Source organism: Amblyomma maculatum, chromosome 10, assembly GCF_055883805.1.
Source record: "Amblyomma maculatum isolate TAMU_Amacu chromosome 10, ASM5588380v1, whole genome shotgun sequence".
In the NCBI taxonomy this organism is placed as follows: Eukaryota; Metazoa; Arthropoda; class Arachnida; order Ixodida; family Ixodidae; genus Amblyomma; species Amblyomma maculatum.
The window spans coordinates 56,907,914-57,196,271 of record NC_139353.1 but is presented as its reverse complement, the minus strand read 5'-3'; the positions used below and the strand labels follow the sequence as shown (position 1 = coordinate 57,196,271).

Genomic DNA, 288,358 nt, shown 5'->3' with positions numbered 1-288,358 from the left:
GGGTGCATTAGGCGCCAGAATAACGACGCGGAAATCGGAGATGCGAGAAGAAAAGGCTCTCCGACTGATGCAGGCTTTCGTCATGAGCCGCATCGTCTATGCAGCACCCTACCTCCGTCTCAAGAAGTTTGACATCAAGAACCTCGACGTCATAATCAGAACAGCCTACAAAAAAGCCTCCCTCTTACGACACCGGCGGACCGGCTTTTACGGTTGGGCGTCCGCAACACGGTAGACGAGCTGATAGAGGCACACCTTATGGTGCAGATGGTACGACTTTCCACGAACCTGACTGGCCGACAAGTCTTGAACGTCTTGAACATCAATTGCCCCCCACAGCTAGACCCTAAAAGCGACATCCCAGCCTCATGAAGAGGACAATTCATAAGAACTCCAATGTCGAGCAATATGCACCCCGATTTTCACCAGCCGAGACGACAAGCACGAGCGGAACCTATAAAAAGGCCCTACGGCAGGCGCAAGGGTGTGCTCTATGTCGATGCTGGGGGTCCTGAACAGGGAATGGCGGCCGTTGCGATAATGCACCGAACTCAGTCGATGGACTAATATTGATTAGGCAAGGCACACTGGCTGCGGAAGAAGTGGCGATTGCCCGAGCTACCAACACACACTACCTCAGAATACATTCTTACAGATTCACAGACAGCATATCGCAATTACCTCAGGGGCAGGATTGCCCCGCTAGCAGCTAAAATCCTACAAGATAGTTACGCCCGTGGCTACTAAACCACGCATTAACACTTAATATGGGTACCAGGTCCCTAGGGCATCCCAGGGAACGAGAGCGCACACGCCTCAGCCCGAGCATTTCTCCCCCGGGCACCCAATACGGACCTCATTGAACCTCCTACCCCATTGCTAACCTACACTGAAATACTTAGGACTCAAGATTATCTCGCCAGGTCTACCCTCCACCGGCAAAGACACTAGACAAAGGGGAGGCGGTACACCTTCGCAAGCTACAGACCAACACTTTTAACACCCACGAAGGCTACCCGCAATAGATCCAGAGTCATTTGACTCACAATGCGAATTCTGCGGGGAGATGGCGGACCTGTACCATATGGTGTGGGCATGCCAGCGAAATGAGACTGTCACTATTAATAACCAGCCAACGCAGGAGGAGTGGGAGGCAGCTCTGACCAGCTCGGATGCAAGGGGTAAAAACGAACTCGTCGAAAGAGCGCGGGCAGCAGCCTACGCCAATGAGGTTCCGGGCGGAGGACTCCAACCACTACTCAAAGTTTACTGTCACTAATATACCAGTTACCAATATTTGCCTGAAGGCTGGCCATGAATGCGTACCTTTGAACAGCGAGTAGAGTAAACCATGACGTGCTCTCGCGCATACTCCTCCTTTGGTCCACTTACCGATATCGGCAGCATTTTTTTTTTCAGATTAAAATCGGTCAAGGTTTTAAGTTTGAAGTTCCGTTAATTGTACATAAAAGGTTAACAAAACACGAATACAGAAGGAGATCCCAAAATCAAGGACTGTGGACGGGATCTCCTATAATCTAATTATCTAATTAATAAACTATCTATTTGCCTTACTAGTATGTTGCTCATTACTACTCAACCAATTAACTCGTTAACTACCTTTCGCCCATATATGTAGCGCTCTCGAAAGTGTGATAGCCTCTGCCGACAGCTGCTGCTGACAACGATGAGGCATTAAAGGCTTTCGCCTCATAAACTGCAACCTTTTTATATGAATCACAGTGGTAAATAAATACGAATCCGTGACAAAATTATTGAATAAAAAATCTCCGAGAAACAAACAAAAAATCCTTAAATCAACTGTCGCTTTGCTTCCGCCATCGAAGTACTCGTGGACACTTCGTTTGGAACTGTTCAGTAATTAATGAACCTGCGTCTTTCTCGCCGAAATATGGATGTTGAATTCGTACTATGCCCCGCCATGGCGGAGCGGTGGTTAAGATGTCTGAATATTGTGCCGCAGTGCCCGGGTTCGGTACTGACCGCCGACGGCTGCGTTTTGATGCAGGCGAAGCGGAGTGGTGTTGTTGTTGTGGCTGCAGGAAGAAGGAAAAGAAAATGCATGGGCCTGCTACTGGCTCTGTAGCTGAGCCACCTCCGTTGTTGTTGTGCCTGTAGGAAGAAAGAAAAGAAAAATTTGGAGGACGCTTAAGCTTCGCCTTCAAGAGTGGAACGCGATTCATACTCAACACTTCTAAGTGCACTGTACAACTTTTTTCTAATTATCACGTCAGAGGCGTCCGGCATCAGACGCTGCACCTAGCAATCACGCTGTGAGCGGAAAGAAGAGCCGCGTCGCCTAAACACCACTGTTTGAGTGACGCACGCTGGATGTTGGAAGGGGAGAGAGCGAGAAAACTTATTAAACGCAAGGGTATTGGAGCATCCTCGCACCGGTACCCGCGCGGCCCGAAGGGGAGAAGCGGGTGAGCGAAGATATCGATTGATTGATTAAAAAAAAAACTTTAATTTCCACCGATTTAGGAGGCCCCCTACTCCCCGCTCCTGGCACGCAGGCCTGAGGAACGGGGGCTGGAACCTCCGCGACTAAGGACTGGCGAATATACATTGGTTATTCACGGCCTCAGCCGCCAGGCGGACGGCTTTCTGCTGGTCAGCGGGGACGTCGCTTCGCAGCAGGGTTACCCAGGCTTCTCTACTTTTAATGTTGTCCCTAGCGCCCGGAGACTTAGAGCATTCCCAAATTATATGGTCGAGGGTCCCCCTCGCTTCGCAGGCTTTACATTTATCGTTTTTTCTCTCCTCCATCTGGGTGTGAAACAACCAGACAGGGTTCGGGAAATTTCCGGCTTGTAATCGCCGCCAGGCTATGGCCTCTTTATTATTTAAGCTAGGATCCGGTGGCGGCATCAGACGTCTTCCTAATCTATAATTTTCGATTATTTCTTTATAGGTTTGCAAACGTTCGTCCATCGCCTGGCAGTCGGGCGGCTCCGCGTTTGCCCGGAAGTAGAGATCTCGGGCTAAATCATGGGCCGCCTCGTTGCCGGGGACGGACGTGTGTGCTGGGACCCAAATTAGGGTGATTTTGCGATCAATTTTAGTTGCAGCTTTTAGAATTCGGGCGGCTTCTTGTGAGACCCTGCCTTTTCCGATATTCCAGAGAGCAGTTTTACTGTCGCTAAAGATCAATCTAGCCTTCGTTCCGACGCAAGCGAGCGCTATTGCGACCTCTTCAGCCGTGTCTATGTTTCTACTTCGGATGGTGGCGGAGACGACTGGTGCGCCGCTACCATCGACTACCGCGGCGACTGCCGCCCTTGATAGGCCGCTTGCAGCGTCTACGTAGGCAACTTCTTTTACTCTGAATTCTTTAGCACTTTTAACCAGTGCTTCTGCTCTCTTCTCCCGTCTCTCCTTGTGGTATTCTGGGTGCATGTTGCGGGGGAGAGGACGGACAATGATGTTCTCGCGACATTGTGGTGGTAGGAAAACCTTGTCGGCTGTGCCCCTATCTATTTTTCGACCCACCCATTCTAAGATGGTTCGACCCGTGCTCGACCTACTTAATCTTTCATGTAGGGCGATTCTCACAGCTTCAGCAAGTTCCGTCCAGCTATTATGCACTCCCATTTCTATCAGGCGTTCCGTAGAAGAGGAGATGGGTAGACCCAGCGCCCTCTTGACGCAACGCCTGATGAGTGCGTCTATCTTTTCTTTTTCATTGGTCCTGATGTTGAGGAACGGTGTGGCATAGCATATTCGACTTATTATGTACGCCTGCATCAGTCTCAAGAGGCTTCTCTCTTTGAGGCCTCTGCCTTTGAATGCAATCCTCCTAAATATTCCTGTTACCTGCGTCGCGTAGGTAGTGAGTTTTTTTATCGTTCCGTCATTATACCCGTCCTCTTGAATAAAAAGTCCGAGGATTCTGATTTGCTGGACTCTTGGTACGGTTTTGCCGTCGACCTTTATTTCTACGTTAAAGTCGCCCTTGCACCTCATTGATTTTGGATTATATATGAAAAGTTCGGATTTTTGCGGAGAGCACGAAAGACCCCTTTCGGCCGCTTAGGACACAATGGTGTCCGCCGCCGCCTGTAGGCGTTCCTCTATGCTGCCATCGCTGCCGTTGTTCATCCAGAGATTAACGTCGTCCGCGTAAATGCTGAACTTCAGGTCTTTTATGACTTTAAGGGCGGCAGGAAGGCCTCTCATCACCACGTTAAAAAGGAAGGGGGAGAGCACCGAGCCTTGCGGAGTTCCTTTACTTCCCAGGTGGACAGGGGGGGATTCTAGGTCCTGAAACTTTAGTTTCAACGTCCTGTTTGTCAGGAAATCCATTACGTAATTATATGTTCTCTCGCCGACTCCTAATTCCTGTAGTCCCGCGAGAATTGCCTGGTGTTTTACGTTGTCAAATGCTTTTGTTAGATCTAGTGCTAGAATTACCTTCGCGTCTCTGGATTTCGAGTCAATTATGTCATGTTGTAATCGGAGCATTACATCCTGTGTGCACAGGCCCGGTCGGAACCTGACCATCTCATGCGGCCACAGGCCGTTTTTCTCCATGAAATTAGTTAGCCTTGTTTGGATTACGCGTTCCATAAGCTTTCCAATGCATGAGGTTAGAGAAATAGGTCTGAGGTTTTCAGATTTCGGGGGCTTGCCAGGTTTTGGAATTAGCACAACGTTTGCAGTTTTCCACTGCTGGGGAAGACGACCGCTACTCCATACTTCTTGCATGTAGTTGGTCAGTGCCGTTATGGAAGCGTCGTCTAGGTTTCGTAGCATTTTATTTGTTATTCCATCGGGGCCGGGAGCTGATCGCGTCTTTAAGCTAAGGATTTCGGCTCTAACTTCCGCTTCTGAGATGGCCGCGTCGAGGGCCTCGTTCGGTGGGCCCGCGTATTGCCTAAGAGGGAGGGATGTTGTATCGCCGACATATGTGTCTACGAGTTTAGTTATTAGTTCCGCGTCAGTCCTCTCGAACGCGTGTCTTGCCTTTGCTATTGTTGTGTTTGACTGTGTTTTCGAACTGTCGGGATTAAGAAGCTATCGTAGCATGCTCCACGTCTTTGAAAGGCTCATGTTGCCCTCCATTTCATCGCACCTGTTACACCAGTTTTGCTCGCAGAGTTTAATTGCATAATCCTCAATTTCCTTATTGTGCCTGGCTATTTTCGCCTTAGGTTTCGGTTCCATCTCTGACACCGGAGGCGTCTTTTCATACCTTTTTTTGCTTCCCACATGTGTAGGAGTTTCCTGTCGACTGTTTTCGGTGCATCGTCCCCCTCTAGGGTAATGGTAGCGGATTTAACGTGGTGCATGAGGGTTTCTGCCCAATCGTCGATATTTTCAATATTTTGGTCCATGTTGGCAGATTCCCTAATTTGTCTGAATTTCTCCCATTCGATTGCGCTGATGATCTTTTCTCGTCTTACTTTGACTCCCCGTTTAAGCGTTATTTCGAGGACGTAATGATCGCTTCCAAAGTTGAGCTCTGTTGTTCCACCTAAGCTCCTCTATGTTTTTGGTAAATGTTAAGTCTGGGGTTGTGTCTTTGCTCACACTGTTTCCCACCCTCGTCGGGCAGCCAGAGTCTGTCTGCAGGGTGAGGTTTAATTCGTGAAAATCTTCCCATAACTGCCTGCCCTTCGGATCTTGTCTATTATATCCCCACTCTTGGTGGCAGGCGTTGAAGTCTCCTACAATTAGCAGGGGGTTAGCTCCGGCTGCCTTCATTGCTTTGCGAAATAATGTCTTGAACCTAACTTTGCGCTGCTGAGGAGAGCTATATATGTTTAGGACGAAAATACTGGGTTCCTTCTTCCTGCCCGTGATGATTTCAACGAAAACCGCCTCAATGTCGCGAGAACTAATTTCATGTTCGATCACCGCTGCGTTCCTTTTGACGAATGTAGTGACCCGGGATTTTTCTCCCCGGCCACCAGCAAACGCTTGATATCCTGATAATTTAATTACTCCTTTGCCAGTTTCCTGCAGGGCTACGGGTAGAGGTTTTTCAACTATTTGCTCGAGATGATGTTGCACTAACGCTCGCTTGCGCGGGAATCCTCGGCAGTTCCACTGCCACACCGTCGAATTAATCTTTGGTTGCGTTTTGCCCATGTTGGAATTGGTCAAGTATCTCTTCTCTCACTGTTTGCCTTTCTGACATAGCAGCAAGAGCCGCGTTTGTTTGTTTAGATTGTTCCTGAATTCGGTTCAGGGCGCCTATGATATTGGTCATGCCTGTCTCAAGCCGCTCGAGTCTCGCCCCGTATTTGGCGTCTAGTCTACGCTCTATTGCCGCCAGCGGATCCGTTTCCCCGCCTCTTCGTTTCTGCGGGGGAGGTGGCCTGCACTGTTCAGTGATCATAGCGTCCTCCTCCGTGTCTGACGCCGCGGGTGGTGTTAGCACCTTTGGCGTCGCAGGTGGAGGTGTCGGTTTGGCTACTTGTTTTGCGGGGAGAGCCTGTGGAAGCGGGGGAGCCCCGGAATTTGGCTGTGATTTAGATTGGTATTGGTCCTGGGTGAGTTTCTTAATTATCTCCCTCAGTTCCGCAACTTCCTTTCTTAACTTTTCTATTTCTTTATCTTTTTCTTTGTTTTCCTCATCTTTAGCCTGGGGAACCCCACTGCTGAAACTCACGGTTTTACTGTCCCCGCTCGGGCTTCGCTTTTGGGTGGCCGACGGGTTCCTTGGGTCCCTGGAGTTAGCCGTGACTCTGGATTTGGACCCCGACCTGGACTTGGATCCGGACCGCTCCCTGCTGCTGCGGGAGCTTGAACGGTGACGTCGGTTGGCGTCCTCCAACTGCGGGAAGTCCCCGCTCTGCGCCCGGAAGCCTCCGTCCCTGTCTTGAGAATATCCGCGTTGGTCACGGTGGTCTCTTCTGAATTTCGAGCGTCCTCTGCGGCCGCTCTCAGGTGTGGTGTTGGGATATTGGTGCTGCTCGTTGTGCTGCTGCTGCTGCTGCTGTTGCTGCTGCTGTTCGGCAATTTTCTGCTCCCGTTGACGTTTTTTGGTCTGGTAGGGAGTCCTGTAGAGTTCTCTGCACTTCTTGTCGCCAAGCGGATGTTCTTTACCGCACAGCTGACATTTTATTTCGCAGGTGTGTCCCTGATCTGGGCGCTCTTCTCCGCATCCTCTGCACTTAGCGTTATTCGGATCTGGGCAGACATCTTCGCGGTGCTCTAGGCGCCCGCATGCGTTGCAAACCTCGTATTTCTTTCTATATAAGACACATCTTTGCCATGTAAGTGAGTTTCACCCACCTCGGCACCTCTGGTTTTTCAAACAGTATGAGCACGGTGGTTGAGCTCCTGCCCAGGCGCCTGGCTCCTAGCACGGGGTGGTTGCCTTTGATCGTGCGTAGCCGTTGCACTATTTCTTCCTCGGTGATGCGAAGGGGAATGTCGTGTACCACCCCCTTGCCGTAGTCTTCGGGCATAGCGACGTACGCCGTGATTTCAATTTTCTGGCCCTCGAATTCGAGGACGCGCAGTGCGACGTATTTTCTTTTCCGGTCTTCGCTGTCTGTTGCGATGAGGATAGACTGCTGTTTTGTGTTGACCGAGAAGGTGTCTTCCGCGGCCTCTCTGATGTTTATATTTGCGGTGCGAGCGATCAACTCCGCAAGTTCAATGTTGCCATACTTAAGTAGGCGGCTGACTCCTCCCCGTGGGCGGAGAATTATTTTGTCAGTTCCGTCGGGTATCTTGATCGATTGCCTTTCAAACGACTTTGCTGCCAATCTCTTTCCGGCGAGCTTGGACGCGGCTCGCTCTCTCCCTTGATCATCGGTGACGCTGCGTCCCTCGTTCTCAAGTGGCACCGCATTTCCTCTTTTCTTGGCAATAAACCACTGGCCAGGTTCTTTCAGCTCCGCAGGGTCTATGCTCGTTCCCTCCACGGTTTCCATCATTTTCGCCGAAATTCTAAACGGCCGGGGGTGCCTTTGTTTGCCTAGGCCTAACTAGGCCTAGTGTCCCCTGTGGCTTGCGAAGTTCTTCAAAGCCTCAAAAATGTGCGAAAGAATCGGCCCACCTTGGAGTCTTGATAATCCGCGGTGAGCGCTTCCTGAATAGAGTCGAATCCCAGAAAATTGCCGAAATCCAGTGGCCGAAATAGAGCGCAAGCGTTCGTGGTCGATGAAGCCCATCGATTGCACGTCCGCTCTCCAGCTTGGAGCGAAGATAGTGATCTAAAGAAAGGAAAGACGCTTGATTCTACAACCCGTGAGGGTGCACGGCGAAACGTCAGGGTAAAGCCCGTCAGGGGCGAGTGGCGCGCCACGTATCGGGGCAGCGCTGCACATTGCGAGGAGGGGTTCTGTGTTTGCCCCAAGATGGCTCTGCATGTGCGCAGAGCACAGAAGAAATGTAGCGGAAACGTACTTCGCTACTCTTGTAACTGCGACTTCTGTCAGTAACATGCTCATAATTACCGATATACACCGCAGTATAACGTTCTACAGCACGTTTCTAAGGCAACACCGCATTCACTAGGAGCGCTTTTGTACCGCATTTAAGCATCGAACTCGTGGCTGAGTGAATTCCACTTCCGGCCGCGCTAGCGAGCGGACGTGCTTATCATGTGCTCCAACGGAGCGGTGTCAGCGGCCGTTTCTGGCCGCGGTAACAGGGTTTCTGCTTCATCGAATGATGAGTACCGTGTTGTTCTACCTAGTCTGCCTTCAGGGCGTTAGGTTTTGAATACCGTGTTTATGCATGCTGATGTGAGAGCCCGGCTCTACCGTGTGGAAGATTTCAGAGATACGCTGGCCCGTTTGAAACTGCTCCCCGAGGTTTCGGCCTTGGGGGCGTATCAAATGAATCACGTTTGGGCAGTCACGTTCAAGTGTGCTGAAGGTGCAAAGAGGTTGCTCGAGAATGCCGAAGTACAAGTGAAGGGTCATCGCTGCGTACTCATTGACCCGTCGAATCAAGACATCCGGTTGAAGTTGCACTGGTTGCTTCCCACCGTACCTGATGACGACGTACGGGCAGCTTTACGCGCATACGGAAGAACGACTGAAGTGGTGAAGGAAGGCTGGAGGGTCAACGGTGTTTCGGACAAGGGTTCGACGACACGAACCGTGACGCTGAAACTCAAGGCGGGGGTGACGCCGGAGGACATACCACATCAGCTGAGAATTGCTGGTGAGCTGGCCCTTGTGGTAGTGCCGGGTAGGGCACCACTCTGCCTGCGCTGCCAGAGCACCGGTCATATTCGTCGAGACTGCAAGGTACCGCGCTGCGTGCTGTGTCGTCTTTTTGGCCACGACGAGACGGAGTGCGTGCGCACCTACGCCAGCGTCGCAGGGCCCATGGGGAGTGACGATAACTCGGACCTCCTAATGGACGAGGCTGATGCTGAAGCAACAGCAAGGGTAGAGGCTAGTATTGCTAAGGACGAAAAGGCGCCTGCCGAGCATGCATTAGGGAACCCAGTCGCGGAAGAAACGCGAAACCTTGAAGAAGACGCACTTGCGTGAACAGAGGAGCCGAGTACGCCAGCCGTGGTGCAAGAAAAAAACACCGTGCTGTCGGTGAAAAGCGTGAGTGAGGTGCAGGAAGTCATGGACACTTCCAAGGAAGACGCCGCCGTCTCGGCAACTAAGCGCTCGCACGAAGTCGCCGAGACAGAGGGAGCGTCTACTGGACTGAACGCCACCGGAGAACCACCTTCAAAGGCAGGTCCCATGTGTCGGCCGTCGCTACGCCTACGGCCGAACAACGCTTCCAAGCGGAGGTTGACGGCAACAACGCCGCCGGCTCTACCTCCGCCGCCACCTGCTTCGTAGATGTAAGCGCAGGCAAATGCCGTGCGCTGGATACTGCGCCTCGGGACCTCACGTCCAAGGTAAGCACCGTACTCTCGGTCTATTTTCATGCTATAATGGCGCTACCAGATAGGTCCTTGCGACTCGCCACAATCAATGTTCGAGGGCTTACAGCGAGGAGGAGACAACGGCAGTTATATAGGTTGGCAGTGAAACAAGATATAGACACCCTTGCTGTACAGGAAACTAAAATCGAAGGCGACGATGAGACCGAGAGTATGGTGCTCCCTTTCACGTCAATGTACTACGCGTGTGTTAGTCATGCTGTCGGGAGATCTGCGGGGTGTGCACTCTTTGTTCGGCAACATTTGGGGCTGGATGTCCAGGCAGTGAGGACGGACATATCGGGGCGCACGGTTGTATGCGATTTTGCTTTTGGCTCAGTAGAGTGGCGGGTGATATGTTTGTATGCTCCCAATGTGCTCGAGGAAAGACGACAGTTTTTTGAGTGTCTCAAAAATTTTATGAGTGTTGACCGAAAACTTGTACTGATGGGCGACTTCAATTGCGTGCTATCGGCGCGTGATAAAGCGAGTGTTACACCGCACAGAGACGCCAGCGCGGCAGTATTGAGCAAAATAACTGACGAATTTGGGCTCGAAGACGTGGCGGAATCCCTAGGAAACGAGCTGTGCGTTCGCTTCACACATTTTCAAGCAGCAAGTCATGCCAGACTAGATAGGGTGTACGTGTCGGCCGAACTGATTGCGCTTTGTCGTGAGTATCACGTGAAGTCTGTTTTTTTTCAGTGACCATTGCTTGGTAAGGGTTGACATTGGACACAAGGCAAAAAAGGAATCTTCACATGGGATCTGTGGAAATTGAACGCTAAAAATTTGGATGACGATGCTTTTAAAGAACAGGTGTCAGTTATGCTTGAAAAAATTGAGAACGACACAGCCACAGCGATAAGCGAGCAATGGGAAACATTCAAACGAATAACAAAAATGAAGGCATTGGAACGAGCCAGTGCCATAAAGCATGCGAAGAATAAGCATGAGGCAGATTTGCGGAAAACCTTGCAAATGCTAACATATGAAGAAAATATAGCCCCCGGCACATTCAAGGCCGACATCCGTGAACTCAAGCAAAAGCTGGAGCAGATAGATATCGAACGTTATCACGGGGCGCTTGTTCGAGCAAGAGCAGATAAAGTGATAACCGGTGAGGCCCCAACTAAAAGGACCCTGGCAATGGAACGCAAATGGGCCAACAAGAACATGATCTCTGAAATTGAGCAGGACGGAGTTATCGTAAAAGGAAAAAACGACATCGAGCACGCTTTCACACTTTTCTATACAGCCTTATTCATGCGTAGAGGGGTCGACTCAAACAGCTTCAAGGCAGAATTCCTGAATTTGATGCCCAGAATTGATAACTCAAAAGAGAGGTTAGAGCGCCCGATTACAGCCGATGAAATAGAGTTGGCAATTGACGACTTAACACGAGGGAAATCCCCGGGGCCAGATGGATTAAGCGCCGATTTTTACAAAACGTTTAAGCAGGAACTAGCGCCTATATTGGTTCGAGTTTTAGATGATGCTTACGAACGAAAGCGTCTACCGCCTTCATTCCTGTCCACTCATACAGTTCTGATCCCCAAAACAGATGATCGAGCCGCATTAAGGCAAGTAACTGCCTATCGTCCTATTAGCTTAACCAATGTTGATTATAAGATATACATGAAAGTACTCGCTAAAAGACTTCAAACGGTTATGAAGGATATAGTTGGACCACATCAGACGTGCGGTATCAGAGACCGATCAATGTTCACAAACATCCACACGGCGAGATGCGTGCTGGATTGCTGCGATGCTCTACACATGCGCGTCGCAATGCTCCACCTCGATTTGGAGCAAGCGTTCGATCGAGTGCCACATGAAATTTTGTTTACCATTTTGCAACATGTAAACGTTGGAACAGTCATCACAGAGGGTGTCAAAATGGCGTACAGTGGTTGCACGACGCGGCTAATAATCAACAAGTCGGTGGGAGCACGCATCAAGGTGCAACAATCTGTGCCCCCTCTCGCCTCTACTCTTTGATATGTACATAGAACCCCTTTACCTCAGTATCATCGGGACTTGCTATATCAAAGGCTTCAAACTACAGCAAGCCGAGGTCAAACTCCTTGCATATGCCGACGATGGTTGGTTGGTTGGTTCATAGGAAGGGAAAGGCGCAGTATCTGTCACACTTGATCTGTGGACAGCCGAACCGTGCCGTAAGGGAAGGGAGGAGGGTGGGAATGAAAGTGGAAAGAGAGAAAGAGGGGCCGTAGTGGAGGGCTACGGAGTGATTTCGACCACCTGGGGATCTTTAACGTGCGCTGACATCGCACAGCACACGGACGCCACTTCGTTTCGCCTCCATCGAAACGCAGCCGCCGAGGCCGGGATTCGATCCCGGGAACTCCGGCACAGTCGGGCGTCTTACCACTGCACCACCCCGGGCATATGCCGACGACGTTGCGGTTTTCTGCGTTGACTATGAGAGCATTTTGAAAACTGGATATTGTGAAGCGTTTCTGTGCTGCCAGCGGAAGTGCTGTTAATTGGGCTAAGTGCCCTGGATTTTGGCATGGTACTTGGTCAGAGACCCCTGGTACTTTCGCCAACATGCAATGGCTTAGTACATCCGCGAAGTACCTAGGCGCTCCGTTAGAGTTTTGCCGCGACAGTGAGCCCTACTGGCGGAATCAAGTTGGGGAAATGCGTGATAGGACGGAGAGGGTGAAAGGTTGGGACTTGTCCATGTTCGCACGCAGCACTGTGTGCAATGTGTTTTTTGTTAGTAAATTGGGGTATGTGCTAAGTGTTCTCCACTGCTCGCGCGCTAATGTGCAAAAGTTTCACCGCATATTCGCTGTCTTTTTGTGGGGGTCGGTATGGGAGAGGACAAGCCGTACAAACCTCTTCCGTAGTGTTGGTAATGGAGGCCTTGGCTTGTCGCACTTATACCTGCGGCAGGTAGTTAATCGTGTCTGCTTCCTTCGAGACGTGAAGGGCCCTTTTTTACGCACTGTGTTACAGATCAGATTAAGCAAACTTCTACCCGATTTTGTTGTTTCTACCGAATCCGTAACAGCACGTGTTGTTGGTTTTCTCAAGGAGGTCGTGGCGGCCTGTAATTTCTTAAGTGCGCAATTCTCACGCGATTATTTAGCTGTAGTAAAGCGCAAAAAGTTGTACAAGGACCTTGCAGAGCCCCGCCGGGGTGGCGCAGTGGTAAGACGCCCGACTACTGTGCCGGAATTCCCGGGTTCGAACCCGACCTCGGCGGCTGCGTTTCGATGGAGGCGAAACAAAGTGGCGTCCGTGTGCTGTGCGATGTCAGCGCACGTTAAAGATCGCCAGGTGGTCGAAATTTCTCCGTAGCCCTCCACTACGGCTCCCCTTTCTCTCTTTCCACTTTCACTCCCACCTTCCTCCCTTCCCTTACGGCGCGGTTCAGGTGTCCACAGAGCAAGTGTGACAGATACTGCGCCTTTCCCTTCCTGTGAACCAAACCAACCAACCAACCTTGCAGACGTAGTTTTTCCTGTGCCAATGTATCGCACCACGTACAGTGCCAATCCCGGTAGCGACGTTTTAAAGCGAGTAAAGAGAATGCATGTGGCTCCAGGCGCAAAGTCCTTTTTCTTTAGGCTGCACACCGGAACCTTAGAGGTAAAAAACTCGATGGAGGAAAAGGGACTGTACGTTCCCTGGGGTGTGCATTGTTTTTTATGCAGAAAGCCCGAAACAATCGAGCACGTCTTCTTGGAGTATTTGGGTGGCGTGTTCTTTTGGGACATAGTGCAAAGAACACTGAAAAAAGACCTGCCACTAGACCCCCGAGGAATTCGTTTCCTAGCTGTGGAAAATGATGAAGGCGTCCCTTTCGACGCAGTAATGCTGATGGGATTGCACTGTATATGGAAAGCCTGCATGGCAGCGCGACACGCTGACATTGATGCAAGGCCGGCACGCCAGTACTTCTGCGAATCCGTTGCGGTGTTCGTGGCAACCCACAAGAATGTATGCCCTGTGCCCGAATGGGTATCGAGAATTGAGCCCCTTATGCACATGAAGAGTTTTTAGCCCCTTTACATCAGTCAAGGTTTGGCTGGAAGTTTTTGCCCATACCGACGCTATGTACATGTGTTCTTTCACTTTTGTTGTGTAGCGATGTATGTCTAAGCAGGCAATAAAAAAAACGTGGCTGAGTGGTAGCGTCTCCGTCTCACACTCCGGAGACCCTGGTTCGACTCCCACCCAGCCCATCTTGGAAGTTGCTTTTTATTTATGAAGTGCATGCCGGGATTTATCGCTCACGGCCAACGCCGCCGCCAACACCGGCTTTTCTGCGACACGAGCTCCTTAACGCTACCGCGTTAAAATGCACGGCTCTGTTACTGGCTCTGTAGCTGAGCCACCTCCGCTGCCTCGTCTGCTACTTCCTTCTATTTTCCTTCTTCCAGACAGAAGAGAAAATGGAGAAGGAAAAAAGGAAGAGGGAGAGAGACGCGCGCCGCAACAACGGCCGTCGTCTACCACTGAAACAGTGGCCCTGATTGATTTATAGGAAGGGAAAGGCGTGGTAACTGTCTCACTTGTTTTTGTGGACACCTGAACCGCGCCGTTAGGGTAGAGAGGAAGGTGGGAGTGAAAGTGGAAAGAGGAGCCGTAGTGGAAGGCAACGGAGCAATTTCGACCGCCTGGGGATCTTTAACGTGCGCTTACATCGCACAGCACATGGACGTCTCCTCGGCGGAGCCCTGTTGATGTTGATGGGGCTGTAGGAAGAAGGAAAAGAAAATGCACGGGCCTGCAACTGGCTCTGCAGTGCAAACAGAAGAGAAAATAGAGAAGAAAAAAAAGGAAGAGGGAAAGAAAGACACGCGCCGCAACAACAGCCGTCGTCCACCACCTCGGGTTCGAGCCCAGTTACTCTGGCACATTAGTCGGGCGTCTCACCACTGCACCACCCCGGCGGGGCCCTGATTGATTTACAGGAATGGAAAGGCTCGATAACTGTCTCACTTGTTTTCTATGTACAAAAACTGATTTATAGGAAGGGAAAGGCGCGGTAACTGTCTCACTTGTTTTCTGTGGACACCGCGACCGCGCCGTAAGGTAAAGGGGGAAGGTGGGAGTGAAACTGAAAAGAGAGAAAGAGGAGCCCTAGTGGAGGGCTACGGAATAATTTCTATTACCTGGGGATCTTTAACGTGCGCTGACATCGCACAGCACACGGACGCCTCTTCGTTTCGCCTCCATCGAAACGCAGCCGCCGAGGTCGGGTTCGAACCCGGGTACCCCGGCACAGTAGTCGGGCGTCTTACCACTACACCACCCCGGCGGGGCTTTCTATGGACACCTGAACCGCGCCGTAAGGGTAGAGAGGAAGGTGGAAAGAGAGAAAGAGGAACCGTAGTGGGGGGCTACGGAGCAATTTCGACAGCCTGGGGATCTTTAACGTGCGCTGACATCACACAGCACACGGACGTCTCCCCGGCGGATCCCTGTTGATATTGATGTGGCTGTAGGAAGAAGGAAAAGAAAATGCATGGGCCTGCAACTGGCTATGTAGCTGAGCCACCTGCGCGGCCTCGGGCAGACAGAAGAGAAAATAGAGAAGAAAGGAAAGGAAGAGGGAAAGACGGGCGCCGCAACAACAGCCGTCGTCCACCACCGAAGCGGTGGCGGGCGCAAAGACGGCCAAGAACAGATAAAAATTCGGTGGCAGGCCAGCCCCCGCTGCAAGCGGCGGTGACGTACCTGCCCCAGCCCCATCAGGGCAGTACCTTCGTCCGACCCCGGCGGGGCCCACCTCAACCGAGCCGTAAGGAAGGGGAAGAAGGTGGGAGTGAAAGCGGAGAAAAAAGAGAAATGCCGTAGTGGAGGGCTCTGAAGTAATTTCGACCACCTAGGGACTCTTAACGTCCACTGACATCACACAGCACATGGAGGTTAAACGCTCCAGTGTTGCTGGGTGATGCCATTATGCCTCGCCAGATATTATAAGCTTTAGCTCACGAACTTTGCAGAAATGTTTCTCCCTCAAATGAGGTCACAATTATATGTTCCAATAGAAATATTCAAGTGCACAAAAAACTAACTTTTTTTATCTAGAAAATGATGACTGGCTCGGGGCAAAAGTGTTAGACCAATAATTCCGTCAGTGAAAACATTGCAAGGGTTCAACGCTGCTGAACCAAATATTGAGCGAAAGCATTAGCTGCGGATGACTGAGCGTTCTTCTTCTTCTTCTCTTTTTCCTCAGTCACATATAAACCGCAGTTCGTTAAGGGCATTCGCAGAGAAATTTTTGTGACCATTCTAGACCCTCTGAGCTTCAGAAGATGGAAAATGCATCCTAGGATCTATATTTCACTAACTCAGCAATGACCTTGGCGGCACAACAAATATCATGCAAATCACGCACATCACCGTAACCACATGTATTCAAAGTAAAGCCACCAATATTGCTGACAGTCATGCCCCGTTTAACCAAGCCTTATGAACGTGCCTTAGTGGCCTATAGGGGCAACGTGAATGCCAGGGTCCTAGCAGACCGATTCTGACATAACCGTCCCAAGTGAACGAGAGACCCACTTTGGCAGCTCCTGCCAGCCCACACTCTAGTGTCACGTGAGGTGTGACGTCACAGCGTCATGTGGACAAGACGTGGCTACCGACCGCGCTACGCTGAAGGCTCGAAACCTAGAGTAGTATTGATTTCACAATAAAAAATATTGTTTCATTTTTGTATATGCCGAAGTAATGAAACAATACAGGAGCATTTGAAGCAAAGCTCTATCACTGGGAGGGAAGTTAGTAGCTAAATATATAAGTTATCACGAAAATATTCGCGTAATCGTGATTTATTTGCACCAGTCTGCGAGATATTGGAACATAGCGAGAGATCCAAAGGAGAACAACACTTATATCCATACTTAAAAGATCGAAGGTCACATCATGAAGCTTCATTATGTAATACGCAAAATTGGGCAGACACTAATGTGAGTGAATGTAAAAGCTTTGTACTATTTTCTTAATCCATAACAACAGCGCGACAGACGGGACGTGGAAGAAAGGACGACAACACAGAGCGCTGACTCAACTGAAACGTTTATTAGCCACCAGCCAGTATAAATACTGCCCTGGTGCCAGAAAGGAAACAGGCATGCTTGACTTGCGTGATATTATAAACGCCAGTACATTAGACACGCGTCAAGTACAGGCAATTGTCATACCTGGGAAAAAACTGTCAGCATAACAGCAGGCACACGTTAATATTCACAATCTAAATAGCGGTTTTCTTTATCTGACAGCGCTACACAGGGAGCACTGATACATTGTTCCGATGTCTTAGCTATCAAGTGGGCTTCTAGTATTTCCCTCGTTAGCGTGTCACGGTTCTTTTTTATCACGAAGCATTCTTTATACAGGGGAAAACAGACATTAGTACCATCGTCTTCTTCATCGTCATCTTTGCAGTGTCTACAGTGTTTGGCTACATGGCCTGTGACAGCTGCACAAGAAACATTGTACTCGTGCTCCTTTAACCTTTCGTTTACACATCGGCCAGTTTGGCCGATGTAGCACTTGCCGCATGACATTGGCAGACAGTAAATCACTCCTTCTTGGCAGGGCACAAATTGTTTCGCGTGCCTTATCGAGCACCTGCGTGAATCTTTTCCCACTGAATTAACCTTTTTCACCAGGCCAGACAGTCGCTTGGGCAGAAAAGACGACTTCGACGTCAGCCCGTCTCCCAATTCTTTTTAAGTTGTGCGAATTGGGAGACGTGCTGGCGTCGAAGTCGTCTTTTAGGCGCCCAAGCGACTGTCTGGCCTGGTGAAAAAGGTTAATTCAGTGGGAAAAGATTCACGCAGGTGCTGGATAAGGCACGCGAAACAATTTGTGCCCTGCCAAGAAGGAGTGATTTACTGTCTGCCAATGTCATGCGGCAAGTGCTACATCGGCCAAACTGGCCGATGTGTTAACGAAAGGTTAAAGGAGCACGAGTACAATGTTTCTTGTGCAGCTGTCACAGGCCATGTAGCCAAACACTGCAGACACTGCAAAGATGACGATGAAGAAGACGATGTACTAATGTCTGTTTTCCCCTGTATAAAGAATGCTTCGTGATAGAAAAGAACCGTGACACGCTAACGAGGGAAATACTAGAAGCCCACTTGATAGCTAAGACATCGGAAGAATGTATCAGTGCTCCCTCTGTAGCGCTGTCAGATAAGGAAAACCGCTATTTAGATTGTTAATATTAACGTGTGCCTGCTGTTATGCTGACAGTTTTTCCCAGGTATGACAATTGCCTGTACTTGACACGTGCCTAATGTACTGGCGTTTAAAATACCACGCAAGTCAAGCGTGCCTGTTTCCTTTCTGGCACCAGGGCAGTATTTATACTGGCTGGTGGCTAATAAACGTTTCAATTGTGAGTCAGCGCTCTGTGTTGTCGTCCTTTCTTCCACGTCCCGTCTGTCGCGCTGTTATGGATCACCGTGCACACCAACTCGCCCAACAACTGGTATTGTCGTATTTTCTTAAGTACTGAGCAGTGCTACGTTGCATATCTTAGTCATGGGCTATGACTGCGTAATGGCTACACGTTTGCACAAATACACATTACATACGTTACTGTGTTAAATGCTGTGCCATGCGAGAGCCTAGAAGTCAGTGCTCTGTCAGGTCACCATTAAACAAGCCAGAGCAACGTGACCGCGTGGTCTATAGGAGTAGCGTAGCTTACGTGAGGTCGAAGCGTTCAGGTGGGTTTGATTTCCATCTCAAATGGGTTACCCAAGCTGGCAGCTATTGTAAACTCGGCCACGACATGTGCCCTCATGACAGCACACATCGTGCCGACCAACGACTGCCCCGCCATGTCATCCACCAACTTGCCCCTGACAGAGGCATGTACGTTATTGTCGTGCTTCTCGAGGGAAGCCGGGACGCGCATGTAGTGCGGCTTGTAATGGATTCGCATTAGTTGCTTCAACTGAGTAAGACAGGCGTCTGTTGACATGTAGTTTTGGCGGAACTCTGAGTGACCCCGAGTTTTCCTCTTATTGGAGCCTCGAAACCTTTCGCATTACATTGTCCAATTAGCTGTGACACGTGGCCAAAATCGGCTCCAGAGTCCAGCATAAATCCTTTGCCTCTGTGTGTCTGTGTCCGGTTCAAATCACGATCATACCTCTGGCCAGCAGCAAATTGCTGGGAACATATTACCTCCATGCATGACGTCCGTCCACTTCCTCGAGAGGAACTATCTACTTAACTAATAATAATAAATAATTGGTTGACAGGAAGGGAAAGGCGCAGTATCTGTCACACTTGCTCTGTGGACACCTGAACCGCGCCGTAAGGGAAGGGATAAGAGTGGGAGTGAAGGTGGAAAGAGAGACCTACATAACTACACCTGGAGTTTTGTGCCCTGACAGCCGCTGCTGCTGCTGGCTTTTGCACTAATGGGGTGTGTAGTGTTTCAAATTAATACTGCTAGCTAATTCGTCGTGAATTAATCAATTTACGCAAGCAGATGCACTCGTACATGCAGACGTTCCTCTACAGAGAAAACTACACGGGACGCTCTCGCGCATACAAGCACAATATTTAGAAGGTCGCTTTGTAGTAAATAAAAAGTCGAGTTGCCAAGTGAGCGCACATGATGTATTTTGTGGGTTTTACAGAGTCGCTCTTCGGATCATTAGCCATGCCCTCTACACCGCACTTGCTAGGGCGCTTGTGACAGTCCAAGATGCGAGCCATATGGTCTCAATTTTAATTCCATATTCATCCAGGTTCAATTTAGAGGCTTTCTCAAACCTCATGCGATTCCGCTACGAACTCCCCGTAGCTGTTGACGGGTCATGCATCGCAAACTTCGGACCGGGTCGATTGGACGGCAGCGCTGGGCCCTTGATTACAAATACTAGCACCCGGTCCAACCACCGCATGCATCGATGAGCCTGTTGAAAAAGCAAGATAGCATGTGTAATGACACACAAAATAAACAGCTTCCCGATTCATAGCTGCATTATATAGCGAAGGCCAACAAATCTTTTATTGCGAAAGAAATACTACTCGCACATTCAAGCCTTCCCGTGACCCGGCCGCAGTTACGTCTTACCCACGTGACGCTGTGACGGCACACCTCACGTGACACACGGGCTGGCAGAAGCTGCCAACTTGGGTCTCTCGTTTCACATGGGGCGGTTATGTCAGAATCAGCCTGCTAGGATCCTGGCATTCACGTTACCCCTATAGGCCACTAAGGCACGTTCATATGGGTTGGTTAAAGCGGGGATTTATATGTGGGATGAGAAAATGCTTTCGCTCAATATTAGGTTCAGCGGCGTTGAACCCTTGTCATTTTTTTTTGTTTGTTTCAGGCTGAGCTTTGAGTCTTATAAATACAGATTTTAAGGCACATCAGTGTCAGTGACAGACGAGGATAGCTGAAGAAGTGTGAGCCATGATACGTATAGTAAGCCGGCCAACCTTTTTTGGCTGTGGTGGTGGTGGTGGTGGTAGTGGTTATTTGTTGTATATAAAAAAGGAAAGAAAAGATGTTTGCCAGCCCCGGCATCTGCTATCTGATATCTGAAGCACCTGAACTGGGGCGGCGAAAATAAAGGGATAGCGAGGAAAAAGTAGAGGAAATCAGAGGTGAGCGATAGGGAGAAAGAAAAGGGTAGGTAAATATGAAAGAAATATAGACACTATGGTACAATATAGATTAGTTTGCTTGAGGCCCACCCGCAAATGTCTTAGGTCACTGAGCACTCGGCACATCGGGCGGGCCTCCGCAATAGCTCTGCGTCCAGGCAACTGTTCACTACGCACACGCTTGCACACTGTACAAAACACTGACGGCTGTCGTGAATAGCACACGCGGAGCGTTCAGTCACAGTGTGCACTATCTGGCGAGGTGAAATAGGCGGGTCATCAAGCCCTTTTTTGCATTAGTAAATTTTTGTCTTTTGCAATTACGTGTTGCTTACAATTATAAATTTCCTGTTGCTGGTTTTAATTGCTATATTAGTTTCCAGAACACTTACAACGTGATTAGCGTATGCACTATGCCGTTATGACTCAGTTTGTGTTGATCATTTGAGATTAACTTTAAAACCGCACGGTGCTCTACCGGACATGCCTCTCCCTGTTACCCTATACCACATACGACAGGACGACTGATAGCAGCCGGTGGGGGGCCTCCCCAAAAACCATCATCATTTTCTATGCAGTAATTGCCACTGTATATCATGTACATGTTACCTCTCTACCAAATAATGACTGCGGCACATTCGTATTGACGCACAAAATCGGACACATACCAAAGGATAGCCGACCTTCTGCAAGCACTGCTGAGAGGCAGCCTGGAACGCTTCTCTCCGCGTGGCAACTCCTCGGCGCCGCTCTTCTTGGTAGCGTTTATAGAGGCTCATCACGGCAGCCACATCGTCCAGGATCATATTCGACAGGGCAACAATCTCCAACAGTACCAAGCACAGCGCGCACAACCAGACGCAGGCCCCGAAAGCGTTTTCACGTACGAAGTTCTGCACGTGCAGGCCATAGTTATCGACGTGCACCTGCAAAGAATAAAAATACGCACGTAACCTAAATATTATGATCCGCACGGAACGAAAAGAGCACATGAATTGATTCACTCTCGAGCAGCAGTTTACTTTTAAACTGCCAGAGAAGCCGAATTTCCTGGTCTGTTCTCCAAATTTGTTCAGAAAGACCCCTGCACTTTCCCTATAAACAAGAGGAGCTCAACTAAGGCTGTGATACCGGCTGCACATGTATAATCCAATAGCGATAAGGTGATCTTGAGCTTATATCATGCACAATAGTCCTGTGCCTGATTCTGACAACCGTAAATAGAGGCATCTTCTAGGGGATGAACGGAATTCCCGTACCTGATCCAGCTTTCTTACAGGGGTTAAGGGGAGTTACGTATAACGTTTTATACTAAACAAAAAAGAGTGGTGGGTTGATTATGCGGTAAATGTTTTGAGAAGTACAGAGCGGCAAGACTGATGAACGGGCTTTGTTCGTGAGTCGCCTTTTGTCCGCATACTGCTCCCTTTTGTATTTTGTCGTGTGCGTGAGTTTGATTGTTTGTGCGCGAAGTGGAAGAGTTTAAAATGAATGGTTCAGACCGAACTTCTGTGCGGCTATTACTTGCCCTTCAATTATTTTTATAAAATATTAAAGGCCTCATGACTTCATGAAAAAACGAAATTATAATTATGAGCACAACTGGAAAACACAAAAACCGTTACCGGTATTATGTTTTTACATGCGAAAACCTATTATTATTAAATAATAATTATTGAATATGTGTATAACTCCAGGTACGAAAATCTGAAAATTTATCAGCAGTAGCCGATATACAACGGCTAAAATTTGGACACTGTCAGTAGGAGCCTGAATGTTATTGAAGATGTGAAACAAGGTTTGATGGTGAAAGTTTCCTTCGCATATGGCAAGCTGCCTTCGAAACTAAGACATGGCTAGGTTCCCCAGCGAACTCGATTAACTAGCCAGCTCTCGCGAAAGGAGCACGGTCGCATTTACACAGGTGACAAATTCGCGACAAAGAAGACGTTCATCTTCCGCAGAGGTCCTGGGACCAGTGCAATCCATTTACCTGCATCAAATCACCGTTCTCAGACGAGGATAGCAGCTCATACAGGCAGGCACCAGCCTGAAGAATATTTTCCTTCGAGTGGTTCGGCTGCTTGTCCCACAATGCCGAGGTGGGAAAGGCGCAGGTCTTCGAGTCGGAGAGGAGCTGCATTATACGGGCGTCCACGCTGTTTTGGGCGTCCAGGAACGCCGCCTTCACAAGGATGCCCCACGTCCTCTGAGGGAAAATACAAGTGTAGTCACACGTTTTAGACCACAGGTAAATAAGCTTCACTGAAAAGAATTAGAAAACAGCACGACCACTTCGTTTGTCAGCCAAGCCTCAAGGCCTTTTATGTACAGCGGCAGCTGTGATTGGCGTGCCCGATGGATCCCCAGCGTCGTAGAGGCTGCATCTGTACATGCCGTGGCTCTGCATTGCGTTAATGCTCACCGAATCTACTTATTGCAAAACTGTCCTAGCAAGGGAATTCACTACAGTTGTGCCAGCAATACCTGCGTATAAAGACATAAGTGGAGCGCACATCCTATATCTTCACCAGAGATATTATTCAGTCTGATTGGCATCCGCTCTTCACGCTAATGCAGCTGAGGCTGAAATCGACATCAGTACAGGCATAAACGTCTGGCGATGTATCCTCCCTGGCGTTCAATACTGCTACAACCGCCTCAAATATCCGCCCGTTATCTCCCGAACAGTATTATATTGCATTAAAAACGCGACACATAAATAGGACATCAACGCTGCAGTCTACCTGATTCTGATTTATATGTGTATGTCAGTTGCTACAACTTGTTCTGCTCAGCATAAACTTGGGAAAAATGTAAAGTGACAACTGTGCACAAAAAAAGGGTATTGTGTCAGCACCTGCGTACGGGGGTCTGAACGAGATTTAGAGCAGCGAAAATTGCCATTGTTCATAAGCTTCCTCTACGTGTACAGTTCCTTCCTCACATTTGGCTTTTCTAAGTGCTTTTGACCTAATTTCCTGCTGGGGAGAAATAAAGGATGGGAATTAAAACAGCCCACAAAGTAGGACGTGATGGCACAGCAAAGGCGCTGTTTTGTCAGCGCCTGTATTGTGCCGTCACGTCCTTGTTTCTGTGCAGTTTGCATTCTCATTATGCAATGCACCAACTAGCCCGCCAATACTCTCCCTTGAGAAATGAAGGATGTGAGACTTTAAACATTGACATAGGGCCATTTTGCTACGCACGCACGCTGATTCAAACTTCATAGATCACTGTGTGTGCGTGCGCGCGCGTGTGTGTGTGCGTGCGTGTTTTTGTGTTTGTGCGTGTGTGTGTGCTTTTGTGTTTGTGTGCGCGTGTGTGTTTGTGTGTGCGTGTTTGTGCGTGTGCTTGTGTGTGTGTTTGTGTGTGTGTGTGCGTGCGTGTGTTTGTATGTGTGTGTGTGTTTGTGCGTGTGCTTGTGTGTGTGTGTGTGTGTGTGTGCGTGCGTGCGTGCGTGTGCGTGTGCGTGTGCGTGTGCGTGTGCGTGTGCGTGTGTGTGTGTGTGTGTGTGTGTGTGTGTGTGTGTGTGTGTGTGTGTGTGTGTGTGTGTGTGTGTGTGTGTGTGTGTGTGTGTGTGTGTGTGTGTGTGTGTGTGTGTGTGTGTGCGTGTGCGTGCGTGTGTGTGATCATCGAGCAGCAAGTGTCATGAAGTTTGTAACTATCCGTATATAATGCCAGGTGCGGTAAGTGTTGAGTGTTGATTTATTTATAGGAAGGGAAAGGCGCCATAACTGTCTCGCTTTCTGTGGACACCGCAACCGCGTCGTAAAGGAAGGGAGGTAGGTGGGAGTGAAAGCGTAAAGAGAGAAAGAGGAGCCGTAGTGGAGGGCTACGGAGTAATTTCGACCACCTGGGGATCTTTAACGTGCGCTGACATAGCACAGCACACGGACGCCTCTTCGTTTCGCCTCCATCGAAACGCAGCCGCCGAGGTCGGGTTCGATGCGGTAAGTTCAGTTTTGAGCACGCTCTCTTTCTTTCATACCGTCGTTTGCCTTATCAAAATAAAAAAGCGGTAAGTTCAGTTTTGATAAGGCAAACGACGTTGTGAAAGAAAGAGAGCGTGCTTAGCCTTCAGAGGAACGCCAGTACTCCGTCCAATATGGGCGAACGGAATAGTTATCCCCTACACGAAACCATTTTTACGTCGAAACGGTCCTTGGGGATAAAGAAATCAGGCGTGCCTTCCGTACCTACCTCAGCAACCTTTTCAGTATTTGAAGCTTTAACGACTGCGCATTCATTCCCGGCTCTGCCATGCACCCTATGGCACAGCTGCTTGTTTTGAGATCGGCCAATTAAAACTCTGCTTCCACAGTACTGCTTGATATGGCGGTACTCTATGATACGAAAAACAATGCACTGACCAGAGTTCACCGAAAAATCCTGCTTTCCACCATTTCCATGAATTTTATGCTATTTACGTCTTTTTAGCACTTATGGGACGCCTTCCGCCGTTGTCTGCATTGCATGTCCTTTCTGTCCACCACCAGGTGTTACGGCCGACTGGGCTCATTTTGTCGTTTGTCTTTTGCTGCCCCCCCCCCCCCCCCACACTTTTTTTTCCTTTGTCCTGTCCCTCCCTCTCGTTACTCGATCTCATTGCTTGATGTTCTGTTTCTGCTTAGATATTTTGTTGTGTAGGCAATTTTTAACGGAGCGAACAAATAATCATTTAACCTCCGTCTTGAGAACGCCCGAGTACCAGCTGGAATGTCGACAGAAATGTTTTCTGAGAAGTGTCGAGCTCTTTGGTTGGTCCCACTGTGGAACCCAATGCAAAGTGCGCTCGTGAAGCCTCTTTTACTTTCCCTCTGCCTGTTCATCTCTCGTTCTCTACCTATTTTACTTAGGGTTGCAGTGAAGCGAGCCATGTATTTTTGAAAATAAGCTTTTCGAGGTATGAAGACAGATTCTGAGGCACCATAATACCCCTATTGGCGGACATTAAAAAAAAAAAAAGCTGTTTAACTTTTAACCCAATTTACTAATATCTCATGGTACATTTTTTCACCATTACGCTTAGGCGCCATTATTAATGAAACATTTTTTACCGGCCGCCAATAATAGCCATTATTAGCTGTAAGAGTTTTGAACATGCGATTTCTCTCGGCGCTGCGGCAGAAGAAAACAATGTGCTTTACAAAGACAAAAAAGACTCATGCTCTAAGCAGCGCCCCCGGCGCCGTCAATCAACTGCGCCTGTCCGCCTGTGCTATAGGGTGCTCGGTGCTGCTCGCTGGCCAGCCCACGCCGACATGGAAGGCCGTACGGCACTGCCGCCACTGAAAGATATTTCTTTGGTCGCTGCTCCAGCTCGGGTTTTTCGAAAGCGGATGTCTTTCGGACGAAGTAGCCAAATTTTGTCGAGCTTCAACGGCGCTGAGCGAAATCACAATTTAAAAAAACGTATGTTTGTTTACCCTCCATATAAACGCATAAGGCAGCGGCCGGGTTTGAAACAGCTTAATACAAATTGGTATCGGAGTGCATACGTGTATGCAGGTATTGCTTATTATCAAATGACCTCGTAATGATCGAATTGCGCACGCGTGGTAAATTGCCTACTAACTGGACGCATTCTTCTTCAGGCAACAGCCTGGCGGCATAAGGCATCAGCACGCATCATGACACCTCGTTATTAAGACGTGGAGCGAAGGGCTGCAAAATTTCCTCCACAACCAACCGAAGAGCATTTTACAAAGAAAATGTGGTCTCAAGGCCCGATGAACAGGGGCACACTGGACAGGGTGAAAATTGAGTAAAAAAAATGATGCGCGTACGAGCCGTGCACGCCTAAGTTGGTGTAAATAAACTGCAGAACAGAAAGTGCGAGATTTGTTTCTTCGCTTAGCCTCTATTAGGCGTTTAAACTGTCCTTTGTTCATGTAACGACTTCTTAGCACCAAAACGAAATATTGCTGGGCAATAACGACGACACACGAAACAACGCCAAAAACTGTGCAGCAAGCTTCTAGGATTGAGCGAAGTTTTCGCGCTCAATCTAAGAACAGTTTTTGCAAGATTGTTGGATAAGCTTTGCCTGAGTGGTGCAAATTCATGAATCAAGCATAAGTGCTGATCAGATGCGGCTATAGCTATGAGGCATTGTACTCGCTTCCCGCGAGAAGTTTCCGGACTCCAATACGTTCGGACGGATCTTTTTCCGGGAAGTTCAAAGGTCTAGGCTTATCAAACATCTCACAGTTTCTTTCTTCCTAAAACGTCCTTCTCACCTTGATGCCCGTCATCAGAGCTGCTGCAAACAACTTGGCTGGCACGAACAGCGAGGCCCGAAAGAGTATCTTGACGAATATGAAGGCTCCGAAGGGTCCACCCAGGTTCGCCTCTCGCATCCACTCCGTAATTACGTACATCATGACGTCTACTAAGCAGGCGTGGACGATGCAGCACAAGACGGAGAAGGCCGGAAGCAACAGGTTGGTCACCATTAGTGAGGAGATCAACCGCTTGTTAATCATGGTCAGATGAAGAAACGCCACGAAAGGCAGGAACTGCACAAGTCGGAAAATGAAAGTCAGAAAGAGATGAGGCCTTCCTGCTTTTCAGTGGTCTTGAGCTTCAGTATTTGGTGGTTCAGTGGTGGTTTCAGTATTCAGTATTTGAGTTTCAGGTTTGGCGGTACCCAAAGAGACGAAATGAAGTATATACTCAATAGCGAAAGTTTGGGACCAAAGGGAGCCAACAAAGACTGTCCCGAGAGTCAAAACTAATCTCGACTATGAGTATAGCATTGTCTGCACATATTTCAGAGCACAGAATTACGCATGAAGAAGCACTTCGCGTGACAAATGCTTTCTCCACAGCAGTGGCGCCATTTGATTACCGAATATTTGAGGCATTAAGTACTTCTTTAAAGAAGCAATGCGATATCATAGCGACATGCAACAGTCACCAATTTCTCGAAGTTCTAGCACATTCATTGAAATGACGGATCGCACCAGTGAGACCACATTAATACACTCGAGATCAACTTTAATACACTCGATCATCCGCCCTAATCCCCACGTGTCGACAATTTTATGAAATATACTAATTCGACACCTTCGTTCATCTACTAGTGAACCTTATTGCCCCACAATTCTGGTATCTTGACCAGTTAAACAATTCGGGCTGCTTAATTCACCCTAATGCACCTGTTCTTCTTCCTTATGTGCCATATTTCTGGGTTTTCTAACTCATTTGGAGGGCCAAGATTGAAATTTTCGGGGTGGCTTGACGATTTAGCCGGAGGGCAAAATATCGAATATCGAACATCAACCGAGTTCTTTTTTTTATGGGGGGAGGGAGAGGGGAGGGCAAATTTCACTTTTCTTGAAGGGGAAGGAAGGTGGAGGAGGAAATACCGAATTTTCGAGGCCTGTCCCATTTTGATGAGCCCTTGGCCATTTTAAAATTTGACGCCATTTTGTGAATAGTTCTTTTATACCATGTGCCCTTGACGACGTCAAAACGCCTTCGACAAATCAGAGGATTTTTCTGACAGAGAACATGAGGTTTCCCCTTAACCATAGCTCCGAAGCTGTCACAGTCAAATCTGCGTGCTTCCTAAAATTAAGTGCTGCTAATAACAATAAAGTTTTGCTTTAATGCTATGTTACCTAGTCTTCGACATGAAGTCGGCGCATATGGCCTGTAGACTACCGCTCTGAATCAACGTCTGTTTAGTAGAGTATAGGGAGCTCGCCAGGCTTACGGCCGAAGAGTCGACCTCTTGATTCCCGGCTCTACCACCCTTTTCTTTGCGAAAAACAAAAACCGCTCAGAGGTGGTCACAATATTGGTGGTCACAATGACGTCACAACCATATAGACCGATGAGGAATTCTGTAGTGACGTCATCGCCATTTTACTGTGGGATAGTCTCACAGGCAGTGGCACAACCAGACGCCTACACTTAAGAGGACGGACTAAGAGCCTTCAGTCGGTCATGTCACAGGGCCGGTTCTTAGCAGATTAGTCGCACAACCACAGCACTATTTTTTTTTTCTCAAAAAAGGGGACAAAACGTTTCATCGTCAAGCATGTGCGAAGCATATATTTATCGCCCTGTTTTAGAGCAGGCCACCGTCCACTGGTACGGCATATGGAGCGGAACTTATTCGCACGTAAAATACCTGAGATAGCCGTATTTCTCTAGCAGGGCCTTATCTCCCCGCGGTATACGTTACGACGATAAGCAGACGATAGTGGTAGGGAGCCAAAAGAGATAAAAGCGAACTGAAAATTCTCAAAAGGTGGCCTCAGCACACGCGCAAACTGTGGTTCATAATTGAATGCCGGTAACTGAACTCAGCGTGACAAATGTGGAATAATATATATGATCAGCCCCAGTCACGCGAGCATTAGCTCAGCTTGTTTGAAGCAGAAGGGCTACCGAACTGACATTTATTTAGCTCATTACTATGCTGGCTGGTACGAAGCCAGCATGCAAATTTTCTGATCTCGTCTGTGACTCTCGTTCCATGACATCCCCTGCTACGGTTCCCTTCTCTTTGATTATACACCGTTGGCCTATGGAGCCATTCAGCGAGAGCATTTCCAATTCATTCATCTGTAACCAACATTCTCCACGATCCGAAAGCAAATATAAGATGTCCTATCTACAAATCACTAAAGCGCTATTCTGGCTCAAAGGAAGGCGCCATTAAGGCAGACATTTTGTTCCTCAACCCATAGTCAAGATACACTGATGTGAATTTTAAGAAGGTGTTCGCTATCAATACCCTGCATCCTAAGACAGGGGGGTTGTGGGGTCCGCGCTCCAATAAATGATTGGAGGTTATGAGACAAAGTACGCGATGACTGCCTCGTCAAAAAATAAATCCTTGAACCTGCACATTAGCTCACCCCAAAAGCTCCAGCGTAGAAACCCTGGTTTATGGTGGCAGCCCATGGCAGCTGTTGTAAGCAAAATCCTTTGCCGTTGCCCTCTTTTGGGCAGCCTTCGTCTGGGCAGGTAGTGGACTCAGGCCGGGTCCGACCACGGCGTCTCTTCTCGTCCCATAGTGCGCCCCGACTGATGTCGTCGCCGCCTTGTCCATCGATTCGCGACTGCGGTCGGGGCAGCAGCTCCCAGTCTTCAAGCATTCCTGCTTCCGTCCCGTGAGCAGCGGTGGCGGCATCCGTCGACCCTCCTTGGCGCTTGTCGGCCATGACTGGTACGTGGGTGCCAGCACTTAGTCCACTCACAGATGCTTGGTAGCGAATTTTGCGGTCAGGACCATGAGGCCAAGGCGGCAACAGTGGCTGGAGGCACAGGGGCCGTCCGGGCTGGGCGCTGCCTTCAAAGCGCTTCTCGACGCACACCACGTCAGCCTCTTCTTCTTGGCATGCGGCTCCCTCGCGTGGTTCCTCTTTCTCCATAAAGCGCGAGGCACTTATAATCATCTTATTTCCTTTAGCACAACCATTGGCGTATAAATCAGAATATAATGCTTTTTTTCTGCTTGAGGGCCAATGTGGGTAGCTTTACTGTTGTTCTTGGTAGTTTAATAGAAGGCATAATAAGATTAATTGCAGTTCACGAAAACAGGAACAAAACTCGACAAAGGGCACAGGCGTCTAGGTGCCTGCGAGGCCTACTCAATCACACAGAAAGGAATTTTATCAGCAAATTCATTCTGTTATGTGTCTAAGATGTATTATGTGTTTTTTCGCAATAAACGATTCGGTAAGGCACTTAAGACTGCTTAAGTGTAGAATGCAAACCGTGTGTGGCAGCAGTTTGGTCGAAAACGATTTATGGCGAATTCCAATCGCAGAACTGGAGCAGCGCACACGCTCCATCACAGAACGCCTCAATCCGGCGAAGAGCACGCTCCCAGACTCTGCGTTTCGAATACTCTTGCTCCGGCCGGAGCAAGTAGGTGACGCTCGCGAGCAAACGGAGACGGAGAAAGTACCCGTCATTCCTTGCACTTGCCCGCGCTTTTCGTGCGCTCGCGTCGTCTGCTGTGCAAGCCTGCAGCCTTTCTTCCCTTTGATATGGAGGTTACACCAGCCGTTTACGCAATTATATCCTCCTTGCTCGAAGAGCCGAGCGCGGACACACACGGTAAGACTCCTTCAGCATTTTCTTTAATATGGAAGAAAACTTCGGTTCACGTACCGAATGTTTGCAGTCTTCCAGAGCCGAGCCGTAACGTGCGCGGCTTTAAGTTTACACGGACGATTGACATATAAGTAGTTGATTCTTGATTCTTCGACAGATGAGTCGGAACTGCTGCTCTCCGACTCGCTGTCCTCAAGCAAAGCGAGCGCAAGAGCGCGACGCGAATCACCATCCATGGCGGCGGCAAATACTGATCGTCTGCTATGGAGAGGCGCGTTGGAGAGACCCAACAACGCGGCGAGCCACCGGAAATGGATGCGCTAGCTAGCGCATGCGCAAGCGTCGCTCGGAAAGTCACGTCACGCAAACTTCCGGTCGGTTCCCCCGATTTTGGCGGAGCAGTTTTGACTGCTCCGCGGAGCGACCCTTGCTCGGCAATTGCTCCCGTTCTGCGTTTGGAAGACGCGATCCGTGTTCCGGATCTGCGTTTGGAAGACAATTGCTCCGAAAGGAGCAGAAAACGTTGCTCTGGAAGTGCTCCTGCTCTGCGATTGGAATTCACCATTAGATTTGCTCCAGATTTGTTCCTACAAGCGTCAGAGAATGGTCACAACGTCCGTGTACAGTGAAAAATCACGTCGTTTTTACCTGTTTACTCATATTGTCGTCTAGTTAATACCACTGTTGCAAGTCACATTGATTACATGACTTGATGACGCCATCAATTTCTTGTTACGACACACTAAAGCACTTTGCAAGTCATACTTATCCATATGAAGACATCAACTACTAGTTAGAACATGCTTCACCACATATAAGTCGCCTTGATCATGTAACTTTGATGACGTCTTCAATTTCTAGTTTCATCATACAGCTCCGCTTTGCAAGTCAGCTTGCTCATGTTTGTTGGCGACGTAATCACTTTCTAGTTACGACGTACCAAGCCACGGTATAAACCAAGTTTGTTATGTTTACAGAAAACCAAAGCCAATATATTTGGTGTAAATAATAGCGTGACGTCGATTGACGTTTAACGTGAAAAAGATATTCACACCAAGGTTTTTCAATTTCTTGAACAAAAACTGACGCACTTTTTTTTTGCCGAGAATCGTCTTTAATTACAGTCGACCACAGCGCAATTTCTGGTTTGCGGGTCTGGGCTGCTTATATGCTTCAGACATTAATGGCGCCCCTGGCAAGCGCATCATCATCATCATCATCCGGACTATACCAACTGCAGGGTGAAGGCATCTCCCATTTTCCTCCAAATAACCCGATCCTGAGCTAGCTGCATCTTTTTGACCGCCGCGAACTTCACCTCATCCATTAATACATTTGTGTGGGCGAGTCGGTGAAGCATCGTGCAGACCACCCTAGTGAAAAAACCTTATGAGTCACAATAACCTCATACAAATTCTCATACTAAACTCATACTAATCTCATACAAATCTCATATAATCTCATACTAATCTCATTCATCATATGAGAAATATATGATAATTAATTAGATTTGTATGAGTTTGATATGAGAAATCCGTATGAGATTATTGTGACTCATACCGTGTTTTTCACTAGGGCAGGAGCGCAAAAAACCAGGACACTGTTTCTATGTGTTCCTTGTGTCCTGGTTTTTTGCGCTCCTGGTCTTCACCTCATCCACCCACATAATTTTCTGCCGCCCCTGCTACGCATTCCTTCCCTTTGGAATCCAATTGGTTGCTACTAAAGAACATTGGTTTTCCTCTTTCCGCACTACATGCCCTGCCCATGTCCATTTCTTCGACTAGAATGCCAACAACTTGAGTTATTTCTCTGACCCACTCTGCACGCTTCCTATCTCTTATTAACGTTACGCCTACCACTTTTCGTTTCATGCATTCAGCATTGTCCTCAACTTAAGTAGAACCCTTTTCGTTAACCTCCATATTTCAACCCCATAGTGAATACCGGTAGGATGCAACTGTTATACACTTTCCTCTTCAGAAAAATAACAGTTTTTCTGAGGTTAAGAAGTTCGCAGGGGTCAAGTAGATGCAGCCAGCACAGATCCGGGTTAATTGGAAGAATAGAGGGCGAGGTCTTTGCCCTGCAATGGGTATAGTCAGCTGATGATTATGAGTTGAAGGTGAAAAATTTGTCCCGTCACAACGCAGTTTCCACAAATATTTCTCCCGTGAGACACAATCAGTTCCTTTTGTTCATGACTTGCCTACTAACTTTCACTACAACGTGCAGGTTGATGCGATCTTTGTCCATTTTTCATAAGCATTTGATAAAGTATTTCACCAGCACTTCCTATGCTTAATCATGAAGTGCTGAACGTAGACCCCAGTGCTGCAACCTGGATTCAGTATTTGTTTTTCTTCGCGTACATAAATACTTCCACTGAAGAATAATTCATACAACCCCCTCCCGAAACCCTTCTGTGTGACCCAGGGTCTGTCTTTGGTCATCCGCTGTTTTTATTGGGCATTCTTTACTTAAGTGTACCTCCTAAAATATACGCGTGTTTTTAGACGGATGTGTCATTTACCATACTATCAACGTCATCTCTGAATTAACTTTTCTGCACAGTTATCTTAACAGCGTTTGGAAATGGAACTGCAGTTCTGGAATGAAGCTTAAAGTCGTGAAATTTAAATGCCTTCTCTCGGCATTGCAGTCAGCTTTTCTTAAAGCTCTTAAAACGAACAGGTGTGCCTCTTTCGGTGCTCTGCAGTCATAGCAGGTCTCGATGAACTGGTGTTTTCCCACTGTGGTATGTGCAGCAGCAAAGTAAAAATTGAAAAAAAAAAATAGTACATTTTTTTAATCATATCGCGGCCGGAGATAATGCAGACCAAAGTTAAAAACAGACCACATGTGCCAGTGGTTGAATGGAGCACTTTAGGACGTGTTCCTTTTCCTGTTGAGACACAGCATCTTGAGCTTATCTAGCAACATTGGGCTTTTTTGTTATAAGTAAGTTTTGATCACAAGGGAGCACTGAATTTTTTGTACATGCAGAAATGGTTTCCTCGAGGCACCGTGCACTAATGAAATTTTACAAATTTTATACACAGCACAACATGGGAAACAAACAAAGAAGTATGCGTGTTGAATGCAGGCGACCGAATAATTCAAACCACAATTCTAGACTTCCGCTCCAGAATTGTGCGCGCCGCTTTGGTTGATTGGATTTGTACTTGTCAAATGGCCCGACGGTTGTGAGATTTAACCATGGATAGGATGGCTGTGGGTTGATGCAGGCGAAAATGCAACAACGCCCGTGGGGGATAAGATGTCAGAACATGTTGAAATACACCAGGTGAAGGAATATCATACAGTGCTTTCCACTAGAATATCGCTCATTGTCTACATGTTGGTTTAAGGTATTAAATTTGACTCGCCATTCCGGCTACAGCTCCTGTTCAGTACAGCTCGTATGTTCAGTGCGCTAATATGTTCACTCATATATGTTCATATGTTCGTATTGAGGAAGAAGGCCAGGTCGAGACGGCAAGGTCGAGACGGCAAGGCAAGGGATGCCGTGTCTGGCGTTTTACTCCGATGACAAAACCCAGAAGCGCGCCGGAGCCGGCGCCGCGGGACGATGATGATGGTATGTACAAGAGGAAGAAGAAGATCATGGTATGTACAAATGAAAGAAGATCCGTGGAGGGCTCACAATATACTCATATATGCATTCATATAGTTTCAATGTACTCATATATGATAGAACAGTGATCGCAAGGGAAGAGTTGCTTTTGCTGGCTAGAAGCAGGACATAAATACGATCCGGTATTTTTAGTGTTCTGGCACCAGATCCCACAATCGGCAATGTTTGTTTGCCTGGTACTTCCATGTGGTGGTTTGCAGGATGTTTGAGCCCACAATAGGCAATTTCGATAATATTTGTCCGATCCTTGGAATTCGGCATATTATATATAGCAGGCAGTATTTTAGGGTAAAATAGATAAGTTTGCTGTAATTTAACCTTGCTAAACCCAGATGAAGCATAGCGACAGCTTCGTTAGGCTTGATTACGTTTCTTGCCACTCATCATCATAATCATCACTATGGTTTGGTTTGGTTAGGTTTCTGGGCATTAACGTCCCAATGCGACTCAGGCTATGAGAGATGCAGCAGTGGAGGACTCTGAAAATTTTGACCACCTGGGGTTTTTTAACGCGCACTGACATCGCACAGTCCATGGCCGTATAGCTTTCTGCGTCCACCGAAAAGCGACCGCCGAGGCCGGGATTCGATCCCGTGTCCTTGGGCACAGTAGTGGAGCGCCCTGAGCACTGCGCCACCCCGGTGAGATGGCTCATCACTATGGCTACAATCATCATTACCAACTAAATGCACCGTCATTATCATTGCTACTATTATTATCATTGCCACAAGCTGCAGCCTCATTATCCTCACTACTGTCGTCATCGTCATTATTAATAACGGCATCACTTTTTGTAATTGCTACTATGATTTTTATGATGTCTCCGTCCGGGCCCAGAGGTGGGGCTTCAATAAAGATCAGGCATGACCCGGACCAAAATCGTGGCAAAAGTGGCGGACCACAATTAATGATAACCAGGGGTATTTAAGAGTACGTAACATGATTAGGCAAAGGGAGCGAATAGGGACGGGGGATCCTGGCGTCTCGGAGCCGGGATCTGGGGTCTTTCCCCATTATGCAAGAGGCTCCTTGTCACAGGGGCATGTGGAGCTGAATCTGTCATCACCTCAGGCGACGCAGGTGTTGCGGCCTTCGTCTCGTTTTTCAACTCTTCCTGTCTCGTTTCTATTAACTCACCTCTCTCCGCACGACGCAGAAGGGACGGCTCCGCCGGAGCCTGTCGACAATCCCATGGATCGTCTTTTCATTATCTTTTCATTCACAAGAACAGGAGCAATTCGACAAGTCTGTAGATATTCTTTTCATTCAATTTATATTGTCAAGAACTGCCTGTCAGAACGGGGACAGAGGAATCAGCTAGAAGTGCAAAGCTTCCGTGTTCTAGCCGGATTTCGCAACATCACTTGGTAAAGGCAGATCAGGATGCCTAGGCTGAGAGGGGCAACTGCCGACTGCTGCTCCGGATAAGCGGCTCCGCATGACATATGGCGCCGCTTTGTAGGTTTTAGCTGCATCTATGGCTGGTGTCGCAATCCAGTGGCTCAACAGTTACCTGCAGTGTTCAGGATTTCCTTCAGTGTTGACGTCACCGACCACCTGTAACCAACAAGAGTTGCCCCGAAGCCAGCTCCGATACTAGTTCTTCCACCATTTAGGATTTATTCTGACGCATCCCCACGAGAGTGCTCCGAATACCGTAAGCAAAAACGAAAAATTCGGATCCTTTTTATACATATTAGTTTTCGGTTGTGTTAAATTTAGACACTGTTTAGTTTTGCATTCCTTGGTAATTCATGTATTGTTGTTAGTTGTGTGGCTTTTCTTCACATATTTGGGGTTGATTTGGTTAAATATACTAAGATAAATATTAGCTAACAAATTACAGTGGGACACCTTAAGAGAAACGCAAACGCAAACTTCTGTCCCTTTGACTTTGTTAACGGGCATCTACGTTAAACTGACTGAACACCAACTAGCCCTAGTGTAAAGCTTTGCTGAAGTACGATATAATGCGGGTTGTGGGGTTTAACATCCAAAAATGATTTAGGCTTTGAGGGACACGATACTGGAGCACTTCATTGGGATAATTTGTACGACCTCGGGTGTCGTAAGGCGTGTACTGCGAACGTACAAGACAAATGTGTCTTTCGTTTCACCTGCATTAAAACGTGCTCATGGCGGCCAGAATTGAACCTGGGTCGCTCAGTTCAGTATCCAAGTGGTGTATCCTCTGAGCCATAGCGGTAACTTGAACACGTTGGGGGATGTCACAGCCTTTCTATCGCACTTGTGTGCGGTTTTGTGGTGTGGAAAGAACTCATCCAATTAAGAAGCAGATGCTAGAACTACATGTTCAGAATCGTCACCAAACATTTAAAGCATGTGCATGACGAATGTTTTGTAGTGCTATATCATGAGCCACTCGCTGGTTGTAGGTCCAAAGTGCATGACTCACGACCACACATTGTAAAGAACGAAATAATTTGGCTTTCCGCATGCTACCGCCCCATAAATTGGCCGTCCTCACTAAACAATAGCCATATTTTGACTAGAGACACAGCACCGAGCGGAATATGGTCTCTTGTCCAATTTTTCGCCATACGCATGAGCCGTTAGCAGAAACAGACTGTAAAGGAAGTTGCGGTCCTCTTATGTGCAGATACTACAACCGCACACACGTTTTGAAATACTGTTTTTATTTATTTATTTATTTATTTATTTATTTATTTATTTATTTATTTATTTATTTATTTATTTATTTATTTATTTATTTATTTATTTATTTATTTATTTATTTATTTATTTATTTATTTATTTATTGAAGTTCATTTCTATTTACACTTCAGGAAGGAGGCCAAAGGCACGACGCCTAATGTGGGTCTTCCTCCCTGAGAGAAGCAAATTGCATTTGGCACATGTATACAAAGCAAGCAAATACAATGTGTGTATAGCGGTCAACATGACATCAGTTTCCACAAGCACATAAACAAAATTACTTCCTCGGGGCAGCTGAATTTCGTAGACAACGTTGGTCGCACACTTGAAAAAATGCTGGCCATGCCTCTTCTGGCAGCCGATCGTTTGGCTTTCGCAAGTTATGCGACGGCTGCAAGCTTGCGGGCAGAGAATACAGCCGCTACTTAAAGCCAGTTTGCCACTTTCTTCACACCATTAGTGACTTTGTGGATGTAAGGTACCACTATAGGCCTCTCATTTCCCGCCGGTTCATTTCTGCAAGCGCCAGCCTTCAACTTCTTCAGGGGCGTTTCCACCACAGAGAGCAAGACCGACTCAGGGAAGCCGGCTTCAAGAAGCCGGCAAGAAGAAATATTAAAGCTAGCTTTCATCTCATTAACGCACAATTTCCGAAGCGAGGACCCCAAGCAGAGGGTTGCGATGCCCCGTTGCGATGCCCCTCACAACCTTTGAGTGAGCAGAATTATACGTCAGGAGGCCCTTTTAAGCACGAGGGGGGTAAGCTCAGCAAACGCGTCCATCTAAAAACTAACTGTAAATCTAAGAACTGAAGCATGTCATTATTAGGCAGTTCAAAAGTACGTTAGCCCTTTACCGAGCTGTCTAAAATCATCTTAAATGCTATTCACTGCTGTCTCCGTCGGCAGAGTCTGTAGCTTGTTTAATGTCCGTGTAATGTGCGATGTCATCACATATGTTAACGATGCCCGGGTGGTCGAAATTACTCCGCAGCCCTCCACTACGGCACCTCTTTCTCCGTTTCCACTTTCACTCCCACCTTCCTCCATTCTCTTACGGCATCATTCAGGTGTTGGTGTGTGACAGATACTGCGCCTTTCCTGTAAACCAGTTATAATTATTATTATTATTAGAGCTCATTTTCCACATCTCGCAAGCAGCGCTGAAGGTCAAATTAGGTTTATCAAACTTGGAAACGTCTATGGCGTGGTTCACGTGTCCACAGAGAAAGTGTGACGGATACTGCTCCTTTCCTTACTTCCAACCATTCTATTAGAGGTACATTCAAAGTCTGATTTGAATTCAGCTCGGCGCTTGGAATGGTTGTGCATCGACGTGACCATATTTTATGGCCCATTGGCAGGAAGCTCCAACTTTGGGAAGCACGTGTATTTGCTACGCGAGCCGAACTCATCGGGATCGTTGGTTGCGAGGAGGACAAGCTTCTCGAAGGTCATGAACGTCCATTGGAACAAATTGGTTGAACAGGGGCTTTGCACCTTGATAGGACTGGACTTCAACGTAATATATGGGAGACTGTGACTGTATGCTATTGAGTACGCGACTCTAAACCGACTCGAACACCAAAGTGCTTAGTCAATTTATCAGCATGAAATATCACCCACCAGTTTTGTTTGCGAGTTTGTATCTTTGTTTGCTGCCGACCCCACGATTTTTAAAGGTGTTCATTGTCGCTCGTTGCAGCCCTGCCAGATAACGTGGATCTACGGCTTAATATGGGGTCTGAAGTGCAAAGTGACAAAGACGGTCAACATTGCAAACGCGTAAGCGGCGTCTGTTGTAGTCATTGAGTTAGAAGTTCTGAAGAAAACATTTCTGTGTCCTATATAGCTCTGCAGAGAACCTTTTTTTTTAATTTGTTTTGAAATTTCAACCGCTTCTCCTGCGGATAGGCAGCGATTTGCCACTTGCCTCTCCAAGGCTAGAAATCATCAAGCATCTTTTACAGCGGCAGCAGTATAACGTTTCCCAACGCCAGAAATTGATGCGAGCCGTTTTAGTGTGCGACGTGTCCTGAGATAGTTTCGAGTGTCATCTACTTCTGGAGAGAGAAGCCCGAATAGCTTGCAGTTTAATGCCACCCTCTATGAATAAATTCTAAGCTTTTGCACTTCTGTTGACTTTCTTTATCGAATAATCAGCCTCGATATTTCTGAAAAATTCCACGCACATAAAGAAACCTGAATGCATGCTATGCATTCTTTTGCATAACAGGCAGGCCTATATTTCCCCCTATTGCTGCTGGAGGACTGTTTGTCAGTGGTGCAGCTTTAATAGCATCAATGTGTCCATGCGCATCTGTGGAAGGACAGATCTGCATTCCATTCACTTGATCATAATACTGCAGCCATTTTCGTCATCTAGTTTTACCGCCTAGGATAGCAGTGCTATGTCAGAAAAGACATTCAACTCTAACTCTATGCTTGCCAATTTTAAACTGACTGTTGAGCTTCTTAAAAGTGCCGTATTTAATAACGTAACAACACTAGCCGTTCAAATTAGATAAAACTGCTGGTTCGCGGGTGTCGCAGGAGCCCTTCCGGGAAGTCTACCACGAAGTCTTCGGTCTGCACTTGAACCGTATTTTCACCGAGCGGAACATCAGATCTGCGCTCTCCTACGAGCCCCAGGACGATGACGTTTTCATCGTCAGCTACCCCAAGTGTGGAAGCACGTGGCTACAGAACATCGCACAGGCCCTGCTGAACGTCGACGAACACAGTGAAGCCAGCACGGAGCAGAGCCTCAAAGTCTTGACCTTCCTCGAGCTCGTAGGTGCCGAAGGAGCCCGAGCCATGCCTCGGCCAGGCGCCATCAAGACCCACCTGCCGTTCAGCAAGCACCCGTACTCGGAGAAGGCCAAGTACGTGTACATAGCACGGAATCCGTACGACTGCTGCGTGTCCTTCTATCACCACACAAAGTAAGCAATGTCCACTTCCCATTCTGCGAGAATTGTTTCATGAAACACGCAACAATGCCACAAAGAGTGAGAAGCTGAGCGATTGACTGTCACCGGACTGATGCCAAAAGAGCACTGTCATGGTTTCTCTAAATCCTAAAGCAGGCATTGCTAAAGGCGATGTGCTCGTGGTTAATGTCCCGCTAATGTTGCCGACACTGCATCAACTAAATACACACTTAAGCAGCTGCGAATGGCAACACGAGTACCAATGTTTAATGAAACAAAAAAGCTGCCTAAACAGGGCAGCCTCTTAGCAGTTCCATATTGCTAAAGTCATGATCTCTCCATTCTTTCCGCCTTTCTCCTTCTTTTCCTCTTTTTCACTCCTCTCTTTCTCTGTTCGCCCTCCTTTGATTCTCCTCCACTGCTGGCATGGCTTACCTGTCCTGGAGTTGCAGGTTTCGCTTACGATTTTACAATTCAACGAGCTTTAGCCACAAGACCATTCAGAACGGGGGCCACTGACAGCGGTCATATTCAAAACCAAAACAATGCAAAGGCGCATTACGTTCACTGACGTTGTTGCGAGAAGTTTTCTTAGTGTAAGAGTAAGAAAATTAAATAGTTTTAAAGCGCAAAAACAGACAAGACACAAAGGTAGGTGGCGGGACGAAGCGCCACACAAAGGTAGGTGACGGGACGAAGCGCCACACAGAGGTAGGTGGCGGGACGAAGCGCCATAAAAAGGTAGGTGACGAGACGAAGCGCCACACAAAGGTAGATGACGGGACGAAGCGCCATACAAAGGTAGGTGACGAGACGAAGCGACACACAAAGGTAGGTGACGGGACGAAGAGCCCTACAAAGGTAGGTGGCGGGACGGAGCGCCATACAAAGTTAGGTGACGAGACGAAGCGCCACACAAAGGTAAATAATGGGACGAAACGCCATACAAAGGTAGGTGACGAGACGAAGCGGCACACAAAAGTAGGCGACGGGACAAAGCGCCATACAAAGGTAGGTGACGGGACGAAGCGCCATACAAAGCTAGGTGACGAGAGGAAGCGCCACACAAGGTAGGTGACGGGACGAAGCGCCTTATCTGTTTTTTGCGCCTTAAAACTATTTAATTATGAACCGAAACCAACTAGCACAGCAGCAAGTGCTTTTAGACAATAAGAGTAAGAAGTTGTAAGGCGTAAGAAATGTAAGATATCTTTGCCAGTGGCGTCTAATTTGGACCCATTGTCTTCCTGGAACCTTGTGCACCACGCAGGCGTCTTCCGACGTACCGGTTTCAAGACGGCACATTCGACCAGTTCTTCGATATGTTTATAGAGGGAAAGGTCGACTTCGGGGACTACTTCGACAACCTGCTCTCTTGGTATGAACATCGGTATGGTACCAACGTGCTCTTCCTCACTTACGAGGAACTCAAGAAAGACACTAACTGCTGGATTCTCAAGATGGCAGACTTCATTGGAAAGGAACAGTACGGCGAAAAGATGAGGAAGAACCCGGCACTTGTAACTAAGGTGCTTGATTCCACGAAATTCGAGAAAATGAAGGCCCTCAATTTCAAGATCAAGAACTGGACGGAGACATTCAGCCCCTTGTCTGTCGACGCTAGGGCGGACCTAATGAAGACGGTGAAGGAATTTTTCAGTGATGTGTGGAGTAAGAAAGCAAACGAGGAATTTCTACGCAAAGGCACAGTAGGCGACTGGAGGAACTACTTTAGCGCCGAGCAAATAGCTAGACTGAAGGCGCGGATCGAACTAAAAACAAGAGGTAGTGACGTTATGAGCCTGTGGAAAAATGTAGATCTCCCTTGAGCCCTGTCCGCCATTAGATTTCTACCTTTATGAATGTAATGCTTAAGGGTTTAACATGATGTGGTGCTGAGTACTGCACTTCACTGTGTATTTTTCCTCAAGATTTATGCGCTTACGAATGCCTCCAGCTTTTTACTGCTTATATCTGGGTTGAGTTTGGCGTCTTGTGAAGTCATATACTGCTGGAAAGTATAAGGTTGCACTGCTGAGAACAATCAGTCAGCAAAGCATGCCCAACTTTCGCAAGTGCGGGCAGTTTAGGCCTCTGAAGCTGAAGTAGATTAAAGATAAAAAATCTGAATATAAATTTAAACCAAAACAACTTCTTGAATATTGTAATAAAGGTTGATGTTTTTGCTCCTGAAATACAAAAATAGGACATAACACTACCTATTTAATGACAGTAGCTTGACAGAGCTCGCGATGGTCTGTATAGCACCTTATTTCCACCTGTCATAACGATAGGCTTGCCACCTCGTTAACGCATGACAGTAACTTGTTACTCAAGCAGAGGATGACAACTGACACACCTGCACGTATCACTGTTTTCCGTTTGATAGCTTTTTATATTCATTTATAGGCACGTCACTGAAAACATTGCTGCGCTAGGTGCAGTCTATCCTTCATATATGTGATTTCTCACGCGCAAAAAAAAAAAAAGAAATGGGCTGATCCAAGTTGTCGCTCAGAGCCCTTTTTCCCTCTCGCGCCAGTTAGCTTCGCGACAAATAAATATCAACGAGAAGTAAACAATAACGTGTTAACATAGTCTTCCACACTATACTTGTTTGATTTTTTCTAAAGCTTTCGTGTGTTCGTTGCTCCCTAATTATGCACCCGCTGGAAAACGCCACGTGTGTTGCCGATTGAGTACTGTTTCCAATATACTACACCAGCTATCTGCAAATAATACTTTGTTCAGCATAATCAAATATTGGGTAGAATATAGCCATTGCCTTTAAAAAGAATTTTTTTTGCACTGAAAATGTGAATTTATTAATTTTCTCCTAATGTTGCATCTCAAGGTCTTTTATTAAGATTCACTCTTCTCTCCTGTGCAGAGTTCTCGTGTGTAATGTATCGTCGCTTTTATCGAATATGTACAGTTATTTTGAGGCATTCTTTACTCGCTTTTTGTGAATTAAAGTTACATATGTATAGCATGACCGTTAATATTCAGATGCTCGAAAGTTGACACGCTGTGATGCTGTGAATATTGTTTCGGGATAATAAGACCATGGTGGAGGAAAGTTGTAACATTGTCTACTTGTGAGATCTTTGATGCCGGCGCCTAGCAGGGAACACCGAACTGTTGCCTGCTGTAACACACTGCGACGTGTTGTCGGCTGTGCTGAGACGAAGCTCAGGACAAATAATACGCTTTCCATGACAAGGTAGATGTAGTTGCTTCCATGAGCCCACAATGCAGTCTTTCAGTGTATTGTTTCAATAACTTTAAGGAGCCACTTACACTAAGTATGCCCACTCTGGAGGCTCACAAAATCCTCGTGGCCTCTTCGAAGCCATACTCCGATTATTGAGGCGAAAACCTTAATAGGATGTGTTGGTGAAATGAAAAAAGGAATGCAAAAATGTAGACGCAAAATGTATGCACGGGGTTTAGCGCGGCGTAGGTTAATCAGTTTCTCTTACGTCGCGGTGCAGGTGTCCACAAAGAAATTGTGACAGATACTGCTCCTTTCTTTTCACGTAAACCATTACTAAATTGCTAGTTTGTGTAAAAATATTGATAATTATTCGTGATGGTCAATCAACCAATGTTTATTTAACGAGCGCAGGAACAGCAATGGGGTCTTGGTAGTGGTGCACAAAAAGAATAAATATCGCGCAGGGAAAACTTCACATACTGGGATAGAGACAAAAGATCTAAATAACACAAAAAGAAGAGTTTAGGTTGGAATAATAATGAAAAATAAGTTAATAGTAATAAATAGTGACGATAGTGATTGATGACTGTGGTAAATAAAAGGAGAAAACAAAACAAACATAAGAATTTGAAATAAATAAGATACATTAAAACGGGAGCAAAAATAAATACATGAAAGCAAAATTTAAAGAATTGAAACGAACATATTGTACAGCAAGGAAAGTAAAAATTTCGTTAGCTTTGCGATAACGATAACGCTTTCGCATTCTTTGATGCAGCTGCTGTATTGATTTCTAATTTTTAGGGCGGAAGGCAGTCCTCCAGAACACTTGAATCTCCAGCCAGGCACGCGACTTATAGGCCTCGCACGCACGTTCGTACGGCTCGTTTTGACCATTTCTCAAGACGTCTTTCGCCACAAATATGGGACCTTAGGACTGCATGCCAACTGAGTATGCGTAAGATAATAGGGAGACATATAAATAGATTATTAATCAATCCAATCTCAAAGTTTACGTGTGCCAACGACGAAGGTCCGCAAGGGGAGTTGCAGGTGGGAACCACTTACATTGTCACGTCGTGCCTTTCTAGAATCAACTTGTGTTTTCTAAGTAGTCTTTTTTTTTACTTGATAGCTGCTCATGACTGGATAGGTAAGAATTTGGTACTTAATCACAAAGAATAGAAATTAGAATCCTGACAATGTATTTCAGAACTAATGTAGCCAAATGATAAAGAATAATTATATATGAAGGTTAAAATGTATTTTGCACTTGGCGGAACGAAAAGTATGCAAAAAATAAAACTTTCAGTACCCTGGTTACATTTATATAACACTGCAGGTATGCGACTGTTGTCACCGTAATTGCATTTCCTAGCACGAGACTTAAGAATACATTAGGTTCTTCTGATAAGAAGATTCGTGGTAGTTAAGCTTAGTTGTTTAGTGGATCACCCATTGTAAGCTGATTGACACTTTCCACCGAAGTGTTTGGAGTGATGAAGGCTCCAGCGCAGACGGCAGACTTCGATCTCTACCTCCGCTTTTTCCGCAGTAACGAGTTAGATCAGCCCGAAGAGTCGCTATAGCTTCTGTACCGCGCCACAGCTCACTATCAGGGTGAAGTCGGACATTCTAATTTCCATGCACGTGGTCTTTCTTTGAGATTGACATGCACATGAGCGGAAGTGAAGCTCAGCGAGAACCTTTGTGAAACTGGACCGAGACCCTGTGCGCAAAATCCCTCTACAGCCGTAGTTTTCGTCTGATAGACGTATTTAGTCAGCTGCATATAATATTCGTCTCCAAAAACGGCGGTTATCACAGTCGGTGCCACTGAAGTAACCGCCAACGCTATCTGCTAAAGGAAGTTAGCATATGTCCAACTCCATGCTGTGTTCGTCTTTAACGTTTCAGTTGTAGTTCCAGAGATCACCCCTCTTTCGACAGGCCCCAAAGAGGCCATACCTTCCCTTTTATGGCGGGGACACTCTGCTCACTTTTTATTTTAGTCCTAATGGCAATATTTTGGACACACATACGAACAGAGCTTCTCCTTTCAAAGGAGATTAGAAAGGGTCAATTTTTTCAACCTAACATTAATGCCGGATTTCATTGAGCCCAATGAACAGTCACACGCCTGTTAATCACAGGTCCAGCTCTGCAGAACATTTTTTCACGTAACATTTTCAACAGCCAAAAAGTGCGTTCGTTAAGCGAGTAAGCGAGGGATTCGTTCGGAGAAAGGGCTTAGTAGTAAATGACAGTTAGAATGAAAACACAAATCCATATCAGAAATCAGCAAAGGGGTTTTGTTACATATCAACACTGTTATCGTACAGCTATAATCATAAGAAGAACGCTTTTACAACGGGAGCTGCACCTCTTAAGGTTTAAGGGGCCTCTGCTTGAGAAAGCAGTGAAGCGATGACGCAAAGAAGCCCTCATAGCATTCGCCGCCGGGCTATCGTGACTTCTGCGCATGCGCGCCAATATAGTACAATTTCCGGTTCTCTTCTCCAGACTTGTATGCAATTGTAACCGCCTTCAAACAATCACTGAATTAAGCCTAAGACGGAGCAATGTTGCGAAGACAGTGGGTTTCACTGAGGTCTTACCCGTTGGCGCAAGTATTCTCACATTTTCGTGCAAACGCGAATGGCTGATGTGAATCCCTGAGGCACAGAAGCTGCTGTGCCGCCGCAAGGCGACGGCGGCAACGCCAGTATTTCAGCACAACACGCCCCTTAAGCTATCACGTAAATTGCAAAGCGATTCATTGCGTGCGCAAATATAACATATAGTTAGTTCTCCCTTGGTGGACACCTCTAATACGCCTTGAAATTTACTCTCTCCTTCTTTTCAGCTAGCATCACCGAGAAGAATTCGCTGCTGGGTCACGTTAAAGCTCAAGCGATAACAAATGCACATAGCGACTGCTTCTCACTGTGATGTACGACTTGAAAGTGTCACTGCGTGGAGAGTGTAGAACAAGAGAGCTGGCGGGGACCGATGATTCTGTTGGGTGTGCCTGCTTGCACTCCAAGTTTTCACGCTTAGGCCTCTGCCGCACACGTCCGGACCTCCAGACCCTGACAAACTATCATTGTGACTCTCCAAACTCATTTATCTGAGCCAACAGGCTCAGACCCACCTGTGCTTTGGCACCTCTTGTGGCTTGCAGCGGTCGTGACGTGACAACAACCCGAGTGACCGAATGCAGTCTCCCCGTGACACTACGGAGGCCACTCTAACTACCTGAGTTGAAAACATGCGTTACATAACGCAGAAAGAAAAGACGAACACAGAAGAGAACACGACACTAGCGCTCAGTCGAAACTGAATGGCTTATTCGGAAAAACGGCCTTAAGAACACAGGAGAGGGAGAACATTGTTTCTTCTCCCCTTTCTTGTGCTCTTAATACTGTTTTTCCGAATAAAATGCTTGTCATGTTGTCTCCTCTACTGTGTTTGTCTTTTAGCGCTCGTTTACCATACCGACTTACCAACTTGCCCAACTTCTCACGTTAGCATTGTAACGCTATATATAAGTCACTTTTCCTTGCGCTCTCCGATTAGTTGGAGTTACACGCGTAAGGAATGACGTCATTGGCTTGAGTGCGCTGGGGGTCGTGAGTTAAACTGGGTTGATAAAAATGGTTTTTCTCTTGCTTCTAGTGTTATGTGACATTTTTCGAATGCCACATTGACGCCTAAAGCCGCACCGTACACCTTGGTTACGAGCCCTCCTCCGGGGAGCCGTTGATAACGCTTTTCCTCATGGTCTCCAGCAAAGGAGCTCTGTTATCGCGGAGTACATGCGCCTGATATGTCTGCTTCTGGCTCTCAAAGAAGCACCTACCACAGCACGGACAGTTCCCCGTTTTATTTTTCGTGTGAGGCAAAGGGTTTCGAATCACTTACGACAGGTCAGTGCCGGCGTTTAGTAAGCCTGTTTGTCAAACTTTCGAATACTATATTTGCTCGAAACGGTACGCATTTTACGAAGGAAGGGTATAAGAACACGACCACACAAGTTAAAATAAAGGTATAGTCTATCGCCTACTAACCATATATAGACAAATGGCGGGGAGATATTCGTGATAAGGCTCGCTATATGTATGCGGTATATCACTTACTGTTATTTCTTCATCTTTTTGTGCCTCTCATGCTTTATCAGCATAACATTGCGATGCCAATTATTGGTTGCAAAAAAAAAAAAAAAAAAAACTTTGTTACAGTTATTTGCGTTCGGTTATCCTTTATTGTATCCGTTTGTGCGCTGCTCCTTGGATAGCCTTCAAAAAGTAATCAGATCAGTTCGTTTTTCAATGCAACCTTTCTTGGGCCGTAATCACGCGATTTACATGTTTTCTCTCCCATGTCGTATAAGAGGACAGAACAGCTCACTAGTCTTATCAATGAGGTCGTTCTCTCTTAAAGGCGATGGGAGAAGCTTGACTGACGGGATGGACAACGTGTGTAAACCGCGCTGTTAAGCCCACCTTCTGAGCATGCGCAGGCCTGCGTGTTGTAACATGCTAACAATATTGACCTGAAAAATATTTAGGTGGCGCTGTGTTTCATATCTCCCTGTTATTACATTACATGTGCAGTTTTTGTTGCGCTGCGCGACGAACACAAATAAGAACGCGAGTCTTCTACACCAGTTGTCCATTTCTTACAGCTTCTAAGTAAATGCATACTTGAAGCAGGCGCGGTTGAGTACGAGCCCCGGTGGTGAAATTCGTTTTTTTATATAACGAATATTACAAAGATACCTGCACGAAGCTTCTGCGACATTGTGAAGTACATTAGCATTGTTGTGGGCGTTGTGAGAAAAGTGCTCTGGCGACTGTGTTACTCATGGTTCACCCGCGAACTGCACAGTTAGGGAAAGGCTGAAGAAGAAAGTCAAAGGGGGAAGACAAAAAGGGGCTATTGTAGTAAGGGAGCTTATGCTGACAGATTGTCATCACGTTCGCAGAAACGTTATTAATGAAGAATTTTTCGTACAGCATGCGAGGACACTAATAAGACAGGCCTGATGCTCCACTTTTTTTGGGTTGAAATGCTTGGGAAAGAGTGATCGTCTAAACTGTCGCGCTGTGGGGTTAGTGATTCATTCGCCATCAGACAACTAAAAGGCCGCCTCATACGGCAGAAGCCCATATGTGGTCATTTCACTGTAGTGCTCTGTCTGCTGCACTAATTCCTATGTCCAATGTAAGAAAGAAGCCGACAGTGACCAAAGCTATGGCCTTGTGGTAAAACATCTGCCTCGCATTCGGGAGGTACCAGGACCGACCCCGGGTGCCGCCGGGTACGCATCAGTTTCTAAATGAGTACAAAATTTCCTCAGGCCTCGTGCTCGGCTCTTTTGGGGCGGAATGCTTGGAAAAGGGTCATTAACCAAGAAGTATGGGTTATTGATTCTTTCCACGTATGGGCTTCTGCCGCATACAAGGCGGATTTATGGTTGTCTGATGGCGGAACGAATCACTAGCACACAGATTACAACCTTGTTATAATAAAATCTAATCAAGTTCATTGTGTAAAGTATTTGTACAGTACCCTCTCAACCATCCCAAAACTGACCAACGACGTCATGCGTGTGTTTAGTCTATTGCGCAATCATCCATCAAGAGCATGGCAGCAGGGTGACAATGTCAATCATTTAGGAGGGTTAACACTGAACAATATTACAGTAGTACAGAAATTTCCCGTTACAAAATTGCAGACATGTTACAAGAGCAAAACGCTAGTACAGGTTTTAGAGGTTGAATTTTCACTTGTTCCGATCGTTTATAAACATATAGAGATGTTTAAACACAGTGATGATTCTTGCAGATAATTCAGGCATAAACTGAGCAACTGACCATTTACGCGTTATTACTTTCGACGAATCATGGTATTTATAATCGGTTCCTTCTAGTTCTTGGCGAGTGTGCTCCTGCGAGCTGGACGTCCACTCGCACACCGCGGAAAGGCATCGTCATCCGTATCGGCAGTATTTGGTCCAGGCATGGGCCGGGGTATCTGGGCCATCTGAAACTCGGCCGGTAGGGGTGTAGCCATCTCTGCTTTGGACGGCGTTTCGGTGCTTCCAGCGAAAGAGGGGTCTTGCACCGACGCGTCTCTCGGTTTCCGTGCATGATTGTGCTCTTTCCTTCATTGGTGCCACTGTTTGCGCAGGAGGTCCTACCTGGTACTCCCCTGATGGGGCTGGGACAGGTGGATCACCGCCGCTTGTGGCGGGGGCTAGCCTGCAACAAAATTTTTTATCTGTTGTAGGCCGTTATTGCACCCGCCACCGTTTCGGTGGTGGACGACGGCTGTTGTTTCGGCGCGCGTCTTTCTCTCCCTCTTCCTTTTCTTCTCTATTTTCTTTTATGTCTGCACGGGGCAGCGGAGGTGGCTCAGCAACAGAGCCAGTAGCAGGCCCGTGCATTTTTGTTTCCATCCTCCTACAGCCACAACACCAACAACAACAGCACGGGATGTCCTCCCGAGGCTTGCGAAACCTGTGGTCGGGGAAATTTCGTTGGAACTTCTCTTTCTTGTGATCTTGGCTTTTTGAGGACAGCCCTCGCCAACGGGAGGCATGGGCGGCTTTGTGGGAATGGATGGGTTGTGCAGTAAGGAGACTGGAGGTCTCAACGAAAGCATCGAGAGCACGCTGACAACGAAACTGAGACGCTGATTGACGCGTCGCACTCCGAAAAATAATAATTGCTTCACAGGAAAAAGGAAAGGCGCAGTCTCTGTCACGCTCCCTGATGCGAGGCGGATTCTCTACGACAAGGTCACCGCTTCACTGTGGGCTTCTTCAATGGCCCACCCAAAGGACCTGCGCGATAGTTCGAAACTGGGCTTTCTCCCGACAGAGATAGAGCGGGGTTTACGGAGCTCCTCCCAAGCGCACACCTCTGCGGAAAATCGTTCGCCAGGCCGAGGGACGCTTCCACCCATTTTCAACGGTGGGTGTCCGGTGGTGGGTTTCGAGTGAACCACCTCCCGCAGTCGAGACAGGCGCCCTAACAACTAGGCCATGGCTTCGATAACCATAACAAGCCACTGACAACTTGAAATCATGCTCCAGCTTGTGGAAAAATCTTCTGGCTGGCTGGATGGATGGAATATAGGAGCGTCCCCTTTGAAACGGGGTGGTAGCAGTAGCTATCATGCTCATTTTTCTCCATATGTCTTAATTATTGATTTAGAATTGTTAACTAAACCACCATTCTATTTATTAACTTTTTGTTCCTACATTACTAACATTATGTCACTTCTCTGCTTTTAAGCCACCAATCTTCCAGTCGTTTTTTGCTAGTTTCCACCGCCGGTTTATTCACCCGGCCACTGGTATCTCTAAACCCCAGAGCTTCAGGAACAGTGATTGCGCCTGCATCAACTTCCGGGTGGATATCATTACATTCGAGTATAATATGGTCAGTTGTTTCACTGGAGTTTCCACATATAGCACATGCGTCATCTCCATTGTTAAATTTCGTTTTGTAGCTGCGTGTTCTAAGGCACCCTGATCTAGCTTCAAAAAGTGTAGGCACTGCCTCTTGAGTTATCAAAGAAATCTTCCTTCCTGATCTGCATTTTCCACTCACGGTATAATTCCACACTCTGTTTCTTTTCCATCGAATTTATCCAATTTTCACCTTCTGTGTTTTTCACCTGTTGCTTAATGCTCTTTACTTTTCCGTCCTTGTGACTACCATACTTACTAGTTAGTTTCCGGGTTCTTTTTCTCCATTGTGAGTCCACGCTTTTTATGTACAGGTATTTAAATACTTTAGCTGCCCATCTGTTACTGTCCAATTTCCTCAGTCGTTCCTCATATAATATTTTACTCTGAGCTTCCCGTACTGCCCCGCCGGGGTGGCGCAGTGGTAAGACGCCCGGCTACTGTGCCGGAGTTCCCGGGTTCAAACCCAACCTCGGCGGCTGCGTTTCGATGTAGGCGAAACGAAGTGGCGTCCGTGTGCTGTGCGATGTCAGCGCACGTTAAAGATCCCCAGGTGGTCGAAATTCTCCGTAGCCCTCCACTACGGCTCCCCTTTCGCTCTTTCCACTTTCACTTCCACCTTCCTCCCTTCCCTTACGGCGCGATTCAGGTGTCCACAGAGCAAGTGTGACAGATACTGCGCCTTTCCCTTCCTGTGAACCAACCATACATTCCCGTACTTCGAAAGATGCCCAGCCCATATCTCCCTGTACCGCCTCATTTGTAGTTTTGCCGTGGGCACCTAGTGCTAATCGTCCAATGTATGCCAATCCTTCGTTTATCCATAGCCCCAGATATTTATATGCAGCTACTCTAGTTATTTCATGGCCTTGTATGTTAAGACCCTGATCAGCTGAGCCGTTGAAAATCATCAGACCCGACTTAACTGCTCTGAAACTGAAGCCTAGAGCGTCCCCTTCGTCTCCGCAATACTTAACTAGAGTTTGCAATTCTTCCAGACTCTCAGCTAGCAGCACAATATCGTCTGCATACATCAAACCGGGGAGGCGCTGCTCTACCGTTTTTCCATCTAATCTAAACGGCAGGTTAAAACCTAGGTTACTGTCTTCTATCCTCCGTTCCAGGTTTATCATATAAAGCATGAACAGCACTGGTGATAGAGGACAGCCTTGTCTTAATCCTTTGCATACTTTGACATCCTCCGTACTTCTTATGCCTTCCCACGTAATTTCTACTTTGTTATCCCGGTATACTTCCTGTAGGAACTCTATTATCTCATAACCGATACCTTCTTTTAATACGTTCCACAGGAGTTCCCTGCTTACGTTATCATACGCCCCGTTTATGTCCAGGAAGGCCAAATACAAAGGTCTATTTTCCACTCTAGATATTTCGATGCATTGGGTAAGCACGAACAGGCTATCATCTAAGGGCCTACCATTTCTAAAGCCGTTCTGAAGTTCTCCGAGTATCTTGTTACTTTCTACCAATGCTTGCACCCTTAATTTCACCGCCTGCATGGCTAACCTGTACATAACAGATGTTATGGTAATCGGTCTGTAGGATTTTGTGTGCATCCTGTCTCCTTTCCCTTTATAAATCAAATTCATTTTACTCTGCCGCCAGCTATCCGGAATTTGCTTATTCGTTATGGCTGTTTCCAGAGCTTTTACAACGTTTCCTTACTTTTTGGACCGAGTTCATTATTCAGCTTGATCGGAATTCCATTTATTCCTGTAGATGTGCTTTTAGGAATATTTTTTCTGCCTTTTTCCAGTTTAGATTGGTCAGTTCTAAACTGCTTTGTATTCTGCTACCTTGTGTTGCTTCCTTTGCGGAGATTGCCCTATCGTCGCTCTTAAATGACTCGGCTATAACTGATGTAATGTAGTTCACTGCGTTGTCTCCCTTTAAACAATTTCCCTCGTTATCGTGAATCCGATCCTGCTTTCTTTGATCTTGGCTTCTTCGACGGTCCAGCGTCGCTTAGCGGTCATCATGCCGACTTCGCGACCGCCTTTCATATGCTATATCGCCCGGAAATTTATGCCGCTGTCTCGCTTTTTTTTTTTTTTCGAGCCAAAAATAATGTGAGGATGTGTTCGCTGATTCCACACTTACTTCCGTGATTGGGGGCTGTAGTTGTCCGTTGTGTAATCAAGAGATACTCGTGCATTTTGCACATTCAGATGATTGGTTTGGTTTGGTTTGGTTTGTGGGGTTTAACGTCCCAAAGCGACTCAGGCTATGAGAGACGCCGTAGTGGAGGACTCCGGAAATTTCGACCACCTGGGGTTCTTTAACATGCACTGACATCGCACAGCACACGGGCACCTTTGCTTTGAAGCCGTTTCGACATGAGCATATCATAAAGGAAGCCATTTCTTCGTTACTTAAGCAAGACAATTGCACTGTTTACTGCTACACTGTTGCTTTCACTTCTCTTTTCTATGGCACAATACAAAGGTGTTTTAGGAACGAAAAGTCGACAATAGTGGTGCCGTACATTTCCCATGTCCTAGATCAGACTTCACATTGCAAGTGTCATCGGTTGCAGGCCACGGTTGGTACGCAGAAGAACCAGCTACCATAGTTTGCGAGCTACTATTTGCGAGTTAATCAAGTACAGAAGTTTTTTCTAATTTAAAAGGTAAGATAAATTAGGCATTACACTTAACAGTAAAGTGACGCCAAACACATAACCATAAAAGAAACCAATGTTTGGGGCAATAACAATCGCCGAAGAAAGAACGACAATTTAACGGTGAGAAAAACGCTCGGGAGGTCCGGAACACCTTCAGGAAATGAAACCAAGTTCTCACATTTGTATATAGTTATTTGCCTTGCCCCGCTACGCCGTTTTTATTCCATTTAAAAACCGCAGCCAAGGATAACGTGGATTTTCTGCAATTATTCTGATCAGTGGACATATTCTAAGCAGAGTTTTGAGGTAGTGTCAACTCGCTATCTTAGAGCTCGTGGACTCAATATTGCACTGATTCCTCGTCAGCTATAAAAAGAGCTTCTTCAGCTTCTCCGTACAAACAAAATCGAAATTTGAAAAGACAGCAAAGCGTTCATTTGAATCGGAATTGAGTTAGGGTGGTTAGGCAGTTACTAAAGGCACTGGCTGGCAGTTTTCATTCCTCACGTGGATATTAATTCGACGTTAAATGATAACCTCATTAAATACGACATCAAGCGTTCTGGTGTGTATAGGGAAGTTGTTGAGTGCCAGAAAAATGTGGTCCACAACACATGCTTCTGACGAGGCATGAAAGCCCGCGAAATATACGAAGCACCAAGTGACATCTTGCTCTGTGTGTGCCCGAGTAGACCGCGAAAACAGTGCTCCCATTTATCATTTGGTAAAGCACCGCCATAATCGTGCCTCCAGCGCTGCTTATGACGAAACTTCAATTTACTTCTGGCTAGGAGATCAGCGTCACCAGCTGTTCGTAGACCGCTTTTCCGGTGCGTCAGCTGCAGCTGATTATCATTATGAGGATGCAGTTGGCTGCAGTCACCAGTAATGTTTTTGTTTTTATTTTTGCAGGACAATATTTAATTTTCTGCGCCTATCTTTTTTCTTTTTCCGCCTGATGCGTTCCTCTATTGAGTTCAGTAGTACCGTATATTGCCGGCATTAGAAATAATACCCTAAAATACGTTTTCTTTGTCTTCGCTCGGTATGTCGTGTTAGCCCAGGCAGGGGGGGCGCCGCTGCACCCGCGCCGGAACGCTGCCCGAGAAAGCAGTCTAGACACCGCGCTCCCAGACGACGAAAATGACCCCCGTTTATTCTCGCACTCCGCTTTTATACACTTGCGCCACACTTGCGCCACAGATACACTTGCGCCACTATCGCAGTCGCAGCTGCCAGCCAAGCCAAGCCAAGCCAAAACAGATGATAACAGCACATCCCCCTTTTCAAGCACTATTAACTTTACATGCATACACTTCAAAATAACATTGGAACACACCCAAGAAAACACGACAGAACACAGTCACTCCAAGCATCAGTCGTCCACGCCCAGCCTTATGGGTTTGCGAACAACTCTTCCAAATCTGGTCGTAGTTACAATTCTAGCTTGAGAATTGCCACCGTCAGTCTCCGTCTGAGTTAGAGGCACCAAAGCTTCCGGAGCTTCGTCAAATTGGTTGTCTACTCCAGTTACCAATCCGGCCCTGCTGGGCTGTTCCTGACTATCCGGAAATTCGTAGTTCCGGCTATCTACCCGGTCTTTTGGGAGACGGTTAAGCATTCTCCTGTTTCGACGGACTTCGACCCCGTTTTCCGTTTGAACACGGTATGAACGCGGCTGTGGTGCTGCTCCGAGCACTGTACCTTTGGTACGGAGATCAGTCACCCACACCACATCACCTGCTTCCAGCTTTGGGAGATTTTTAGACCGGTGACGTCGGTCGAAGTGGCGGCTTTTCTCCTTTCTGACTTTACGGTCCTTGGCTGCCGCTTCTTGCAGACAGCATTGTCCCGGATTGCGGTGCGAAGGCAGCATTGGGACTCTCGTCCTAAGCCTTCTACCCATCAGTATCTCCGCTGGGCTGACGTTCAAAACACCAGGCGTGGCCCTATAAGCCAGCAAGGCTAAATAAGGGTCGTCCGATTTTAGAATGAGATTCTTAACCGTCTTTACCCAGAAACGTTACTGAGCTTAGAAGCATTTTGGGCATGGCGAATCATTTGGGCCGCTTCCTGCCACATTTAGCCCAAGTGTCTGCTCCCATGCGTGTTCTTTTGCACAAGGATAGGGACTGGGTCCAAGCCAAAACAGATGATAACAGCACACGGTATAGACCGATGTGCTAAAAGCCGCCTTTAAGGTCCTGCACTAATATTTCGCGAAAAGTAAAAGAATTTTTAGAGGCTCAAGGATTGGAGTCGTAACAATCGAAAACGAATGTCGCCCTATCGTCCGCAAGATAGCCAAAACAATGCAGCTGTCTCTAACTTTTATAACCTAAAACAGTGCGTCACTGTAGAAGTTGTTGAATTTCTGAAATGCAGAGTGTTTGCAGCCAAGGTTGCCGCTCGTATAATTTTCTGCGCACTAAGTGGAGTCTTCCATCAAAAAAACTGAAGATGTCTTGTAACAATTTATGTGTTTTGGTTACCTTTCCTCGGGGTAGTTAGCCCTGCTTTCCGTGTGCAAGTGCAATGTATCTCCGGGATTTATCACAATGCGGTTTATTAGCCACGATATCTTAATCATCTCTTTAAGTACCGTTAACTCCATTCAAACCTTTCCCACACTTTAAACAACATTAGGCTGCACTGGCAGTAGAAATATTTGGTGTGGTTACATAAGACATAGGCAGTTTTCTTTTCGCTTTCTTTTGCATACCGCATTACGAGGGAGAATAATAGGAGGTTACATCGCCAGCACCGTAATTATTTTGGAAGGTTCCCTCATTATTTTAAAAGCTTTCCAATATTCTTTCCGCGCTTCTTGTTATTTACGCAGAATAACACACACTTCGTGACAACCTGTTATTACTGCTGTTTACGCGATACCGTTAAGGGTTCCGTGTCGCAAAAAAAGATGGTGTCGGCGCTATTGTTGTTCTCCGTTACTCTAACGCAAAAATCTACAATTAAGCAAAGAAATAAAAATGCTTTCGAACGTATGGGGAATATAGCTCCGGCTCCAGATCTCAAGGCGAGCATGAAACTGATACACCACAGAACTTTTCTTTCTTAATTGCCCGATACCCCAACACAACCATATGTCGTTTTAGTGTAAAATTTTCAGCAAGACTGCATGTTAATGGCCAGTTCTGTAATTAGAAAGGAAATTTGCAGAAAGACTATGCGGTTAAGCCGAAACTTGAGGAAAAAGAACGGGGTACATACTTTTTATATCAAGCATGCGTGTGCAAAGAGCGCGTATCTCTTCAGTTTTCTTAGAGGCAAAAACGCGTACTCTGGAAAGGTTTATATTCTTTTCGTCGCTTTCTATAGCTTTTTATATTTCCAGCTTATGCTGACTGTCATATCTTCATTTTTCTAACGTCACGCCAAAACGCGCATCACATCTGTTGTTACCCCTGATGTCCTTGGAGCGGGCAGGACACAGCAGGTGCTCCGGAAGTAAGGAAGTTTTCCAGCAAAAGGTCTTTAGAGCTGCGTTTTCCGCCACCAGCCCTGGTCGGATGCAGCAGAAGTTTGCAATAAATTTTTCGCATCCCATTTGCAGTGCGCACAAAGCTGCGAGTGCGCTTTGCGTCTGTGCTTCGTAGTGAATCTAAAGCATACGCATTATTAACTGCATTAAGCAGGTGCTTGTTGATTGGTAAAGCTCAGATCGTTGAAATACACGGTGCGGCATACCCGGAAAAGTAAATTACCGAAAATTTCTCAGGCTATATACCCTACAATTTATTCTTTATGCAGCTACTTTTAACCACATTCGTGTGAAAATTCTGTGTTGCAGCTAGTCGATGAAGGTGCAATATTTAGCTTGGAGGCACTTGAAAAACCAAACACGTTGTTCCAATACAGGCGTCGCATGCCAGGAAGAGAAGAAAAACCAGTTTAGAATAGCGGGATCTGTCAAGTTAGTTGTTCCACAACCTTTCAACTAACAGTACAAAACACACACACACACACACACAACATGTACAAAACCTTAGTCCGTGTGCGTTCGTACTTATCGGCTCGGCATATCAATCCTACTAAATTTCTGCTGTTTATGTTAGTTTATTCATAGGGATACGACCCCAGAAATACCACTCGAAGAAAGTACCATAAAGTCGACGGTTGTACTTGTGACGCGGCTTCACTGAGAACATTATAGTGATAGGATTAGCTGTGAGAGTGAGTTGGGCGCTCGTGATCCAAAAGGCAGTGCTTGAAATGAAAGTACTATTGAAGCACAGAGTACAATACACTTCTTTCTTCTTTTATATAATAATAATAATGGGAAGGGATGAAAATGGGAGTGAAAGTGGAAAGAGAAAAAGTGGAGCCGTAGTGGAGGACTACGGAGTGATTTCGTCCACCTGGGGATCTTTAACGTGCGCTGACATCGCACAGCGCACGGACGCCACTTCGTTTCGCCTCCATCGAAACGCAGCCGCTTCAAAATCTATTTTTCACACTTTTCTGCTCTAGGAACTCCTATTGTTTGATGAAAGCTGCCGTCTCTTTTACTCGGTATTTTGACCGGAATAAAGGGCAATTGGTCGGCAGCGTCGAAACGTCCATCTTTTCTAGTAGGTAGGTTAGCTTTATTGCTTAAGCGGAGCTTTTGTCCATCTGTTCGAAGGTCGGCCGAAGAATTTGAAGCTCAAATAACATTGTCTTGTGACGAACCGGACGGTAGCATTCAGCATAATGTTTATTTTTAGGTGTGATGTCATAAATTAATATTGCGCGAAAGAGATGCCCAGCAGCTTGGCAGTGCCAACAGGATGAAACTGAAGCAACACCGAACTGAGCAGACGGAAAGAGTACAGAATAAACATATTCGAATTAATTTGGCACCCCTAAATGACCTCCACATAACAAAGGCGCGCACTGAAAAGAAATGGAATCCCACGAAAACCAATCAACGCAATGCACACAATTTGCAGCAATCAACCAGCCTTGGAAACAATAGACGGCGTTTTCGCTACCTGGATTTATAATGGGCAAGAGAAGTTAATAGACCGTGATTCGATTTGATTTGTCTCAACGAAAGATGCTGACAGTTTGTAAAACAACATTCAAAAAGAGACCTACTAATGCAACTTCACTGACAGAATTACACTGAATAAGTAAACGTAATATCCTGCAGAATAGGCACAGAGGTTTTAGAACAATGCAAGCGAGAATCTCGGTGCATCCGTATAAGAGGAAGCCGGACAAGATTCTTCCCTGTGTCTGCGACTATTACGCAGCGGGACAATCCCCCGCCGTGGTTAAGCATCATTTTGACTGGGGACATTATCATCATCATCTTCATGCAGCGGGGTGGCTTGGCTTTCCCTCGTTAAGGCGGCAAGCCACACCGGATAGCAAGAGAGGAGCATTCAGCAACAACGACCCCTATGTCGAGGTCCTGATTGAGGAATTTTAAGGCGAGACGACTGCCGTCAGAGCACCGCACAACCTCCGAGTAACTGTCATCGTTTCAGTCACGAGGACATGTACAGACTTTAGCGTCTTCAATACCAGTAAGCCATTTGAGAAACAGTCGCTCGGTCATGACTTAGGTATCCCTCACAATGCAGTCTTTATAATTCTTCTACTAAATGCTCCTCGTGAAGGAGCCGGTGAATACAGCCTACCTATAAATTGATAATCGAAATAAGAATGACGCAAACAGCGAAAGCCTTGAGCGTACTACCTTGTGCACTTGATTATGCACTTTCTCCAGCACTTCATAACTGCGTAGAATTGGACGACGAGTGCAGTCATCTAGAACGCAAGCGGTGCATGTTTTCCGTACAGAGGATTGCATAAGATGCCGGTGAATTTATGCGATTACAGTTAACAAAAGTTACGCACATCACCACACAACAAGACATAAATGTAACTTTTCTTTTGAAAACGGTATCAGTATAATTAGAGCGATGGGCACCAAATCATGCTCGCTTCTACGTAAACGACTTGTTTCTGTTCCTCAATGCAACAGCCTGAAATGCAATGGCAAAGGAAGAGTTCAAAGCGCAAATTGGGTTAGACAGACCCCGTTTACACATGGTCATAGAGCGTGCACAAAAAAAAGCTATGGAGTCAAAATTTGCCACTACATGCATACACAGAGTGAAAATATTATTTCTCGCAATTTCTTTTCCCCAGTTTTATTTTCTTTCTTTATGGGTCACTAAAACCGATGCAATGCTAGCCCACTGTTTTTTACATTTTTTTTGACGCATCAGTAGCCGCAACACGAAGGCGAGTGAGCTGGCGTCTTTGAGCCCATTCTAGCTGCCCTGCGAGGAACCTGTTCTGCAGTGCGCACGTCTGACGAATAGCGCGAAGCAAGTGTCTTCCCTATCCCGCTAAAATGCTCTGATAAATTTCTCTCGAACTTGAACTTGGGCTCCGCTTCTACTCTTGCTTGGATGTACAAGACGCACCTGCAACTTCTTCACTGTGTTGGACAAGTGCGGCGTGCGGGGATGTAGAACACTGCATTATGTGCTGTCCAGGATACAGTGTGGAGAGGAGTGGGTTCTTCGCTTCCCTGAAAAAAGTCGACTCCCCACCCAGGTAGCACAGAATGCGGAGCCCCAATAGGTTTATTGTTGACAAGTAGGACTGGGGTAACCATCATAATACCTACATCGATCTCCGATGGGGCAAAAGGGGGCAAGCCCCATTTCTTGATACGTGGGTCCCATAGCGTCATTGCTAGGGTTAATGCAGTGCACGTTCCTGCATCCAGGCAACTAGGGACCCTTGCCGGATATTTGAGGGAAATCCAACCTAAATGTGGGCTCTTTGTCGGAAAGCCCTGATAGATTCGAAATGAGGCCATCCACAATAAATATATGTGGAACCTACACTAGCCGTTGTGGGGAAAACAACGGGCATGCCCGCATGCTGCCCCACTCAGCCCCTTGTAGGTACTTGAGGCCAGGTGGTATAGAACTTCGGCGATATCTCGCTGAAACCCGTGAAGTCTCTTGAGCGCATCTTGCGAACACACCGATTCTGCTAACACGGATGACACCGTGAGGACATTCACTTTAATATAAAGAATAACAGAATAAAACGGTGTAGTTAAGCGGGCTAACATGTGTACTCTTATAAAGCGAAACTTGAGCGTCCTTCTAAACCAACCGTCAAACCATGTGGAACATGCAAAAAGAATGTTTAACAGAGATGTCACTCGTCCAACTAGGTACCTTTTGCAATACTTAAATTCTCAGGGTCTGCAAGATAATAAAGTAATTGATGTGATTGATGTGTTTTTTTATCCCCTTTATCCCCTCCATTTTTATCCCCTCAGCCGAGCGTTCACCAGTTTGGGAAAAGAGCTTTCTATTCGCTCAACAAACATCGAAAACTTCCCTTCAGCACAATTGCTTTGACATGTGGCAGTGTTGTACTTACGTGTCATGTTCAGGCATAGACGACCTCTTCTGTGGCGTTTCGTGACATGTCCTTATGATCGATGCTGCAGGTCGATTAACGAGCCATCTACTGATTTATAATTATTTTCAATTGAATTTTTCTCGCACAGTTTCAATTGCGATCTGATGCCTGTGGTGTCACAAGTGAGGTTTTGGTGTAACCACTGCATTGTTCAATTTAACTAGCAAATACACAAGCCTGTCCGAGTGCGGAAATCACAAGTAATCAATTAGCCGGATACTCCGCTTCGGTATCCGAGCGTCATGAACAATGACCCACAGCAGCGGGTGTCATGCAGGTTTTGCTTTGGTTTGCTTTACAGAATTTAACGTCCTAAAGTGACTCAGGCTATGAGAAACGTCATACAGGAGGGCTCAAAAAATTTCGATCACCCGGGGTTTCCTGAAATCGCACAGCACACGGGCGCCTTGCTTTTCTACTCCATAAAAAAGCGGACTCCGCGACCAGGATTCGATCCCGCATCGTTAGACACAGTAGTCAGGCACCCTAATCACTGCACCACCACAGCGGGTGTCGTAGGTTTTAGCGTTTGGTATTCATTATTTGAATACCGCAGCAATATTGGAAGTTATAGCATATCTATCTGTTCAATCACTTGTAAAACACAGCATAAGTGAGCTCACGCTCTTATAGCTTGTTCAATATCACATTATTGAACATATAAAATTTTGGGGTCAACTATACAAGTGTGGTGTAAAATGAGCGGAGAGGAGAAAATTTGACACGCCATATTTGTGAAGAAGCTTGTAGGCTTTGTAACCTGTAAGCGTAAAGAACTCGAGAGCCACAATCTGATTAACGAATTACTTTAGTGTCAGGCCTGGCGTGGTGATTGAACGGTATACGTTGCTCAAATCCAAGGACACAGGATCGAATCCTGGCTGCGTCGACCGCTTCTCGTTGGCGGCGAAAAGCAAGACCCCAGATTTCGGTGCAATGTCAAAGAACGCTAAAGAACCCCAGGCGGTCGAACTTTTCGGAGCCCTCCACTAAAACGTCCCTCATAGCCTGAAGCGCGTTTCGGACGTTAAACCCCGCAAACAAAATTACTAGACTGCTCACTAATCCTTAAAATTAGTTTTTTTTACGATTACCCACTTGCAAAATTTAGTTCAACAAGCCTACTAGCCTCACACAACTGAATAACAAAGCGGCAAATCCCTTTCAAACGAGGTCTTGCTGTCATGGCATCATGATGTCATGGATGGTCATTTTGGAAATGCTACCATCATGCAACAAAACGAAGCATATGGAAGGGGATTAGGCAGGCCTAATCAGATTAACTGCGCTGTAATCAAAATTGGACGACGTCATTAGCGCATTAGCGTATTCAAGATACTTCAGCTGCTTCATTCTCGAGTTGTGTGCCGCTATAGATGTAAAACTATTTTCCCTTCCCTCCCGTTATGTTCGGCATTTTCAATTAACATTCTAGGCCAACTGAATGCGCTCAAGCACAGCAGCGAATTTCATAACGCATATGCATATGTTAAAATTAAACTTTTTAAAGGTAGTGGTCGTCAGTGTTCAAAACAACAATTGCAGATATAATCTCGAATAACTGAAATACAATTTTGTGATAAAATACAGTTGCATTTTATCATCTTCCGCGACTACTGGTCCCCAGGGCCCTTGAAGAGGTCAGGTGTGTGGGGAATCCCTGTAGGGGGGGTGTCTGGCAGGCATGATGGATCGGCCTTTTTGACCAGCGGATGCTGTTGTAAAGCCTCGTAGATTCTCCGTATCGTGGGGAAGGGAGTCGCATCAACGTCATAGCGGTACGCGTTGCACACTTGTGGAACGAGGCAGGCATCCGCAAAGGTTATTTCATCTCCAAAGCAATACTTTCCTGCGGTGTCAGCGAGGATGGTTTCCAGAGCTGCAAAGATAGAGTGGCCGGAAAGAGGGTGTGGGGGGAAAACCCAAATGCAGAAACACTCAAGTCACTCTCAATATTTCGATCCTACATGGTTTTCAGAGATTAAAGTGTCCAAGATTGTTATTGAATTTTTTTGTACACTTTAGCGAATTTTTTTTTTTTCTGTTATAAAGACAACAGTTTCTAGACTTTCGCTGAGTTCCTAAATGTCTTGCTTAAGGCATTATTCCAAAGAAAACAAAAGGTATAAACTATGAGAACTACAAACGAAAAGGTCCGGTTACAAGACGTGTCATTTTAGTTGATGTAACTTCTCAAAATATGAGCACAGTCGAATTACTCGCATATAGGTCAAACACATTTATTTGCTCAGCCTATAAGTCGTCCATTTCCTGTCTTATACGAGGCGTATATAGTTCGTTCGATAAAAAAAAAAAAAAAACATCCACGTAGCAAAGGTCGGCACCGCGTATCGGAAATATTCACGCGAAAAAATCCTAATTGTTCTACAGGTTACGTCGTCACAACCATATGACCTGTAGAAGAACGGCTGATTGGGCGAGTTGGTGAACCATGATGAATAATATACGTGCGCAACAGAGACGAGACAAAAAGGAGAAGTGGACAACGAAGTGGACAACGACGGCGCCGTACTATCGTTGTCCACTTCTCTTTGTCTCTTCTCTGTTGCGCACGTATATTACTGTCCAACAACCATATGACCCCGTGCGGGAACTTCAAATACACGCCATTCAACCTAAAGCTATATAATGAATTCGGGGACAGACCAAATGAAACCGAAATCGGCAAGGAGGTTCCTCTAATTCATGTATATCAGAAATAAGAAGTAATTGAATGAAATAAATTTTTCGTCATTCGGGTTCGGACCCAGGTTCTCTACGCACGCCTAAGGGGCACGCAAAGCCTATAGAGGCCACGAAGGGTCGTCGCTATCGAGTGTGTAAGATTAGCACCTAGTGAAAGCGTTGTGGTGCTCGGCTTACTAAAGTGAGTTTTTGATGGATACTGACGTTAAAATAATAACAGTCTTAAAATTTAAATAAGTTAAACAAGAACTTTTCTAAATCTTGAAATGAAAAAACAGTGTTGAAGTCGCTCCGCCTCCACTCATAAGGCGAGACTAAAGCGTCTCCCTAACATTATTTTAGAACAGCGCTCTCCTAAATTTGGGGTTGACAAATATGCGAATCACACTAGCAACACAATATATATAAACAGTATGGTATGGTATGTGGTATGGTATCGTACGGTACTGTATGATGCAGTATATATGGGGTTAAAAAGGACGCGGCATTCACCGGAAAATCGATTTTCGTTAAATTTCTGGGTGTCTTTTTAATAATTATGATTATACTCATAGAACATAGCATTGTTATACCGAAAAAAACTTTATATATATATATATATATATATATATATATATATATATATATATATATATATATATATATTGGAAAGGCTGCAGAGAAAGAAAATCAATCTCAATGTTCAATATTCCTTGCGTTTGTATTAAATTATTCAGGCGCAAGATACCATACAGCTTCCACAATAAGGCACAAATCTTCAGTTTTGAATATTGGCAATGCATTTGCAGGAGATATACCTGGCCTGAGAAAAAAAATTCAGAAAACAAAATGGAGACAAACAAGTTTTAGAACCAAAGAATGTCTTGAACTGCATTGAACTCAAGCATGATTCAAACAGTGCAAAACGTGGAGGTCAGAAAAAATTAAATAATCGTAAATTTTCCTGCTCCGCAAGGTGATCATCTCACAGAACTATGGACCAGAAAAAAAAAAAGTTAATTGTTTGAGCCATTCCCATGTCCCAAGAAAATTTGAGTGATGACATTATTTTTTGAAGGAGTTATCCGTCAATTTGAAGTAGTATATGTGAAGTAGAATCCGTAGAACAACATGAAAAACGAGCCATATGGCGGATTTAAACATTCTTAAAGGATCAAATTCGTCACGTATTTCAAAATTTCAAAGCCGTGTCGCAATATGACATACGCTACGAGGCATTCCATATAGTCGTAGAGATCTGGGTTATTTTGGCCATCTGGAGCTTTTAAAGTGCCCGTGAAAAGCTATTTACAAAACTAGAAAACGCGAAACGATTAATAGGTATCCTATCAATCGCCACCGCAACGCAAAACTTTCAAGGTACATCTATTAGCACTGAATATATGGGCGATCGAAAATGATGCTCCTCCTCTCCCCCTTCAGCTAGCCCACGCCGGCGTACAAGAAACAAGAAATAAACAATTTGCGACGGCGACCCATCACGCCCTATCCCGCTTGCGTAACGTGCGAGCTTCCAAGCACAGGTGCACCCAGCAATCCCATGTGACATCGCATGGGTGGTTTGCGCAAGGTGCGTGCGTGCATGTGTCACTCCAATCGGTCGGGAGCTGTCACCAGGAGCCCTTTCTACATAATATTTATAAATTATAGGCTCCATGCAAAGCTTTCAATTTTGACAAGGGATCACTTCTATAAGTTCTTAAGGATCACCTCCATAGATTTCTTGCTTAAAAATATTATCGCAAATTCCATTTCGGAGACTCCTCAGCTTCTACTGAAATTATGCAGAGCACAGCCTCCTTGAAATTCGACTATATCTACATTTGGCTGTGAAAGCCAGGATTGAACTTGCATCCTTGGGCTTAGCAATCAGGAGCCACAGCAGCAGGACAGGACACAAAAATGGCACGCAGAAAGAAGAGAAGACACAGGACAGAGTGTTGACTCGCAGCGAAGCTCCCATTCCCCAAACTTACCGTTTATAAACATAGGCAGGCAACACACAAGATGCGTGCTGCAGTCACACGCGAGCTTTTTTTTTTTTTTCATATACAAAAAAAAACTTACTAATTGTATTTATGATAGTTATTTTTGTAATAAGGTTCCAAAGGTTAGACGCAGCCGTCGCTTTTTATCACCAGCGTGCCATCCGTAACAAGCAGAGCTGGAGGAGGAGGAGAAAGCTTTTGTTGGGCCAATGAAATGATTTGGGAAAGGGAAGTGGGGATGGTTGTGCAGCTGAGTGACAGTTCCTATTCCTAAACACTTTTGGCCTTGGCCGCTGCCCAAGCGTTCTAGACCATGACCCGCTGGGCCTCCACTACCGAACTGGACCAAGGTCTTCTGCCATCCCTTCCTAGTTTTCGGTCCTATATTTTCTATATTTGTATTTTGCGGACAGACCCACACTAGCTGGAATAGGTGAGCATACTGCCAGAACAATTTGCATATTTCCATGAATGTCTGGTCTACGTGTGTATGTATGGTGGAATTTAGAAAAGACCCAGTTTGGAGCCGTTTAAAATGGCATTCTTCAGTTGTGACCAGACCCTTGGCGTTTGCCATGAGGAGCAGCATAAATAATTTGTAAACTCCGCATAAGTGATTAGCGGGGTTTTGATAAATGCCTTATGCCTCGTGTACCGTCCTTTTCAAAGGCTAGGTTTTGTGAATCAAGACTCATATATGAGCCAGTCTTTCGCTCTTGGCTTCCTTTCTTTCTACTGATCTTTCTTAAACACTGAATTTTCAGCTGAATTTTAGAGCGCAGCGCACTGGCGCCCGTTCCTACTTTTAGCGTCGTCGTCGGCATTGTCCCTCGTAACCAGCTCCGCAGCGGGGCAGCGCGCGCTACTGATGCTGCGTGTACCCCCCCCCCCCCCCCCCCCTCCCTCTTCCTCCGTGGCGGCGACCACGCGTGTTCTCCGATTGCTGCGCGCGCTCCTGGCGCCACCGTTCGCCGCTACGTGTAACCCCCCCCCCCCTTTTTCTTTGTGGCGGCGACTATGTTCTCCGGTTCTCCGGTTGCCGAAGCGCAGGCTCTGCATCAGCGGGTCACGGTGCGTGCATACCAAGCCGAAACGCAGAGCCACGTTGACTTGACTCTCTGGCGGCGTCATCGACACCACTCAGTCGCTGCTAACTCTTCGCCGCGCGACCCCTCGGTAGCGGCGGATCTCGATATGTACCGCACAAGCCGAAATGCATAGCCACCTTTCGCCACTCCTAACCACCTGCCTAAGAGTTGTCTGTAATTGTGCATACATGCCTTGCTCTAATTATTTCCCTCAATCTGTCGAAAAGCTGAAAGAGCTGATAAACTGCACTAATATTTCGCGTTAAGAAGTAGCATAATCGTCAGCAATTTTTTTACTAACTCATCCAACTCTCTGTGAATCGTAACCACGGCAAAATGAAAGCCTGGCTAAAGAAGAATAAAAAAGAACGGGACAGTGCATTCAGCAGCGCATCTGCGGAAAGACTGTCCTTTTGATTGCCTTTGAACCTTTACAAAATATGGAAATTGCTGCCACTGTAAGTGCACTGATGCTCCGCGTGCCCCTTTCACGGTAGCTCTAAAACAGTTGTTGCATAATACCGCTAGTAAATAGTTCCACTATACCGGCATTGCAGCGACCACGCTTCACTGTAAAAAGTAAGCTTTTTTTAGTTGCTCTTGTGATTTTCTAATGTATGGAGCAAGGGAAATTTCGTAGTAACCTATAGGATCACTTTTCGGAATGCAATAGTGATGTCACGCTTTCCGTGCGGGTGCATATTGCCTTTACCTTAGGATGTTGACTACCCTGTTGAATATCTGTGCAGAGTTTTCTGAAATGAAGGCAGTCACGCCTCGTGTGTTAGAGCCCTTTCCTGGACTATTTCGCTGAAAATAACACAAACCTCAAATGCGCAGTCCCCAAACTTGGCCCTGCTGGTCCACCCCTATTCTAAAAGCTTGTTGACAAGCAGCGCCTGTTAGCTTTCGCCCTGTCTGCTAACGTACAGAGATCCACTGCCCCTCAAAGAACCCCCCAGACGCAATTAACAATGAGGTGTATTGTTAGAACTGTCTGCATTTTCGGGGATCAAAGAAAAGTACTCCATAGAAACCACTCTGCGAAACCCCTACTAAAAATGACAAACATCGAAAGTCATAAAGCAGGCTCTCCTGCAAAGCATTATGAAGTCCCCACAAGGTCAAACTCTTCTTCTGAGTTCATCGTGCGCATTGATCTCAAATGAGGTTTCCACGAATTTATTTAGCAGAAAATTCGCAATTATCACAAAAGACAGTTGGGGCAACTCACTAATGAGACACAACCTAATTCCACCCTTCGTTGTTTTTATCAGGTGTGCTATCCCCTCTCACCTGTGAAGCCACGAGTTATGTTGCGGTCAGCCCATTTCTTCCACTCGGTCTTGCCAAGGTGTTGGATAAGAATGATGCTCTGCAGGGGCTGAATTCCAGAGACAAGCAGTTCCACAACCTCCCGGCACTGCCAACAAAAACGCGTGCGAAAACTTGATTTCGAGCCGAAAAAAAATCTCTGAGCACAACATGATCAATCATCATCAAAATTAAGCCATGATGTGACCGTTCTAAATATGTTCAGCTTGCCAGAAGGTCCAGTTGGCAAAGGCACCTCGAAATATGAGGCCATGTCAGAACATATAGGCAACGTGAGCATACAAATGAAAAAAGAAGGCTGTTTGCGAGGAAATAAGAAGCACTCTGGTACTCTGGCACCTAAAAATCTCAAATATTTAATATAGAGACACCAATGAACGCTCATCTGATGTTACCCGTGGTATGGTACTGTCTTTGCGAAAGTAACCAGGCTGCTCAGTTTGCTCCTTAGTCCTCTAGTGCGACGCTTATGGGACATCTCAAAATTTATATCACATGTGCGGAAAAAAATCCACTTACTTTTATCTTTGAATGCTCTTTTTTGCCTTTTGAGATAGATAAAGTGCTCTAAACACGGCTGATAAGCAAACCCTTCCGGTGGTTACTTTTGGCAAAGACGGTACATATGGTTTGTCGTTTCAAAGCGACATCTGCTATGGGGAACACTGAAAAGAGGGGGCTCGGAAATGACGACCATTTGTTCTTTCCCAATTGTATCTGATATGGCACAGTATACAGGCTCAATGTGTATCGCCTACAATTCAATGCATCCACCACAGTTGAGATAAAACCCGCATCTTCGCACTCATCTGTCGCGTGTCCTAATCACTGAGCTACCGTGGCGATCCTGGTGCTACTCCTGTCCTGTTATTTCCTTCCACCGCTACCAGTTTGCCACACAAAAGGACATCTACTGAAATTCAACAGAAGGCTGCCCATGGTGTTGGATGTTTTCAAAGGATCTTCGTTCGAGGAGAATATGCTAAATTTCATACTTTCTCCTTGCTATTACTAGGCTATAGCGAAACGACACCCTGCAAAAGCGTTCATTTATTATTTGCTCTAGTGTACAGTCTCCAACTTTCTTGTTCAAAATGTGCCCATACCCCCAAACGAGTTCGATGTCACTCGCATGTTGGACTTGAAAAGAAGCAAAACATTGATTCTTGGGGTGCAGTCAAGGCACTAAATGGTTTTCAGGAAATTCACCAGTTTCCTTAGAAGAGGAAAGTTCTCAGAAGGATGATAGCTACTGCTCTCGAACGATTTTACACTCATCAGTAAAAGTAAAGTCTATTAAGGTTCCCTACAGTTTGTGGACATAGTATAAACCAATTTTGACACATGCAGCTTAAGGTCGTATAATTGAAAATTAATTACGAGGTCAGGTTCCAGACAAGTCACAATAAAAGCTATGGCTATGAAATTTGCTGTCAGTCTTTTAAATGAAGGCAAGTGGCATCAGTCCCTAAACATGAAAACAAAATGTGTTGACAATTCCTTTACGGTTCTAAATTTCCTACTAAATACATTTTGTCTGAAATATAATGGATGCAGAGTTATGAAATTCTAAATCAAAGTAGAGAAGCTTATGGTACACATTCCCAACAAAAAACTATAACCTTGGAGAGAAAATAAACCAAGTATGTTTAATTTCTCAGCGCTGTACAATTTATAAAACATTTCTATTAATGACTACAGTCATTAATTTTTGGCTTAACAAAATATAAAATGATATAGGCTACTTATTGCAGTTCTAGATTTGTAATGAGTAATTTATTAAAATCTCAAATAATTTCTGCGTTTACACCTTACAGTTTTAGACAATAATATAGTACACAATTCTCTAAAAATATTGTCCGTCCTTCTTCAGGGTAAAATTGAGAATTGAGAGGGTAATTTTAGCACAAATTATCACGATATAATATCAACACTATTATTTGGTTCTTGATGCTCTGAATTCTGCACAACAGCCAAACTAAATATATTGCTGCAAAGTTTAGAGCTCGTAAACAACATTGTTAGGTCCTGACAGCTTTTTAAGTCTAGAGTTATTTCCCCAAAATAAACTTGACTTGAATTGCAGTTAGCTTTGACAGCCGCATAATTCCCATTGCCAAAGCAAATTTCTTCTGCCCTTTCTCAAACTCAGAGCTCCATCTGTTGCGTTACGCATGTGAACGACACTACAGTGCACAATTGTCTTTTTATACTTTCATTGATGCGCAGAAGTTAAGAAAAAGACCGGACAAGTTCTTATTTAGAGCCGCATTACGCCATGTCAAGCTGTGCTTGATAGGGCGCAGCGATGGAAGATAGAAGCAAAAAACTTGCAGTAAATTCAATTAAACGATATTGTCTAAATGGCATGGCACTCTGAAGTCTAAAATATTAATTCTCTTCATGAGAAACTGCCAACTCTTTCTGACCCGTAGACTGTCTGCGACAGATGGTTGAAATTCTCGTTCAGGTTTGCGGCAGCGGAAACAGACAAGTATAAATTTTCCCAGCGAACCAAAAAGTAGGCGTTTACATCACATTTGTGCTCGGGCGGTATTCTAGCCAGAAATGTCGTTATGCAACGTATGTCAGTTTTTATTCCCTTTTCTAATTTAGCTGAAGGTATGCAACACCTTGAGCAGTCGCGCACGAAGCAATGTTGGCTTGTGCTTGCTGTACACTAATTGGAAGAAAAAGCATTTTCCAAACTTAGTACCAAAAGCAGTGCCTAATAATTACTGAATAAAAAAAGTCGAAAATAAATTAGGTACAAATGCCAAGAATCTGGTAACAACACTCAAGTGGAAGCTTAAAGGCAACTCTCCTTACGAACGCCTGTTAAAACGAATGTGGTTCAAGATTTTTACACACGGCCACTACTTCAGACATGATTTGGAACACCCTGTTTCCTAACAAGGAAAGAAGGGTGGCACAAGGAGGTTCATAACAGCAAGGAATCTACGCACGCACCTTGGCCCTCAGGTAGAGGTCTGCTGGCAATAGACTCGGTTGCGGATACTTTTCTTCCAGGTACTCCATGATGGCCACCTGTGGGTGCACACATGGGGGTGTGTATGTACATACAACAGTGCGCAACTGCTTAAAAGAACAACTCCATTCAATGTGAACCTTCAGTTAAAGCAGAATAATAGTATGTCTCTGTTTGACTACGCTGACGCAAGAAGCCAGCACCAGCGAAATACAAATAAAAACGCATAAAGGAGTGTTTCTTGTTTTATCATTAGTTTAATTTCTAGTATTGATCAGTAGGAGAGGAATAGTCTAATTCCTTTATTGCTGAAAGACAAGTGTTGAGATTAATACATTTTATTATATGAAAGGGCAAGAAACGCAAACTTACGCGTTTTCTTTAGGAAAAGACCTGTAGGATATTTGAAAGCAAAAAGGGGAAAGATATCTGCTCCTGGCCCTATGGAGCTGGGAATGGTAAGCCCCCGCCATTTGCGGAAGGGGCTCCCCTGCCACCGGCGGTGGTACTTGTCGTAGGCCGTCATTGCACCCGCCATCGCTTCCGTGGCGGACGACAGCTGTTTAGACGCGCGTATTTCTCTCTCCCTCTTCTAAGGCGAAAGCCTTTCTAAGCTCTTGGAACGAAATTCCATGCGCGAGAGTTGTGCGCGAGATCTATCATATTCCGCGAGATTTCGCGAGATGTGTTGTTGTCTGGAGTACCCAGGGAAGTGGGAGGGGGTGAAGGGTGGCTGTTCTTGGCCCTACGGGGCTAGGGGGCTAGCCTTTCACCGAATTTTTATCTATTGTAGGCCGCCGTTGCACCCGCCACCGCTTTGGTGGTGGACGACGGCTGTTGCAGCGCGCGGCTTTCTCTCCCTCTTCTTTTTTCTTTCTTCTCTACTTTCTTTCTTCTGTCCGCACGAGGCAGCGAAGGTGGCTCAACTACAGAGGTCTTTGCAGGCCCGTGCATTTTCTTTTCCTTCTTCCTACAGCCACAACAACAACAACAACATACCCCGCCGTGGCCCCCAATCCCAGCCCCGCAGTGCCAGGAGAAGCCCCCCATAACCCTCCCCGGAGACGAAACGGAGAGGCGTCCAATGCTGTGCGATGTCAATGCATGCTAAAGGTCCCCAGATGGTCAAAATTACTCTGTAGCCCTGCACTATGGCATAGCTTTCTTTCTTTCCACATTCACGCCCACCTTCATCCCTTCATTTACGGTCCGGTTCAGGCGTCCAGAGAAAGAATCAATTTATTTATTTATTACCGATATGAAAATCAGTGGTTCGAAAAGTGGTGTTAAGGGATTATCACTACTACTATTCTCAGAGCTTTCCCTCGTATCCCTAGGTTCAAGCCATGCTTAAACTCCCCAATTTTTTTTTAACATTTCGGCGCTGTATTTCAAAATCTCACATATTGTGAAATGATGTAAAGGATTCGTCGCTTAATAAAAAGAGAAAGATGGTCTATGATATCTGCGAAAATTCGTGGAAATCAGCATGGTAATAAATCCCATAAGTTCGAGGAGCTGAAAAGATGTGAATGGCTGAAAGTTAACTACGCCAGAGCTCACATTCTGGGGGTTTTAAGCTCAAGACAGTGCCCTGCACATGTGTGCGCATCTGCGTAGACAATTAACAGACCAGTTTCCATTTGCTCCAGCTCTTCTTCCTCTTTGTAAATTCTGGCTGTCACGTCTTTCCCGTTCATGCTCTGAAAATATATTCACGTTCAGTCAACCGCAGGTAACCATGATGCGTCTTTCTCGCCTCCTCATCACCTGATGGAATGGCTGCGGCAATAGTTCTGCTTGATCCTCGCATGCGGAAGGCCTCTAAACATTTTACTTTAAAACATTCTAGTGTACAAAATTGCTTATATTGAACAGCAAAGATGTCTGCAACATAAAACAATACTGTCTGGGAACTTACCTAGCACTAGAAGTATATAATATATTTACTCAAACAAGACTCGGGCATTCTTGACCTTTAATAAAAGCACTCCATCCTAACTGAACCGATAAGAATGAAATGTTAATTCCTAAATTTAAGCATAGGAACAGCCGACCAATAGCAGGCACCAACCTCTCCTCATATGTCCACACACAGACGAATGATTTAGCCCTGTTAAGCGAAATGCGAATAAGTAGAGCTAGCACTTCGGTATTGGTTGTGGCTCGAGGCTAAGTTTTCACATCAAGGGAACATCGGACTAAGGTGTACGCAACAAAGTGAATGGTTGGTGGACACTAGAAGGCATTAGGGCCACTTAATGTTTAAGGGACCAATGTAATAGCATTGTAATCTCAATTCATTGCGCACAGATGGATGTTAATGAATGCCACATTGTACAAATCAGAGCACGAGAGTTAGAGATTAAACACGCGAAATGTACAGCGGCAGTGAGGCCTGGTGGTCTCATGCAGTGGTGTGCGAAGCTGGTGCCTTCACGCCAGTCCAGCCAACACTCCGACAAGTGGACTTGTTTTCATCTGGGCCCAGACGTAGACATCATAGAAATCATAGTAGCAATTGCAATGATGATGCCGTTATTGATAATGATGATGATCCTGTCCTGATAGTAGCTAGGATAATGAGGCTGCAGCTTGTGGCCATGATATTGATAATAGTAACAATGACAATGACGGTGCATTTAGCTGGAAATGATGATTGTAGCCATAGTGATTATTATTATGAGTGACAAGATACGTAATCAAGCTTGACGAAGCTTTAGCTATGCTTCATCTGGGTTTAGCACGGTTAAACTACAGCAAACTTTTTATCTATTTTACCCTAAAATACTGCCTGCTATATATAATATACCAAATTTCAAGGATCGGGCAAATATTATTGAAATTGACGAATGTGGCCTCTAACTGCCTGCAAACCACAACATGGAAGGACCAGGCAAACAAACGTTGCCGAATGCGGGCTCTGGTGCTGCAACACTGCAAATACCGGATCATATTTATTCCTTGTTTCTAGTCATCAAAAGCAACCCTCCCCTTATGGTCACTGTTCTATCATATATGAGTACACTGAAAATATATGAATGCATATATGAGTACAGTCTTTGTTAAAAATATACGGGCAAGGGTTTAGCTTCTAAGCCTCGTAACGAGGCTCTTTAAGCATATGCAGCGCTCGAAATCTTGTAGAAGAAAAATCTAGTTCTCACACTTTTCTATGATTAACTTCGTATACCAATATTGCTTCCAGGAGCCCAGTTAGAGTTCTTAGAAGCGAACTCCTTGGGCTGTATATTTTTGACAAAGATTGTACATGAACATATGTGAGTGCACATATTAGCACATTGAACATATTAGCTGTACGAACAGGAATAGAAGTCGGAACGGCGTGCCAAATTTAGTATCTCAAAGCAACACGCAGACAATGAGCGATATTCTATTGGAAGGCCCCATATGGTATCCCATCAGGTGGTGCATTTTAACTTGCGCTACTATCTCATCCCAGACGGGTGTTGTTGCGTTTTCGTCTCCTTCGACACACAGCCGTTCAATCCATGGTTAAATGCCACAACATCGATTGGACCAACTAACAAGTACACATCCAGTAAACCAAAACGGCGTGCACAATTTTAGTGCGGAAGTCTAGAAGTGTGGTTTGAATTATTCGGTTACCGGCATTCAACATGCATCCGTCTTTGTTTGTTCCTCGCGTTGTGTTGTGTATAAAATTTGTTTGTTCCTCTACATTTCATTAGTGCACGGCGCCTCGAGGAGACCATTTCTTCATGTACAAAAAATTCAGTGCTCCCTTGTGATCAAATGTTACTTATAAAAAAAAAAAATGCTGCTAGAAACGCTCAAACTGCAGTATCTCAACAGGAAATTGAACGTGTCCTAGAGTGCTCCATTCAACCACTGGCACATGTGACCTGCTTTTAACTTTCGTCTGCATTATCTCCTGCCATGACAGGGTTCAAAGAATGTACTATTCTTTTTTCAATTTCTACTTTGCTGCAGCACAGCACACAGTAGAAAAACAACAGTTCATCAAGACCTACTATTACTTCAGAGCATCGAAAAAGGCACACCTGTTCATTTTAATAGCTTATCTACCACTCAAGATAAATGTGCTTTACGCAGCATGAAAAGCAATTAAATAAAATGGCGGCTTGGGAAACCCGTGGTGCGTAGCATTTTGCAGAAATAGAAGCTAGTGCACAACATTTCATTCTTCAGCTTACATTAATAATCATTGATTCAGTAATTGAAGCATGAGGCATCCAAATAGGTTACACTAACGTTCCATTCACAATAAACTATTTTGAGATTGTCTGTGCATGTAAGCCACTTTGCCTGGTGTCACAAAACGCTTTCACTTTGATCTTTCTGATATATTTTGAAATGAAATTGTCCGCTGTGTGCCAGACGCTGTCACTCAAGCCCTTTGAGTTTAGGTAAGCCTGATTATTACTGTGCAGAATCTGAAATGAATAAAAGTGCTATCTACCTATCTGTCTGAGCATATGTATGTATGTATGTATAACTTTATTAAGGAGCCGGCAAACGACGGGTTAAAGCGTCGTGACGCTGCCCAAGCGTCGACCCGGGGTTATGCCCTACTCTGCACTACCTCATTTGGCCCGTTTGTGGTGGGTTGTGTGGCTTGTGCTTTTCGAGCGCACCCCGGGCCTGTTGGACGGCCCATAGTTGAATGGCTACGCAATTCAATAACGGGAATACAAGTACCTTGAAGAACTGAGGACAGAAATGTTAAGCAATGCAATAAAATAAATACACCTGCAAACGTTACAAAATGGTAGCGCCAGATAGCCTGTTTGCTGTAGCGGTTTATTTTGCAATGTCTTTCTGACATAAAACTTTCTATAAATTTAAATACTTAAGATCGATGGGTGTTGATTTTCTGACATGGTTCATTAGGTTCAACATCACGTTTGTGATGGAATGAAGTACTAGCTAGCAAAAAAAAAAAAAAGCAATTTTTAATTAAGGCAGCAGCAGTGACGGAAAATTAAAAAAAAAAATTCTAGGTACTTAAAACCGCCTACGTGTGAGAAGGCGAAGGCATTATTTTTTGTTCCTGAAATGCATTAATTGTTTCGCCTGCATTCTTCATCCTCGGCTCGCTTTTTCAGACACATCTCCACCTCCATTTTTCGGGATTCCATAAGAGTCCGGGGCTCGCTTTTGCAGCGTTGCATCAGCGACCTGTCGTGCACGTCGAGTACGCCTTTCAATCGGAGACAACGAATGCGCTTTGTTAGCAGCCACGCTGCTCTCTTCGCACGTCTGGCTACGTTCGTGCGGTATTGTGCCTCTACGCGTTGTCTCTGTGCTTCTTCAGAGTCGAAGCCTTTGCGAGGCCTGCCCTGTAGAGCATTACTTTAATATGTTTGCTGCACATCACGCATGCATAACTGTCTGCAGTTATGCACATGGCAGACAGATTTTGCGTCCCCCACCAACCACTTCCTCTCTCCCGTACCAGAAATGCCATGCAGTGCGTCGCCTCTACGAAAGCAGATCGCGCACATCCGTCCCGCTTCGGCGCTTCGAGACCTGCATTCATCAAAAGTTCATCCGCTGTGCTCCCTTCAGCTCCTCATTAAATAGGACGCCATCGTTTTGGGGTACCATAGACTGTTCAAATCAATATCCATATTTTATCGCAATGTGGCTAGTAAACCTTTCACGGAATATGCTTGGCTAAAATCTGGTGCGACACATACCGACTGGCTGATAGGTTTCCCATCGACAAGCAGAACAGGCACTTGGCCCATAGGGTTGAGCACCTTGAATTTGTCGGTTTCCTGAAAAATTCAAATGTACGTTTGAATATATTTCGCTCATCAGTGCACAGTTCCCATATCTGCTCCAAACAGCAAACCGATGTTCCCTTTATAAATCACTTAATCAAATGGTGACTTCATTTGTGCCGCATTCAGTTTGAGTAGGAGCACACCATAGCTCGTGTGCCTCTAAATACATACAACACTGTGTACTGTAGGCAATAAAAATGTACAAAATATATATGCGTGCAACATATTGCAGTGCGGGCTTACTCAGTCTTTTTGTATCAATACCAGCAGACCGTGCAGATGTATGTACCCATTTCTACTCAAAATTGTCGGCCTTTCAAGCGACTGGATTCCCATGATCGCACTCAAATACCATTTTTCGTGCCTTCCCCCCTACATACGTTAGTTGCGAACAGTACAGAATATCAGCACAATCGACCTCTATGTACTTCGTAATACATTTGACCGGGGGCATATCAAGAAAAAAAAACTGCACAAAGAAAGAGGGACAGGACCGCAAAGCCACCCTTAAGATGTGTCTATGAGGCTATGAGGCGAGAAATTTAATTGCTCCGGTCTTCAGTTGCCATTGCGGTTCCCCAATCGCTTTCTGGCATTTTGCTGCCCATCTTGTCATATTGGCCGAAGTGAAAAAAATTGTGAAAATAAAGATCATGTTATAATAATAGAATAACAAATCCGCTTCTCACATTTAAAACATTCTCTGGTCAGTTGCAGCCAAGTAGGGGTAACAAATCGAGCCCACCAGGAGGTAATATCGGCACATCATGTAAAGAAATACTTCACGTGGGATATAATCTTCTGTATTCAAGAACACTTTTCAGCTAAATGTTGCAATTCAAATGAGAGTGTCATTATCAATACACTCATTTTATTCAGTGCAAGAATTTCAAAAGATACCATTAGAGATTTATACGTGATAAAGTTATGAACATACAGTGCTAAGCAATAATTTTCCGCTTTCAAATTGAATTAACAGGTTGATTGGTATAAAGAGGAGTACACAAAATATGTAAGCTGCTAAATAACATCTAAGCCATCGTCTATAAAGCTAAGAAGGCTCACGGCTATGGCAGTAAGTAATAAACACTTTGGAAACAGGCGTAAAACGTATGTTGCTCGGTAATATTCTTGCCAACACTACTGTGTTCAATATTTTCCCACTTACATTCAAGCAGTTATGCTGGATATATTTTCGTGCTTGCTGAAATACGCATAATAATGAGTGAATTAAAACGCATAGGATACCTGTTTTTAAGATCTGCTTTTGTGTGTTTCGCTTTTGTCCTATTATCAGTCGTCGACTTTCATAGCCCATATTATAGAGAACCATACCCAAACTTCCCTGCTTAACATACAGTTCGCAGCAGTCCTGACCACACTAGTTAGTATTGTTCGTGGTGCTTTACGGCTTTGTGCTTCGTACAAATGAAGTTTTACAATTACGTAAATATACAAATGCGCTCTCTAAGCAAATGTGACCAGCTATGACCTTCAAATCTAGCCCTGCTAAGAGCATGACAAAAACACTAAGGCCGCTCTGTATACGTTGTTTGAGCAATTGCTCCTTGTGATAAGCTCCTTGCAGAAGTGCCCTAAAAACGGAGATAATAGCTTAGGTGCAGATAATAGCGTTGTAGCAGAATGGGACCATTGAAATATTTCATCCGGCACCCAGCGCATTCCGTACATACCCCGTAGTTTCAAAGCTAAAATTAATATTGCGTGGCACAACGTGCCCAGCACAGACACAAACATGTATCTTCCGAAGGCATTATTTCATACACGGTGGCATAGTTTAGCGATTACCAATGTTCACATTCCACGTGGGAACGCAATTGCAACACAGTTTAAGCAGATGTTAAGATGATTTCAAAGCAGTTGCGAAGTACTCGATTACTTCTGCAGTTCCTTGATTGGCTCTTTTCTTTTGAACGTACGTTGGTGGAGATTATAGAAATAAAAGCTGGAAACAACGGTGATGTCCTCAGCATCCGCGAGCTGAGCACATGCAATACCTGCTCGCCGTCCACAGGCTTCAAGTCCACCGTCCGATACTCGTACGAAATCTTCTTGACCTCCAAAACTGCGACAGGAACAGTGAGAGTGCCATTTGTTAATCAAAACGAACTGCGCAAATATATTTCTTTTAGGCATACAATTTGCAAATTGCGCGTTTAAATCTAGCGCCTTAATCAAGCCCCGCCTATATCGACACGGCACAGGTTTTGTTTCGTTATATATTTTCACCAATTCAAACGCTGTACTAAATACGCTGCGCGACAACACACGGACTTTCGATGCCACTACAAGTGTTCTTTTCAATGCTTGCTACTGCCTCGACCACCGCAACAAAAACTTACCTATGCGAACACGCCAGGCACAGGAGCTGAGGTAGCTCGACAAGAGAACTGGCTGCGAATAAAGTTTTTCATTAACTCCTTAACGCATGAAGTTCTAAAGTATTGACAGATCCACGTTTGCAACTCACCTTCGACATGTTGCACTTTGCAATAGCAAATGCTGTGTCACTGATCTGACTGCAAGCGGAGAAGCAGTCACCCAGACCCCTGAGCCTGACTATGCGCTCCTCGCTCGTCAAACACTTGTTTTGTCCGCTTGGGCAGCAGAGCCATCTTTTGTTAGACGTGTGAGTTTCAGGTCAAGCTTGCTTTAAACATCAAGATCGAGGCGCTAAATTCAAGCTGTGTGTTTGGACATGGCTAGTGCACAAAAACTCATAAAAGTAAGTTCGATTTCGAAGTTTCTCTGCTTATTATGTTTTGCATGCACATAGGCACCAACAGCTCAAAGGAAAAAGATATATCATGTATAACGGTGGAAGCAAACAAAATCAGCTCAACTTAAATTGGCGACAACGAAAAGTAGTATGGATAAGAAAATGATAGCTTTAAGAGACAAGAAGTAGCAGAGTGGATCGTGGAACAAGCACGTTTCTTGGCACTGTAGTTGAAATACAGGAGAAATATACAAGGCCACAGGACCTAGTGCGAAGCCAAGAAAACTGATTGTCAAAAGCTAGGTGGGCGGATGAGTTAGAAAATCTGAGAGTGAAGTAGACATAGACATATACCTGGAATTTGGACTTGGTGAGTTGTAGGAATATGAAATTGGTTTTTTTTTTTTTTGCCCTGCACGTGGTGCAGTAATGGTGATAATAATGATGATGATTTTTCTCAATTTACCCTAAATATTTGACATACAGCTATGTGAATTATAACAGCTGATGTGAACGTGCATGCTGGAAAAAGACTAACTTGGGTGCGTTCAAAGGGTGTTTTAAATAACACAACAGTTCCCTTGACCAAGCAGTGAATAGACTAGCATGCACTACCGATTAAACACTTTAATATTGTTGCAATGACAGTCGCAAGTAAAGCGGACACCCCCTGTCGCACCACTCAGATGTAGACTAAAATGTGTAAGCGTCCACTTACCAGCATCACGGAGGTGGAAAAAGTTTCGGCAGCACTGCTGATGTATTCTATTCTGCCCTGGAGAAACGGGTATGTAACGGGAAAAGCATGCGGCAGCAACCCGCCACCTATCCACAGATGACTAAGCTGACACATACAGCCACACTTCTCCAGGCATCGTCGCTTGGCCGCGGCATCATTACCTGCCCTTCTTTTCAGTCTGCTCTCCTAGTATCGCTGCAGTCCCGTGGTGCTGAGATAAATTATGTCGACGAAATAACTAGTCCCGTCTTTTCTCCATGCATCCTCCACTTCCGTGACGTCTTTGTTGCTTGTTGTTTAGTGTATGCGTCTGCATTAAAACACCTTTATCGCAAAAGGTGTCCGGCGTTGCTGTTTGAAACATCAATGGAGAAAAGCAAGGAGGAGAGGTGCGGGGAGAGTGGAGAAAGAGCATGACACGTGTCACGACGCTAGACAGTGACAACTGCATCCTGCGCATCCAGATAGAAACCCTTCCTATCAGAAAACAATATGGCCAGGCTAGACTCACACGCTGGGAAGTCTATAGAAACACCAGGGCGGGGTCCGAATACGCAGATATCACGAACATTAGGGACTCGGTCACGGGTATCAACACGGACTAGGAAAAAGTAACTAGGAAGGTCGCTCTCACCACCAACACGCCCAACATGGATAAGCATCTCTTACACCTCTGGGATGCTAGACGGGGGTTGCTAAGGAGATGGAAAAAGCAGAAGCACAATAGAAAGCTCACTCATGAGATCGACAAGGTCGCAAAACAAGCCGAAGAATATGCGACGGAGCTCTCAAAATGGGACTTGGACCAGAAATGCAAAGCCCTGCATGGGACCCTAGGCTTGTCCAAAACGCGGGCCTTGCTAAGGGCTCTCATAGACCCAACTAAGACCAAATGTGAAAACATTAAGACGATCCAAAGGATCGCGCACCAATTCCAAGGTACAGACCGGGAACTGCTAGAGAACATCAAGCAGCGATACATCGGCGACAAAATGGACGCCGACTACAGCTCGCCATACACGGGCGAAGCAAATCCCGGTCTCGACGAACCCATTACCACACAAGAAGTCCGACACGCTGTGATTTCTGTCACAAAAAAAAACCACCACAGGCAAGGATGGCATTTCCAACGCCATGATATGGAACCTGGACGAGAATTCAATCAACAGATTTACTTACTGGGGAATACTGCGCTACTTGATAGACAATGACAAGTGAAAGACGACACATGAATGAAGCGCAAACTTACAACTGTTTATTTTTATCGACAAAACACGTACATATATACGTACAGCATTCTCGTACATCACAAACACATCATTCATGCGCGTGATCATGCACATTATCACTTAATTTACCTAATTTACTTTACTAGATTTACTTAATTCATCAACACACACTGGGAGCAGGGGACCATCCCGGAAGACTGGTATCATGCGGAAATAGTAATGATTCCTAAATCCGTAAAACTCCCAGCATGGAAAATCTACGACCCATTTCGTTAACGTCATGTTTGGGAAAGGTATACGAAAGAATCGTGCTTCAGAGGTTGCAGACCCACCTGAAGGACAAAGACCTCATGCCACACACTATGTTCGGATTCCGAAAACACCTCGCAACACAGGACGTCCTCCTGCAGATCAAGGAGGAGGAGCTTGACACTGTCCCGAAATACGGAGAAGGCATCTTGCTCGCGCTCGACCTTAAAGCGGCGTTCGACAATGTCAGTCACAGAGCAGTGCTAGACGGGCTCTGCAACTTAGATTGCGGGCAGAGAATAAACAGCTGCCTGAAAGCCTTCCTGAGTGACATAACAGCCACCATTGGAATAGGATGCATCAGGACACACACCCTCCACAACTACAAAAAGGGAACACTGCAAGGCTCAGTGATATCCCCTATGCTCTTTACCGTTGTTATGATCGACTTAGCAAAGAAATTCGAAAAAATTGAAAGAGCCACGCATGCTATCTACGCTGATGACATCACGATCTGGGTGACCAGGTGATCCTTAGGAGAAAAACACGACTGTCTGCAGAGAGAAGCAGACACTGTCAACGCATACGCCCGACATTGCGGACTTGAATGTTCCTGGAGAAATCTGAGGTTCTCAGAGTCCACAGAAGAGGGTACGATCTGCACAACTCCGTAGACGTTTACATAGGGGGCAAGAAGATCCCGGAAGTGTCGCAAATCAAAATCCTAGGCATGCGGATGCAAAGCAACTGCCGTATAGATCAAACAATCAGGCATCTAGCAAATACCACAGCGCAGATCACGCGAATGATCGCAAGAATCTCCAACAGAAGACGAGGCATGTCCGTGAAGGACACATGTAGACTGGTATACAGGCCCTCGTTGTAAGTCGCATTGTAGATGGTGTCCCCTACCAAATTGCGCTGGAACAGGAAAAGGAAAAACTGGAGACAATCCTGAGGAAAACCTACAAATGCGCTCTTGGACTACTGGTCAACACCTCGACAGAAAAATTACCTAAACTGGGCATAAACAACACAGTGCAAGAGCACATCGAGGCACACCTTCTCGCGTAGAAAATAAGACTCGTGCTGACGCAAACGGGAAAGAACACGCTGAATATGCTGAGTATGAGAGATGCTTGCACATAAATAAATAGCACGGGGAGCATACCGAAGGAGATAAGAGAAATCATTAAGGTCTCGCTGTATATTACTGTACCTTGTTTTTTGATGCAAAACTAAAATTTCAACTTCAACTTCAACCCTTACATTACAGCAATAAGTATGCATGTATTGGAGAGGCAAGATCGGAGGCACACGAAAGAAGCTTCGCAGGGAAAAAAAATCTTAATGTACGTCGACGCGACCACATACAAAGAACAACACGGAGCGGTAGCCAGCGCGGTTGATCAACCTTTTTGGGTGCTCTTTCTTGTCTTTGCAGCACAAATGTTTGCGCAGTATCATTTACACCGCAGTAAACAATAAAGTGTATAAGAACCGGTGAAAACAGCACCCGGGCGGGGCAATATTCAATATTCGTTTACAAGAACCTGATTATCGCTACATTATCTGAATTACTAGACACCATATAAAAAATGTAATGTTAGATGGTGTCCTGCCTGAAAGCTGAAAATATTCTTTCGTGACCCCCATACCGAAACCAGGAAATCCCCCATTACGCTTTGCCAACTTACGACCTCCCAACGCTGTGCAAGCGTGTATAGAATATGCTAGCTACACGACTGTCATGTTGGCTTTATGTATATGGTTCCGCTCACCTCGCTCAAATTGCATTTGGTCAGTATACCTGTAGGTATAGAAGAAGAGTTGACTGCTTTGGCATCAGCAGGTTTGTTATCTACCTGGCAGGCGCAATGTGCGTACAATTTTAGCAATAGACGTTGAGAAGGCATACGACATCAGTCAACTGACATGCTTAATCTTCTTCTGAGAGTGTGCCGTTTTATCGGATCTATTTTGTGAGTGCGAACAGTTACAATACGCCTCGGTGGTTAAGTGGTCGGATAGTTGATTTCTCTACGCTGCTTGGCCATAGGGTCGGTATTATCACTTTCAGTACTACTTCATTATTATTACACATAGCTTTCATCCCTTTTCCAAATCATTTCAGCTTAAATAAATATTTTCTCCTCCTCATGCCGCTGGTATGGCACTTAATTGACATTCCTGGAATTAGGTTTCTTTTTTTCAATAAGCTGATGATATCACAGTGTAGGGCACTCACTAAGGTCTGCCCACTCTGGAGGCTGCCCTGAAAACGCAAGCTATGAAGATATTAGGTTCCATTAAAATAATTGCTTTAAACGGGTGGTGCTGGATCGTCTCTTGCATGCCAATTGGTGAGGAGTGTTCTTCAGCCATGTAGTGTTTATCAAGCCCTGTTTCTAAACCTGACAAGAGCACAATGTGATCATCTTGAAGTTGTAATGAGGACCATTACATCCCTTCCACACTTCACATATCGGTCGGGGCTCCCCAAGGTAATCCGCGGCTGAACACCATCGATGAGCTCATGCAGAAGCGCCGTGATGATCGCAGGGTGAAGGCTACTCTATCGCACTCCGCTCAAACACTGATGGCTTATGCAACTTCAAGCTCCCTTCTTCAGCTACCAACGCCAGTTCTCAATCCCTGGAAATTTGTTCAGCTAAGCAAAAGCAAGCCAACTGATAGTCGCAGAAAACCGTCTGCCAACTCGGCATCGTCGCTTAGCCAGACAATTGAAGAGTAAGAGGCTGAGCTGTCTCAATGGTTAATACTGCTGTTCCCATAGATGCAAGCATCCATTGTTGGGAAGCAAAAAAGCAGTCTACTGCCCGTGCAGACCCGACCTTAATAAGACCACCACATTTCAACTTACGAAACTACCTACATCATATTCAGATATGTGGCGCAAACAAAGACAAACACAGGAGAAGATCCACAACACACGCGCACACTACCAACTGTAAGAAGAACCGGAAAACACTTCCTCTTCTACACTCAGGCACGTCTCAACTTCTTCTTCTCATCTCCCTCTTCTTTGCCAAGGGGAAAATGTCACACTCTTCCTCGCACACCATAACCTTGTCCAAACATGGCGGTGACCAATCTCTTCTTTCTTTTCTTCTATTCTTTCTCTTCTTTACCAAGGGGAAAGTGACACTTCCTTCCTCTCAGCCCAAAAAACATCGACCAAACATGACAGTCACAAATTCTATACTGTCTTGTAAATCCACACCACTGCATTGCCCAGTAACTCCTACCACACTGGACAGGTAAATATCACCACATAGTCACAAATCATACACTAAAAACACCACCACACAAATACAGCAAATACAGTAGGACATGTCCATCTACACACCATAACTTAAGTAGTCCCTATCTATTGAGAAACTATATCTTGCCAACATCTAAGAAGCCACGAGGCCCATGTACTTAAGGGGGAAAAATTCTGCAAACTCCCATGGCCCCAAAAACGTAAGATGAGTCCAAGAATAACAACTTTAGGCCAAGAATAACAGCTTGAGGCCCGATAATAATCTCATTCTTTGCATAACTCAAGAGAATTGCTCAATAAAATTAAATTCTTTTCTACGTAAACTCAACGAAGCTTCACTAATGCATCTTTCATTCTTCTTCTGTATCCAATACGCCTCTAAAATTTCGCTTGCCATCTTATCCCGACTCTTGCCTAATATGTTTAACCTACTAAACAACGGCTCACACTTGCACTTTTGGCAGTGCAAGGCTAAATTTGACCCTTTGCCATTTTCTATGGACTTCTCATGTTCCCTCATTCTATCATTAATACATCTTCCTGTTTGCCCAATATATAGATTACCGCACGTCAGAGGAACCTCATAAATCACAGAAGAAGAATGAAAGATGCATTAGTGAAGCTTCGTTGAGTTTACGTAGAAAAGAATTTAATTTTATTGAGCAATTCTCTTGAGTTATGCAAAGAATGAGATTATTATCGGGCCTCAAGCTGTTATTCTTGGCCTAAAGTTGTTATTCTTGGACTCATCTTACGTTTTTGGGGCCATGGGAGTTTGCAGAATTTTTTCCCCCTTAAGTACATGGGCCTCGTGGCTTCTTAGATGTTGGCAAGATATAGTTTCTCAATAGATAGGGACTACTTAAGTTATGGTGTGTAGATGGACATGTCCTACTGTATTTGCTGTATTTGTGTGGTGGTGTTTTTAGTGTATGATTTGTGACTATGTGGTGATATTTACCTGTCCAGTGTGGTAGGAGTTACTGGGCAATGCAGTGGTGTGGATTTATAAGACAGTATAGAATTTGTGACTGTCATGTTTGGTCGATGTTTTTTGGGCTGAGAGGAAGGAAGTGTCACTTTCCCCTTGGTAAAGAAGAGAAAGAATAGAAGAAAAGAAAGAAGAGATAGGTCACCGCCATGTTTGGACAAGGTTATGGTGTGCGAGGAAGAGTGTGACATTTTCCCCTTGGCAAAGAAGAGGGAGATGAGAAGAAGAAGAAGTTGAGACGTGCCTGAGTGTAGAAGAGGAAGTGTTTTCCGGTTCTTCTTACAGTTGGTAGTGTGCGCGTGTGTTGTGGATCTTCTCCTGTGTTTGTCTTTGTTTGCGCCACATATCTGAATACGATGATGCACCAACTAGCCTCTCAAGCCATTATTTTGAGATACCTACATCATTTTGTGCTGAGCTCGTAGCAGTTCAAAAGCAGTATGCTCTGTGGCCGCCACAACTATGCCCCCTACAGCCCATATTCCTATTCGTACTGACGTCCTTCAAGCAGTACGGTTGCTCCGATATGTCAGCCGCCCACCCAGTAACATGTCAGGACATCCACCATATCGCGTCAAACATCTCGCACTCTATACGCATTGAGTGGGCTTCCCAGGATCTACCGCCTTTCAGAGCTTTGCAAATTTAGCGACGCTGCAAGAGACCCCTAGCTCAACATTGCATCTGGTCCCTAATTTGGACAACACTACTTGTCTTTTATCAAGAAAGGAACATCTCCGGGGCTCCACACGCGATCTTATCCCTCCGTGTGCGGTAACTACCCCACGCGGTCTCACCCGTGCAGAGGAAGTTCAGCTTCGCAGCATGCGGGTGGGGATTTCCATCAGTCATGCCGTCAGTCAGAGAGGGCATCCTTTCCGACAATTTTTCATTGAATTGAAGGTTTATTTTTAGTCAAATACTGGAAATAGGCCTCGTAACGTAGTCTGGTAAAGGCAGAGCAACAGAACTTAAGCACACTCAAGGCGAACATATTGTTACAGACAAGGAAGGAGGAAGAAGGAAGCAGTGGCGCAGGCAGGAGCGCTCGCACTAGGCCAGCGAACAGTTCATTAAAACGTCATCTCACGGTCATTGAACGTCTTCTATTTTGTTTTCATCGACTTGCTGCCTCGTAACATTTGGTGGAGGTGCGGGATATGTCATCATCACCCCTCATCTTGGCCCGGAGCTTCGGCACCCTACAACTTCTTTCGCCGTCAGGAGAAGTTTAGGAGGCATCGCACGGCTGGTCCCCAGCCTGCCGGACCCAGCAAGACCTTGTCATTGCTCCGCCCCGCCCCCCCCCCCCCCCCGCTCTGGCCAAAAGACACCACGAAGGAGAGACAGCCCCGAGATGCCACACATGACCCCAAGACACAAGGAGAAAACCGAACGACCATATGTGGCCCGACTGACCAGATGTGTCGACCAAAGACCTACGACCCAACACTCCGCTACACTTGAGGACATCCTCCCCTGTTCATGCCATGCGGTGCGTGTCTTGGCCTCCGCCACCGTGTCTTGGCGACCTCTGGCCTGAAAGCGTCCTGGACCAAGTTTCATCGAGATTCATCGTGCCGGCAAGCCGTTCTCTTCTTCCTTCTTGCTCTTCTTCAGCCATCCAGACACTCCCATCGTCATGCCATAGACTCTTCAACATCGGCAAACTTCCTCGTCCACGATCGGGATGATCGCTCGATCGCCCCGGGTAATGTTATGGACAAGAAAGGAGGAAGAAGGGGGCAGCGGCGCGGACAGAAGCGCTCGCACTAGGCCCGCCAACAATTCATTAAAACGTCATCTCACGGTCATCGAACATCTCTGTTTTCTGTTCTGTTTTCATCGGCTTGCTGCCTCGTAACAATATACATAGAAGATGCAGTTATGTAGTTAAGAAACAAAAGAATATCTGTTTTCATAAAACAGTCAAATAAAAAACGACCACACTAATTACGACCAACGACCGTCAAACTGTATGCAGATTTATATCCCCGCCCAGGGCATCCGATATGAAAATCCGAAAATATTTAAACCGACATTCACTAGTTGCTTTGGCACTGCTTACCACTGAAATACGCGAGAATTTGACATCTAGCGGGAGCAGGACTTTAGCCGAGCAATCTTGCTTCATATATTACCTGGGCGCGGGGACCACATCATGGCTCACACCTGGAATTTTTATTCAGCAAACGTTGTTCCTTTAATTTATTAATTTATTCATGCTGTATCACATACACCTCTGATGCGCTAAGGTAACAAATATCGTTTAATAAGGAACAAGTTGCTGCATCGTAATCAAGATGCGGACACAGGCAGCAATCGATTGCTCTACAGCCGTTCTTTATTCTTTTTCTTTCTCGCTTTCTCCGCGAGCGCACGTGCAAACATAGTTCGTCTTTATCACATTTCCGCCGCACTTAAGAAGAAATAAAAATGCTCGCGAATGTTTAAGTCCTCTAATGAATTACACAGTCTTTGAACCAAGCGGGAAGTCTGTTTTTACATGCGCTTCTGCTGAGCACAGAAAGAGGAGTGGAAGTGTCTACTGTTGCGGCACACGTGGGTTGAGGAGGGTATTTTGGTTCTGTATTGGATGAAGCCGAGCATGAAGGAAAGGGGCATCCTTGCTAACATCAGCAGTACTGGTGTTAGGAGAGGTTGGACTCTGTGGGATTGTGGAGGTCAAACTTTGGTCCACGTTTCCGGGACTTGAACTGGTCGACACTCGAGTGCAGTCAGTTTGTGGCAAAACGCAACGAAGAGAGAAGCCGGAGGTGACTACGGAGGTTGGCGCTGTTTGCTGTTTGACTGTTTGGCTAACAACGGAAACTGAATGAGTGCCAAACACATCCTTCATCAGCAGGTATAAGGCGGGTCTACGTCCACAAATCTTCGAGGCGCCAAAAACCGAGTAACCAGCTTACCTCGTACAGTCGGCTTGCGATCTCGTACGTAGTCGCCAATCTGGAAGTCCCAGTGCCTGGCCCCACTCCGCTGTTCTGCATAACACGTGTAGTTGGCTTGATTCTCCTCGAGCCGCTGGCGTAGGAGTTTAAGCGCTCTTGTAAGATCTGTTGAGAAGCGCTCAACCGGCAGGCCCACGGCATTTATTTTTGTGCGAGAAGGATGGCTGAGGCGATTCCTGTTGTGGCATGTGGAGTACAGCGGTAGACACCGGGTTTGTCGATGATAGCAGTACGTCAGTCACGTTGCTCGCACAAAGTCTGCTGAACATATGCATAGAAAACACTATTAAATCGTTCTACAAGTCCACTGGCTTGAGGATGGTACACCAAGGAGTAGCACTGGAGTATTTCCCATTCGTGAAGAAAAATTTACAGATCTGAGGATGAGAATTGTGGCCCACGATATGACACAATCTCTTGAGGGTAACCTTCGTGTGCGAAGATGCCCAGCACAAAATCTTGAACTGTCGCCGTTGTGATGGTACTTGTGAAATAAACTTCCGCCCACTTACTGTAATAGCCAATATGTGCTATCGCAAGGCGATAACCACTGTCTAAAGTTCCCACGATGTCAATTGCAAGTTTATCCCAAGGCTTGTCTGGGACAGCAAAAGGCTGCAAAGGAGCTGCGACTGGACGAGAGCCGACTTGTCACATGACTGACAGACGGCGCACGTTCGTACGAAATGCAGGCAAGACAGAGCGGCTTCCACGGCGTTTTCATTGTCATTGCGATATTCGACAGTGTAGATATAACACAACAGACGAGCCGACCAACATGAAATTCGCAACGGCTGATGTCCCGTTCTTTTCATCGATGCTAAGTGACAAGAACACTGTAATCAGTTCGCAGAAAACGGCCGGCCCCACAAATACACGTACAATCGTTCACACACCCAAACGCAAGCTAAGACCTCACGTTCGCCAACAGAGTGCTTCCGCTCTTGCGGGGTTAAGGTCCGGAAGGCAAACGAAACAGTTTACAGGGAATGGCCGTTGTGTTTCTGCAGCACCGCACCTAGGCCATATCCGGAAGCATCAGTTGTGACGACAACAGGAGAGCAGGATCAAAAAAATGCAACACGTTGCACGACGTCACCATGGATTTCGAAAGACCTGAAGGAAGCGAAGGACATGAACACGAAACCCCCGCCTAGCCGCCCGACGCGACCTCGAGCCATCAGTCCTATGGATGCTCTGGCAGTGGATAGTTGAAGAGCTCCAGGGGCGGCGGATCATCGTGGTCATTGTCAACGTGGTGGCAAGCAACTCATTCTCTTGTATTCATTCATTAAATCATCTTTCACCCTGTCGCCATGTTAGGCCGTCTTCTTGCTTGTGTCACGGAATTGAATTAGTTCCACTTCTTAGCTGTAAAAGGTGTTCTTACATCAGCCTCACAGCTGTCTCATTACCTCTCTTTATTTACTTGCACGGAAGACAATCTTTTGTACAGAAAGCATTTCGGATAGCCGAAAAGCGTCTACCCCGCTCAGCTGATAGAATAGCAGACGGGCAGTTTTTCTATACATTTAGCATGCTCTTGTACATACCTTACCGCTGTCCATTCTTTCGACTCCTTTTCCTTCCCCTCTCTTCTCCACGTCTTTTTTTTTTTTCTGTAACCCGCAGATCAGGTGCAAAAAGTGCCGCCGTTAGCAATGTGTCCGACATTCCACAGCTTATTTTCTTGAGAAACGTTGTCAGTAGAGAAGCACTGTTTTCAATACTAGCGGCCTCTGATTTTCAAACACAAATTGAACCTTTCGCCTTACCATCCTATCGTGAGTGTCTCGAACGCTTTTGTTTGTAGAGAAGGGACAAGAGAAGCAGAATACCCATGTAACATGCAACCTTTAGGCAACTAGCGGACGAAATTATTTGCGAAAAAATTTGAAAAGATTTTGTCTGCCGAAGAAAAAGTATTTCTGTGCATGAATTTTAAAAAGTACGACAGAGCATGAACGCTGCTGGAAGGCTTTTTTTTTTTTCTTCCAGTAAGGCACTTTCAGAACGCAAAAAAAAAAAAGCATTTTGAATGAATCATCTCCGAAATGCGATAGTGTGCTTGTCTCCTCTTCCGCGGATGCTCCCGTACTCATTTATAAACCTTTATTCATGAGGATGACCTGAGGCCTAGAGCAACATGATGTTTGTTCTTAACATAGCCGCTAGACGGCGCCAAATACACAAAATAGCAGCGCTTAGGAATACTCAAACGGTCTGTGTATCACATCTTCCGAGTAAATAAAAGCGCTGCCAAGCGACATTTCAGTGATTTGGGTTAGCGAGGACAACGAGACTCTTCACCAAGGGCAAGCTTCCAACAGATATTTAATGCATGCAGATACTACTTTAATGAGAAAGCGCAAGCTTAGATGTACAATCCGCACAAATGTGACTCCGTGGTAGAGTATAGAGTGTGGTCAACTCCGTGTTAAAAGCTTATAAAATTAGCTCTTGCACAAAAGTAGCTGTATTAGTTTTTTATTAATTCTGAATTTATATAAAGTTGCCAAGACTCTCAAGTGTGCTTTATGGAGGGAGGTAAGACAGTAGGCATACGGGTTTACATTGAATTTTTTCTTTCAGTGCATAATTATTTTAACGAAGCTTTAAGAAGTGAAAATATCAGGTGTCCTACAACCCCAGTACGCCCAGATAGCATGCCGGATTTAAAAAAAGTTCTGCTTTCTCCATCATGATATAGATAGAACCTTGGGCAGCAAAGTATGAAGCCTGGAGATTACGTTTGACTGACAGGTGACTTCTGGAAACTGCATTTTTAAACCAGCAAATAAAAAGAATTGCTAGACAATAAATGTTTCGATTTGAGTATTCTATGACATGCGGCATCGCCCGTTCGGCATAGCTGTATGCTCAGTAGTTAGACGAGGTTTTGTCTGCGGCATATGCAGACGGTCTTGGCGCTGCACAAGTTTAAGGTGTCATTCGTGTCAAATGTCGGTGTCGGCGCTGTATGCAAGTGTATATCTTTTTTTTCTGCATTTGTCATAGCAGCTAGGATACCAGACTCATACTTGTCTGGCTTACTTGACTGCATAAATTACGACCTGGAGCCAATGACATTTGTGATCTGACTACGCTTTATATTTGCAGGTCTTATTCACTGTACTTCTACGTTCAGAAAATTACTAGAATATATTCATTCAACAGATAAGAGGATATCAAAATATTATAGACAGTAGACAGTTTCTTAAAATTTTTTATTACTCAAATATTTTTCTACCATGACCTACTGTTCAACTCCCTCAGCATGAAGATTTACAAAATTACGATCTTTTTTTATTCTAGTCGAGCACTGTACAGCATCGCACTTTTATGGACCCGGTGCCTTCTCAATTCTATGCTGTTGCGATGGTATGCAAAACACCAGTGTTTAATTAGTGAGGAAAGGAGAAGAAAATGCAAGAGAACGTTAGAAAAATGCAATAGTGCTCATATAGCCGCTTTGCGGTCTAGAGATTTCCCATGGTCTCTTATCGATAGCCACATCTGCTTCATCGCAGGTCGCCTTTATCGAGTGAACGTTCACGCACAGATCTGTGGCTTGGCGCGTCTGCAAGAAACTTCCCATATCGCAAAGTTACGGTGAAACAACCCTGTGACGGCACTTGACAGTCGCTTCCAGAAGGCTCACTTCACCGATTACACACAAAACGAGCAGTCTCTCTTTGAATACGGCGCATGAATACTTTTTTCCTCCAGTATAGGACGACGGGGAGGAAAGCACAAGCAATTAGAAATTTGTGTCCGTGGTCTCTAACTCAAAGCTCCCGATTCGCGAAAATTGGAGAAGGACAATATACAGCTAAAGGGGCGGGTGGCGGGTCGTTCCATATGTCAAGCTGTCTCCCCGTTTCCGTATTCATATACGAATCCTGAAGATTAAACTACGCGGAGGTAATACAGAAAGCACAAAATTGTCACATGCCTTGCTCCCTAAAATACATTTAATTTACTATGCCCAGGATGTTAGTCGAAGTGTGTGAAGGACCCAAGAAGCAGCACTGTGTTTGGGTCGCGAGCAAGAAGCATGAACATAAACGGCCTGTCGACCGTTATCTTGATGGCACCTTTGTCCTTAGCTGCCCGCATGGTTTCCTTGGCCACAGCTTCAGCCTCCGCAGTTTTGGGCCCCCTCTGACCGGCTCTAAACACAGTGAGGTGCTTTGCTGCAGACACCCTCAGACCCCCAATGCGCGCTATGTTGACGAAGTCCGCGGAGTTGTAGAAGGCGTCTACCACTCCCATCGGTGGAAGGTAATGCTTCAGATCAGTGACGCACTTCACCTTCATTTTGGGGATGGTTACCTCTACCAGACCCCGGTGTTCCAGCCGCCGCAAGCACGTCAGTATTACGGCGGCGTTGAGGTTCTTCTCCAAGGCCACCAGACTGGACGTGGAGGCCGGGACAAAGATTGCTAGGGAACGCCGCGGATCCTGGTACGGGATGTCCATCACGATTGCCTCGAAGGGATCATCGCCTTTCCTGAACTGGGCGTACTGGAAGCTTCCCTTCATGGTCAGCGTTGGGACATTGTCGCCCTCGTGGCGGTCGATGGTACACTCGGCGTGGAAGTTTCCCGTCGAGCGCTTGGCTCCTCCAACGGCGAACCAACGCGAGCCAAAGCAAAACACACTGGCCAGGACCACGCACGTGTCCAGGTTGATGCTGTCCCCGGAGAAAATGTCTCGGTCGAAGGCGAAGCCCGTCAGGGCACGTATAAAACCGTCCAGTGCGAGCCGGCTCTGCTCGGGGCTCTCAGAGAAGTCTTGGATATGAACGTGCATGTCCAGGCTTGACAGCGGTTCCTTGAACTCCCTGAACACGCTCACCCGGGCGTCGTGATACAGGCCGGCGTAGGCGATTACATCGAGGCCTGCGCGCCCGGTACGTGAACATAAACAATTCAAACCAATTTTTATCTAGCTTGTGTCCGAAGTATTCTCTCGAACGCACATCTAGCGTATGCCTCCGTTACAGGCGTGCACATAAGTCTACTCACGTGCAGAACAGGGAACGTCCTGCTAGTTGCGTGCCATTTCCGTTATGAGATCAATGTTTTGTTGTTCAGTAGCGTTGCGTAGATGGCGTTTCTAATGGCCTTCGTCTGAAGAAGTCAAATTTTGGGTGTCATGAGAAAAAGTTTGGAGTGGCCTACCCAAATTTAGAATTCACAATTGAGTTATTGAGCGCGATATATTCAAACTAACTTAAGTGCCAATTTCAATCAAACGTGACCAAGTGAAAATCTGGGATGCTAACAATGTTACAAGAGAAGTTACTGATGCTTAAATTAAGTCAAGAGGGGATCAGGGTCCTGGGACCAAACATATGTATAGAGGAATAGAAAAAAGGCTTCACTACATACCAACCTATTGAGCAACCGATCTTTTTCTATTAGCGTTCGCAGTTCCATATCATACCATTTGATTACTGTTAAACTTTAATGCTCCAGGTTGCAAAAGAAACCGATTTTTTTTTTGCAATTTCCCCATGATCATCTCAGACTGGACACACATGTCATCTTGTATAGCCTCCATTTGCCAACCCAAAGCATTCAAACCTTCGATTCTCCGTCACCTATGTTAAAAACCATCACATATAGTGGTCTTGTATTATTGCTTCCCATTGCTATCCTAAATGTCGTAATGACCCTGATATTAAGAAACTAAATAAGTAAAAAGTTGAAAATATCAGGGACACCTTTCCCTGCGCTCGAGAATTGATTTCGGAGTAACACGAAAGATAGTTTGCAAGGGAGACAAGGGAAAGGAGGTGAAACTGATGCATCTAGCAACGTTGACTAAAACAGGAATATGAGGGTAACTGAGCATACCTGGAATGTTTTTTTGTTTTTTTTTTTTTTTTCAAATGTGACCGATTCCCATGACGCCGCTGAAGGGCAAATGGAGCACTCTTCGTAAGCCCGAGCATTTGAGAGACAGGAAAGAACAGATATTGGTAGAGCTATACTTAACGGCTGAGGGCATCGATTATCCGCCTAAAGATCACGAGCGGTAAAAGCGATTGAGTCTCCGGCAAAACAGCTTCATGGTTTTGCGCTTGCACATTGAGAACTCCAGGCCACTACCTTTTTCTCTGCCCCTCCGCCTCCAACACCCTCCACTGATTCATTACAAACACGTTTCTCTTCCCGGCCATCTTATCGCATATACTCGATTCAAGGCAGACCTCGATTCTGAACCGACAGCAAAAAGTTGAAGGCATAAAAAATGGACATTTTATTGAAAGTCGACTATCCTAGCGACACATTAGGATGCGGTCTCTTGGCGTTAAAGCGCACGTTTCAGTAAGCCCGTCTACATAAAAATTTCGCGGGTGATCCTCAGGGGGCTTGTTTATTACTTCTAGGTGTGAAGCGGAAGCAGCTGCATTGTAGTTCCGCCTGGTATGGTTGCGAATTGTACTAGCTTTAGTCAGGGCAATTTTTACGCCGTCCTGTCAGGTACTTAGAATGAAATATTTCGAGTTCGACGAGGGAGGCACTTGTGCGTATCATTTGGCATTACGCGTGCCGAGGGCAACGATTTGTGCGAATAGGAACAAAATTGTAGTTATACCTGCAATTTCTCCCCGGTTTGTTTACTTGTAAGCAAAGCAAATAAATTTCACTTCCCTTAAGAATTTTACAGCGACTGTAAAATACTTGCGAATTTTAAAGTGCCGTTAATCCCCGTTGTGCTGGTGTAGGTTAATTTCTCGACCACCTGGTTACACGTTCGGCCCATGTAATTCCTTTGTGAAATCAGAGCTGCCCTCTTAAGTACTTTCTAGCACTAGTGAAAGCTACAGTCCCGTCCTCTGATGTAGCTTCCAGGGCACCACCTGAGTTCCATTTCATCAGTTTCAGTGAGTCGTGTGTTGATGATTTTTTATAACTCCCTGTATCTAAGCCAGCCTGGAACTAGGAGGCGACGGTGTTTAGTTAAGGCGATCTAGGGGCCCAACAGGCCCTCATTGCGTGGGTCAAGTATGACCTCCCAAACTCGGAATGCCACCTTGTCCGCTAAGCCTCTCCTGCTCACACGCTATTGTTTTCAGCTAGCACTCACAACGCAGTGCATTTGGAGCGTTTCGCTTCACATCCTCGAATTTATTGTACTCAGTAACAATTACTATACAAAAAGAACGTTTTTGAGTTCTACCGGTCGTTGGTGCGCTACAGAATGTCCGTCAAAGATACAGCTAAATGCTAGGAGTCCATCTGCTCGCCCGCAACTTTCTTTGATTAATCCACGGTTCAGTCGACCATCGAGCACTGGGACACATTTTACGCCAGTAATGCCATGACCAAAATTTAATGGGGTTTTTTCCTTACCCTGCTAACCACGTATTTCCTGCCGCATTCTCCATTCCCAGGCAGAGAAAAGAACTTCTCTTCATTCACTCAAGCCTTCCCCCCTTCCATTCCCTCAAGACCCAATTAGGCTGCCTCCAGCCGAGGAGGATCGTGACTACCGCGTTCTCTGCGTTGGAATCTCTTCTAAAATTTTCCTTTCAAGTGTTGAACACGGTTACACCTGCGTGCACACTGTGCTTTAGTTCTAGATTAGGCAGTGTCGGTGCGTTGACATGATCACTGGTACCATCAGTCGAGGCTACGTCTACAACAGGCTTCAGCGATGATTTTTGAAAAGCCCAATCCATAGGCAGCCATAGCTCCCTGCTCTGGTTTTGTTTCGCTTAGACAATGATTTCAATGAACTCCGACAGGTATATTGCTTTCTCTTCAGCGGATTACATTTTAAAAATAAAAACGCCAATTTTTCCATAGTGTGCATGCTACCCCGATGGGGCCGACCCATATTGTCCATAACTTCCATGATGTACGCGCTCTATCAACTCTCCTATCTGTGCTCCTGTGCGTCTGGATCGCGACCTGTTCAGCAGCGGAAGAGTGGGCTGGGATAAAGTCGTATACTTCAGGTCCTTGTCTCGATAAATGCGTTACAATGGCAAGTATAACTCAGAAGCCATGGTTTCATGAAGGCTTTCGAAATAAGCAGTGTTCTTAAGGTCATTATCAATTGTTGTCCTCTGGAAGAATGGCCCTCTGATTGCCATATTTCCGGTTTCGGGCCTTCGTGCGCGCTTTCATAGCAAGGTGTTTGTTAGCAAGACAAAAAAGATGTTAGGGTAATTTCTTCTCTCCTGAACCGCATCTTGATGCCGAACCTACGGGCATCGACTGGTAATTCGATGAAGAGTGTTTTTTTTTTTTTTTACCTGAGTGTGTATGTCGGGTCTTGTGGAAATCCCGGCAGAAGAGGCGGCTGGCTAGGCTGTCAAAGCGCGCCACGATCTCTCCGTCGTCGTCCGTGTGGAGCACGCACGCTATCTGACGCCGAGTGACGCCGCCTGAGCCGTGGTACATCATCACCAGCATGCAGGACAGGTACCAGGGGGATAAGAGTACATTTCCCCCTTCCTGTCGCATGCGCAGGTACAAGTCCAGCGGGAACTGCAGCAGCGGTCCGGCCATTTCGGGCTCGATGTTGAACGGGGCATCCAGATACCTACGAGCAGACTTGCTGCTGATTATTCTTCGATTTACGAACGGCAAACTTTACCAAGCGTACGAGGCAAATTTGTCATCATTATCAGCCGCAGCAGCCGAACTATATACTCACTGCAGGGTGGACGCTTTTCCCATATTCCTCCTCTTAACCCGGTCCTATGCTAGCTAGCTGCGTCCACTTGACCCCTGCGAAATGAACCTCATCCGCTCACCTAACTTTCTCCCGCCACTTGATATGCTTTCCTTCACTTGGAATCCAATTTGTTACCCTAAGCGACCATTGGTTATCTATTCGCACTACATACTATATCCATGCCCATTTCGTAATGATTTGATTTTTACTAGAATGTCATTAACTCGAGTTACTTCTCCCAGTCACTTTGCACGCGGGCTATCTCAACGTTACACCTACCATTTTTTGTTCCAAAGCTCTCTGCGCTGTCCTCAACTTAAGTAGGACTCTTTACATTAGCCTCCATGTTTCAGCCCCATAGGTGAGCACAGTTAAAATGCAACTGTTGTATAATTTGCTCTTGAGTCATTCCGGTAAGTTCCTACTCATCATCTGCGAGAATTTGCCGAATGTGCTTCATCCGAATCTTATTTTCCTAGTTGTTTCCCTTTTATGACCTGGATCTGAGGTTAGGCAGTAAGTAGAAATATTCGGCTACTACTTTCAGTGCTTCGCTACTTATTGTAAACTGCAGTTCCTTCCCGAGACTGTTGCACATTACCTTAGTCTTCTGCATATTGAGTTTCAAGTCTAACTTGCTGCTTTTCCTGTCTAGGTCATCAAGCATTCTTTGAATTTCATCCCCAAGTTACTTAGCAAGATAACGTAATCGGCGAATCGCAGATTATTGGGGTATTCTGCATCAACCCTTATTCCTAACTGTCCCCATTTCAAGTTTCTTAATATTTCCTCCAAGCAAGATATGAATATTGCTGGCGAGATAGTGTCTCCTTGCCTTGCTCTTTTCTCTATGATAGTGTCTCCTTGTCTAGCTCCTTTCTCTATGAGAATTGTGATACTTTCTGTATGCATAACTATGGTTTTTGTGCAGCCACTATATATATATATATATATATATATATATATATATATATATATATATATATATATATATATATATATATATATATATTCCAGTACTTTCACTTACGGCTCGCCTCACCCTAGTTCTGCGGCCCTTTCATGACTGCCGAGGTTTCTACTGAACCAAATGCTTTTTCGTAATCAGTGAATGCGAAAACATGCCTGGTCTTTTGCTTCATTGAAATCTTAGGTTGTCCAGATTCTGTTCCAATCCAAGTACAGATTCTGTTATAAGGTAGTATATGTGATTTCTAATCCAAGTATGTGTGCGGACACTTAATTTTCTTTGCTGGAGTATAAGCGCGGTCCAGTGCATGTCGATTAGTCGGCCGTAACGAAGGCCTCAATTGTAGCTACAAGGCCTGTCCAAACATTATCGGTGCTGTTTAAATTTAGTGACTCACTAATTGACCACATGGACCCCCTGTTCTGTCACAGTATTGGTGCTCAGAATTCGCTGATGGGACGCCGGCACTGATGTCAATCGTCAATCTGCGTCTTACTGCCACGGAGCACGACACACAAACACACTGAAGAACTGTGAACAGCGCCGCGACGATGGGCACGAATAAAGGAGAACCACTGATGTTTTAGTAAAGAGGCACTGTTTTTAGTTCTTCGATGACACACCAACGCGCTTAGTTTTCGGTTCTTCTACATAAATACGCGTCTCAATATTCACGACCACAGGGGACCCCTCCCTGAATATAATTTTCCCACAAGGGTGATCTACTTTAACTCGAAGGTGAAGCTGACGTGGCACTGATGCCGCGAGTGCACTGGCGTTTGAGTTTCCGAGAGCTTTACCGGCAATCATGTGACGATGCCTTCTCCAGGGAGCGTATTACCGCTACGCTTATCCAGCAAGAATATCGAATTAGGCTAAAAAAATGTGCGACAGCCGAGGGCAGGATAAAAAGCCTACCTTGTAATTTCGCTGCGCTGAACGACCGCATCTGTAGACTCGTGGGCAGAACCGGCTTCCAAGGTGCCCTCCGTGCTGGTCGCATAGCTGGCTGACGAGGAGCTCGTACTCCAGAAGCTCTGCCGCCTGAGTTGGGCCGAGGACATGTGCGCCGCGCAACTCGAACGGCGCCGTGAGGCCTGCGGTCGGGTGGGCATCGTCTCTTCTTCCGCTTCTTCTGCATGGGGCAAATGCACGAGCCGAGGAAAGCTCGCGTAACGCTTCTACTTTTTTTCCATCTGTAACAACCGGGGCGAGGTGCCCGGCCGGAGGTGTTCAGAAACGAATCCTTCTGCAGCTTGCTTATATACACGTTCTCATACTGGTACATTCATGGGTCTCCGTAGTTATTAATAAACCTAAACAAGAAATTCAAAGACGCTCAAACTTCCCTTTAATAGTAAGTATACGCGACACCGCTTTTAAAACCATTTTTCATCCGGTAGTTCTTTTTTTACTTTTTGAGTATGTTAGTGTCGGTAAAGGAGTGCGTAGTAGCTGTCTCGCTTCTCAAAGGACAGCGCTCTCGAAATTTACGGCATAGAATCAAAGGTGCAGACATGAGCAACGTGAGAAGAAACAGATTTTTAGCATTCACTTGTCGATTACTTCATAAAACGTGTGAAAAACACCGTTTTTGTGGTATTCTAAAACGTTTGTCTGAATGTATAATAGCTAACGCTAGTATTGTATCGTACGCAACAATCGACTTCTCTACAGCCGTTCTGTATTTTAACGGGACCTTGGACTGAGGGTCCCCCCTCCTACCGCTAACTAAATAAACATGTTTTGTCCTCCTCCTCTTTTTTTCTTCCTCGCTCGCTCTGCGTGCGCGCGTGCAATCCTTGCACTTCACAAAAAGATTGCTGGCAAATGTTTAAAGGTCTTCCGTCAATAGTCTTTGAATCTCGACGGAAGTCTCTTTTCATGTGTACTTCTACGGGCCGCAGGAAGAGCAGGAGACGTTGCTACTGCTGCGGCACCCGTGGGTTAAGGAGGGTCCTCTGTTGGTTCTATATTGGGGGAAGAGCATGAGGGAGAGGGTGTATCCGGGCTAACTACAGCAGTGTAGGTGTTATGCGAGGTCGGTCTCTGTGGGGTTGTAGAGGTTGAACTTTGATCCACGTTTCCGAAACTGGTCGGCCCTCGTGCGCAGCCTGTTGGTAGCAAAATGTCAGCGGAGAGAGCCGCCGAAGTTGAGGATGGAGTCTGGAGCCGCACGACTGCTTGACTAACAGAAAAAAATTTGGATGAGTGCCACACACGTCCATCATCCAGGAGATATGAGGCAGGACCATACAACCGGACGAACTGACTTGTCACATGACACAAACGGCGCATATTCGTACCAACTGTTCAACGTGCTCGTCCATTTTCACCCCCAGTAAATCTCTCGTAATCGGCTTTTAGTGCGACAGATTTCGGAATGTGACTCATAAGCAATGTCCAAGAGGCGTCGTCGCAAACGTTCAGGCACGACGACTCTGTCACCTCGGTAGGAACATTCTGGAGGATAGACAACTCCGCGCATCGAAGATATTATGGCTTGGGATTTTTCGACAGGAATTTTTCGGCATGGCCTGCGCAATGGCTGGGGATGTCTGGGGATAGTGATGGCTGGGGATAGTAGGCAGACGAAATCGTCATCAGAAGTGTCGAGCTCGCCTCACTCACTGATGATTGTGTTGATAAAAGCAGGTGAGACAGAGCCTTCGCAACAGCATTTTCATTGCCTTTACGATATTGAGCAGTGTGTTATAACACAACGGGCGAGCCGACCAGCATGAAATTTGCAACGACCGATGTCCCGTTCCTTTCGTCGACCGCAAAGTGACAAGAGCACTGTGATCAGTTTCGCAGAACAAAAGGCCGACACGACAAATACACGTCCCAGCGCTCACATGCCCAAACGCAAGCTAAGGCCTCACGTTCGCCAACAGAGTACTTCCGCTCTGGCGGGGTTAAAGTACAGAAGGCAAACGCAACAGTTTGCAGGGAATGGCCGTTGTCTTCTTGTAGCACCGTCCCTAAGCCATATCTGGAAGCGTCAGTCGTGACGACAACAGGAAGAGCAGGATCGAAGAAATGCAACACGTTGCACAACGTCAACATGGCTTTCAGTTGCTTGAAGCTTGAATCTGCAGCAGCGGTCCAAGTGAAGACAATCTTTTCCACGAAGCAGGACCCGCAAAGGCTCAACGGCATCGGTGTAATGCGGAACAGACTGCAAGTAGAACCCCGCGAGTCCAAGGAAGGAGCGAAGCCCACCGATGTTAGACGTAGCCGGAGCCTTCGTAATTGCCTCGATGGCAGAAGAAAGTGGAGACAATCCTTCCCCACTGACAACGTGTCCCAAGAAAGTAAGCTGTGGAACGTCAAAGACACATTTGTGATTAAGCTTGAGTCCGGCTTGAGACAGACGCTCGAGAACAGCTCAGAGATTAATCAGGGGCTATTCTCTTGTGGTGCCATGGACAATAATGTCATCAATGTAGAAGAGAACCTTTTGCATTCCTTCAGTATCAAGTGCATCATCTTCTGAAAAGCCGAAGCAAGGCCGAAACAGACGCGCTTGAAGCGGGTGGTGGTGGTCGTGAAAACATTTATTGTTATATATACAGAGAGGTATAGTCACTAGGAGGGATGCCTAGGCAGGCACTCAATTGGCGTTTGCCGCAGCCCAGGCGCGCTGCGTTAAGGCCTTTTGGGCCTCTAGTGTGCAGCAGCCGGACAGGGTCGCCTCCCAGTTCTCTCGGGTGGGGTTGGGGATAGGGGCGAGGATGGGTTTTTCTGGCAGGCCCACACCATGTGGTAGGTGTCAGATACATCCTTACAGTGCGAGCCCAGCCCGTCAAATTGGGGATCAAAAATGTTTAAGAGTAGCCGGGCACAACATTGTATTGGTGAGCATGAGCAGGAGAACCTGCTGAATAGCCTTCCCCAGCCATTGCACGGGGTAGGAAGAGTTTGGCGCGTGGATCTGCAATATTCACATATTTCTTTATATTTGTAAACTGGGCTGAAATCAAAATCCTTTTCTGCGTCGGGTCCCGTGGGAAATGCCCGGACAGAGAGCGCGCGGTGCGGCGTCGGCTGCCTCATTCCCTTGGAGACCTTGGTGACCTGGAGCCCAAACGAGAGATCGGTACGCGGGATCCAGATCTCGACTACAATTTTGGTAGATGCGGTAAGCTAAGGGAGCAGTCCACCCTTGCTGGACGTTCCGACAAGCCCCTCGCGAGTCGGCTATTGTGTATTTGGAGGAGGAGTCAGAGGCAGCATGAAGCAGAATTGTCCATCCTGAGTAATAAATGTTAGTTCCCGACTCTAAGGGTGGAGTGGGGCTTGATGACAGGCCGAAGTGAGGTCCAACTTCGAAAAACATTGCGACCCGGCCAAGCTATGAGAAGCTCTTCTGTTTGCGGCAAGAGAGAAAGATAAATACTTTAATGGTAACAGGAGATTGTTTACGGCGAGGGGAAACTATCAACCACAATAGCATTGTTAGGCCACGTAAAATCACGCACATGCGGATGGAACCGTCATTTTTCCGGGAAACGACGATAGGAGAGATCCAGTTGGAAGCATCGACCCGTTCAATAATATCCTAAGCTTCAAGCTTCTGGAGTTCCGCGGAAACTTGCTCGCGTATGGCAAATGGCAATCGTCGGAACTTGCATGTGACGGAAGGAATGGAGTCCTGCACTCGGACTTTGTGCACGTAACCGCCGGTGTCCGAGTTCCTTGGTGAACAGATGCTGGAAGGTCAAACGTAGCTCAGATGGTAACAGGGATGTATAAAGGGGCATATAAAGGCATTCCAAGGATGCATCTTTTATCTTCATTTGCAGAACCGCAATGGCATCCAGATCCAGCAGTGTTGTCCCTCCCGAGACGACATACAGCAGGATACAGGCAGAACGGTCATTGATTTTTGCTGACGCAACAAAACAGCCTTGTACGGTAATCCGAGACTTGGAGTAGTCTAGAAGTAGAACCGTGGTTGCTTTTAGCGGCATTTTATCGGCGCAGTATGGGTGGTAAATGCCTTCTGCAAGAACGGATCGACATTAAAGAGCCGGTATTGATCGGGAAGCGGGTGGACTTGGCTTCAACGAGGACAAAGGCAAAGATTCCGTTTTTCCGACCATCAGCCTGAAGAATAGCCGCACTGCTGGATCGGGCAAGAGTGGGCAAGATATATGCGTCCGCGTAGAGTGTAACCGTTATTGTCGAGTTAAAGATTGTTCTAAACATAGAGGGTGAAAATGTGTCTGTGTAAACCTTCGTTAAGGTGGCGTAATTAGTTGACTAATTAGAGCCATAAAATCAATTAAACGTCAAAATAGCAAGGACGACGATATAGTGTGCAGACATCAAAACAGCCACGGACGTCGAAATTGTGCAAAAATGTAAAATTGTGCAAAAAACGTGGGAATTAACGAATTGAAAAAATGAAACGAGAAAAAGAGAAACAAGAACCAAAAAAGAGAAAAGTAGAAAGAGTAAATAAGAACACGAGCAAAAAATAAGTAAAGGAGCAAAAACGATAAAATATAAAAAAGACGCCAATAAATGAAAAGGCGGCAAATGCGTGCCGAGTCACAGGAAAGGCTTTCGCCATGCCGCACTTAAGAGAGATCTAAGTGCCGCCAACAAATTTTTTCTGTTGCTCTTTCCAGGTGTGAAAGTGAAATCAATTCTGTTCGCTTTCATCACAGATAGTTTGGAATACAGTAAAAGGTAACATGCCATCCATTTATTCTAGAGGTAGCCGCCAGTTGCACAGCGAGTACAGATGTTATGCCGCTCCAGGGCCACCTCCTACCAGTTTGGCTAGCGGCATTAGTGAGAGGAAAGCTATGATTATCAATGTTAACATTTTGCTTTTACAGTCTAGTGATTTGTTGGCTAACACTGCGAAGGTAGGAAAAGTGGCTTGTGGTTTGTGGGGTTTAACGTCCCAAAGCGACTAACGCTATGAGAGACGCCGTAGTGGAGGACTCCGGAAATTTGGACCGCCTGGGGTTCTTTAGGACTGACATCGCACAGCACACGGACGCCACACCGTTTCGCCTCCATCGAAACGCAGCCGCAGAGGTCGGGTTCGAACCCGGGTACTCCGGCACAGTAGTCGGGCGTCTTACCACTGCACCACCCCGTCGGGGCGGTAGGAACAGTGGCGATTGCTCTCTTGCTGCTACCATTGTTTTTTCTGAGAAGACGAGTGTCACTGCCACGGCATGTTGTCGGTGCTGTTCTTTCTCGCTTCGCACTGTCATCGTACGCTTTGGAGACGCGCTATTTGTACTACCATACGACATCAACTACAATAAAGTACTTCAATTTTTTTTTTTACTTCATGGGCTAGCATTACTTGTCGCAGCGAGTGATTTCAGTGAAATACCTCTGTCGGAGCGGATTTGAACACGGCATTTTCTAGTTGGAATCTGGCACCCAACCTCATAGTCACTACGCCGCCCTTTTACTTAATAAGAGGCGTGAACCTCTTTTGTGTGCGATAGCTGCTGGTATAAATGCGATATCACTTGATAAGAAGGTTATAAAAAGTGTTTGAACGGGCGTTCAGACTCTGATAAGGAGATAGTAATACCAATAAAAGGAGAACAATGCCTTAAGAACAAGGCGGCGGAGGCTCAGGCAGTTCAACATTAGTAAAGAGCGAATATAAACAGGTTCTTGCAACGGCCAGTAAAAAAAACGTTCGCATTGGTTTTAACAATAGCCAAGCAGACATTAGTGTGATCAGCTGCTTGCTAGCGCATTTTAACCTTGCTTTTTCAGGACATGACCTGTCATTTTTTTTATTTGACAACTCAGAACTTTGAGTTGTTTAGCAACATGTTGATGCAGCATGCAATGGTAGTGAGAAGGTGAAATACCACCATTTATCCACAGCGTATGCCGCACTGGTCTCTGAGAGTTCGCGCAAGTAGATGATGTCCAGTAATGTTCAGGACACTGCAGACATCTTGGTGAAAAACCTTCTCCGCAATAACGCAATCAAATAAATTTGAATTGCTGGAATTGGTCCCTTCGTTCTGCCTGTTTGTAATTTTCTTGTTCACTCCTCAGACTTTTATTTTTCTGTAGTTTTTACTCTTCATTTACAAGGGCACACAATAAACCCTACATTTCTTCAAACTCATTTCATAACCACACTAAAAACTGTTCTGCCTTCTTGTCCACCATTTTTTCTCTCCGCCTTCATCATAACTTACATGAAAATATCACTACTAATGGCGCCTCCATGACACCCAGCATTCTGCCTGGGGGAGTAGTGTGACCTTAATAACCCTCGCATGGGAATCAAACATATTACAAGGCCACCTAAATGTTCAGGGAAAAGAGGGAAAGATTATCGAGAGGCCACTACGACAGCTAATGGACTCGATGAAACCATGTCGCGGCGCTCTTAATACAGGTTCAAAACTTACTACGTCACGAAGATATATCTTAGTTGCACTCAACACTTGCAGTCGTCGCAATAATATTCGAATGCTTTACCATCTTTTACCGCAGAAAATAGCAATGCTCTCCAGACTACGACCCCTCTTCCCCCTATCATTTCGGGCCGTAACGAATCCATACACACAATTAAATCGAGCGCGAGATTCGTGGCGGGAGAAATATGTTTACTTGTTTATTTTTGAAAATGCGGAGAAGAGAGAACAAGTACACAGCACGCAGGCTGTTCTTACATCCTGCCTTCACTACATAAAGAAAAAAACAGAACGTCTTAGATGACTGTGCCAACTTTGCTTAGCAAGAAGTACGGTACCGGTCATACACACACTTTCTGTTTACATGCAGTTTTGCACCATCAGTTGTGTCTTCGAGTGATAACTCCTCAGCACATGCATTCAACCCACTTAAACCAGAGGGACTTTATATTCTGGAGACGCATATTCAATGCACATCGAATGAAATATTGATGGAAACGACAGCGAGAGCTGATCATCGCCTAGCAAAGGGTTGTAGTTCTTTCTGCATTACTTCTTCCCGTGGAAAGCTTAAAGTGTCCACAAGCGCGAGGGTAATTTTCTACACGTATAATAACGGTTATCAAACGAAGCTTGAACGGCGTGTTAAAGATGAACGAAGGTAATATCATTGATAGATTCCAGAAAAAGAAGTGGACACGAGTGTGGTGAGGAGCGCATGTAGTGAATAAGACAGTGGAAAATATAACGGCTTCTTATGGTAGGGAAGTCAATAGTTTCAACATATTTATGGGAAGCTCCCAGGGTCGAGTAGGTTTCGTTTAGGAAGGACGCAGTCGCCAACTGCGTACATGCCTCGAGAAGGCAAGCGGAGCATGAAATGGCAGTGACACAGCTAGACAGAGGGAACTCAGAAATATCCGGACAGTATGTAGCCATAGTTGGTACAGAAGAGGATTTTGAATCTGATTATAGCGCTTGTAAGAAAAAAAAAAACTCAGTTCTCCTATACAGTTTTGTACAAAGCCTTCGAGTCTTCAAAGAGACTTCTCTCCACAAGGTCAGTCGAAGCTTAGTTTCTACCACTGCACCCACAATGTAATATACCTCACCATATCCGTCGTATCAGTAGCAGTAAAGTTACCGTCTAGTGGCCAGAATGGCGGGTAACCAATGGTTTGCTCAGCTGACGTTGCAGCCGAATGATGTGGCTGGAGCGACGAAAAAGTAGAAGTAAATATGTGTTCTACAGTCTATTCTTGTTGGCACGTCGCAGACGCCAAGTCTGTTTCAACCGTTTCGCCCGCTGAATTTCCCCCGTCAAATTAAGGTTGATTGACAGTCTAAGGCGATGGCAATGATGATAATGACATCTGTGGTTGCTTGGCTTGGTGCAGCCGGGCGGCCCAGGGAACCAAACTACACTAAGGGTCAGCTTTCTTTGGCTATGCAATCAAGTCTGCAGGGCCATAGATTTCCTCACAGTGTTACTACAGCAACTAACTCAGAGACATCATGGCCTTAGTTAGGGTCCTCGTTTAAGTTTTTTCACCTTCATTGTCGCTCGCCGCTGCTTGCTGCTCCACGCTCGCAGGGCAGAGAAGGTGACGTGTCTTTTGTGCCATTGACTGAAGGTGCTGAAAGCAGTGCTTTAAAGCGCGATATTTTCCGAAGCTCGCATCTTTTGAAGCAGGATAGCCTGAATTTGTAGAGCCACAGCGCTAAGGCTAAATGAATTTTTAAAATAAAAAATAGATTAGGATAATACTAATGGGAAGCTGTAACTCTGTAATTGCAATTTGGTTCTTAACTTTATTTGTTAAATAGTTAATTATCAGAAATAATTTAAGCAGCAAACTAGTTAACGTTGTTCTTCCGCTTTTGGTGTCCGCCAAAACTGGCACAATTGGCTAAAGAAGACGTCTTAAGAAGCCTATTTTTTGTGAATTAGCGGCGGCTTTCTTAAAACAACTTGTACTTCCCCATAACAAAAAATACGTGTGCGCACAGCACATCCCTAATTTATAGGCGGTAATCGAGCATCACTTGTTTGGCGGTGAATTAAAAATGGAAGGCTTTTTTTTTTAGTCGATATTTATCGCCTCAGGGCATCAGTAGGGTATGAGACGAAGGATGAATAAATGATTAAATGAATGAAAAAAGGTTGGCTGACTTTATGAGGTCCAGAAATGAGCAATGATGAGGTCCCTGCGTCCAAGTGACGTATGAGGCAGGATTGGTTGCTGAAAGGCAAGCTATGCTCAGGTGCCGGATTCGTGTTGGTTTGAGTGCTGGGCAGTCCCACAGCAAATGGTGGATGTCGGCCTCGACATCTTCGTTTTTACAGATCGGGCATCCTGGGAGAGGATATAAGTGTTGGAAGTATGACCACGTCCTAGTGACAGCTGGTGTAAGGGCAACACCCTTTTTAACAGGCTTTTAACGTAGTTAAACCGAGTATGACGTATACGAAAGCTTTTGCGCACAGGTGGAAGTTGACGAAGACGACGACGTGGATTGCACGGCCCAAGAGTGTGATACAGTCTGTAGTCGCATACAACTCAAGTCTGAAATAACCGCGGCACGCATTTCCTCCGTGAAAGTAAATAGTCCGCTGTTACGCCGTTCTTGGTTACCTAAATAGAAGGGTAATCATTTGACAAATTACAAACTCAAGAATATTTATACCTCTGGGCTGTCTCCTATGGCCAGGAGTCAATTATCAAAAACTGAACTCTCTGTCTGAGCGACTGATCTTCTTTTTTAGTTGTATTTTACTATAGTAAGCGGTGTGATCGGCAGCGGTAACAGCTGCGAAGCCCCTTAGTGACTTCACACGCGACATTCGATTGATTCGAATCTATTGCGTTCCCGTTTTTTTTTCTTTATTAGCACAGCAGCTATGATGTGCCTTACTCACAAGGTAGCTTGAAGGACAAGCGGTGTCCCAAATCGGGAAGCCGGTTAGACATTGTGGAGTGTCCATAAGGCTGCTCAGACCTCGGTTACCTCATATTTCGCGTACTTCAGCCACCAGAATCCTTCCTCAGGCATACATTACCCTTTTCTTGGCCGAGGCACGCTGTAGTGCTTTTTGAAGCCAAAAAATAAGCCTAAACTGAAGATAAATACATCAAATTCCTTGAAATAGCATTAGGAAGTTTCGATGTTTCTTAACTTCCTGCTCCGCTGAAACAATATACACAGCAAAAACTTTTTTTTTCTCCAAATTTTCACTTTTTTTTCGTTCATCACATCTCTAGGACTCGGGACTTGTGCTACGCCAAAAAAAGGCCCGCGTTGCCTGCACCGCTTTTCAAGTCCCGCTGCCAAGTATAAAGGTGGTCCTAAAGTGGCCTGCTTTTAAAACTCACCAAGGATGGGGCCGATGCTCGGGTATATCTATGACATCGCGAGGAGCACAAGTTGCACAGTCCTAATGACGTTAAAAGCATCTTATTCATACGGCTACAAAGAAATCTACACAGCCTTATCATGAATTTCGTGTAAGAGAAAATCTTTGCGGGACTAACAATCCTTCGTCAGGGGTAGTCATTCTACCAACTGAGCCAAGATGGTAGAGCGAGAGTGAACTCATCAGCAATTCAACACCTTTATTTTCAACACCTCTCTTTATGACGTTCTCTCCGCAATTCCCTTTCCTGCCCAGAGCAGCATATCAGCGAATCCTAAACGACGGCCTAATTATCTGCTTTTATTAAAGAGAGCTATCTATCAACAATTCGAAGTGTAAATGGTGGTCGTTTCACGTGCTTGCGGAAACGCCCTGTGTCAGATAGTGCTTATCATAAGAGATTGCCGATGGCGGGCGTTAATAGTCGACGCTTGTTTTATTCACTTCCCTGTCCGAAAGTACTACTTGATAACCGAAATAAATGAGCACAGAGGTCACAATCCTTCATAAAATAACGAAGCCTGTGCTGAGGCTTTATTACAAAATGTGGTTCATATACCGCGCCTTTTGTGGAGAGAGAGAGTCCTTTACACCGGAGACTTTGTCCGCTCAGTCCAATGCTGGCTTTTTAGTCACCAGAGACAAGACTTCTACGTCTCTGCTGACATCTGCAACAAAAGAAACAGTGGCGTCTTCATCGTCAACCTTTTCCAGCTTGCCATTCAGGCGGCTGCGTAGAGAAGTTGTATTTACTATTCTTCCAAAAACAATCGTGGCGACCGACGGTCTTCGCTGCTTTGGCGTCGCCTGACGAAGACCGTAATCCTGCGAGGACACGCCTGTCGACTCCGCGCCATCTTCCTGTACAGTGGCGTCGTCTTCGGTTTTGGTGTCAACGTGGAACTTTGGAGCCCTGAAAACAAAACTCGAGTATTACGGGCATAACCAGAGACAAGGATAGCCTGCCAAGGCTTCACGGGCTACCATACCGGAGGTTTTACAGCGCGGTCGAAACCTCGTGACCCAGAAAGAACGGGCAAAACATTGGTTTCTGCACGCCTTGTACCGGACTCATAACTTTTGCTGTATTCCAGCTTTATTGTAGTCTTAGCGTTTCATACAAAGCACACTTATATCACATGGTCCCCGTCGGCATCAAAGAGGCCAACGCACGGCAACGCAGACACGTAGGCTCTATACTCCTGCCTGAGACTGATGGTTTATTTTCTTCTTCTTAATGGCCATTTCCACACATCTTCTGTATGTGTCAGTTCAAACTTTGGCAGTGCTTTAACGTACTTAAGCCAACTAGATGTGCGAAGCATGTGTTTAACCTGCTTATGCTAAACGTTCTCGGTTTAGTATATCAATTTCGCATACCCATACACTGCACATCCATACTCCAGAATAGAGTATACATTAGAGCTAAAGATGTGTAAAAGGCACATTTTCATCTGACCACCAGTGCTTTCTTGACAGCACGTTGACCGCAAATCGTTCCTGTGTTTCTGTGTGAGATTGAATGTCGACTTCGTTGCGTAATTTTAGTTCGATAAATTTTAGTTTTCTAGTGCAGAAATAATTTGCAAAAAAAAAAAAGTTTTGGGCCAATCTGTCCAAGAGATTCAGAGAGGACTGCAGGAAGCCCACAAACACGGCCGTTTGTTACACGGAATACGCACACTTTACGACAGCTTTGTGGTCCATTGTACAATAAAAAACATTCACATGCAGCTAGAAACATAACGTTTCCCTTAAGTATGAAACTCGCGTGTGACCAATATCAAAATGTTTTCTCCACTCAAACCTCCCAATTAAATGGAAGAGGGGCCACAGCAAGATTTGCAGACATCATATACTGCTAGGACTGTAAAAAGAAGTTGGGTGGCACAGAACTAGGAACATGTACAGCCTTTATCAAATGTTTGCAGCCCAGAGGGTTTGCTTTTAAGCCGTATAATATGACTGCTGTACTAATCGTGGACGTCCTAGCCATTGGTGAGGGTAGGACACAAAATCGTCTTGCCTTGGGCAAGTATGGAAACCTAGGAATGCAGCCACAGTATTGCTCAGAAGTAAACCCCCTGGGCTGTAAACTTTTGATAAAGGCTGTACATTATTAGTCACTGACGCGGCCAATGCACCCATATGAAATAGGAAGAAATAATTAGTGCCTGCTGTAAGAAAAACGAAAAGTACTCGAAAATGCCACTAAATTTTGTCTTCACGGGTATAAAAAGGGAAGTACACCATCGTTCACGCATCGAGAAATCAAAACAATGGCACGCTGTGCAGATGCCAAACAAAGATAACGTCTAAAGCATAGAAATATGATATTGGTAAGCTTAACCAAAATATGTGCCCTTCGTTGTCGTAATTAATTACACACAAAGCAATGCACATATCATCAAGCGTGTACAAAGTCTTAAGTAGAAAATATTCGTTATGTGCGATGTATTTCAGCGATCCACTTACAATAGCATACACTTTCGCGAGACAAGATGGTAATCATCACGATAACTGTGAAGTCTCAGTGGGCATTTCGCAATATTTTCAACGCGCCCTCCGAAGAAAACGGTGCAAACGGAAACGTCGAGTAGCTGCACTTAGGAAGTGCGGCCGAATGCGTCTTTTCGTCTGCGGCGCAGCGTCTCCTCGCATTCGTCGATAGACTGTGCGTCGAGAAAAAACTGCAGAAGCAACGGGAAAGTCGAATATTGGCGAGAAGGGGCAGTCGCCCTCGTCGGTGTCTTGAAACGCGGTCCGGGCCCTACTCTTTAATCTCTAACACGACGAATAGGTACGCGCAGGCAGTGGTTTCCCGAACATTTTGGTATATAATGACTGATCGGGAAAGAGAGGCATAGTACCGTGCGTGCCACAGTGTTCGCTCTCTCTCCCTTCCTCAGCGCTGCTACCCTTCCTCGAAATTTCGAACATGCTTATTTAAGAGCGTGTCGCGCTGCCATAGCTGGGAGAAGGCGGCTGCTCCCGGTAGGCCCTCCGGGGTGAGTGAGTGAGTGAGTGAGTGAGTGAGTGAGTGAGTGAGTGAGTGAGTGAGTGAGTGAAAAACTTTATTAAGTATATTTAGGGGAGGGGGATGTGTAGGTGGGGATGTGTAGGTCCGGGACTCCAGCGGCTGCCGCTGCTACCCGCGCACGTGTCACGAGGGCCCGTCGGGCCTCTAGTCCAGAGCTGGATAGGGCAGCCTCCCACCCCTCAATTGTTGGCACTGCATTCGGATCATCTGGAGGATTGTGTGGGCAGGTCTACACCATGTGGTGCAGGCCTGCCTTTTTCCCGCAATATTTGCATTTGGGGTCGCAGAACCCGGGGTGTATTGTGTTTAAACGGGCTGGTGTGTTATATGTACCTGTCTGTAGGCGTCGCCATCTGACTTTCTCCGCTTTGGAGAGCCCCTTGGGGCCTGGGAATCTAGAGGTCTTCTCCCCTTGCGGCGGAGCTCCATGCAACTGGTGTATGGTGTTTTTCCCATGCCGTCATTGCACTCGTCACCGCTTCGGTGACGTGCGACGGCTGCTGCAATGCGCGTCTTTTCTTTCTTTCTTTTCCTTTTAGTGCTGCAGCAGTACTCCCCGTATTCTCGCAAAACATATCTGAAGCCAATTTGACCTTTGACCTTTCCGAGGGACTTCAGGTGTCCACAGCAAAGTATAACCGATACTGAGCATATTTTCCTTCTTGTAAACCAATTATAGAATGCCAGTGAACTTTGATGCGTTCAACAAAACGCGGGTTTGTTCGACAAGGGGCGCGCAATGTACCGTGCCCAGCAGCAACGACCCGGCTTTCGCATTTCTGTCTTTGCCAAACTATTATACAAAGTGTGATTTGTATTCAACGCCACTGCTATAAAAGCATTACTTTTAGAAAATTGTATCTGTGGAACATGCAAAGAATGCGTAGATTGGAAGCATGGCCGCATGATTAACACAGCAAAGTAACGTTTAATAAATGGAGACACAGCAAACAATCCTGTCAAAACGTCCCGCTGCTGCACGATATTCCGTGATTAACAAAGGTAAAACGTCTGTACTTCTTTCAATCATCGCTTTCTTCTCCTCTGTCGCACAAAGACTACGGTGGTGGAACAGGTAGAGCCAATTGACAGGTTCGTGCATTTTCTTTTCCTTCTTCCTACAGTGGCAACAAAACAACATAGTCGGTTCTTATTAAGGCTTTGACAGCGGAAACAGGCAGGCCCAGGATTTAGAGAAGTCGTGGTAAGAGAGTTGTGAGTTCGAGTGTGTTTCAAAGTGCCAGCTCGTTGAGATGCATCGAGTCATTTTAGAGCGCAGCTCTTTGGCGCCCGTTCCTGGGTTTCGCGTCGGCGTCGGCCTCGTAACTCCGCCTCTCTTTCCGCCCCCCAGCTCAGCCCCCCTCTTCCTGCGTGGCGCCGACCACGAGTGTTATCTGATTGCTGCGCACGCTCCCCCGTTCGCGCTGCTTATACCCCCTCTCTCCCTCTTCCTGCGTGGCGGTGAGGTTGCTCTCCGGTTGCCGAAACGCCGGCTCGCTATCAGCGGATCACGGTGCGTGCATCCCAAGCCGAAACGCAGAGTCACGTTCTCTTCACTCACTAGCGGCGTAGGCGGCGTCAGTTAGTTGCTGCTATCTGTTCGTCGCGCAATGCTCCTATGGGCCCACGCGCTGCCTCCTGCAACCTCCCGATAACTGAATTGCTCTCTTCACTTCTCCGACTACAAAGCTTCTTTCATACAGCCAAGAACCGTTAGTGGAGTGTTTCTTGAAGGAATACGTGTAAAAAACTAAAAAGCCTGTAATTGTACATGCGTGTCTTGCTAGAAATCTTTGCCTAAATCTATCGAAAAGGTGAAATAGCTGATGAGCTGCTCTCAAATTTCGCATTGGAAGTAACGTAATCGTCAGCAATTTTTTTGTTGGTAGGAGTGAAGTCGTCTGTCTCTCTCTTTGACATACTCCTCTATATTGTTTGTTGTTAGTGTTATATAATATTTAGTTGAGTTTCTGTTTTCGAGTTCCTCGACTTTCACCTCCGCGACAACCACATGTCGCCAGCCAAGTCGATGATCACCTTGAAGATTCGAGGTGCAGATGAGAAGAACGCGAAGAGCAACAAACTTGACTACAGTCATGAGTAATGACTACATGTTTTGCAGCTCGCATCAGATAGCATCACTGTACAATCCTCAGTCAGTGAGTTGCCTGCGCTCCTACTTAAACTCGCATGGTTCAAACCGTGTCAAGGGGACGACGCTTGCCTAGAGGAGTGCCGCAGAAGCAGCTGCGGTTACAAGAAAACCAAGGACGTCATAAAAAGCTATAGAATAAAGAACAAGACAAAAAGCGACAGCGCAGGAAAAAGTGTGATCTTCGACAACAGAAAGCTAAGAGCAAGGATTGAGTGAGAACTTCAGTTCGTTAGCCATGCAAAGCTTTATGGAGGAGGCAGAGGAGAGAAGATAGCGGTGTGTAGGTAACTACGATCATCACTTAGCGGAGGAGGCCCAGTGCCCAGTGAGGGTGAGGTTGGTGCGACGGGAAAAAAGAGGAGATATAGGGCAGAAAATGGAAATATGAAAACAGGTTTCCTCACCCGACAGTTTCGTTGGTGTCGTTCCTGCTCGGCTCCGGGTTGGTGGCCTTACTGGTATCCGCTGAGAGTGTCCCCCGGTTGAGCATCGCGAAGACCAAGACGGCCCCGAAGATGACGAGCGCTGCTACGGCTACAACGCCCATGCGCTTGGCAGATTCCCACCCGGGAGGCGGAGGCCGCGGCAGGTCGCGCGTCTTGAAGTCCTGCAGCACCAGGTATCCGTCCTCGGTGCCATACCTGCGGATAGTCACACCACACATGTTGCGAGGGGCCGAAATTGTAGGTCTCGGTGCAAGTTTATGAGGTTTAGCATTCCCACGCCTCTCAGGCTACGATGGGCGTCTTATGAGTAGGGTTCCAGAAATCTCGACCACCTGGAGTTTCCAACGTAGACTATATTTATTTATTTATTTGTGCATATATACTGTCGGTCCAACCCGGACCAAGATAGGAGTGGACACATCAAACTCGTGGCAAACGCAGACCAGCAGGAACAAAAATGCTGTGCTGTAAAATCAATAAAACAGTGCCAGCAAAATAGTCATAAAATATAGCTGAAAAGTAAATTACGGGTATAAAAGATTTCCTTTATATAATTGATTGCTTTAAATGTTTAGCAATAAATTCAGCATACAAAGTCTGGCGCCAGCGTTGTTTTCGGCGTCATTTGCGAAATAATCACGAGCAGGCAATTTACAGGCAATAATTTACAGGTGACATGGCCGTGCGCTGATTGATCGCAAGTTATGTGACGTCACGGGACCGCATGACGTTGCCAAGTTGGCAGGAGCTGCAAATTTGGATTTCGCCTTTGAGATAAGAAGGTTAGATAGGACTCCAGCCTTCCAAGACTCTTGGGCCCCCAGCTAGACACGCTCTTCTTAGGCGCACAACGATTATCTGACACCTTGGTTAAGCAGGGATCTATATATATGTCGGTTAGTCTCCAGTGTAATGTGCTATCTTATGGCTACATGATAACGAATAGTTGTTCAATGATAAACGCACAGATAGAAAGATATGATCGAGATAGCAAATGGCATGTATGCGAGCGAGGAGCAGCCGTAAAAAAAGGGCCAAAACGTACCATAAACCTAAGTTTATGGTGCATGTTCTCCCCCTCCTATTACTTTTCACCGCAATAATGCTCTTTATGTGGGTCGCCCCTAGTTGCACTGCAATCAATTTCTGAACTTGCTTCTCTACACAGCACACAACTGTAAGCAATAAATAATTTTAAGGAAGACTGTGCGTTTACATAAACCATTGGTATGACTTAAGACTGCATGGCCCCTGCTAGGACCCCAACTACTAATGTAATGTTAGTAATGGTAGATTTAGATCCATGCACCAGCCGGCTCTAAGAAGCACGTGCCATCGCCGACGCAACGGGGATTTTGTTTTAATTATCTGTTCAGAATTAGGACATGAACATAAAAACTGTTATGCTACTGCTAATCAGAATAGTGGAGAATGTCTCTTGTGTGGTTCCGTATATGTCTTAGAGTAGCCGCTGTAGCAAGGGGTGAATAATTTAGAGCACGCTTAGGCTTCGCTGTAGGAGCAGACGTCATAGCGTGCGTTAGTTTGCTTTATCTACGTTTTTAGCTACGGCCGACAACGATGCAATGACTTGGCAACTTTAGTGTAACGGACTACGCCACGATGATTCATTCCATTTAAATGTTACGTTATGACAGACTGCGACACGACGACTCACCCCTTTTCATTTTTAGCTACGACGAACGAGAACGCAATGACTCGGCACTTAGGTTTTTAATATTCGTTTTAAATTTTAAAATGTTTATTCTGTAATATATAATTCTTTTATTGTTATTGAAATAGTCCTTATTTTTAATTTTTGTTTTATTTGCTCTAATATATATTTAAGTATTTTTAATTTCAATGAATAATCAATCATTTATCGCTACAGTAATACCCACCGCCCACGCACCACACTGTCCATCTATTTGTACGTAGCCTTATCGATAAACTACTTGCGTGCCACTTTCCGAACAATTCGGACAACTCCTGACATTTGAGCTGAAGCTGGGGCACGGAGACGGCTTTTCGACCGAGTGATCTGTTATACTCTTTGCGTAAAATAGAGAATTTTCGAAAACATGCCTCGGATGATCATGAGGCCCCCGTAAAATTTGACTGCACGCCCTTGCGGACGATGCGGTACAAATGTTCTCTGCAAGGCAGTTTTGAACTCCTGCAATAACCAGAAGCGAAAATGTTTTGTGCAACAACTTTCACAAAATCAATGCTTTAAATTGCGGGACATGGCGGTAGAACTGAAGTATGGCCAGGGATGAGAAAAGGGCAATGAAATTGACACTACTTGCATGCCAGAGACAGTTCACACTCTAAAGCCTCAACATCAGTAAACGGCAAGGCCTTTGTACAAACGCCTTTGTATCCAAGTGTCCGCAAGTGAGTTCAGTAGTCTGAACAGTATGGTACAAAAGTGTCATCGTACCTCGGCAGGGCGGTGCCCACTTGCGGCTTTGGAGGCTCGTAGAACTCGTGGACCCGCTCGGGAACCACCGACATCACGGACCGCTGGACAGTCAGAGCCTGAAAGGAGACACAAGGCTCGAATCATGCGGCCATTAGGCAATGGTTGTAACCTGCTTCCAGCAAATACAGAGTGCAACTATAAAACTGAAAGAAACCAAATGTTCCTAGGGTATTTCCACCATCCGCCTCTGGCGCGTTTCCACCATTCGTGAATGATTGCTGTTCAAGGTGCATCAAATGGAGTTATATTACATCACCCAAGACGAGGCACCACCCCAGCCTTGTTTTCTAGAGTGGCGTGAATTGAATGCTAATAAGCGCATAGTAATGAAATATGATGAAAGAGTTGTGCATGCTTTGTGCACACTTTATGCAAAGCACAAGCGTGCGCTTCCTCCTTCAAATACGTTGGCGATTTACCAACTAGAAGTGAGCGGTAGGCATAAGGCCCGAATTGTGCCATTATCTTTTCCTAGTTAAGAAATAAATCATCTAATATGTCAAAGGAGGGAGGGAGGTTTATTATTAGCTGACCAAACAGCAGAGACAAGGACACCAGAAATGAACCATCAAATCAAAAATCCCATAGCTTGCCGTTTTTTGTTCGCTTCCTCGTGTCCTTGAGCAGCCAAGTCTTTTAAAAAAATGTTGCAAATTAACAGCGAGAACACGCTTCCGCAAAATCACTCCAAGCTGTTTTGTCGAACTGCAGTGTAAAACTGCGCGCCTGAAGTATCTCAAGCCTGGGTTGTTATGAAAGAAAATTTCAGTTCCGGTGTTGCTGCATCCTCATGGTTGATGTAGGAAAGTGCTGAAATTTTGCTCCAGACTCCTGAAACAACGCACAAGAATCACTTGCCTTTTGACGAGATCACAGTTTCAAGGCGAAGTAGGCTGCGTTCCAAATACCAGCCAGTTGTGAGTTCGACGAAAGGCTGGAGTGCGATGGGCGCAGAGTAAAAATGTGTAGCGACCATGCAAATCGGCGACTTCTTCTGGAGCCAGACCGCGTGATCTGGCTCCCACAACACTTTCATTTCTTCTTCTTCCTCCCCTGTGCTTAACTCTCTCAGGTGTAAATTTGTAAAAACGGTACCTTGTCGGTATTTATCTAAAGAGCATTGCCTTTGAGGAGAGCGAAAGGGTTGAAATGAAGTAGAAGACAGTGCTGCAAAATAACGGCTTGAGAGGCTAGTTGGTGGATCATCGTATTCAGATATGTGGCGCAAACAAAGACAAACACAGGAGAAGATCCACAACACACGCGCACACTACCAACTGTAAGAAGAACCGGAAAACACTTCCTCTTCTACACTCAGGCATGTCTCAACTTCTTCTTCTTCTCATCTCCCTCTTCTTTGCCAAGGGGAAAATGTCACACTCTTCCTCGCACACCATAACCTTGTCCAAACATGGCGGTGACCAATCTCTTCTTTCTTTTCTTCTATTCTTTCTCTTCTTTACCAAGGGGATAGTGACACTTTCTTCCTCTCAGCCCAAAAAACATCGACCAAACATGACAGTCACAAATTCTAAACTGTCTTGTAAATCCACACCACTGCATTGCCCAGTAACTCCTACCACACTGGACAGGTAAATATCACCACATAGTCACAAATCATACACTAAAAACACCACCACACAAATACAGCAAATACAGTAGGACATGTCCATCTACACACCATAACTTAAGTAGTCCCTATCTATTGAGAAACTAGATCTTGCCAACATCTAAGAAGCCACGAGGCCCATGTACTTAAGGGGGAAAAAAAATTCTGCAACGTTTTTGGGGCCATGGGAGTTTGCAGAATTTTTTTCCCCCTTAAGTACATGGGCCTCGCGGCTTCTTAGATGTTGGCAAGATATAGTTTCTCAATAGATAGGGACTACTTAAGTTATGGTGTGTAGATGGACATGTCCTACTGTATTTGCTGTATTTGTGTGGTGGTGTTTTTAGTGTATGATTTGTGACTATGTGGTGATATTTACCTGTCCAGTGTGGTAGGAGTTACTGGGCAATGCAGTGGTGTGGATTTACAAGACAGTATAGAATTTGCGACTGTCATGTTTGGGCGATGTTTTTTGGGCTGAGAGGAAGAAAGTGTCACTATCCCCTTGGTAAAGAAGAGAAAGAATAGAAGAAAAGAAAGAAGAGATTGGTCACCGCCATGTTTGGACAAGGTTATGGTGTGCGAGGAAGAGTGTGACATTTTCCCCTTGGCAAAGAAGAGGGAGATGAGAAGAAGAAGAAGTTGAGACATGCCTGAGTGTAGAAGAGGAAGTGTTTTCCGGTTCTTCTTACAGTTGGTAGTGTGCGCGTGTGTTGTGGATCTTCTCCTGTGTTTGTCTTTGTTTGCGCCACATATCTGAATACAGTGCTGCACATCGTGGAAATAAAACTGATAAAGGTGACGTAAAGAAACATAAAAGGAACTAATTGACATAGGGAACTATACCAAATCTGACGTTTTCGTTGAAATCTACAAGCGAAAATAAGCGTGGGCAGGATCTGCGAAGTAATGATGAAGCAACACAGTCATGTGTGTAACGGAGTAAGTTCCAAGTGGGGCCGAACTCGTCAGGAAGCAACTAAATGTCGGGAACAAGGAAAACGTGAAATTTTCCGGTTGTCAAATTTGGATTGCTGCTTCAATCAAGCCGGGGTGGGCTCGAAAAGCAAAAGCCTCTCGGCCCACCACAAACGGGCCAAAATGAGGTAACGCAGCGTATGGTATAACACCCCGGGTCGACGTTTGGCCAGCGTCTCGACGCATTCGTCGTTTGCCGGCATCTCAATAAAGGTATACATACATACATACATACATACATACATACATACATACATACATACATACATACATACATACATACATACATACATACATACATACATACATACATACATACATACATACATACATACATACATACATACATACATACATACATACATACATACATACATACATACATACATACATACATACATACATACATACATACATACATACATACATACATACATACATACATACATACATACATACATACATACATACATACATACATACATACATACATACATACATACATACATACATACATACATACATACATACATACATACATACATACATACATACATACATACATACATACATACATACATACATACATACATACATACATACATTATGACGGCACTAATTATTGTGCGATAGTATTCGTTCGATCGAAAAGGCGTGGCTTTGGCCCTAACCCAGGATTGAGAAAAACTTGTCGGAGAAAAATGAGAATACACGCACGTGAGTTCTTATCTAAATTATGACGCAACCGTACATTGTGCAGCGTTCAGGGTGGTGAAATGTCATATTGCTTCCCATATGGCATCCATGAGCCAGTCACGTTGAAGGCTAGTTTGCGGTTTGTATTAATCAATACCTCCAATTGTTGGTTTGTTGGTTTGTGGGGTTTAATGTCCCAAAGCGACTCAGGCTATGAGAGACGCCGTAGTGGAGGACTTCGGAAATTTCGGCCACCTGGGGTTCCTTAATGTGCACTGACATCGCACAGCACACGGACGCCACTCCGTTTCGTCTCCATCGAAACGCAGCCGCGAGGCCAGGTACTCCAGCACGGTGAAAAACGTTTAATGTTTTATAAGGGGATAGAGATACCTATGAGCCGGATCTTGAAAATCCGGCCCTGGCGAATACTAGGCGAATACTAGGTGGGGTCCCTAGTACGGGACCCCAGTGGGGTCGGCCGCTGCCCGGGCGCGCTCGACCAAGGCCTTTTGGGTCTGCAGGTCATAGCAGCCGAGCAGGGTCGCCTCCCAGTACTCCCAAGTGGGGTTGTGGTGAAGAGGAATAGCTGGGCGACCGCGGCGGGGATTGGTTTGTTTGTTTTTTTTTTTTCAAATGGATGGCTCAGCATTTGTCTCACTTTTTTTTTAATCAATATTTTTCCGTGGACACTGGCTCTTAAAAATTACGAGGGTCTTTAGCGACTAAAGAAGTAAAAGGCTAAAGCCTGAGTGCCGCATTCTGTTAAGCAACTAGCACTAATAAATAAGTAATTAAGTAGCAATTAAATAGGCAATTATTTATTTAGTTAATAAATGAATTGTTTAATTCGTCATCAATTGGTAATTACTTATTCATTATTTCAGTTCAGTTCAGTTGTTCAGTCGTGTCCGACTCTTCGTGACCCTATGGACTATATCACGCCACGCTTTCCGGTCTCTCACTATCTCCCTAACATCCCATAACTTCATCTGCAGCGCCTCAAGGATGCCATCTAACCATCGCGTTCGCTGCCTATCCCTTCTCCGGTGACCCTCAACCTTTCCCAACATCAAATCTTTCTCCAGTGACTCCTCTCTTCTCATCAGATGACCAAATTAGCAGCTGAGCTTTAACTTTAGAATTTGACCCTCCAATTAGCAGTCAGAGTTTATGGTCGACAATATCGACTGATTTGATCTTCTGGCCATCCAAGGAACTCACAAGAGTCTCCGCCAGAGGCACAATTCAAACGCGTCAATTCTTCGGCGGTCAGCCTTCTTCACAGTCCAACTCTCGCATCCATACATCACAACTGGAAAGACCATAGCACGAGTTATACGGATCTTGGTTGGCAGTGTAATGTATCTGCTCTTTACTAGGCGGTCAAGGCTAGCCATGGCTCTCTTTCCCAGAAGCAGGCGTCTCCTAATTTCATGGCTGCAGTCTCCTTCCGGAGTAATCTTGGAGCCCAAGAAGAGAAAATCTATCACAGCTTCCTCTTCTTGTCCTTTCATGCTCCAGGACTTGATAGGGCAAGACGCCATGATCTTTGTCTTTTTAATGTTCAGTTTAAGTCCAAACTTCTCACTCTCTTCTTGTACGCGCATCAGAAGCCTCTTGAGTTCCACTTCACTTTCTGCCATTAAAGTGGTATCATCCGCATATCTAAGGTTGTTGATACGTTTTCCAGCAATCTTCACTCCAGCTGGAGACTCGTCCAGACCGGCCTTCCTCATGATGCACTCAGCATATAGGTTAAATAGGCAGGGCGACAGTATGCAGCCTTGTCTCACTCCTTTCTCAATCGGAAACCAATCAGTAAGACTATGCCCAGTTCTGACTGTGGCCTCTTGCCCTTCATGCAGGTTCCTGAGGAGACAGATGAGGTGAATTGGAACTCCCATCTCTTGGAGAGCTTGCCACAATTTGCTGTGATCTACGCAGTCAAACGCTTTCGCATAATCAATAAAGCAGAAGTAGATGGGTTTCTTGAACTCTCTTGCTTTTTCCATGATCCAGCGAAGGTTGGCAATCTGGTCTCTAGTTCATCTGCCCTTGCGAAACCCAGCTTGTACGTCCGGAAGCTCCCAATCCACATACTGCTGCAGCCTACCTTGGAGGATTTTCAACATTACCTTGCTAGCATGCGAAATAAGCGCGATCGTGCGGTAGTTGGAACAATCTTTGGCACTGCCTTTCTTTGGAATGGGGATGTAAACTGACCTCCTCCAATCCTGTGGCCACTGCAGGGTTGTCCAAATTTGCTGACATAATGCATACATAACGTTAACAGCGCCGTCATGGTTGAAGTTGTGAAGCAATTTAGCTGGAATGCCATCAGTTCCGCTAGCTTTGTTTTTAGCAAGGCTGGCTAAGGCCCATTCAACTTAACTCTTCAGGATGCCCGGCTCGAGATCAGTAATCACAACCATCTTATGTTGGGTTTGCACATCCGGGTCCTTCTTGTACAGTTCTTCTGTGTATTCCTGCCACCTCTTTTTTTATCTCTGAGACTTCAGTGAGGTCCCTGCCTCGTTTGTCCTTTATCACGCCCATCTTAGCACAGAAGCTTCCTTTGATATATTTGATTGCCTTATACAGAGCTCTTGTGTTCCTCAATTGGCTGTTGTCCTCAACTGTTTTGCACTGTATGTTCAGGAAGGCATTCTTATCCCTTCTTGCTATTTACTGAAAATCCGCATTGAGAACCTTGTATCTTTCTCTTTCCCCCATAACTTTTGCCATCCTCCTTTCTTCAGCTATTTGCAAAGCCTCTTCAGATAACCAGTTTGCTTTCTTGCATTTCTTTTGCTTTGGAACTACCTTAGTAATTGATCAATTATTCACATATGGCCATATAAGGCACGCATTCGCGCATACTCTGTGATTGGTCGAGACCTCTATGACGTCATTCTGCCTCGGCCAATCAGAACGCAGCAAAAGCCGGACACATTTTATCCACGACAGCATGAGCCATTAAAGGCGTTTGCCTTGAAATGAACGGCTTACAGGTGGAGGTACGTATACATATATCCGTTCGATTTGCTATCGCAAGTTAGCATCCAATTTGATAAGCAGATAGATGCTAAATGGCAAGATAAATGGTGTTACGTCACCATGAACGCTACCCAAAGAACATTCTCATCACAGTTTTGATACTAAATCGCCACGAGGACATTGTTGCGGCAAAGATTTTTTTCTATACACTTTCTTTTTTAAACTGAGGTACGGCAAACAGCGACAGTGACGTTTTTTCGACCGAACGAACTGCGTTCGCTATCGCATATAAACTTGAATTAAAGAAGAGGTGGTTGAAGAGTCCGCTCTGGTAGCTGCAGAAGAAGATGAAGCTGGAGGTGTTACAAGCCTAGCGCTCTCCGGGTCACCCCTCAGAAACCCCTACAGTAATGAGGCACGACTTAAGCAGGTCATCGCCGACATCGGTAACTTGAACTACCTCTACGAATCGCTGCCACCAAAAAATGTGGGGAGAATCGAACGCTATTCCAAATCCGGGGCGACACTTAGGTGGTGGCCGCTTAGGGTTTGAAGGGGACCACAACCATTGTAGGGGTAGCAGAGTCATGCCGACGAATGAGATTACGACTTTTGATTAGTATGCACAGCGAGCATAGCTGGCGCACTACGGGGCACAAACGCACTCACGCCCCGCTATTCGCCTATACCTCTAATCGATAGGGTCGCCTTATACTTAATATCGCTAATGAATGATTTTACTGTAAGGCGATCGCTTCTTACATGCGGAATTTTTTTTTTTTCTGTGTGTGAGAGCGCAGGAGACCTAACGTTGGCTGAGCGAACGGGCAGCCACCTTGATACTTGGGCGCAGTTGGACGGTGTCTTATGGGTGGTGTTCATTAAAGGTTGGCGATGGTGGTAGGGGCTCTTGACTCGAGCTGGATCCAATTTTCTGAGAATGTAAATTATTGCTGTTTACACTCAAAAAAGCATCTTAGAAGCACATCTAACCCTAAAAAAGCCTTTACCTCTTCTCTGAGCGTGGTGTACAATTATCGTGTTATAAGCAACAACATGTGCACCAGTAAATCTGTTGGTAGAGCGAATCTATTTTTTGCAATATTAGATGCTGAAGGCTTGAGGAAGACGCTGTAAAGTGCTGATATATCAGTCGTCCTTAGTCGAGGCATTCTCACTCTGTTGTTTACCTATGCCTTTTTCAGGCCCCCACGAATGCACATTTCCTTTTGCAGCCGAATGCGATTGGAAGCCATGGGGATTCATTAGTATCCTACGCATCCCACGTAGTAACCTTTACAAAATCAGTGCATGGCTGTATAGGGCTAAGTACTGGCCAAATAACTGCTAATTCTTTTTATAGTCTCGCCATAAAAATAGTTGTAGTTTTTTTTTTTTAATGCGAATGATTCCAATGCATGTATTTAAAACGAAATAAACGTCATAATACGTAATTTCACGTTTCTAAAGTCATATAAAGAAGCTATCCCGAGCATAGGATTCGGCTTCTGTTTACAATCCTGTAAATCCCAAGGGCTTGAGGAAATTATTTGCATTAACGCTGGAAACAAACCCTTCCCTCTCCCCCCCCCCCCCCCCACCCCCCGACGCCCCGCCCTCACCGAGAAAAAAGAACCTTTCCTCAAGTCTGATGAGAGGCAGAGATGATGTCTAGTCAGCCTCCTATATGCAGTGTATACCTACGGACCAACTCAGTTCCGACTCGTGCGCTGCGTATTATATAAAAACCTACATGCCAGAGTAATATAGAGAAATAAGTGAAGAGGAGCGTCTTTCGGTCATCACTGTCATCACTTATTCATTTGCTTCGAGAGAGGCAAACGTCGGGTAACCATGTTTTGTTTTTGTTTTTTGAGAAAAAACATTGACTGGGTATCATACGAAGCATGTGGCACAGCTGTGTTAACAGTGTTGATTGAACGCTTTGCTCTTACATCTTTTATAGTACCATGGCCGGGTTGCTATTGAGCCCCTGAATTTGATTTCTCCTTCGCTTATGGGCACCCCAACTTCGTGATCCTGTACTGATCTTTTGAAAGGTAAAAATAAGCGGGTAGGTGGGCAGGTTGATAAGCTTTTAATTGCTTCGGGCAAAATGTAGCTTGCCACCTTTTAATGAAGCACAAAATTGCCTCTCCTGCACCAATAATGTATCGTACACTGAACACGGGTTTTCGCCTGATAGCGTAGCATTGGTAGCGCGGTGCAGTTCTCACCGCCTTCATCTCTTCTCGCATGTCCATCGCGCAGTGCGATTCGCAACACGACCACAGCCAGAGGAAAGGGCCTCCCAAATGCTGGGCTTGCATCGTCGTCTCCTTAATGGCCGTCTTCGTCATCATCATTGGCTTCTCCGCTTTCTACCTCGTAGCGAAGGCATTAGGTGGCAGTCGCAGTGAAGAATACTTGATAAGCTTCGGCTGCAGCACCGCAGACTGTTTCAAGATCGACGGTCTTCTCGGTGCGTCCCTCAATCCGAGCGTCAACCCTTGCGATGACTTTAAGGGATACGTGACGTCGCGCTGGCTTCCGGATCCGCAGGCTCAGGTGACACAGCAATGGAAATACCAGTGGCACGTCAAATACCACTGGCTACGAATGGAAAGCGACGAGATCCGTAGCCGTCGCTATTCCTCAACGCCGTTGGGTGCCATGGTGGCCAAGTCCTTCCGTGCATGCGAGAACCAGTCGGCGGAGAACGCTGACGAGACGCGCAAGCTATTTAAGCAGCTGCTGCGAAACCTGAGTGTTCCGTGGCCCGAGATACCTCCGCAAGACACAGATCCATTCGAAGCTCACCTCAACTTGTGTGTCCGGTGGAACATACCGCTCTGGTTTGACCTGACGCTGCTTCCGGGCCGCACCGTCACCGGGAGACAGACAGTTTACGTCGGCCCCGGTGTCTACGTCAAGTTCTGGAAGAGTCAGTACAGTACCATGAGCAGCGATTCCGTGGTGGGGCAGTATATCAAGCAATACCTGGCGTACTTCCTCCTCCAGAGCGATGCCAATCAAACAGAGCAGATAGTTGACTACAACAAGGTCTTCGATTTTACGAAACACGTGGTGCTGAAGTTAGATGCTGTCCACAGGAACAAAGGTCCCGAATATTTCACGTTTAAGACGTTGGCAGGTGCGCTCGGTCAGAATCCAGACCGCTTTGTCTCGTTGATGAACCGGTACTTTCGTCCCGAACATGCGTTCGTGCTAGACGACATGGCGATTGTGAAGAAAAAAGGAACGCCAGAGGCTGCGCGGTACATCACCGCGAACCATGATCCTGCACTGATACTCAGTCACCTGGGTTGGTGGGTGCTCCAGATATACGCGCCGATAGCGGACTCCAGGTTCTTCATTCAGAAATACGGCAGCAACGAATTAGCAGACCTCATTCGCCCACTGTTCTGTGCAACCCAGATGGAGAGCTCCTTCAAGATACTGCTCATCGCCAAGCACGTCTCTCTCAAGGTTTCTGAGAGAGCAAGGCAAAATATAGACGATATTCTCCGAAGCGTCCAAGAGATGGCCGCCACAATGTACGAGGAATCGAACTTGGCGCCAACGACAAGATCCCGTTTGGCGCAGAAGATGCGAGCAATGCGAATCAACTTATGGCCAAAGCCGGAGTACAGATCGAAGGACCGGCTCCAAAAAATTTACGTCTCCCACTACACCAGGAGGAAGACGACACTAGACCACTGGATAGCAGAACGTAAGGCCAACGCCGACCTCATAGGAACTGAGCCCTATTTCGAAGACAAGAGGCTGCCCCATTCGTTTTCCAAGGACTGTGTCTACTACGACAAGCTCCTCAACACAGTCAGCATGTCCATGCTTATGGTGCACGATCCCTTCTACTTCGTAGATGGCGACGCCGCCATCAACTACGGAGGCTTGGGAGCTGCATTCTCTAAGACTGTCCTGGAAGGCGTTGGCAGTGAACCTGATGCCAAAAACGTTGGCCAAGAGGAACTTAGTTCTGCGAACAACAGCTTGTCTATGGACGACAACGAAATAGCCACCCTGGAATCGTCTGTACCAGTAACGGGTTTCCTTCCAGCCTTTCGTGCCTTTCAAGCACAGAAACGCAGTTCGCCGGTGTCGCCCCAATTTTCTCCAGAGCGGCTGTTTTTCATCAATTTTTGCCACACCCAAACTAGGATTCGGCCAGACTTCGACTGCAACAAAGAGCTACGAGGTGCCCCCAACTTTGTGTTTGCCTTCCAGTGCAAAAAGGGTTTGCATATGAACCCTTAGTTAATGGAGTGAGTGAGAAATACTACGTTATAAATGTTACCTATAGTAATGTCGGCCAGAAAAGTACTGTTTAGGCCTCCCACTTCCTTAGTTTTGCTTTCATTGATTTTTTTTTCCTCGTGGACACCTTGTGACATCAGCACTTTCTTCGTCTGCGCTCTCTTTGACTCTTGATTTGAACAATCAATGAGTTTGTATAATCTTTTTAACAACCATGTGATCCCTGACCCGCTACAATGGGTCAAATCTCGTTTAGGTTATTGGTAATGGTACGTAATTGAGAATGCCGATCTTCATCCCCAACTACGAAACTATGGTTCTATAGTTTGTGTAATTGCGGGAAAGAATACTTCTGAGATTTTTTAAATGAGTCCCCTACAGATATTTCATGTAAGTTTCTACCTAGACAGCTTCTCTTAACTCTCCTTAAGTTCATCATGGAAACGTACGCATCCTCATTTATACAGTACATGTTCATTCGTGAAACGCTATTCAAGTACACATTCTTCAGTGGACATATAACGCCGCTTTTCTGAGTTTTAAATGTTGTAGTGACTCTTGGCTTTACATGGCCGCACATTGGTATGCCTATGATGCATTATGTATTGCTCCAAGTTTTGTGAGTTAATTACTGACTGGATGAAGAATTAATATCTTGTAATTTGCTGGCGTGGAATGTAATTCCTCGATTCCATGCGTAACGTTCATAGCAAATGTTACAGCCCATCTACGAAAAAGCGTTGAAATTTCAAACTGATCTTGATTCCCGGCACTGCATTCTTAGAGTAAAAGCGTTATGAATCTATGGTCCGCTAGCATCCGTTAATTGTGAACTTCATTCATAGGCTTCCGATGAATTTGAACGAAATATTTCGTTACGATCTCAATATTTAGGCCACTGCATTATAATAGCGAATCCAAACGGCTAGAAAATTGCATAGGAAAGCGGACATGTGGGCTTGTATTGCGTCGACTGTTGACAGAGTGATGTATGGTTCCACGGATACTGCCGGCTTGTAAAATAGATATCACCGCTTGTCTAACATTGCCTCTGTTTCAATTCCAGCCTAGCTGCTTGTGTAGCAGTGCTACACATTTAGACACGTATCTGTCCAACTGATGTCACGACGAGGTGTCACTATGGTGCGTCGCGGTTGGAGCCGCAGCCCGAGCTGCATGCATAGATTCGCCATGATGCTTTCTGGATTGCTGTGCGCACTTAAAAGCTACAGGAACTTCCATTTTATCTGTATATAAACGCGGTTGTCGCAACCGTATTCAGACCCGTGTACTCTAGCATAATCGAGTGTCCTAACCACTGAGCCACCACGGATCAAGGCCTCCACAAAAATCTTTTCGAGGTAAACATGCTCAACATCTGTCTTCTCGGAGGATGCCTGAACCCCACAGTTAAGGAACGAAGGCGGAAATGAAAGAATGAAGAGAAAGAGGTGCTGTGAAGGGCTGTGGAATAAGCGACCCCCTGGAGATCTGTGACGTGCGCTGACATAGTACAGCACACAAACACAGGATGCCTTAATTCGCTTCGGGTAAAAGGAAGGAAGCAGCGCACTGAAGACCGTTGCTTATGAGGCTGGAAACATCGCTTCGCGGTTCGGTGTGAGGCAACGTTCTCTTATCTAAGAATGTTGGTGTGCGGGGACAGCGCGGCACCATGTAGTGATCAGAGCTTGTCGTTATAGAATCGACAAAGGCTGTGAGCCGTCCTGCAGGCAGATCAGTGCCAGGCGACGGATTAGTCCGAAGGTGCAGCGTCCATGTCCGTCTCTACACCGCTCGGCGCACAGGAGTAGGGCGTCAGCAGGAGCGGGTTATAAGGCTAGTAATGCGGCTGGCAGTGAGTGAGTGAGTGATTGAAAACTTTATTAAACACAGATAAGGGAGGGGGATGTGTAGGTGGGGTCCCTAGTCCGGGACTCCAGCGGGTGCCGCTGCTATCCGCGCGAGTGTCACGATCGGCCCGTTGGGCCTCCAGTCCAGAGCTGGAGGGGCAGCCTCGCACCCCTCACTTGTTGGCACTGCATTTGGGTCATCTGGAGGATTGTGTGGGCAGGTGTACACCATGTGGTGCAGGCCTGCCTCCTCCCCGCAATATTTACATTTGTGGTCGCAGAACCCAGGGTGTATTGTTTAAACGGGCTAGTGTGTTATATGTACCTGTCCGTGGGCGTCGCCATCTAACTTCCTCCGCTTTGGAGAGCCCCTTGGCTGAGGGTGGATATTTTATGCGAGAGTCTGCAGTGCTGTAAGCTCTCCGCGTACGTCGCCAGAGGGCCGGGATAGGGGGTGTGGAGGATGGAGGGGTCGAGTCCCCGGGGGAGAAGAGCTCGGGCAGCGGCATGGGCGCATTCGTTCGCTTCCACGCCTTGATGTCCCGGTGTCTAGAAGAGGCATTTGTCTTGTTCGGGTTGTCCATGATTTTTCAATATTGGGACAGCCTGGGGACATATTCGTCCTTTGATGTAGTTGCAGTAGGCAGCCATAGAATCTGTGATTGTATAGACGCAGGTGGTATGCGTGGCGGCTAAAGCAACGGCCACCTCCTCTGCCATTTCTATATTGTCATCGCAGACGGTGAGGGCATCAGCCAGTTGTTGTTGAATCAAAACCGCTACCGTGTACCCCGCTACTGACTGCTGCTTCAACGTAGAAGGATTCAGTGTCTGTCCCGTACTTTTCCTGAATGTATTTGGCCCGCGCCTCCCGGCGCCTTTGGTGGAACAGAGGATGCATATATTGCGGGGTAGGGGTTGGCTACGAACGACTTTGACCACCCGGGCGGTATAGCCTGTTTTTGTACGAGACCTTGCGGGCTAGTCAAGTTAAGGTCCATAAGAACAGTCTGGCCCGTGCGGGTTGCTGCTGGTCGATTAATCTGGATGGCGCGTTGGGCGGCAAGGAGTTCTTCGCTTCCCCTAATGGCAAAAGGCGCTCTGTGGAAGTGCTTTGGGGCAGGCCCAGCGCCTTTTATTGCGAAAGCAATATTACTTTCACTTTTCAGCCCTTCGCGTAGCGAGGCGGTAGCTACTATTGACCTTTACCGCGGCCTAACTTCCGCTCCCTCCGTGAGGGAGCGCTACAGCCGGAATGACGTCATCTCATCTGCCGCAAAAACAGGGCCCCCAACTCGCGAGGCGGTAGCAACCAACCGCGGCCTGACTCCCGCTCCTACCGCAGCTACCGCCTGGGATGCAACGTTGGATACTATAGACCGTTTTCGCGGCGAGGAGGAAAATAGCCTCGAACCGGAACGCGCTGCGCGGCTCCTCCTGTCTGTTATGTGGAGAAGCGGGGATAGCAGCGGGGGGCGGCAGGACATTCTACGGAGAAAGGGCACACGTTGCAGTCTTTTGGCACGCCGCCAAGCACAGCTGCGCAATAACAGGGGCCCCAACGTGTTGCCCCAACTCGCGCCGTCAACTCGTGAGGCGGTAGCGATCAAACGCGGCCTAACTCCCGCTCCCTCACCCTCACGCTACAGCCGGAGTGACGTCATCCCATCTGCCGCAAAAACAGGGGCCCCAACTCGCGCCGTCAACTTCCGAGGCGGTAGCTACCAACCGCGGCCTAACTTCCGCTCCCTCCGTGAGGGAGCGCTACAGCCGGAATGACGTCATCTCATCTGCTGCAAAAACAGGGCCCCCAACTCGCGAGGCGGTAGCAACCAACCGCGGCCTGGCTCCCGCTCCTACCGCAGCTACCGCCTGGGATGCAACGTTGGATACTATAGACCGTTTTCGCGGCGAGGAGGAAAATAGCCTCGAACCGGAACGCGCTGCGCGGCTCCTCCTGTCTGTTATGTGGAGAAGCGGGGATAGCAGCGGGGGGCGGCAGGACATTCTACGGAGAAAGGGCACACGTTGCAGTCTTTTGCACACAGAGTGTCTTGAATAGCCAAGCCGATTAGCTGATGTGAGCGATGTGCTTTCTTTCCCTGTTCTTTCTTCTTTCGCCCCTTTCTTTCCTTCATTTCCCTGATCGTTTCATTTCCGCCGGCCGCAGTTTAGCTGCTAAGAGCTGCCGCGGTTAACGCAATCGTTTTTTTTACTCAGTTGTTTGCAATAACAAAAAAAAATAACCAAAAGGAGATGATTAACAGAAGATAAAATATTAACAGCGGTGGTATGCGCGTGTGTTGCTCTACACTGTTCCACTTGCGACTCACTCAATTGGGCGAAGACGAACAGCTTCTGAATTTCAAGCCCCAACCGAAAATGTTTCGCTTTGGCAGCCTTTCGTGTGAGTTCCGAAAACTGTGTTTGTAGAGTAGGGGTCGGAAAAACTGAATACCCGTGCAACAACGGCAGACTTTGGGCAACAAGTGGATGATATTTCTTGCGGCAAATATTTAAGAGATGCCGCCAGGTAAAGAAGAACTATTTCGATTCAGTCACCTGAGGTTAATGCAAGTATGAAAGAACCCGTCCCACTTGAAGACAACGATATACTAATAAATTGGTTGTCAACTTATTAAGTGAAACAGCGCTAAAATATATATTTTTTTTTAAACATGCATTTCCTAAGATTTTGCTGTCGATAATAAATGGGAATATGATCATAGGAATAGCAGCGATTGCTTGCAGTAAGCAAACATTGCGACGAAAAATGGACTATATAATTGTTGACAAAATCAACTTTCGACGAGGTCATTATGGGACATAATTTAAGATCCCTATTCCATAGGTTACCCCGCCGGGGTGGCGCAGTGGTTACGGCGCTCGACTACTGTTCCCAAAGACGCGGGATCGAATCCCGGCCTCGGCGGCAGCTTTTCGATGGAGGCGAAAGGCAAGGCGCCCGTGTGCTGTGCGATGTCAGTGCACGTTAAAGAACCCCAGGTGGTCGAAATTACCGGAGTCCTCCACTACGGCGTCTCTCATAGCCTGAGTTGCTTTGGGACGTTAAACCCCAGAAACCAAACCTATTCCATAGGTATCATTTGTCCATTTTATCTTGCATTTTAATGTCAGCATGACGGCAACGTCAGACAAACGCAACTAACGCCCAGTCAGAGAAATTGCAGGATAGCAGCTTCCGCTGTTGACAAGTCATCGCCACTCCCCGCATATACCGGCAAACAGGTGATCGAGTCATGTAGGCAATGCTGAAATCCGATTGCCTAGTAGTGGACGATTGAACACCCTGCCTGATTGCCACCCAACAAAAGTAGCCAGGGTAGAGTAAATGGATCCGAAATGGATAATGGATACTTAAGAATAGAACCCCAGTGGAGGTGTGGGAACTTCCGCAGTAGCCGCACAAGCAGTAAAGAGTATATGAATGATTGGTTGACCCAACAAATCTAGCGCGATTAGCATTGCTCCTAAACATTACATGAAACGGCTACATTCGCTTTCTTTTCTCAAATTGTTACGGTAAGCCGTCTCTAGAAATCATTTAAGAGTAAAAAGTAGATCGAAAGCTGCCATCACTGCCAGTGGTGCGCCGCCGCCCTAATTGTAATCAGGCTCGTAGCCTTCAGCCAACCTGATCAGGAGCATAATGTTTTGTCATTTCTGACCGAATGGCTTCGCTGCTACTGAAAACTTTTTTTCTTTCAGCTAGGTACTTTCAGAAAGCAAAACTTTGCACGCGAAAGCTCCAAAATGTCGATTTCCGCTACTTGTCGCCTGTTCCGCGGACGGGACCCCACATACCAGCATGGCGGTTGTTCACAACTCGGCCGCTAGATGGCGCCACATACACAAAATGGCAGCGCCCATGATAAAACGGTCTATAGGAGGCGACCTAGCGGCAGGTGGAACCAACGCAGTCTCCAGGGATGCTTTCATTTCTGCTGGCGTAAAAAATGCCATTGCAGCCGGTGCCAGAGCGGTAGTTGTACATTCTGCCTTAACCTCACCCACAACCAAGTATATCGTTGCAGCCACGGCACTCCTTGCCTCGCTACTAGTTATACAGGGTCTTGAATATTTGAGGGCCGGGTTTTAAACAATCGTATGCGAAATCTACTGCAATATTCGAGCTGAAATAATGTTCACAAAGTAGCAAACTATGGTCTACGTTATTTAATAAGTTATTCAACATCGGTACTTGCCTAGATTTCCCGGAATCGACGAAAGACTGCTTTCGGCGGCGTGCAAAATTTTCGCAGAATAGAGTCGAAAAGCTGCTTTGACATGATGCGCCATCTGTCAAGCAGCAAGCAAAGCTCGTCAACGGCCGGGATGGCGCTTGCCTCGCTGCTTGACAGATGGCGCATCACGTCAAAGCAGCTTTTCGGCTCTCCTCTGCGAAAACTTTGCACGCCGCCAAGAGCAGTTTTTCGTCTATTCCGGAATATCTAGGGAAGTACCGATGTTGAATCACTTATCAAATAACGTAGACCATATTTTTCTACTTTGTGAACATTATTTCAGCTTGAATAGTGCAATAGATTTTCCTTTCTTTTGTTTTAAAACCCGGCCCTCAAATATTCAAGACCCTATACATAGAATAACCAGGTAGCACCCCGCAATAAACAATAGTTGAACCATGTGTCGTTGCTAGAGTGAATCACTGCATAACCATAAGCATAACCACAAGCACCACAACCAACTACACCACCAGCTGAACCTAGGCGCAGCCATAGCTATTGCTTTCACAATTGCCAGGCTTAACCAAGCTAAGCCACTGCCAATTTTTAACTGCGTTGCGTATAATATATGACATCCATTTTTTTACAGTCTCCCGTTTCGAGATGCAAATATGGTGTCGAATACACAATTCCGTTAATGATGAATGCTTGAACCAGGCGCAGGGTGTTTTGCTCGAGCATACCCTTGTTGTTGGTAGTGACCATGGCTATCATACGTGCACTCTGCAGACTGCTGTTCCAGGTAGCGAAGCGACGCCTACCGCGAGAGCTGCGTTCCGCTGTCGTGTACGAAGGAAAGCAACGGCGCTCATTTACGTCACCAATTGCTTGGTTTTGCTTGAATTATGTGGTTTAACGTCCCAAAGTGACTCAGGCTGCAAGGGACGCAGTCATGGAGGGCTATAGAAATTTCGACCAATGGACCAACTTGGTCAGTCGTTGCATACAAATAGTCCTGGGGTGAGATAGGAACCATTAAAGCTCAAGTGAATCGGCTGCGCTGTAAAGTAGGCAAAAGTAGGCTGGGGTGCTGAAAGACGGTATATAGGCGATGTGCAACATCAACACACACCAGCCTATGGTTCGCATTTAATAAATGGTCGCTTAATCTGCCACCTCGATCTGATCTAAAGCATATGCTATGATAGCGTTTGCGCCATCTGTGATTCTGAACTTAACTCTGAAGCGCAAGTATACGTGGGTGGTGAACTCTTTTAATACTCCCAAAAACAGGAGACCAATCAAATGATCGACCTGTTGCGTGTCTTAGAGGTCGGCGGGGATCCCTTGGGATGTCGCGGCCTCCACCGCGCGCTAGATAAGCTGGCGTTGGTCTGCTGGCTCGGAAGTCCGCAGGAGAGACTCCCACGTGTCTGGGGTGTTTTAGTTGTCTGTGTTGTAGTGTGTACAGGTGCCCCAAAAGTAATACGGAGCACGCGAGCTGCGGCCGAACTGGAAAAAAACTGCATGCAAGCGCACTCCATCAGCAGATGCGCGGCAAAGAGCAAGGAGGACGTCAGTACATCCGGCTGACCCATCTCAATAAATTGATGCTCGCGTTATCGCCTCAACGAGCGAAGCTGCGCTGCTACCATCCCTGCCCGCCAGGGGCGCTTTCAATACCTCATGGTTTGTTGTTCATCTGGGCCGTGCAGAAATGTTTGCTATCGGCACCATGCATCTATCATCCTTCGTCGGGAACCGCATTATCTTTGTTTACAGTCGAAGTTTGCGCTCCACTTTGCGGCGAATTTCTACACTGACGAGTATAAACGCTCCTGAAACGCTTGAAAAACAAAACACAATAGCATGCATGGGTTGTCTTTGATAAAAATAGGTGCCGAACGGCATAGCAAGTGGGCTAATAATTCGAGACCAATTTCTTCAACAAAAATTCACTTTCTTACACTGTAGAACAAAATGGTAAACATAAAAGGTAGAAATGGGCAGCTTAAAGGAAGAAACTAAGAAAATAACCTCGGAAGGTGCCATTTTATGCAAACTTGAGTTTCATAACCTGCAAAGCCCCCACACAGGTTTACGACATAAGCGCCGAAAAAGAGATTCGTGCAAGGAGAAGACGTCGCTTTCGGAGGTTTTCCCACATCTTCTTGACAGCCTCCCACCCAAAGACCATCTGGACTCGTTCTGCGGCTGAAATGAGGTAGATTGCTTTCCAATGTTCACGAAACGACCTCACTTATGTTCATATCGGCATTCTTTGGCGTCAACTCCAACAACAGCACAGCCTGTTCTTCCAGCAAGACTTTTTTGACTCACGCAATGTGGACGGGACTACAGTGTTACTGCTTGAAAAATACACCATCGTTAAAAGAATCCTACAAGTCATATGGGATGATTTAGTGGTCGAGCACGTCACAGCAGCTTGCTTTGTTCATGCTATCACCTTGATAATCCATGAGAACACGGCAGGACGCCTTTTGCAAGGCACGCCCACACGCACGTATATATATCAACGAAAGCTGTGGAAATTCCCATTAGACGAAAAATGCCGCCCCGAGTTCCACTGGATGTTAGACGCGAAATTGTTCTCCTGTGGGCGCAAGGTGTGCCGCAACGAGAAATATGCCGCAGGACTGGAAGGTCGATGACAGCTGTGAATCGTATTATACAAGCTTACAGGGATGAAGGCGGCCGCCTTGGCGATGCTCCACGTCCAGGTCACGAGCGGTGCACTTCGGCTGAGGCTGACCAACTGATCGTCGCTGCCGCCGTTGCGGATCCTTTTCAGAGTGCAAAAGAAATTCAAGATGCCCTCGGTCTAGACATCAGTCTGAGCACCATTCGGAACCGACTCCAGGAGGCCGGATTAAGTGGATGTGTGGCGGCCCAGAAGCCGTATTTAACGGCAAGACAGAAGGCACAGCGCCTAGCATTTGCTCGCGCCCACGAGCAGTGGACTGTGGAGGACTGGCAACAAGTTATCTTTACAAATGAGTCAACTTACTCTTAAAGATGGGACCAGCAGCGGCGTGTTTGGCGTCCATACAACTGCAGGTACGTCCGAATAAAATTGATTTGTGTGAAGTAAAGAACACACCGTTCTAAAGCACGGTGAGTCATGGACAAGTAAATGTAGAGTAATGAAACTGTTTTTCTTCGCTAGTCCTCTTGCAGCAGTTACTTGGGTTCATTAAGCCGAAATATGGTTTTCTCTTTCTCTGTGGCCTGACAATCATGGTTCTCAGTTAAATGCGTTTCTTTTTATCATGCATTACGTAGTAGCTGATCAACGCATGTTTCTTACGCACACAGGTACCTGCCCGACTTCATGACACAAGTGATCGGCAGTGGTCGTTGTGCCGTGAACGTCTGGGGAGCTGTCAGTGCAGAAGGCCTCGGCCCTCTTATAAGACTGCCAATAAAGTTTAACGCAGCCAGCTACTGCGACGTCCTCGACCACTATCTCATCCCGTGCGCACTGGACGGGCCATTTAATGATGGAGTGTTCTTCTTGCAACAAGACTATAGCCCCGTCCACACTGCGCGAGTTGTGAAAGCCTTGCTTGAAGAGCGGGCTGTGCAGCTATTGGAGTGGACTCCAAAAGGCGCCGATATGAACATCATTGAGAACGTTTGGGGAACTTTGAAAAGTAATATGTCTCGCATCAATCGCAGCACGGGTCAAGATGAACTCTGGGAGGCTGTCAAGGCAGAGTGGGACAAGCTTCGAGAGCAACCCGGATACGTCAACTCTTTATATGAGTCCCTTCCTCGGCGTATGACCGATGTCATTAGCGTGAACGGGAGCTTCACCCGTTATTAAACTTTGAAATTGCATAAAAGTGCCTTTGGAAGATTTTTTTTAGTCATCTCCACCCTGTTCTCCTTTCCTCTTTGCACGTTTGAAAAATATAGCCGATCGCAGGAGAATAAATGGGAGACAACCTCGTTTTCTGTTCGTCGTTTTTGCCTCCAATGTAAGAAAACAAATTTGTGCAGAGGGAAGCGATCCTTAATTAGCTCGCTTTCTACACTGTTGAACCCCTATCTTTATAATGAAGACAACGAAGGCAACACATGCGCGCTATTCTTTTTCCTTCGCTTCCTTGAGCCAAGAAAACGTTGACCACATATTTTCGTTGTCACAAACTCGCCGCGAAGCGAATAGCGAACGAAGGTGGTCACGCAGGCTGAAAATGGTGGCATTCCTGATAAAGCAAAAAGCGCAAGTTGTCGAACGCCAACTTTCTACACGGCGCGGACAAACACCCTTGCATGATGTATTAAAGCACCCCTGGCGAGCAGTGATGGTAAGAGTGCTGCTTCGCTCGTGGCGGCGATAACGCGAGCATCAAGTTATCGAGATGGGTGAGCCGGATGTGCCGGCGTAGCCTCGGTCTTTGCCGCGCATCAATAGATAGAGCGCGCTGGCATGCAGTTTTTTCCAGTTCGGCCGCAGCTCGCGTGCTCCGTATTACTTTTGGGGCACCTGTACAAGTCCACGCCATGTGTATGAGAGTGGCCGCAGTTGAGCAGTGTTCGCACATGGGGGCTATCTGTTCCGGAAAGATCTTTCTGTATAAAAGAGGGCGTGGGAAGCTGCCAGTTCGTAGTTTGCGCCATTGGACGGCCTCGCGTCTTGTTAGATCGCAGTGTGCGGGAAGATATGAGCATCTTTCGAGTCGGTAGTGCTGGAGTATGTCCGTGTAAGTGGTGTGTAGAGAAGCGCGTGAAATATGAGTGTCAGGGGAAGAAGGGTGGCTGATCATACTCTCGGCTCGGCAGCTGAGGTCTTGAGCGAGAGTGTGCGCCTGGGCGTTTCCGCTGAGCGACTCGTAGGTTGGAGTCCAAAGAAGTGAGATGTGGAAGAGAGCGCAGTGGAAAGAATGTGTATAACGCCTCGCAAGAGATACGGCCAGCATCGTAGTTCCGGATAGCCTGTTGAGAATCACTGATGACGATTTTGATATTAGGGTCGGCTAGCATTAGCGCAATGGCAACATCCTCAGCTGCGGTGACTGTTTCTGCCCTGCGAATGCCGCAGGCTGTGTACCAGATGCGGTGAGAGGCGAGACCTACCGCCACCGTCGCTGGCTTCGAGTGATGGTAAGAGACGTCCGTATACGCGACGTCCGAATGTCCGCTGAAGCGTTTCTCAAATTGACGAGCCCGATCGGCCCGTCTGTCGACGTGTTGTACCTGGTGCATCCGTTTGGAAATGGGAGGGATGCGGAGATTTAGGCGATATTCCGGTGTAAGCTCAGCATGACTTGGGGCCGCTCTTGACGTGGAGATTCAACTTGCTGCAGTACCTCTCGGCCAGCGTGTGTGTGAGAGCCGCTCATACTAGGCGATGAGGGTTGCTTCGATCAGTGCGCTCACGGTATTGGAAATTCCGAGAGCCATGAGCTGTTGGGTAGCTGTGTAGATGAAAAGACCCAGGGCAGTCTTGTACGCTTTTCGAAGTGACGCCTCTAGCCGTTCGCTTTCGGCACGATGTGAGAGGTAGGTATGTATGTATGTATGTATGTATGTATGTATGTATGTATGTATGTATGTATGTATGTATGTATGTATGTATGTATGTATGTATGTATGTATGTATGTATGTATGTATGTATGTATGTATGTATGTATGTATGTATGCTCCCGAGTATGTGATGCGGGAGCAGATGAAAGCTTGAACGAGGCGCAGGAGATTGGTCTCTTGCATGCCATGATGCAATTGTTGGAGATTCGCTTAAGGATGCGTCCGATCTGTACCACCGACTGGCCGATGCGTCGGAGCGTAATGTTGCTGCCGTTAGCATATTATGTGCAAGCCCAAGGTCCTGATGTGATCTGTGCGACGAATCGGGTTTCCTTGCACCTGGAGGTTGATGTCAGGAAATATCTTTGAAAGGCGTCGTCCCGGGGACGGGATTATGATATACTCTGACTGTGCCGCTGAGCAGGTGAGGCCAACTGCACTTAGATAATCTCTGATCCGTTCGATGGCGGTCTGTAGAGTCTTCAACCTGGCCGTCACTGCCGCGCGTGATCCAAAGTGTGAGGTCGTCAGCATAAATGCTGTGATGCAGGTGAGGGATGTCGGCCAGTTGCTTGGGCAGGCCTATCAGTGCAACATTAAAAAGTGTCCAAACCCGTAATTGAAAATCGTAGACTTCGATTCACTGAAAATGTATTCGGCGGAGGTTTGAGTTTGCGAGGACAATAGCTGCCTCCTCGGTCTCGACAGAAGCCGAAGTGTAGACTGATGCAGTTTGAATAGGTCTAAGAGAATTATCTGCCACTGCAAGGGTGGGCTGGATAGCAGCGGTACTGGGAGGCACCCGCATAGGCCACGGCTGGTTGCCGTCCGTACTCACGCCAGAGCGCGGAGGCTCGCGCTCCTCTGCGGGAGGAGTGGTGTTCGGGATGTCAAGGGATTCACTTTTAGGGGAAAGGAGACGTGGGAAGGAATAGACAGTAAGGTTGGATGAGGGATAATAGGGGCCGAGCTGACGGGTAGACAGAAGCGCGCGACCTGGATGGGTGCGTCATCCTCTGGGTGACCACAAGAAATCTTCGTGACATGGAGGCCATTCTCCAGGCTGGTGTGGATGCTGTCCCAATAAAAAAAATCAATTGGTTCAATTGAGAATTTCCCAACTGAAAATTGGTCAAAAGCCAATTGTGTTTTCGCCACCCATTGGGCCTGACCATTTGATATGAAGTGGTGTTTCCAATTGGAAATAATTGGTCAACCATGAAGACCAAATGGTTCACCAATTCAACTCAAATGGCATACCCATTGAGCCCAAATGGTTTGAACTTACATAGCTGACAAAAAAAAAGAATGGAGATGCAATTTCAATGTTTTCTGTCGAGAAGTTACAGGGGAGCCAGCTTTTATACAACTGGAATGAAATTGCAAGTTTTTACAGAACTCATGAGACAAGCATGCATCACACACACAGAACACAGATTCAATGTATGTATCCACAGGATACTTTTCACTTATAAACCGTTTAACAGTGCTACTGGGACCAATGACACATCTCTGTTACTCTCAGTAAACTTATTTAATTATGCCTGCACTCACAATGGACACAATAAAATCAATAAGGTTAAGCGACATATACTTTTTATAGGAACTTAAGTTTTTCACTGTTGTCTCTTTATAAAGGTATGAATTATGTGCACATCTCAGTCAAGGATATTACTTGACTTTCCCAACTGGGAATGTTTCCTTTGGACCAATTAGAACCAATGGGAAGCACAGTTGGAAGCACAATTGGTTTCATGACTCCCAATTGGGAGTGAAGAAACGAATTGGGCATCCCAATTGGGATTGAAGAAACCCATTGGGCTTCCCAATTAGCCCAATGAGTTTATTCAGTTCCAATTGGGATGCCCCAATGGTTTCTTCACTCCCAATTGGGAGTCACGAAACCAACTGGGCTTCCCAATTGGGAGTGAAGAAACCCATTGGGATTCCCGATTGGGAGTGAAGAAACCAGTTGGGTTGGACAGGACAGATTGGACAAACTATTTGGGAATGGCAGAACCAATTCAATCTAATCATCCCAACTGGACCTATTCTGGGGTGGTGACTCACGCTCCGGATATATTTCTCCCCGGCCATATCAGAGCTCTTGCTTTTTCTGCCTCGGGACGTGGCCACCCTGTCGCCTTCTTCCGTCACTGTCTACCTTAATGACACACCCATTCCTGTCGTCTCAACCCTCCGCATTCTTGGACTCTTTCCGTTCAATGGGAAGCATACTACCCTCATCACTCGACTCACAAACACCTACACCAGATCATACATCTCATTGCAAACCGCCCCCACAACATGCACGAACATGACCTCCGCAGCCTTATCCAGGCCTTTGTTCTAAGCCCCTTCGTATATTCTCTTCCTTATCCTATTCTTTCTAGTACCGAGGAGGACGAAGTCCATTCACTCATTAGCCAGGCTTATATATTAAGTCTGTCCTGTGCCTTCTCCCATCAACATTGAGGCTTCGCGTGCCGACCTGCGGACAAGGTCAAACGCTCGCCAAACTTGACCAAAGTCAAGGGTAAAAAAGATGACTGGTAGGGTTCCAAACTGCGCCTGCATACTCTTGTTTGGGACGAAAGTGATAAATAGGTAAGCAGCTTTACAGTGGGATTCTCAAGTTATAATGCAAGAAACCAAGCATTTGGCTGGCATCATTAGTAATTTTGGAAATGTGGGAGAGGCCATTAAAGGGGACAGGAAAGTTAACTGACGGGAAATTCCGGAACGGGAGGCATATCATTTTGTCGTGGATTAGGACTGACTGCAGTGAAATGTAATTGTAGAAATTTATTAGCATTTAGGAACAAGAGCAATTTCTTGCATCATGATTCAGTGTTATAAGTCTGCCTGAATATAAGCATATCATTTATTAGTAATAGGACGATAGAAAACGCAGTCAAAAAATAATTGGATGTTAGAAGCGATACGAGCTGGCAGGCCATTAATATTGTCACATGTCTAGCATCGCGCAGCCTAGGTCCTGGGCCGCAAGGACGAAATGGCGCGTGGAGAGTGCTCGGGCCGGGCATTGTTCGAAGATCTAGAGAACGCTTCGTGGGTCTGCCTGCACATCGCTCTGCGTCCACACAGCACCTACTCGCACGTCTGAGGCTCTTTGGATCGTGACTGGTGGAGGCGCCAATTGCTCCCTTCTGGGGCAGAAAACGTGACCCACCTACCTCTCGTGATCACCCCCGTGCATCGTACCAGTCCCTGCAGACCACTCCAGCAGATATGGCAACGTCACCGCCAACTCATACCGTGAGTGCTCCTTCTACTGCCCCCCCCCCCCCCCCCTACATCACCCTGCAGACCCCTCGCCTCCCAAAGTCACTCCATGGTGACTAATTCAGATGCCGAAGACTGGCTGGCTCAGTTCGAACAGGTTGCCGCATTTAACTGGCACGACCCAGAAAAGCTCCAGAAAGTTTCATTCAGCCTTCGGAACGCGGCCTGGACGTGGTTCGAGAATCGAGAAATTTTGTGAGCAGGAAGCAATTTGTACCATATGGTATGGACCCGCCAAGCTAACAATGTCTTAGTCACTGTAATGCAGCCAACATGGGAAAGATAGGAGGCAGTCCTGTCCAGCTCAGACCTCGAGGACCAGCAAGCCCTCATGGACAGCGAGGGAGATGACATTAGCTAACGGAATCCTAGACTATGGACCCGACTACCCTTCCCATAAACCCCTCTCCCTTTTTCTTTTCAATAAAATATTACCTCCAGCGGCTGCGTTTCAATTGAGGCAAAACTAAGAGGCGTCCATATGCTGTGCGATGTCAGTGCACATTAAACATGCCCAGCTGGTCTAGATTACTTCGCAGCCCTCCACTACGGCTCTTCTTTCTCCCTCGTTTCATCCCTGCAAAGAATTATTGATGACCTAGAGAGGAATAGCAGAAAGGCGGGCTTGAAAATCAATATGCAGAAGACAAAGGTAATGTTCAACAGTGTTGCGAAGGAACAGCAGTTCACAATAGGTAGTGAAGCACTGTAAGGGGTAGACGAATGTCTGTTTAGGACAGGTAGTAACCGTAGACCCCATACTATGAAAGGGAAATAACTAGGAGAGCAAGATTGGAATGGAGCATATTTGGCAAGTTCTCGCAGATTATGACTAGTAGCTTACCGGTACCACTCAAGAGGAAAGTATACAACAATTGCATCCTACCTGTACCCACCTATGGGACTGAAACATGAAGGCTAACGAAAAGGGTTCTACTTAAGTTGAGGACAATGCAGAGGGTTATGGAACGAAAAATGGTAGGTGTAAAGTTAAGAGACAGAAAGCGTGTAGAGTGGGTCAGAGAAATAACTGAAGTTATTGACGTTCTAGTAAAAATGAAGAAATGGGAATGGGCATGGAGGGCATGTAGTGCAAAGAGAGAATAACCGATGGTTGCTTAAGATAAATTGGATTCCGATGGAAGGAAAGCGCAGCAGGGCGCGGAAAGAGATTTAGGTGGGCGGATGAGGTTAAGAAGTTCGCAGGGGTCAAGTGGATGCAGCTAGCACAGGACTGGGTTAGAGGAATATGGGGGAGGCCTTCACCCTACAGTTGGTATAATCCAGCTGACGATGATGATGGTGACTACAAATGTAAAGATGTTCTCACTGCCTCTCCATTCTGTTTGGCACACTCAATTATTACCATACGCTAGTATTTCAGAAAAAGGGGTCTGTAGACCCCGGGGGGTTCGCAAAGTGATCTTCAGGGTCTGCAAAACCCATGCGCCTACACACACACACACACATGCGTGCACATGCACGCATAAAAAGAATCATCGCGCGATAGGTCTGGCCTAGCGAGGCACCGTTTTGCAGGGTTAAAAGCATTAAAGTTCAAGGACCACGTTAGTTTCTAAAGGCGAAAGAAATGCAAGAGGAGTGCAGAAATATAAAGCATGAAAGAGGGACAAAGAGAGCAAGAGCGTCTCCAGCATTTGTTGATGCCAGCATCAGTGAAACTCGAGCTCTGGCTGCACTGCTGGATAGGGCTGTAATGCAAAGCGTCTTAAATGTCCGACAAGCAAGCGGCACAGTGTGGAGAGGAGTCGAATCCCTTCTAGCAGCATGCATGCGGCCCCAACACATCATCTCTTCCCCACTTCCTCTCCAGGCCATGGTGCACCGGCTTATCTAGTGCACATTTAGTAGCGGCCAATTTAGCCTCGACTTAATCCGAATTCCCAGTTGTCCACAAAGGGGTCCCAGACACATGCATAGCTGAGAATCGCTGCTATATGTGAATGCATGGCAGCGAAGTTTATAAGCCACCAAAATTTTAAAATTCGCTTTCCTAATGATAGTGTATCCCCAATCTACAAAAGATCAATGGAAGCTCCAAAATGTAAACCACCAAAATATAAATGTTTTAATAAGGTTGCACATTTATCAGCTTTCAAAGCTACTAGGTCACTAGACCCTTGAACAAGTCAGCGATGTTGGGAATCCCTGTAGGTGGGGTGTCTGGCTGGCATGATCGATCGGCCTTTTTGACCAGCGGATGCTGTTGGAGTGTCTCGTAGATCCTCTGTATCACCGGGAAGGGAGTCACGTCAAGACAAAAGTGGTACACATTGCAAACTTGCGGAACAAGGCAGGCATCCGCAAGGGTCACTTCATCTCCAAAGCAGTACTTTCCTGCTGTCTCAGCGAGAATAGCTTCCAGGGCTGCAAATTCAGAGTAACAGGAAGAAAGGGGTGTGAAGGGAAAGCAAATGCAGAAGCTCTGAAGTCAGTATCAATCCTTCACTCTTACACTTGTCCTTAAGATAGCCCAGAAAATCCAAGTGCACACACCATAAACAGTTCATTAGATACTATGCCATCCTCTCTTGCCCAGTTTTCTATAATGAAAAAGAGAGCTAAACTACCTCTGAGTTTCTGAATGTCCTGCTGAAAAAAACACCAAAGAAAACGAAAGTCAAAATAGTAATGCACACGAAACAGAAGAGATTAGTAACAGCACACTGCCTTTCAATTGACAAGTCCCAAAAGTGTTCGCAGCTCCCTTATTCACTAGTATATAGGCTGACAGTTTCTTTTTCCTTTAGAATAGCACTTTCCAAACTTTGGGATTAACAAACATATGGTATTTGAATAATACTGAAAAAACAATACAAAAACTGTTGGTATGGTTAAGTACAGTACAATACAGTATGTGGGGCATTAAGGGGGACGTGGCTTTCAGCCAAAAAAAAAAAAAGCTTTTTTTCTGTTCTTACAAAATTATTTCAACTTATTAAAAACTGGGCTAAACGCACTGGCTTACAGTTCTACACTTTTATGTCTTGCGCCCTGGTCACAGAGTATGTGACAATATGGACTACTTGCATAAAATTGCATCGCAATACATGAAGAAAATTCTTTCCTAAGCTACATTTCTTCCTTCATTTCTTGCGAAAAGGTTTCAAAGGTGAGAAAACATGGCTCAAAGTCAGTCAGCACATACTACCGATTATAAGTTGATCTTTTTTTAAAGAAACTAACCTTCCGAATTTTGACCGTCGACTTTTTGCTCGAAGTCAACCTATGCGGGGAGTTGTAAATTCGACTTATATGTGATGTCAAAAGTAGCTTCAGCCAAGCTGCGGGTAATATCCAGCACAATCCCTCATAATTCTGCAATAGCTCTCAGACAAGGCACAAAAGCGGACTGCTTAAAAAACGGAAAAAGATCTAAAGATATGCCCCAAATTTTTGTTTTCATATGACAGAGAAGCACTGTAGAACCATGCGCATTCCACAACAACTGGCAAATGCCTCAAATCCAATTCAGACTTAAAGCACGTGAACAGTCGCATGTTCTCAGAAAAGTCTTTGCACATTTATTCATGCTTAGTTGCCACTTCTGCATTTTACTTCTCTGGTATAGGATAGTGCGTTCAACAGATGTCGTAGCAAGGATACAGCTTGGCTTTCAAGCAGCTAATGATCCTCTACGCAGAATCGGAAAACAGCATCGCGGAACAGCGGAAGTTTGGCCAGTCGAAAAAGTATGCGGCGAATCAGAGAAAGCAAAAAAGCAAGATCTTTGCATTCGTTGCTGTGCTCCATTCTTTTCATGGACCGAAGTCCCGACAATACCCTGCAGCTGAAGATGCGGTTCGAGGTTGGGTTCACGACCAAGAGCCTGAATGTGAGCTAGAGTGACATTAAAGCGAAGGCACAAGCCGTCATAGGGGAGATGTGCATCCCACACATGGACTCGAAAGTGTTTAAGAAAGAGGCAACAAATTTTAAGAGTCGGAACAACCTGAGCCTGAGAAAACATACGACTATATGGCAAAAGTTGCCCAGAGCATATGAACAGTAACAGAGCCCATTTGCGAAACACTTTTTTCTGTCAACAATGCTTGGTACAGACTGTCAACCGGCATGGTCTCTGGGGCATTTTTTATGTGCAGAATCTCATCACTGTTTCCAAAGGCCAGCAGCAACAGTGCCCCAGATGACCATGACTGCATCCTTGTTGAGAGCAACAACGACGAGTCCTAAGAGGCGTTTTGTGCATGAATGAATGTCTTTGAATGACTAGGTCTTCCGAAAAGATGTTTGGCGAGCTATAGCCACAGCACAGTTTAGTGTCCACCTATATTCAAGATCAAACTTTCTTCTACTAAAGAGATTTTGAAGTTTAGGGTGGCGGCTTGCGATCAGTAATATACAGTAAACTTGCCTTGTATTTGTACAGCATGCAACACGCCAAGACCCATCTTAGGTTTCTTCCCACAAGACAGAAATTTTCAGTTTCGAATTTTGGCGATAAAGTTGCCATAGACATGTCTAGACTAAGAAAAACATTTGAGATAGGGATATTACAACAAATTTAAGAACCAAAGAATGCCTTGACCTGCAGCATGGTTGTAGGAGTGAAGCAAAACAAATATAAAAGAATCATGAAGAAAACTGCTGCATAAGGTGATCTTCTAGTCGGAAAACTGGAGTAGAGAAAAGTGATGACTGTTTGAGCATTTTCCCAATACGCAGAGAAAGGCATATAAACTTTTTTGGAGTACTTACCAGTGAATTTCAGCAATAAAACTTTGAGACAATATAAACAGCGAGTCATACAGTCGGATACAATGCATCCATGGTTGTGATATTTACCATGGGAACAGTTTTTACATCGGTACTTACACAGGAGGTCATGTGACTGAGTGGCACAAACCACAAGAAAGTGATCGATTGCCACCCAAAAACAAATGGGCTCACCGAACAGTTGGACAAGACAGTCGAGGTCTAATTAATGACTATAGTGATATAAAAGATCTCTTAAACACGTTCTCTCCATTCGTCATCTGTTTACAAAAAACAAACCTAGGACCTGAATATAAAAACATTCTAAAAAATTATAAAGTCTTTCGGTGTGACCGGGAGCAGTCTGGTAGATTATCAGGAGGTGTCGCTATTGTTATCCAGAGTGGTGTTGCAACCAGACAAATCAAGCTCAAAACTAAATACGAAGCCGTAGCTGTTACCACTTTGCTTTTTAAAACGATAACGATATGCTGCTATATCTTCAACCTCATTCACCGGTAAACCTCCATGACTTAGAGGAGCTTTTAGACCAGCTGCCAGAGCCTTATCTGGTAGTTGGTGATTTTAATGCCCATTCATCTTTTTTGGGCAGTGAATTAACAGATACTAGAGGCCGCATATTAGAAGATTTTATATTATGTAACAACATATGTTTGCTGAACACCGGAAAGCAAACATACTGCTCACCAAGGTCTGGAAAAATGAGCTGTTTAGATCTATCCCTCTGCTCGCCATCAATTTTTAATTATTTTAAATGGGACGTGATAGACAACCCGTATGGAAGTGATCATCTACCTGTTGTTATTGAGCTTTTATCTTCTCCATCAATCATCCCTTCTAAACCACGTCGCTGGAAGCTCCACCTAGCCGACTGGTCATTGTTCAAATCAGAAGCCAATCTAGAAAACATTTTTTCAGACAGCCTCAGTGTAGATGAATTAAATTAGCTTTTCACGACCCGTATCCTTGCTGCTGCTCACCTTGCTATCCCGCAGTCCTCGGGCAAAATACAACCAAATCATAAACTGTGGTACACACAGGAATGTAAGGAAGCAAAAAAAACAACAAAATAAAGCCTGGGGTGTCTTTCGCAGGTACCCAACGCACGAGAACCTAATGAACTTTAAGAAAGCAAGAGCAAAAGCAAGATATATTCGTCGCAGCGCAGAGAAAACATCTTGGAAAAACTATGCTTCATCTATAAACAGTTCCATCACATCCAAAAAGGTATGGGAACAAGTTCGCAAACTAGATGGTACCTACTCCCCCTACACAGTCCCTCTCCTAACCCCTCCAGGTGTGCAAACTAGCTTGCAGGAGCAGGCAGATATACTCGGTGAGCATTTCTGCAGAGTGTCTAGCTCTAACCACTACACAGAATCATTCTTAAGATATAAAATCACAGCTGAAAAACAGAAACTCCCAACTAGCGGTGGCAGCAACGAACTGATTAACAGTTTAATCACAATACAAGAAATTCATAGAGTTCTATCTACTGGCAAAAAGACTGCCCCAGGCCCCGACGAGATACATTATGAAATGTTGTCCCACCTCTCTGAGCCATCTGTAGAAGCCCTTCTAAAGTTTTTCAACAAGATATGGGTAGTAGGACAGATACCGGAGGTGTGGAAAAAAGCTCTTGTTGTACCATTTTTGAAGCATGGCAAACCACCAACTTCGGCCAGCAGTTATAGGCCAATATCATTAACTAGCTGTCTGGCAAAATCATTTGAGAGTATCCTTAATATTAGATTAATGTTTATCCTAGAATCCCAAGAGCTTCTCGATATTCATCAGTGTGGTTTTAAGAAGGCATGTTGTACAACTGACCATCTTGTCCGTCTGGAAAATACCATCAGAGAAGCATTCATACACAGACAGCACTGTCTAGCGGCCTTCTTCGATCTTGAAAAGGAATACGACACAACATGGAGGTTCGGAATATTGCGTGACCTTGCAGACTTGGGCATCCATGGGAGAATGCTAAACATCTTGCGTGATTTCCTCTCTAACCGCTCATTTAATGTTCGTCTAGGCACAACTATGTCAAAAACATTTATCCAGGAGAATGGCGTACCACAGGGATGTATTTTAAGTACTACATTGTTTGTTGTAAAAATGAATAGTATAAGTAAAGCAATCCCAGAGTCTGTTATGTATTCACTCTACGTTGATGATTTGCAAATTGCCTGTACATCATCCAACATATCATCCTGTGAGAGGAAAATACAGATAACATTGAATAAGTTAGCTACATGGGCAGACAGGAATGGGTTTAAATTCTCCCCTCAAAAAACAGTAGCTGTTCTTTTTTCACTGAAGAGAGGCCTACAGACAGATCCAACTTTATACCTAAATGAAGCTGAACTGCCAGTAAAAAATAAACACAAATTTTTAGGTATAACTTTTGATAAAAAATTAACATTCCTGCCTCACATAACTAACCTTAAGAAGAAAGCTTCTAAGTCCCTCAACATACTCAAAGCTCTCTAAGAAGCACTGGGGATCCGATCGAACATGCCTTTTGCACATTTACCGCTATCTTGTACGCTCCAGTTTAGATTACGGTTGTATTGTGTATGGCTCCGCGAGGTCATCATATCTAAAGCGATTAGACCCAATACATAACCTCGGCTTACGTCTTTCTAGTGGTGCATACAGAACATCCTCCATTAAAAGCATCTATATAGAAACAAATGAACCACCCCTTGCCGACAGGAGGAGCATGCTTACATGTGAATACATACTCAGGATAAGATCTTTACCAAAACATTTCTGTTTCCCCTTAGTTACAAAGTGCCCTTCCAGAACACTGTTCATAAACAAACCCCATGCTATCAGGCCTTTACTACTCCGCTTTGAAGAAATATGCCAAGATTTAGGAATACTGGATGCACTTCCAACTGTAGCCCAGAGACAGTATCCATTTCCGCCCTGGTACAGCCTTCCCTCTACATGTGACCTCACACTGACAGCCTTCCGACAAAATCAAACAGCACACGAACACATATTACAGGAATACTTAGCACTACGAGAGAAATATATGAACTTCACAGAATTTTTCACAGATGGATCAAAAACAGCAAATTATGTTGGATGTGCTGTCGTGCAAGGCAACAGAGAAAAAGTTGTAAGGCTACCTAACAGTGCCTCAATATTTACTGCAGAATGTTATGCTGTCTATGTAGCTGTAAATAAAATTATGCAACAGAACTGTGAAAAGAGCATAATCTATACCGATTCTTTAAGTGTGCTTACGGCATTACATTCCAAAAATGCAGTCGAGCCTATAGTAGGGAACATCATTCACGGCATAGAAAAAATCACAACGCAAGGCCAAACCATAATCTTTTGCTGGGTTTCTAGCCATGTTGGGATAGATGGTAACGAAGTAGCCGACTCATGTGCTGCACAAGCTCGAACTAAGAAAATAAAGAAAATACCAATTCCCTACAAGGATTGTATTAAGTTAGTAAAAAGAAGCCTGATAGATAAATGGCAGAAAAAATGGAATAACGAAGAGCAAAATAAACTACACACAGTAAAACCCATAGTAGGAGAATGGAAATCATGTACACAGAACAAACGCTTCAGTGAGGTGATTTTGTGCCGTCTTCGAATCGGACATACACACTTGACACACAATTTCTTACTGAGAAAAGAGCAAAAACCATTATGCAAAGAATGTGGAGGTGAGCTCACCGTGAACCACATTTTGATCTCGTGCACAGAACTTGAACAGTTAAGGAAAAAATATTTTACTCCATTCTATAATGAACGCATCCCATTCCACCCCTGTTTACTATTAGGAGACAACCCGCTTGTTGAAATTTCATCTGTTTTTAGTTTTCTTAAAGAGTTAGGGATTCTAAATCAGCTGTAATTTTCTAAACTTTTCATTTTCACTCATAAAGAAGCTCAGCAACCTAGTGTTTGGCGCATGATGGCCATAGTAGCCTATGTGCCAAAAAACCCAACCCAACCCAACCCAATCGCTGTCACGATTTAAATGTATGTTAATGAGGACCATTGGAATTGCGACGTGATATTCCCTGATGTCACCTTCACATGCTGCAAGAACATTTTACTCCCTTTCACTTAGTCCACAGTAGCAAAGCCACGAAAATGTTCGACCTGTGTTAAGTCCGCAGTCATAAGTGCTGACCAATCCGTACATCACACCGAGGCCGCTTGCCAACTTGCTCAGCTGTGTACCAGGCACCAGCAAAAAAATGATGCTCACCGATATAACCTTCGCCACAGAGATGCGAGTTACGAGCGCAGAAAACCAGTTTAGATATTGAGCACAATCATTATGAGAAGGTGCTCTGAAAATCTACTTCACTCATACTTTGGACCATCTGAAGTGCTCCACCAACTCAGCACGTAAACTATGATGTTGATCCCCAAGAACATGTTCACTCCTCTGAGTAGCTGAGGTCAGAAGTTGCGCATGTTTCCTGTATGAAGCCTTACCATGCCTGTTAGCCACTCACTCATGCCTGCATTTTTCACAGAGGGGGAGCAATGCCACTTCCCTACTCATTCTTGTGGTGCTATCACGTGGCTGGACTGCATTACCTGATGTTTTCGCTGGCCTCAGTAATGCTAGCAGCCAGTAGCTTTCGTCTTCTTTCTAGTTACCTGCTTGTACATCCAGGATGTCTCAGTGAAGCTTCATGGCTGCTTCTACAGCATGTCAGTGACAACAAAAAGCAATGAAAGAGCACTCAACAAGGGTTGAAAGGGAGCCTCAGTTTGCAAGCCGAGGCAGCGTGACACTATTTTTTCATTTTCTTAACCATAGGGCACACCTTTGTTAGGTCTCTATGTTCTTTCCCTCTATGAAAGCATGTGCATGTTTTTGCACTTTCTTTTATAAATGCTAGGTTTTGTGAATAAGCCCTTAGACATCCATTTATTTTCCTTGTGCGCAGGCAAACTAAAAGCCTGTATTAGTGCATAAAAGCTCCGTGCCCCTTCCTTTTCAAGATAGCTCCTCAAAAAACTCCGATAAGGCCGTTATGAAGGTAAGTACAGAGCCCAGCTATGCCGTCAGCACATCGACCATGGCCTTGTGGTAAAAAAGAAGCTTTATTTAGCACTCCTACCCGATCAAAAAAATTTAATGCGAACCCATGAGTTAAGAGAGACCTTGGGCAAGCAATCCCATGCACCTGTATAATGTTGCCTGGTAGGATACTGGCGATACTATGGAATTAGGGCACTTCCATAGGCACAAAGTGTAGACTTTGCACTCAATGCCTAGGCATGCTGTCAGACATTATCAATTTCTCATGGCACAGCCATAGTAAAGCAATGTGCTAGACACCCTAACCAAACGCTGACAGCCTGGACCTTCTACTGGTTGATGTATCCAACACTGCAATCTTATTGCCTTCCTCCTGCTCTCGAGTATTCTAGGAGAGAGTAAATAAGCATTGGTTTCTCTTATATCTACTAATCCTTCCTTGCACTTCCATCTGCTGTAAGCCGAGGTCTCCGACTAATTATTGCTGGGTAACGCGATAAACTGCATTTCAGCCCTAAACAAAAATGAACCTGACATTGCCTTGCAAAATGAAGTTGAACCACAGCAGGTATGCTGTCCGAATAACCCACTGCTTTCTTTTACATCTCATAAGCAAGCAGTGTTTGCTAGTGATGCTTGCTCACTGAAAGCCATATTACAGTAAAAGCTCGTTAATTATAACTTTAACGAGACTGGAAAAAGTTCTAATTATCCAATGTTAGAATTATCGAAAGGCCTCAAAAAACGTGACAAGAGCTATTTGCATTACTGTATTCATTCGCATAATGAGCTCAAATGCATAATGAACTCAACCCCCACTTTTGCTGCCAAGAATTTGAGAAAAAAAAGGGTTAGTCATTGGCGCATCCCTCCGCTTCTCGCCGTGGCCATCACAACCCACAGCTCATTTCTTGGTAGCAGCGCACCAAGATGCCGCGCAGCGATTGGGGAAGGGGGTAAACTTAGCAGAGTGCCAGTGACCTTCACTAAAGCTTTAACCTTGACTCCTCGCCAGCACTCATCCTTTACGGTACAACGTGGTAGCGGGAAAGCCGCTTCACAAGCAGCCTGCATTGTGTATAAGAAGCAGAAGAACCGTGATGAAAGCGCGTAAGAAACCTACCATCCGAAATGCCGTACAATTGCAATCGGTTAGCTGGCTGATGCGCGGCCAATGAGTGCCGCTGACACGGACGGTGCAGCTAAACTGAAACGTAGTCGACCTATTAAGGTAGTGTGAGTTGAGGCCGTTTGTGCTTCGTCACACTTGTGCCCGCAATTACAAATTAACGAGGGCAGAGTTAACGAGCACTAAGTTGCAAGTCTCGGAGGTTACGCAGAACAGACAGCAAGTAGCCGCCACCCCGCCCGCCACAGCCCTACTCCAGTGCAGCTGGCTGCCGTGCCGGCCACGGGTTAAACTTTACCTACCCTCCCATGGTTTTACGCGATTTTGTTTGTCCCCGTTTAGGACACGCGCAGCCTCCTAACTATGCCACCCTATCGCGGGGCGTTTCTTTGGCCATGTGCTGGGCGCCAGGACACCCAGAAGCGGTGCCATGCAGTTCAAATTATCTGTAGCGGAACGATCTCGTGTTCGAATTACCGGGCTTTCTTGTACACAGACCTCTCTGGAACTTTGCTGGACCAAGCAGTGTAGTTCAAATTATCCGAAAATTCAAATTAGCAAGCTTTCACTGTATTCCAACCCTATGGTGACCAAAGCACTAGGCACCTCAGATGCAGGCTTCTGGCCAGTGACTAGGTGTGATCGAACATGCTATGCCCTTTCAGATATGCATTCCTGTAAAAGGCATTGGACACCTTGCAAGACACGGGGCAGCCTGTAATACATACTACAGACAGCACGGCAGCACAGCAAATAAACTTAGCTGCTGCTGCTGCTCCTTCCAGACCTCAATGCATGGTTTCTCCATCCACTCAACTTACATCTGGCATCCATACTAAGTCCTTCAGACAATGCGAAATGGGCTGAAATTATCAGCTGCACAATATGGCTTTTCGAAAAGCATAAAAAATTGCTTATTTGACCACAGCAGTGACTTAATGGCAAAGTATCCACTAACACGCACGAAGGTACTGGGTTCGAACCCTGTTCATGACGGAAACCAACTGATCTTCCTGTTATGGGCACAAACACTCCACAGCCCGGTGGTTGGTTTTATGTGGTGAGATAAGGAGAAATGCTTGACCAAACCAGCTTAAAATGATGGCTACTGACACTGCTTCTACATCTTGCACCGCTAAGTATGCCATCATATCGTAGCATAGATTATGCGTCGGCAATCTGCCATAAGACTCCCCAGAGAAGGCACTAAGATCAATATCTATGCTTGAGCATTTGCACTTAGACTACTGAAACAAGTGAGCATTAGTTGTCAATATACACAAAAAGACACAACTGTTTACAAAAAGAACAGCCTTATCATTTTATTTATGCATTCCTGCAGTCAGAAAAGCGCCACTAAGAAAATAAGCATGTAAAAATATATGAAACATGCAAATAAATGCAAGCAACTGCTCCATAAGTCAAATGCGACAACAAGGACATCCATGGCAGAAATGAAATCGGCTACAGTACTTTCCCAAGCATATACATCGAGCCAATCTTAAACCCAGCAATCCACAGCACACACGTGGCTTAATGCAATAGAATGCTGCCCTTGTAAGAATTTCATGGAGGCAATTAGCCAGACTCATTGCAACAAACAGGCAGACGTACAAAACAGCGCAGAAGCAGAGCCCCAGTTTCTAATGGCAGCAAGACCCCAAATGTTTTTTTTTTCTCAAAAATAACTAAATGCCTAAATACATAAATACCATAAATACATAAATAAAATAAATTAAATGCACTGGTTCTCCATCTTTTCATCCTTAAGGAACCCTAGGTGCTTTCAAAAGGTGATGACAAACCGCACTTTTTTTTTGGCCTCAATGCACCCTCTGTCCTAACGTGCAAAGATTTTGGCCTCTCAAAGAATGCGCCAAATGTAGTTACAACAGAACCCCTTTGTAGTAAATTCACTGGTACCGGCAAAAAATTACCTTTACTATATCAGGGTCTTTACAATATCAGTTGTTGATGATGACATGGCTCCGAAAATGCTGTCTGGGAATTAAATGGCATGCATGAATATGGCATCATCTTCCGCTGTTTCTGCTTTTTAAAAGGCTGCACGTGAGAATGCACACGACACTCAAGTGCAGCAAAAAGCCACGCCTCCAATTCTTTCCACTGTTGCCTCGTGCGTCGCGCTGCACAGTGCTGCAAATGTTCGGCTTTATCTTCCCTACCCTACTTGCTTCACTTGTACTCTTAACTTCTAAACGGGCCGTGCTGCCTTTTTTCCACATTCGTAGCCAACTTTACATTCTTTATTTATTTTCATACATGCTGCATGCTTTCCCTCATAGCTCGAAGGCCTACGTAAAGTTGTCTTCTCAGAGCAGGAATGTCTTGTGGTAAAGCCAATTAGAAATATGCTCATTGGGTTCTTTAGAAAAATTCTCCGACAATCCAAGGTAACGCGCATGCGGCGACATCATTTCATGGTTTTGTATATCGGCGAGGCCAGGCGCACTATACCATAACAAATTTTTATCAACACGACTTTACTATAAGGGAAAAAAGATGAACTGGGACTTCAGATTCACTTTACTATATCCGAGTTTACTACAGTGCGGTCTTACTGTAATAATGACTGCGTATAGCAAAATTGCATGTATGCTTGGGATAAGCCAATCTGCGAACCCCGACTAATAAAAGATGTCCAAGGCAACAAAGCGTGCACATCAGTGACACAACATAAAGTGTGCATGCAACCAAACTCTGCTGCCAATTACCCTAACGCCCATTCACATCAAGTGAGGTCCAAACCTGTTTTCATGTTTGGACCTTTAAAAAAAAACAGTTGGGGCAACTCACAATAAGACCAGCCCCAATTCTAAACATGGTTGTTTCTTGACATGTATATTCTCGCCTTACCTGTGAAGCCACGAGTGATGCTACGGCGAGCCCATTTCTTCAATGTGACCTTGCCAAGGTGTGGCATAAGATCCATGCTTTGCAATGGCTCGATTCCGGACACAAGCAGTTCCACAACCTCCCGGCACTGCAAAGAAAAGCCCGCGATAAGTTGATTCCGAGCTGAAAATTATCTCAGGGTGCTGCGAAACCCGCTGCTACTATCAATATCAGCCAAGCCACAATGTGGACACTTTGAAGTTGTTCAGCTTACGAGAAGTTCCAGTTGACAGCGGCAGCTCAAAATATAAGGACATGTAGGAGCATATTGCTGCGAGCCATTGTAATATAGTTATTTGCTGCAGCCGATAAACACTGGCAAATGGCCTTACAATTTGGTGTGCTAAAATTTAAGTATAATGCCAAGATTTTTTTTTTTGCTCTTTCTTCGCCTACGCTCAGCATAGCCAAAATGTGACTAGACTTTGTCACTGTCCTTGTAGCATAAGATGCGCGGAAAAAAAATCACAAATGATTGCAGCCAAACGCGACTGCTTCCACATTGTTCCAATTTGTTGTTGTAGTTGCCTTTGGCCAGTTTATCTAGATGTTTCTTTGCAGACTTTAAGTTTTCTCGAGTGCTGCCAAGTGCAGCAGATATTTGTAGTTCGATGGCCACTAAGCACACTTGCTGCAGTCACCACCACTCAGTTGATTAGTTCTTTTGCGAGAACATGTCAGCCCAATAAAGACCATTTCATCACCATGCTAGTCTCTTCGTTTGATGTCGTCGGAGTAGTCACTAACATATGACAATTTGACAAAACAATAAAAGTTATTAACTACAAAACGCCAACTTTGAAACCATTGATATAGTATTATTTGTACCTCTAGACATTTTTTAAAATCAAATTCCACAACCGTACTGTTCAGGCAAACTGGTATATTTTGCGGCCAAAGTAAAAGACTTAACTGATTGATACGTTCCAAACCGCACCATCCCTTCTAGCTCAAATGCCCTATAGTACAAAGCTCATACCAGGCTCCTTTCTAACTGAAAAAGGAATCCTTTATCGTGCAGCTAAAGCATCACCACTAACTCACGTTGGAAAACATATACACTGGCTTCTTGTGAGTGTATAACTCCTTAAAGAGCACTAAGTCTCATTTCTTTGCCAATATTCTGCCAACCATGCTGAACACTAATGACCATAAATTCTAGCGTGTAGTTAACCCTTCCTCTGAAACAGGTTTCGATGATGGTCCCAATTTTTGTAGATGTAGCTAGTGTTGCTAAACTTACCAAAAACCTTGATTATCATGCATCTTCTGCTTTTGATTCCATCAATGCGAATTTTTGAAAAATACTTCTATATATAGTTCCGTCATGTTACCGAAGATTTTTCAGCAATCTCTTGACAAATGTACCTTGCCTACACAATAACTGAGCCTCTGGAAGATTTCTTCATAAGACGGGAAATAGAAACATTGCCAATAATTATCGCCCCATCTCTCTAACTAATATATGCTGTTACTAGAGCATATAATCTTTAAAGAATTGATAGAATTTTTTTTATCACACTCAATCTTTATAATGGCACAACATGATTTCCACAAATCGAATTCATGTGAAACTCAGCTTGAATCTTTCACCAATAAACTGCACTGCAATTTATCCATGCACACCCACCTTGTGTGTACATACAGAGGGGATGTGTGTGTGTCCATCAATCAATATGCAACTCTTTGAAAGAACAATTCCATCCAATTCCAGTCAGTAAAAACTATGTGCTGGCATGGCTCTCTCTGACTATGGAAAGCAGAGGGAAATGTTTCTATAAATTTATTTGTTATTTAATTTGTAACGCCAAACAATAGGAGATGAACACTGTCATCATTCCTTGGTTGAAAGGTAGTTCAGCTCAGTTCAGTTTTATTACCTTAAAGGCCCCTTTTCGTTAGGCATATTACATAAGGGGTAGAAGATAGAATTGACTAGAAAGTAGAACAAAAACAACTACATGCCACAAAATTATTACGCTAGTAATCACCATGCCAGAAATTAAACAAGCGATAAAGGTAGAAATATTTCCCCGCAATTTCCTCACTTTCAGTGACTGCTGGCCTCCTTTCGTATGCATGTCATAACAAGCAAATCTTTTCCTTCTCCTGTTTGCTCAGTGACCATAGTGATAACTGAGTTGCACCAAAAGATGCACTCATTGCTGAGAAGGTTAGTTTTTAAACATTTCCCTACTAGGAGATTCAAGACATTAGGACTTAAAAGGACTCTGCTATCAAAGATGCAAAGTGAACCGCAGTGTAACCTTGCCTCAGAAAAAACAGTGTATGCACAAGAACCGCCTTAAAGCGACCACATTTTGCTTGTAAAAATGGGTAGTAGTGGGAATACCGGCATTTTTTCTTCCCTTAGATGCGACGATCTATCGATAAAGGCCAACTTCACCTTGTCATCGATGTCCACATACTGTGCTCTGGCACACATAAGTGGATATCACTCAATATCCAAACAGCAAGCAGGTTGGTGCAGAAAAAGGCGGAATATGCGAGACCCTGCCTACTCCTGCTCTTCTTTATGGATAGTGTCACGTTACCTTCCACTCAGCCATCATCATTATGGTTTCATATCAACCTGAGACGTCTCCTGGTTCCTACAAGGAACAGTGTAAATGCACTTACTCAAAGAGAGTACATTTTTACATATTATTGAGGCATAAACATGTAATTCAAATTTAAATGAGGATAACAAATTTGACTGAATTAGTCAGAGTCTGAATTACCAACAGCATTTTAAATGCATTTAATACTGATAACATCAAAAATAGTTTGATTTCAAAAGTTACTAGAGTGTTTCGGAGCAAAGGTACCTTAAGCCAAAGAGTTCCAAAACAGTATCTGCTGAATTCCGATTACTCTTGAAATACTAGGCAGAACACCATGCCATCATGTGAAACACTTCCTAACTTCCTATTAGAAAGGATTATGCAAGACCAAAAACTCACTGTAAATAACTAGACTAAAACTATGGCAAGTAAATATGGCAAAATCATAAGTGCAGTGCAATAAGCCAGGGTAGAAAGCATATACAGTATAGCATTTAGGCATAACCTACAGAGCGAGCCTTGCCGTAAGCAACACTCCTAGGACTTCCCTTCCACTGGACTTGTCTACAGCACCCTATTACCTAAACTATAACGCCGTTTCACCAAGCCAGCCTGGCAACGGAAAAAAAACTTAATACACTTTTTAACAGTTCTTTATTATTAAAAATCTCACATCGTTGGCAAATGAGACAAAAGGCTCATTACCTAATAAAAGAGAAACATCGAATGGTGCATAACATCTGATAAACAGGCTATAAAAGGATAATAAATAGCTGAAAATAGGCCACAACAGCGCTTGTGAAGAAGCCGCACCCATTACAGCAAAACCTCGTTTATGCATTGTTTTTTTAAATTGGAGAAAAAACGCATTATCTAGGAAAAAATGTGATTCGCCTAATTTTTAAAAATGCAACTGCTGAATGAGGTACAAAATCATTCAGAATTGAGACTTTCGCTGCATAAAAGTGTAGAGTAGAATTTATAGACAAAGTATGCACTGCTCTTTTTTTAAGGTCTCGTAGAATTCAGCCCGATGCATTGTCCTCAATGGGGAAGAGATTTAGTAACAAATCCAGTTTGTGGAAGGCAATGGCGAGCAGGGGTCGATTCATTGGGCGTTTCCGGATGCTTTGCCCCCTTACGCCGGTTACATGTGGGGAAGCCATCACGGTGGCTTACAGTCGCAGCATTTTTGCTCATGCGTGCATACCCCGGCCTTGGCCCACTCGTATGCAAGCAAAAAGTTATCCGTTGCTTTACGCTTATGCCCATAAGGCACCGAAAACAAAGCCGCCGTGCTTCTCCTCATGAAGTCATGTCTCTATGGGAATGGGCTCCTCGTATGCTGGCTTGTTGGCTTCCTTTTATGCTTCGGCCCTTCGCACCTAGGTACTGCAGGAAAGCAACTGTGACGGGTGATCGCCACTGGTCAGTGTTTCATGTCGTGAGTGCTCGTTAGCACATGTCCGGTTGATCGCAAAACGCATTATATGACCGCAATATGTCAAAATTTTGAACGTAGTAACTGGGAAATCATGTTATCCGGGAACATATTAACCGGTTCAAAATCGTGTAACTCTACTGGAGATACTTTACTGTCCGCCATTTTGAGCATATGGACCGGAAACGTATCAACGAGGTTCTACTGTATATACATATGAGCAAGAGCAACTGATTTTATTCAGGCTTGCATAGAAAGAGACCCCCAGAGTTGCTAGCCTTCCAGATAGCTCGGGTGAGTACAGCCCACTTTACCTTAGCTCCAGCTCTCAGCTTTTCCTTTCCAAATGCTCACTGTCATGTCTTGTTGCCCCTCATGCACTGAAACACTTTCTTGATGTTCAGTCAGCAGCACATACCATCATGCCGCATCTTTTTTTTTTTTAAGGCAAAAGCCTTTTAATGGCTCATGCTGTCGTGGACAAAATGTGTCCCGCTTTTGAGGCGCTCTTATTGGCAGAGGCGGGATGATGTTACAGCAGTCTCGACCAATCACCAAGCACCACAACAGTTTGCGCGAATGTGTGCCTTATATATTAATAATTGGTGACTAATTCAGGAATTCATTATTAACTAATAATAAATAATGGACTGATTTAGTAACTAAATAATTACATTCTTAATTACTAACTGGTTAATTAATTATTAATTCATTCATTCATTCATTCATGCTAGTAACTTAGCAGAATGTGGCACTCAGGCTTTCTCCTTTCACTACTTTAGTCACTAAAGTCCCTCGTAATGTTTTTTTGCTTCTCTTTCGAATGAGGACATGGCTGTGACAATAGTAAGAAAACCTGTGTGGTCATTCTAAGGCACTCTTTCAAAGTAACCAAACACTTACCACTTGGAGACATGCTTGTGTGAGCAAGCATGTTTAGTACAATGTGTGACTACAATGTCAGGGAGGTTATCTGGCACTGCAAGAATAAAACGTCATAGCATTTATTCGAATTGAATATATGAGCATTCTTAACTGTTAATAAAAACATAAAATCATTACATGCATTACAACTAAGTCGACAGCACTGAAATGCTCAATCTTAAATTTGTGCAGCGGAGTAGCCGACACTAACTCCAGACATAAACCTCACCTGTATGTGTACTTGAAAAAAAAAAACTACTTAGAATATCTATGCTAGATGCAAATTAGGTGAACTAAAACTTCTGTTTATTCGGGGATTAGTTTCTAGACTATACTTTCAAGTTTAAGCAGGCTTCAAAGATCTGTGGAGTAAGTTTGGAAGCCATACACAGCTACAAAGTGATTTAGTTTAGTTTAATTTTAGCCCTAACTATACTGGCTTCAACTACCAAATGCCAGATACCAAGAACCGGATAAACATCAGTGACATCAGCAGATGTGGGTTCTAACTTCCTGTAAACCACCACCTGCAAGGACTCGACAAACAAATATTGGCAAAATTGGCAAATGCGACCTCCAAAAATAGCACACTAGAAGTACTGGATCACAAGACAGTCTAACACTGCTAGATGAGCTCAAGTTATTCTCTCTCACAACAGGAAAAAGAGCGCATCCTAGAGTGCTCCACTGAACCATCGGCGCATGTAGCCTGTTTTTAACAGTCATCTACGTCAATTCAACAGATGAGCCATTGTTTTTAAAGTTTTGTTTTGCTAAAGCAGAGCACACAGTTGAAAAAAAAAAAAGAAAAATCCATCATGGCCTTCTAAGGTGACGCTACATCAAAAGAGGCACACCTGTTCATGCTGCGAGCTCCCCTATCACTACAGAGAATTATGCTGATATGTGGCATGGAAGGCAATATAAATAAAATGGCTGCTTGGAAAGCCCATAGTGCATTGCTGTTTGTTGCAGAATTAGAAGCCAGTGCATAACTTTTCACTGTTCTGCTCTAATTAACAGCATTGAGTCACTAACTGAAGCAAGAGATGCCCAAACAGGTGATCTTAACTTGTGATTCACTTACACTGGGCCAGGAAGAGAAAAGTTACATACCACAAGCACCTCCAAGAGTAAGAAAAGGGTAGTGCTGAATGGCACGTTTGGTTCAGTGCTTTACTTTTGCTCTCTAATCTGGGTGCTGAAAATCGAAGGCTACCGATTTTCTGCCACAATGCAGTAGTTTCAACATCTCATTTATGGTAGAATGAAGTACCAGCTAGCGAGGAAAACAATTCTGAAATACTGCAACTGCAATGAAAGGAAATAAAAAATTAAATGTCACACAACAGGAGCGGCACATACCGACTGGCTGATGGGCTTTCCATCGACAAGCAAGACAGGAACCTGGCCCATAGGGTTGAGCGCCTTGAACTCGTCGGTTTGCTGAAAAATTCAAGTGGGTGTGAATAATATATATTTCGCTCAATAACTCACAGTTCCCAAGCCTGCAGCCAAGATATCACGAAAGGTGATACAAATTTACATATGACTGCATCAGCCTTTATTGGAGGCTGCTTTTAAAGACTCCAAAGGCTGCCATTGTAAATAACCCATTAAACCAGCTTTGTGGGTGGAGGATAAGGGATGGATGATAAAAATTACAATGCAGCAATCAAATGCTCCCTTTAAACGCCACTGAAAAAGCAAAATAATTTCCCTTGAATGCAATAGCAGATTCATTTGTACAACATTCAACATGAGCATAGAACACTATAGCTTGCCTGCCAGTGTATACATACGATAGTGTGTACGGCAGGCAATATAATTTTACAAGATATAAGTGCTCAGCACCAAATTTATTGTAGTGTGGGCTCACTAACCAACCTTTTGATGTTAATATCGGTTGACAGAAAATATGCAAGTACCCCTTTATATTACACACCAGCTTTTGAAGCGACTGAATTACCACCACGGCGTTCGAACACTAAATGCATTTTAGTATTTTATATTCTCAACTTGTATTCCTACAACGTCGCTGGATATATTTCCATGCTTGCTTAAATACACATAATCATTGGTCACTTCAAATGAGTTACCTCCCCGCTTGTCAGATATGTGGTTCCATGTTTTGATTTTGCAACATTACCAGTCGTCAACTTGATAAGCCCATATTGAAGTGAACCATGCCCCAACTTCCCTGCTAGACATACAGTTTGCTACAGTCCTCACCACACTTGTTTGCATTCCTTGTGGTGTTTTCCAGTCTGGTATATCTTACTAATGCAGTTGCACAATCATGAAAATATCTAACATGCGCTCTCTAAGCAAATGCGGTCGACAAACTAAGATCTTCACAACTATTCTTGCTAAGTGCATGCCAAGACTAACAGGCCCACATTCTATTTTGGGCCATTGCTCTTTGCAATAACCTTGTAGGAGTGCCCTAAGAACTAAGATAACAACTGAGGTGCAGATAATGATGCCGCAGCAGCTGGTAGAAGGCCACACAAGAAATAAGTGTCTCAATTATCATGCACCCAACGCACTCTACGTTAGTACACTAAAATTCATATTGTGTGGCACTGCATGCACACCATTCACTGGAACTATCATTCTCCAAATAGATTATTCTATACCTGATATGCATAGTTTAGCAATTACCAATATTAATTCACATGTGCATATTGCACGGGAACACATATAAAAGGTAGTACAGCTTAGTCAAATGTGATGAACGGTTAAGAGCAGTTGCGACATAATTAACTACTTTTGCAGTTGCTTATATAACTTGCTCATTTCTTCCTGAACATGTGTTGGTGAAGATGCATGAAGAAGCACATGCATACCTGCTCGCCATCCTTAGGCTTCAAGTCCACTGCCCGGTACTCATATGAAATCTTCTTGACCTCCAAAACTGCAAAAACAATGGGGAGAGAACCACTGTTAATTAGAACTACATGCGCTAACACACTCCACAGGCTTGTGGTCACTTATAATAAAAGCCTTTTAAATACAGAAGTTCCAGCAGACTGGAAGGTTGCAAAATAGGTACCTATTCACAAATCAGGGGAGAAATTATGTGTATTGAACAATAGGCCCGTTTCACCTCTACGTACTTCCAGTAAAGTCTCAGAACATTTTCAAGCATGAGCGTTCCTTTTTAGAGAGCAGCAACTTCTTTTTAACATGGATTTCAGCATTAAGTTTCAATAGCAACGCAACTAATTCATATAACCAAGAAGTTTGCTTTTCTGGATGAGGGTGGACAAAGAGATGTCATATTCCTAGACTTTGTAAAGGCCTTTGACTGCATTTTGCATTGTAAACTGATGTTAGAACTCAGACTTCTACTGCAAAATCAGCGCCTTATTTAATGGCTTGAATCCTATCTATCTGGACGGCACAGATACGTCCAGATTCGCGGTTGCGATCCTCTGCTAGCTCCAGTACTTTCGGGAATTCCCCACGGCTCCATGCTGCCTCTAGTGCTATTTTTTATTTATTTAAATGGCTTGACCTTTAATTCCCCAGTGCACTACCACTTCGCAGACAACTGTGTAGTATATTTGCCTATTCAAAAGGCTGAAGACCACTGCATACTGAGCGACTACCTGTCGGATGTCTTTAAATAGCTCAAAGTGTTCTAAATTGACAATAACACGCGAGAAATGCTGTTTTGAATACGCATACAAAATTAATGATTTAGCTATTAACCCCGTAACTGAATATAAATACCTAGGGATAATTTTAAACAGTACCCTAACTTGGAATTCGCCTGTTGGACACAGCTGTTTCAAGGCCATCCAATAGGCTTTGGCTGTTAAGAAACCGTCTCAAGCATTGTACAAACCTCTCACTCGATCAAACACTTTCGATCCTCATATTGAACTGGATCTGCACTGAGTTGAATGCAGATCGAGCTCAATGTGGATCGAAAGTGAGTACACGAATGTCGTTTGGGACCCGCACACACAAGTAGACATAACTGTATCGAAGGCCCATTGAAAAGAGAGCACTGCGATTTATTTTCACCGCAATAGAAGGCATACATATGTTTCCATCACCAATTTAGTCATTCGAGCAGACCTCCAGATGCTTGAATAACGCCGAAAGTTCCGTCGCTTAAAAATGTTGCATAGCATCTACATAATCAAACAAAAATTGAACTTTCACGATTACATGCAGTAAAACCACATCACGCCCGACACAAAACAAACCCAATAACGGTAAAATCGTCGTGCCTCAGTGCCGAACAAAGCCTTGTTTACCAGTTTTCGTTCCTTTTGCGACAGTCACTTTTCTACCAAAACGGTCGCACAACCCATTATTGCTGGTTCTGCAATTACGTCTTTCTACCTGTTACATCATCCCAGCTTTCAACGATGTATATGCCTGTACCGCTCTTGCCTTGGCCACCAAAGACGTCTGGCAGAATTGAATAAATTAATAAAACAGATTTCTTATATATGAATGCACATTGCGCATTGATGATTTAACTTTGGCGCCTAATGCAAGCCCCGCCTCGATCTGCGCGGCACAAGTTTCGTTTCATGTTCGTTTCGTTAACCACATATTTTCACCCACCCAAACGCTGTACTAAATACGCGGCTTAGCAACGCAAAGACTTTCGAGGCCAATGCGGCAGCCGTTTTTAATGCTCGCCACTGCCCCAACCAACGCAAAAACGCTCACCTATGCGAACACGCCAGGCACAGGGGCTGAGGAAGTTGGACAAGAGAACCGGCTGCGAATAAAGTCCGTCACCAATCGTCGATCACATGGCTACTGCAACATGACCAAAGTATCGACAGGTCCAAGTTCGTAACTTACCGACTTACCTTCGAAATGCTGAAATTTAAAAACGCAACTGTTTTCGCAGAAAGAGAAAGTTCTGATCGGCCCCACACACAGCCACCGTGCCCAACGTCAATGTCCACAGACTAAAGAGAACTGTTGGCTTGTTCCCACTCGCTTTGCATTTGTTTTTTATGATGATGATGATGATGTGGCTTTTCTCTTTGAAGCGGGCGGTCAGTTCCTGCGGCAAAATCGACGCGCTAAATTCAAGCAAGGTGCGGAGACATTAGGTAATGCAAAAACAGTACAAAGCGAAAAACGAACAACACAAACACATTGTCCTGTTTTTCGTATTACATGTTTTTAAATTCTGGCAGTTGATGCGAACACCACGGAAATGCATGCGGATCGACTCATGTAGCTTGTGTGTGTGCGGGTGCGTTGAATAACTGCCGGCTCAGAGTGTATGCACTAATTAACTAATTAAATGCTCACGTATCACCAATGAAGGAAGCGCTGTTCAAGCATATATTTATCGGGACAATGGCAATCTCGACCAGTAAAGCGCGAACAATCGCAGCCACGAACACCACTCGGTTTGTAAAACGCGCGCCATCTTCGGTAACATTGGCTGCATCTGTGTCGAGAAGCGCGTGTACGACGATAATGAGAACGTTTATTGACAGCCAAAACGATCGATTTAGACAAGGTGAAGGCTATCACCTCCCTAGCCCGAGAAGATGGCAAAATCAACTGTCCTCTCTCAATTTCGACGAGGCGCTGTTCCTAGAGGTCAGGACCGCCTCCCAGCCCTCCAATGTTGACAAAAACCTGTTGCATTTGCCGATTGCCCCGCCGGGGTGGTCAGTGGTAAGACGCCCGACCACTGTGCCGGAGTACCCGGGTTCGATCCCGATCCTCGGCGGCTGCGTTTCGATGGAGGCGGCGTCCGTGTGCTGTGCGATGTCAGCGCACGTGGTCGAAATTACTCCGCAGCCCTCCACTAAGGCTCCTCTTTCTCTCTTTCCACTTTAACTCCCACCTTCCTCTCTTCGCTTACGGCGCGGTTCAGGTGTCCACAAGTGTGAAAGGTACTGCACCTTTCCCTTCCTGTGAACCAATTATTATTATTATTGGCCGATTGCAGTGGCGGCCCGCAACCTATTCCTATTTCTCCGGTCCTTGTCACATTTGCCGCAGCTTTTGCTGCAGTATTCTTCTTTTTTTTTTTCAGTCTGCTCAGCTCTGCGGCCGCATCGAGCTCCCTGAATTATGCCGACAAAATAACCCCTTTTCTCTATGAACCTGCGTGAAAATTGAAACGCAGGTGGTCGACCCCACCGGGGTGGTGCAGTGGTAAGACGCCCGATTACTGTGCCGGAGTACCCGGGTTCGAACCCGATCTCGGCGGCTGCGTTTCGATGGAGGCGAAACGAAGAGGCGTCCGTGTGCTGTGCGATGTAAGCGCACGTTAAAGATCCCCAGGTGGTCGAAATTACTCCGTCGCCCTCCACTACGGCTCCTCTTTCTCTTTCCACTTTCACTCCCACCTTCCTCCCTTCCCTTACGGTGCGGTTGAGGTGTCCACAGAAAACAAGTGAGACAGTTACCGCGCCTTTTTTCTTCCTATAAATAAATCAGGTGGTCGAAATTAGACCGTAACCCTCCACTACGACTCCCCTTTCTCTCTCTAAACTTTCACTCCCACCTTCCTCCCTTACGGCGCGGTCCAGGTGTCCACAGCGCAAGTAAGACATACTGCGTCTTTCCCTTCCCGTGAACCAATTATTATTGAGAAAGAGAAAGGCGCAACTGACACGTCGTCTGTGACTCCGGCACAGTCGGGCGTCCACCACCCCGGCGGGGCTGTGAACACCTGAACCGAGCCATAAGGAAGGAGAGAAAATTCGGAGTGAAATCGAAAGAGATAGGTGCCGCAGTGGAGGGCTGCGGAGTAATTTCAACCGCCTGAGGATCTTTAACGTCGACTTACATCGCACAGCAAATGGACGCCTCCATTTTGCCATATTTAGGTTTAGATGTCTAACATTTCAGACATACTACTACTGTGCCGGAGTACCCGGCTTCGAACCCAACTGCCGAGGCTGCATTTCGATGGAGGCGAAACTAAGAGGTGTCCGCGTGCTATGCGATTTCAGTGCACGTTAAAGATCCCCAAGTGATCGAAGTTACTCCATAGCCCTCCACCACGGCTTCTCTTTCGCTCTTTCTACTTTCAATCCCATCTTCCTTCCCTGCATGGAGAGGCGTCCCCAGGTGGTCCAAATTACTCCGTAGCCCTCCACTACGACTCCTCTTTCCACTTTCACTCCCGCCTTCCTCCCTTCCATTACGGCGCGGTTGAGGTGTCCACAGAATAAAAGTGAGACAGTTACCGCGCCTTTCCCTTCCTATAAATCAATCAGTTTTTTCCCTGGCACAGTTCAGGCGTCCACCGAAAAAAAGTAACATATACTGCACTTTCCTTTCCTGTAAACCAATTTATTATTATTGTGTAGAGTGCAGTGTATGACGCTTGAGGGTGCTAGGATCGAGGAGGAGAGGCAGCTTACCGCACCCTCGGGACACCCCAGTCAAAAAAAATCAATGGGTCCAATTGGGAAGACCAGTCAGATTGAATTGGTTCTGCCAATCCCAAATGGTTTGTCCAATGGGTACTGTCCAACCCAAATGGTTTCTCCACTCCCAATTGGGAAGCCCGGTTGGTTTCCTCACTCCCAATTGGGACGCCCAGTTGGTTTCATGACTCCCAATTGGGAATGAAGAAACCATTTGGGGGTCCCAATTGGGATTGAATAAACCCATTGGGAAGCCCAATGGGTTACTTCAATCCCAATTGGGATGCCTTCGCTCCCAATTGGGACGTCCATTTGAAACGAATTGGGCTTCCCATTGGTTCTAATTGGTCCTAAGCAAACATTCCCAATTGGGAAAGTCAAGTCAGTGATATCCTTGACTGAGATGTGCACAGATATACATACCTCTATTAAAAGACAACAGTGAAAAATTTAAGTTCTTATAAAAAGTATATGCCGCTTAATCTTATTGATTATATCATGTTCACTCTAAGTGCAGGCATAATTAAATAAGTTAACTCTGAATAACAAAAATGTGTCACTGGTCCCAGCAGCACTGTTCAAAGAATGGAGTATATAAGTCTGCAACCTGTGGATATATACATTGAATCTGTATTAGTTCCATGTGTGTAATGCTTGCTTGTCTCATATATGATTTCTGTAAAAAATTGTAATTTCATTCCACTTGTATAGAAGTCGGCTCCCCTATAACTTCTGGACACAAAACATTGAAATTGCATTTCCATTTTTTTTTTTTCAGCTATGTGAGTTCAAACCATTTGGGCTCAATGGGTATGCCATTTGAGTTCAATTGATGAACCATTTGGTCTTCATGGGTGACCTATTATTTTCAATTGGGAGCACCAATTCATGTCAAATGGTCAGGCCCAATGGGTGGCGAAAACACAATTGGTTTTTGACCCATTCATTTCAATTGGGAAATTTCCAATTGGACCCATTGACTTTTTTTGACTGGGACTACCCTTTCCCCGCGAGCATCCACCCTCTTACACCGCTCTCAGACATTTGAAACACATGACATAACATTGGACCTCACCGAGATTATACACCACATACACACTATGCAATCCCTTTTTTTTTAGCCAAGATATACCCCCCCCCCCCCCCCCCCTGTCCCACCCAATGTCTTCACTGGAGATGCTCCTGCCAGATCTGCATAAACTCGCAGGGAAGCATCCCCTGATATTTGGGGGGGGAGGGACTGGGGCTATGGAGCTACCAGAGGCCAAGGGCAAGGCCTCTAGTCCTTGGTATGTAAACACAGTCTCACAGTGCACAATAACTAATAATTTTGCACACCAAAAACTATATTATCTCTCGCTGTTCGGTTGCACAACCCCACGAATTTCTTACACACAAGCTCCTCCAGTCAATGCGGATGGCTGACCATCACGAAGTCGTGGTTGATCCTTTTGGGCCTGCTACCATGATGTCAGTGAGAGGGGGGGGGGGGGGGGTGAAAGTGAAAGAAGACCAACCACAGCTAGGGTGTCTAGAAGGGGAGGTGTGAAAACCGGACAGGAAAAGCTGGTCCCTTCCGCGTGATTGCCGTGCGGCGGCGCTGTTGTCAGCGGCGCCGTCAGCTCGCACGGCGCGTCTGCTTGCGCGAGCAAGGACAAGGCTGTAGTCGAAACGCGTTCTGTTGAATGTTTCGAAGTTTTAGCAGACACCGCAGGTCTTCAAACATTATAAAGCTTAACTAATACTACTGTTGACATATAAACGAAGAGAAACAACAGTATCTTTGGGCACCTGAGCGAATTTCGCGCGTTTTCTGCTAGCCGAAAGCACATATTTTACGAATCTATATAAGCCAATCAATTTTTGTGGAGCTTAACTACGACGGAATGTGTTCCGCATGATTGTATACGCAAAAATTTTCCTCTTCGTCTTGGTGAACACGATAGTTATTGCCAGAATCACCCGATTCTTGCGCACGTTACTTTTTGCGGCGGGTGTTATCACGCTCGAAAGCGATTGAATGCAATTAAACCTACCAGAGCATTATTAAACCATCACAAACGTGTTGAAAGGTTTCAGAGCCATTTCAACTATACTTGTTCCTCGAATATTCGCTGCTCGTGCTGTGGTAGGCGTCATGCAGCCTACGTAAACAAAATTAAGCTTGTTGCCCGTACAATAGCAAGATCGTGTGCTGCAACCAACATTCGTGCATTTTTGGATATGATCAGTTCAGTCGTTCAGTCGTGTCCGACTCTTCGTGACCCTATGGACCATGTCACGCCACGCTTTCCGGTCTCTCACTATCTTCCTAACATCACATAACTTAATCTACAGTGCCTCGAGGATGCCATCTAACCATCGCGTTCGCTGCCTACCCCTTCTCCGGCGACCCTCAACCTTTCCCAACATCAAATCTTTCTCCAGCGACTCCTCTCTTTTCATAAGATGACTAAAGTAGCTGAGCTTTAAGTTTAGAATTTGACCCTCCAATGAGCAGTCAGGGTTTATGGTCGACAATATCGACTGATTTGATCTTCTGGCATTCCAAGGAACTCTCAAGAGTCTTCGCCAGCACCACAATTCAAACGCGTCAATTCTTCGGCGGCCAGCCTTTTTCACAGTCCAACTCTCGCATCCATACATCACAACTGGAAAGACCATAGCACGAGTTATACGGATCTTGGTTGTCAGACTAATGTCTCTGCTCATTAATAGGTGGTCAAGGCTAACCATGACTCTTTTTCCCAAAAGCAGGCGTCTCCTAATTTCATGGCTGCAGTCTCCTTCCGAGGTAATCTTGGAGCCCAAGAACAGAAAATCTGTCACAGCTTCCACTTCTTGTCCATTGATGCTCCAGGACAAGAACGCAATAAAATCATGCAACGTGTTCCTGGACAAGCAAGCTTTATTGGCACACAGCAGAATGTTTTCGACCAATTTCGCTGCTTACATCAAATCACACAAGGCTTTGTTCTTTTACCTTTTCTTTTCATTAGTTTCTTGATTTAGACCCTTCAAAAGAAAGTGGATTCTGGTGAGGCAGAAACACCTTACTACCGATTTTGTGATTTCAACACAATGCTCCACACAACCATGCTGTGGCACGTTTGAGCTCACTTTCTGCAGTATGCTGAAAACAAATCTAGAATGCAGACGGGTTCTGCTGAATTCATGTGTCAGCCTGTTTTCAAGAGTTTGAATCAAATTATACAGTGATGATGATGAATACAGTAGCCCAATAGGGACGCAGTCTTTCTCCATAAGGCAAGCCTCCCTGCATGCTATACAGTTTGTCGACAGCACACGCTTCCTGGCCACATAGCCCGCAATATAATATACCAGCCGAGCGTCACTTCGCTTTTCGACATAGTCTGTGTGGTCTAACGCGACCTCAACAGCATCCAGGGCGACTGCAGCCCACTTCGAGAGCTGATCTGGGCAAGACGGTGCACGGAAAAGAGACACTTTTTCCGAACACGACTTGTAACCTGAATCGCACCCGGGAACAAAGCACCACCTCTGAGTTTTTTTTCTTTGACATCAGCGGCATTTCTGCCAGCACGCAGCGAGGGTATGCAAGCAGCACATGCAGGAAATCGCCCCGAAACACACAACGACGACGGGTCAAACCGCGCTTTGACTACCTTCACTCTGCCGCCCCCTCCGGAATGCTGACGGCGCCCCAGACCGCGGCGCTCCCTGGCGGCAGTCACGCGCAGGGGGCCACTCCTCTCTATGGGCAGTGCGCCGCGTTTTTCACACCTCCCCTTCTAGACACCCTACCACAGCTTCACTGGATTAACTCCAGTGTCATGAATACTGGATGACACTAGTGGTTGGAGGCACTCCTCCCTTGTGAGACATCTTCTGCTTCGCTCTTTAGTTGTATCAACTACAAACGTAAAAAGATTCTCATTGCTTTTCTGTTATGCTTGGCATACTCAATTATTAATGTGGGCGAGTGTTTTTCAAATAAAGATCCACAAAGCGATCTTCAGGGTCTGCAAAACCCATGCGCGCACACACAAAAGAGAAAGATTGCGCGATTGCTCTGGCCTAGCTAGACACAATTCTGCAGGGTTAAAAGTATGAAAGTTCAAAGCGACGTTAGATTCTAAAAGCTAAAGAAACGCGAGAGAAGTGCGGAAACAGAGTCCGTGCGAGAGAGAGGGAGAGGTCGTGTACGGCGTTTGTTGACGCCAGCATACGTGAAACTCTAGCTTTGGCTGCACTGCCGGACAGGGCTGCAATGCAAAGAGTCTCGGATGTTCGACGAGCGAGCAGCGCGGAGTGGGGAGGAGTCGAATTCCTCCAACAGCATGCGCAGTGGCGCTGACGCGTTGCCTCTTCCCCACTTCCCCTCCAAGCCGTGGAGCACTGGCTTATCAAGTGTGCATATTTTAGAGGCCAATTTAAATGCCTTGACTCAATCCGAATTTCGTGACCTGCACCCGGAACTGCAGCCGCAGTCCCTGCAATATCGTAACCCCCTCCCCCGCCTCCATCTTTGGTTTTAAGGGGTCCCCCGCCACTTTCACTGGTCCACAAGGGGTCTCCGACACATCTGATGTGGCTGAGAACCATTGTTCTGGACGAATGCATAGCTGCAAAATTCATAAGCCGTCAAAATTTTAAAGCTAATGACAGTGGTACGTCCTCAATCTACAAAAGAACAATGGTAGCTGTAAATTCAAACTAACAAAATATAAATTCTTTAATAAGGTTGCACTTTTATCAGCTCTGACAGCTACTGGTCCCCAGGGCCCTTGAACAGGTCAGCAGTGTTGGGAATCCCTGTAGGTGGAGTGTCTGGCTGGCACGATGGATCGGCCTTTTTGACCAGCGGATGCTGTTGTAGTGCCTCGTAGATTCTCCGTATCGTCGGGAAGGGTGTCACGTCGACACCAAAGCGGTACGCATTGCACACTTGTGGAACAAGGCAGGCATCTGCAAATGTCACTTCGTCTCCAAAGCAGTACTTTCCTGCTGTCTCGGTGAGAATGGCTTCCAGGGCTGCAAATTCAGAGGCAGGAAGAAAGGGGTGTAGGGAGAAACCAAATGTAGAATCACTGGAGTCAGTCTCAATCCTTCCCTCCTACACTTGTTCTTCAGATAGCCTAAAGAGCCCAACTTCACATATCATAGGCAGTTTAACAAATTTTGCTGCCCTCTGTAGCGCAATTTTGCATAATGCGGAAAAAAGAGGCTGAGCTTCTCGTGGGTTCCTAAATGTCTGGCTCAAGTTATTAACAGGTCAAAATGCTAACGTATATGAACAGAAAAGGTCTCTTACAGCACACCTCCTTTTAATTAATACTGACCAAAGATGTGTGCGACAAATGGTAGCAAGATTACTGCTGTTTCTTCCCCCAAGATAACACCTAAAATGCACAGGTTTTCTACATTTTCAGAAAAGCCTTGTGGAATCCCAAGCGATTTCAAAACGTGATGACAAACCACGTTTTCTGGCTTACGCCGCTCTTGCCTAACATGAAACGTTCCTCTCAAAGGCCTCTTAAAGAATGCGCCAAGTGCAAATAACGACTGCATATAGTAAAACGGCCTATATGCTCGGGGAAAACAAAACGCACTCCAATTAAGCCAGCCTGCAAACCCCTACTAATAATGAAAAGAATCCAAGGCCACAAAGTGCACAGATCAGTGACGCACCATAAAGTCTACATGCAGTCAAACTCTGCTGCCAACTCCATCATGTACATCAGTCACAAGTGAGGTTTGGAATCTTTGCAAAAAACAGCTGGCGCAACTCACAAACAAGACCTGCCATATTTCTGGCCTTGGTTGTTTTTTGTCAGGTGTGCTCTCTCGCCTCACCTGTGAAGCCTCGAGTGATGTTTCGGTCTGCCCATTTCTTCCACTCGGCCTTGCCAAGAAGTGGGATTAGACCAATGCTCTGTAGTGGCTGGATTCCGGACACAAGCACTTCCACAACCTCTCGGCACTGTGAAGGAAAGACAGGCACGCGAAAACTTTGATATTGCAACAATATCAGCCAAGCCACAATGTGAGCACTTTGAATTTGTTCAGCTCACGAGAAGTTCCAGTTGACAGCGGCAGCTCAAAATATAAGGACATGTAAGAGCACATGGCTGCAAACCATTGTAATAGTTATTTGTTGTTAATAAACACCGGCAAACTATGTCCTTATAATTTAGTGTGCAGAAATTTAAGTAATGCCAAGTAGACTTTGTGCTCTTTCTTTGTCTACGCTCAGTTTAGCCAAGATGTGACTTTATCATTTTCCTTGTAGCATAAGATGCGCGGAGATATATCTCAAATGTTTGCAGCCAAGCGTGACTGCTCCCATTGTTCCATTTTGTTGTAGCTGCCTTTGACCAGTTTATCTAGATATTTCTTTGCAGATTTCAAATTTTAGAGTGCTGCCAAGAGCAGCAGGTATATTTAGTTCAATGATGCTAAAGACGCTTTCTGCTATCACTACCGCCAAGTTGCTTAGTTCTTTTCTGAACACATGTGAGCCCAATAAAGAGTTTATTTCACCACCATGCTAGTCTTTTCATTTCTTGTCTCCGGAGTTATCATTAACATAGGACAATATAACAAAAAAATAAAACTGATTTTTGAGTACAAGAACGCCAACTTCGAAGCTATCAGTATAAAATGATCAGTATTTTTGGACATAATATTAAATTAACTTTCACGGCCGTACTGTTCAGGCAAACTGCGATAGTTTTGCGGCCAAAGTAAGTGATTTAACTGATAGATGCGTTTCAAACCGCACCATCACTTCTAACTCACATGCCCCATGGTACAACGCTCACACCAGGCTCCTTTCTAACCGGAAAAAAAAAGCTTTTATCGTGCAGCTAAAGCATCGCCACTAACTCATGTTGGGGAACATATAAACTGACTTCTTCTGAGTACATAACCCCTTAAAGAGCACTAAGAGTCATTTTTTCTCGAGTACTCTGCCATATATGTTGAAAACTAACGTCGATAAATTCTGGCATGTAGTTAACCCTTCTTATCAAAATTTAATTATTTTACAGAACTCCTGTGGTGAACAGATTTCTGACACTGAATGTGCAACTTTTTTAAATGGTATATTTGTTAAAAATTCTTCTTGTGCTCGTATTTCTCACCTTCCTCAATCACAGAATTATAAGTATCCGATGATGCTCCCAATTTTTGTAGATGTAGCTGGTGTTGCTAAACTTGTCGAAAACTTTGATCATCAAGCTTCTTCTGGTTTTGATTCTGTCAATGAGAAATTTCTGAAAAATACTACCAGATATAGTTCCATCATACTAACGAAGATCTTTCAGCAATCTCAAGACCTCCTGATAAGTCAGGAAGTAGAAACATTGCCAATAATTATTGCCTAATCTCTCTAACAGGTAAATGCTTAAGTTACTAGAGCATATAATCTTTAAAGCACTGACAGAATTTCTTGAATCATATTCGTTCTTTACAACGGCACAATGTGGTTCCCGCAAGTCGTAGTCATGCGAAACTTGGCTCGCATCTTTCTTCCATAAACTGCACCGCAATCTGGAACGTTCACTGATTGCATATCTTTAGATTTTTCTAAGGCTTTCAACAAGGTATGTTCACAAGCTTAGTCATGTTAACATTGTGCCTAACGCTTTAAAACGGATTGAATTACTAACAGTTTGTGATTCATCTTAGTCAAAGGTCATAACTCTGTGTTTTCTGATGTGCACTCCAGTGTACCTCAAGGATCTGTACCACTGATATGCATAAAACTGGTGTATGCATCATCCGCATAGGATCCCGGTTACAAAAACTTATCACCGCCATAGAACTTGTTCAAAATAACTTCGTTTAATTTATTTGAATTACAGCCAAACAAAAAGCATTACAGCCTTGAAGTCCGAACTTCAACTTCCATCATTAATTCCACATCGCAAAATAGTTGGGTTGGTCCTTTTTGCACAAGATGTATCATACCATGAGTAACGAATTCTTTCTGCAACCTCACTACATATGACATCGTATCGATCCCCATCATAAAACCGGTCTTGATAGGAGCAATATATACGCTTGCCTGCAATCCTTCATACTGTGAACATCGACTGAAGGGAACCATCTTCCTTCAAATATTGTTTCCATCGCGGATAACTGAAATATTCGTACCACCTTAGCTAATATTGTATACTGACAGGATTACTGTGCTGCTTATTGCATATATCTTACATTTATTGTTGCATTTATGTTATTCTTACTAAAATTCATACCCTTGTAAACACTTCAATTATGTACTTATTGTTCTGTTAACTCACTCCCCTCCAATGCCCTTACGGGCCCTGAGGGTATCTTAAATGAAATAAACAAATAAGCACCATGAATACTTGATGAATAAAGGGCAAGTATAAGAATATTGGTTTATGACAAAAAACTACGATGCACTCAGGAAATGAAAAACATTTCAGATATTTAACACAAAAACTACAAGAAATGATTCATCCAATGTTATTCTTGGTACGGTATACGGGGTGTGATGTCCAAAACCAACACCACCTACGAGGGAAACTGTAGATGATGGGGAGCTCCGGAAATTTCAACCAGCAGGACTTTTGCAGTGTGCACTGACATATATCACACAGCATATTGTGCCTTTGCACTGCACTCTGACCCCATCGAAAAGTGGCCGCCAAGGACGGGAGCGAACACCGGGGTACTCTGGTTCAGTAGCCGAGTGCTTTAACCCCTGAGCCGCCACAGCAGGGCTGATTTAATTCCTTCGTGTACTTTCTTTCCTGCAGTAACTGCCAAAAGGCTAATGAGCTGATGAAATCACCAATAAGGTCGGATATCACTCGCATGTTGAACTTGATAAAAACAGCACACAATACTAAGCCTTTTCATCCAGCCAAGGAACTTGAATAGCTTTCAGGTAATCCACAAATTTCCTGAAATTAGAAACTTTAGGAGGAGAAAGAGGAGGAGAAGGAGAGCAACTGCGCTCAAAAAGTTTTCCATTTCTCATTACAAGTAAACAAACAGCATACTAATAGTTACACCCTACTGCTGTACATAGACGCAGTACAATCAATGTTGACACTGACAGCTGAAGGCGGGGTGAGACTGAAAATTATTTTAGAAGGCTGGCTGCAAAGTAGTCATAATAAAAGCTAGAAATAAGAAATTTGCTAGCTGTCTTCTAAATGAATGCAGCTTGCAATAGACCTCCAAATAAGATTACAATTTTGTTTATTACTGTTTCAAGCTTTATATCTTTTCCGCTTATGTACATTTTTGTTAAAATATACTGGATGCAAAGTCCTGAAATTCTAAATGATAGTAAAAAAAGCTTATGCTGCACAACACGATAAAAACTACGAGTTTTTGGAACGAGATGGAAAAAAAGCTACAGCTCTAGTTCACTGCTCAGTCGTCTGGTATTGCCACCAGGGGCTAGCATTTATGCCCCTTTATAAACAGTCATAGATTTCAGGCAATTTGCTCCTTTACTACAGAACAAAAAAATTACTTTCTGAGTGGCCACGTCTCACAAACATTTTCTGCCAATAGTACATGGTCAAAACATGATGTTCTGAAAAAAAAAAACAAAAAAAAGTGAAAATAAATCCTCTGAAAATTTTCACCACCAACTTTCCAATCAATGTGACCCTGAAATGGATGAAAAATGTGTTTGGGGAGGCACAAATACCTGAGTATATAACATATTTTCTCAAATCTACAGAATTGCTCTAGCAGGGGGCAACCATATCCAAACTATTTTTTTTTTTTTGCCACGGCAAAAATCTCACCCAGCCTTAAATTCCTCCTGAAGCATCGTTCCATAAGAAGGCAAAATAAAAAGACAAAAGGGCGAGAATTTATTTATGGGACAAGCCCATCCTGTACCATACGAGTTCAGTGAGGCCCGTTTCATTTCCCCATCAAACACTTGTTTCCAACGGCAGAGCTTCGCGTGCCAAACAGCTGCACCTCGAGGGTAATGCCGTTCATTCTTTTTGTTTTTTTTTTCTTTAGAACTTTAGCAGTGTGATGCATGCGGACTGGAATCCACATGACAAAACCACACACATGTTGTTTGGAGCCGCACTGCAGTAGGCTATACATACTATGCTCGATTTCTTGGCCACCGGTTACATATGTTCTCACACAGAACGAGGGCATTTTTTTTCTACACATGTTCATAAATTTTAGGATGTGTCCACAACACGGCTTAGTAAACCAGGTGTCTCAGTGAAATCAGCCACTAGCTTTTAAAACAAGGTTTTTTGAGATACAAAGAGAGCACCTGCGGCACAGTTATATCAGCACTGCGGAGACATCAAAACACACGAGAATAATGTTGCCTATTAAGTTGGTCAATAACCAATTTCTGATAGTTAACCCTTTAACTGTTGCAGTTAGAGGTTTGTAACTGTCTAATAATGATAGCCATAACAGTTTTTTAGAACTTCGAAAATGTAATTACCTGTGGCACTATGGTTCAACAAATTTTTACTATCTTCCACCAAAAGATGCGCACGATAACACTGCTTCAGCTCTGTCAGTCAGTGGCATATATCCCATCACCTTCTCTGGCCCACGTGGTCTGGAGCAGCAAGCAGCAGAGAGCACCGGGATTAAACAAACAAAATTGCCAACTAGTACTTGTGGAGAGTAAAATAGCACGTGACAGAACTTAATGCCTCTTAAATGTCAAAATACTCAGGTAATTGGGCTTTGGAGCAACGGAAGCATGTCAAAAACTTTCAAAGCGAACAAAAAGCGGGAATTCGCACCACGTTTATGCACTCGGCCAAGATCCCAGCCAGAAATGTTTTGTACAACGTGTGCCACAGTTCGTATTCTCAGTTTCCTCCAATTTAGTAGAAGTGCCTTGGCAAAAACACCTGTTTTACTTGCTCAGCTGTATTACTTCGCCACAGGTGGATACAAAAGTTTTATCAGTCCAACCACAAGGCAAACAGGAACAAAAATTGGCTCGCGCCTGTTTCACACTGACTGGAGGAGAAAAAAAAAAGCCACTTTTCCAGGTCAATCTCACAAGCGACTTCTAGCCATTACTGAAGGAAAGGATATGTTTAAAAATATGTAAAAGGCAAGTACCTAGGACGCAACAGCTACAACCAAGTGAAAGTTAATAATAATAATTCGTTCACAGAAAAGGAAAGGCGCAGTATCTGCCACACTTGTTCTGTGGACACCTGAACCACCCACAGTAAGGGAAGAGAGAAAGCTGAAAGTGAAAACGGAAAGTGAAAGCGGAAAGAGAGAAAGGGGTGCTGTAGTGGAGGGCTCCAGAGTAATTTAGACCTCCTGAGGATCCTGGAAACGCAGTCAATTTTTTTTTTAAGTGAAAGTTAAAAAAAAAAACTGTACCTTGGAGACACCAGTTGAAACCAATGTGGTTAAATATTTTTTTAAACCTTGGAAGCTGAAAGTTCCAAAAAACATGCCTGACAGTAGCATACTGTCAGGCATGTTTTTTGGAACTTTCAGCTTCCTTTTCGTTGACAGATAGCAAAGGTTGGGAGAACGGGGGGTCACGCTAAAGCAAGGAATCCTTGTACACACACCTTAGCCCTGAAGTAAAGGTCTGTGGGCAGAAGACTTGGCTGTGGATACTTCTCCTCCAGGTACTCCATGATGGCCACCTGTGGGTACGTACAGAGGGTGCGCGTGTGTCCGTCAATCAATATGCAACTGCTTAAAAGAACAATTCCATCCAATTCCAGCCAGTAAAAACTATGTGCTGGTATGGCTCTTTTTGGTTATGCTGATGAACAGCGTCAACAGTCGCCAAAACAAGGAAAAGGAAGTAGAAGGGAATGTTTCGGTGCACTGTTTCATTTGTGACTGGAGATGGACAGTGTAATCATTTTATAAGTGAATGATAACAGATCAGTTCAGTTCAGTTTTATTTTTAAAAAAGAAATAGAATGAAAAGGGTTTAACGCCACTGAACCGTATATGGAGCAAAAGCTGCTGCTACTTCTTCTCCTCCTGTTTAAATAAGGAGACGGACAAGGACACGGCACGCAGCGACGAGCGGTTAGACCTGGCGTAGTATTGCTTTCGCAATAAAGCAATGGTTTAGCATGGTTACACTAAATGCAAATTAGGTGTGCTAGCACATGCAGTGGTCGCCAAATCTGATCCACTCCTACCACCACGAGTTTGAAATCCATTCACAGTTAGTGCTTTGTTGTAGATTCGTTTTAGTCTTAACTATTGCCTGCCAACTGCTATATACCGTACGCCAAGGACTAGACAAACACCAGGGAAATTGGTAAATGTGGGTACTACCTGCTTGCAAACTAATGTCTAATACAAGGATCAGACGAACGTTGGCGAAAGCAGTGGATACGGGCTTCAGAGATAGCACTCCAAAAATACTGGATGTCCCTGCTTCTAGCTAGCAAAAGCAACCCTCCCTGTTACACTCGTTGTTGCATCATGTATGAGTACATAAGGTATTGACCGGGAACCGTAACGGGAGCCGTATGTGGAGTCTAACGTCCCAAAGCTGCACACTGACTACGAGGGACGCTCCAGTGAAGAGCTCCGTATTATTTCCGATCACCAAGGGTATTTCAACATACTCTGACATCACATAGTGCATGGGCGATTTTGCCTCCATCAACATGCCCTACAGAGCCACAGCTGTGCATCAATCCCGTGACCATTGGATCAGCTGCCAAAAGCAAAACCAATTAACCACTTCAGCAGGCATCTCACGATTAGAATGGCAAGAAAAAACCTCGACTTGCATTATTCAGCTGGCTGTGTTCAACCTATATTCTCGGTTTGTTTCCCGCTTTGTGAACAGAGTTTTTCCATCTACCCTTTGCTGTTCGCGTGTGCCTCGAGAAGGCCAGTTATGCTGTAAAAAAAAACTCCAGTGGGTCCTTTGTGATCAAGTTTTGATATTACAAAACAGTCCAACACTGCTGATGAGCTGAAAGTACACTGTCTCACAACAGGAAAGACAGCACATCCTAGAGTGCTTCATCGAACCATCAGCACATGTGGCCTGCTTTTAACAGTTGTCTGCTTCATTTCCTGCCTCAGGAGAATTCAACGGATGTGTTATTCTTGCTAGTATTTTGCTTTGGCAAAGCACACCAGTTGGAAAAGAAAAAAACACACCACCCCATTATGGCCTGCTCCATGCTGTTCATGCTGTGAGCTCCCCTGTCACTGCAGAGAATTTCGCTCATATGTGGCAAGGAAGGCAATATAAAAAGATGGCTGCTTGGAAAACCCATAGCGCACTTTAGTTTGTTGTAGAATTAGAAGCTGGTGCATAATTAACCGTTCACGCTACTGCTCAAATTAGCAGCATTGATTCACTAACTGAAACAAGAGATAGTTAAAGAGGTGATATCGATTCAATTACACTGCAAACTCTGGGTCGTGAAAAGAATAGTTAAATTCCACAATGATGTGCATACAAGCATCTCCAAGCACAAAGAAAGGGTAGTCCTGAATGGCATGTTTGGTTGAGTGCTTCCTACTCTTCCCTGAAATAAAGGTTTCCCTCGAAATGTTCAAGATCGAAGGCTGCCCATTTTCTCACACAATGCAGTAGTTTCAACTTCACAATTATAGTAGAATGAAGTACCAACTAGCTGGAAAAACAATTCTCAATTGATGCCGCTGCAGTGACAGCAAATAAAAACAAAATGCTACACAACAGGCATGGCACATACCGACTGGCTGATGGGCTTGCCATCGACAAGCAGGACGGGAACCTGGCCCATAGGGTTGAGCGCCTTGAACTTGTCGGTTTGCTGAAAAGTTAAATGGATGCAAAAATATATATTTTGCTCAATAACACACAGTTCCCATACTTGCAGTCAAGATACCATGAAAGGTGATACAAATTTATATCTGCCTGGATCAGGCTCTGTTGGAGGCTGGTGTTAGAGACTACTAAGGCTGCCATCGTAAATAACCCCTTAAACAAGCTTTGTGGCATGGACGATAAACTTAAACTGCAGCAAACAAATGCTCCATTTACACGCCACTGAAAAGGCAAAATAATTTCCCTTGAATGCAACAGCGAGCTTATTTGTGCAACATTCAACCAATATAGCTTGCCTGCCTGTACATGCATACAATAGTGTGTACGGCAGGCAATACAATTTTAGAATATATATGTGATCACCAAAAACTTTTTGCAGTGTGGGATGACAGACAGAACATATGCAAGTACTCCTTTATATTTCATGCCAGCCTTTTAAGCAACTGGATTACCAGGATGGTACTCAATTACTGATTTTTGCTTTTCCTTTAGTATATTTGGCCCTCCATCCTGCAAACCCTTGATGCCAACTCTACACAATGAGCAAAGTTTATCGCCAGAGTACCTAGTAATACCTTTGACAGAACGGCTTAGCGGGAAGACGCAGCACAGAGAAAGAAGGACAGGACCGCAAAACCTTCCAGACAAATCTACACAATGTGTACGGAACTTTGAGAAGTAAAAAATTGGGGGAAGCCTTGAGCTCCGCCTTCAAGGGTACAATGTGACAATATTAATCGCTTTCATCTGCAGCTCTCCTTACGGATCCTCTTGTACATGCACTGAGACTCTTACACCACACATAGCACGCAGTCGTGCACATTACGTGGAAGACCACCTGACACTGACATAAAGCCACACTTAATTAACCAAGCTGGACAAACGTGTCTACGTGGAACAGCGATAGTTTGTCAGGGGGTATGCCTGACTTGGTATCAAAACAACATATATGAGAAATTTAATATTAATAAATTAATTTGCCCCATTTACAATAACAATTTTAAGTCTAGTAGCAATCATGTATACAGGGATCATAAGGTGGAGCTGAACAGGTGCTAATATCTGTACATAATTTAAAGAAATGCTTTTAATGAGTCATTAACACTACCTATTATGTGGCCAGCACCTTTTTCTATATACATTCTTTTTATTCAGCACGAGAATTTTATAAGACAAGCCACTACAAAACTGTTTATGCTTAATTATGACCTCACACACAGCGCTCAGCATTAATTTTCAGCGAATTCAAATTTAGAGGTCTGTTGGTGCAAGCTAATATCTAAATCACATCTACGAATTAAAGAATATGATCAACAGGAAAACCACTAGTCCTAAAAACATAAAAAGGGGCATAAAATGTGTGGTGACCAGGAATATTTTTGCTGCCATTGTTTTTGGTTCACTTTTTTCTCAATTATATTTTTATAATGTTGCTCGATATCTTTCATGACGCTTTCTAATATACATATTTTCAGGAGTCAATTCAAGTGATCTCCTCTGTTTGTAAGGCATGTTTTTGCATTTGGCTTTGCTATATTTCCGGTCATCAACTTGATAAGATTATATTAAAAGGAGCCACCTTCCCTGCTGAACATACAGTTCGCTGCAGTTCTGACCATATATACTAATTCGTATTCTTCGTGACACTTCACGGTCTAGTACACTTACCATACCCAAAATGCACTCTCTAAACATATGTGACAAACTACCTAGACCTTCACAATTATTCCTGCTAAGAGCACGACAAGGTCCACATTCTACTCGAGCCATTGCTATTTGTGATAGCCTCCTTGCAGAAGTGCCCTAAGAACTAAGATAACAATTGAGGTTATCGGCGCTGCAGCAGGAGAGGGCCGCGAAGTATTTTTCATGCACCTAGCACACGTACATACACATAATATTGAACGCCATTACGTGCACACCATTCACCGGGACTACCACCATCCGAATACATTATTTTATTGTGCGCGGTAACACATTTACAATTAAGGTACTACAGCTTAGGCAAATGCTATGAACAGTTAAGAGCAGTTGCTTATAATTAGCTTATTTCTTTCTGGGCTTGTGTCAGTGAAGATTAGAGAAATAAAACCTCAAAACCTCAAAACCGCGGTTATGTCGGTCTCGACATTCGCGAGCCGAGTACATGCATGCATACCTGCTCGCCATCCTTAGGCTTCAAGTCCACAGTCCGATACTCGTACGAAATCTTCTTGACCTCCAACACTGCGAAAACAACGTCAAGAGGACCATTTTATTTATTATATGCATACACATATTGCGCATAGTTGGTTTAACTCTGGCGCCTTGTGCAAGCCCCGCCCAGATCGGCACGGCACAAGTTCCGTTTCGTTAACCACAAACTTTCACCTAGACAAACACTGCACAAAATACGCGGAGCGGCAACGAAGACTTTCGACGCCAATGCAACCACCGTTGTCCCGACCAAGGCAAAAACTCACCTATGCGAACGCGCCAGGCGCAGGAGCTGAGGAAGTTGGACAAGAGAACCGGCTGCGATAGAGCCTTACGTCAATCTTCCATCACATGACATTCTAAAGCATCGACAGGTACAAGCTCGTAACTCACCTTCGACATGCTGAACTTTTTTATCGCAAACGGCACAAGCTGAAAGGCAGCCGCCCCACTGAGCTCTTCACCGCCTGTTCCATGGTAGAAGAACAAATGGTAGCGTAACTCCCATAGAAGCCTGCGTGTCGACTCTGAGCGAGGCTTTAGTTTCCCAGCGCCCCCTGCGAACTGTGAGGCACAACAAACACGTGACGTTGCTTGTGACGTCACAGGTGACGTACTTTTGGCGGGGAATTTGATTGTCTTTTTACTTATGAACGAAAAACAAGGCCAACAACGACGGAGGCAGAACGATGCTCGGATAAGGCAGAAAAATGGACACCGTAACTGTTCAGCCAACTTTACTTGACATGGATTTCTACTGTCAAGTTTTACGTTAACTGAAATGTTACGGCATCTTTAACCACCTTATCATAGCATCGTTCTGCCTCCGTCGTCGTTAGCCTAGTCTTTCGTCGCGCGTCATGTAAACGCATTCTGGGGCTTATTTCTTCGGGCACGTTTGTGAACAAGGGCCTTCAAGTGAATTCGGCAAGCACATGGATAGAACCACATGGCTTGAGGCTTTTCACTAAGGGCATAAATGAGTGAAGCTGCGCTGCACAGAAAGCCAGGCTTTATTAATTCACGATTACTTACATAGACGCTTCACGACAATGAAATCTAAGTGTAGGAGAGCAACCACCGCTCATTCGTCACGGTCTTCATGAAATCCTCGTGATAACAAAATGACCTGAGCGTAGGTCTCCAAACGAGACGCGGTGAGATTATAAAGGGTAAAAGATCTTGCTAACAAACAAAGTATACATATCAGCGTCAAAGAACAACAAAAACTAACGAACGGAATAACTAACGCTAGCGCTAGAACGCCAACCTGTAAGAGCTTAGGTAAGCAATTCAAATTGGGATTGCTAGTATTTAGAAGTTAATGCGTCTGAGAAAAGAAAATATCTATGATATAGCTTCGCTCCAATAAATCTCGCCCTGTTCATGATTCCCATATTTTACTCGCGCTTCATTTGCCACTGAAAGGAGTCAATGTGAGGTTACAAATTTACAACTTAAGCATTTAACATGTTCATGAGAAAGATCCCATTGACAATAGGAACATCACTGTAATAACAGCTAAAGCACGTTCAGCGAACGTTGGTGCGGTAATACGACGCAGTAAGCAAAACACGCAGCAAGGGGAGCGGAACGGAAGGCTTTGAGCAATGCGACACGCTTCTTGGGGGCAATAAAATCTCACCTTCACCGCTCAATTAAAACATGCAGCGATACGCCGCTCATGCAGACGTGTATCCGTAAAACAAGCCACCACTCTTGCGACGTGCCTGGGAGGCCGAGCCGAGCCGCCGAGCTGTGACGCAGCATTGTCCCATCGTCCGGAAATGCGCACATGAAGCGGCAATCAGGTTCTCATCGAGCACAGACAGTCTTCGCCTTGCAGTAAAGCTCTACCAAAACCAGCAGAATGAAATACTGACTGTTTGTTACAGATAACCCACTCTGTACGCAGCACGCAACGATGAACGTTGAACCGGGGCCGACGACACACCCATTACGCGGATGAAAAAAAGCTTATCTGAGCTTTGGGCAACTACGCAGCGGATAATAAGTGGCCGAGAGAGGACGTTAGAAACAAGTTAAAATATTATTAAAAACGTGACACGTTTTTTCTTACGCAAGAAACAAAAACTGCATTCATTCCTGAGCGCGAATATTATGTTTACTTTCTAGTTCTTTGGAGTTCTGGCAGATCTTATTTTCTGTGCGTTAGTAATTTGCCTCACAGTTCGCAGGAGCCCTCATCATCGAGTTGATGCCGCTGGCAGTAGGCAGCTGCACGCGTTTTCTTCCGAGTTGCGCGACCAGTTGTACATTGACCTTGCCTGTTCCTTGCTCTTTAAACTTCAAATACTTGTTTTTTTCCGCTTCAGCTGCAGCGCCATCTTTTGTTATCCGTGCGAGATTCGGATGGCGCTAATCAAAATCGAGGCGCTAAATTCAAGCTCGTTGATGTGTTAACTTTATCCTTCCACTAGATAAGGAGGCCCCCTAGTCCCCGGCCCCGGCATGTATCCTAAGGGATGGGAGCCTGGACCTCCGCGATCAGAAGCAGGTAAAGAGGCCTTGGTTCTTCGCGGCTTCTTCCGTGAGGCGGATTGCTGTGGAGCAGGGACCTCGCTCCGCAGCAGAGCTTCCCAGGCTTCTCTACAATTTATATTTGCTTTAGCAGCAGGTTCCCAGATTATGTAGTCGAGGGTCCCTCTCTCCCTACAGTGCTTGCATTTATATTCAACACAGAGAGGAGGGAGAAGAGAGCAGAAGCACTATAGGGTGTTGCAGAATTAGAGGCGCGATGTAGAATGCTTCTCCCAGCTAAACCGCGGAATCCTTGCAGTTCAAATTTCGCACAGAAATCACATTTTGTCGCTAGTATTTTTTAATACTAAATTTGTTTGGGGTACTTGCCTGATTCGATCAGAAGAAGTCAGATGTTCCCATCGCCTGCGGCGGCGGCGACGCCAGACGAACCGCTGTCCCAGCAATGGGACTGGTGGCGCCACCTCATGCTGCTTACAACAACTCTGTAGCAGGAAAAGAGGGGGCGAACGTTTCTGGCAGAAGGTTTGAGTTGTTGTAAGCAGCATGAGGTGGCGCTACCAGTCCCATTGCTGGGGCAGCGGTTCGTCTGGCGTCGCCGCCGCCGCAGGCGATGGGAACATCTGACTTCTTCTGATCGAATCAGGCAAGTACCCCAAACAAATTTAGTATTAAAAAATACTAGCGACAAAATTTGATTTCTGTGCGAAATTTGAACTGCAAGGATTCCGCGGTTTAGCTGGGAGAAGCATTCTACATTGCGCCTCTAATTGTGCAATGCCCTATATAATCAGACGCTTCGATTCGATCGATGGACAGTAAGTCGGTTGCGAGCGTGGACGCGGCAATTGTGGCAAAACGGGGGCGGCGGTCGCCTCGGTGGTCGACGGCCGAGGTGCCCCAGTATTGGCCGCCACCATTAGAAGCCGCAACACGGAAATGGCTGGAGAAGTTGCAACTCACTTGCGTCGGAACTGAATTGCCGATTTCATAATTAGCGAGCAAAACGGCCATCTGGAATTTTAGAAAGGGTAGGGTCTCGCCGGAAGCGGCAAGGATTCTGGCCAGTAGACGACTAAATAGGAAAATTAGCCTAATTTAGACACCTGCATATGCGTCCGTCCTTGGCACGAAGCGGCCCACGAGTCGAGCTCTCTAATTCCGGGTAACTGTGAAGCCGACCGACTGCCGGAACATGGACGAGCGACTGCAAAATTATACGGAGGTTCTCGAAAATAACAGGTTAAGCAAGAGACGTGCCACCACCGGATAAAAGACATTTTCAGTAACGCTGAGAAAATTTAAACAAAAAGCCACCAAAAATTGCAAAGATGCATACCCAGCGACGCCACTGCGCTCAACGCCACAGTTGTCATTAGCTAAAATTCAGTTCATTTTTGGACACCTGTTCGCGCTGCCGTGGCTGGTAACGAGGCCAACTAGGCGGCTCACGAGCTAGCTCGAGATCTACTTCCGGGAGCCATTGAGCCCCCCGAACACTGGGCGCATACGACGATCGTCTGCAAAATTACGCGGAAATCATCAACCATGATAAATTGGGACGTATACATGGTACCCCCGCCAGATGTTAGCCTAAATAATAGAGAAGAATAGAAGACTAAACTAATAGCTTTATGAACCCGGCGGTCTGGACGTTTCACGCGCTACCAGACCTTAGGGACAATGATCTGTGTAAACACTGTGGGACTCGAGGGACCCTCGACCACATAATTTGAGAGTGCCCATAATCATCAGGGATAGGACTAAATATAACATGTAGAGAAGTCTGGGATACCCTGCTGCGAAGCGCGGACCCCGCGATCCAGCACCGCACCGTCCATCTGGTGGAAGCCGCCACAACCTGCCAGCCTCTAATCCGCGGGCTCACGACTCCCAGTCTTCTTCCCCGACACGCGTGCAGGGGGCGGAAGAGGAGGCCCATTTCCGATGGAAATAAAATTTGTGCAATCAACCAACCAGCTAGACACAACAATGTCAACGCTCCATCTGTTAGCCTAGGGTAGCGCACAGCTGCGTCGTCCCAATAATCCGTCACTTTAACAGTTTCATTTGATGCATTTAATGCATTAATATAAGGCATTAATTTGGCGACATTTTCGCGCAAAACTCTTCAAAAGATTTTACTAATGTGGCACTGCTTTTAGGTTAATATAGACAAAAAGACCTTGTGCTCGATCGATCGCTTTTACTTATCATGGAAAGTTCGACAGTCTGTCAAACAGTTTGACGTTTACGAAGTGATCAAGCGTTTTCCACTTTCAAGAGTTTTCTGGACATCTATAAGGCTGCTCGAGTGCACCTCCTTCGCATACAAAACCTTTTTATCTGAAAGTACCGGTCGAATAGATTATGCTTTGGAGCTTTCATACAAGCTTTCAACATATCCCGTGGGCACAGTTGTTCCAGCTGAAACCGAAAAAAAATTGGGTTTTACCCTACTTTTTTTTAAGGAACATGTTCGGGGTGCAAAAACCATGATAAATTGGGTTTTACCCAAAAACGAACAACCTTATATACATATACATAACAACGGTAAAGGTATACAGTTTCGCTGTAAAAGTGGTTTATAGGAAAGGAAAGGCGCAGTATCTGTCACACACACACACCCGTGGACCCTATAACCACACTGCAAGGGAAGGAAGGTGGGATTGAAAGAAGAGAGAGAGGCAGCTGTGCCGTAATGGAGGAGTCCGGAAAAAACAGAGGTCACTGTAGAAACTACATTGGGAGAATGCGAAGTATTAGCACCGCCGCAACTTTTGAAGCCAAAGTTTCGCTACGCATATTTAAAACCAAGGTCTCCGTGCCGCCTTAACCATGACAACCAACTGCGCGGTTCCACAGGTATTGAAACTGCATTATGAGAATGCGAAAGTATTCGTGCCGCCATAACCATGGCAACCAACTGCGCTGTTCCACAGGTGTTCCCCTCACGGAGGAAAAACCTCCGTGCTTCCGCTGCTGCGTTAACTACAGAGAGGAGGAGAGTAGCGGCATCACAGCAAATGCGCGCACCGGCGTGTATTGAAGAAGGGTAGCTTCCGCATTGCGCATGGGCGCGCCGCCGCAGAGAGCTGACCGAGTAGAGCAGGAAAGCGTCTACCGACATCGCATATGGCATGAAAGTCGCGCGTCTACCAGTCGCGCGACCAGAGGAGAGGAGCTCGCCACTACCGATGTTCACACTTGCGACTGTCGCCTCTCGTTCGTCAGGCACAGTTGGGGCGAACGTCGGTATCGGCCGCTTGCCAGACACTTCAACTTTTTCAGGCGAGCCCGTGCGCATGCCGCGCTCTCGTGTTTCCAGGAGAACGCCAACGACGAATAGACTGTCAATCACCGTGGTGTCAATATAAAATGTTGCGCCTGCGTGAAAAACCCATTTCTCAAAAGTTCATGGTACCTACCGGATAGTCCGAATATCTTTCCAATCTCCTCCAAGGCCATATCCTTCTCCCTGCCTTTGAATTCCGGGTTCAGTTTGTTGAAAAGGTAGGGGTATTCTTTCATTGCATTGAGAAGGTGCCCGATCGAGTACTCTGGGACCTCGCTGATTGGTAAAATGGTTTGCGACTAGTAGTCGCGCGACTGAAAATTCGAGCAGTGCCCGATCGGCCCGCGGCAGTCGCTTTTCGATCGATGCGACCATTTGCGACTGTCGCTTTTCGACCAAAACGGTCGCGCGACCGCTGCTAGTCGCAAGTGTGAACGGGCCTTAAGGTCTATTCACACTTGCGACTAGATGAGGTCGCGCGACTGGTAGTCGCGCGACAGAGAAGAGGAGCTCGCCACTACCGATGTTCACACTTGCGACTGTCGCCTTCTCGTTCTGTTCTGGTTCCGAACGAGTTGAGAGTAGGAGAGTTGCTGGGCGATGACAGCGAACGTCGGTATACAGCCGCTTGCCAGACACTTAAGCTTTTTTAGGCGAGCCCGTGCGGATGCCGCGCTCTCGTGTTTCCAGGAGAACGCCGACGTGTCAATGTAAAATGTTGCGCCTGCGTGAAAAACCCATTTCCTCCCAGGCCATATCCTGCTCCCTGCCTTTGAATTCCGGGTGCCGTTTGTTGAAAAGGTAGGGGTATTCTTTAATTGCATTGAGAAGGTGCTCGATCGAGTACTCCGGGACCTCGCTGATTGGTGAAATGGTTTGCGACTAGTAGTCGCGCGACTGAAAATTCGAGCAGTGCCCGATCGGTCCGCGGCAGTCGCTTTTCGACCGATGCGACCATTTGCGACTGTCGCTTTTCGACCAAAACGGTCGCGCGACCGCTGCTAGTCGCAAGTGTGAACGGGCATATGCGTTCAACGGAAACGGTATTAATGCGTAAGCATTAAATGGGTGTGTGGGCAGGACAACGCTCTAGCAACGTTGGGCTCAGGTTGGAAAAGAATGGTTGCATTAGCAGAGGACGAAAAAATCTCGCCGGGGAAAAGATTTACTGCGCATGTAGATTAATTAGGTAGGCCAATCAGACGTCGAAATAGCCGGAAAGGGTATGGCGACGTCCAAATCGGTTCACGTGGTACTCGACTTTCGGTGACGTAGGCCTTTCGGTGGCGGGAAATTTGTAATGTTCGAACGTGCACGAGCAGAAAAGGGTGTGATTTGCGTGCACAAATGGGTAGGAATGGTTAGAAAGTGTGCAAAGAGAGATAATAAACCAACTGCAGTCTGAAAACATTGGCTAAAGTATAGCTTGGTTAGCCTTGGTTAACCTTGACTGCACATCCAGGTTGGTATGCTAGGTTTCTTCGGCTCGTCGCCTTAGCCTGTTTTCATTCTAACGCATAAGATTGGTTTGTTTATACCTTTCCGATTCGCCTTCCATGGCTTCAGACATGGCGGCGCCCACGAACCAACCGCTTTTTATATACAGCGCCGCTACTACAGTGTACTAGAATATTCTAGTACACTGTAGCCGCTACGCGCGTCAGCTGGAGACCTGATTGATTGATTTATAGGAAGGGAAAGGCGCGGTAACTGTCTCACGTTTTCTGTGGACACCACAACCGCGCCGTAAGGGAAGGGAGGAAGGTGGGAGTGAAAGTGGAAAGCGAGAAAGAGGAGCCGTATTGGAGGGCTACGGAGTAATTTCGACCACCTGGGGATCTTTAACATGCGCTGACATCGCACAGCACACGGACGCCTCTTCATTTCGCCTCCATCGAAACGCAGCCGCCGAGGTCGGGTTCGAACCCGGGTACTCCGGCAGAGTAGTCGGGCGTCTTACCACTGCACCACTCCGGCGGGGCAAGGGAAGGGAAGAAGGTGGGAGTGAAAGTCGAAAGAGGAGCCGTAGTGGAGGGCGGCGGAGTAATTTCGACCACCTGAGGTTCTTCAACGTGCGCTGATATCGCACAGCACACCTCTTCGTTTCGCCTCCATCGAAACGCAGCCGCCGTGGTCGGGATCGAACCTGGGTACTGCGAGGATGTGGTTGCTAGGCAGCGGCTGTGAGAGCGGTGCAACCACGGTGGAAATTGGTGATGGTAAAACATTTATTGTGGGAACCAGGGCACATTACAAGGGTTGAAGTGGTTCCTGATCCCGACTGGTGTCTGTCAGGCCGTGCCTGGCAGCGACCGCTTCAGCCCATGCAGTCAACCAGCATGTTTTGCGCTGCTGGGTCCGAGCTGGAGACCGCGATCTCCCAACCCTCTTGGGCCGTGAGGCCAGATTTGGGCGGTGGCTTGGTCTTCGCATAAAAACATCATGTGATTGAAGGTGGCTCTAGGTGCGCCACATGAGGAGCATGAGGAGTCGTACCGGCCCGGGTGTGCCAAGGTCAACCAAGCTGGGGAGGGAAAGATTTTGGCTTGTAGCTGTCGCCAGATTATTTGATGGGGTTTTGAGAGAGAGGTATATGGTGGAGCATATAAGAGTCGTTCTCGGTAGTGAAGTGTTATATCATGACAGGTGAGATGTCTGTCCCGCGTGCTTCCCCAGTCTTTTCGGTATGCCCCGCTCGATTGACATGCGCTCGAGCAGCTGAGTGGGCTGCCTCGTTATAGTATATTCTAGGCACTATAGCCTCGTTACCGGGGTTGCCTGCATGGCCCGGTACCCAAACGATGTGAATGGATAGGGGAGCTGTGGAGCCAGAGGTTAAGATTTGATGGGCGACTGGGGGTATTTTCCCTCTTGCGAAATTTTGAATGGTGGGTTTAGAATCGCTGAAAATAAGTGTGGCAGTGAAAAAGAAGATGGTTAGCGCTATGGCTGCCTCTTCGGTTTCTCTAGACGTTTTTGCTTTGACAGAGGCAGAAACTATGTCATTCAAGTTATATGAAATCACACTGATGACATATGCCACAGCGAAATCACTGCATCGCGGCCAATGTAGCTTTCGCTACAAAATTCCGAGAGCACTGCAGAATCTGCAGTGGAGAAATGCAAAAGCCTGAGCGTTGTTGCGATTAATAATGACTCTAATTGTAATGTATAATTATGTTAACAGATAATTGATCAACTAAACCTCGTCGAATTTCACCCAAATCGGTGTCCAAGCTAATCAGAGCATGGCCAACTCGATGGTGATCTCCCAAATCTAGGTAGGCCGCTCAAGAAATTTGGCCCACCTGACGCCTAAAATTTGTCTTATTCTGGATTTGACTAAAATTTGGTGTCCAACCTAATTCGCATTTGCCAGCTCAATAATGACCTCCAAATTTAGATGGGCCACTCCTGGGACTTGGCCCACCGGACCCCCCAAATTTCGACTAAACTTGGCAAAAATTGCAACCTAATTGGAGTATGGTCAACTAAGTGGTGGCCTCATTTAGGTGCACCACCTCCAAATTTGGCACCATGGGTCCCCAAAATTTGACTTGGTTTGAATTTGACCAAAAGTGGTTTCTAATCTAATCTGGAGTAATTTATAAGGCAAAAGGGGCAAAACACATTCATGCATACACATTCTCCGTGCTTGGGTGGCTACGGGCCCTCTACAATTTTTCATGTGCTAGCTTTGTGGTGGTGGTCAAAAACAATTACTCGCACACATTTTTGTGATACTTCATTGGCACTTCTTTTTGATATGCAGTCAGATTCCAATTCTGAATGGAGACAGCACTAACGACAGTGAACAACGTAGTCCTTGGGCAAGCGAGTACAACAAAAAATTATTCAGGTGAAGGCAGCTGTCATTTTTTGCTAATTCAACTTGTGTCATAGTAAAGTGCTTTTCTGCACAAGTTCCACAGTTATATCTGTAGTATTCAGTGGCACCCCACTAGATGAAACAACACCGCTAGAGTCCCAGTGTCCAATTAATTGGACATTGTGCCAAGCTGAAACTATCAGTGCTGCTGAAAAAATCTCTTTTCACCTTTTTATTCCTACTGGCTTATCCTGAAAGCGTAGAAAATTTTGGGAATTTAAATGCATCTTGGGTTTTTAGGTGGTTATTGAATAAAAATCGGGTTTCACCCTGTATGGTTACACCTAAGATCAAGTGCTAGGTGATAGCTGTTCTACTGTAGGGTTCTACTCGCCGAACCCTTTGAAATTTTAGTCACGGTTAACCAACTGATGGTAATAAAAACCTGCAATTAGTGTAGTGTAGTTGTACTCGATATAAGTTATCCAAAGCTGTTCACCTCCTGTCCCCTAGATCCGAGCCGTTTTTAGTACTTGGCGTAACCAGACGGTGGTTGTCATTTAGAGCTGCGCTTACCATGGAAAAATATCGCCAGAGTGGAGGAAAGTGCAGTCGGAGGGTGGCTACCCATGAAGGATTTTAGAGTATGGCACAATCATAAGAATGGAAAACCAGAGAATCATTATCTGGGAGGTAGGGTATGGGAGAGCCGAAATGCATAATTCCAGAGGCTAGCTGCGACTGGAGAGTCACCCGGAGGGAAGGGCAAGGCAAGAGCGGAGGAACATAGCACGATCTTTATATGGTGGCAGCGACTGTGCAATGCGCCATCCTATGATATGCTCAGTGGGTGGTTTGGTGGGCTGGAGAGGAGCAGTGAACAATTGTCAAAGTTAAAACGTGTTCTATAATTACACTTACCAAAATGCATGTGGGCCTAAAATTTATTAGCCAAATGGATTGAGAGGTGAAAACACTTCGGTAGCTATTGCTCAATCTCACAGAGAGTAACCCTCGTGTATGTTTTTCTTTTCTCTTCGGACCCTTCTTTCAGCTTTGCTATTCCACCCTTTCAAAGTTATGTATTGAGCCATGTGTACACATGCGCATACATTTGTGCGGCATTAGTATACTCTACATGATCAAACCCAATCACGAATATTGTCCGAGACTTTGAGGGTGTCCTTGGTGAAACTCAACAAGTCTATCCATAGCCAAGGGTAGTGTTCAACCAAAGGCAGCATTTCGAACAGCATTCACGGGGCATGGCGAGCTAGAGCAGCTGGCTGCAGAATATTCATACGGGGAGCTCCACTCGTCTCCACCGTGGAGTGTGCACATCGTGAAACTCCATGGGTGCCGGCGCAGTGACACCAACCAAGCAGTCGGTGACATTTGCCAACCGACATTTGCCAACCACCCCATCTTCTTTTATGAATCCCACTTGAAGTACTCCTACTCACCTGGAATTTCAAATGCCTGAAATCTTCACTTTCGCCAACTTGTGCAAGGCTCTTTGCAGGTGTGAAAGTAGGTCTCACGAACTACAACTTGCCAGTTTCTGAGGCGATGCACTGCTTAAGAAACTGCACAGCACAGAGAGTACAGCTTCACCGAGAAGCATTTATTCTGCTTTGTTTTTTTATAAAGAAATGCATCGTCCTCACATCGAAACTTAACTGAATGTGTTCTGTACATCCCGAAGTAAAACAAAACAAGATAGTCGCCATCGCAGTGTTCTTCACTGACACGTGTCAACAACACGATGCTGTACAAAAACCTCTTTTCCCATTCCCTGACGCTACAGCAAAAGCGACTTGAGGTAAGACTTCACTGAGAATTAAGGCCGGCATCGCAGTAAACCACACCGAAACCGATGACACAGTGCATAACAGGTGTACTAAATAAATCTTACAACAAACATCGTGAGCACACAATAAATTTTGGGCCATGGAACCGGCCTGCACGTTTCAAGAGTTCGCTTCTCTGTTCAATCAAGACATAAAAAGGGCATTGTCGACATTTGTGCCATTCTGCCCTGTGTTGGAAATCCCGGCACAAAAAAGTGCTCACATGGTTCAGAAAGCAGTTTCCCCGAAGCGACGCACTCTATAGCTCCAAACATAAAAGCGAATACCGTGATGATGCAAATTACACTTGTAACTGCAATGAAACACGTCTTCCAGGTCCTGCAAAGCGCAGACACCGGAAACGCGCACGCGTCCGTGATACAATTTCTCAGTGCTCGCTACTGGACCAGACCATCACTAATTTGAAAGCGCAGAAGCATAGACGGAATTCCGTTATCTAACTGGTGCATTGCGTCTCGGGTAACGCTGTGTAACGACGCTCAAACGTGGAAAAATTTCACCGTGCACGGAAAGCTCGGAGGCTCGTTGCCGCACAGCTTGAAAGTGGCTGAATTTGAAAAGAAAAGAAAAAGGAGGGGGAGGGGCAGCAGAATAGGGAAATTGCTAGCAGAGAACGGTTAAGACGCCCTCGCCATGGCAGTACCACCTATTTCGTGGCTTCTTGTTGTAGACCTCGCTGCCGCTTCCGCGTCTCTTATAAAAAGAGGTTAATTAATTATATACAGGGATAGTGACAGTTCATTTTCCCATGTTCATGAGGTTGTTGACGTTTCCGCTAGCGGCACCTTGGAGTTGCCTCATCATGTTCTGGAGACCGGAGAACCCACCTGCGAAAGAGAAGGCGCCGGAAGAGGCATCAATCAGATAAGACGTGATATCATTTGCGGCCTCCCTGGGCAGCTTATCTGATTGCGAAACCGAGCAGTTCCTTCGGAGTCATGCATGCAGCTGAACCTACCACTTCTATTCTTCCTCAAACAAATAAAAAGTGAGCAACTCAACCAATCGGTAGCGCAATTTGCAGCCCACTTCCGGGAGCCCAAGCAAAGATGGTTCGGTTGCTTCTGCTACAGCAGTGTTGTGCGTGACATTTCAAGGCAATGTCCAACCCTTGATCTTAATTTAATTTTGGATAGCAGAACAAGAAAATGCATGACATTTTCCAGTATGTCACCACAACAGCTAAGCTGTTTACTGGTCAACCGCGAATATGACTAAGATGACTTGGATGGTTTAAACGTCGATTCAGTCCACTGTGCATATTAAGCAAAGGTAGGTTGGTGACATTCCGCAGTACATGCAATGCCAGTTCGGGCCCTTAGGGGGATAAAATGAATTAAAAAGGAAAAGGGCAATGTGTGCCACAACTTTAAATGGCGCTGAAAATCAGGCACCGCACACAATGCATTCAGGGTGAAGGGAACAAACGCGACTCACCCATCTGGTGTAAGACACGGGGATCCATCATCTTGGCCATCTGCTGGTTCAGCTTGTTCATCTGAGCCTGGTTCACATTCTTTGCCATGTCGCCGCCTGCAGACGACATGCAAGAGATAAACCACCAGCCACCATCCGTCGACAAACTTTCATGCCCGCTGCAGCATCACCTCAAGCTAACAAGCCCGATTTACCAGCACGGTAAGAACAAAACCTGTTGTTACTCCACCAGCTGCCACGCTTTGGAAACCCGTTTTCCTTATAGCCACTGCAGAAGCCCATGCAATACAATTCGGCCGTTACATTGCAATAGAGTAAAATTTTGTTGATTCTATCCCTTCAGATTAAGAAACTTGGATGATTAGAGCCGTTCCAGCTGACGCCCATGTGAATCTATGGTTTGCTGACGCTGCTTGGTGCGCCACTGCTTTTATGTTGGGATGGCGTCACGCTGTTCCGACACCTTCGCATATATCCCTCGTGTGCCTTCCCGTACAGCGTAGGAGAAGGCACATGGATAGCGATACTATTCCTTCTATGCGAATTCTGGATTGATCCCTTTGGAAGCATTTGGGACTGTTCAGATATGCACGAGAATATTCCCTTCAGATGCATCTAATACTGTTACTCTTTCAGATGTGTTCCGTCCTACTTCCTTAACAAGTGTTCAAAAATGTTGCGCGCACTGAGCCAGCATGGGCGACTCACCCTTGAAGAGCCCCTTGATGCCGCCCATCTTCTTGACCATGGCGGCAAACTTGGTGTACTGGGCAAGCAGCTCTTGCACCTCGCGGGTAGTGACACCGGCGCCTCGGGCGACCCTCGTGACCCGCCCCGTCTGCCGCGAGAATAGCTTGGCCCCTTCCCGGTGGTCCAACTCTGTCAAGAAAAAAAAGGGAGAAAAACAGAAATTTCATGGTTAATGTGAAAGTTCGACAGTCAGGGGCTGTGTGACACTCCTGACACTAACCCCGTTCGTTCGCACAGGCTTGGGACTGGACAGAGCGCTAAGCTGGCTAGCAGAGGCAGACCGAAGAAAAAAAATTGACTGTGACATCGCAACTGAAGTTAAAATAATTAAAAATAAAAAGCTTAAATTTAAAAATTAGGGTTACGAATCTATAGAGGACATTACAAGTTTATATGATGTGTTCTAGCCTCAAATTTTGCCACTGGTGAAACGAAAAGAAAGGGATTGCAATGCTCCCACAAATTGGAAAAAAAAAAAAAATGTCCAAGGTTACAGCATAAAGCAGTTACCTACTTCCTCAAAAAAAAAAAATTAAAAAAAGTAAAAAAAAAAATGACAGAAGCAAAAAAAAAAAAAAAAGAAAAATATTCTGCACAATGTCATTTGAAAACAGTACTACTTTGCTGCCTCTCTAAAGATTCTCCAAAAGCAAAGATGACATTTCAGTTATTACTCCATCATATAAGCAGGCTAGTGCGACGGTTTTCTCACACAAATACCTAGTAAAGAGTAGTACTAATTATTTATGTCCTTCACCAAAAGAAAGGTGTCCCTGGAAGATTACTTCCAACCTTTGCAGCCTTTACTGCAGAGCCTACTTTTTCAATGTTTGGAGCTTGGTCTAGTCGTTATGTTTCTGCATTTTTTTTTTTTTTTGCCGAGTAACCAATGGCCATTATAATCATAGTACAGTAAAATCAGGAAAAAAGCTCAGAATTGTATTTATATATAAACATATATATAAAGCTATAAATTGCTTACGTCACAGTAATGTTATTTAATGAATGCTTGGAATATGGTTGTCTACACATGTGAGATGAAAACTGAGCGAACATCCAATGCCACAGACTACCACGTGCGTTACCCAGGGCCACGCTTAAAGATCGAATTATCTCGGTTAACAGGGGGCTTAATTAACGATATTTTACTGTACTAATAGTCCACAAGATCACGGAATGCGTGCAGGGGGGAAATCAAGTACTACCTTGGTCATTCATGCTGTCCATGATGGTCATGAGCTTTTTTAGCCTGCCCATGGATTCCTGCTCGTTTCCTTTTGTCATGAAGTCACTGCTGAAGCCTGGAATCATGCCCTGCATGGCATCCAACAAAGCGGTCACTTCACAAACACTGACAAGACATGCTTTGTTCAAGACATGCTGAAATGACGTACGAAGAAAAACGCTAAAAAAAAGACCTAGAAGCCAAAACAATGTGGTGCCATTGATCCAATGGTGAGACATATTTTTACCATGATCTGGCTGAAGGGTCCCATCTTCATGATGTTTTGGAACTGTTCGTACATGTCTCGCAGAGTGAACTCGCCGTGTTTGAGCTTCTCGATGAGCTCCTCGTTGTCGTCGAGCTTGAGCTCGTTGACCTTGTCGATGAGACCCTCAATATCGCCCATGCCTGCATCAAGTGTCCAGAAAACATAAGTGCTCACTGTGCTGACCCAGCCACGGGTGTTGCCCCATGAAGGACTGACAATTGAGAGAGGGATTGGAAGTTGGTAGTTGGAAAAAAAGAAACACTGAAAATGTGCCCACTTTATTTCACTTACTCTCTCAAATCCTTGCTTTAGTACTTCTTGTGCAAACAACCATTTGGCTACACAGTTAAGGCTGTGAACATAGCGCTCCTTGATTTGAAGTGACTGTTTAAACTATTAGTAGGGTGTAACGACAGGTTGCATGAAATAATAAAGCATTTTCAATACCACTTATTCTTTTTACCAAGAAGTCATTAGAGGCGAAATGAGAGCATGCCCCAGGTGCTTTAAGGCTGAATCAAATAAACTTCTAAGAGAGTATACATGATTCATGAGAAAAAATCATTACCTGCATGATGAAAGATATTAATAAATCTAATATGTTAGAAAAAAAATAAGAATTTTGTCGTGGCAAATATTTTGCGAGACTTCAAAAATGAGTTAGTAACTAGAGTGAACGGGAATATTTTACCACTCATTCAAGCATTCTAAATTAGTGCATTTACATTCGGCGACCGAAAGTTCCAGTGCCTGACTTTTTGGACATGCCTGATTATTCAGGTTTTTCCGTGGCACAGTGACATGCCCGATAGTGTATGCAAATGGACGCATAAAATTCCACACTAATCATACTTTATTAGCAGCAACTAAGATCATCTGAGAACGTGGCCCGGATGCCATGGATCACATATGATCGATAGTTTTAGATGTGCTGTCAAAATCAAATTTCCGCATATTGGAACACTAACCCCCTTCTATGACCACTGAAGAAAAGATTTCTCATATAGTTCACTTTTTTTTAAAAAGGTGGCAACGTAAGAGAAAATTATTCAGAGTGGTGCTAGGATGCACTACGCAACTCCACATTATCTGCACGATTCTGCTGCTTTAACTTCCAATATTTCTGGATGATATAAATAAGTAGTGCAGTTTGTGAATACGACTTCGCAAGCTTTGAGTTTAGCCTGGATGAAGAATCGAGCCCTGATGACCCACATGAAGCTTCAACTAGTGACCCAACCTAAGCATACATTCAATTTAAGCTCGCTTTTAAGTAGTTATGCCTGTCCAGTGCGTGTTCTCCCTATTTGATTTCCATTCACTAGGGCATCGAAACCTGTGCATTAACTAAAACACAGATAGTTCAAAAACGCAGAAATTCTACACTAAGCCATAAACAGAAGGAAGACTTATACCCCTGCCACACAGCAAATTTATTGTCATTTCCATCGAATGGCATTTGTTCAAAATGACATTTGTTTGCTGCCACACGGGAAAATGTAATGACATTCGATGAAGATGACATTAGGCACTGAATGAGTTTAAGGAACTCATTCGAATGCGACTAATGAGGGCTTGTGTTATCTCGACACCAGAGACTCAGTGAGAATATATACTCAAAATAAACTGCAAAAGTGCCATAGGCATTATAATACTACTGTGCATCTACAATTTTGTAGCTAGTCATTAAATTATGTGAAACATGCCAAATAGCATCGCAAAGAAAAACAATTCAACCCTCGCTACCAGCCACCGCACTTAGCGCGAGCGGCAATGGCCGCGGCTGCTGCAGTCCATGGGCGCAGGCACAGCGGTTCCCTTTCGCCACCGTCAGAAAACATGTCAAAATCTGTTGACCTTAAATAATATGCGGTCGGATAAAGGAACCTCAAAAATAACCTTTGCTGAGGATCGGTGATAAGTAACCAGAGCGATTTTCTGCTCACAGCCCCGTAGCAGCCGCAGTGCCGGTGTGAGGCAGCTCATCCGATCCCGTGCTGAACGTAGTACGTAGCTCCAATGCTAATGCGTCGCCAAAATTACACCTTCCGTTTACCGTCAGAAAATTTATGACCCCATTGAAATTACAGTAAGCAGCTCCACGAATAGGCAACTGACTATTCCTAACGTGCCGTCCGCTGTGGCTTCAATGCGAAACCTTTTAGGCCTAGCGACGACCAGGGCGTAGCGCACGGCCAGAGCACCATCGTCCACCGCTCTCGCAGGCAGCACCGTTTTGGTAAGATCGCGGGATCCGGCACAGCAAGTGATGCTATTTTGTTGTTTGCTTTCTTGATGAGGCTGGGGTCCGGCATTTTTCGATGGGCATTTATGCCGAGCAAACGATCTTGCGATGACGAGACTCGAAGGGGCTGTGGTGCGCTAAGCCGTGGGGCGACACTCGAAGAGTCAATAGCAGCGTCGTCGGTCAATACACTAGCCGCTGCCTATTTTACGTGTTGCACTTGGAGTGTGCAAAATGTATGTTGTTGAAACAATTCGCCCGCTTTCCACACCCAGGCACCGACGCGAGCGCAATCCCTGCCCTTTCGTAAACAAACGCAACCGGCGCATTCGCTAACTTCGTAATGGGTAGTCGTAATCAATAGGTTGGTTACGAGTCATGCAAGACATAAATATGATTTTAAAAGCTGCTTTCGTTCACAGCGCTCATATCATTCTCGCAAAGGCGCACCAACATTTGTGTATCTATCGCAATTGCCATCATTTGCAAATGACATTAGTTTTGGTCGTGTAGCAGCGCGTCGAAAAAATGACATTAAATTGAAAGAATGCCATTCGGTGGAAATGACATCAATTTTCCTGTGTGGCATGGGTATTAGATGGTAAAAAACCCATTTAGCAATCCAGTCATGTTATGATAACACGCCTTCAAAATAGACTTCCTGCCATAACATATTTGCCTTTCCAGCACTTTATTAGCGAAGTTAATAGAATGGGTAAGTCAAGGTCTCAACAACCGCCATTAGAACTGGATCGCAATTACTGGAGCGGAGCATTTGTCCGTAGTTTCAGTTCTGTATTGTCATTTCTAGCCTTCATGCAAAAACTGCATATAACAACTTGGATGTAACGAAAAATCACGAACATTTTAACACCTTTCTTATAACCAGCTCTGTAGTACGACAGTATAAGTATTTCATTTAATTACTTTTCTTCAAGACCTCTTAATGTCCCCCGTTTTTTTTTCTATGGATGTGGAAAAGCTAACACCAAAAATAAACCTATAGACTATCAACCCGAATTTCTACAACTAAGAAAGGAGTCAAAGTAGCATAGCTTGTATGCCTCAAAATATATTTATTATGTTTTTTATTTAGTAGTAATGTTACTTTGTTCTGTTTTCTGTTAAGCACACACTGAGAGAATTTGTTTTTTCAAGTTATGTACAATGATTAAGTGAAATAATTTTATGCCCGAGAGAGCCTACCTGCGGCTACAATTGTGTACACCAAGATGCTGCAAACAAGTTGTTTATAAACACTTCTTTCAAGGCCCGACAAAACCGCCTGCTCTTTGCACAGTCCCGAAAGACTTAAGGACATGCCGCGACAGTGTTAATGGCTTCTTTTTATGGCTCCCTTCATGGATACACGTTTGTATGCATGCACTTTTTTGCTTGTTTAATTGCCGACTGCTTAATTTGCACCTTCATTATCTCACACATTAATGAGCATACAGTCATAAGCTACCACATATTGTGAATGACTACCCGACAAAGGTTTAACCAAGCCATAGGAATGTGCTTATATGGCCTAGCGTGTCTGGAACGAGATCCAAAGGTACAGGATTTCGCTTCCATGTCACCCTCCCATCTGATAGGAGATGCCCGAATTGACAGTTCCCGCTATCTAGACCATGTCCCGTCGTGTTGTGACGTGACACACTCTGCTGACCATGTCACGTGCTGACAGCGCCATACTTTCTGGGGAACGTGGGCAGTGATGCTGTTGTGTTAAACACAATTCCTTTTGCGATTTCTCACCCAGTAGTTTGCTGATGAAGGGCTTGACCTTGAAAGGCTCAAAGTCGTCTATGTGTTCCCCGGTGCCTATGAAGATGATTGGACTGCGCGTTGCTGCCACCCTGTTGCACGCCAACAGTGGCACAAAGGAGGAGAGAAGAGAAAAGTGACAAATTAGAAAAGAAAAAATGAAAACAAAGCATTCCAAAGAATAACACACACACTTGAAATAGTATTGAGATCCATGGAGAAATGCTTCAACTCGTAATGCTCGTAGCATGAACGGAAGACAGAAAGAGTAAAACATTGTTAGGTAGGGGATCTAGATGAGGTGTTTGAAGGAACTAGTGTCTTTTTTTTTTTTCTTTTGGTGGGGACAGTTGAAAGCTAGCACTTTCATGTGCTTGATTCCACAACAGTTTTGCTAACAGCATGGTAAAAAATTTGTTTAAATAAAACCTCACAATAAGCGGGTGTGTCTGTTTCTTTTAATGAATTCTGATGTCGGGAACAATGATTAGTGAGTGCAATAGCAAATGCATGCTGGCAGAAGTTATTAGATAGTTATTGTAAAGAGCAGCGTTCATTTGTGTTTCCATACTCAATGCTGTTACGGCACAGTGACAAGCATTATTCCGTCCCGAATACAACCTAATACCATTGCCTGAAAATTGAATACAGGAAATGTATGTTAAGTTTAATGCTAAGGTCGATTTTCTTAACAGAGTGGTTTCTTTTTTAACGATCATGAATTTTTTGGGCAGTTCAATTACAATAAAAGATTGATAATTATAATTTTGGGATAATTCGAATTACACTACTTGGTCCGGCCAAGCTCCATAAAGGTCTTTGAATAAAAAAAGCCTGCTAATTTGAACATGAATTGGTTCCACTATGGATAATTCAAACTATGCACCATTGCGTCTGGGCGCCCTTGCGCCCAGCACATGGCCAAAAAAACGTGTCTCTAATAGGGTGACATAGATGCTGTGCACATCAAAAATGGAAGTAGAAGATTAAAAACCAAGTAAAACCATGGAGGAGTGGACAAAGCCTAAATGTTGCCATGAAGGGCGTAGCGGCCGATAATGCCGAAGGGCAAGGGCTGGCAGCTGCAGCGGCGCAGCCTGCACTTCTCTTCTTCCACACAACCTCTGAAACTTTCGTTCATTCGGCCTCTGTTAATTCGGAAATGCGGATAAGTATTTCAGACGGCCTGTCTCAGCCAACGCCCATAAACGGCTACGATGTCCGACAGGTGTTATGGGTCTCCAAATAAAAAACTAAATCATTATGTGGAAAAAACCTTTTCTTTTTTCTTTTGCAACAGTCGTCAGTCCTTCTACTCATCAGTCATCAATGGAAGCACGCGGTCAGTCGTGATCATGACGCCGACTTTTAGCATCATTCGCTTCAAAAAGCATTTGCACTATCACCCGTTTCAATGACTGTGTGACAGTGGACGGCGTCCACTCCGAACGCGGCATGATGAAGTGAACATATTGAAAACAATGCTTGCACAACCGCATGAGCGCTAGCAAGTTGCCCTCCCCTACCCCCCCCCCCCCCCCCTTTTCACTAGAGTTAATGTCAAAAACTAAACACAAAACGAAGCTATCGCTGCACAGCATCTTGGTGCCTTGCCAAGAAATGCGTTGTGGAATGCGACGGCGCAAAACAGAGGGACACGATAACGGCTTACCCCCTCTTTTTATTTTCAAATTCTCAGTGGAAAAAAGTGGGAGCTGGCTTCATTATGCGAGGAAGTCGCTACGAGAGTAAGCACTGTATATTTAAAGTAACACAAATGGTTCTTGTCCCTGATAATCCGAACATCGAATAATTCTATCCTTCCCAATCCCATAAGTTCGAATTAACGAGCTGGTATCAGTACCATTTTTCTCACCTGCCAAGTTCAAAACACTGGTTAGTAACTGAACTTCTGCAACCAGCGTCATTCCTTTACGACCACAAGTAGACGGTGCTACTGTTTACAACTTTGCTTCGCGGGAAATTATTTAGTCTTGTGCTTCCATATTTGTCCACGAACGACCGCAACATCACTTTTTAAGCAACACTCAAGGCTGCTCCTGACTGTTCTGAAACATTTGTTTGCCCTGCCAGCTGCCTGCTTGCAGTTAACGTTATGTGGCCATAAAATACAGTAAACATCTCGGTAGTATAAATCCAGTTGATATAAAGTTCGGGATGATGCGAATTTACACAATTCCTCGGCCAGAAGTGCATTGCATACATTGCGAAAAATTTCAAACGCTCTAAACACACTCCTGTACCACTATGAATCATACGAACACGTGAACTGCAACGATAGTCTTGAGCACTACACACTGTCAGTACATCACCGACTCCGCGAGCATTTCGCGGCGGCGCATGGCCCGCATGCTGGTGCTTTTGTAATTGCCTATCACGAATTGCATGCAGCGAGAAGTATGCAATGCCGTGCAGCCCGCAAATCCCTGACGTCACGATCTCCACTCATGCTGTGCACAGCGCGCAGTTGGTGGCGGTCCGCGCAGTGAATGTGTATGGTGCGCACATCATTTTCGTGTGATTGCTAGTTGAACTCTAGCCACAAGGGGCAGTTCGCTGCAGCGAGCGGACTGCACATTGCTGAAATCATGACCTGCGTTTGTGTTGTAGATGCCGTGAGAAGCTGTCGGAGGAACGCGGCCCGCACATCGCCGACGTTGCTTTTGTCTGTAGTGCTGTACGTGCCGTGATGAGCTGTGACTGTGCAGCCATAAAGAAATCTTCGCGGCTGTAAACAGATCTGTGTGAACGCTTTTCCCACGCTTCTGCATACCAATTTTCATTCGTTTTGATGACGCGAATTTCGAAACTATGAGAATTTTTTTGCGACCCCGTGCGATTCATGTCCCCGAGGTTCTACTGCCCTTGAGAAACATCCGCATAACTGTTGCAGGTAAGTGTTTCTATCCAACACTTTCCTCAATTCAAAGAAATGTTAACATTCTAGACTGACACACTCTGCTAGAGCATGCAGTGTCCGTAGACCCTTTCAATTCAGAGTAGCGGAACAAATGAAAAAGAGAGCATTAGAGAAAAGCTCACGCGCTGAGGGCTCCACCACCTTTCGCATGGCCGTCCAGCTTTGTGACAATCACGGCACCAACGTCCACTTTCTCCTTGAAGGCACGTGCCTGCACAAATAAGAAAAAATTAAGTGCCCTAAGTAAGTTTCCAGCCTACAGGACATGTACTACTTCTGAATTTCATTAAGCGTTTGGCAAGTGCCTTTGCCCTTCTACTGATTCTCTCCTCATAGACACACTAAAGCGGAACAGGATACACTGTGCACCAAAACCTCAATCATGTGCAAACGAGTACAGTAAAGTAAATAAAATCAGCCACGTGACCGTATCTAGAAGGTGAAAGCTAAGCAGATAAATTCACCTGCAGACACCACCACGCCAAACATTATTTTATGCCAGTCCCCAGGTGCCTCCTCCATTTCTGCATATACTGCATTATGCGAAAATTGACTATACAGTCGCCGACCGATAAATCGGACGCTGACAGTTCGGACATGCTCGTTTATTCGGACAGCTCTGCGGCACCGCCACTGGCCCCATAAACATGATGTGTAAGGACGACCGATATTTCGGACAGCCTCCGGCTCTATATTCGATAATCCGGACTCTAAACAGGGTGCCTCGATGCGCGCGCTTCCCCCGCCGCCGTTCCTAGTTAAAAAAAAAAAAAGAAAGAAAGAAAGGAGACGAGCGCCTTCCTTTGGCGCCTACTCGCAATAAGCGACTGTGGCCTCCGTGATCGGCGAATGGTGCGCCGTCGGCATTGCTGGAGCTGATCACGGAGGCGGCGGTGCGACAGGACAGTTGCGACGGGAGAACAGCAGGTGGCGCTCCACTCCGCATGACTGGCCCTCGGGCATGTTTGGCCTCCCCGCGTCTTCGCCATCGGCCACCAGTTTGTGCTCGTTTGTTCAGTGCCTCGTGCGTGAGTAGCGTTAGGCCAGGTTCTTTCAAGTGACCATACGACAACGTTTCTCTTGAGTTTGACAACGACAGGCCACGGCAAATGGCGCCAACGGTGCCTTCGCGGTCCGTGCCGACGGTGGCGAAACGTGGGAAATACACGACGCTGACAATGGCGAAGAAAGCAGCCATAATACAGCAAGCGCTGAGCGGCCGTTCTCAAGTCGAAGTTGCCCGTGAGTTCAACATCTCCAAGCAAACGATATCGGACTATATGAAGAATAGGTCCAAGATTCTTGAGGCCACGGAGAAGACAACAACAGCTGAACAGAAAAGGCTGCGACAACGCCTTTACCCGAAGTTGGAAGAAGCGTTGAACATCTGGCTTAACGCTACTGTCGCCCAGCGTGTTCCTGTTTCTGGCCACCTTTTGAAGCATAAGGCTGAGACACTCGCACTGCGGCTTGGCATCGAAGGATTTCAGTTCAGCGACGGTTGGCTCAGGAATTTTAAAAAGCGGTTCGACCTCGCCTTCAAAAAAATGTGCGGTGAAAGTGGTGCAGTGAGTAGCACACTGGTCGCAAACTACCGCAGTGAAAAACTTGAAGCGCTGCTTAGTCGCTACTCGCCAGACAACACTTTTAACGTCGATGAGACTGGTCTCTTCTACAAGCTGCTTCCATCGCATCGACAAATTCTTCCCGGAACAGGCACCCTAAAATGTAAATAAACAGGTATTTTTTGCTTCATTCGTTTTTTCGGACATTCGATATTTCGGACTGGTTTACATTCCCCGTGGAGTCCGAATTATCGGTCGTTGACTGTAGCTCCAGCAGTTATTTCTGAACTAACCTCACATGTTTGACCCCTGTGACCTCAGGCAATGACTCTGGAACTTGCATATATTGCAATGTGATCACTGCCCATAATAACTGTTCTGCTACATGAACACTATCTTTGACTCAGCCCAACGTCGAGAAGCCACCACCATTAGCCCAATTACGCCTACTGCAACGTCCAGTGCCAACTGCTACCACCCTCTAATTGAACTTCCTGACCTCGTCTGTTCCTCAGCAGCTTTTCCCTACTACTGGAATAAACTTGGTTGCCCTAAGGGATCTATGGTTACCTCTTCTCTTTATTACTAGTAGCCGCCTTGTGCACGCCCATTTTCATTGCTTGTTTTTCAGTACAGTAATTGACCAGTATTTAATTCCTGACCCACACTTTTTCTTCCCAGCCTCTTAATGTTACCTCAGTCATTTTCTTTTCCGCAGCTCTCTACACTGTCCTCAATACGGGTTCAACCTATTTTGTCACTCCTAGTTTCTGCAACTATCATACGCTTGCCCTCTTGCCAGGTCACTTAAAAAATTCTAGAGGGAACTAAAATGCAATGAGGCGAAAGCCATTATAGCACAGTGGATCGTAGCCCGCCCCTACGGCACTTCTATCTCCCTCTCTGTTTTCACTCCCCCCTTCCTCCCTTCCTTAACTGCGTGGTGCATGTGTCCGCGGAGAATTGTGACAGATGATGTGCCTTCTTTATCCTGTAAACCAATTTCAAATGCCACTGATGCCTGCTGTACTAACGCCTCCTAGACATCTGGGCGTTCGAGGAAGCGGCAAATGAAAGGCGCCGCACAGACGCCTGGATCGGACGCCTGGTGAGGTCAGCTTCGTATATGTATGAATCGCCTGGTAACGTCATGACCTGTCGTGACGGTGCATCATGCGCCCCTCGTCGAACACAACCAGCATTTCATTGAATGCATCAAAGTTCACCGGCGCTGTATAATTCGTTTGCAGGAAAGGAAAGGCGTAATATCTGTCACTCGTGAAGTCTCTTGAGCGTTTCACAATCAGGGGCATGGCGCAGTTGGTAAATCGCTGAGCTGGGGATCCAAGGGATGGAGGTTCGATTCCCGGTGGAGGTTTATTATTTATTTTTAACTCTTGCTCTCAAAAGCGTGACACATCTGCTGACAACCTTCTGTCGACAATGATGAGGCATTAACGGGTTTCGCCTTAAAAGATGCTATTCATGACCCAAGAGTGCCTGCCCAATGCATTCGCACTGACAGGCGGACAGTGGTCGAATTAAAAGACATCAATAACCTACATGCTGGCTGTTTCAATGGTATACAGCGTAAACAAAAACAGACAAATAATAAAAAAGAAGTAAAAATGCCTGAAAAACAAGCAAGCACATCTTTTGGCAAAGATAAAAAAAGCACAGAAACTAGTGTGAGTTTTGCAATCGCAATTGGAACTAGCAGACTTACCTGAGCTTCACAGGCTTGACCAATTGATGCGTCCATGACGAAGATTATGTTGTCTGGGTTCTGCAGAGACGCACGAAGGGCACTGAGAGTTAAGCATTCCTCACAAACAGAACATGTGAGCATCCAAGGCAGCTGCCGTAAAGACGGTTTTGAGCTAGGCACACTGAATGCATTCAACAGGAGTAAAAGGAGAGACGGAGTGGAAGAACTACCCTTCCTGAATACAGTACTAAAATCTTTTTTACAACAATATGTTTACCAGAAGCCAAAAATTAGAACAAGCTTGTAATGTCTGATGCTAACACAATGAATTTAATGCCTGCTCTCCATACACAATGTGAATCCAATAACTAAAAGCCACAGTGTGAAACCGCAGTGGAAGACTTCACCCATACTAAACTAAACTTGCTGGCATCCATATTATTTAACTTATGGGACCCCGAAACTAACAACTGATTTTGGAGCCAACCCATTCACTAGAAAACAATCTGTAGGGGCCAGGACAGCTTATGAGGCTGTGGTCAGTTTTCTTGGCACTCGACCAAACACGTCGACGTCAATCGAGCCAGCAATAATTCTGTCAATTTGGGAGAGCTCACATATGCGCAGACTTCTGTACAGGCAGACAAAGTAACACAAAGTACACTCTTACGTTTAAACTTTCTCATCGGTTACACAGAAAAAGATTGAAAGTTAAAACTTTGAGTCTCGGTACGAGTACACTAGTGTCGTTTATCAACACATATAGCTCCTAGCTTTTGTTAGGTAAGGCACGTGAAGAGCTCAACCCCTGAAGCGTGTTCTGCACAATTTCGGGCTGTGACTGCACTGTTTACGACTGCTGCACAAATAGTAAGAGACACAAGAACTTTGAAAGGCCTTTGTTTGCGTGTCTTAAAAAACATCCCGACGTAGACTCGTTTTTGCACTAAACAATAATGAAAGCTGTTTGGACAATGACATAAGAAAAAGAACGATTCCATTCAGCATAATCTTGAGTATGCCCACAGAACTACAGGGCGAGGCTACCAAGGCTTCTCAAATCTCCTACTGAAGAACAATGCATCCAAGCCTCGGTTGCACACCTAAGAGCTACCTCCTCTGCCCTCAAAAGATACTGATGCCCCCTTAAATTTGACAGTACTAATCGGCAATATTAACTGGTACTCTCAAGAAATGCTGGTATGATATGTGCCACGGTGGAGGGCTCTGGATAATTTCGACCACCTGTGATTCCAACAGGCACTAAAACATTGACACTGCACAGTACATGGGTGCCTTGAGCTTCACCTTGCAGGAACAAAACAGAGTAAGCTATAAAATAACAACAAACAACTTCAACACAACAGTGACAGAACAACGTAACAAAAAGATCAGCTATTCCTTTGCTCTCTAAGGCTCATAAATTATAAATTAGCATACAGTAAAGCTTGGTTAATTCAAAGCCAGTGGGGTTGCAAAAGACGTTCAAATTACCTGGGTTTTCGGAGTTATTGAACACAGCAAAAAGACTAGGCGCAGGCAAAAGAATTCTTAGCAAGAACGTGCAGCTACCCCGTCACCATGGCACACACACAGCTTAAAAGCAATAAATTACAATTATGCGACGATGCCAAAACAGACTCAAAGTGAAAAACAGACTCAAAAGCCTGAATGGCTTGTGGCAAATCTTCATGGCCGTGTATCCTTAGAATCCACGATGTGCACTACCACCGTGATTGTAAAAAGAAGTGTAGGACCTCAGAAATCCTTCGAATTATACAGGATTTCGAATTCCGACATGAGATCCAAACTTGTCTCCACCACCAAAATATGGACAAGGCCAGGACCAACGAGGGTGGGAGAGATCGGAGAAGTGAAGAGCAAAGCACAACAAAAACAAAAACAGGGCCCCTGCCGCAGCACTCACGGTGGCATTGGACACTTGCAACATCTCCTCGAAAAGCGAGTCCTCCTGCTTGTGCCGACCACTAGTGTCGACGACGATGATCTCGAAGCCCTCGCTCTTGAACTTCTCCACGCCCTCCTGGGCGATCACCACTGGGTCCACCTCCGTGTAGCTGCGAGGGAAAAACAAAATTTACAGACCAGCAGATTGTACAGATTGCCATTTCGTGATGATACCAACAAGACATGCCATATATCAAGTGACTACTCTTCTTTTTTTCCCCTTAATTAATGGAGTAGGAAAAAAAAGGCACAATAAAGCCAAGCCGAGATGTTTTGAATCAAAGAAAGGTTGCGGAATAACTTGGAACATATTTCGATATAAAACAGGTAGCTGTAGGCTGTGCACATCATTGCCCATTTTTTCTCAGCAGCACATAAACACATCTTAAAATTGCCACAGGATTTTTTTGCAACTCCATGACATCCGCATCATTCAGATTCTACTGTTTTGCAATCAAAGTGGCCATTAAGTAACAGAACACGTTTCAAAACAATGCCGCAACTACAAGGCAGCACGTGCACATCTACTGCACAAAGCCCATATCAGTTACCCAGACGCCTCCTTGATATCCAGAAGGCTAGTGGGCAAGCACGAGCTGTTTAAAGCTTTCGAACGTATGGAGAACTTTTCATGCGCGAAAATGATGGTTTAGTTTTGGTTTATAATATTCGACGAATATGACTAGGCTTTCAGCGTGCCACGCTTGTCGCAAGCTAAAAGTGAGCACCGGCATCAAACTTGATTTGAGCTCAATTTAAACGCAGCGATTGCTTTCTATGCTACGTGCACGTGTGAAATCGCATGGGATAACCCTCTGAACTAGCCTCTAGAAGACAGTCCACCTGGCATCGCTCTATGTACTCCATAACAATTAAACTAAATTTTAATCCCAGTTTGTACAACTGACCTCCTAGAGGAAGACTGTCACCCCGTGCTACTCACCCGCATGGTATTATGACTCATCCACCAAACGGATATGTTTCCAGGTGTTCTTTTCTTCCAGAAAAAATAAACGACTAGAACAGCCTTGATCAACAAGCTCTTACTGACGCTACATTAGCAAATTTTGTGAAGCTGTTAAAAATATCATACAACTTGAAGTTTGATCCTCTGTACATTTTGTTTGATTGTTTTACTGCTTTCCACCCTGTGAAAGCAAAAGGACTCATAGTACTGGGAATTAAAAAATAGCTCAGCCAGCAACTGAACCACGCATGTCGTCAGCGTGACAGACACACTGCCGCGCCGCTCACCTTCCATAAAAGGGTATCCTAGCCTTGGTGGCATTTTGCTTCAGTTGGTCGAACGCGCCTGCTCGGAAAGTGTCGGCGCACACCAGGCACGTCTTCCAGCCTTTCTTCAGGTAGTGGTATGCCAGCTGCGTTCAAGGGAAAGAGAGAGCATGCGGTAAGGCATCAAAGCAAGTCTAAGCCTTGCAGTAAAATCTGACGGGCCAACAAACAAGAGCCACTAATGGCCACAAATGATTTTTCCCTTCACTTAATTATTCAACCAAAAGGAAAACTACCTCACAACGCAGACAATGCCCGATTTTCCAAAGAACAGGCCCTTTAATAACGCTATCGTGTTAATATGAGGTTGAATATCCTAAACCTCCACGTGAGCCAAGACAGACAGCGTAGTGAAGGGCTTAGGGTCACCGACCTGGGATTCTTTACCATCAGCTTACACTGCATGGCACACAACATGTGTTAACCGATTTCACTGAAGGGTGGTATGTGGCAGCCAAGATTTTGGCTCTAGTAGCAAAATGTCACGATCCCTAAACCATCAAAACTGATAACAACATGTACCGTTAACAAACTCGATAAAAAGGCAGCAAGCAATCCAGGAGACAGCATGGAGAAGAGGGTGCAAAAAGAGCATGAGGGCTTCTGTTAATTCCTTCTGACCATGATTTCAAGGTTATGAGCTATGAATAAAGTCCCTACACATCTGGGCTGGAAAAGAATCTGACTGCCCATTAAAGGTTCCCAATGGATCCAGGCACTATTTTGTACCAATAAGGCATGAACTCAACACATTCGTGGACAGATAACTTGTCCATGCATCGTGGAAGTGCACCGACAGAGGCACTTGTAACATATAATATTCACACCTTGAAATGCTAAATAAGGCGTCGCCTTACACAGTGAAAAAAGATTAGTTGAACTGTGATCTTTTGAAACAGATTTTGTCTGCTACATCTATCAAATAAATTTTTCTATAACGCGTTCGAACCACATTACAAACCCTAGTCCAGCGAAATAAATCCCACAAAATGCTGAGATGATGCATACCATGAGCGCTAGTTGTTCCTTGACTTGTTCTGTTTAACGGTTTTTCCCTATATTATTTACAGTTAGTGGGAACGTGAAGTGCATTACAATGCCACTGCTAGGGACAAACATGCTTCTGTCATACATGACTGAGCGCTCCATTCCTCTCACTATACTCGAAATTGTAACCAGCACATGAAATAAAAAATAAAGTGGAAAATAAACTAAATATCAGCGAAAACTGGAGTGAGAAAGCTGCCTCCCTGTCATTCATTCAAGAACTGTAGAAGTGTGTCACCAGTGAGCATAAACAAAGTTGGCTATAGAGGGGTCTTCAAAGCTAACAGCAAGATATAAGACTACACGCTGCCATTCAAAGAAATGAGGAGCGCAGTGAACCAAAGTGGAGTGAAATGAAAGAAAAAAAAAAAAGTAAAGCTCCAGAAAAAGATCTTTAAACAAGAAGGCGAAAATAGAGCAAACTGCAACGTCCCAACTTACTGTTCACATCATGTGAAAAAAGGAAGCAGCTAGTATCCATTGCGTGTGTAAGAAAATTCACATACGAGTAAATTTTTAAGGAGAGAAAAAAATGTGCCAGGAAGCAAGAAACGAGACCACCAAAGACTCCTTAGGAAAGATTGTGACAGCAATCAATTCTCAGCTGCATTTCCTTTGTATGTTCAGGTCAGTTCATTGCTGCATTCACCACTATGACATCATCACTGTTTTGACCAATCGGGGAATTTCCCCTTTCGATTGGCGGGGTATTGGTGTGACGGAAATTTCAATGCTACTGCATTAATAACAGCCAACCTGGCATACTGCACCTTTTTCGCTCATGTGAAATAAACTTGACTGATTGAATGAATGATGACTGAAATGAGCACACAAGCATAGGAAAAGCATACCTTTGTGCAGGTGGTGGTCTTGCCGCTGCCCTGGAGACCAACGAACATGATGACATTGTTCTTGCCCTTCGCTGGCTGCCAGGCCTTCACGCCAGGGTCAACGAGCTGTTGTGCGAATGAGTGAAGAAAACAAAAACACTTCATTGAAATGACAGTCCGTGAGAGCTTTTGGTACACTCTGACATCCCCATCAGGGCCGGAATTGGTTGCCATTACATGTACACGAACCAAGAAAATCAACGCCTTTCCATCACGGAAATCGGTTGGAAGGCTAATATCTATACACGTTCCCTGAAGAAAAGTAGGTTGTTATAATAATTAAGATCAGTTTTTCTGCATCAATCACTATTACCACTGCTTGTCCTGATATTAGAATTAGTTGTTTTAGATTTGCAATTTAAGAGTATTGCAAGAATCGACTCAGCTGCCTAAACACAACATAAGCTTGAATGAAATGAGACTTTGAGCATATCTGTAGTAGTCGAGGCATTTGTAACACTGAAATTGACTCTGAGCCCCAATTTAAAAGAATTTAATTGTTGTGAAACTTGAGCAAATGAATATTTTTAAAAATCACGAAGGCATAGCTACTGTAAGTAGATTTCTGACACAACTGCGGACAGCAAGACTGGCGCGTGCCACTTCAATGTCTTTTGAAAAAGTGCACAAATTTAAACATTTAAAACCACAAGTCAATGTTATGCTGACAAAGAGAGCTATAGAAATACTGGTTCAATGTTCCCGCAATGCAACAATGAACTTGGCTAAGAAAAAGAAATTTAGTAGCCGCAAAGGGGCATAAGATTGCTGCATTAGCATTAGCTGTAGCCTTAGCTCATGATCTGGCAAGGAAAGAAAAAATGAGGCCACATTTTCACACACCCACAGGAAAACAAGCGCGACAGTAGCGTGTAACGGAGAAGCGAGCATTCAGTAAATAACGACTGCTGACTGCGAGTTCAAATATACAAGTTTTTAACAACTTCCCCTGTGCTGAAGCTCAGCTTGTGAGTAATTCTTTGTTTCAATGCATAGCTGATAATGAATGTTTGGTTGTAATGAACTTTAAACCAGATAAACCCAGCTGACACCCAATGTTACGGTCACGCATAGTCAGTTTAATCCAGCTGAAACTGAGACACTTGCCTTGATCAGCTCCTTGAAAACGGCAGACTGAATCATGCGCCGCTTGTTCAAGCCGGCTGCCATCTCGTCGATGTCGATGACCGATCTGGGCAGCACACACACACATTTGCTGGAGCCTTCTATGATTACCTGCAGCTATCTAATTTCTTAGGTGACACAGACCTAATGACGAGCTCCACAGTTCTGCAGTACATGCTAAGAGAAGATGTCATTAAAAATAATGCATATGGCAACTCAGTGTGTAAAACTCGATAAAACGACACCTCAGAGACAGCTCTAGATACAAATGAAAAATGAATGCATGGCTGCCAAGATGGGAACCACAACTTAGTCTTTAAAATCGTATGTTTCAAAGAGCAACTCCGTGTTTTCTACTTGCTCAGATTTTACTGAAATTTTCATGGTAACATTCTAAATAACTTTCTGGTCCTTTTTGCCAAATTTTGCTGCAGGGTAACATTTTATTTTGGCAAAAAAATAACTAAGATTTCCCATTTTGTAGTTTCAGTAGGGGAGATATTGCAGGCGTGAGTCACTGGACACATGGTGGCTAATATTCACTCCGCTTTTGTTGAAAGAAAATTTCAAGCTTGTCTTCGATTATTTCAGACAAATGGTAGCCCTCAGTGACCAGTTTAGCCCGTCAATGTGAACACAACAGGGCTTTTGTGACGTCACAGGTCCGTCTGCTGTGATGTTCTGGTGTGACTTCCTGGTTCTCGCTATCATAAAGCCCTTTTACTCGGTATTTTGAAAAACTTTTTCTTTTTGCACCAAAGATAAAGGACTCTAAGGACTGCGATTTATCAATTCACAATGATATGAAACCTCCGAAGTTGCCCTTTAAAAAAAACACAGTCAGTGGAGAATGTAAAAAAAATCACTCCTGTTCAGTACGGCCCTTCCATAAGTGTATCCCATAACAAAGGCGCATGATACAAGCCCAAAAACACAACAATGTAAATGATGTGGTATTTTCAAAAAGCAGAGTGAGCCTTGTAGCGTCAACGTGTACCCTTTTAGCAACACATACGCGCGTCAAACTTTGTAAGACTAATATAATCAATTGACAGCCACAATTAACTTTGTAGTGGCAGGTAACTTTCAACACGCATATTAACGCATCTATGACAAATAACTCCACAGCTGCTGAATGCAGCAAGGAGATGCCAATACAAGTGAAACAAACTCATCATTGCTTTCTCCCAGCCAGTTTACAGGTATTTTTAGATAGAGTAAAGTTTGCACTCAAATGAAATAATTAGGCCAACTGTGACATGGGTCATAACATGTTGAACATGCTATGTCATTTACGGAACATCAGTTCAAACGCTTTAAAAAGACAGTGTTGAGAGAAAAAGCGCTTCTGTGTCAGTGTAAAATACTAATAACGCAGCTCGTACTGCTGCGCACGTGCGCCCTGAATTGAGCACACGCTTCCCGATGTCGTAACCATACCTGACATTTTCTCTGAGCTGCTTGACAAGCTTGATGTTGATGTCGGCTTCTAGAAGGGCTGTGCATATTTCTTTTAGCATAGAATCGAGCACCTGTGGATCGAAAAGGGAAAGGTAACGGTGAAACGAGCAACAAAACACGGCAAACAACACGCGAACTGCGCGCGGCGAGTCTACAAGAGCAGCAAGATGAATCTATAGATGCTGACGGTAAAAACTACGCCATCGTGCTCAAAAGACGACAGTCAATTGAATGAAAACCTTTAGCTGGTTAGCGAATGCCACAAAACAACTCCGCTGACCAGGTTTTCTGCTTGTAATTACTGCGTTATCGTGCACGATCGCAGATGCATTTCAGCGTCCAGTCTATTAGAGCGAAAGCAGCCAGTTTCAGAGGTCGACATTGCACGCGAAACTAACGGGCAAGTGCGCTTTTGTTTCCGATACTTTGTCGGCGTGTAATCCCCAACTCCTTGCGATCAAACCAGCTGTCATATGCGGCAGTCGAACATGACGCGTGTAAGCATGGAAGCGAGCCAGCACGGTCCCCTCACCTTCCTTGAAGCTACGGGATGCTAGCATGAGCAGGGTGATCTCGGGGTTTCGTCTGAAGTGGTTTGCACGGGACATTACGGGGAATCGAAACCCGGGATGCGGGTTTCTCGGCAAAGCTAGATGCGCCGCTGCCGGCGCTGGAAACTTGTAAGCCTCGAGAAAAGTGGTGATCGCCGAGGCTGGTCCGACAAACTCACCTCTTTGTTGATGATGGTCGCATTGCTTAGCGACCGCAATGCGTTGGTGATTTTGCGGCCTAAGTCGGCTAAAACCATGGTGCCGGTGTCGAGGCCCTGCGCCCACCTTCCGAAATAAACGGCTCACAAACCAAGTAAACAGCTGGCCACGGCATACACCGAAATGCTGCGTGGAGTATCTGAAGTGAGCGTCCCGCCGCCTGGTGCTCAGGAATGAGTACTAACTTGTTCCGAAAACTATGTCATTATGTGTTCATGCTTAGTGAGCCATTAATGACCTTATATTGTGTTATATAACACAAACTCATTTTCTATTTGTTAAAATGTTTGTCTTTATACGTTAAGTTGCTTGCTTTAAAAACTTTATATTTATTAAGTTTCGGTTTCGGTAAAACCTTTCTGCAAATGTACAGCGTGTTGAATGCTTCTCCGAGCTAAACTGATGAATCCTCGCGGCTAAAATTTGGCACGGAGATTTGGTCGGCAGTATTTTTTCTAGATATATTTTTGGGATACTTGCTGTTCCTATCGTAAGCGGAAGCGGACTATCCTGTGCTGTTTGCAACAACGTCCCGCCATCTCTCCTGCTGTGACAGCGACAGAGTTGCAGGAAGCAGCACGAGGTGATGCCGCAGATGTTAGCGCTGGGGCAGTGGCTTGTCCTGATATGCTGTTCCATGACACATATATAATTGAGAAAGAAGAGAGTCGCAAGTGTAAAGAAAATGCCACTCTTAGTTCGGTACTGTAACTGGCCCAGTCACTCATCTATCTCGTTAGGCCATATTGCAGATACAAATAGTAGATACGACACATTTGGTTTACGACAAATTACTCATGCAAAGGGTCTCCAGTCCTCCTTTTGTAGCTTATTATATATTATGTGATTGTGATGTGTGTCACAATCTGTTCATGTCCTTGATTAATGACCACAGTTATCAGAACATGCACAAGCTGTTTTTTTTTCCTTTAAATGCATTAACATCAAATATAACAGTTGCATCTTACCTGTACTCACCTATGGGGCTGAAACGTGGAAGCCAATGAAAAGGGCTCAACTTAAGTTGAGAACAATGCAGAGAGCTATGGAAAGGAAAGTGGTAAGTGTAATAAAGTTAAGAGACAGGAAGCGTGCAGAGTAGGTCAGAGAAATAACTCAAGTTAATGATATTCTAGTGGAAATCAAGAAGAAATGGGCATGGGCAAGGAATGTAGTACGAAGAGAGAATAACTGATGGTCGCTAAGGTAACAAACTGGATACCAAGGGATGGAAAGTGTAGAAGGGGGCGGCAGGAAGTCAGGTGGGCGGGTGAGGTTAACAAGTTCACAAGGGTCAAATGGATGCAGCTAGCACATGACCGGGTTAATTGGAGGAATATGGGAAAGACCTTCGCCTTGCAGTGGGTATAGTCCGGCTGATGATGATGATGATGACCATCTCCCATTGCCAACTGCCCCGACAGGCAACCAGCGACCGGGCCGGTAGCTTTGTATGTATATGTCGTATGTACTCTTAAATAAATGATGACATCATCAGTGGTGTAGTATATCGTGCCTTGAAATGAGTGTGACTATGAATGTGACTATAAAGAAGCCTTCTCCCTGCAGTGGGTATAGTCCGGCTGATGATGATGCTGATGCCCGTTACAGGAAAAAGGAAAGTCTACCGATTTATATGGCTAAGCCGAGCTAGTACATTTTTACCTTGTTAGGCTTTGTTTACCTTCCACATTTGTGTCTCCACCCTTGTGGATCCTCATTCACATGCAGCCATTCCCAGAAGTAGAGGGACCACACGAACTGCTGTCATTACTGTGTTTTGGCATAAAAAGACGTGCCTGATGAAAGCACTGTCTCTCCGCTCTTTTGCGCATGATGGGACATGCACTTCGCTAATCACTTAAATCGTATTCTCTTAGTTATTGCCTCTATACCTTCACACATACTCATTAGCACACAGGCTGCCACGTTTTATGAAAGGCCATTTAATGATAGACATAAAGATCTAATATAACCAAACCATATGAATGTGCCTACGTGGCCTAGGAGTAGAGTGTCAGACTCAGGATGCCAGGGTCCTGGGGTTGGGTCTCATCGCAATGTTACATTTCTAAGCATCTGCCCTAGATGGCAGCTCTGCCATCTCAGTCATATCGTGGTCTTGTGATGTCACACAACCTGTCCAGCCATGTCCCCTGCCACCCATCCGCTGCCCCACTTGGTGCTGGTGCACCAATAGTATTCTTTCGGCATCTAGCGGTGGCAGGTGAAGCTTCGGTTGGCAGGAGGCAAAGTGGGAAAGGGAAGAGAAAGTGGGAAGGCATTGGGTGGCGAGAGACGCACCGTGATCACCAGAGTCGATCCTGGGGACAGTGTAGTGTGACGTAGCTTAACCCCGTCGCACTGCGACTGATCGACTAGATCATGTCATACATGACTCCCGCACACCTTGAACCCTTCGGTGGTAGTAATTGCTCTGTCTGGAAGGAGCACTAATGCTGACGCATGCTCTACCGCATAGATAGATAGATCTGTTCACTGAATGGAAAGACAGATACGACGGCCGGAAAGTTGAGCACCTGGTCTGCTACTCTGCACCAGGTAAAGAAGAAAAGAAGAAAAACGAGGGCCATGATGGGTGATGATGTAATGAGAACAAGCATGAAACAAATATACAGGCACAGAAATTTGTCTCACAAGCGCGAGTCCAGACCCGTAACTTAAAAAAGGGCAAAAAGCCCATAATGCATAGAGCTTTAGATTTGTCCGGCCATATTCCCCAGTATAGTAAACGCTCCAAGACAGGCGTGCTGTCCAAATGCATCAAGGAAGTAGCTATTTTTGTATTTGTGCCCCATCGAAATTTCTAGTGCCGACCTTTCGTCACACCGGATATAGATCAAAACTCCCTCAGCTGGCTTGCTTCCCATCACTGTTTATTTTTCCGCTAAACAGTACAGCATGATATAGAGCATAGGCTGTGCACTGGACAATGGCTTCTTATGTTTGCATAGGCTGATAATGTTGATGTAATTCCGCCATTGATGTCCAGAAAAGCAATGCTATGTCATATATATGATTTCATAATATATGTATATAAGCTCCTCCATTTCTCGTCAGACTCTGTGGCAGCCGGCTGTTTCTTCATTGCAAAGGTTCGGCACTTCCGTACAATGCCCACAGCTTGTCGTGCAAAGCCTTGCCGGTGATCCTGCGTGAAAATTTGTGTACAGTATAAATGATGGTGCAAGACGTCACATAGCAACTCTTCTCAGATGAAGTTCACAAATTAATATGAAAATATTAAACCATCGAACACACTCACTGAGCAAGCCAGTGTTCATGCCTACCTAAGCGCTGATGTTAAATCTCGTTACAAGAGACACTGTTACAAGAGACACTCGGTTATAAGAGACATTTGAAAATGGTTTGGTTGGTTTTCCTATGTCTGCCATGTTAACAACATTGCATACAAGAGACATGGTTACAAGAGACACTTGGTTACTAAGGACAACTTTTTCGGGTCCCTGGAGTAAATCCTTCACTATTTATAAGAGACACAACCCAGGTATGCTCATGCAATGCAGCTGAAATGTACTAATTCATAAATGATTCACTTCAGATTCCCTTAGCTAAATTCTGTTTCATATCAGTGTCCTTTTTGTTGTATACGTCAGGAACTGAGGAGTGGTTCCCCTTGGTTGGAAAGTAAAAACGACCCCGCTCTTTCAGCCACTGGCATCGCATTACTATCACCTACGAAGCAAATCAAAATTTATGAATGACATCCAGCATTTTTAATTTTAACTCCTTGCTGTTAAAATTTGATCACAAGATGAAAGCTCAGAATCCTGACGTCTTTCTCTTTGTGAATCATCAGAGGGCAACAAACATGTAAGCATCTGAGGGTGACGAGCATATAAGATTGCTTCAAAGGTATTAGAGCAACAGGAAGACTTGCAAAGTGAAGTGCTTTACCTCCAGAATTTGGGAAGGAATACACTGTACTCACAAAAATACATACTAGTATGAATAACTTCTTTAAGCTTTCCTGAAAAGTTTCCTGTTAATGTGTGTGAATGCATTTATATGCTGATGTGCAGTAAACTGATCAACACAGACATGTTTTTCGGTTACCTTGCGTGTCTCTTGTAATGAGGTTTTACTAACAGTATCCTGTGTTAAAAATTATTTCGCACGACATCAGAACAAAGGTAGCGAATCGAGACAGCAGTAGTGAGGATAATGAAAATCTATTATAATGCCATGCACTTAGTATGGCTGCTGATAACATTGGTGATGGCAAAGAATAGTCTTCATTAATACCTAATCAGAAGCTCACATAGTACAATGCTAGCCGGCCAATCTATCAATAAAAAGAAACAATGCACCTGGAGCCAAACAGTGATAAGACATAAAGAAGTGTGAAGTTAAAAATGTCACTTCAAGAAGAAAAGTGAAAGGGCTGAGCTACGTATTAACTCGACTCTAAGCACCCCCCATTTTTTATGACCACAATGACGAAAATAAGGGGGGGGACCTAAAGGCTCCATCCCCTTCCCCATTTTCGCGTCAATATCTTGACGAGATGGGTGCGAGAAATGACATTTTATTTGGCAAACAAGCTCGGAAAACGTCTTTCACAAACATGATTACAGTTCATCTGAACTTCAAGCTGTGACAACCCTCCTCAAGCTCATTCCGACTTCTCTTATGGCTGCCAAACAGCTGACAACAAACAAAGAGAGCACTTGCTTACCCGCAGTCTTTGAGGAATGCTGTCTTGCCACGAGGGTCAGAGGCCGCTTTATCAAACGCTTCGAAGAACCTGGAAGAAGCAGACGGTTGGCATTGGAAGCAATGGGTTTGGTCGTTGCAATCTTTTCAAGAGAACTCCCTCTAGAGTTTTCGTGGCAACCGCATTCCGCCTGACTACCGAGACTTGCAACTCTGCTTGTGACCAAAATACGGTTAATTCAATAACTGCTAAATCTAAAATATTGATAATTCTATTTGCCAGAGCAGTCCCAGCCAACACTCAGGTAAGGCTATGGCGTTGGTACAATCAGAATGGCAAGCAATCATCAAAATATGTAGGCCTACTCAAATCTGAACAGCATGCTTCAGAGTTGACCATGCACTTCTGATCGCCCCTGATGTAAGTGAAATTGCAGGCGTGAGTCAATATGGACGGCTTCACCTTCAGGTATAGTCCGAGCACTTAGTTTCAGTTTTGGTTTTAAGGGATTCACGATGGCATATCAGCCAGCCAACAGAGCCCAGCAACGTGCTGTTTCAGATGCTGTTTGCTCGCACCGTGCATTTCCCTCGCTTTCATCTACACATTGGGCGGTGAGGCCTCCTCACACGCGGTGTAGGCTGCTTGTGATGGGGTGTCACTACTACCGCGTCACAGAGTGCGGTATGGTGCGAAGACCCTCGCCATTTTCGAGTAGTTCTGCTCCGATGCTCCAAACATTATGCACGCAATAAAGCACCAACAGAAATGCAAACTGAAAAACAAGCGACCATTCGCAGACTCATCAGATAAATTTTCCCTGATGAAAGTGATAGTCTTAAATTTTTTCAGTCTTTCGATAATTTAAACTTTGGGTAAGTAAATTTCAGTTGCGATCTTTGAAGTTCAATATAAATGAGCTTTTACTGTACCTTGCAAAAAATGAGATCCATAGCAACATGTTTGGGACAGTATTGGGCAATGCATCGCAGGTATAGTCATGTGCAAGAGTAGAGAGATCACGTAAACTGTTAAGATCATTGTACTTTTTATACTAAAAGGTGCACCTGACAGAAGTGCCCGTGCAAGCAAGCCCATCAGGGGTTCCACCCTATGTATAGATCGAAAACAGCCACTGAACCATCAGAAAACGAAGGTTGTAAAGTTCTGTCAAATCGTGTGCCAAAACGATTTGGCTGTGAAACGACTCTGCACGAACGACATCACGAATTTCCTTCGTAGGAGCAAATTTGAAAGATACCTATAAGCAATCAACAGCCCTTTCATGGTAATTATTGAAATAAAAGTGCTGTACAGACCAATTTTCTGCCAGCTCAAGTACTGACCATTGAAAGAAATGACAGAGTTTAAAAAGATACAGAATTTTACAGTGAGCAGCTGAAAGGAAGTTTGTAGGTGTAAAGATGTGAGAGAGGAAATTAGCAGCATATGCTTCGAAGCTAATGCAAGCTAACGGCGTCCTTGGATGAAACGAAAACCAAACAAAGTGTTTTTCATAGAACGCAAAAAATGTAGAGCAATAGCCTTCTGGGTAGCAGTTCATAGAGTTATAACCACTTATATATATGCTAGTTACAGTAATATATTAGATATAACAATGAGCTTCCGTGGAAACGCCAGCTTTTAAATGTTTCCTATGTAAAAAAAAACATTTATTACAGTGCTGTTGTATCAGTTATAATAATTAAATGTGGTCACTAAGAGGTACCACTAAAAGAGGAAAACAGAACAATGCCACAACCACAACAGCCAAACCATGCTCACAATAGTGCACACACCACCAGTTAACCAACCGATGAATCAATTTGGTGCTGTAGAAGCCCTATACGACCATGCAAACAAATATGGCGCGAGCCAGGGACATTTGTCTACATGCTACAGTGGCACAAAGGAGAACAAAAGACTGAGACAGACTACTCCACTGAAGGAGACTTTTTAAAAGACTGAGACTTTTAAAAAGTTTCATTCAGTCCATATATCCATGCATCAATGCATACTGTGCGTGTTGGTACGTGCCTTGCAAGCATGATTTTCTTTTCCCTTAAAGACATCACTGTTCCCTTGGCCTTGCAATCTAGGTGGGTTCGCTTCTGAAAAACGAGCTTCGTTCGCGATGCCAGTGGCGTGAATGTTTGCGAGGCTCTTGCTGATGTAATGACAATGGCGGCGTGTCTACACAAAAAATGTTTCCATGTTGACAATGCTGTTGCAAAAAGTGAAGATCTCTCAGATAAGGCGATTATCTCGGCTGCCACCTGTGCACGTGACAGGAACCTACACATGCAAAAAAGGACTTACAAATAATACAAACCGCTCCAGGGCATGATTTTTGTCAAAGGTCTCCCCCATCGAGTATATATGTGCAGTATTTGGACACTGCATGAAGTTATAAAAAACATATGCAGAGAACAAGTTGAAGCTGGCTCATGTAGGTTCATATTCAATGAGAAGAAAGGTAAACATAATGAAAATCATGGGATCAAGAGTAGTGCAACATGTAGTATAAAAAAAAAAACTAGAAAAACCTGCTGTAATAAAACCCAGTTTGATGAAAACACGCAAAACAAAATAACTGGAAGAAATCAAACCTCAAGGGTGTTGGGTACTTCTGCACCAGTGGCATCACCTTGTCAAGCGACAGTCCCTTAACCTGGAGGAGATTCAGTGCCATCATCTCCTGCACTTGAAGGCCCTGTCAAAAAGAGAACGGTATACACATGTTCAGAAGAGTTATTGTACACAGTAGGACCTCACTGATACATTCCTGGTTCGTAAGATTTACTGTTTCATACGTTCAAAATTAGGGGCAGTAGAATGTCTCCCATAGAGTTCCACTATTTTTCTCCTGGTTAATATATTTCTGGATAATTGGATAACACGATTTCACTGTTACAGCGTTTGAAATTTTTACATATTGTGGTCATATAATACGTTTTGCGATCAACCGGACATGTGTTAACGAGCACTCGTGACTTGAAAAACTGATCAGCGACGCTCACCCATCACAATTGCTTTCCTGCAGTGCCTTGATGAAAAGGGGCAAAGCATAAAAAAAAAAAAAAGCCAGCGAGCCAATACACAAGGCGCCCGTTCCCACGGAAACATGACTTCATGAAGAGAAACGCGGTGGCTTCTTTGCGATGCCTTAGGGGTACAAGGGTGAAATGTTTGATAGCTTTTTGGTTGCATACGAGAAGGCCGGATCCGGGGGACGCACACATGAGCAAAAACACTGAACTGTAAGCCACTGCGATAGCTTCCCCACATGTCACCGGTGTATGGGGTCAAAGCATTCGAAAACGACCAAGGAAGCGATGTCTGCTTTCCATTGCCTTCTACGAACGCATAGGACTGAATTCTGCAAGAGCTAAAAAAAAAAAAGTGCAGCGCATACTTTATGTCTATAAATTCTAATTTACACTTTTATGCAGTGAAAGTTTCTATTCTAAATGCCTTTGTAACTAATTCAGCATGAAAAATTTTCAAAGTCGGGCAGTTCGAATCATACAATTTCCTCCCACATTAAAAAAAAAAAAAAAAAGTATCAATGAGGTATTACAGTATAATTCGTTTATGCAGACACCTAAGCATAAATCTACTCGACACAAAAAAATTTTACTGCCTTTAAATTAATCCATTCTATTTACAATAACAGTGGTCACGACTGGGGCTCTTATCTTCACTGGTGGAAAAATTTAAATTCCATTAGCTCAGAGCAAAAAAAAAAAATGCCGTATGCCGCAGGAAACATAATACGCATAAGACAAATATTTATGTCATTTTTCCTTATTGGGAAATATATATAGCACATTACACATTATCTTCAACTGAAGAATGGCTCCACATAGACTGCGTAAGTTGTCTAATGGTGCGTCGGTATGCAACCTTACATCTGCAGTGGCGGTAACACCTAAGATTCATAGTTCCAAGAAATTTTGTTATAAATTGCGGATTCAGACATGCTGTCAAAATTGTCTGTTAGGAGTCACATTCTCATTTTTATTAACCATTTTTGCTGTGGACATCAGTAGGAATGATGAAATGGTAGGTAAAATGACTAATCCGCCTTACTTGCGCAAGTATACGCAGTTTAAAACCCGATTTAATGATTCTCCCGATTTAACGAACATATCCCGATACCCCTTAGACTCTCATATGGTCCAAAGCACTCGACATAGAGAAACCAATTTCCTGATCTGTCCCGATTTAGCAAAACATTTTTCAAAAACTGAAGATGGAAAGGCGTAAAAGTTTAATTTTTGGACTGCTTTTTAAAGAATGCCCTAAAATTGATTGATTACAAGTAAATGGTAACATTGCGAAGCACTTTCGTCCCACTTTTACTGAACTGGGGCATGCAAACACGAGATTTACAATTTTGAATTGAATTCACCAGATGGCAGCTGAAATGGTTGATGTTCTTTATCTGCTGTGGAATTTTGCCGGAACACACGAGGGGACGAAAGAAGTGCTTGTCGCCCGAACTAAGAGGAATCTGCGTGGTTGTTGCTTACAAAGCGCACGCAAGCAAAGATCCTCGACTTCTTTGCTGGGGATAAATTCGTAGTTAGCTGGGGCTCTTATTGCCGAGGAAATTTTTTTTTTATACGAGCTAGTGGTGTCGGTCGTTTCCGCGGGCCGTAATTTCACTTTCAGCGAAATTACGATTTGCCAATATGAAGCCGTGGTAGCTTTTTGGATGCTGCTGCACCATACAATTGAATACACTGAATTAAGCGACCAAGAAATAACTCACTCAATTTAACGAAGTTCTCAATTTAATGAAACATATTGGGCTCCCTGAATTTGTTAAATCGAGTTTCAGCTGTAATGGAGGCGGGGAGAGAGTTCGTGACCTTAGGAGAATATATTAAAATAGACAACATTATGAGCATAATAAGATATAGAAAACCCTTGAAAAAGAAAAAAAAAAAACGCACAGCAAGCTACAATACGGAAGCAGCAGATATGCTGACACGCTTTAAAAGGCAGTACCTTCAGATGAGTGCTTCAGTTGAGCAAAAGCAAAGTTGCCCTAACGCATGTCCCACCACTGCTAGGTGTTCAGAGATGCCCACTTTTGTGGCTGCTTGCCCGTTCCTGCCTTCCTGACTACACTCTTCTTATTCCAGTGTATTCTCCTTCTTAGCAACCTGCACTGCTTTCTTCCCACACCCAGAGCCCCCGGCTCTTAGTACTTGCATGCCGTAAACTTTGCCCTAGGGCTTTTGAAAACTTGGTTTCACCTAGTGACTTACAGGTGAGGAGGTGAAGGTCGCTTTCGCTATTTCGAATAGCCCACAGAAGAAGAAGAAACAAAAACTCCCACCATGCCATGCCCCAGAATATAATACTACTATGAGATGCATTCAGTAGCATTCTTTTATGTTCCTCACAGTATATTTCAAGTCTTTTGTTATCAATTCATGGAATTTAACTTTTTTTTGCCAATGACACTTAAGGTCTTAATCATGCCCACAAGGCCTTAATCAAGCCCAAAAAATGTTCGGCTCCAGCCTGTTGCTCACTTCCATCCTGGATGGATTGAGAGCAAAGCAAAACGACATACAGAGACGATGGGTAATATTTTAAATGAAGAACATTTTTGCGCAACTACTGCTCCCATCGTTTGTCAAAGGGCCACATTTCTTGATTCTTCCAACAAAAGTATGTGACCGCGTTTTCACCGTAGCCACCAAACTTGATATGCTAACTTGCTCAAGGAGACAGGATCAAGGTAACTAAAGTGGAACAGAACTTTGCTACCAGGCTATGGAGGCTATGGAGAATGAATGAGGTCTTAGAAAAGTGACGCATCTTCGCTGCGTACCCTGCTCTTGACGCCGCCGGCGTTGAATTCCTCCCAGGTGGGCTTTCCCTGCAGGAACTGTTCCGAGGACGGCGCTTCTGCCTTCTTGGCCTGCAGGTGGCAGGTGGTGATGCCCAGAAAGCACGCTGTGTCCCGAGCATCGCGCGTCCACTTGATGAGGAAGCCATCCGAAACCTGGAGGCGAGGGGACATAGTCAGGGGTGTCAGGGGCAAAGTTCGAGAACAGAATCCTGATTACATTGTGCTTCCTCTGAGAGTATCTATTCTGACAGTTGCAAAGAACCATGGCTAATCTATTCTCTCCATCCACTAAACATTTCAATGCCGGGGTGGCGCAGTGGTTAAGGCGCTCGACTACTGTTCCCAAGGACGCGGGATCGAATCCCGGCCTCGGCGGTCGCTTTTCGGTGGAGGCGAAAAGCAAGGCGCCCGTGTACTGTGTGATGTCAGTGCACGTTAAAGAACCCCAGTTGGTCGAAATTTCCGGAGTCCTCCACTACGGCGTCTCTCATAGCCTGAGTCGCTTTGGGACGTTAAACCCCACAAACCAATCAACCAACCAACCAAAATTTTATCATTGTTGTCAGATGAACCAGGAGACGAAAGTGAAAGTTTTGCCATCGTAACATTGAGAGACGGGAATCGCTTGAGAGGAGTGCCACAAATGAAGACTATGAATAAATCTTGACCTCCCGAGGCTCTTTAACCTGCTCTACCATAGGACAGCACAAGGTCATTCACCTTCATCAAAATGTGGTCACCACGGCCAATATCCGGTCACACTACATTGGCTTCAGCGAAAGAACATCATAGCCCCAAGAGCCAGTGCAGTGGGCATTACTTTATGTGTCACACCATCCGTTGGGTAATGGAGCGGATTCCGAGCGAATAGGAAAGTGGCAAAGGGACCTCAGAAAATTAAAAAAAGATTACTAAGAAGTTTGCCGAAGGGTGGCTACTGGTGGTAGAGGAAAGGGTTAATTTGGCCTTTGGTTTGCAGTGGATGCAGCTGGGCTGAAAACAGTGAACCCGAGTGTACCAAATTGCACCACACCGTACCAAACCCCTTGGTTTTGCCTATCACTTCTGGTGCTAGGTGAAATCTGGCGTTTTTTTTTCATTTTTTTTTTTCCTGCACTAAATCCATTTGTGCAGCGGAAGAACAACATTGTGTACAAAATTACACATTCCTGTGGCAAGTCTTCTGAAGACCAGACCGGAAGATGCATTGATGACAGGGTGCACGAGCACGCAAATTCTCAAAATGTGACTACCGGTTCCAACCTAGTCATTCACTGTGCCAAACGCAAATGCAAAAATGCAAATGCAAAAGTTGTGTTAGTGTGCTGTCTATTATACTATTGCTTCTAAAAGAAGTTGCTTTTCTTGAGCTTTATAGTCAATATACTAGCTAGGCGCCTGTGTAACTTGTCTTTACCCTTGTTGTTTCTCTCGTTTCCACAGCAAGGTCACCCTTTTATTGTGTTTTGGTGCTTTATCCTGTTTATCCTTCTTTCAAACTGAGAGTGTGCCTTTCGCCTCGCCTACTTCCAACAATCTTGTTTGATTTTTGACACGCACCTGTGCAATTTAAACTTTGTTTTACTCTTGTTATTGTTTTTTTTTCTTATTTGTTATAACCCATTCACCCTCACTGTTACCCCCATTCACTCTCTTTTCTGTCAGTTCCTATCTTGTTACGTTTCATTTCTCACGAACTGAGCACATGCCTTTTACTTCGCCATCTTTTGTGCAGCAGCTTGACCCTGTTTGTTTTTTTGCAAGGTTGCGTTATATATTTCTGCGTTTCCGAAATCAATGCCAGTTGCTACTCAGCGCCTGTGCTGTGTTCTTGCTTCGTCCTGTGTCAGCGCTGTTTCCGTCACAATCGTAAACGAACAAATCCAACTCTCTACTCTTCTCTGCTTGAGTACTACAGCTCATGCTCTAACTCTGAACTAAGCATGTGATAAGATCCCCTTGTGGCCATTCTAACAAGTCAAGGGAGTGGCATCCATTCAATACAGTGGCCCAGAGATGCATACAAGCAACAAGCAGTTTGGAGCCAGTTTTTTCAAGACAAGTTGACATCAATTTAAAAGAAGCGCTCATTACACAGAGAAAAAAAAAAATGTTTGAGACTTTTTTTCGTTGAAATCTCATGTAGATTCGCTCAAACAATTGTATGTGCACATGAACGCCTGCCTGTTTGTCACCAACAAAAGCGTGTGGTCAGCCACGATCGTGCCATTGTTTCTTGACATTGTTTGCTTCAAGAGGTGTTTGCTGTTGTCACAGCAAGATAAAGTCAACATGCTGAACACCTGCCCTAAAAGTCCCCACGCGTGTTTTTTACTTGAATGACGGTCACGAGTGCGTTAAACAAGAATTTAAGTGTTAGCTGCAGTATGAGAAGAAGGTTCAATCCAAATCACGAGCTTGCAAAATCGCTCATGATTCTGAAACTCCTGCTTACTCCATACCAGTGGAGTGAAACGATGTTTTACTAAAGGGGTCTGTCTTAAATTATTATGCTCTTCTTCAATTCTTAAAAGATTAGCAGCTTAGGCTTAGGAGCCTAAGCCTACACTGACGAAGACGGGGGTACAGCAGCACTTTAGGCAAGCCACAGACGTCAATGTTCGTGTCAAGAGCTTAAAGCATTTTGTCCCTCGCCAAGTGCCGTCACAGTCACAGTACTACTCCCGTCGAAAGATAAACATGCTATGATGTTATCGGCAGGCAGCATCTTGGTGTACTACTACAGTCCACACTGCGTACTGTGAAAACAATGGCCTATAAATGTGTGCAAGTTCATTACGAAAGTGAACGTACAGCAACATCAAAATGCAAAATGAAATAGCACGCAGAGAGGGTGCTGTCCAGAATTCGCTTAAGCTGAGGACCGAGTCTCCTCCAACCTGTGTGTTGAGCACCCCCTGCTCCAGAGCGGCTTCAGAGATGCAGTGGGTCGACTTGCCACCAACGTCTTCGATGAGGTACACCAGGGGCTTGATGCCTGAGGCCACGAGTCGCACCTGGATGTCGTGGAGAATGTGAGAATAAGAACTATGACAATGACAGTCCTTGCACTAAAAGGGGGCTCCCCAGTAGCAAAGTTGTCCGAGCAACACAAAGGTCAAGTCGGTGCCTTGTGGCAACCCCTACCTTCTGCTCGTGGAAGCGGCCGTCTATGATGCTCTTGGCCAGGTCGTCGGTGCGCTTCCTTTCCACCAGGGGGCCCAGCACCCACTCGCGCCGCCCGTGGGGGCCACCCTCGGCCCGGCAAACCCACACAAAGTCACCCACGTTGAGCCGTCGCACCTCATGTGGGATATTCAGCTCTCGCAGTTCCCTCAAGAAACGCTCCTGCGAACTACGACAACAAAGTACAGGTAACTGAAATCTGAAGGGGAACACTAAGCTTGAGCATATGGAAGCACATTTTACTGGAATTTCCGAAGTGAATTTATAAACGGGGTTTTATAAGTACTGAGTAATGCTGCCTAAAACAAAAGATAAAGCGTGCTCATCACTCCTGCTCATAAAGCAACAATCGGTTGAATGCTCACAATGATTTACCTTCAATGGACACAAGGCGGATAACAATGCAGATAACAGGGACATTAACATATGCATAGGTGTAGAAATATGCTGTTGTGCACATATGCACTGTGCAGACTATGCAGAAGAGCTAAACGTAAAAGGAGAGGAATAATAAAAAATTTCAAAGGCAATTTCACAAGCCACAAACGACTGATCCTGCTGATGCTGTTTCTGCGCAAATACATAAATTACACCTCCCTGACATTTGAGCACTTTCTAAACAAACAATCTTCTTTGCAGATGTGTGTGCGGTGAGCTCGATTGGACGAATATGGTGGTTTAGTTGCCCGAATTTGACTAATCCAGCATCTCACAACCTGCCAATCAGGAATGTGAAAGCCTGTGCCAGGTTAGTAACTATCAGCAGTACCCGCGCAAAAAGTAGCTTCAGTTTTCGAGGAATAAACCTACTTGCAAGAACTGATTGCCCCGTTCGGTCTTAGGCTTTGTTTTTCGTTGCGCTCAGAGCAACTTAAGCATAGAACTTCATCTGCGGCAGCAAGGAATGACCCATCGACCTAGTAGACCTATTAGTAGTATAGTAGTAGTAGACACTAGTTGTAAGGAACCGTCAGTAGATGTTAACACACTGACATTGTGTTTACCAATGGCTACAAAAAATAAAAAAAAGCAATATCTTTCACAGAAAAGCAGCGCAAAGGGCAAAAGCAGTGAAGAATACAATCAGAAAGGGGCCCGTATGTCTCACATGCGTTCTTTCGTGCACGTTGCTCCTGGCACTTCTTGTCTGAATGCCCTTGCTAAGAACAGCCAAATAGTTAAAAAACATTTTAACTAAACACACGCAGTACTAGTGTGAAATTTAGCCCTTAGATTTGTCTTGCTGCCATAACTAGAGCAAGATTTCCCGTGATCAATGTCAGTGCACCGAGCAGAATGACAGCAGGTCTTTCTTACCTGGCCGTTGTTTCACTGCAGTCGACTAGAAGAATGACGCGCATAGAATCCAACGGAGGTGGGGGCGGAAGCCTTATTACAGCAGCAGTATAGCTGCTTGACGAGTCCTCGTCCGATTGAGAGCTTGTACGCATCCCGCCACAGTCTGCAGCCTGTGAAATGCCACAGCCAACTGTCGTTCCCGCCGGTGTTCCTGGGGCTATGAGTCGACCGGCCAGCTCCTCACCTTCGTCTGTCAGACTGAACCTGCAGAAGGATTCCCCATCAGTGATGTTTTGTAAAAGGCTCAGCCTGTTTTAAAAATGATTTGAGATGGGGAGAGATCGTTTTCGAAAAAAAAAAAGAAGAATGTTTATAACTAAAGTCACAATTACGGAACCTTCAGGAAACAAGGCCGACTTTCAACATGTGGCTTAATCTTACGTAAAACTATTCCTAAAGCACCTATGCAACATGCTATGTAAGCTTTTATAAAGAGCTTTCAAGAAATTATGCTGCAAGCAACCTGCTAATATGCATGCCATTTGCTTCTGTCGATGTCAAGGAATCTAGTACAATTAGCTTGAGAGTTCTTTTTCTACCATACGTGGGCAAGCTCTTGGCTCACAATCCTGCTGGCGAGTTGAATCTATTCCTGAGAGAATTTTTTTGTTGCTAACTGGCGTTATTGTTGTAGCAGCAATGAACGACCGTTTTTATCAGCTCTTGTTACTTTGTTTCCAGGGGTATGGCTCATTGCGATTTGATTATGCTTAGAAGTGCTTCCGAGTGCAGGGTGGGTTGATGACTTGAACAGTCTGCCTACGTTATCAGTTGCCTTATCATACAACGATCGCATGACACTGAGTGATGTGAGGATATGTACTGTGAACATTTACTAGGAGATTTAATCTACATTCTTCTTCCCTCTCAGTCTTCATTGAGCACTGTTCTCTGGTTTTTCACGTAAAAACTGCGAGCAACAGAATATCAAGGGCTTTTTTCGATTTCATAGTATGCTGGTTGATTTGTTTGCTTCTGGGGTGCAGCCCACTTTGGCTCAAGCCTGTCACAGGTACGAGAAAACCTTGTCTTCACCTCTCTAGAGCTTTTAACTTTCCAAGGTGATAGAGGCCCAATTACAAGGCTTAGGCCGAGACCCCATAGGCTGCATGTTTGTGACAAAAGGCTGTGAAAAAAGGACCTCATGGTTTAGGTCACCCTGGATAGAAGTAGCTTCACTCTCCTTGAGAACCACATCAATGTTGCAGTTTCCAGCTGCGACACACTAAGGCAGTAATACTGTTACCCACGAGTAAGTCTTTTATACTTCTATGCTGTAAAGACTCAAAAGAAAACATTCGACAGAAATCTGTCTGGTTGGAAAATTTAATTTAAGAGAAAGCTCTTTTCCGTAAAAGAACTTAGTTGGTACTATTCACCATTCTCTTAAATGTGCTGCTGTAAAACTCCTTTCCCCAGACTCCCATGCACAACTCATATCTTTACGGATGTCGGGTGTGACAAGGAAGAAACAGGTGATGGAGTGAGCTTGTATACCTTGCTGGACAGCCCTGCTTGGAGATGAGTCCCTTCCTGATCAGTGTTGCCATGCTGCTCCAGGCCGTGTAGTGGGAGTCTGGCAGGGGCTGAGGAGGAAATTAGTGGGGTGGTCGACAGAGCTACACGAAAGCCTCACAGAAAATGCAATGCGTCAACCACGGACTGTGGGGAGACCCTATCTGCTGAGTACAACAATCACAACTCATTTTACTGCACCAACACTGCGACTCATGTTTAACCGGAGAAAAAGAGGTTAGTTGCAACATCAGGCAGTATGCACATATGTCTTAGATATACATTCACGTGGATCAATGCATAAAGAAACAAAATTAAACAGCACCAGCTCCCAGCTTCTAAGGTTGTAACCTAGTGACCCCCCCCCCCCCCCCCCCCAAATTTCTGCTTTTTCAATTTAGCACACCGAGATGAATGACACATACTATGATAATAGAGGTCAAACAGAGGTCAAGTAACTAAGTAAAGAAGGCAGGAGCTGTCTATGAGGCTGAGCAGTTGAATTTAGTCACACTAGTCAAAGTGCCACCACCAAGCCAATCCTCCCCCCCCCCCCCCCCCCATATTTCTCCAAGAGCATATGGTTTCTCTCTCACCTGCGTGAAAGATGCATCACATAGCGGTTGCGCGGCGATGATCAGGTCGGACTTGCTCATCCAGTCATGGCTGCTCGCACCTGCCCAGGAGGCCTGCGCAAATTATGGCACTGTTTGTTAGTGGTTGCATAAAGCAACGGCAGGAGCAAACAGACTACAACAATCTCAAACTATTTCCCTTTCAGTGTCTTAGGTGCCACGTTGCTCATTTCCCCAGTGAAAGACCTTCACTCCTTATACTGCGTCCTCAAGAAAAAAGAAACTTTATTTAGGAGAAACTGCCAGGGTGTGTTGTAGACCTGAATTAGAAATATGTGTTTTTCCCTTTCACTGCAAGGCTTGTCAGAAAGCTGCAAAGCTTAAAGTGCGACTGAGGAAAGCGTAACTGATGGAAAAGAAAGCTATAAATGCTACATCAAAGGCATAAAAATTGCAATATTGATTGGAAAGCTAACAAGATTTAATACAGTTCTAGCTGACCATAACATTAGCAGAGCGGGCCACAGCAGTATGCATAATGCAAACCTAACCTCGAAATGATTTGGTTTGGAGAAAGAGACGTCTATGAGAAACGCTGTACAGTAGGACTCCAAAAACTTCAACCACCAGGGGTTCTCTAACGCGTACTCATATTGCACAGAACATGGGTGCCTTGTGTTTTGACTTCATCGAAATGTGACTGGCTCAGCCAGGATCAAACCCATGTCCTTATGATCAGCAGCTGAGTGCCATAAGCACTGAGCTACTGCTGAAGGGCAAAAGCGAAATGGTCTGTTGGTGTGATATAAAAAACTGGTAGTATAAGAATGTAACTAGGAGAACTAGTTGCTAACAGTGACAATAGATGGCAAGCGAAGAATAACATACCTGATGGGGGCAGAGAATCCAATGCATCAATGACGCTAGAAAATTCATGGTGACAAGAAGGCTGTAGCTGATGCAAAAGGAGCTAAGGGACTAACAGAAGTCACTGGATCAGAATTGTATCCGTGACGTGATAATAATAAAATACATACAATGACCAGCTTCTTTGAATAAGCAAAATTAGGTGCATTATTGGTTGGTTTGGTTTGTGGGGTTTAACGTCCCAAAGCAACTCAGACTATGAGAGACGCCGTAGTGGAGGACTCCGGAAATTTCGACCACCTGGGGTTCTTTAACGTGCACTGACATCGCACGGCACACGGGCGCCGTGCGATGTCAGTGCACGTTAAAGAACCCCAGGTGGTAGAAATTTCCGGAGTCCTCCACTACGGCGTCTCTCATAGTCTGAGTTGCTTTGGGACGTTAAACCCCACAAACCAAACCAACCAATAATGCACCTAATTTTGCTTATGGAAAGAAGCTGGTCATTGTATGTATTTTATTATTATCATGTCACGGATACAATTCTGATCCATTAAGCAACCCTGAATACTACTATGTTTAGATGGAAAAAAAAGAAAGAATTTATTTGAGGCAAACTGCACGCTAAAATAAACCTTCTTTGATGATTATATACATGGGCTCAAATAACTGCATGAGTAATGCAAAGGCATTACTATTTTTTGCTGTCACAATAAACTAAAGCCATACTAAAGCCATGTGAGGTGTGGCAGCCCTCCAAATCACCAATGATTCTCTCTAAAGCAAGTAGAAATTTAATCTCATGAAGAAAATTAGCTGTCTGATTTTTTAAGTTTTTCACGGCGATAGAGGGTGGGGCATCCTTAACTCTCATTCTACAAAGAGCTACTGGCAAATTTCTTTCCCTGCGATAGCTTCACTACATTCCCAGCGTAGCTTGCGCCATCTGTGGAAGCTTATAACAAACCATACCTATAAATTTTATTGTAATAAAGAAAACAGTTTTTTTTCTTTCACTTTCCAATGTTGAAAGTTTGTATGTGGTTATGTTAGAAACAAAACTGAAATAACAAACATTGGTAATGCACTGTGTTTTAAGTGAAATATATTTATTTTAAAGATGAGGGGGCTATATTACCCTACACCGGCTTTGTAGCTTCCACTCTAATGACTAGAAAATTTGTCGTGAAGTAAGGTCTCGTCACAGTGCTTTGATGCCAAGTACAGATTACTTCTGATGGACTCCAGTAGAGGCCTCAGTATTCAAAATCCAGAAATAGTAGCTGAGCTTTGATGGACACCAAACACAAAAAAACATACATGGCCTACTGATATGCTGGTGTGGAAAAAAAAGATTTCTAGATGACCGAAACCAGCCTGGAGCTAACTGCTGCATACTGCAGCGTATGGCCTGGATTTGGGCTTGCCACATAAAGATGTTGCGTTACGTGGTCTTTAGTTACGAGAAATATTAGCAATCAGTTGCAGTCACTGCGAACTTTGAGCTGATTTGGTGTTAATATTTCTGCTTTTACAGGGGCATTGCATTTCACTGCTACTCAAAATATGGTTTGGTTTGGTTTGTGGGGTTTAACGTCCCAAAGTGATTTAGGCTATGAGAGACGCCGTAGTGGAGGGCTCCGGAAATTTTGACCACCTGGGGTACTTTAATGTGCACTGACATCGCACATGCAAGCAGGATTGAGTGGGATGAGAACCCTATCAGAAGTTCACGAACGAACTGAAAATAAACTTTGAATTAAATGTTCCAGAAATAAAGCATTCATATTTCATTACAGCCTAGTAGTACAATGCAAGTGGAAGAAATGTAGAGAACGTGCAAACATACGCTGACACATTATGCTGATGTGTTGTCTGTGGCTGTTCTACAGATTGATGGAACACGCCATCCGGCTTGTCATAAGGAATGCCTCCAATTTCGAGAATAGTAACAATTTCAAACAGCACGCCCCAAAATATTAAAAACAGCAAGACGCATCGAACAAGCACGTCGACATGTAAAGCCACTCCATTGCCTTCTAAAGTAGGCAGACAGCAAGCACAATGATGGGCATCTTCAGTGTTAAGGGCCGCCAAAGGCATACGATTTCGTGCACGATTTGGCACACGATTTGGCACACGATTTGGCGTGCACCAGGATGCATTTGTTTTCCCTTTCATACTGCACCTAACCATGCATACTCTGAGGAAAAAGAGCTACAACGAATTTGAAAAAACAAAGAAAGAATGAAAGTAACAAGCAAGCAGACAATTAAGTTGATGGCACCTTGAGTGCTAGTCTACGCTGCCCCAAGGTCACCAGTATTGCGTGAGCTCCACTGCGTGGAAGCGGTATGTATTGACGTGGTCCGCGTTTTTTTGCGGTTGGGCCCGCATCATCGCCAGCTTTCTTTCTCTTTGCCTTGCCGGTGGGAGCAGGCTTGCCGCTGGAAGCTGAGCCAACGGCATCATCCTGGCTTGTGGACGTCTGAGAGTCGTCATCGTCTGTCAAGTCTAGTACGATGGGAGCAGAATCTGAGGGTAGACACCAGGCAGGATTGTCTCGACGATACTCTTCAAGCTTTTTGTCTAGCATGGCACAAAGCTTGTCCCCTGCAGCGGTGAGCAGATGTTGAGCCTTTGAAAAGTATTTACATAGGCGATTTAATGACATGGAAGTTTCCCAAAGTAGCTAGCACGAACCTTTAATAATAACGAGATGTCAAAGGCACCTCTGAAACATGACAATTTGTCAAAATTAAACAGCACATTGTTACCGGAATGTAGAGGGAAATCCCATTTGAGTTTCTGAATGTCGGTTCACAAGAAAATAACAGCGCATTAAAAACAGTAAAGAGTGGAATTGTAAAAGCATGTAATAAGGTTGCATTTCTATGTTATTGTGACTGCCTGGTTCTAAAGCAGTCTTGATATCGGGGCAAAGAAACGCATTGAAACTTGAAGAGAAAGGATTTTTTTTTTTTTTTTTTTTTTTGAGGCTGCTGTCAAGAATCTTAGAATTTCCAGTCACTGACTCTACAACTGTAAGGGACTTACAAGCGCCACTGCGTGCACACCGTGGATGTGGAGAACATAAAATGTGAAATAATCAGAGAAAGACTCCAATCAAATCTAGCACTGGACTACACAATTTTTGTTTTGTTAAACATTTGACAGGAAACATGAAGCAGCAATGATAGAAAGGGCTAGGTAGTCTACCTTTATCATTTGGAACAATCTATGCATCAATGGGAAATTCTGATCATTAGATGGGAGAACATGTACAATTCCCACTCAGAGGCCACCTTAGCAAGGAGGTTGCAAGTGAAGTGGTATGTATTCGGATTGCATGTTGTGGCAAGATTGATTTTTTTGTTTTGCATGAATCAAAGTGTTTGTGTTTGTATGATGTATTACATTTTCCTTTCTTCATGGCATAGGTCAGCATTCTTTATGCCAGCCCTCTGTGCACTTTTGCTCATCAGGTTGTGAGCTTGTTTGGGTTTTGATATTTTGTTGCCTTATTTTGTGGGAATAATGTTCCCTTAACACAAGCACTGTCAAAGGTGGCATTATACCCCCCTACTACAATGCCTCTTTTGGGTAATATGGTAGCATACAAATAAACAAAATGAGCAAGCCTCACAAAGCTGATCTGTTCTTTTTTTTTTTTTTTTTCAAGGCTAGTGTGAAATTCCCACGAATTCATGCTTACATGCAGAAACAACAGAGTCACTTTGTAACTGATGCTGCTGCTGTAGGCTTTCAAGTCAAACACAGCATGGAGCAGTGAACACCTTTTTCAGTCACACTCCACCACAGCGATCAATGCGACAGAAATATTTTAGCTGCAAACACATGCTTCAGGCTATTTGGACTTGCTTTCAACAAAATCTCTCACCGAAATACTCCAATATCTTCGCCTCCCGGCCGGTCTTGAGAACAAGGGGGTATTTCCTTAGCGACTTTAACGCCTGCGTACATTGAACAAGAATTCAATTCCATGGCATCACACCTCTATCTCAAAATACAGACAGCCTCCGCAACCCATGCAAAATGCAGGCGTCCACGTCAGATCAAAATAAGCACCCAGACACATGTCAACATTACTGAAAACGACGAGTCCTCGGAGGCACAACCTTACCTTGCCGTAGACGTGTTGAGCTTTGCTATTAGAGGCCGCAGCGGCATCTCTCCACTCCTGGAGCCATTTCGTGAACAGCGGATTGGGATCGGGGTTCTTCTTGGTAATTCGTCGGAGTTTCGTGACTGTCACGGCTTTGGCCATTGTGCCGTCGTCGACAGCGAAAACCGGCAAACACGGGATGATCGGGCGAACACAAAGATGTGGAGTCACTTTGGTTCAAAACAAGCAGACATTCTATCGTTTTCAGGACTTATTTCGGGAAGCAGTAGTGCCTTGAATTGTAACTTTGCTGGCCTTACGGTTGTTTCAATCGACGATGCTCATGGTTCATGTTGCGCGGCGCAGGTTGGCTTGACTTGGATTGTACGCAACTAGACCGATTTGTACGCAAGTTCGGGGGTTCGGGTGTTTTGTTGCGAGGGGGATGTTGCCAAGGCAGCATGATTCAAATTGCTACATAAAATTTTGAAACACTAATTTCAAAATGTTTTTAGATGTTCACGCATTCTTTACGCGAAAAACAATACAATAGTAAGGAGGCGCTGACCAGAGACGCTGACCGGTTAGAAACCATGGATAAAAAAGCAGTGAGCGAAACCGAAAGCTGTGTCATAGCTGTGTGCATTATACAGTAGGTCGTGGCTGTGTGTTGCTAACGTCGCTGTGAATTTCTAGCCTTAGGAACATGTCTGTTTGAATGCAAAAAAAGATGCGGAGTCCCACGGAGGCGTCTGAAATGATTCCTCCACCACCACCGCCACCACCACCTCCCGAAGAACAACGTAGGCAAGACGGTGCAGCGCTCCAACGTGATCACGACACGGGTGTCATGGACAATCCTGCCGTCTCCTTGGTTGAAATGCAGTTTGAGAAGATCATAACAGGGTTTCAAGATTCGATTGCCATATCCAGAGTGTCACATTTGAAGCAGGTGCTTCAAAAGGGTCCACAGTGAGTGGATATTAGCTGTTGTTTGCTTCCTCGTCCACATGGTTTCTTTCATCATTTTACATTTCAATCGCATATGCCAGCAAACACACGCTTTGACCCTTTTTAGGATTTTGGAATACGTACTGTCGTTGCCAAACGTACCTAAGCTGCGTGTTCCGCTTCTCTGTTGGGTAGCAGAGAATTCTCACCTTTTATGAAACCGTAAATCTGTGCTAAGTAAAGGCGATCTCCTATCCTCACGTGTTAACAAGTTGTGATCCTCTGGGAAGCCTGTTGGTTAACACAGGGACGAAAGCAGGCTACCTCAGAACCAATTTTTTCGGATGCATCAGAAAGACTGAGGTACCCATTTCAAATCATTTTATGAAGACATAAATACACATGTATAGGCTTCTTTCTTTAAAACCACGAGTTGAAATGGCTTGAACATGATGTCATTCAATTCCTAGAGCCACTGTGAGTGCTGTTTTACCATTTGTGTACATATGAGACATGCGTACAGTTTGCGCATTATAAAAGGGTTAACGGTGTTTCCTCAACAGCCTGCTTGAGCCTCACATTTTTACTGTGCCAAATGTTTTTGTTCTGCTCAATTCTCTGCTCTCAAACAAACTGTTTCACTCAAGCCGAAACTCTGCTCAGTACTGGAAGTCCGCTTTCTTAAGGTAATGTTTGAATTAATTACGCTTTTACCTCCATAAACTTTTTCCCACTCTCAAGCAAGAAATTTTTCACGAGATAACAATACTTAGTCGTATTCTTTTCGGTTAAAAAATAAAGATGACTGTAAATGTATTCACATATTCTGGTAGATTTGGCTAATGAGGGCAGAAATGATGGTTCAAGCTGGAATTTATATTTTAAAACTCTAAGGTAAGGTTTGAGCAGATGGTGGCGCCATATGCTGTGTCCTTTTGTAGCGGCTAACACTGTAGCTGCCTGCAGCGGGTGAAATGAATATACTACATTTTATGACTACACCAGAGTGTCATAAAGATGGTCAATTTCTGTAACGCAGTCTGCTTTTCCGTCTCATTAAAATGCAGCCACTTTTGTTTAATCTTGGTCGATTTGCTTTTAAAATGCTTTCAGAAAAGTAATCGCACAACTTACATCATCACTATCCTTGCAGCGGCGCTGCTATCGACAGTGCTGCTGCAGGCAAGAATGGTTGTTATAAAATTTAAACCACTACCTTCGTGTCAAACATGCTCCCAGTTTTTTTCCTGGCTGTTATGTTGCTTAAGCACAAATCCAGCTTTGCACACGTGAAATAACACAATCCAGGAGATGTAAAAAATTGAGTAAAATAGTTTTCAATATTTTATTTCCTGATTCTTAGTCTCAACCTAAGATACTGGCTTGATAAGGTATTGGCTTGCGTTACACATATATTAGAGGAACTGAGAAATGCTGATGTGCTGGGGGCTTGGAGACAGTTATGAATCACAAAGGCCTCTGATTTGAAAACATTATATGAGAAATGATTTGAATGCATTATTCCATGTCCCTACCTTGTGGCCTATAAATTATTGTTAGTCCTTAGTCAGCTGTGTCCTTCTAGAACTTTTTATGGCCTCTGTGAAATACTAGTTAAGCAGCTTTTAATATTCATCCATGTGCTTGTAGTAATTGCTGTTCCCCTCTCTTCCTACAGATGTGGACTGGTAGCACTTAGTATGGCATCACAGCTGCTCCAGGGTGAACCAGTGAGTGTCAGCACACTTTTTGGAATGGCCAAGTCACTTCATTTCACCAAGAAAGGAGAGATGTTTTCAGGTTGCTGGACTTATTTCAAAGTGAAATGCTGCTACGCTGCACTAACATCTGCTAGGTTTTAAGTAAATGTGGGCTTAGTAGGAGTCGGAACTTGCTCTACTAACATACGTTATTCAACTATGACATCAAACTGATGGGCTTGCTCCAGTACAACATTTAAATTATTTTTATATCATGTTTTACAAATCCTTGATGTCAGGATTGTAATACAATAAGTAAAGTGAGATTGCATGGATTGCATGGACACTGTTGAAATGGGTTCGTTACTTTGAGTTTCTCAAATTGTTACCCAGACTGCAGGTCAGTCTTAGAATTGCCTTGGGCCTACTGTCGTCATGCTTGAGATTTCTGCAAAAAAAAAAAGCTCTTTGTAAATTTTGTAATTTTTCAATGCCACGAGGAAAGCAGTTGTGTCAAATGAGTGGCCTGTCCTGCTTTGCAAGCTGTTCGAATGCATAGACACTAAGATGCTCTTGGCCTTTTGTTAATTGGCATTGAAATTTTGCATCACCATTCTTGCATTGAAGAGGTGAAGCCTTTTTCTACTGATGTGCTTGTTGCTTGGTTGCATCGAAACAATATTGGCATTCATTACACATAATAGAGATGCAGAAATGCTACACGAACTGATATGTACACTTGTCCGTCTTGTTGCGTATGGTTTACTTCTTAATTGCACTATTTATGCTTTGCTTGCAGTTGAAAATATGAAGACGCTTGCTGAGGAGTGCCTGCAGAAATGCTCCCTTGAGATTGTCTCCAAAGAGCATCGGCAAGCGGAAATTGTCAGAAACTTGCTTCGAGGGAAGCCAGTGCTAATCCCGTATCCTTTAGTGTATGTACACAAAGCGTCAGTGCGACTCTTATTGTTAGGCTGTTCTGACATTTTTGAGAATGATTCTCCCGATATATATTGTCCAACGGGGTATATCTATATTGAAGTGCTTTCTTTTTAATAAAGTTTTGTTTGTATATTTAGAGCCGCTGCAGAATGCCTGCTGGTCATATTTATTTGGATGTGCTTTTTAGAGCACTTACTAGGATTGCACTGGAGAAGAAAATACAAGTGAAGGAGAGTTACAGCAGAGTGCAAAATGAGCTTGTAATAAACTTGTTTATGTATATTTCAATAATACTGAAGGCTCATTCAAGTCTAAGTGCAAGTACACAATACATCCTTGAGGAGGCATTATTAAGGTGTAAAAGTATCATTTCTTGTTAGGGCTTTCACAGACGTGCAACTTGCTCAACCTTTTTACTCTCGGTTCCGTTGACCAGTTTTTCCAAAATGGTCTAAAATTTGTACTCCTTATCTCTCAACCCTCCTTTCTCTGACACCTGAAGTGCAGTAAACAAAGAGAAATACCTGAAGTTGACTTGTCATTTTATATATTGATTTTGGCTTTGCATTTATAAAGTGTTTATATGAACTTAAATCTGCTTAATACAAATATTGTTACAACAGCGGTTTATTGTCGTAGCGCTGGGCAGATGGCGAAGGCAGGGAGCTCAGCTGGTCAACAGCTGCTTGCTTCAATATTGTCACGGACAACAGGGCTAGACTTGACTAAAACGCCGGGACGAAGCAGGCGAAGTTCGGCACACAGCACGCGAGAGTCAACTTCAGTGTCCTCTTCTTCCAGGCGCATGCAAGAACATGGGGACACCAGGTGGCATTACTCCCCCTCTTAAAAAACGAAATAAGGGACGGAGCGCGAGCGATGGCCAATGTAAGCGAAACGAAAGACCAGCACATGGACAGCATAGATAACGGAGGCGGGGTAAGGTGCCCTACGCGACAACGAAACAAGCGCATAGCGCACTACCGCGTGAAATAGGGCTTCATGCGGACAACGTGCACGACCTCGGAGCGTGGTTGCCGACGCGAGGGCTGCACAGTACCCACTGGACGAACTTCGTAAGTCACTTCCGTGACTCGGCGCAGAACTTCGTAAGGTCCGAAGTAACGAGAAATCAGTTTATCACACAAGCCGGGCCGACGCACCGGGGTCCACACCCAAACTTTCTCTCCAGGATGGTATGCGACGTGTCGGTGACGGAGGTTGTAGCGGCGTGCATCCGTGCCCTGCTGTTGTTGAATGTGAATGCGGGCAAGTTGACGTGCTTCCTCAGCGCGCTGAGCAAACTGCTCGGCGTCTGGCGTGAGTGGATGATCATCTGTGCAGCTCGGAAGCATGGCATCCAACATCGTCTGAACGTCACGTCCGTAGACTAGGCGAAATGGTGTAAAACGCGTCGTCTCTTGGGTGGCCGTGTTGTAGGCATATGTGATGTAGGGGAGAATTTCATTCCAGTTTTTGTGCTGCGAGTCTATGTACATTGCAATCATGTCGGCGATGGTTTTGTTGAGTCTCTCCGTGAGGCCATTCGTCTGCGGGTGATATGCAGTAGTTTTTCGGTGGCTGGTATGACTAAGCTCGAGCACGTCATACGTAAACGCGGTACCTCGATCGGTTACGACTAGGGACGGTGCACCATGACGCAACACGATTTGCTGCATAAAGAATTGGGCGATCTCAATTGATGTGCCCCGCTGCACTGCCTTGGTTTCCGCATAACGTGTGAGATAGTCAGTCGCGACTATAATCCATTTGTTACCCATCGATGACAGCGGAAATGGGCCCAGTAGGTCGATGCCGACTTGGTCAAACGGCGACCGAGGTGGAATAATAGGTTGGAGCAAACCCGCGGGCTTGAGAGGAGGCACCTTTCGACGCTGACACTCGCGGCAGCCTCTGACGTAGCGATGGACAGCGTCAGAAAGTTTAGGCCAATAGTAAGCTTGACGAACTCGAGCGAGTGTGCGTGCAAAGCCCAAGTGACCGGATGTGGGCTCATCGTGGCAAGCAAAAAGGATATCGTCGCGAAGGTCGGCCGGCACGACAAGGAGGTGCGCTCGATCAACAGTGCTGGAGTTTTTCTTGAATAAAACGCCATTCCGAAGACAGAATGCAGACAGGTGCCTTCCAAACTGACGGGGGACGTCAGCAGCGCGACCCTCCAGGTGGTCAATGACAGGTCGAAGTTCTGGGTCAGCTCGCTGTCGGGTCATTATGTCTGAGGCATTCACTAGTCCAAGAAACCCTCTGTCATCCGTGACGTTATCGACAAATCCGATGGGTGCCCGGGAGAGCGCGTCAGCATCTTCGTGCTTCTGACCAGATTTGTACACAATGGAGTAATCAAATTCTTGGAGGCGAAGGCTCCATCGTGCTAGGCGCCCCGATGGGTCACGGAGATTGGCCAGCCAACACAAAGAATGGTGGTCAGTAACGACTTTGAACGCACGGCCATAGAGGTAAGGCCTAAATTTCATAGTTGCCCACACAACCGCGAGGCATTCCTTTTCCGTAGTGGAATAATTTGTTTCAGCGCGGGAGAGCGTACGGCTGGCATACGCAATGACCCTTTCCACGCCAGCTTGGTGTTGCACGAGTACAGCGCCAAGGCCGATGTTGCTGGCGTCGGTGTGGACTTCGGTGGCAGCGTCTTCATCAAAGTGCGCAAGAACAGGGGTAGTTTGCAGTCGTCTGCGCAGCTCCGCAAAAGCCTCCTGTTGCTCGGCAGCCCACACGAACTGTGTATCATCCCGCGTGAGGCGGGTCAGGGGTGCGGCTATCTTGGAAAAGTCTGCGATGAAGCGGCGGTAGTACGCACACAAACCCAGGAAACGTTTTAAACTCCTCTTCGTGGCAGGAACGGGAAATTTGGCGACAGCGGCAGTTTTGTCGGGGTCTGGCCTAACGCCTGCGGCACTCACAAGATGACCGAGAAACTTCAACTCTTTGTAGCCAAAGTGGCACTTCTCGGGCTTGAGCGTCAAGTCAGCTGACCGGAGGGCGTCTAATACTGCGCGAAGGCGTTCGAGGTGTTCTCCAAAGGTTTCAGAGAACACGACAACGTCGTCGAGATAAACTAAACAGATTTGCCATTTGAGGCCGGCGAGAACGGTGTCCATCATGCGCTGAAAAGTAGCCGGCGCTGAACATAGGCCGAATGGCAGCACTTTAAACTCATACAGTCCATCTGGGGTGACAAAAGCTGTTTTTTCGCAGTCCCGCTCATCGACCTCAATCTGCCAGTACCCGCTCTTCAAGTCAATGGAGGAGAAGTACTGGGCACGGCGAAGCTTGTCGAGCGAATCGTCGATACGAGGCAGCGGGTAGACGTCTTTTTTAGTGATGTCGTTCAATTTTCGATAATCAACACAGAAGCGAAGGGTACCATCCTTTTTTTTCACCAGCACGACAGGGGACGACCACGGACTGTTGGAGGGTTGGATGACACCATCACGAAGCATCTCCTGAACCTGTGTCTGAATCGCTTCACGTTCCGTCGTTGAGATGCGGTACGGCTGCTGGCGTATAGGGCGGGCATCGTCGGGAGTAATTATGCGGTGCTTCACAAGAGGCGTTTGCCGAATTTTCGATGACGTCGCGAAACAAGCACTGTATTTTAGAAGGAGAGAACGCAGATCGTGCTGCTGTGTTTCCGAGAGATCTGTACTAATATCCAGACGATCAAGGGATGGGCGCACATTTTCAACTTCTCCAAACGTAAAACATTCAGAAACGTCCGCTAAGGCGTCGGCGAATGCGATTGCAGTAGCGCGGAAAAGATGGCGGGGTTCGTTCGTAAAGTTAGTCACCAGGAGTTTAGATCGGCCGTTACGCAGATGGATGAGACTCCGCGCCGAGGTGACGCCGTGGGTGAGCAAAAGGGACTGGTTGCCCTCAGCGACCGCCGTTCCGTCACGTAGTTCATCGCAGTTAACAGTCACAAAAACACTAGAACGTGGCGGAATAGAAACGCTCTCGGCAGAAATTCGAAGAGCGGCACGGCTTTGGCGGTCTGCGGTGTCAGTATCATCAGCTTTCTCGGTCGAAAAGGTCACGGTGCGCTTCCGGAGATCGATAATGGCCCCATACTCCCGGAGAAAATCGACACCAAGGATACAGTCGCGGGAGCAGTCAGGTATCACAAGGCAGCTGACAACAAACGTGGAGTTGCGAATTTGGACTCTCGCCGTGCACTGACCGCTCGGAGTTACGACATGTCCGCCAGCGGTTCGAATCTGCGTGCCAGACCATGGCGTCATCACTTTCTTTAGAAGCGCCGCTAGCTTCCCGCTTAAAATCGAAAAATCAGCACCAGTGTCTACCAATGCGCTAACCTTATAGCCGTCGAGGAGCACGGGTATATCCAGCGAGAGTCTGTCTTCACGTGTACGAACTGTCGTCGGGGCCGTCAAGTCGCGGTCACTCACAGGTCGCGTTGTCGGGGGGTCTTCGTCGCGTCGATTTGAAGCGGCCTCGCCCCCTGAGGTCGCTGTCTTTAGTTTTCCCGGCTCGGACTAGGCGACCGTCGCTGCACCATCCCGGATGAGCTGGGCTGCGAGGATAGTCGGCGTGGAGACGGAGATCGTGACTGTCGTCTAAAAGTTGGCGCCATGCGCTGCTGGGCTACGTAGTCTTCAATATCCCGGGGTCGTTGGCCTAAAGGAGGGTTACGCATGTCGATGGGGAAACCCTTCAGTCCCAGTTGTCGATATGGGCACTGTCGATACAGGTGACCAGCTTCCCCGCAGTGGAAGCACAGGCGCTGCCGATTTGGGGCACGCCACAGGTCTGCCTTTCGCTGGGGTGGTCGGCGGTTGTCGATGTACGGCTCGGGGTGGGCTGAATAAAGTGAGCCTTGGTCGGGTGGCAGTAATTGCGTGGAATCAGTCGGGGGATGTCGCAAGATGTCCGCATACGTTGGCCGACAGGACTCGGTGGAAAAGGATGGCGGGTTAGCAGCTGGTACCGAAGGCCGAAGTGCTTGCTGGAGTTCTTCTCGGACAATACTAGCGACAGAGCTGACCGTCGGCTGGGGAGCACCGAAAAGCTTCTGGAGCTCTTCACGCAAAATGGAGCGGATGATGTCGCGAAGAAGATCCGGACTAGCCCCGAAGGCCGAATGCGGCTCAGTGAGCGAAGCGGCGAGTACCGGCCTGTCGTAGGTCGCAGACCGCTGCTGGAGCATCCTTTCCATTGTGATTGCTTCCGAAACAAACTCTGCAACTGTGCTCGGCGGGTTGCGCACGAGCCCAGCGAACAGTTGTTCCTTAACGCCGTGCATGAGATGGCGCACCTTTTTCTCTTCGGGCATGGCCAGGTCAGATCGTCGGAACAACCTAGTCATGTCCTCCACGTACATGGTTATGGTCTCGTTCGGCATCTGTATTCGAGAGCGTAAGGCCCTTTCCGCTCGTTCTCGGCGATCCGGGCTGGTGTAGGTGTCCAGGATGCAGCGGCAGAACTCGCGCCACGATGTTAGCACGCCTTCACGATTCTCGTACCAAGTACGAGCGCCATCTTCCAGGCTAAAGAAGACGTTCCTGAGCTTTGCGGCGTCGTCCCACTGATTAAATGCGGCGACCCGTTCAAACTGGGTGAGCCAGTCTTCGACGTCTTCCGTCTGACAGCCGTGGAAAGTCTTAGGCAGTCGTGGGCTCTGTAGAGTGTAGTACGTTGGAGTTTGCATGACAGGTCGAGGGGCGGCTGCGGTGGTGAATTCCAACGGCCCGTGCTCAGGTGGTAGGCCTAGGTTCCTCCGGCTAGCGCGGTGAACAGGAGTGTCGATTGGCACAGGACCTGAATCCTGGGTATGCGGAGGAGTGCGGGACATATACTGGGATCGATACCCTGCGCCGACACCAAAATATGTCACGGACAACAGGGCTAGACTTGACTAAAACGCCGGGACGAAGCAGGCGAAGTTCGGCACACAGCACGCGAGAGTCAACTTCAGTGTCCTCTTCTTCCAGGCGCATGCAAGAACATGGGGACACCAGGTGGCAATATTGTATTAGTGCTTTAATGGTATTCTTGAATGAATTCATTTTTCACTATGCAACATATGCACTCATGGTGGCTTTCCTGCCAGGTCTTTAATAGGGCTCATAATTGAGCCCTATTGAAAAGCTAGCAGGAAAACCCAAGGTAAACACTGGCCATCCCCACCTTATGGATTGCATACTAAGAGTTTAGCTTTATTTGTTGTTTTGAAAGCTTGATCAAGAATGTGCTTAAGTCTAGAATACAGGATTGTATGCTCAGCAAAAAGAAAAAGACCAGTTACTGTAAGCAATAACATTAGATTTTATGGGAAGTGGCTTTCATAGCAAATTAAAATGAGACTAGGAAATTGTCTGTATTCAGCACTGTAAACAGAACACAGAGGGTAAATGGGACGCTGCCATTTTGAGAGCGCAGTAGTGCCATCTGTTGGCACCACAGCGAAACGACAGCCCTGGACTGCCAAATGAGGCAGCCATGGATATGTGTAGCACTTGCGCTTTTAGGTTCATTTGATGTTTTCGTGACTGACTGCTCGTAAAATCATCGAAAGTAAATTTCAGCGTCTTGGCAAGACTTTTCTGCACATCTCACAATGGCAGGGGCTAGTACAGTATATACAAGTGGAGCGAATGGTTCAGTTATGTGCATGATACCTTTGTATGTAAAAATAGTATGCCTGTGACTTTTTCCCATTAGGAGCAGAAGATGGAATTAGCATCAGATCAGCCAAGCTTGCGCTACTAAGAAGTACAGTCTTTTTTTTACAACCATTGTCAGCATTGCATTGTGCTGAGCAGCACCAACCAGTCACAAAATTCCACGGGACTGGTTGGTTTTGTTTATTATAACAGGACCAGAATGCCGCGCCAATGGTGGTTGTTAAACAAATACCTCCTCGTAGCTCTAGCTCAGCTGATCTGGTGCTAATTTCTTCTGCCCTGCTGAAACAAAAACAGAGACATTAGTGCTACTGCGATGCGTTTACTCACACTTAAGGCATGCTACCTGTTTGTGATGGTGTGGGCTGCAACAGATTTTGTAGACACAGGACGGTAAAATGTACTGAGTTCTCCAAAGTTATTGTTAGTGAATGGCACATCATTGGTAACACAAATCAAATTGGAAAAAGCCACAGGCGCAGCATTTTTACGTACAAACGTACCATGCACTTAACTGAACCATTCACTTCACTTGTGGACACTGCACTTGCCCCTGCCATTGTGGATGCGCAAAGCAGTGTTGCCGTGAGGCTCAGATTCATTTTTGAAAAGTTTATGAGTGGTAAGTCATGCAAAATGCAAAGAAACATAAAAGCGTAAGCGCTACATATATCCATGGCCGCCTCATTTGACGGTCTAAAGTCGTCGTTTTGCTGTGCCACCAACAGATGGTTCTACAGCACTCTCAAAATGGTGGGTGAGTACATGGTGCCCACCCGATACAAAGGGAATGGTCAATAAATCATCATCAATGGCGGCATTCTATTTACCCTCCTTGTTTTGGTCAGTTAAAAAAAAAAAGCAAGGTACTGCAGGAAACAACATTAGTTCTTAGGGGAAGTGGCTTTTTACTTAATTTTTCTGTTCAGGTAAAAGTCCATTATTTAGCAAGCATAAATCCTTTAAGTAGTTGTTGCTAACCCGCTGCGATGGTGCAGTGGCTAGGGCGCTCGACTACTGTGCCCAAGGAAGCAGTATGAAATCTCGGCCGCGTCGGGTGCTTTTCGATGGAGGGGAAAAGCAAGGCACTCTTGTGTTGTGTGATGTCATTGTACGTTAAAGAACACCACGTGGTCAAATATTTTTGGAGCCCTCCACTACAGCATCTCTCATAGCCTGAGTCACTTTGGGATGTCAAACCCCACAAGCTAAACCAAACCAAACCTTTAGATTGTTGCCATTGATGCTGTGCGTCATAGTATGCAGAGCTAGTTCCCTTGACGGAACATTCAGCTACGATTCTGATGGCAATTTTGAACCCTGCCTCAAGCGTGGACGCACGGCGCATTGGGCCGTCCTTCACGGTATGAAAATCACACTGTTCATTTTATTGTTTGCTCTCTTTATGGAGTAGTGAAATACTTTTTATGATTTGCAGTATTTGTTTTTGTTCACTTTGGGGTGGAAAAGTTTTTTTTAATTATAGCATTGCAGTCAGAATACAAGTTTGGAATAGCTGTGTGATTAGAAGTAGACAAAACTTGTTTATCTCTAGAAAACGCGTGCAAGAAGTAGCTCCATATTAAGATGCTAGGGAACTGACAAAGATTCACCATATCTTGAAGGGCCAGTAAACGTAGGCATGCTATAGTCATTTATGAATATTTGTTTCATACCAAAAACAAGCCTTGCCTCTTTAAAGCCCACAGCTGAAGATACTTATTGATTTCGGACAGTCTTTGAATGGTATCGTGGATGAGAACCGTGTTGCATTATTTATTAATCTGTGTTTAGTGATAGCATAGTAGCTTTTCAGTGATAGTGGCTGAGTATCATTACTTGTAAAGAGAACAGTATTGGGTAATGGAAGAGTAATGATTGTGGGAGCAGAAATGGGTTCAGTGAATCTGTAATGGCGCTTTCCTACAGTCTGGGGCTTGTCTTCTTCATGGTGTCAAGAGTGTAATAAAAAAGGTGATGCGAAATGACATAAAGTGAGTGAAATAGGGCAAGAGTTATCGAAAAGCGAGTCGCTTCTTTTGGGTTCTCGTTTCAGTCACTTTCTTATCTCAACAGCCAACTTGTGTTTTTCTGCATTTTGCTCACTTCACATTCTACTCCCTTGTGCCCTTCCTCTGTAGGTATCTGCTTGGTTCTGCGTCCATCTTCTCTTAAAGGGGGGCTAGAATGCTTGTCACAGCTTGACCTGCAATGCCAAAAGGTTCTGCACGTCGGGAACAGCACTCCTGAAGAGGCCATCACTGAGTTTGTCAAGCTCGCAGGGAGTCGAGAGGCAGTTGTGTATGTCTATGCTAGTCAGGGAAAAAGTAGGCATGTGGCATTATGGGAGCTGGATATTCTATTGGACAGCAATGAGAACCTGGCAGATTTCACGCAAAAGCACGACGTTTCAGAGTTTGTGCTTCCAGATGGTGGTGTTGTCCAAGGGCTGTCTAACCAAGTGCTTCTGTTCACGTAGAAGGGGAAAATTTTTGTGAGATGCTTGACAGTAAATTAGGTCACAGTGTTGTCTCTAACATATTGCCGCACAGAAAACGATGCCAAAGGTGATGACTGGCCCCACAAGCGCGAGCCTGGAAGAGAAGGAAGTTTGAGCGCAAGACTCGTCCTGGTTGATTATTAAACCCGTCCTATCTTTGGGTCCTCCTTGGCGTTCTATCGAGGCATGACAATATAATGTTTATGCTTCCTTGTGTTTCTGTTATATGAAATGCACGGTCACTGATGTCTAAATTATGATGCCTAAGAGTCTTGGGGCATTGCATGTTCCTTGATATTATGTAAGTAAAATGTAAACACAGGAGAAAAGAAAAAAAAACATCCTGAAATATACAAAGGGTTTTCTAGTAGTAATACCTATCATTTATTTTTCTTTCACTGCTGTTCACTCAATCTTTTTGAAATTCACAAATATAACCCAAGGTATCTCCAGACCTATATTATTTCTAAAGGTTTATTCCGAGGGTTTTTGGAACCATCCGAGCTCATAATCACATCGCTTTCCTTCGGGTCCACCTTTTTTCTAATACTAAAAAACTGCTTTCCAGAATACCAAGTAGACCACTTCGCAATGGTTCGGTGGTTATGGCACTCGACAACTAAAACCCAAGCCACGGGATCGAATCCCGGCCCTGACGGCTGCTTTTTGATCAATTTGCTCATGTACTGTGCTATTTCAGTGCATTGAAAGAACCTGGGTGGACGAAATTTTTGGAGTCGTCCACTGCGGCATTCCTCACAGCCTAAGTCACTTTGATTAAGAGCAAAAACCGAAATAGGTTTCTGTCAGCCTACAGCATTATGACATACCAACCTGTGACATCACGGACATGGCCACAAAACTTCTCGTGCATGCATTGGTTAGCTGAACTGGTGACTGTAGGTGACAGATGGAGGTTACTATTCATCTGAAATGACAAAAAGACCTTTGTCCTGCAGCAAACGCAGAATGATTATAAACAGCGTTACACCCTGTTGCATCATCCATGCAAAGTTGAATGCAGAAATCAACAATGCAGAAAAGGTGAGCTACCTCGCTTTGATAGTGTCAACTGATGGCAACATGTGCTGATTGATCTATCTCCAACACTGCTTCAACAGTCTCAACCATCCTAGCTGTAAGTAGAGCAGGAGAAGTCTGGAATGCAAAAATGCTTACATCAACATTGAGAATTCTGGCACCTAGCATGGAAAGGGGCGGCACCAGAAGTCTTGAGATGGAGGCAGTCATCCTCCTCGTGCAATGTGGCTCGCATACCACTTCAGTTCTGTCAGCTAGAAGCTTCTGCATTGCAAACATCGGATTGTGAACAGTGAATAAAACAACATAGCGGTACAGAATGGAATGCTCTGTTTTTGCAACACCATTCTTACGTGAGGAATGAAGAAGTATGTGTTATATATTTCTGTTCTTTCAGCACTTTCCTGCGTCAGTAGCATGAATGCGAAAAAGGACGGCTCCCAGATTTATTTCAAAGACAAACTTAGATTCATTTCAGAGTTCATACCGGCTGAACCTTGCGAATTGCCAGGAAGACTTGATTTTTCTGATTTTTGATCGATCTTTGCGACTGTGCGATCAATGGCTTCATCGTCTGATGAATGACCTCTGCCCGCATAAGTAGCATAAGAGTGCCGTGCCAATTTTGACCGGTAGCGGCGTGGTGGTTGTTTCTTTTAGGCTAGTGTTCTTGTAGGCAGAATATACAGGAACACTATTGTAAGCGGCGGTATGGCGCCACATGGCGGCAAATTCGTCGGCGGCGGTATAGAGCCACCATAGCGGCGGCTGATTGCGACTGGTTACGACACGCAGCCGGTGCAGTAGATGCAGTCTATCTTGGCAGATGTAGAAGCTTCGCCTTGATATCGACTAAAGGCCGGCTTCTCAGGTTGTCGTTGAAGGGTTGTTGCCGCGGCTTTGCCCAGACGCCACGCAATCTGATACTCCTGTATTGCGCTCCGCTGCATGCCTTATGTTACTGCGAGCTGTGCTATATATGCCCGACGATGGCGGGATAGCTTGATCGTCTTTCGGAACTATAGCGGCCAGCAACGGCTACAGACGGAATCGAGGCTAGTAGTGGTTTCGCATTAAAAAACAAACCGCGCGCCGATGGCACCTAGAATAAAGCCCCTAGTTTATTGAGGGGCTTTAGCCTAGGAAACTCCGCCTGGCGAGAACACTCGGCGGCGGTGCGCGGACGTACGTCCCGGCGTACACCTCTAGCCGCATTTCATGGTTGCTGTTGCTGCTTGTGGATATGGTTAGGATATTTAGATTAGGCCTCATTGAACACTGCTTGGAAGTGCAGCAAGAGAAACGTTGCGGGGAGAATTAAGACCCAATTAGATCCTCCTCCCAGATCCTCCTCTGTCAACTCTCCCATCGGCGCTCTTCTCAACGGTGATTGGCTCCGCGGGCATCTCCGGAAAAAGCGCGCGATAAGTTTGCTCTTTTTGTGTTTTCATTTTTAACCGGCGCCATTTTTTAGGCAGCCGCCGTTGCTAGGAGCCAGCTCCCTAGCATTCTGCGCTGTTTTAGTGCAGCGCTATGCCGAGTTGCTGCGTATTTCATTGCACAAGCTGCCGTGAAGAAGGGTTAATTCTTTTCGCGATTCCGAGTGGAAAGAAGGACACCCTTTGAATAAAAAAGTGGTTCAACAACAATGGCCGCAATAACTTCACCCTGACGAAGACTAGCCTACGTACTGTGCATTTGTTCCAAGCGACATGAAACTGCTTGCAAGCGCATCACAAAGCTGACAATCTCACTTAATTCACTGATCATTCTGCGCCGTTATGCGCGTTATTGTTTTGACTTCGTGGTTCCGCTCAACGTGTGCTATAAATAGCGACTGCGGATGCATACAATGCGCATACAATAGCCGCTTTAATTTCTGAACTAAAGGTCTCGCTTTTCAACGCTAACGCGTGCAATGAGGGAGACTGTTAATTCGTTAATAGGCTTATGTCACAGGAACGTGTCGATGACTCTTCCGCAGAACTTCTCCACAGAGTGTATACATATCCGCACATCAAAAGTTTGTCTCTTTAGACCCTCGAAGTTAGACCTCGTCCTAGCCTCGCGAAAATTGGTGTCCAACCTAATTTGAATATGGAGAATTTACTGGTTACGTCCATATTTCGGTGGGCCTCCCTCAGAATGTAGCCCTAGGAACCCCCTAAATTTTACCACATCCGAAGTTGGCAAAATTGGTGACCAACCTCATTTGCGTATGGCGAATTAAGTGGCTACCTCCAAACCTAGGTGGGCCATTGCCAAAATTTAGCTCTCTGTACCCCCCGAAGATTCACCTCGTCCGAATTTGACCAAATTGGTGTCAAACCTAATTTGCGTAATGCGAATTGAGTGGAGGTGTAATGCGAATTGAGTGGTGACCTCCAGACCTAGGTGGCCTATTTCCAAAATTTAGCTCTCTGGACCCCCAAAATTTGACCTCGTCCGAATTTGACCAAAATTGGTGTCCAACCTATTTGAGTATGGGGAATTCAGTGGTGGAATTCAATCTCCAAATTTAGGAGGGCCACCCCCGAAATTTGGCCCTCTGAATCCCCAAAATTTGACCTGGTCCGAGTCTGACCGGAAATTGGTGTCTATAACCTAATTTGGGTATGGCCATCTCAGTTTTGACATCGAAATTTAGGTGGGCCTTCTTAATTATGTGCCTAGTTAACGGCGTAATGTCCATTTTCGTAGCGCAGAGCAGCCGTCGGCCGTGCACCCAAGAGGCCGAGTGTGTACAAAGAAAACAATGCTGTTTGGTCTTGAGTTGATATAGGAGTATTTTGTACGTGCGCACCCTGTAGCAGTTATGGACTTAAGGCCTGTACTTCTTCCACATTTTGCCACTAAAAGAGGTGAAAGTGTTCTGGGTCACGTTTCTTTAATCTAGTCAAAGCAAAAGAAAAAATATTAGTCATACTAAAATTAGGGTTGACACCAATGTGGATGAACTTCCGACAAGGTCAAGTATCGGTGGTCGACAGGGCCAAATTTTGGAGTACGGACGACACTTCCCTCGGACGACGGAAAATCGGTGCCCTGATCTTGGCTCTCGGTTTCGGCTCGACGTCACTTCGAGGCCGCCGGCAGCAGGAGCTAGATCCGTTTCATGCTTAACAGAAAATAGCTGATATTCGATCGTTTTCAAGCAGCTGCGAAAATTCGTAACTACGAAATCAATTAAGCTGCTGCATGTGCACTGCGCGGTACCAACCTCAGGCTAAACCTTATTGAAAAATTTTAGGATGACCATCAAAGCAAATGTTCCAGCCTGTTGCTAGCAACCATCGCATTTCTGAAACTCCGCTCGTTAACAACTCCATAAACTGTACTTTCGCTAAAATTAGTTTGAGGTGAATCTACATTTAACTGAGCATCGATATGCTCAGAATATTCAGGAATGTTCAAATATATAATAAATATTATGCTCAATATATTATGCGTGTTGAGACACAGTAATAAAAAGTCAAAAGGATGATAGGTGTATGCAGCAAGCGGTTTTCGTTTATGTCACAAGCGCTCGTAATTTCCAATTTCATTGCGCGTACGAGACGCTAATTTATGTGGCTCGGGGTACTGTAAAGCAAGTCGCATGTCTTACTCGTGTCTTTATTCGATAACAGAGCGTGAAAAACACGCAAACTTAAGAGCGCGCGCGCGTGCCAGCCAATTTCCCGGACGGCAAAGGAGCGCTGCCCCCAAAAATGGCTGAGGCTTAGCTTGGTTAAGCCTGGTGAGATGCGAAGCATATTGATTGCTAAACTCGACTTTCCATGGTTACAATTGGCTAAACGTTTCTTTCCTTGGTTCCAAGCATGGCTGTGAGGTCACCGAGCCGGTCCCCGTCTCTCCTCTGTCGTGACGTAAGCGTATCACGTGGTGTCACGTCACCATACCACGTGGTCCGCACGGCGTGCAACCGCAGCCGACGGCGCGAGCCGGTCCCCCGTCTCTCCTCTGTCGTGACATCAGGGTATCACGTGGTGTGACGTCACCATACCACGTGGTCCGCACGGCGTGCAACCGCAGCCGACGGCGCGAGCTGGACCCCCGTCTCTCCTCTGTCGTGACGTCAGCGTATCACGTGGTGTGACGTCACCATACCACGTGGTCCGCACGGCATGCAACCGCAGCCGACGGCGCGAGCCGGTCCCCCGTCTCTCTGTCGTGACTTCAGCGTATCACGTGGTGTGACGTCACCATACCACGTGGTCCGCACGGCGTGCAACTGCAGCCGACGGCGCGAGCTGGACCCCCGTCTCTCCTCTGTCGTGACGTCAGCGTATCACGTGGTGTGACGTAGCATTCCACATTCTTTGCACGGCGTGTAACCGTCACGAAGGGCTGTGGTTTACCTCTAGCAATATGCTTCGCATAAAAGCGTGCCGTGTGCAGCGCAAGCAACCGGCGGGCGAGGATATTCGAGGAGGAAAATGCCGGAGTGGAGGAGAGTGTCGATACTTTCAAATTATCAAGGGGTTTTAGACTCCGCTAGGGTGCCTCGATGCCCGCTAGGGTGCCTCGATGCGCGCCCGCTCTCGGGCGCGCATCGAGGCACCCTCCGCGCGCTCGTCGCGCCATCTGGCAATCAAGAAGCAATCAGGTGGTGGTGGTGGTCAAAACGTTTAATAAAATATGGAGTTACATGAAGGTTGCTCTGGGGTCAGGCTTAGTGCCCTTCCCCTCACAAACACTAGGTGGAGTCCCTAGTACGTCTTTAATGCAACAATAACATAGCTAGGCATAGTGAGTGGCACATCTTAACTCTTCTCTGGCGTGAGGATGACAGTAGTGATGATGATAGGCCAGTCAGCGGCGCATTTCGGGCGAGCGTGTACTCAGCATGGGGCAAGAATAGATTTGACTATAAAAAATAAATAAAAATAAATATAAAAATTATAGGTTAGATTTGACTGGATTGAATTGGACAGGATTGATTTGATTGTATTACATTGGAGTGAAGGGAGTGAGCTGTACTTGATTGGACTGTATTTAATTAGACTGGATTGGTTTGGATTGGATTAGAATGGATTGAATTGGAGAGGAGTAGGCAGCCCAGCGCCAGGCACTCATGCTTTTGCTACGTATATCCTGTCCCAGCTAAGCTAAGCCACGTTCCAGGGCACTCAACTATGACACTTCGTGTTTTTTTAAGCACTGAATTAGCTTTCTTTTGGAAAGAGGTGGACCTTAATTAAGTGGTACCCTAAGATGAACAGCGCGAACTGATGCCTTGAAAGTATGACTGCAACCCCCCTGCAGTATGTGCAGCTAAGCAAACCTACTAAAAAGTTACTGTACGTGCAGTGATCGGTGCAGAGAGAATAACACGGCTTCGGGTAAATCAGCCTCAGTTGCAGAAGCCGAAGAGGCTGTCGTGGCACTATCCACCACGAACACATCTACGCACACCGTCCTAAGTGACTGCAAGCGGGCCATTACAAATTTCGGGTAAATCAGCCTCAGTTGCAGAAGCCGAAAAGGCTGTCGTGGCACTATCCACCACGAACACATCTACGCACACCGTCCTGAGTGACTGCAAGCGGGCCATTACAAATTTCGGGTAAATCAGCCTCAGTTGCAGAAGCCGAAGAGGCTGTCGTGGCACTATCCACCACGAACACATCTACGCACACCGTCCTAAGTGACTGCAAGCGGGCCATTACAAATTTCTGTAAAGGCGCGATATGCAAGCATCTTGCAGGGTTGCGCTCTAAAACATTAAATCGAATTGGTTCCAGCTCACTCAGAGAATTAGGGGAACGAGGAGACAGATTGCACATAGTCCGAGGTCTAACGAACCGGATCAGAACTTCAGACCGCAGATGCTGTAATGATAGAAAACGAATTATCCGCCACTGCGCGCAGTATACTTAGAAAAGCACAGGCCACGATGCTAATAAATTATAAGCACCCAGAGGTTGTTATTTATTACGAACGTGGAGTACAACTTGGCATGCCTATCAAACCACATCACATCTGTGAGGTCGAGTCTCCATTTCACATGCTCCGGTAAGCTCCTTCCGAAAAGAGCTAGAACCAGCTACTGCTGAAGCAGGAGAAAACAACGCATGAAGCTCTTATCGATAATGAAATCTTGGAGGTCAATCATGTATGGGGGTTCCACTGGGGTTTAGTCTTTTACGATCTCCCAATCCCTCGCAAAAGGCAGGGGATTTTTATATACCCACTCTGGCTAAACAGTCAAGGGCGGCGGCTTTGTCCTTCGTGGTCCAGGAATAGGGACTCCACTCATGTAAATGGCCCTTTTAGGCCTACACCCTCACTTTTTTAATCCGCGAAAGTTTTCGCCACCACCATTCTTGGTAATAAAGTTTCCTCTCAGGACATGACCATGGCAACGTAAACTGAAAACAAGAATCAAAAGAAATACGACATACACCTCTGGTAAGGTGAAGCGAAAAACAGGAACGCGCGTCTCAAGAAAAAACAACAACAACAAAGATCATGGCCACAATATCATTTCACACGCCCTAAAACCACTCAGCTAACAAATTTGCAGAAACCAAAACGTATACGACAGGAAGATAAACAAAGAAAATAACACGCAAAAAAGGTCGGAAAGAAAGCAAAAACTACAGGAAAGGGATACTAAAGTCGCTAAAAACATGACGGTAAACGTGATGAAAAAGCACAATGAAACATAAGGTTCAGCGATTTGTTTAGTCGCCCTTCTCGCTCTTGTGCTCCGTTTTTTTTATTGCGCTGAGTACTGCATGGTACTGCAATCATGAATACGGGAGCGGCGTCCGAGCTCACCGGTGACGTCACCTCCCGTCAGGCTATATAAAGAGCTCTCTGAATACAATCGCGGCTTTTTGGCATTAGGGTCTCGCGGTTGTGTTCCTTCGTGTGTCTGTATTGACACGAGGGCAGTAACGTGACAAAGTTCTTTGCTCCCACAAAAGGATTGCACCCAGTGCATCCTTTCCTCCATAACAAGGCAAGGCAGACATGGGCGGACTCAATCCTACTGCGTCGCCGCCATTCAGGTTGGGGCTAGGGCGGAGGTGCACGGATGCTCTGGAATGGAAAGTGCTCGAGCGGCCGAGATGGCTGGCTACAGCAGTCGATCTGCGCGCTAAACGCCCGACAACTGCCACTTCGCGGCCCACGAGGCTCTCCAGATATTTGCGGCGTTCAGAATCTTACTAGATTTCATGGATGCAACGATAGCAGCGTGATGTCGCCGCACGTACCACCTGACGAGTCACAGTGCTGTGTTCCAGAGAGCACCACAGCGCTGTACCAGGAGCGGCGACGTCAGCTGTTCTGCCAGCCACACACGTACAGCGGTCCGGAGGGAACTCCAGAGAGTTCTCAGGAGCGGCAGCGTCACTACATGCACAATCCTCGCCAGTTCAAGAAGCCAGCGTTATCAGGAATGAAAGGATTAGAGGAGCAACCAACCACAAGCGGACACACAGCTTACCGCGGTACGACCTTGGTTACGGTGAGAATCACAACAAGAGACCGAAGAGAAGGCCAAACACGGCGTCGGAGGCTCAGTGAATCGTCAACGAAACGTCGCAGGAACTCAAGGACGAGGCGTTGGAGTGGACCTAGGACCAGAAGGCTCTGCGCATCCGAGACCTGGCTGCAAACTTGCACGATGCATGCGGGAAGAATCATGAACGTGATACCCCTTTCCGGCACCATCATGGAGGACAACAGCAACCATACTGGACGCATGTCAAGTCCAAGCGTTGCGCCCACACATGCAGGAGGGAGCGCAATCATTCAGAAGATGTGAAGTCTCTAGCACACGCTCATTTGAAAGCACAAAATCATCGTAGCAGTGGACTTCCTGACAAAGCAAGATTCTCAGACAGATCAGAAAAAGGGATCGGCTCACTCTCGGACGCTACTTCGAAGCACGTGTCAGCAGAAAAAAAGAACCGGAAGATGACAGGTACCTCACCAAGGCGAAATAAGTCGTTTTAACTCCTGATTATTCACTGCTTTTATGAACAGGAGATACAAAGGAAGAGCGTTCTCCTATTTCTGATGGTGGCATAGCACAAGTCCAAAACGCCGGCGAACCTTACCTGCCTTGATGGTTCGCAAACCTTGGAACATGCCATTCTCGCCAACGGAAGTGGTGTTCAGCAGCACCCACTTGACTCCAGCAGCCCTGTTTCTGAAAGTTTCGGAACCCACCAGATTGATTCCTCCGGCCTACCCTTGTCGGATCATCCTAATGCTCGAGTAGAATCTCAGCATGATTGTGAGGGCGATGGACGTGACCATGCTGTTCCTCTCCCCACTGCAGACGCTGAGAAGACTGGAATGACCGGAGTCGAGCTTATCTCACACGACTGTCAAGCAGTTGAGCGGGTCTATCGCTCCCAAATGATTTCATCCTTCAAGCAAAAGGAAGAAATTAATGTCATGTTTAATCGGTGGCCAGAGAAACTTTCTGGCAGAAATGGCATGCTTTCAAGAAGCATGCACGAAAGTTGTCAAGGTGTGAATGTGGTGCACACTTTTCACCTTATTGCAGAGACCAGAGGTGAAGACGGGTGGGCGCCTGCTGTTACGTGTGCAGAATTGCGTTTCTGGGAGCAAGAGGCTGTGTCCATGGCATCGACACCGTCGGGATATGACGTTGACGATATAGTTGCGTCTGAGCGCTTTAAATGGATCTAAGATGCGTCCCAGCATGTGAGTGCGAGATTTGTTCTTGTGTTACCCTCCATGAACAATGCTGCATAAAATATACCATGGACCGCTTGGCGCTGGCCACGTACGTACAGGACGCTCTATACGAATAATCGGAACGGCTGGTTCATAATCTTCATACACCGGAAAAACTAAACTGGCGTCTTGTGTCCGCATGTGGGCTGGAGGTGCTCAGAGAAGTCCGCGGCGCTGTTAGACGAAACCGCGCCGCTTTGAATGCCTCGATCAGAGTGCTTCGAAGGCTAGTAAGGCTCCATTGGGTGACTGCGTATGTGGTGTCTGGCACTGATCAAGAAATTGAGAAGCTACGGCAGCTTATGAGTGGCTGTCCGTTATAAGCAAGTAATTTAATGCATAAGTCTGGTTTTAATAAAGTTCCATATTAGAAAGCGAATCCCCCTCCGATTTTTCTTTCTCGTGTACATGCACTATTTTCTAGTTATCTCTTAGTTTACAATAGGTCTCCTAGTTCTTACCGCCATGCTTTACAAAATATACAAAGACCCATGTCATAATTGAATATTCTGTAAGGAGACTATAGCTGAATGTATCTATAGTGTTTCGTCATGTTGCTTTTAATTATACCTCATTTCAGAGCACAGTGTCAAGCATTTCCGTGTGGTGATCGCAAAAGAGTTAACACACAGGTAGCTGCTGTGGGCGTCAGTATTTCTGAGATCCATACGTAATTGCGACTGCGTTTCCTTCTTCAGGCTTTTAAATGACAGACGTATATTGAAGATACTAGCGCCTGCTTGCTAAACAATGCCGTGAACAGTGTGCTTGTGAGATTTTGCTGTACCTTCTCCGGAAAAGGTTAATGCTTGCATATGCATATATAAATTAGAGGGTCCCTTAGATGTCTCTTAAGAGGAAAATGGCAAAAGCCTACCGTTTCTTTCCTATTTGCGTCTCATCGTTTGCCTCTTATCGGCGTTCGTTCCACTCCTAAATATAATTCGTTTACAGGGAAAGACAGGCGCAGTATTTGTCACACTTACTCCTGCAAGTGAGTTTGAACGCTAACCATCACTCCATTCGCGTAGCGTGCCTTAATTGGCGCGTGTTAGATTGCAGATGGCAGGAACGCTAGACAAGAACATATCTCGCGGAATCTCGCGGTATATGAAAGATCTCGAGTACAAATGCCGTGCACAACTCTCGCGCATGGGATTTAGTTCCATGAGCCTAGATAGGCTTTCGCCTTAAGATGATATCTCGCGGAATCTCGCGGTATATGAAAGATCTCGCGCACAAATGGCGTGCACAACTCTCGCGCACGAGATTTAGTTCCATGAGCCTAGATAGACTTTCGCCTTAAAAAGATATCTCGCGGAATCTCGCGGTATATGAAAGATCTCGAGCACAAATGGCGTGCACAACTCTCGCGCACGAGATTTAGTTCCATGAGCCTAGATAGGCTTTCGCCTTAAGATGATATCTCGCGGAATCTCGCGGTATATGAAAGCTCGCGCACAAATGGCGTGCACAACTCTCGCGCACGAGATTTAGTTCCATGAGCCTAGATAAGCTTTCGCCTTAAAAAGATATCTCGCGGAATCTCGCGGTATATGAAAGATCTCGCGCACAAATGGCGCGCACAACTCTCGCACGAGATGAACCTAAAAAGCCTTTCGCCTTAAAGTATACTACTGAAGTTCTGCGCGCTTATAACTACCATTTAGCGAAACGCTGTCTTTGCTCTAGAGCAGCTTTTCCAATTTGCGAACATATTTCACTTGATATGGGGCGATGGCTAAGTCGACGGTCGATTATGGTTATACTTGTTACACTCCCGAACATATGCTACGTTAATCTGGCGGTGGTGTTCGGTTTAAGCGGGAAGGCGCCTCACGTACGCCTGAAGTTTAGCGTAGCCGACGCCTCTTGCGCGTATACGGACATGAGAAAGATCGGCTCATCTATGCTGAGGTACAAAAACTACGAAGCGGCCACGCCGCAATGGCCGCGGGTAAGAAGCTCGGCTACTGTACCGATGTATACCCGGATTCGAGCCCTAACGTGGCTGCGCGTATCGATGGAGGCGAAACGCGAATGCATTTCTTTTTCATGTGAACCAATTATTATTAGTATTATTAATAATTGGTTCACAGGAAAGAAAAGGCGCAGTGTGTTTCGAACTTGTTTTGCGGACAGCTGAACCGCGCCGTAAGGGATGGGAGGCAGGTGGGAGTGAAAGCGGAAAGAGAGAAAGAGGTGATGGAGGCGAAACGAAGTGGCGTCCGTGTGCTGTGCGATGTCAGTGCACGTAAAAGATCCCTAGCTGGTCGAAATTATTATTGTAGCGAAGGCTACATTGGCCACGAATAATAACAATAAATAATAATTGGTTCACAGGAATGGAAAGGCGTAGTATGTCACAATTGCTTCTGTGGGCATCTGAACCGCGCCATAAGGGAAGGGGAGGAAGGTGGTATGTGAAAGTTGATAGAGAGAAAGACGAGCCGTATTGGAGGGCTACGGAGTAATTTCGACCACCTGGGGATCTGTTACGCGCGCTGACATCAGAGAATCCCCTGATGGGGCTGGGACAGGTAGGTCACCGAGGTCACCGCCGCTTGCGGCGGGGGTTAGCCTGCCACTGAATGTTTATCTGTTGTAGGCCGTCATTGCACTCACCACCGCTTCGGTGGTGGATGACGGCTGTTGCGGCGCGCGTCTTTCTGTCCCTCTTCCTTTCCTTCCTTCTCTATTTTCTCTTCTGTCTGCACGAGGCAGCGATGTCAGCGCACGTGAACCCGACCTCGGCGGCTGCGTTTCGATGGAGGCGAAACGAAGAGGCGTCGTGTGCTGTGCGATGTCAGCGCACGTTAAAGATCCCCAGGTGGTCGAAATTACGCCGTAGACCTCCACTACAGCTCCTCTTTCTCTTTTCCACTTTCACTCCCATCTTCCTCCCTTCCCTTACGGCGCGGTTGCGGTGTCCACAGAAAAAGAAGTGAGACAGTTACTGCGCCTTTCCCTTCCTATAAATAAATCAGTTTTTTTTTAAAAATCAGCGCACGTTAATCCCCAGGTGGTCGAAATTACACCGTAGCCCTCCACTACGGCTCCTCTTTCTCTCTTTCCACTTTCACTCCCGCCTTCCTCTCTTCCCTTACGGCGTGTTTGAGGTGTCCACAGAAAACAAGTGAGACAGTTACCGCGCCTTTTCCCTTCCAATAAATTAAGGCTTTTTAATCAGCGGAGGTGGCTTAGCTACAGAGCCAGTAGCAAGGTCGTACATTTTCTATTCTTTCTTCCTACAGCCACAACAACAACAATGCTGACATCGCACAGCACGCGGACGCCTCTTCGTTTCGCCTCCATACTCCGGCACAGTAGTCGGGCGTCTTACAACTGCAACACTACGGCCGAGGAGTTCGCGTGGCGGGAGGGACAGAGCCGTTCTAGAGCAACCGCCGGAGCTGGCGGACGCGCGCGCTCGCCGCTCCATCTGGCAATCAAGAAGCAATCAGAAGATGTCTTGTCTTTATTGCAACCATTATACAATAGGTCCTGATTGCAACAATAACATAGCTAGGCATAGTGAGTAGCAATTAATTCTCTTTCTCTAGCGTGAGAATGATAGTAGCGATGATGATAGGCTAATCAGCGGCGCATTTCGGGCAAGCGTATACTCATTGGACAGGAATGAATTATACTAGGTCAGATTGGACTGGATTGAATTGGACAGGTTTGGATTGAAGTGGACAGGATTGGTTGGATTGTATTACACCGGAGTGAACTGTACTTGACCAGCTGAACTAAGCCACGTTCCAGGTCCCCCAACTATATGACCCTTCATTTTTTTTTAAAGTGCTGAATTAACTTTTTTTGTTGGAAAGAGGTAGTCCCTGATTAAGTGGTGCCCTAAGACGAACAGTGCCTTGAAAGTATGACTGCAACCCCCCTGCAGTGCACGTAGGTGCAGCTAAGCAAACCTAAAAAATTACTGTATGTGCAATCATCGGGACAGAGAGAATAACGCGGCTCCGGATAAATCAGCTTTAGTTGCAGAAGCCGAAGAGGCTGTCGTGGCGCTAGCCACCACGAACACATCCACGCACACCATACTAAGTGACTGCAAGCGAGCCATTACAAATTTCTGTAAAGGCGCGGTTGCGCTCTAAATCATTTAATCGAATTGGTTCCAGCTGACTGAGAGAATTAGGAAAACGAGGTTGCAGATCGCACATAGTTTGAGATCTAACGAACCGGATCAGAACCTCACAATTTAGATACTCTAATGATAGAAAACGGATTATCCGCATCCGCGCGCAGTACTTACAAAAGCACAGGCCACGATGCTAATAAATTATAAGCACCCAGAGGTTATTTATTACGAACTTGAAGTACAGCTCGGCATGCCTTAATTGCCAGGAACTATCAACCCAAATCACATCTAATGGAGATGTGAGGTAGAGTCACCATCTCACATGCTCTGGTCAGCTCCTTCCGAAGAGAGCTGCATGGAAGCAGCTACTGCTGAATCAGAAGAAAACAACGTATGAAGCGCTTATCGTTAACTAGATCTTGGAGGTTAATCATGTAGGGGGGTTCCACTGGGGTTCAGGCGTTTACGATCTCCCAATCCCTGGCAAAGAAAGGGAATTTTAAATACCCACTCTGGCTAAACAGGCAAGGGCGGCGGCTTTGTCCATCGTGGTCCCGGACTAGGGACTCAGCTCATGTAAATGACCTTTTTAGGCCTGCACCCTCACTGTTTTTAATCCACGAAAAGCTGTCACCATCGCCACCATTCTTGGCAATAAAGTTTTCTCTCAGGGCATGACCATGACAATCGCAAACTGTAAACATGAACAAAAAGAAACATGACAGACAAAAGGTGAAGCGAAAACAGGAACGCACGTGTCTTAAGAGAAAAAATAAAACAGAATGAGATCATGGCCAAAATATGATTTCAGCCGTCCTAAAACCGCTCAGCTATAAGTCAGCTAACAAATTTGCAGAAACCAAAACGTCTACGACAGGAAGATAAACAAAGAAAATAATACGCAAAAAAAGACGGAAACAAAGCAAAAACTACAGGAAAGGGATACTATATAAAGTCGCTAAAACATGACGGTAAACGTGATGAAAAAGCACAATGAAAAACAAAGTTCAGCGCTTTGTTTAGTCGCCCTTCTCGTTCTTGTGCTCCGTTTGTTTAATGCGCTGAGTTGCATGGTACTGCAATCATGAAGATGGGAGCGGCGTCCGAGCTCGCCGGTGGCGTCACCTCCCGTCAGGCTATATAAAGAGCTCTCTGAAAATTATCGTGGCTTCTTGGTATTAGGGTCTCGCGGCTGTGTTCCTTCGTGTGTCTGTATTGACACAAGGGCAGTAACGTGACAAAGGTATTTGCACCCACAGAAGGACTGCACCCAGTGCATCTTTTCCTCCATAACAAGGCAAGACAGAAGCATGGGCGGACCCACTTCTACTGCGCGCCGCCATTCAGGTTCGGGCGAGGGCGGAGGTGCATGGATGCTCTGGAATGGAAAGTGCTCGAGCGGCCGAGGTGGCTGGCTACAGCAGTCGATCTGCGCGCCAAACGCCCGACAACAGCCACTTCGCGGCCCGCCACGAGGCTCCCCAGATATTTACGGCGTTCAGAGTCTTACTAGATTTCATGGATGCAACGAAAGCAGCGTGATGTCGCCGCACATACCATCTGACAAGTCACAGTGCTGTGTTCCAGAGAGCACCCCAGCGCTGTGCCAGGAGCGGCGACGTCAGCTGTTCTTCTAGTCAAGCCACACACGTACTGCAGTCCGGAGGGAATACCAGAGAGTTCTCAGGAGCGGCATCGTCACTTCATGCACAAGCTTCTTGGAATTAGGGTCTCGAGGTTGTGTTTCTTCGTGCATCTGTATTGACACGAGGGCAGTGACGTGACAAAGGTTTTTGCTCCCAGAGTAGGACTGCACCCAGTGCATCCTTTCCTCCATAACAAGGCAAGGCAGAAGCATGGGCGGACCCACTTCTACTGCGTCGCCGCCATTAACGTTCGGGCGAGGGCGGAGGTGCACGGATGCTCTGGAATGGGAAGTGCTCGAGTGGCCGAGGTGGCTAGCTACAGCAGTCGATTTGCGCGCCAGACGCCCGACAACTGCCACTTCGCGGCCCACGAAGCTCCCCAGATATTTGCGACGTTCAGATTCGCCAGTTCGAGAAGGCAGTGTTATCAGGAATGAAAGGATTAGAGGTGCAACCAACCACAAGCGGACACACAGCTCACCGCGGTACGACCTTGGTTATGGTCAGAATCTCAATAAGCGGCGGAACGAGGCGTCGGAGGCTCAGTGGATCGCCAACGAAACGTCGCAGGAACTCTAGGACGAGACGTTGGAGTGGACCTAGGACCAGAAGGCTCTGCGCATCCGAGACCTGGCTGTACACTTGGACGAAGCATGCGGGAAGAATCATTAACGCGTCACCCATTTCCGGCACCATCATGGAGGACAACAGCAACCATACTGGACGCATGGCAAGTCCGAGCTTTGCACCCACACATGCAGGAGGGAGCGCAATCATTCAGAAGCTGTGAAGTCTCTAGCACACGCTCATTTGAAAGCAAAAAATCATCGTAGTACTGGACTTCCTGACAAAGCAAGACGCACAGACAGAGTAGAGGAAGGGATCGACGCACTTTCGGACGCTACTTCGAAGCAAGTCTCAGCAGAAAAAAGAACCAGATGATAACAGGTCCCTCACGAAGGTGAAAGAAGTAGTTTTAACTCCTGAATATTAACTGCTTTTATCGACAGAAGATACAAAAAAGAGCGTTCTCCTATTTCGGATGATGGCATAGGACAAGTCCAAGAAGCCGGCGAACCTTACCTGCCTTGATGGTTCGCAAACCTTGGAACATGCCATTCTCGCCAAAGGAAGTGATGTTCAGCAGCACCCACCTGACTACAGCAGCCTTGTTTCTGAAGGTGTTGGAACCTACCTGATTAGTACTTCCACTTTTTTTCATCGGATCATCCTAATGCTCGAGCGGATTCTCAACCTGATTGTGAGGACGATGGACGTGACCCTGCTGTTCCTCTCCCCACTGAGGACGCTGAGAAGACTGGAATGACCGGATTCGAGCTTATCTCACACGACCGTCAATTAGTTGAGCATGCCCGTCTCTCGGAATGCGAGGTTTCTCTTGCCCAACCAATGATCTCATCCTTCGAACAAGAAGAAGAAATTATAGCCATGTTTAATCAGTGGCCAGATAAATTTCCAGCGGAAATGGCGTGCGTTCAAGAAGCATGCACGAAAGCTGTCAAGGAGTGAAGGTGGCGCACACTTCTGACCCTATCGCAGAGACCAGAGGTGAAGACAGGTCGGCGCCTGCTGTTCCGTGTGCAGAATTGCGTTTCTGAGAGCAAGAGGCTGTGCCCATGGCATCGACACCGCCGTGATATGACATTGACGATATAGCTGCGTCTGAGTGCTTTAAATGGATCGCAAGATGCGTCCCAGCAAGTCAGTGCGATTTTTGTTCTTGTGTTACCCTCCATGAACAATGCTGCACGAAATATACCATGGACCACTTGGCGCTGGCCACGTACGTACAAGACGCTCAATACGAATAATCGGAGCGGCTGGCTCATAATCTTCATACACTGGAAAAACTAAACCGGCGTCTTGCGTTCGCATGTGGACTGGAGGTGCTCGGAGAAGTCCGCGGCGCTGTTAGACGAAACCGCGCCGCGTTGAATGCCTCGACCAGTGTGCTTCGAAGGCTAGTAAGGCTCCATTGGGTGACTGCGTATGTGGTGTCTGGCACTGATCAAGAAATTGAGAAGCTACGGCAGCGTATGAGTGGCTGTCCGTTATAAGCAAGTAATTTAATGCATAAGTCTGGTTATAATAAAGTTCCATGTTAGAAAGCGAATCCTCCTCCCATTGTTCTTTCTCGTGTACATGCACTATTTTCTAGTTATCTCTTAGTTTACAATAGTTATCCTGATTCTTACCGCAAGGCGCCCGTGTGCTGTGCGATGTCAGTGCACGTTAAAGAACCCCAGGTGGTCGAAATTTCCGGAGCCCTCCACTACGGCGTCTCTGATAGCCTGAGTCGCTTTGGGACGTTAAACCCCACAAAACCAAACCAAACCATCTTGCCGCCATATGCTTTATAAAATGTACAAAAACCCAGTGCATTATTGAATATTCTATAAGGAGACTATAGCTGAGTGTATCTATAGTGTTCCGTCATGTTGCTTTTAATTATACCTCATTTCGTAAAAAAGTGATCGCAAAAAAGTTACACACAGGTAGCTGCTGTGGGCGTCAGTATTTTTTAGATCTATACGTAATTGCGACTGCGTTTCCTTCTTCAGGCTTTTAAATGGCAGACGTATATTAGATACTAGACGCCTGCTTGCTAAACAATGCCATGAACAGTGTGCTTGTGAGCTTTTGCTGTACCTTCTCCGGAAAAGGTTGATGCTTGCATATGCATATAAAAATTAGTCCCTTGGATGTCTCTTAAGAGGAAAATGGCGGAAGCCTACCGTTCCTCTCCTATCATTTGCCTCTCATCCTTAGCCTCTTATCGGCATTCGTTCCACTGCTAATTATAATTCGTTTACAGGGAAAGAAAGGCGCAGTATTTGTCACACTCACTCCTGCAAGTGTGAGTTAGAACGCTAACCATCACTCCAGTCGCGTAGCGTTACTTGGCGCGTGTTCAAGTGTAAGATTGCAAATGGCAGTAATGCTATACAAGAACATATCTCGCGGAATCTCGTGGTGTATGAAAGCTCTTGCGCACAAATGGCGCGCATAACCATAGCCTCCTCTAATAGAGGAGGCTATGGCACAACTCTCGCGCACGAGATTTAGTTCCATGAGCCCAGGTAGGCTTTCGCCTTAAAAAGTTATCTCGCGGAATCTCTCGGTATATCAACAATACATCGTATAGCAACAGCGCGTACTACACGTGTACATATTGACCCGCGCCGTAAGGGGAATGGGGGCGGGGGAGATCCTGGGAGTGAAAGCGAAAAGCTAGAAAGAGGTGCCGCATAGTAGGGCTGTGGAGTAATTTTGACCCTGAGGTTCGCTAAAGGGCGCTGTCATCGAAAAATAGATCGCATAGCAACAGGGCGTACCACGTGTCCTAGATAACTTGTAAATTGCTCTGTAGGAAAGGCACAGTATCTTTTCCGTTACTCCACGAGCATCTGGACAACAGATAAAAATTGGCTTACGGGAAAGGAAAGGCACAATATCTGTCACTTTTTCTGTGGACACATGAACAGTTCCTTGGAAGGAAGGAAGGAAGGAAGGTAGGAGTAAAAGTAGAAAAATAGATCTGCCGTAGTGGAGAGATGTGGAGTAATTTTGGCCACCTGGGGATCTCTAACGTGCGCTGACATCGCACAGCACACGGTCGCATCTTCGTTTCGCCTCCATCAAAACGCAGCCGCCGCGGTTGGGATCGAACCAGAGTGGTCGAAATTATTGCGAAGCCCTCCGCTGCGGCTTCTATTTTTCTCTTTACACTTTCACTCCCACCTTCCTCCCTTCCTTTATGGCGCGGTTAAGGTGTCCATGGGACAAGTGTGGCAGATATCGTGCCTTTCCTTTCCTGTGAACCAATTATTATGCGAAGCATATTGCTAGAGGTAAACCACAGCCCTTCGTGACGGTTACACGCCGTGCAAAGAATGTGGAATGCTTCTCACACCACGTGATACGCTGACGTCACGACAGAGGAGAGACGGGGGTCCAGCTCGCGCCGTCGGCTGCGGTTGCACGCCGTGCGGACCACGCGGTATGGTGACGTCACACCACGTGATACGCTGACGTCACGACAGAGGAGAGACGGGGACCGGCTCGCGCCGTCGGCTGCGGTTGCACGCTAACGAAGAGGCTATCACACATTGATGCAGCAACAGGAAAGACTGACAGTTGACAGTGACAGGTCTCATCTGGTGTCCAATGCCGTACCACCTATTTACCCGAACTGCACAGCTTACTTGATCCAGTCCCAGCCCCGGAGGGCCGTGCCGTTGTCCACCACCGAAGCGGTGGCGGGTGAAACGGCGGCCTACAAGATACGAATCCGGTGGTAGGCTAGCCCCGTAGGCATTTCATTTCTGCGAGATGCCGCCTTGTAAACATGTAAAGATGCGCACACACCAGAAACTCTAGTGCGGCATGTAGTGCGTGCCGCAAGAATCCCTACTTTGAACAACTTTTTGTAAAATGAGAAACGATCATATTGTTACGATACGGCAAGCCGATGAAAACAGAAGAACAGAGGACAGAGAGATGGTCGATGACAGTGAGATGACGTTTTATGAAAATGTTGCCGGGCCTAACGCGAGCGCTCCTGTCCGCGCCACTGCCCGCTTCTTCTTCCTTGATGTCGTCCGTAACATGACCCGGGGCCACCGAGCGATCGTCCCGATCGTGGACGAGGAAATGCACGATGTTGATGATTCCATGGCATGATGATGGGTGTGTCTAGATGCTTGAAAAAGAAGAGGAAGAAGGAAGAATAGAATGTATTGCCGGCACGATGATTCGCGATGAACCTTGGCAGGACACTCTCGGGCCACACGTTGCCACGACTCGATGGCGGAGGCCAAGGCACGCACCGCATGGCATAGGCAGGGGAGAATGTCTTGAAGTGTAGCGGTGTCTTGGGTCGTAGGGTCCTTGGTCGGCACATCAGGTCAGTGGGGTCACATTAGGTCATTCGGGTCTCTCCTTGTGTCTTGTGGTCATGTGTGGCGTCTCGGGTCAGCCTCTCCTTCGTCGTGTCTTGTCGTCGGGGCGGGGGGGGACGGGGCGGAGGAACGGCAAGGTCTTGCTGGGTCCGGCAGGCTGGGGAACAGCCATGCAGTGCCCCCTAACCTTTCGCCGACGGCGCAAGAAGTCGCAGGGCGCTGATGCTCCGGGCCAGGATGGGGGGGGGGGTGATGAAGAAGTACCAGCACCTCCAACCAAATGTTACGATACGGCAAGCCAATGAAAACAGGAGAACAGAGGACAGAGAGATGGTCGATGACAGTGAGATGACGTTTTATGAAAATGTTGCCGGGCCTAGCGCGAGCGCTCCTGTCTGCGCCACTGCCCGCTTCTTCTTCCTTGATGTCGTCCGTAACAATATTTAAAGTGCAGCACAAAAAAAAATAAAGCTGCGGACAGAAAAATGACGTCAAGCAAGAAATGAAATTGGCCTCTTCCAACCCTTCCTGTCAATAAAACTATTTGTATAAAAGCATTTGCGACTCTATTTCAGAACGCTGTTTACAAGTCTAAAAGCTCCTTAGACATTGGCGGTGCGTGCCTCGGTGGTGCGGAAAAAATAAACTTGGGTGTTAGTCAAGCTCCCTTAATAATTACCGAACGCAAAAAAACCTGGAACAAACGCGCACCTGGGCTACCAGCCGCGAGAGATTCAACGCGAACGCCAGGCGGCCGAAAGCAGCGTCCGGGGTGGCGAAGGCAACTGGCGTGACGTCACGGCCTCCGTGAAAGGGCCTTAGTCAAGAGGGTGTTGGTCCAGCTCGCGCCGTCGGCTGCGGTTGCACGCCGTGCGGACCACGTGGTATGGTGACGTCACACCACGTGATACGCTAACGTCACGACAGAGGAGAGACGGGGACCGGATCGCGCCGTCGGCTGCGGTTGCACGCTGTGCGGACCACGTGGTATAGCGCAGGTTTATATATAAAGGGGAGATGTCTGTGCGATGTCAGCGCACGTTAAAGATCCCCAGGTGGTCGAAATTACTCCGTAGCCCTCCACTACGGCTCCTCTTTCTCTCTTTCCACTTTCACTCCCATCTTCCTCCCTTCCCTTACGGCGCGGTAGCGGTGTCCACAGAAATCAAGTGAGACAGTTACCGTGCCTTTCCCTTCCTATAAATAAATCAGTTTTTATAAAGGGGAGACGATTGCGCTCTCCCCTGATGGGGTTGGTACAGGTGGGTCACCGCCGCTTGCGGCGGGGGCTAGCCTGGCGCCAAATTTTTATCTGTTCTAGGCCGTCATTGCACACGCCACCGCTGGTGGTGGACGACGGCTGTTGTTGTGGCGCTCGTCTTTCTTTTCCTCTTCCTTTTCTTCTCTATATTCTCTTCTATCTGCACGAGGCAGTGGAGGTGACTCAGCTACAGAGCCAGTAGCAGGCCCGTGCATTTTCTTTTCCTTCTTCCTACAGCCACAACAACAACAACAACAACAACAACAACAACGCCTCCAGTAGACCCTCGCAAAAGGTGGCGATGCCTCCAGGGAGTGCAGCCGAGCGGTGGAATGAAAAGTGAAGGCTGCGGCGTGCTGCAGAGAGCCCAGAAGAGCGGGGAGAACGTTTTGGCCAAGGAGCGTGCTCGGCATGCGGCTACATATTCGCGTAGTGGCAATCGAGTATCGTTGGCCTGGGGGACGACATGTTCGTTGTGTGTGTCGGTAACACAGTTAGATTAGAGATGAACGAGTCATGCTATTACCTAGTTTTATGCGATGGGAAAACATTGTGCATTCCAAGTTTAAACCGTGTAAAAGCACGTGTAACCAAGGAAAGAAAAGTTTAGCCAAGTGTAACCATGGAAAGCCGAGTTTAGCAATCAATATGCTTCGCATCTGACCAGGCTTAACCAAGCTAAGCCTCAGCCATTTTATTTTTATTATCGAGAGAGGCATGACCTCCATGGAGGCAAAACGAATCCTAAGACATGAGGACTGCAATCCAGGATGGGTGGAACGAAATGGGTGCCGGAAGGCTGGGGGAACAGGGGAAACGAGTTGACTCACAGCGTAGCTCGAGGTTATGTCACACGAGCAGTGAACCAGGTTTGTTTCCCCAATGTCGCGAGAGGTATAGTAATATCGTTTCACATTTCCACTAATCACTTTAATCTGGCACGGAGGATATGTCCCCATCAGTCAAGAAGCTCGAAAAAATGCAGGTGGTAATGTGGCGTCAGCTCCAGATGCGAGCCTTCTTTAGCCTCTTGAACAGGCTTACATGTTATATGTACCCAACACAATACAATCCAACTTGCAAATAATGCGGCGAGATATGCGGAAATGATCACATTCCATGGAGATGCAGAAAGGTGCCGCCAGAGGCGGACATACTACAAGAGCGGTGAGAGGCTACAGTGGCCAGTTCAGACCCGTTGACGCGAGTCCGGGCCACTGAGCGGGCTCACAAGGGCGATGAGAGCCGCGGACTCGAAACCATTTACTATAGCGGCCACATTGGGCTCAATGCTGACAATGAACGTTTACCAATCCAAAAGTGTAGGTGTCCACCGAAAGTGAGACTATACTGCGTCTTTTTTCCCCTTATAAGACCCCTAAGGCCGATATAGTGGGCGGAAGCTCCCGGTCCATCGAGGCTGGGAACATAGCGGCTCTTTGCGTCGGAGGCTGCTTACCACCAGGTTATCTTGCATGTATCTGTTGGGCGCGCCGTCATTGCACTCGCCGCCGCTTCGGTGGCGGCGACGGTTGTTGTTCTCTAATTTGACGGCTGTTTCAAAGCGCATCTTCTTTCTTTCTTTCTTTCTTTCTTTCTTTCTTTCTTTCTTTCTTTCTTTCTTTCTTTCTTTCTTTCTTTCTTTCTTTCTTTCTTTCTTTCTTTCTTTCTTTCTTTCTTTCTTTCTTTCTTTCTTTCTTTCTTTCTTTCTTTCTTTCTTTCTCTTTCTTTCTTTCTTTCTTTCTTTCTTTCTTTCTTTCTTTCTTTCTTTCTTTCTTTCTTTCTTTCTTTCTTTCTAAAAAGGCGGTAGACAAGCTGCGTAATTTGCACCAATCTGCGCCAAATATAGAGCTCTGCCACACGCTGCTAATTTTTCTCACTTCTGCGCTATTTCTGAGTAAAGAATCGCAATAAAGCATCGGCAAGAACGAAGCTGAAACTGAATTTTGCTTTTTTCAGCTTCATATCACTTGACCGCTCGTGTTGCTACATGCATATCCGTCGGCAGACGTTTTTCAGCATGTCCCGGCGATGAATGCATAACAGCATTAATTTCGTTTACAAAGTTAAGAGGTCCGCATATATGGAACTTACCGTGGCATTGGAATGGGATTCATTAAATGCCGGTTTTCAATGATGGAATGTAAACTCCTGCGTTTGAGAAACCGCACTTTGAAAGGATGGCTGCTTTTGTGTTCTCCACAGGAGGTTGGAAGCATGCGACAAGTGTTCGAAATTTCGATTTGTTTGCTGGAATTGCAGCATTCGAAACTAAAGCTGGATGGCTTTGTTCTGAAAGCACAGGTCTAAAAGCACCTGATTCGGATATGACTGCCTCTCCTGGAATAGAACAATATTGCACAATTCTGCTTGCCAAAGCTGAAGGCTCAAAGAACTCATGATGTCAGAAGACAAAATAGTTGGCTTCCATAGCCAGGGGCGAAACGAACAAGAAGGAATGCTGCTACGCCAAAATTTTCCAATCTCTGTCCGTCACAACATCACCTCAATTTGTACGTTTACTTGTTACCTTCTTTCTCTTATAATCGGCAGCCTTTCTCTCCTTTCGTTCTAGGCCGCTTTCTTGGTGGTCTTGGACGGACGTCATCCTCGGAATGGCCGAGGATGTGTTCTGTATAGCGGCTCACACCGCAAAAAGACTGTGTGTTAGCGCTCGCTGAAATGCTACAGCACCGAGGGCCCATAATGGGTTACTAATCCATTATGCTAACCCAGAGTGCTAACTCAGGGTTAGCACTCTAGGTTAGCATAATGGTTTAGTAACCTTAGCACTCGCGGGGAACCAACGCCGGGGCGCTGAGCGGGCGACGCCTGGTGGACACCGTGTAGTTAGGGGCAGCATTCCAGCAGGCATCGCGGAGGAGATAGGTAGTGTAGTTTCTTTCGCGTTATAGCCTGAGCACCCGCGCTTCACCTCTTTCGTTGGGATGCACCACTGAGTGCTATCCTACCAATGCACAGCCTCAAATATTAACGAAGGTGCATGGTCTAAGCTAACTGTATTGAAAAAGCCAAACATCATAGCTACGAGTTTGAATTTCAATGATCTAGTGAAATAATTGAGCTACACAAAATACAAACGCAGTTTGTGTAAATAATTCATTCCGTATATCTCATTACACACAACATTGTTTTGTCAGGCAGTCTATTGATTTGCTCGCTTAAAGGAGTATAGGAAAATAATTTTGATTGCGTGCTTTATTTTACTATTGCTGTTTAAAGAATTGCTACGCACGGACAGCCTTGTATGTCTATACGACCATTGGATATGAAATCCAATTTCTTTCCATTCCTGTTATCGCATTCGGTTTCAATCGACTGATGGGTATCACGTTAAGTTATGTACCACGTGATGGACAAAAATCCGCAGTACTTTCGCTCCTTCGTCACCACAACGCTAAGGCAAGCCTGCTTCAAGAACAGGAATTACGAGTATTGAACCGATTATATCAAAGTATTTGCTTCGCATGGCATAGACTTAGCTTTGACGTTACAGACATTGCTCGGCTGTTGAAGCCGAACCCAGTGAGAAAAATATTCAAATGTAAATTATTAGGCTGCTGTAGTTGAACACGAATTGTATTCAGTATACAGTTTCAGAGGCAGTACAGCTAGCAAAAAAAAAAAAAAAAAAAACAGCTGAAGTTTGGTGTCAATGCTCCTAATATCATCTGGAAGCAAGTAATGCTGTCAAGGGGGCTTATATTTTGGCATTTTTGTTTTCGTTTGTGCATAACTATGTTGAAAATCTGACCTTGCCTGCTCTAAAAGCTGAAACAATCAAGTCAGCCCGCTCAAATTTGGCAAGAGATGAAATATTGCAACGAGGATGACTTTCGTCGGTTGTAAGGTCTCAAATTTTCCCCAAAACTGCTGTTTTTGCCGCTACGAAATGCGAAACTGCTGCTACTAATCTCGGTTTATTCTACAAGAAAGAGTGAACCAAGAGGGGTGCCGGGGGTTCCACCAATTGGTGTGGTACCAGTGCAAAGTTTAGGAGACAGTTGGCAACGCTCTTGGCGTCAAACGATTCCGGAGAGAGAACGAAAGTACGTTATTACCAGGCCAGTTATCTGAAGCAGTCACTTGATTCTCGAGATTCTTTATTCACTGAGTGCGAAACCGTCGCATCATTTCATATTGATTCATATTCTCTCTGGAACCGAAAGTGGTCTTGGAACATTTTCGCACCAGAAGTCGAAATTGCGGCCTGAAAGACTGAATGGCGGAGAGAGAGAAAGCAAGAACCTCTCTCTCTCTCTCTCTTTTTGAACATTTAAATGGCGGTCGACATTCTTGGAACCGGGACAGAGGTGCACGTGCAAACTTGACACCCATTTTCGTCCTGTACAGTGCACTCTTCGTTTTCTTTTGGGACTGGGCATCTTACCTGCAAAAGAAGGATTGCCACAGTGAAATAAAATAGTAAACGCTGTAAAAACTGCTTATTATACAAGAACGCCGCAGGGAATTGTCCCTTTATACACCAATAATATACAGTGCTGAGTTTCTGTTCACTTCAAGTTGACCGTGCTACCATAACGTACAGAGCACTGGCTTACGATTCCAGACATCCGGCGGCCTGTATTAGCCAAAATAATTTGAGTGCCAAAAGACGCTCGGTAATAATGATGGGAATGCCTTGGTTTGGGCCCGACTGCTGCGGCCGTGTGTGGGTGCAGGTAACGGTGAAGCGGATGTCAGTGCACATTAAAGGCCAACTGCAATGAAGTTTTAGTTTGGACACAATGCCTGTTATTGTGATCTTTGAACCTTGAGTCGTAACGAGGTTGAATGCTTTTCAGCAAGGTATAGTTTCGTTGGTACAAACGTTTTAAGAGCTGTATAGCAGACAACGCTTGCGCTTGGCGCCGTGTCGTGGAGCTGAGCAATTTAACGGATATGGCGCATGAACGGAGACTCAGGAAGTGTCCCCAAGCCTGGCCCATGCATTGTGAATGAAGAGTCTTCAGGCGGCGTACATTGCAAATTCGGAGGCTGAAACATGGCTTGCACGTCCTAGATTTGTTAGAGGTGAAGCTTGTGCAATTTCCGCCGCGATTACCGTGCCGGAACGCTGCTTAGCCTTCGGGGGCACGGTGGGGGTGGTAACAACGTTTATTGCCACAAAATGAAAGGAATTATTTCGGGCTGGGGCGAGTCTAGGGTGGCCTCCAGTCGGGGTTGACCTCTTGAGCTCGCGTGACGAGGGCCAGTTGAGTAGTTTTTCTTGGGCTGGCCAACAGCTTGTCCCATTCCTCCGCTGAGGGAGCTCGCGAACGCACGGAGTGCAAGATGTGCTTCAAAGCACAGAGCACACAGGGGAAAAAAATGCTAGTTCGCTCGCATGACTGAAATTCCTTAGATTGGCATTCGTGTCGCTCATAATGCCCGGATATAACGTGTGCCAGCTCGCTGAGGGTTCTACAAATGGCAACAAAACCGAAGAAATGCCGCAACTACTGCCACAGAGGGCCCGATTATGTCCCTGTCTACGTCATTTCTTGGTCTTAGCAATAGGCTAGCTATTTATATTTTCGGTTTGAAAAGCGACTATTTTTGCGAGTGGTTTCTGAATCTCTTTGTCGAATTACGAATGCCATATTTTGCCTTTAGTACTCTCTCTTGACGCACGACTAGAAAACACTTCTTTTCCAGGACGATACATTTATCCGCAGTTGGTCTTTGAAGGTGTAGTCGAAAATATTTACAATCTCTCCAGTACGCCATACTTTTCTCTCTTTCTTCTTTCGCTCCCACTTCCTTTTTTTTTTTTTTTTTTGCAGTGCGGCTCCGGCTCCCACTAGAAAGTACCAGATGATGTGCCTTTTTTTCCATATAAAGCTGTTTACTAGGTCACGGTGGCTCAGGCTATTGCGCCGGAGTGCCCGGGTTCCAATCGCACCGCCAGCGGCTGTTTTTCGTTGGAGGCGAAGCGGAGAGGCGTTCGTGTGCTGCGCGATGTCAGTGGACGTTAAAGATCCCTATGTGGTCGAAATTACTCCGAAGCCCTGCACTACGGCCCCTCTTTCTCTCTTTCCGCTTTCACTCCCACCTACCTTCCTTCCCTTATGGCGCGGTTCAGGTGTCTATAGAAAAAGTGTGACAGCTGGCTGCTACGCCTCCCATTCCCTATAAACAAGTTAGTTTTTATTTTTTGCTTGGTGGCTTGTGCATGACGGCATGGGTGAGATGGTTGTGGGCCATTCCTAGTTTTCACTAAGCGCCCTCAGAATAAGTGGCGGTAAACGGGTCAGAAAAACGAAGATGCTTGCGCTGGGCTCCTGGTATATGAGTATGATGGCCAGTGCGACTTCGGGGTAGGTCATTTATATAGGTAGGATTACGTTGTGGTTTTAATGAAGGAATGCATTTAACAGCTAAATTGCCACCATTGCTAAACCTTCGCCTTCATTTTGTCCGTCCTCATCGCGAAGAAACGACAGTCTCAACTGGGCGGCATGAATTCAGGAACTAGCAAAAAAAAAAAAAAATATATATATATATTCGGACTGATGCCAAATTTTCAAGGGAGGTTCCTATTACTACAGAAAAGTAATGAGCTGTAACGAAACCGGTTAATTGGGGGCTGTAGGAACCAATCCTCGAATTTTTGTACTGCGAGACGGGCATGCATTCCCATTGGTAGAAAAGCGTGTTGGTTGAAGCTGAACAAAGGTGAGCCTAACGAATGGGCGATGTGGACGGGAGGGAACTGCCAACGTTAACGAGTTGAAATCCTAAGTATTGAGCGAGCAATTATATAAAAAGTCATAATTCCAGAGAAAATTTTCACCTTTTGTGAGCGCAAATTATCTTTGTGAGGTGGCAAAAAGTGATTTCTTGATAACGTTTTTTTTTTGTCTCCTTGTAACGTGCAGGGTGTCTCGCTGTGATGCGTTCTTTGTTTGTTGGAAAACAAGCTCTTAGCCTCCATCGCGCGTGTTCTTGGCTACGATCACGTGATCTTGATGTCATCGTGATTGCTTTCTTGGGTGTTTGATTGTTTTTGTGTGTCTTGTTGGCTCGCTCAGTGCATAAAGTATCGATAAGAATGGCCGTGCCAACGATAAAGTGCCCTCGTTTCTTGCATTCTCCACACCTACCGCACACGCGACATGGCACACCATCGGTAAGGAAACGAAATAAACAAATGCTTGCTCGAAGACTCCGTTAACCGGTGATAATTCTATATCATACTGGTTACGTCATCGAACCACGTGGGCGCTAAAAAGCAGCCTAATACAAACAAGACACAATTTTTTTTTTAGTTACTGCCTTTTTAGTGCTGTTCCTTAATTTCGTGTGGGTTGCCTCCACGGAAGAAGGAAATAACTATGGAGATGCTGTTACGTCACATTTTTAGGAGCTGGATGTGAGTCACATAGGTACTTTTCACTAGTATAGAGGCATGGGAACCATTAGTTGAAGTTTTCTGTGTGTGAACTAGTGCCACCTGCCGAGACCGTTATATACCGAACTAGGTTGCAGGACGGACTGTACACAGTGGGAGGCATTGAAAACTGTCTCACTCTGGGACACGATGTCGGTGGCACCGGCTCATGGCACATACAGGAAGGGCATCCGCTGTCGTCGTTCGTCAGCTTGCATTCGCATTTCGGATCAGGAGGTGGGCATGTTGATGGGGCTGGAATAGAACGCACAGGACTTTTCAGACTCGCTGTCTACTTGTAAGTGAAAAAGATGAACTAATTCCTGTGCTAAAAGCCACCTTCAGTTAATGAGCTTCTGAAGGGAGATAAAGTTATCCAGAGTCTGTGCTGGCCAACACAAACGCTTTATAAAGTATAGGAGCGTTGAGGAAATCTTTTATTGGAGTAAGCGTTTGTCATATTTATTTATTTATTTGAAATACCATAAAGAACCAATAGGGCAATACACAGGGGGTGGGGAGGATGTGGAAGCAAATCAGGGTAGAACAAAAACAAGATAATACAGATGGTGTTATGGTGGTTTGTGAGGGAAGTATATAACTAGTCATAGTAATCTTTATACAAAACTAAAAAAAAAAATAGTCGGGCAAGCAGAATTTCAACATAATCAGAGAACTGTAAAAAGAGACAAATGTGCAGCGATTTCAGCAAAAGGGAAAAACATGCACATCGCGCATGACAGACACTACAAAGATAACCATGAATACAGAAACTAAAACCACAATAAAGATGATAAATGAAACATTTGAGATCTTACCGGCTCAGAAACACAGATTACACCGAAAGAATCAAGGAAAGGAAACTCTACACAGGGAACGACAAAACCGCGCAAATTGACTGCGATACGTCTGAAGAAGATGCAATCCTTTTTTAACAGTCGCCGAACTCCTAGCTAGCTATAATCAGAGCTTCGTTTTATTGAGATATAGTACAAGTGTTGTCCTTGAGTTGAAGCTTCGGGCGTTTCTGATAAGCTTTATGCGCGGAACGTCGTCGTTATGTAATAGGTATTCTCGGCAAGCGTAAAATCTATTTGGTTAGCGAAAGAGCTGTAAATGATTTGCAGAAACTGCTACAGCTGGAAGACAGTCTCTTCTGCAACTCATGTAAGCGCGTTCACACCTTCGGTGTATGGCGCTTATCACTTTCTCTTTGCCGCTCTGAAGAATTTTTTTTTTTCATTCAGCGGAGCACAAATTGGAAGAATTTTACGTTATATGCAAATCACACGTAGCAACAGTCTTCATGCTTTATACAAATGAACAAATTAATAACACTTCCCCAAGACGCCTCCTCGCTGAGGCCAGTTTTACTCTCTGCCGAAGGAAATATTTCACTCCTTTGTCAAAATGGCGAGATCGTAAAGAGTAAGATAAAAAATGACGGCTGTGCTAGTTAGTGCATTTGATTAAGGAACTGCAACATAGCAATTAGCGTATAACAGACGAGGGACCACGTTTCACCTATGGGGCTGAAACGTGGAGGCTAACCAAGAGAGTTCTACTTAAGTTGAGGACAACCCAGAGGGCTATGGACCGAAAAATGGTAGGGGTAACATTAAAAGATAGGAAGCGTGCAGAGTGGGTCAGAGAAATAACTCAAGTTACCGACATTCTAGTGGAAATTAAGAAGAAGAAATGGACATGGGCAGCACATGTAGTGCGAAGAGAGGATAACCGATGGTCGCTGAGGGTAACAAACTGGATTCCAAGGGAAGGAAAGCGTAGCAGGGGGCGGCAGAAAGTTAGGTGGGCGGATGAGATTAAGAAGTTCGCAGGGGTCAAGTGGATGCAGCTAGCACAGAACCGGGTTAAGTGGAGAAATATAGGAGAGGCCTTCGCCCTGCAGTGGGTATAATCAGGCTGATGATGATGATGAGACAAGGGACAGCAACTTAAGGCAATGTGCTTTTCCGTCGATTGTGTTCTGTCGCTGTTCATTTTCTGCTACACGCTAGTTGGAGTAAATAGCGGTGAAAGGGAGTTCAGCAGCCGCTTCATCGTTTTTACGCGAGTATCAGTTTCTAAACGGAAGGAGGACCGCTCTTACAGCATGGCTGCGACCCACCGGATGTGCAAGGTGATCTAATCGTGACATGCTGGGACACTGCCTTTTCCCTTGCCCCTTAGGCATCGCCGTGTTAAAAAACCTTAGCATAAACGGTGTTTTGCGAGATTAAAGGCGCGATAATTAAAGGCGCTAGCCGTTGCTGTATGCGTGTACGCAGGAAGACTGGTCAGCTGACAAGAAGGTTCCGTATAAACACAGTTGTAAGTAGAGTTTTTCCTGTCCACTTCTCTTGCACTTGTCTGTTCGAACGCTTTCAAATTTATCATGCTATACAAATTAGCCCAGCTATGAACTTTGTTAAACTAGATGCTCCTTTCTCCAGAAAATTCTACGTTGGCGCTGTCAGCAAAAAAAAAAAAAAAAATCATGGATATGGGCCTCTGACATGAGGTAGACCGCATGACATGGCCGAGATTGCAGGTGCGCTGATAACTAGGGCCTCGCTTTCATGTTTGGGGGGTGAAATCGGAATGTAGCCTTTGGAACATGCCGAGTTCGATACGCTGCCCTTAAGGCCGCACAGGCACGTTCGCACTGCTTGTTTAAAGCGGTACTTTATATGCATGCCGGAAGGTCTACGTGTACTATGACATCTTATGACTGTGCGCTAATCATTATATATGTGTGGGATAAAAAAGGCACAAATGAAAATACTAGTCATTAAGCCAGCATTAAACTCCGTGCACGTGAACGAGAGCCCATAACGGGGGCAAATAACTAGCTAAACGGGAAAGCGTGTTGAGGTCATTAAGACGGTACAAGGGACAGGAGCAGACCTTCGCTTATACTTCACAGAATGCGGCAAGAATTGTTGGCGGCAGAGTGCAGTTTCTGAGCTTCTGGGGAGATGTAACCGTTAGGCGCTGAGCAGCGGGTTGGTGAGGCTGTGAAAACCGCGCATCTTGCTCAGTCCCTACGGCACGGCTATCCGCGCTAGGTCGGAGTGGGAAGATCCTTTTTTTCCTGCTGCTCATCACTGAGTGCACTGCTCAGATTGTAACTGGCGGAATTTAAATTCATAAGGTGGGCCAGGGCCTCGTTCAACGCACTGCTACCTTTTCTGTTATGAATTACTTCGTTCGGAGACTTGAACAGCGTATTCTTATCACGATAACTTATTCCCCAGAAAATCCGGCGTTGACATTGCGAGCGAAAATCACAACCCTGCCCTTTGCAGGTGGTATACTTTGCGGGTGACATGGCCGTGCACTGGTTGTTCGGTGTGTGTTGTGACGTCACTAGGCCTCGTGGTATGGTCGAATTGGCAGGATCTGACAACTCGGGCTTGTCCTTTCAGTGGGAGATGCAAATCGAACCTTTCGGAATCCTTAATTCTTCAATGAATGAATGCACAAATGAATGCACGAATAAATAAATAAATAAATAAATAAATAAATAAATAAATAAATAAATAAATAAATAAATAAATAAATAAATAAATAAATAAATAAATAAATAAATAAATCGAGTCAATCGCGCTGCGACGTATACACGTATACGGCTTGGTTAAAGCGAAGGTGTATATAATAGTCGCGAGGTATTTCCTATAATATAGCAGCTTACGAGTGTGTACTGATATGTATATGTGAGATAATTAATAGATGCACAAATTATAAGAATAAGAATTGGAGAGCAAGAAAATGTACAGCTAGAAGAAGGGACACGGGAGCGCGTGGCTTTCACAATTTGCAAAGCTCTGCCAACAAACAGAAGACGAGAATGGGTGGCACCAGGGGCATGCTGGGAAAGAGTAGCCGACGAAGCATACTTTGCATGCGCCTTTACCGTTAATTCTTATCAGCTGTCGGTGGCAGCGCTTTGGGAGGCGTGGAGGTCACACGCTCGCGTGTTCCTTCTCGTATTGCTTCCAACTGTATGCACGAGCGAATGTAACAGCTGAGCATACGGTTCAGCCCCCAGCTACTTTGTTCTCGGTCACCCGCTACGGGTTGCTGCTGGACCTCTTTCTTTCTTTGCCCCGCCGGGGGGGCGCAGTGGTTAAGGCGCTCGACTACTGTTCCCAAGGACGCGGGATCGAATCCCGACCTCGGCGGCCGCTTTTCGATGGAGGCGAAAAGCAAGGCGCCCGTGTGCTGTGCGATGTCACTGCACGTTAAAGAACCCCAGGTGGTGTAAATTTCCGGAGTCCTCCACTACGGCGTCTCTCATAGCCTGAGTCGCTTTGGGACGTTAAACCCCACAAACCTTTCTTTCTTTCTTTCTTTCTTTCTTTCTTTCTTTCTTTCTTTCTTTCTTTCTTTCTTTCTTTCTTTCTTTCTTTCTTTCTTTCTTTCTTTCTTTCTTTCTTTCTTTCTTTCTTTCTTTCTTTCTTTCTTTCTTTCTTTCTTTCTTTCTTTCTTTCTTTCTTTCTTTCTTTCTTTCTTTCTTTCTTTCTTTCTTTCTTTCTTTCTTTCTTTCTTTCTTTCTTTCTTTCTTTCTTTCTTTCTTTCTTTCGCGCTTCTGCTTTCGGAAAGCCATATTAGGAGCTTTTATCTTTGAGAATAGGTTGCAATATTACTATTTTTAGTAAGAAGGCCAAGTACTGTATTGAAAAGGACTTTCCTAGTGCGTGACAGGCTAACCGAAACGCCACAATGTTATCATATGACGATATGTAAAAAGAACGCACTGCGCAATATAATTGTTACTGTAACCATGCAAGTTATTTTATTTACGTTAAGGGTATCGTCTCCAGTAAATTTGAAGAACATTACGAAATGGTTTACACGTGCGCGCATGGTACAGTTGGACAGTTAAAGACATTTAAAGAAGCGTATCAAACCTATGCCCTTCTTTTTCGTCGTTTTCAGCAGCAAGAAAAACACCAAAAGGTTGGAAGTTGAGCTTATAACTGTAAAACGACTTTATTGTGCTTATTTTATTTTTGTCACTTGACCTTTATGGGTATGAGGATTACAAAATAAATCAGATTTCGTTGCCCTTATATCAGGACACCTGGGTAAATGGCAAAGATCTTGGGGAACTCGGTCGCTTGCCCTTCAATGGCTTGTAATCAACCTGCTGACGTCCCGTCAACATGCAACTTTTGTAGTTTCCCCCCGACGCGATACTGTATACGCCCCTGCAGCCGCCAATATTTTCCCGTTCTTACTAAACCTTCCCCTCTCTCTTTGTTTCCCGCTTCATCGAATACAGCCATGGACACAAGG

At 45.6% G+C, this 288,358-nt stretch overlaps 11 protein-coding genes and 1 pseudogene across 12 annotated transcripts in view; 4 read left to right on the top strand and 8 right to left on the bottom strand.

The window, feature by feature from the left end:
• The first annotated feature begins 8,563 nt into the window (after positions 1–8,563).
• LOC146176564 (uncharacterized) lies at positions 8,564–9,485 on the top strand (annotated as a pseudogene).
• A 29,180-nt stretch (positions 9,486–38,665) lies between these two features.
• On the top strand, positions 38,666–41,690 carry LOC146176563 (sulfotransferase ssu-1-like). The gene is made up of 3 exons (XM_084581323.1): positions 38,666–38,713; positions 39,482–39,873; positions 41,132–41,690. Exons 1-3 carry the CDS (start codon positions 38,666–38,668, stop codon positions 41,688–41,690), a joined length of 999 nt encoding a protein of 332 aa, XP_084437449.1.
• Positions 41,691–62,238: 20,548 nt separating this feature from the next.
• LOC146176562 (maleylacetoacetate isomerase-like) lies at positions 62,239–79,148 on the bottom strand. The gene is made up of 7 exons (XM_084582832.1): positions 79,059–79,148; positions 78,931–78,982; positions 78,586–78,653; positions 76,478–76,558; positions 70,754–70,831; positions 67,745–67,871; positions 62,239–62,545 (listed from the first exon to the last, which is right to left on the bottom strand). The coding sequence occupies exons 1-7, from the start codon at positions 79,065–79,067 to the stop codon at positions 62,280–62,282; spliced, it is 681 nt and encodes a 226-aa protein (XP_084438958.1). The 5' UTR covers positions 79,068–79,148; the 3' UTR covers positions 62,239–62,279.
• A 13,618-nt stretch (positions 79,149–92,766) lies between these two features.
• On the bottom strand, positions 92,767–97,316 carry LOC146176561 (iris-like). The gene is made up of 2 exons (XM_084581321.1): positions 97,046–97,316; positions 92,767–93,674 (listed from the first exon to the last, which is right to left on the bottom strand). Exons 1-2 carry the CDS (start codon positions 97,299–97,301, stop codon positions 92,767–92,769), a joined length of 1,164 nt encoding a protein of 387 aa, XP_084437447.1. The 5' UTR covers positions 97,302–97,316.
• Positions 97,317–109,514: 12,198 nt separating this feature from the next.
• Positions 109,515–117,455, bottom strand: LOC146176560 (uncharacterized). The gene is made up of 3 exons (XM_084581011.1): positions 117,361–117,455; positions 114,876–115,112; positions 109,515–110,189 (listed from the first exon to the last, which is right to left on the bottom strand). Exons 1-3 carry the CDS (start codon positions 117,432–117,434, stop codon positions 109,886–109,888), a joined length of 615 nt encoding a protein of 204 aa, XP_084437137.1. The 5' UTR covers positions 117,435–117,455; the 3' UTR covers positions 109,515–109,885.
• An 8,573-nt stretch (positions 117,456–126,028) lies between these two features.
• On the top strand, positions 126,029–127,963 carry LOC146176559 (neprilysin-2-like). The gene has a single exon (XM_084581320.1). The coding sequence runs from the start codon at positions 126,029–126,031 to the stop codon at positions 127,961–127,963; it is 1,935 nt and encodes a 644-aa protein (XP_084437446.1).
• Positions 127,964–144,947: 16,984 nt separating this feature from the next.
• On the bottom strand, positions 144,948–166,625 carry LOC146176558 (putative maleylacetoacetate isomerase 2). 2 transcript variants are annotated; one of them, XM_084582830.1, is made up of 6 exons: positions 166,487–166,625; positions 166,341–166,392; positions 164,495–164,562; positions 163,011–163,091; positions 156,678–156,804; positions 144,948–145,269 (listed from the first exon to the last, which is right to left on the bottom strand). In XM_084582830.1, exons 4-6 carry the CDS (start codon positions 163,059–163,061, stop codon positions 145,007–145,009), a joined length of 441 nt encoding a protein of 146 aa, XP_084438956.1. In that variant the 5' UTR covers positions 163,062–163,091; positions 164,495–164,562; positions 166,341–166,392; positions 166,487–166,625; the 3' UTR covers positions 144,948–145,006. The 2 variants fall into 2 exon arrangements, with proteins under 2 accessions (XP_084438956.1, XP_084438957.1); XM_084582831.1 differs by lacking the exons at positions 163,011–163,091; positions 164,495–164,562; positions 166,341–166,392; positions 166,487–166,625 and adding exons at positions 159,272–159,328; positions 161,625–161,700.
• A 7,091-nt stretch (positions 166,626–173,716) lies between these two features.
• On the bottom strand, positions 173,717–187,322 carry LOC146176557 (maleylacetoacetate isomerase-like). The gene is made up of 8 exons (XM_084582829.1): positions 187,304–187,322; positions 185,409–185,482; positions 185,282–185,333; positions 184,978–185,045; positions 182,725–182,805; positions 180,589–180,666; positions 174,863–174,989; positions 173,717–174,040 (listed from the first exon to the last, which is right to left on the bottom strand). The coding sequence occupies exons 2-8, from the start codon at positions 185,415–185,417 to the stop codon at positions 173,775–173,777; spliced, it is 681 nt and encodes a 226-aa protein (XP_084438955.1). The 5' UTR covers positions 185,418–185,482; positions 187,304–187,322; the 3' UTR covers positions 173,717–173,774.
• An 8,922-nt stretch (positions 187,323–196,244) lies between these two features.
• Positions 196,245–219,132, bottom strand: Srp54k (signal recognition particle 54k). The gene is made up of 14 exons (XM_084582828.1): positions 218,936–219,132; positions 218,185–218,276; positions 216,727–216,811; positions 215,581–215,685; positions 213,644–213,768; positions 212,349–212,499; positions 210,440–210,499; positions 207,271–207,359; positions 204,199–204,299; positions 200,172–200,332; positions 199,905–200,013; positions 198,658–198,828; positions 197,950–198,045; positions 196,245–197,339 (listed from the first exon to the last, which is right to left on the bottom strand). Exons 1-14 carry the CDS (start codon positions 219,011–219,013, stop codon positions 197,251–197,253), a joined length of 1,512 nt encoding a protein of 503 aa, XP_084438954.1. The 5' UTR covers positions 219,014–219,132; the 3' UTR covers positions 196,245–197,250.
• A 2,700-nt stretch (positions 219,133–221,832) lies between these two features.
• mus81 (mus81 structure-specific endonuclease subunit) lies at positions 221,833–241,549 on the bottom strand. The gene is made up of 12 exons (XM_084582827.1): positions 241,193–241,549; positions 240,950–241,022; positions 239,336–239,661; positions 236,203–236,295; positions 235,589–235,677; positions 234,050–234,295; positions 232,694–232,901; positions 232,447–232,563; positions 229,526–229,699; positions 226,284–226,387; positions 223,696–223,764; positions 221,833–222,147 (listed from the first exon to the last, which is right to left on the bottom strand). Exons 1-12 carry the CDS (start codon positions 241,334–241,336, stop codon positions 222,081–222,083), a joined length of 1,710 nt encoding a protein of 569 aa, XP_084438953.1. The 5' UTR covers positions 241,337–241,549; the 3' UTR covers positions 221,833–222,080.
• A 112-nt stretch (positions 241,550–241,661) lies between these two features.
• Positions 241,662–254,109, top strand: LOC146176554 (actin maturation protease). Its single transcript, XM_084582826.1, has 5 exons — positions 241,662–242,146; positions 243,804–243,925; positions 244,625–244,748; positions 252,741–252,811; positions 253,589–254,109. Exons 1-5 carry the CDS (start codon positions 241,893–241,895, stop codon positions 253,924–253,926), a joined length of 909 nt encoding a protein of 302 aa, XP_084438952.1. The 5' UTR covers positions 241,662–241,892; the 3' UTR covers positions 253,927–254,109.
• A 25,231-nt stretch (positions 254,110–279,340) lies between these two features.
• LOC146176553 (uncharacterized) overlaps positions 279,341–288,358 on the bottom strand; it is a 14,763-nt gene continuing 5,745 nt past the window's right edge. Inside the window, exons 2-3 of the mRNA XM_084581010.1 lie at positions 283,197–283,312; positions 279,341–280,054 (exon numbers count right to left, since the gene is read on the bottom strand). Of these exons, the coding sequence (XP_084437136.1) occupies positions 279,941–280,054; positions 283,197–283,312 (230 nt within the window). The 3' untranslated portion in view covers positions 279,341–279,940. The remainder of the gene's footprint in view (positions 280,055–283,196; positions 283,313–288,358) is intronic.

Bases quoted from the DNA above. Each gene is read 5' to 3' on its own strand.
- LOC146176563 (XM_084581323.1), top strand. From the start codon at position 38,666: ATGGGGTCTGAAGTGCAAAGTGACAAAGACGGTCAACATTGCAAACGC. The intron at 38,714-39,481 runs GTAAGCGGCGTC...CGGGTGTCGCAG, and splicing joins ACGGTCAACATTGCAAACGC to GAGCCCTTCCGGGAAGTCTA. The intron at 39,874-41,131 runs GTAAGCAATGTC...TGCACCACGCAG, and splicing joins TCCTTCTATCACCACACAAA to GCGTCTTCCGACGTACCGGT.
- LOC146176562 (XM_084582832.1), bottom strand. The intron at 78,654-78,930 runs GTAAGTTTTTGT...TTCCTGTCGCAG, and splicing joins TGCCTGGCGTGTTCGCATAG to TTTTGGAGGTCAAGAAGATT. The intron at 62,546-67,744 runs GTGAGAGGGGAT...CTATCTTTGCAG, and splicing joins CATAACTCGTGGCTTCACAG to CTCTGGAAACCATCCTCGCT.
- LOC146176561 (XM_084581321.1), bottom strand. From the start codon at position 97,301: ATGGCCGGACCGCTGCTGCAGTTCCCGCTGGACTTGTACCTGCGCATG. The intron at 93,675-97,045 runs GTAAAAAAAAAA...CCGGGCGCGCAG, and splicing joins GACCCGACATACACACTCAG to GCCTCGATGTAATCGCCTAC.
- LOC146176560 (XM_084581011.1), bottom strand. From the start codon at position 117,434: ATGTCGGTGGTTCCCGAGCGGGTCCACGAGTTCTACGAGCCTCCAAAG. The intron at 115,113-117,360 runs GTACGATGACAC...GACTATCCGCAG, and splicing joins GTGGGCACCGCCCTGCCGAG to GTATGGCACCGAGGACGGAT. The intron at 110,190-114,875 runs GTGAGGAAACCT...TTTTGTTTTCAG, and splicing joins GACACCAACGAAACTGTCGG to GGCTCCAAAGTTCCACGTTG.
- LOC146176559 (XM_084581320.1), top strand. From the start codon at position 126,029: ATGGCCGTCTTCGTCATCATCATTGGCTTCTCCGCTTTCTACCTCGTA.
- LOC146176558 (XM_084582830.1), bottom strand. From the start codon at position 163,061: ATGGGCCAGGTTCCTGTCTTGCTTGTCGATGGAAAGCCCATCAGCCAG. The intron at 156,805-163,010 runs GTATGTGCCGCT...TTTTCTTTGCAG, and splicing joins GAAAGCCCATCAGCCAGTCG to TGCCGGGAGGTTGTGGAACT. The intron at 145,270-156,677 runs GTAAGGCGAGAA...CTGAATTTGCAG, and splicing joins CATCACTCGTGGCTTCACAG to CCCTGGAAGCTATTCTCGCT.
- LOC146176557 (XM_084582829.1), bottom strand. The intron at 185,046-185,281 runs GTGAGTTTTTGC...TTGTTTTCGCAG, and splicing joins CGCCTGGCGCGTTCGCATAG to TGTTGGAGGTCAAGAAGATT. The intron at 174,990-180,588 runs GTGTGTGTACAA...TTTCCTTCACAG, and splicing joins ACCTTTACTTCAGGGCTAAG to TGCCGAGAGGTTGTGGAAGT.
- Srp54k (XM_084582828.1), bottom strand. From the start codon at position 219,013: ATGGTTTTAGCCGACTTAGGCCGCAAAATCACCAACGCATTGCGGTCG. The intron at 207,360-210,439 runs GTAAGTCTGCTA...TTATTTGTGCAG, and splicing joins GTCAAGCCTGTGAAGCTCAG to GCACGTGCCTTCAAGGAGAA. The intron at 200,014-200,171 runs GTAAAAATATGT...GATGCCATGCAG, and splicing joins GACCCTTCAGCCAGATCATG to GGCATGATTCCAGGCTTCAG.
- mus81 (XM_084582827.1), bottom strand. From the start codon at position 241,336: ATGGCCAAAGCCGTGACAGTCACGAAACTCCGACGAATTACCAAGAAG. The intron at 235,678-236,202 runs GTGAGAGAGAAA...TTTCCTCCTCAG, and splicing joins GTGATGCATCTTTCACGCAG to CCCCTGCCAGACTCCCACTA. The intron at 234,296-235,588 runs GTATACAAGCTC...ATCCTTCTGCAG, and splicing joins AAGCAGGGCTGTCCAGCAAG to GTTCAGTCTGACAGACGAAG.
- LOC146176554 (XM_084582826.1), top strand. From the start codon at position 241,893: ATGCAAAAAAAGATGCGGAGTCCCACGGAGGCGTCTGAAATGATTCCT. The intron at 242,147-243,803 runs GTGAGTGGATAT...CTCTTCCTACAG, and splicing joins GTGCTTCAAAAGGGTCCACA to ATGTGGACTGGTAGCACTTA. The intron at 244,749-252,740 runs GTATCCTTTAGT...CGGAACATTCAG, and splicing joins GGGAAGCCAGTGCTAATCCC to CTACGATTCTGATGGCAATT.